Below are 229,362 nucleotides of genomic sequence, written 5' to 3' on the forward strand. Positions count from 1 at the left end.
AATCAGAATATAAATTTCATAGGGTCTCAGCCCAAAGCATGGACTGCTTACTGCCCTCCACAGATGCAGCCTGACTTTTTGAGTTCCTCCAGCATTTTGTGTGTGTTGCTCGAGAGTTGCAGCATCCGCAGAATGCTTATAAATTAATGTTTATAAATTTTCTCAGTTGAGGCTATTGGGACAAACACAGCCAACTGGAACTAAGTGGATGGACACTGAAGTCAGCATGGACTGATTGGGCCGAATGGCCCATATCCATGCTGTATTGCTCTATGAATTATGGATCAGGAATTAGGAAGAATGTTCTCCTCTTGTTTAACAGTACAGTTGGCAGCCTCAAATCAACAGGGAAGATCTCTAAAGCCTCAGACTGTGAAGCACTCTCTCAGCGTCTGATTAGATATTACACACAAACCTCTGGAGCAGAAATCGAACAGAGAACCTGGCTACATAAAGGTGCCACCCACTGAGCCATGGTTGGCACTAATAATAAATAAAGAGAATGATTCTCAAAATAATGTTTCTTTTTGGAAAAGTACGTAAGAAAATACTATATACAGAAGCCGGAAATCTTGAGCAAGTACTGCCAAGGTGAAGGGTCTTGGCCCAAAGTCTCCACTGTTTATTCTCCTCCATAGATGCTGCCAGACCTGCTGCGTTCCTCTGGCATTTTGTCTACATTGATCTAGATTTCCAGCATCTGAAGAATCTCTTGTGTTTATGATTTACTGTTCTGACTTATTACACAATTTGAACATAAAGAAAATAATTTTATTGTGGAGTATAAATTCAGACCAACTCATCTAGAAATACAATTTGTTTGTTCTGGCTGTGATATAAATACTCAGTGGGTATAGGAGGAACCTAACAAAGCAGCCACTGAGAGTACTGTATGTTTATGGTCTTCTGCTGCTGTAGCTCATTCGCTTCAAGGTGTACTATATGATCAGTAATGCCCTTCTGCACACCACTGTTGTAACATGTGGTTATTTGAGTTACTGTTGCCTTCCTATCAGCTTGAACTAGTCTGACCATTTTCCTCTGACCTCTCTCGTCAACAAAGAGTTTTCACCTACAGAATTGCCGCTCACTGGATCTTTTTTGTTTTTCCCACCATCGTCTGTAAACTCTAGAGACTGCTGAGCATGAAAATCCCAGGAGATCGTCAGTTTCTGAGATACTCAAACTCATCTGAGATACTCATCTGGCACCAACAGTCATCCCAAGGTCAGTCACTTAGATCACATTTCATCCTCATCTTGATGTTTGGTCTGAACAACAGCTGAACCTCTTGACCATGTCAACGTGTTTTTATGCATTTAGTTGCTGCCACATGATTGGCTGATTAGATATTTGTATTAATGAGCAGGTGTACAGGTGTACCTAGTAAAGGCCACTAAATTTTGACCCTTTACATTATTAGCTCACTGTGTTTCCCTGTGACCTCAGACCCAGTCACTGAAAAGTACTCATAGACTACGTTTATGTATAAAGTTCAAAGATCAGTGTGCTCATGTGGAGACCATGAGTTGGTTACACATGATTAGCTGATTAGATGTTTGCATTAACGAGCAGGAGTAAGTACAGGTATATCTCAAAGTGGCCACTGAGTGAATACTTTCGCTTTACATTTTACAAAGCTGATCCAGTTCTTTCCCACTGTAACCTGCTTCCATGCACCTGCAGATGCTACATTCTAAACTCCAAGCGCACACTCACCAGGACTGGTTTTACACACATCATTCTTAATTCTCTTCCTTCTTCATTTCATAACTGTGACCTCCAACTGTTGCTCCCTTCGCCGAAGAGAACATCCTTCCACTAGCTACTCTATTGGAGACCCCTCAGGATTTCATATATTTCTGTCAATTATCCCCAGGAGCCTTTTCTTTAAAACAGTCTCAGCCTCTCTAATCCGTACATATGTCTCTCATCCCAAAACTCTGTCTCCAACAACCTTCCTGTTGTGTGGAAAACAGAACAGAACACAATACTCCTGCTGAGGCCAAGTCAACGCTTCCAAAAGGTTCAGTGTGATTTTCCTACTTATGCACTTCATCACAGGGTGGCATGGCAGCATACTGGTTAGCATAACACTATGACCACAGCATCTGCAGTGTACTTTGTGTTTACTATGACTATGCCAGCAACCTGGGGTCAATTTCCACCAGGGTCTGTAAAGAGCTGGTATCTTCTTCCTGTGATCAGCTAGGTTTCCTCCAGTTGCTCCGATTTCCTTGCACGTTCCAAAGTTAGTGGGTTAATTGCTCACATGGGTGTAATTGAGCAGGACTCTCATCATTGGGATGGAACGGCCTGTTACCATGTTGTATCTCTAATTTCTAAAAAATGTAAAAGGTCCCAAATCAGACCATAAAACATAGGAGCAGAAATGGGATGTTCACCCATCGAATCTGCTCCGCCATTCCATCATGGCTGATTTATTAACTCTCTTAACCCCATTCTCCTGCCTTCTCCTCATAACTCTCATTAATCAAGAATCTATCAGCTTCTGCTTTAAATATACCCACTGACCTTGGCCTCCACCGCGTTCTGTGGCAATGAATTTCACAGATTCACCCTCTAAAGAAATACCTCCTCATCACAATTTGAAAGGGACATCCTTCAATTCTGACGTGGTGCAGGTCCTATTTGCCCCACCAGTACATCCTTGGAGTGTGTTGGTCATTGATGCAAAAGAAGCATTTCACTGTTCAGCTAATCTCATTATCTTATTTTAAAATCTTTTCTCATTTATCCTTACTAAATGCATCCCCTTACAATTACATAGATATAGAAACATAGAAAACCTACAGCTCAATACAGGCCCTTTGGCAAAGTTGTGCCAAACACACATTAGAAATTACCCATAGCCCTCTATTTTTCTAAGCTCCATGTACCTGTCCAGAACTCTCTTAAAAGACCCTACCGTATCCACCTCCACTACCATCGCCGGCAGCCCATTCCACGCACTCACCAGTCTTTGCGTAAAAAATCGTACACCTGACATCTCCTCTGTACCTACTTCCAAGCATCTTAAAACTGTGCGCTCTCGTGTTAGCCATTTCAGCCCTGGGAAAAAGCCTCTGACTATCCACATGATCAATGCCTCTCATCATCTTATATACCTCTATTAGGTCACCTCTCATGCTCTAAGGAGAAAAGGCCGAGTTCACTCAACCTATTCTTATAAGGCATTCTCCTCAATCCAGGCAACATCCTTGTAAATCTCTTCTGCACCCTTTCTATGGCTTCCTCATCCTTCCTATAGTGAGGTGACCAGAACTGAGCACAGTACTCCAAGTGGGGTCTGACTAGGGTCCTATTTAGCTGTAACATTACCTCTCAGCTCTTAAACTTAATCCCACTATTGATGAAGGCCAAGGTGTGTATGTTTTCTTAACCGCAGAGTCAATCTGAAAGCAGCTTTGTGTGTTATATGGACTCAGACCCCAAGATCTCTCTGATCCTCCACATTGCCAAGGGTCTTACCATTAATACTATATTCTGCCATCATATTTGACCTACCAAAATGAACACTTCACACTTATCTGGGTTGAACTCCATCTGTCACTTCTCAGCCCAGTTTTGCATCCTATCAATATCCGGCTGTAACCTCTGACAGGCCTCCACACTATCCACAACACCTCCAACCTTTGTGTCATCAGCAAATTTACTAACCCATCATTCCACTTCCTCATCCAGGTCATTTATAAAAATCATGAAGAGAAGGGGACCCAGAACAGATCCCTGAGGCACACCACCAGTCATCAACATCCCTGCAGAATATGACCCATCTACAACCACTCTGCCTTCTGTGAACAAGCCAATTCTGGATCCACAAAGCAAGGTCCCCTTGGATCGCATGCCTCTTTACTTTCCCAATAAGCCTTGCACATGGTACCTTGTCAAATGTCTTGCTAAAATCCATATGCACTACATCTACTGCTCTTCCTTCATCGATGTGTTTAGTCACATCCTCAAAAAATTCAATCAGACTTGTAAGGCACAACCTGCCTTTGACAAAGCCATTCCTAATCATATTATACCTCTCTAAATGTTCATAATCCTGCCTCTCAGGATTTTTCCATCAACTTACCAACCACTGAAGTAAGACTCTCTGGTCTATAATTTCCTGGGCTATCTCTACTCCCTTTCTTGAATAATGGGAGATCATCTGCAACCATCCAATCCTCCAGAACCTCTCTGTACATTAAACTTCTTCTGCATCTGCACTTTCCACAGGCCTGTCCATATCCTGCTGTAAACTATCACTATCTTCTTCATCGAAATTCACAATGCTGTGATGTTATTCCTCATTTCTTTAGCATTTTTGTTTTGTTTTTTACAAAGCCAAGTTGCTAGCTTCACACTCAGCCCAGAATGGATGGAACGCGTGCAAGGAGCCAGAGGGATTTGAAACTGGTACCACTCACCCCAAAGTCCAATGCTGATACCACTATACCACTGCTGTGAATCACAACCATATTCAGTTCCATCATGGGCACTAGCCTCTCCAGCATTGAGACATCTTTAAAAGGTAATGCCATAAAATGGAGGCATCCATCACTAACGACCCCCAACAGGTAGAACATACCCTGTTCTCAATGCTACCGTTAGGAAGGAGATAAAGGAGCCTGAGAAAACATACTCAATGTTTTAGGAACACTAGACTCTGGAGGTGTTGGAAATCCAGAGTAACGTATGCCAATTGCTGAAGGAAATCAGCGGTTCAGGTATTATCTATAGACAGGAATAATCAGTGAATGTTTCGGTCCGAAATTCTTCCCCAGAACGTTTTAGGAACAGCTTCTTTCCCTCCACAATCAGATTTCTGAATGTGGCATGAACCCATCAGCACTACATCAGTATTTTGCTCCATTTATAGCTATGTATGTATGTGTGTGCAGAGCAAAAAGAGAGTGTAAAAATATACATTACTTGCTGTAATTTATAGTATACTTATGTATTGCACTGCAATACTGCCACAGAACAATAAATTACATGACATATATCAGTGACAATAAAACAGATTTAGAAACTGTGATGTGACCCCAAAGTCCGGAACAAAGCAAAAAACAAAAGTCTCAAAACCAGTTTCTGGGCAACACCATCATTCATCTTCTCTCAGTCCAGTAAAAAATCATCTTTGGCTGTTACTTTACTAGTTTTTGTGTCTGTGTCTCTCCTATGCCACATGATTTAACTTTGTAGAAAAGCCTTCCAGCAGCACACCACATTGTCCACACATCCCCCATGAACCCTCTCCAGCACCCCATCAAAACATTCTAACACCATTCAGAATCTGGTTTATTATTACATACTGACACATCAGATCTTCTCAAACTCCTTTGTGTTTTTGCCAGTCCAGTTCAAATGCAATGTGGGCAAGACATTTGTCTCAATCATTCCACTTAATTGTTGATAATGTACCTCAAAATCTTTCTTCATCAAACTCTCAGTATAATCTCTTTTCCTTCTTTACGCTTAAATGCACTTGTTGAGCCTAACTACTCTCATTGAACATTATAGCAGAGTACAGGCCCTTCATCCCACAATGTTGTGCTGACTTTATAATGCATGCTAAAGCCAATCTAACTCTTTCTTCCTACATAACCCACCATTTTTCTATTATCTACATGTCTATCCAAGAGTTTATTAGATGTTCCTAACATATCTGCCTCTGCCACCACTCCTGGCAGCACGTTCAGTGTACCTACCTCTCTCTGTGCAAAAGAAATTATCTGACATCAATTTCTCCATGAAAGAAAGCTCCTCATTGTATGTATAGAGAATATATGAAGAGTCTCAACCCGAAACACCAACCGCTCACTTCTCTCAATAGATGCTAATTGGCCACAGTTCCTCCACCGTTTTGTGTTGCTCTAGATTCCAGCATCTACTGTCTTCAAATGAATTTACAGTATTCTATTGGATTTACTGATAGCAATCTTGCTAGTTTTTAAAATATATATTTTTGCACTTTAGCCAAGCACGCATTCTGTATTGTCCCTATTCAAACTTTTAATAACACATAAAAATTTGGACCAAGTCATGCCATTTCTTTGCAAGAAGCCTGACTAGTTATCCTTCCCAACTAGGGCTACTTAAACAGAGAACACCTTAATCATTGCACTGAAAGGAGTCATCCCTCAGATGGGTCAATTTTCCCACCGCGTATCCGGAGGAGGCCTAAATAATCTTCCTTTCTCTATAGTGTATATGGTTCCATAAAGTTTGCAACTATTCTAAAAAGTTTGCTCCAAGCACAGAATAAATTTCAGCTGAAATAAAGATCAATTGCTCCAATGGAGTCTTCACTCAAATTTCCTTTTTTTTTTATTTACGTGGAAGCTTTTTATTTTTCTATTTAAAAAAATAATCTGTAAAATTGGGTCGCTAATTTCCGAAGATTGCCAACCCCGACAGTCATTCCCGACTGCCGATCCCTGCAACATCCCACTTCCCGGAAATTGCCGATCCTGACAGCACTCCCCGACTCCCGGAGATTGCCGATCCCTCCTGCCACTCCACTTCCCGAAGACTGCCGATCGAGAGTACCATCTCAGCTCCCGGAGACGACCGAGGTTCGAGCCGACCCCTTCCCGGCTCGCCGAATCATTCCGAAGATTGCCGAAGTGCGAAGAGGGCTGGAGCCGCCGCTCAGGTTCCTGTCGGCGGTACCATGGCCACTTCAACCGAACGCCGCGCATTCGCTCAGAAAATTAACCGGTAAGTTGCCTCTGACCGCGGGGAGAGAAGTTTCGGAGGTCTTTTTTGGGCGGCAACTTTACTCCGGCTTGGGAAGCCCCGGCACCTGGTCACGTTGGGTGGGAGAGGAAAAGAGGAGTTAAACTGCGGGAGTTTCAATTCAGTCAGAGGATTCCCGAAATTTACCCCAGGAGCGGAAAACAATGGGGGGAAGCGGCGGGGACCGGGCCCGGGCCACCTCAGGTGTGAGCGGTTGTCTGTACCTGAGCGGCCGGCGGAATACCGGAGCCCGCACCGTTTCCTGACTCCGGCTGCCGGGGACGAGGCGCGCAGGGCAGCAACCCTGTCGCTTTGTTTACAGCCGTTCCCGGTGCTCACCCAGCCTAGTACCGGCATAGGTCCCGAGAACTCGGCGACAAAGAAAAAGAGACGCCTACAATCCTCAGCCTCGTTAGCATGCCTGAATTGTAGTTTAGCACAGGTGATACAGGTTTAACTCAGTCTTTGTTTATGTGTAGTTTTTCACAAATGCTACATTATATTTTATTTCCCTGTAAATGCCTGCAAGAAAATAAATTTCAAGGTAAATTTCAATATACGCACTTTGATTAAAATTTTACTTTGACTTCCTTCAGATTTTCTCTCCCCCTCCCCCCCCCCCTTCACTTGTCATCACTATTCATGTTCTTCCCAGCACCTTATTCTGAGGCTCTGGGGGTCGCTCCAAGGTTCTTGTCACCTCTTAGAATCATAACAACTCAGGAAGAGGCCATTTGGCCTTTAGATCTTGTACAGCTGTCTTATTTTGCTTCTTGTATCCCCTGAAATTATTTTCCTCACCCTAACTAAATTGTTTTTAATACCTTGATTGACTTTTCACTACCCTTAGAGGCAGTGAGTTCCAGGTCATAATTTTCCTCTTAGTAAAGAAAAACTTTTCTCTTGCATTTTGAGCCTCTGTTCCCAAATTTCTGAATCTTATGCAGCTTTTCTGCTTTTTAGTTGCATCTCAACCACTCATGATCTTGTACACCTGGATCAAAATCTCTTTTCAACTTTTTTTGTACTCCACAGTGAACAATATTCTGGCTATCCTATGGGTAGCTTCCATTTTTGTTAATGTGATAGCCAATTAATGAATTAATGAATTAATTAAATCAGATATCCAATTAATGATTGGGACTATTTCCATTTAGACCATCTACAAATGAATATGACACGTGTCAACTGAAATACTGATTAATTTAATCCCACCTGTTTTTCTGAGTGATAATTAGGCTTTTAGACTACTTTTTTTTAAAGCAAATTTAGGATGTGATTTTGGATCATTTTAGTTGATGTGGCTCATGTTGACTCTGTCATAGCAAACACCAAGGGAAATAGTGGGTTTAATGTGTATTAAATTGAGGAAGACATTAAAAAATTGGCTATCATTTAATTATGTTCATTACAAATGTTTTAGCTTTATGATGTATCTATAAATCTTATTTTAATTGCAGCAGCACTAGAGAAAAAAATTGATGAACCAAAATATTGTGCAGACTGTTTAAGCTTCCTTGCTTTTGTCCAGGCATGTTTCTATTGAAGTAAAGAGATTACTTCCAGAAGTTTTGATATTATCTGATGCTAACAATGAAGTAGGTTAATGAATTTCCAAGTTTTAGTTAGTTGTTGATAGTTGAAATTGATCATGTTAGGTCTAGTATGAATCAGATACTGCAAAGTGCTTGAATCCTTGTAACATTTAAAGAGATTTTAAGCTTGGTTATAGAGTGAAATATATCACCTGTTTATTATATCTGACTTTATGTGATGCTCTTTATTCAGATTCTGCTCTGAGCCTCATTGTGTTGCTCTGCAAAGAGAGATTGGCAGTTTTTATTTTCAGATGTAGAACTGCAGCTTATATGGATGGCTTCTATGAGCCTCATGTCCTGCATTACCTCTGCATGTGGCAGAGCTCTATCCAGTCTACCTCTACCTCTATCTACCTCTAGCCTCTTGTGAACTCCTGATACTCATCACTGCACTGTAGGAGCTTCTTGATTTAGCTGAAAACACAACTTTTAAAAAAAAAAAATCTGTCTTTTGATCATCTATCCTAATGTTTCCTTACTTGTGATGGAATCAAAGTTGGTTTTAATTTGTTCCTGTTTTAATATATTAACTGCTATATTTAAGTGAAAGCTGATATCCTTTGCAATGTTGGAACCCACTTCTGAGTTGTTACAAATATTTTATCTGCTTAGCTGTTCCATAAACTCCTTGGTGGCTTTTCTTGGTACAGGAGTGGAACCCAAAGTGGTATTCTGCTGCTGTAGCCTATCCACTTCAAGGTACAAAGTATTGTGCATTCAGAGATGCTCACCAGTTCACTAGTGTTTTCAAGTCAAGTCAAGTCACTTTTTATTGTCATTTCGACCATAAGTGCTAGTACAGTACACGGTAAAAACGAGACTATGTTTTTCAGGACCATGGTGCTACATGAAACAATACAAAAACTACACTGAACTACGTAAAACAACACAAACACTACACTAGACTACAGACCTACACAGGACTGCATAAAGTGCACAAAACAGTACAGGTATTACAATAAATAATAAGACAATAGGCGCAGTAGAGGGCGGTAAGTTGGTGTCAGTCCAGGCTCTGCATATTGAAGAGTCTGATGGCTTGGGGGAAGAAACTGTTACATAGTCTGGTCGAGAGAGCCCAAATGCTTCGGTGCCTTTTGCCAGATGGCAGGAGGGAGAAGAGATTGTATGAGGGGTACGTGGGGTCCTTCATAATTCTGATTGCTTTGCAGATGCAGCATGTGGTGTAAATGTCTGTAATGGTGGGAAGAGAAACCCCAATGATCTTCTCAGCTGACCTCACTATCCACTGCAGGGTCTTGCGATCCGAGATTTCCAAACCGGGCAGTGATGCAGCTGCTCAGGATGCTCAATACAACCTCTGTAGAATGTGGTGAAGATGGGGGGGGGGGTGGGAGATGGACTTTCCTCAGCCTTTGCAGAAAGTAGAGACGCTGCTGGGCTTTCTTTGCTATGGGGCTGGTGCTGAGGGACCAGGTGAGATTCTCCACCATGTGAACACCAAGAAATTTGATGCTCTTAATGATCTCTACGGAAGAGCCATCAGTGTTCAGCAGAGGGTGGTTGCTTCGTGCCCTCCTGAAGTCAACAACCATCTCTTTTGTTCACATTCGGAGACAGGTTGTTGGCTCTGCACCAGTCCGTTAGCTGCTGCCCCTCCTCTCTGTATGCTAACTCATCATTCTTGCTGATGAGACCCACCACGGTCGTGTCATTGGCAAACTTGATGATGTGGTTCGAGCTGTGTGTTGGTGCACAGTCATGGGTCAGCAGAGTGAACAACAGTGGGCTGAGCACACAGACCTGGGGGGCTCTCGTGTTCAGTGTGGTTATTTGAGTTACTGTCTCCTTAAACCAATCTGGCCATTCTCTTCTGACTTCTCTCCTACTGAACTGCCGCTGGCTGGATCTTTTGTTCTTCGCACCATTCTCTGTAAACTCTACACGGTTGGATATGAAAATCCCAGGAAATTAGCTTTTTTCTGAGAAGCTCAAACCACCCCATCTGGCATCAACAATCATTCCATTTTCAAAGTCACTTGGATCACGTTTCTTTCCCATTTTGGTGTTTGGTTTAAACAACGGCTGAACCTCTTGACCATGTCTGCATGTTTTCACGCAGTGAGGTGCTGCCACATGATTGGCTGATTAGATACTTGGATTAACAAGAAGGTGTACCTAATAAAGTGGCCACTGAGTACAATGTAATTCAGTTATACTTGAACACATTCAATTGCATTGTTAATTTTTGCCTCATTTGCAGGATTTAAAGTGCAGACAGATTTTTAAAAAACTACCTACGCTATTAATAAAGTTGAATATGCAACATGCTTTGCTTAATGCAGCAATAGAAACCAATGCAAATAATGATGGTTTTGGTTGAGATTCTAGAGCCTGCATAGCATTCTTCAGAATAAATTTGACTTTTAAGAGACATTAGCAAAATAATGTTGAATGATTCACTTTTAATGGACCTTGTGATAATGGTACATCATTTTGTCACAGTCGCTTACAGCAAACTTCTTTCATGTCATGTCCATTGTTGACTCAAGTGATGTTACCTCAGCCCATTTCATATGGGCCTGTTCAGTCATTGCTATGTACTACGAATGTTTTTTTTGTCCTGCTACCTGTTATCTCTGGAATAATCCAGAGATCTTTATAACTCGAGTAATCCAGAGATCTTTATGTGACTTTTCATGTTTTTCATTTATATGCTATACTTTGAGTTAATTTGCCAGCATGGTGTTCTAAGATACATAGAATTCTAGCTATCAAACTCTGCTTTAAATCTACCCAATGACAGGTTGAATCAGGTTAGTTGTAATTTCCTTTTACCACCCACTGGATCACTTGGTCAAAGGAAATGGTGTGAGAAGGAGCTCGAACACTATCTGACTCCAGTTTACCTGGGCGTAACACTGGAAAGAGCGCTGTCATTTGCCGCCCACATCCAAAAGCTCTGAGGGAAAGTTGACTCTTGCAATTCTCTCTTGAAAAAATTAGCAGGCACGAAATGGGGAGCTAATGCTCACACACTTGGATCAACTGCCCTAGCACTCTGCTATGCATCTGCAGAATACTGTGCACCTGTGTGGGGCAGATCAGCCCATGCGAAGAAAATAGACCCGTTGTTTAACGAAGTCTGATGAATGATCACGGGAACACTGCGCCCCACACCACTAACATCATTTACAGACTTGCAGGCATTGTTCCCTCAGAGATTTGAAGACCCACTACAACAAAAATTGAAAAAGGTAAACAGAACTCAGATCCGCAGTACCCACTACACCATCATTAGGCGGTTTCCAACCGCCTAAAATCGAGGAAAAGCTTTGCGATAGTGGAGGAAATACCACACGGAACATCCCCCCAAACATACAGGATTGACCTCTGGCAACAAACAGAAGCCAGAACCCCACCAATCAATACAGTGCAAGACCCCGCAGAAATGTTGCCAGATGAGGCACTGCTTGATGGATGGAAGTGGTGCACTCTCAACAAGGCGGGAGTTTGTAGGACGGGAGACAATATGGTGAAGTGGGGTTTAAAGACCAGTGAATCCTGTGAGTATGGTGAAAGGGTGCAGAACATTGAACATGTTCTGCATAACTGCCCACTCTCACCTGATTTAGCTGACACTGACCTGCTCAACATCAACCAAACAACACTAGAGTGGCTGGCTGACTGGTGTGACAAGCTCTGATGATGAAGTTGCAATTTCAGTGTTTTACTGTACTCTGAACTGATCTTTGTTGAATATCACTTGAATATCACTCTGAGATCTCTTCTCCAACTCTGCCCCCATCCCTACTTTTGCGCCAACAGTAACAGCCTGCTCCAGAAATTACCCTTCTATAGTGCTCTGTCTGTTTCTTATCTTTAAAATTATCTCTCAATAAATCTTTTGTTATCTCTTTATTCCATCCAGTTTTTGTCTGATTGTATGATCAATTTGCTATATTTGGAACTACTGGTATGTAAAAACAAGTAGTTGTTTTCAAAAGTTGCCTGACACTACAATGCATTTTTCATTATCAGTGTAATTTTATAACTATGTTTAATTGTCACAAACACCTCTAGTTATTTTATTGCAACAGCACAGAATCAGATTTGTGAATGGTGAAGAGTGAGTCTTGGGGAAGTGAAAATAACTTTTGGTCCAGCCATTTGGTTGTGCATTGATGTTGAATGATTTGGGGATAGTCTTTTTGATCAGTTGATGAGAGCTTCTGTATTCTTGACATAGCCTGCTGTTCAGTATGTAATTCTATGGGGATTGCAATTATATGCATCCCCACCCCCTTGTGAGGGGTCAACAGGAATATATTTCCCATTGATTGCTCAAATTTATATTTAAAATTCTGTCAGCAGTTTTATTTTGAATACAGAATGCTTGATCCATACGGTAAAACTCTTAATTCAGCAGATTTTCAGGGTTGTTCGATTTTATTCCAATCAATACACCAAATGCAATTTTTAATATTGTTTTTAAATATTACGTGATTTTTATTTTAAAAATCTCTAAATATTGATGGGGTGTGTGGAAACGGGGTATGGTCAGTTCAAAGAGAGCAAGGGATCCGGGGCTGTAGTGAGCTGTAAAGGAGTATGGTGAATATCATCTTTTTCTGATAAATTATTTATTAATGCATTACCAATATTATTACTCTCAGTTTGCTATTGAGAAAATGAACATTAAGCTGAAACGGTGCCAATCTTCTCCAGGATGTGCTCCAGCCGCTGTCATCTCAGTTGTCCAGTATGTCTCCAAAGCTAGTGGACATCACATGGTCTCTCTGTAGGGACACCCAGGCATGTATCTATCTTCAAATGAGTGCCAGGCAATTGGCTTGGTGAATCCTCAAAAGCACAGTGGCTGGACCTGTGAATAGCCACTGTGTTCTAGGCATAGGAGCAAACTATTGAGGATCTTTTCCAAGTGAGTCTGTGATCCAAAATAAAAACCTGTGCAACATTCTCTACCCCAAGTGTGAAGGATGAGTCTTGGCTAGAGGAATCACCTCTCAAGAATCTCATCTTCCACTCCACCCACTGACTAACAGATGGCAAAATGGATCACTGTGGCAGGTCCAGAAGGCAGACACAAGCTAGAGAGCATAAGAGTGTGCAGAAGCAGTCTGTACTGAAAGTACCTCCATGCATTGTGGAATGGCACAGAGGGTATTTCCAAACATTGGGTTGTGTTGTGCTGGTCTGGGTTCTGAAGAGGGTTTTGGTAACTGAGTTGAATGAGTAAATCTAGCTGAGGTGGAAGCTCAGCCCAGTTGGGATCACCACTGCACTCATGAGCCCTGGAAACTTGCAGATCACTCCTTCAATATCTGGTCCATCTCTTTGTATGGCTTCTCTTGTAGCCTGTATTTTCCTTCCACCCATGGAGAAGGCAACCATGTAACTCTTGCAGATGCTTCCCCTAGAGAACTGTGTGTCATCCTGAAGGCAGTACACTAGTAGAGATAAAATACATTGCCAGCAAACACCAACTGGGAGGGCATTACACATATAGGTATCTACAGAGTCCAAAGGGGGGGGGGGGGTCACCACCAATGCCTAACTGTTCTCAGTTAGGGAAACCCCAACTGCAGCAGAGAAGCTGCTTCCTCTTGACCCCAGCAGAAATTAGCCAGTTTCTTCTGGTAGCAAGTGACTAGCCAAGCCAACTGTGCACACTTTAGCACAGTTCTAAATCATATCCTTGTGTTATTTGTGTGTATTCCCTATTTCTCACTTCTGGTTGTGAAGGAAATAACAGTTGACCTAAGCAGGATGTATTGTATCTTCTCAGGAGCATGTGCTTCCTCAACTCAGAGAAGTTGGTCTCTTTCCATTTATTATTATTATTAACTCGCACACTGTATCTGCTTCCCTTAACCCCTTCTCACCTTTGCTTTTCTAAAGACATTAATTGGATTTTCCTATTTTTTTACTTGCTCCAATCCTCCCATTCTCTGTAATCTTCAACCTTACAATCATTATGTTTGCCCTTCTCCAGCTCATTTCCAAATTTAATTGCTCCACAGTTGGACACTTTGCTCTAGGTATTTGCCCCTTAAACCTTTATCTCACTCTCTTTCTTTGAAAATCTTGAAATCTACTACTTTGATCAAGATCTTGGTGTTTGCCCTAAACATCTTGATGTAGCACACTATTAATGTTCTTTTAGCTTAATTGGTCATTGTGAATTGTCTTATGATTAGCGTTAAATAGGTAGGTTGCTGGGTGGTGTAGCTTGTGGGGCTGGAATGTCCTGTTCCACACTGTATTGGTAAATATAAATGCAAGTGGTAGTTGGGCAAGAGCAAGTTGTTTCAACTTTGTTCCTGGAGCTAGCCAGTAAGTCCGTATCCATAAAATGTCCTCTGTTTTTTTGCGGTGGTTAATTTAAAGAATGAAGAGGAAATCCTTGACATGATGGGCTGTGGAGGCCATCATTGGGTATACTTAAAGCAAAGGTTGATAGGTTCTTAATTAGTAATAGTGTCAAAGGTTACGGGGAAGAGGCAGGAGAATAGGGTTGATAGGGATAATAAATCTGATGTAATCAAATGGTGAAGCAAATCCAATGAACCAAATGCACTAATTTTGCTCCTATGTCTTATAGTCTCATGGAAAAAAAACATTCCGGAAACAAAAGCTGCTCAGAAATTGTGGAAGTTAGACTTAAGGAAACACCAACTCTTTTTTGTCTCAAATAAAACTGCCACATTTCAACTGCGGGTCAATGACTAACAATTCATCTGTTTTGTTTCTACTGGGGCTTTGAATGGTTACATCCTCTCTGCATTTGCTCTGTAGCTTGAACTGAGGCTGTTGAACTTACGTTATGTAACTATTTGCATTCCTCAGCAAAATAATTTGAACTCCAAGTAGTACAGGAGCAGGGCTAAGGTCTTAATCATCTCAGTCATACCTCCTTAATGAAGGGAGAATAGATAAGATTAGCGAAAGCAAAAATGGTGCCTCACTTCTAAAAGATGATTCAATAAGAGGTGCATGGTAGCTCCACGTTTTTGTCAAAGTAAGTAAATTTATTATCCAAGTATAGATATGCTACCATTGTACTACCTTGAGATTAATTTTCTTACAGGCATTTACAGGAAAATAAAGAAACACTATAGAAAAGCTATACATAAATCAAGACTTAAAAACAGCCAATAAGCAAGACAGATTGTGTAAATAAATAAAATAATACTGAGAACATGAGTTGCAGAGTCCTTGAAAGTGAGTCTGTAGGTTGTGAAATCAGTTCAGTCATGGTAAATGAAGTTATCCACACTGGTTCTGGAACCTAATGGTTGTAAGGTATTAATTGATCCTGAACGTGGTAGTTCAGGACCTAGGACTTCTGTATCTTGCTCAATGGAGAAAGAAGAGAGCATGGTGAGGGTTCTTTATGTTGTCTGCTGCTCTCTTATGGTAGTGCTCCATGTAAATGTGCTGATTGGTTGGGAGGGCTTTGCCTACGATGGACTGGTCAAGATCCACCACTTTGTGTAGGCTTCCTTTTCTGGCACTGGTGTTTCCATATCAAGCTGTGATGCAACCATTTAGGATACTCTCGATTGGGCATCTATCAAATGCGTGAGTGACCTCTTTCATCCATAATAATTGTGGGATTTATACATGTCAGCCTTTACTCCGCAGGTTCCTTAAATATCCATGGTAAAGCCTTTAAGTTTGCAAAAAGACCCTGAGGGTGTTCTCTGGGTCTTGCAATTTTATGCAAAGTGTCCTGCAAAATGCTGGAAAAACTCAGCAGGGCAGGCAGCATCTATGGAGGGAAATAACCAATTGAGGTTTTGGGCTGAGACCCTTCATTAGGACTGGGAAAAAAGGGAGACTAAGCTAGACTAAGAAGGTGGAGCAGAAGGACTACAAATGTCAATTTTATGCTGCCCTAACAATTATATCGAATAAATTTAACCCCAGTAGTAAACATTTTGGTAAAATTCCAATAATTCAGCATTTCATTGTTTGGTAATCCTAAAGTTCTGGCATCCAGTTCATTCATTCATTCATCCATAGTATAAGCTGGAGATCCAGAGTACAAGCAGGGTGCACTTCCAGAACCAAGGGTCTGAGTGAATTGTTCAGCTGGTGCCAGGAAAGGTGCCTAGAGTGCTCGATGTCAGGAGTGTGGGTAGAATTGCGGCTACTGCCAGAGGCTAGTGTATGTTTCCTGCTCCCTTCAAATTCATGAAATTGATTTGAAAGTTTATTATGCCATAATGGAACATGTAAAAAGAAGTGAAATAAAACTAATTTTTGTGTACAATAATATTCAACAGTCTGACAAATCTGGAGGTTTGGCACTGGTCATTCCAAGGGTGCAGGATTATCAGAGTTGAATGGCACATGATTCCAAATGAGACCACTGTCTGCTCATTTCCAAGCTGTGTTCTATGTGTAAATAATTAAATTCCTATTTTGCTGTTTTTACATTGGTTAATTAAATGAATGAATAATTGATAATTCGTGCAAAAAAAAAAGATTATTGAGAATAAATGGTCTATTCTTCTATCCTGACTAGTTGTAGCTGTGTTCGTTAGTAAGTAATGTGGACCTACGTTATCTATTTTTGATGTTTCGTATTTGACAAAGCTTCAAGGAAATTTATGAGCCTAGAAGTGTCAGAGAGTACTACAGCATAGAACCGGGCTCTTCAGCCCATCTAGTCCACAGCAAGCTGTTACACTGCCTAGTCTCATCGATTGACATTGATGACCATAGCCCTCGTACCCCTTGCATCCATGTCTCTTAAAATCTCTCTTAAATGTTGAAATAGAGCTCAATCCATCACTTCTGTTGGCAGCTCATTCCACCTTCTGAGTAAAGAAGTTCCCCTCAAATATTTCACCTTTCACCCTTAACCTATGATCTCCAGTTCTAGTTTCACCCAAACTCAGAGGAGAAAGCCTGCTTACATTTACCCTAATTATACTCCTCATTAATCTATATAACTCTATGAAATTTTCCATCATTCTCCTGTACTCCTGAGAGTAAAGCCCTAACCTATTCAACCTTTCCCAATCACTCAAGTTCTCTAATCCTGAGTTCCTTCTTCCTTGTAAGTTTTCTCAGTACTCTTTCAATCTTAATAATATCTTTCCTCTAGGAGAAATATACAGTGAATTCTGGTTATTTGGGCCATCAGTTAATCGGGGCAACCACTTATTTGGGACACCTCTTAAACAGAAAAATTAATTAAGAAAATAGTTGGGATTCCTTCCATTTATTTTTGACACAATACTGTTTAATTGGGACAGGAGACTGTTGCCAAACCGTTTCTAACTAGGGTCGGTTGTGTGTACATGTGGCCATTAGACCATACGTAGAGCGAGCAGTTTTTGAATAGCATCAGTTGCATGTGCTTGTGCTTGAAAATCAGTGATTTTTGTCACTGGTAGTTGATGAGAAATAAGCAATAAGACAACTTAGAACTGTTTTGCTCGCTGTGGTTTCAAGCATTTAGGCTTGGAAATGCCAGTAATGGCCAGGAGTGAAGATGAAATAATTATTGCTACTTCAGCAAATTAGAAACTATGAAGAATTTAAAGGTATCAACAATCATCTTGAATGTTACAATGAAAGTGAAGATTGGGAGGAAGCAATCATCAAAAATATTGTATGAAGGCAGTCTCTTATCTGTACTAGGTGTCCGCGCTGATTTTGTTCTACAGTCAATCAAAACATCATAGCAGTGTACATTGGACAAATTCCTCCGTCAATAATTATTAGGAACCAATACAGTTTTATAGTGTATGTTCTAATTGGTGTGTTCTAATATGTTCTGTATTCCATTTAAATACATAATGTGTACTTAGTTAAAAAGTAGTTTGTCGTTTTTACTATATTTTTTTATTAGTTTTTCAAAACATTTTACAAATTAAAAACCCCAAATCCCAATGAGGGACATTAAAGCAGTGCAAAATTAAGCATACAATAACAATATACTACAAAGGAAGAGAATTTAGCAAAAAAAAAGCACCTGAATTAAAGACAAGTAAGCTTAGTGTCCTCCCCAAGCCCCACAACACAAGAAAAAACAACAGCAACTCCAGACCAACCACAACACAATATAGAGAGTATAAGTCAGGACAGCCAAACTCCCAGACTGTGAATACACTCAGCAACAGAGGGTAATAATGCCTTCTACCAGAAAAAAAAGAGCTGAAAGCAAGGGACCGAAAAGAAAAAAAAAACCCTAGTCAAGAGGAAGGTTATGAAAGTACTCGATAAAAGGTCCCCAGACCTTATGGAACTTTAGATCCGAATTGAGAACTGAATAATGAATTTTTTTGAGGTCCAAACAGGCCATGATGTCGTTAAGCCATTGAGCATGAGTGGGCGGGGCAACATCTCTCCATCTGAGGAGGATCAAGCGTCTAGCCAGGAGAGAGGCAAAGGATAATATTCGGCATTTGGTCGGACCCAGACATAAATCTGTCTCGCCCCAAAAACCGAACAGAGCAATTAAGGGGTTTGGTTCTAGGTGCTGATTCAGAATACACGATAACGTAGTGAAGACATCTTTCCAGAATTTCTCCAAGCTAGGACAGAACCAGTACAAATGGATGAGAGAGGCCACGCCCCTCTTGCATTTATCACAGAGCGGACTAACGCTAGGGTAGAATCGAGATAGTTTAGATTTAGACAAATGGGCTCTATGAACAATCTTAAACTGTAAAAGGCAGTGGCGAGCACAAAGAGAGGTTGAGTTAACCGATTTGAGAACTGAATCCCAGCGTTTTTACTATTTTGATGAAACTTCAGCTAATTGGGCCAAAATATTACTGGTCCTAATTAACCAAAATCCACAGTATTGCAAAAATTAGGTTAAGTCCAACTTTTATTTATCAGAACTTTTAATTTGTAGTATTAGTATCTGTGCTTTAACTGATAAAGATATTCTCGTTCCTCTCATTTTATTTTAAAAAGTTTGTTGAATGCATAGAAATAGACTCCTTCCTTTGCCCTTAACTCTGAGTGGAGTCATTGGGACGTCGTCATGACGGCGTATTTTTTTAGCAGGCTTTCTTGTTTTTACAAGGCCGAGTTGCTAGCTCGACGCTCAAACCAGCACGAATGGAACGCGAGCCAGCTGGATTCGAACTCTGGAGCCTTTGCTCCGAAGTCCAGCACTGATGCCACTATGCCACCAGCCAGCCATAGAAGTAGACTATTTTCCACTAATTCGGTTTAATTAACTAAGCACTGCAAATCGACAACATTCTTTTTTTGATCTTTGGTCCATGGTGACTTGTCCATTTGTGACTGGGGATAGTGGTGGCAGCAGTACTTTAGGTGTGAATATATCCCTGTCTTTGGAAAATCAGCAACACTATTATGTCAACAGCATCAACATCTGAAGTAAAAAGATTGAGATATCCCAGCCACAGTAAAGGATCTGCCATTCTGTTCCAGATTAATTTCTGGCACCTATCATTTTAACTATCCAGAGCAACACACAGGACAGACACACTCATTAGAATCATGGTGGATGAGGTGAGAAATTAAAACTTGCAAATTGACAGAATGAGAACATACTTGCTATTTTAACACAAAATCATGTGATTCTGCATGTGTTGTCATTTTATAGCCGACGTGCATTTTTTTTTGCAGATTTTCTGTTAGCACAGGTACACTATGACTTTTCCCAGGGCATTTAATCCCTATGCAGGCTGCCAGTTTGATTCTGGGTTGTACTGCATGGGATTCCTCATGGAGTCTTCCTTTATACCTCAGTGTAATGAGCTATAGAAAGAATAGGTATGAATTAGTTTAAAAAAAAGATAATGTCTGTATTTACATGACACATTTTACAACCTTGTTACATTCCAGAATGCATTGTGTCCAATGGTGTACTTTTGAACTGTTAGCCAGTGGCTCTTAATATGGACTCCAATTTCAGGGACTCAACAACTCATGTTCTCAGCGTTATTTATTTATTATTACTACTATCTTGTTTTTTGTATTTGCATAGTTTGCTGTCTTTTGCACATTGGTTGTCAGTCTTTAAGTTCCATTGTATTTCTTTATTTTCTTGTAAATGCGTGAAAATTAATCTCAGGGTAGTATATGGTAACATATACATACTTAGGTAACAAATTTACTATGACTTTGAGACAGTATAAGTTAGTAAAAGAAAACCAAGTTTTACATTTACATGGTACTTTTCAGATCCTTTGCTAAATTCCAAAATGCATTGTATCCAATGGTGTACCTTTGAAATGTAATCACAATGAGGTTAATAAGCAACTATTAATATATTCTGTGAAGATACATGAATGTGCATATTGCTTCTGTGTGGAGGAGTGGAGGAGGAAGATGAAATGAGCTAGGGAAGGGGTGGGCAAACTTTTTGACTTGTGGGCCACAAAGGGTTCTAAAATTTGACAGGGGGGCTGGACCAGGAGCAGATGGACGGAGTGTTTTGGTAATACACCTCATAAGAGAAAATAAAATATCATGGGATATGTAGAAAACATGTGCTTTAATTTCAATTGAAAATGAACAACTGCATTACAACAAAATATCTGTCTTTGAAGTCCCATGGTATTTAGCTATTTATTGAAATGACTTTTAAAACACTGAAAATTAAATGAATAAAATACAGCTTTTTTTAATAGTAACAGTTATTATTTTAAAGCACTGAAAATTCTTTTATCCAAGATATTATCATCATCACTCTCCTCCTGACTGTCTTTATTTCAAAAACGGTAGGAGATGCAGGTCTACTTGTCCGGCTCCTTCTTATTCAATTGTCCCCTGTGCCAAAACTCAACAACGACCAGCACAAGGACAGAACAGTGACAGCGCGCCAGTATGCGGAGCGCGTTATTTGATCTGGAGCGCATTTTTTATTTTGAGAACGTACGTGCACCTGCGCACTACTCATATCCATCACTTAACAGAAATGACATGTAACATGTAAGGCTTATTGAAAAAAATATTTTCAAATGCATTTTTTACATAACACAACGAATAAACTTATTTTTAATTTCAGTGGGAACAGTGTTGTTGGTCTCCCTTTTTAGCCAGCGCATCAAAGTCTGGATTTAGTTTTGTTGTGGCGATTCTCAGGATGGATCTGAGGTGTTGGTCAGTTAACTTGGATCTGTGGCTGGCTTTGTTGATGTTCATGATGCTGAACGCCTGTTCACACAAATAGGTCGAGCCGAACAAAGAGTAAAGCGCAAATGTGGAGTAATACACTGCACCTCAACAAAGGTCAATGTATATAGAGTGCGTCATCTATTGGGAGACGCCAGAATTGCGTGGAAAAAACGTTAACAAGGTTTATTAATATAATTTCATCAAGTTCTGCGGGCCGGATTAAAAAGTTTAAAGGGCCGCATATGGCCCCCGGGCTGTAGTTTGCCCATTCCTGAGCTAGGGTCATGGGGAAGTAATAAATAGATGGATGTTTGTGAAGTATGGAAGCAATCCTCAGAGGGGTTGCAGGTTGTGATTGGTCCTGGAAGTGAAATAATGTACTGGTTGATTACCCCTCATCCAAAATTCAAAAATCTGAGAACCTTAAATTCAAAATTTTTTAGAGCACTAAAATGACATCACAAATAGAAAATTCTACAAGGCGCTGGGAAGGTTTCCAGGTGATGTACAGATTTCTGTGCATCACAGACATTCCTGAGAAGTGACCTCACATATGCAATGAACAGAAGTTGATGAAAAATAGGAAAACACCACATAAAGTGAAAAATGGAAGATATCGATGATGATCTATTGAATGGCTTCATCAGTGTTGATGTGAACTTATGCCGCTTAACGGTATGCAGATTGTGAAATGAGGTTCTGTCGTGATGAACTGAAAATTGAAGGTGTTTGTGAATTTTAAAGATCAAGCGTTCATTAATCACAATGCAGCAAAGAAATTCATTGATGGGTTTGTGGAGATTGTCACTGATGAAAATGTAACACCAGAACAAGTCCACAATGATTGTTTTTATATCTTAGACAAGCCTAAAAAAAAGTAATATACAAATATAGTGTACTGTAAACTTTAAACCAAAACATGGCATTGTAGAAACTGAAAGACTGACAGCGATCCCAAGCTTATCTCATTATATATTCCAAAATCTGAAAAACTTCCTGTCCCAAGCATTTTGAATAAGGGGTACTCAATCAATACAGATATATATGTTCTTACTGTGGTAGAGGGGTATTACAGTGTGCACCAATGTAAAAATATACTGAAAGAGATGTTGGAAGACAGGGAATAGAGGAGATGAAGTTTAAAAACAAAATTATGAAAATGTTCAGCAGATCAAGTAGCATCTATGGAGGAAAAACAGTTAACTTTTCAGTTTAATGATTCTTCTCATCAGAATGCCAAGTCTGTTTTAGTTTAGTGTTTCTTTGCCTCTGAATTTCTTTAGATGGTTGAACGCATTCCCTTTTGGTATGGATGTTTCAAAACATTGTTTAGATCATTTTTATTCCTTGGAAATATTGTAGAATAAGGGGTGACCTTTTTCGAAGTGTTTAAAAATATGAGAGGTATAAATGAGATGAATGCTGTCTTTTCCACAGGGTAGGAAGAGTCATAGGTGGGGTACCTGGATAAAACTAGGGGTGAGAGGGGAAAGATTAAAAGGGACCTGAGGGGCAACTTTTTCATGCAGAGAGGTGTGTCGATGGAAAGAGTTACCAGAGGAAGTGGTTGACACAGGACCTGTATTTAAGAAATACCCATACCTGTATTTGCCAATGGAGTGCTACTGTCCCACCCACCCTACCTGCCTTCACTGTTGGTGATGAAAAGCTGTCAGTAGTGCCATCTTACAAATATCTGGGGAGCATTCTCTTTGAGGATAGCGGCATTGACAGTGACATCCAGAGCCACATTAAACAGGTGTCAGCTGGCTTTGGGAGACTTCGGCGTAGAGTCTTTCAGAACAGGAGCCTTCGTCCGTCCGCAAAGGTCACTGTATACCAAACAGTGTGTCACCACCCTCCTTTATGGCTGTGAAGCTTGGGTAACCTTCAGCCACCACATCAAGTCCTTGGAGCGCTTCCACATAAGCTGCCTTCGGTGCATCCTGGGAATTACTTGGTGTGAGCGGGTGCCTCACACTGAAATACTTGTAAAGGCCAACTGCAGGAGTATTGAGACCATGATCACCCAGCATCAGTTGCAGTGGCTGGGGCACGTGATAAGGATGCCCCCATGTCAGCTAGCCCGCAGAGTGTTATAGGGCCGAAGAAGTGCTATAAGGATCAGATGAAGAATGCTTTAAGGAAGTGCAAGATCAGACCTGAGGACCTGGAAGACATTGCTGCTGACCGTAACACTTGGCGACAGCTGCGTAGGGATGGGGTTCGTATTCTGGAGATGGAAAGAACAACCAGAAGACAGCAGAGGAGAGTCAGGAGAAATGCAGCCATAGTTGCCATCATGACCATCACAACCACATATACATGTCCCACCTGCATTAGAACTTGTGGGTCCAGGATAGGACTGTATAGTCATCAAAGATCTCACCATTAAAGGAGTGGATGTCGTCATCGGATTCCGATGGACAACTGAAAAGAGAAGAGATTTAAGAAAGTGCAGGGAGGAATATGGGCTGACTCAGGAAATTGGGACGAGCTGGGTGGACAGAATGATCAGCATAAACTGGTTGGGCTGAAGGGACTATCTATGCTGTAATACTGACTCTATAACATTGCTAGGTGCTGATTCTAGTGTCTGGGGATGTAAGCAAATCTGCCAATGTGATGGAGCTAAATGCAGATGTAGTTATTTCATTGTTCTCACAAACAAGGTGCTAATTAATCCTTTTTGTTGTATCAAGATTAGGCTTCACTTACAATTTGCAACTAGTCAGGAAAAACACCATACAAATTGTCTAATTTAATGCTAAAGTTAATTCTTGAAATTGTGGAACTGAAATGATTTTTTTGAGTTATTTAATCTGATAAGGTTCTCTTTTACAATAATTGTCCAAACCTAATTAGTTTTGATTCCTGCTTTCTAATTGTTGATTGTATGTTTTTTTTAACAGATGTGATATTTGTAACAAGTCATTTGGAAATATGATGCACTCTTTGCATTTAATGTGCAAAGCTTCAGGGTGTATGTATTCCACATGTACCGTCTTGTGGATTCAGAAATCTGGTGTTATATTTATATAAGCAGTTGCAATTATTTTTTATAAAAAGAAATGAAGTCAGTCTTTGAGCTGAAGTCTAAAATTTACCAACCTCTGAATGGCCATTGCAATTTTCAAACCCTTGCAATTATCTAAAATACTGCAGTGTATGACATTATATCCACAAAATTGCATAACTATTTGTCAAGTGACTCTTAATAATGCATGAGCAATGGTTTCTGTCTCCTCCAAAGTTCAAAGTAAATTTTTTATCTAAGTACGTATATGTCACCATATACAACCCTGAGATTCATCTTCTGGTGGGTACACTCAGTAAATCCGTAATAGAATAATAACAATAATAGGATCAATGTGATGAAATGGAAGTGAGGCAAGTGGGCAGGAGTCCGTGCCAGGAAAAAAGCAAGCCCTAGCCAGCCGGCCCTCCCGTCCATTCTGCTCTCCAATGGACATTAAATTAGACTACATCTGTGGCAACGAAATACTCGGCATGAGTACAGAAACGGACGGAATCCTGGACGCCGCCATTCAGCTGATTATTTATGTAACAATTTTTCCCACAAGCCATTGGACTACCAACCTACTGCCCTCTGCTGTGCCTATTGTCTTGTTTATTATTTATTGTAATGCCTGCACTGTATGCAGTCCTGGGTAGGTCTGTAGTCTGGTGTAGTTTATGTGTTGGTTTACGTAGTTCAGTGTAGTTTTTGTATTGTTCATGTGATACCATGGTCCTGAAAAACATCTCGTTTTTAACTGTGTACTGTACCTACAGTTATGGTCAAAACGACAATAAAAAGCAACTTGAACTTGAAAGGACAGATATGTTTAAACACATATCTAACACAATACAGTTAGAAAGAATGTGATTCACTCTTATGGATAAAGTGGAAGAAATAGTGTCAGAATGGCTCAGTTTTTAGCAAACAATCAGCATTTCTCCCATCAGCACAGCTAACCATGCATTGGCCTCCTTAAAGAGTAATAAACACAACATTACAGCTGGTAAAATAAGTAGCAATCCTTCACCCAAGTTCATAACTAATTATTTTTTAAAAAACATTAATTGCAATACAGTATAGAATAGGCCCTTTTGACCCTTTGAACTGCGCCGCCCAACAATTCCCTGATCTAACCATGGAAGAATTTACGACCAATTAATTTACCAACTGGTACATCTTTGGACTGTGGGAGGAAACTGGAAGACCCAGAGGAAACAAGTCACGAGGAGAATATACAAACTTCTTACAGACGTTGGTAGAAACTGAACCTGGGTCACTCTTACTGCAAAGTGTTGTGGTAACTACTACACTACTGTGCTGCCCCACCACACTACAGTGCAATTCTCTGAACCATATCCTTGGAAGCAGCCCCAACTCTTTGCCACTCGTGATTTGCAGCAAAGTTACCCATTAATCAGTTCATTCTGTAAGGAACCTTGCAATCAATGTTCAATGGCTTCAAAAAACATGAAGATTCTTCTTTGTCATTCTCCTGGGTTTGAGAATGGCTTGCTCCCACTCTGGTTTGTGGTTTCTGAGGTTGCTAATGAGACCAATTTGGAACTCCATATACACCATAACTAGGGCCAGACAGAGGAGGCTGATGGGGCAGGCAGAATCTCTGTGGGGTAGTTGTAAGCCCAATGCCTGATGTCTTAAGTCCGAATCAGTCTGCTGGAGGCTGCTGAAGATGGCCTGTTTTGCATTAGAGGACTGTGTGGGTGGATGGGAAGGAGGAACAGGGCTTGTTTTGCTGTTTTTTGCATTCTGTGTTATTCTGATGAGCATTGAAGGCATGCCGTCTTGAATGGTTTATTGTATATAATTTTATTTTTGAATAAAGTATATTTTGATTTTAAAAAATGCCGTCTTAGTGGTGGAATGTGTGGAGACAGTTGCAGGCTTTGCCCCAGTACATCATCAGATGTGTTGGTTGATAACATAATCAACGCATTTCACTGTATGTTTCAATGTAAGCATGGTAAATAAGCTTGATTCTTTAATAGTTATTTGTTGTGAAATGACATAGTCCCTCTGACCTTCTTTCAGGGCTTCTGCATGTTCCCAGTTCGTGACCTTAAATTTTCATCTTGGATGTTTCTCATCCTGTCTGAGTGGTCAGAGACAGAAGTTCAGAACAATTATTAGAATGTTGTATTTCTTCAAGAAAAGTTTGAGCACATCCTTGTTTTCCGCCTGCCTGGAGCTCTCCAGTGCAATGGAACTTAAAATAGAGCCATGCTCAATAAAATAGAACACTGCCATGCTTGAGGTCTTGATTTTCAAATACTTTTTTTCCTCAGTTGATCAAAGGCTGCCTTGGCACACTGAACATGATAGTGCCCTTCTATTTCATGACTACACAATGACTTCTATAACTCTGAGGTTCAGCTAGCAGCTTTCTCTAGGGGGAGACAGCCTCTAGCCTGGCCAAACTTGAGAAATCTTGTTTGGGTGGATGCTGTGTGATGTGTTCCCCTGTTACGAATCAGTATTGCAAAATAACAAACAGTACACAATATGCAATTAAACAATTGAGCTTTATAATTCTTAATTTGACTATAGGGTTAGTAAAGAAAAAGAAGAAAAAGGGCCTATTCTCATGAAACAATATAATGCGCAACGTTGGAGCTCACGGTTTTCCCGTTTGTTCGTTCTCTATCAATTTCCCCCCCCCCCCCCCCCCACCACTGGGTCTCGACTCCTGGCCCCATTCCAGTCCACTCCATCCTACAGACTATGACTTCCCCGTTCTGGCATGCTCTCTCTCTATCTTCCGCCAAACAAAAGACTGCGAATCCCTTCTCTCAGACCCACAAGAAAGTAACAACATGCCTTTCATTGGATGGCACACATTCAAAAGCCCCTGTTAACTCTAACCATAACCCAAACATTGCTGCTACAGAGAAACCATTACATTAGCAGTGAAACATTGCAGAGAGGCCATTACATTAGTAGTGAAACCTTACAGCACATTATACTTCAAAAGCATGAGCGAGCAAACAAGTGTATGAGATTCAAGTTCATGTTCAAATTTAATTGTCATTCAACCATACATGAATACCCGTGAATACAGCCAAACAAAACAGAGTTACTCCAGTGCCAAGGTGCAAAACACAGTACCAACATTCATACACAGCACAAGGCACATTTAGCACAAATAAGATTGCAAGCATATTGATGTCTCTGCTGTAACTTGGATCCATTTCCATCTGTTCCCAGTATCTTTCTATTTTGATATATACAGCTAATTATCTACCTTCAGGAGCCACCCTGTATTACAGAGTACAGTTACCGTTACGCTGATCATGGTTTGTAAATGCAGAAGACACAGCATTGGAGTATTTGTAGTGGGTCTGCTTCTGTCAGATGTGGTCAGAAATAATGCAGCCAGTTTGTGTTCATTACTTAGGTTCTGTGCAATAGCACTGTTACTGAGTACGCTTGTTTGCGACGGGGATAAGAAGGTGAGTCGTATGGTTTAACTTGAGTTCAATGTTTCTACCTTGCTGGATCTGTACACAAATACAGTCATCATCCGTGTGGAGCGCCACCTGTGGTCCTATCCACCTGGGAGCGAAACCTGTATTTTCAGGCAGCTCCCTTACCCCGCTGTGGGAGGACTATCTCCTCCCCTTCTGGCTGTCTCTGATAAGCAACAACTTGTTGCTGTTTTGCTCAGCCCCTCAGTGCATTCACTTGATTACAATGATCCTTCAATTCTCCATGTGGTCTTAATAAATTATTATTTGTAGTTGCTTCCTGTAATTTCTGTTGCCCCTTGTTCTTCCACTGCCCTCCTTGTACTGATATCTGCCTACTCATTCCTTTTCTGCTCCATACTATGTCCTTTCTGGTGACCCTTTTCTTTAATCACTGCTACCTCTGCAGGCAGCTGTATTACTTTTAATAACTGTCGGCTGTGCTTGGCCCCTACTCTTGGGACTTCCTGACATGATTTCCACACATTGCTCTCTCCCCCCTCCCTGCTTAGGGCTGTTGTCCCTCTGTGGACTGTGTTAGCTGCTCTGTGGGTTGTACATGTTCACAATGCCTGTCTTGTCCTCTGTTTTCTAAGTCAATGATAGCATGCCTGCTTTACTCAGTGTGTCTATCCCCAGGGTAATACCTTCATTGTTTGGGCACACTCCGAAATCTACAGGAAGCTGCACTCCCTCAATCTCAAGTACCTGAGACTGACTTCTCTCTGCCCTCACTGTTTCACCCCCTTTCCTGATAATGCAAATCGCCTCTCCAGTCATGTGCAAGGGTAGATTAGATATCAATACCGATGACCCCGTATCCACGAACATTTCAAATTACCAGCCCCCAATAAACTGCTTGTATACATGTGCAGATGACCATCAAAGGCAATAAGAGTTTGCCGCAAGCCATTTATTTGATCTGGATGCTTGACCTCAAAAGCTCTATAATCTGGTCAGCAGTCAAATCAGAAAGAGAGGGCACTGCTGTCAATTCTGCCTGCTATGGTAAGTGATTCTCACACCTTCCTCTCTTTTCAGGACACTGCCAGCTATAACAAATAACTTCCCTTACCCTTCCATGTCTATTCCAGCAGTTCCTTGTTAGTTGACCTGGTTGTTGGCATACAAAGCTGTGACAAATGCTGTGACGTTACAGCAGCTACAAGCACAATAGCTACTTTACGATCTCTCTTCTTCACCCCACCCCCCCCGGATCTGATAATGTCAGTGGTTCAGAGAGCTGATGTTCCATGGATTATGCGGAACATAAATATCAATCATATGAGGATTGGATAATCCAGGGAGAGATGACCCAGTCTTCCTGAAAATGCTGAAGGAAAAAGGAAGGCCTGAGCTCAGCCCATCAGGAAGTTTTAGATTTGGGGATAGCGGTGGGATCAATCTACTCCATGATAGTATCACACATGTCAGTAAAATACAGACACAAAAAATACATAGCCCAAGGCCCTGAGTCCATGAATGTCGCAGCAACCTGCAATTGAGCACAATATGAGTGAACACAGGGTAGAGCACTGACTCCAGCTTGGATGCTGTGCTAGACTGCATCCTGTGAAGCCCACTGACTCCAACACTTCTCTCCTGGGAGGCTGCAAGCAGGTGACACCACAGCTTGAGGCCCAGTCCTTGCTACCACAGAGACCACTCAGCTCCCCCATGTCTTCCCCATGATGTGATTTCTTCAACATGTCCTCAGAGTTCAGTAATATTTTATAATTAGTGTAAACTATTTTATTGTGATTTGCAGTTTCATCTGTTACACCATCTTAATTGGCTTCTAAAATTCATCAGCATTCTTTGTTACTGACCATAGCTGGCTCGCTTGCCTCAGTCTTAAACTCATAGATTGGGCTATGTAATAAACTGGCGTAAGTAATTCTGACAGTTTAGAGCAGGTTACTGGAAACTACTGTAATTTGCATACTGCTGAAGTAGAATGCAGGTTGTTTCAAATTCATGCAAGTCAACCCCACAATATTGTTGGAGCTGTAACCTTTTAATGTGTCATGTCGAAACTTGCCAAAGACCATCTCTACCTCATACATCAAGACCATAAGACAAAAGAAGCAGAATTAAGCCAATTGAGTCTTTTCTGTCATTTTATCATGGCTGACATATTACCCCTTTCAACTTTATTCTTCTGTCTTTGCCTTGTAACTTTTGATGCCTATACTAATCACAAAAACTATCAACCTCCGCTTTAAATATATCTGCTGACTTGTCTCCCACAGCCATCAATGGCAATGAATTCCATGGATTTGCTGCCCTCTGGTTAAAGAAATACCTCTTCATCTCTGTCCTAAAGGGTTGTCCTTCTGTTCCAAGGCTGTGCCCTCTTAGCCTTGACTTCCCCCATTATTGGAAGCATCCTCTCATGTCCATTAGGACCTTCAATATAGTATTTGATAGGTTTCAATAACCTACCTAACATCTGATTTTTATCTTAATATAATACGTAGTTTTTTGCTTTTTTAATTTAATCTTCCTGTACATTGATGAGATATATTTCAAATCATAAAACCAGCAAATAAAATGGATCCTGGTTAATCAGGGTAGCTGCTTATCTTGGACAACTCTTAAACAACAAAATCTATTCAAGAAAATTACTGGGATTCCCTTTTGGGACACTATGCTGCTTAATTGGACAGGAGACTTCTAAGTAGCATCGTTCTCATGCTGTTGTGGCTGTTAGACACTACATTGTGCCTAGAATGAACAGTTTTTAAATAGTTTAAATGAGTTTCATGGGTTAATGTTTAAAAAGCAATGATTTTTGTCACTGATAGTTGGGGAGAAATAAGCAGTAAGACATTTTAGAACTGTTTTGCTCACTGCGGTTTCAAGCATTCAGGTTATGAGATGTGGTGGCATGGTGATGTTATGATTGCCCTATTGTCCTGTTTATCATTTATTGTAATGCCTGCACGGTTTTGTGCACTGGGTAGGTCTGTAGTCTAGTGTAGTTGTTTTTTTCCTCTCTGTGTTGTTTTTTTATGTAGTTCAGTCTAGTTTTTGTACTGTGTCATGTGCCATGGTCCTGAAAAATGTTGTCTCATTTTTACTATGTACTGTACCAGCAGTTCGGTCAGAATGACAATAAAAGTGACTTGACTTGATTAGTACAACACTTTACAGTACCAGCAATCCAGTTTAATTCCTGCTGCTGTCTATAAGGAGTTTGTATGTTTTCCCCATGACCATTGAGTGCTCTGTTTCTTCCCATAGTCAAAAGACTTTTCAGTTGGTAGGTTAATTGGTCATTGTAACTTATCCCGTGGATCAGCTGGGGTTAAGTTGGGAGTTGCTGGTCAGCATGGTTTGATGGGCTATATTTCAATAAATAAATGCCAGAAACGGCCAGGACTGAAAATGAAACAACTTTGCTACTTCAACAGGTTAGGAACCATGAAGAATTTGAAGGCGTCAACAATAATCTTGAATGTTACAATGAAAATGAAGATTTGGAGGATGCAGTTGTCAAAAGCATTGTCTGAAGGCTGTCTATTATCCACACTAGGTGTCAACGCTGATTTTGTTCATTTACATTCAATGAAAAGAGCAGCATATACTGGATTAATTCCTCCATCAATAACTATTAGGAACTAATAATAAACACCAGAAATTCTGCAGATGCTAGAAATTCAATGGAGCACATACAAAATGCTGGAGGAACTCAACAGGTCAGGCAGAATCCATGGAAATGAGTAAACAGTTGACATTTCAGGCTGAGCCCTTTCTTCGGGCCATGAAGAGGGATGTGAGCCCGAAAAGTCAACAGTTTACTCATTTCCATAGGTGCTGCCTGACCTCCTGGGAAGCAGTACACAGTATAATAATACTGCAGTAGTATTGGCAGTGTTCTAATTTGTTCTGTATTTGATATGGTTGCAAAATTTGTTAATCATTTTATTTTTTTTATATATCTTTTTAACTATTTACAGGAAACGTTGGCTTAACTGGGGCCAAAATGTCTCAGTAAACCTGAATCCACGTATGCATATTTTATAGTCTTAAACCACTGGAACATTTATTTGGACAAATAATTCCAATGTGTTAAACCTTGTTATTACGAAAGGCTATTTAACCAAGACCATCAATTGTCGCTATTTCAGTGAGACAAGTGATTTGAGTAGCTTCAGTTTCAAGAATAGAATCATATAGTCAGCACAGAAACAAGTCTTTTGGACCATCTAGTCCATGCCAAAACCATTTAAACTGCCTACTCACATCGACCTGCACCGAGGCCATAGCCCTCCATATCCCTACTATCCATGTACCTATCCAAATTTATCTTAAACATTAAAATCGAGCTTGTATGCACCACTTGTGCTGGTAGCTCATTCCACACTCTCACAAACTGCAGATTGAAGAAGTTTCCCCTTGTGTTCCTCTTAAACTTTTCACCTTTCACTCTTAACTCATGACCTCTAGTTGTAGTCCCACCCAGCCTCAGTAGAAAAAGCCTGCTTGCATTTACCCTATCTATACCCCTCATAATTTTGTATATTTCTGTCAAATCTCCTCTCAGTCTTCTGTGTTCTAAAGAATACAGTCCTAACCTATTCAATCTTTCCTTACAACTCAAGTCTTCCAGACCCAGCAACATCTTTGTGAATTTACCCTGTACTTTTTAAACCTTGCTTACATCTTTCTTGTAGGCAGGTGACCAAAACTGCACACAATAGTCCAAATTTGACCTTGCTGTCATATGCTGCTGTAACACGCTGTAAGGTTTCTCTGCTAATGTAATGACTTCTCTGTAATGTTCCACTTCTAAGGTAATGGCTTCTTTGTAGCAGCAACGTTTGGGTTATGACTAGAGATAACAGGGCATGCTAGCCAGTGAGCAGGATGTTGTTCATTTTTGTGTTTGGGAGCTGGGAATTCATGGTCTTTTGCCAAGGAGAGAAGACGTGAATGGAGAGAGTTGGTAGACCTGGGACGGAGTGAACTGGAGCGACGGTCCAAACGGTGGACCAACGGCCTTATCAGTGAGCTTCAACATTGTGCATTAGACTGTATCAAGAGAATGGGCTCATTTTCATTTTTTGTTTCCTTTACTAACCATATAGTCAGGTTAAGAATTATAAAGCTCAGTCTTTTAATCACATAACGTGTACTGTTTGTTATTTCACGGAATTGATTTGTAACAGGGAGCACGTCACACAGCATCCACCCAAATGAGATTTCTTAATTTTGGCTGGGCCGGAGGCCATCATCCCCTATTTTAAGTCGCTAGCCGAAGTGGGAATTACAATTGTGGGGGCTATGTTCAGGATTGATTCCGTTGGATGTGAAATGTGAAGAGGCCTTTCCAGTCACTGGAGGAGCTACTGACCCAGGTGCCGGTGCTGGCTTTTGTGGACCCCTGATTGTTGTATGTGCTGCAGACGGATGGTAGCCGAGAGGGTTTAGGGGGTGCTCTGTACAAGGATCAGGGCACCAGGTTGATGCCCATTGTGTTTATCAGCTGGAGTCTGTTGCCCTCCAAGAAAAACTATCCCATGCACGTTGGAATTTCTGGCGTTGAAATGGGCGCTGGTAGATAAGCTGAGTGACTGCTTCTATGGGGCCAGGTTTGAGGTGAAATTGGACAACAGCTCCCTAACTTATATCCTGACCTCGGCAAAACTGAATGCCACAGGCCATCGGTGGTTGGTGGTGTTGTCTGCCTATAATTTCAGCCTGAAGTACTGGCCGGGAGGCAGGAACATTGATGCTGATGCTTTGTCCCGATGGGCGCATGAGGGATTGGTCTGAGAAGTGGGAGAGCGTTCCTGCCCCAGGTGTGAGGATGATGTGTCAGTTTGCCATCAGTGTGAAGGCAGAGGGAAAGGACGGGCAGGATCATGTGGTAGATCAATTGGCAGCTTCTTGATGACGCCATTCCCCAAGTTTACTATATCCGGTCCATTACAATACTTTCCAATAACTTTTCCACTGCTGATGTCAGACTCACTGGCCTACAATTTCCTGGTTTACGTTCAGAGCCTTTTTTAAACAGCAGAACAAGATTGGCTATCCTCCAATCATCTAGTACCTCTCCTGTCACTAAGAATGTTTTAAATATCTCTGCTAAGGCCCCAGCAATTTCTGTAGGCGGCACAGCACACAGCAGCAGTGGCCTTTCGGATCTGGTGCTACTATAATTTAGTTTTTTAATTTAATTTAAATTAAATTTAATTTTAAGGCACAATTAGGGTTTAGGGCAATGGATAACAGAGTGACTATCTACCATCACTAGTTACTGCTACAATACAGAGTTCGCCCAAAAACAAACCTTCATGAAAATCTGCTGGTTAGCTTGTGCGACCTCAGCTTGCTGATGGAATCAGGCCTGCAGTCCTTGGAGTCACCTGATGCTGGTGGCCGGAGGTGGGGACAGCGTAAGTGGTGTGCGAGGAAGTGGAAGTGAGTTGAGTGGGCAGGAGTCCGTGCCAGGAAAAAAGCAAGTCCTAGCCCGCCGGCTCTCCCATCCATTCTGCTCTCCAATGGACATTAAATTGGACTACATCTGTGGCAACGAAATACTCGGCATGAGTACAGAAACGGACAGAATGCCAAGCGCCGCCATTCAGCTGTTTATTTATGTAACAGTTTTTCCCCCCAAGCCATCGGACTACCAACCTACTGCCCTCTGCTGTGTCTATTGTCTTGTTTATTATTTGTTGTAATGCCTGCACTGTTCTGTGTACTTTATGCAGTCCTGGGTAGGTCTGTAGTCTAGTGTCGTTTTTGTGTTGGTTTACGTAGTTCACTGTAGTTTTTGTATTGTTCATGTAGCACCATGGTCCTTAAAAATGTTGTCTCGTTTTTACTGTGTATTGTACCAGCAGTTATGGTTGAAATGACAATAAAAGCAACTTGACTTGACTTGACACTTGCCTCCTATAAGGTGCGAGGGAACACATTCTCAGGTCCTGTGGATTTATCCACCCTGAATTGCCTCAGGGTAGCAAATACCTTCTCGTCTGTAATCTGTACAGGGTCCATGAAGTTGATGTTGCTTTGCCTCACTTCTATAGACTCTTATCTGTCTCCTGAGTAAATATGTAAAGAATTCATTGAAGATCTCCCCCATATGTCTACAGTTCCAGCTGGGCTATCCGATAAAATTGGAACTATTCGTAAAAATCATCTTCTTATGTTACTACAGAGTTGGAGATAACTTGTCAGACCAAAACATTTTTTCTGACATAATCTGTGTGCTGGAGAAGAAAGAGCTGTTCATTTGGACAGTGAACTCATGCCCTTTCTAGAATTGCACCCCTGCCCTTTCAAAGACTTCCTTTACAGATCCCTTGCAGGAAGACATTCCAGGTTCATACACCAGGGAATGGGATCTAAAATGCACCTTTAATTGTGTGTGTTGACTGTGGAGTGAAGCACTCTGATTGGTGATTCTATAAGATTGTTTTTTTTATTACTGACTAACATTTGATCTGGTTGAAACAGTGTTCTAAAACTTTTCTGGTTTTACATCTCTCATGTCTGGTTACAGTTGAGACAGGATCAGAGCCTTCTTTATCATTGAAATTACTGTCGAGTACATGAGGAGAAATGATAGAAACTGTTATCACAAGAAAATTACATAGCAAAATTTGCACATTAACTAAATCTTCAGGTAAATTCCTTTAATTTTTCACCTTTGGAGTTTTAAGTTATATATGACTTCTGATAGATTTAAATAAGCTTCTCTTTAGAAATCCATTGGACTTCAAAAGTTATAGCTTTGATTTAAAGAAACACACAAAATTGCATATTGCAACTTGTTTACAAACAATGTGCAGATACCTGGCATTAATTTCCCGCCCCTCTCTTCCCTTCCTAATGATATAAGCTTTCGAGCAACACACAAAATGGTTCTGCATGAAGAGTTTCATCATCATCGGTCTAAAAAACTATTCATGGAATAGCCCCATCTCCCCTAAAATGTGCTACTTAAAGGGCCAAGACTTGAAATGGGCTCTTTGTCCTCACTGAAAACTCTGGCTTCAAACTTAACTTCATGAGTCCTTTGACTCTTTTGCCTATGGAGTCAAGGTCACAGTCACTGTCAGGAGAAGTGCAGGTAATACTGCTGATCTTGCACATAAATTGCTGCTCTCTGCTGTATTAGGGAGTTTCCAGCAAACCATATTCTAGGAGAAGTTCATCCACTTTTCCTTCAGCTCATAGAAACAGGGGCAGGCATTTTCCTGCATTCTCAATAGGCATTTGGACAGTGAACTCATGCCCTTTCTAGAATTACACCCCTGCCCTTTCAAAGACCTCCTTTACAGATTCCTTGGAGGAAGACATTCCAGGTTCATAAGCACAAAGAGCATCACTTCTGCAGACTTTGTTCTTCCTGTACAAAATGCTGGAGGAACGTAGCAGGTCAGGCAGCATCGATAGAGGGGAATATATGGTCTCAATCTTGGCCCAAACCGTCAACTGGTTATTCCCCTCCAAAATTGTGCCTGACCTGCTGAGTTACTCCCATCATTTTGTGTGTATTACTGTAGAATCTTTTGTGCAAGTTGGATTTCTACAGAGAAGTTTATTTATGAAAAATAAATGAAATCTATGAAAAGTTATATGAAATTTAAAACTCTAAAGGTGAAAAATTAAAGGAATATATTAGATTTAGTTGATGTACAAACATTGTCCATTTTTCATGAGATAATAGTTCTGACATCATTTAAGATCTTTTCCTCATTTAATCAACATTTATTTCAGTGATTAAGAAGGCTCTGCTCCTGCCTTCACTGTCTCTTTGTGTTTTTGGCCAGAGTGGAAGCCATGGATTCACTCTAAGGGAGAAACATACAGAGAATTAAATAAAGATGTGATTGCAGATGTTGACCGTGATAACAAGTGATTTGAATGGCAGGAAGTGGGCAATGATTTCCTGACAATAACTTGACTGAACAAATACATTGTCTACAATCTTGCTGTGTGGACAGATGTCCAGGATTTTCCCAAGATTAACCTATTCATTGCCATATTTAATTTATATGTTGGACCTAAACATTCTTTGCTGCTCAATGAAGCATCCTGCTCAGTATGGAATTAAACCACGTGCCCAGGAAAGTCCCAAGTTTACTCGTAAATCCTAGTTCTTTAAAGGACTTTGAGCTTAGTGTTCTTAGAATTTGGAAATCAGCCAAGTTTTCTAATTTTAGTTGCTATTGTTGGGCCTGCTGTTGTTTGCGTGCTGGCAAGTATAGGATTATGTTCAACTGTCAACTCTTAAGTGATTAAGTAAATTCAACAGCAAAATACATATATCTGACCATATACTACCCTGAGATTAATTTTCTTGCAGGCATTCACAGTCGAACAGAGAAATGCAATAGTTTTGATGAAAATCTACATACAAAGACTGACACACAGCCAGTGTGCATAAGAAGACAATCTCTGCAAATACTAAATAAATAAATAATACAGTGACCATGAAAGTGAAAGTCAGTCCATAGGTTGTGGAATCAGTTCAGACTGAGATGTGTGCAGTCATCCATGCCGGTTTAGTAACCAGTGACACTCATTGTCACCTCACAATTTGATCAGAATGACTGATTTCTGAACAGAGCAGAGATATGAGATTGCGAATATAAACAAAATGTTGTAGTATGGTCACTCGAGTTGAGTATGATGTTCTCCAAAGCATGAGTCCTCAGATGGTTGTGGAGGCTGATCTAGGATCCACATAACTAAGAGTTATGATAGATTCCCTTAATGGAGGATGCCTGTGTGAGACTTTAATAACAATGGATACCAATCAGAACCAATTACTACTATGGCTTCAAGACGTACAAAAAAGCTGGATGAACTCAGCAGGTCGGGCAGCATCCGTTGAAAGAAGCAGTCAATGGTTCGGGTCGAAACCCTTCGTCAGGACTATGACTTGTTGTTCAGGACTGTTAAGGTTCTTTCCTCCCTCCTGTAAAGACTAAGCAATTCAGCTGATAAAAGTGAATATTCCAGAGGTACTTGTGGGAATTCTAGTATAAAATTTATTCCTATCACACAAGCAGTTTGAACAGTGATCATGAATACTGATCTAACGTACAAAAAAAGGGCCTAAGACTAATTAATTTTCTGAAGGCAGTGATGTTTTCATTCCCATCTTATTCATGTTAAGAATATGTTGGTAAGGAGCCACTGAATGCTGAGATTTGAGCCAGTTTTTTGCTTGGCTTGTCACATATTACACTTGGGATTTCATTGGAGTGATACCAAATCTGCATTTGTTTTTCTCACAATTTGATTGTTAGATTTTATTTTAAAAAGTTTGGAAGCACTAAGAAAATTTTGTGGAAAAGCATTCCCCAAACTTCAGTTCTTGCCTGACAATGAATCAGTTCCTGTTGCAAAACTAACCAACAAGACAATGAATTAGTGACCCAGAATTGTGCTTCACCATAAATAAGTGTAGAAGTTAAGGATAATCTTGAATTTCCCAATTTCCTATGGATCATCGGTTTTGTCTGACTTTCCCCCCCTCCACCCCCCACCTTTTTGAGTCAGGAACTGTAATACTTTAGACTATTCATTGCACTATTGTTCCACTGATATTGCTTCACATATGATGTAATGTGATTACACAGGTTTTGGCAAGCGACATATTAGTTCTGGTTCTGGATGCTGATTCCAACAATTACAATTGATTTTTTTTATAGCAGCCTGAAAATTGAGCAAGTTCTTTACCTTTTATATTCTGGAATGTTTCTTCCAGTTTGGGTTTGTAGTTTCAGTTAATCATAAATATAGCAGGTAAGGGAAGAAAAAACCTCAACATATTAGAAAGAAATTATGACTATAATTTATTTGTCACTTGTAGATTTAAACATATCGTGAAATATGTCATTTGCATCAAGTCAAATCAACAAGGATTGTGTTGGGTAGCCCACAAGTGTTGCCATGCTTTTGGCACCATCAGAGCAGATCCATCACAAGTAATTCTTCCACCCCCCCCCCCCCCCCCATAACCCTATAATTCTCTTTATCCCTGTCTGACAGTGCTGATGTGATGTTTATCAGGTGCATTAGGCTAATGTGCAGCATGGACATTTTTGTTTGTACTAGCACCCTCCAGGACAATGCATTCTTTGATGCATCCGGTTTGTTGTTGCTTCCAGTTTCAGGGAGTGCATCTGACTGAGGGTGGGGTGACTTTAAAAAAGGTGCCTATATGTGGTGGCACATGCTCTGGGCGGGCTCAGTGGAAGAGCTCATTTTGGGATTGGGGAACAGTGCTGGTTCCTGGAAAATGGTTAGTTGTTGATTGATTTTGTTGCACAATGTCAATTTGATCGTAATGAATGTATTTGTGGACATTTGTGATTGTGTCGAAAGGTGTGAAAATCCTGTGCTTTGGTTTCTGTGTAATTGTTCAGGCTCATAGTAACAACTCCCGAAACTCTCCATTCCCCAAAATTAGACTATCCCTTTTCTCCTAGAATAAGGAGATTCTTACTTAAAGGGTAAGTCCTGACGAAGGGTCTCGACCGGAAATGTCAATTATGTTTCTAACTATAGATGCTGCCTGGCCTGCTGCGTTCCACCAGCATTTTGTGTGTGTTCCTTACTTAAAAGGCTCATTTTGGTGTAAGTGAGGGGAGAGAGGGTGTGGTAAGTGAGATATATTACTTCAGACTGATGTTTTGGAGCTGTAGCCCTAAAGGTCTAATGTTATATATCTCTACATTTTTGTTATTTTGCCACATTTTTGCATTTTTTTCTAAAAGTTTTTCACCTCTGGTACACCATAAGAACCTTTGCACTAAATGCGGTATTGCAGCCTGCTGTCTGGTTTTTAAAATCCACGCCTTCATAATGGCACAAGATCCATACCAAAAGTGATGGTGTGACACACGCCCACAACTATTCGTGCATCTTTGGAATGTGTGTGGAAACTGGAGCACTCTGAGCAGCCCATACAGTCACAGAAATTACTTGTAGAGAAGTACGGATAGTGCTGAGAATCACACCCCCGATCTTAAAGTTGGTTACAGTAAAGTGTGGTGCTAACCCGTATGCTGCTGTGCCATTTCACAATCACTGGGGACTCTCATATCCAGGATATACCTTCTTCTCGTTATCAGCGTCAGGGAGGAGGTATGGGAGTCTGAGGATGCACATTTCCCTCTTGTAAGACCTTCTACTTTCCTCTTTGAAAACTCTTCCTGGCTGCATTTAACAAATTCCACCCCAACTGCCGGTAGGCCCCTTATACTAAGGCAATACTGAAAAGTTATAATGTGTCACAATCCAATCACATTTATCAATTTCTTACATTTTACTATGATTTGTCTGGGGAGAAGAGAAACCTTGTTAAATTCAAATAGCCATGAAAGTTGCTCTAATTCCTTTCAAGCCAAACGACTGTATAGTAAAATACATTTGGTTGGATATTTTCTGATTGTCTTTCATCACTGTGGAAGATGCTAGCCTTTCAAATGAGACTTTAACCTGAGCTCCTGCCTGTTCTTACGAGACCCTAAAGAGACAGGTTGTACAATTGGAATGATTCAGGATCTCTTCTGTGTCCTGGGTAATTCTGTAGTTTTCTAATTACAGACTGAAATATTTCATTACTGCATTTTTTGCATTAAACTATAGATGGTAAGTAAGGCACAGGAGCAGAATTAGGCCATTTGGCACATCGAGACTGCTCCACTATTCCATCGTGGCTGATTCTCAAGTGATCATAATCCCATTAGATTCAAGATAATTGTGGCGAAGGATAGGTCTGATCCTTGGGTTGAGATTCTAACTGGAGAAAGGACAATTTTGATGATTTCGAAAAGGGTCTGGCAATTGTGGATTGGGAAAAGTGTAAGAGTACAGAGTTTCTATGTTCCTGTCAGATCCAATTTTGATGGCATCAGAACCATTGTATTAGATTTAGGAAAGCTTGGTTAAATAATTGCATCATTGCCCAGAAAGTGCATTACAAAAGCTTGAGATTGTAAAATAGACATTGTAAGTGCAGGCTCTTTTGTTCTCGTTCTCTCCCCCTCCCTCCACCTCCTCCCCTCCCCCCTTTATATAAGTGTTAGTCCTTTCTTTACTGGTGGCTATTGATAAAATACATTGCAGTTCATTAGGGTGTATTAATTATTATAGTCTGATCATTGCTTCTAGTTATCTTAATGGCGTGGGTTGGGGCAACCCAGTAGTGTAACAGCTGGCGTAACGTTGTTAGTGCCACCAACCCAGGTTCAATTTTGTACCACGTGTGTTTCTCTGGGTGCTCTGGTTTCGTCTTGCATTCAAAAGACATACTGGTTAGTAGGTTAATAGATTTTAATTTTGAATAATATTTATTTTGATATAGAAAAACTTGGCCACATGAGTGGTGCCTGAAGGGACTGTTACTGTGCTGTATCTCTAACTGAAAAAAAATGTTGTAGCAAAGTTTTAGAAGTTAAGTTAAATCTGTTGTGGTACTGGATGCCTTCTCCCGTCCCTAACTGCATAGAGAAAAACGGAGAGTGTATTAGTTTATTATTATTATAATAATAATAGTAACTTTATATATATATATATAGAGAGAGAGAGAGAGAGAGAGAGAGAGCACTTTTCATAAGTTAAGATTAAGACTCAAAATGCTTTATATAGATTGTAAAGATAATTTAATATATTAATAAAAATATGAGACAAAATTAAAATTGATAACTAAAGACAATTGTAATTGTATGTACTCAAATATATAAATATAATCAATATCAATAGGCATTAAATAATCCTATAAGTAGGCCATATGTAAAAAGTAGTTTTTTCAAACTGTTTTGAGACGTTCCACAGTATTTGCCTGGCATTCCTTGGTCAGTAGAGTATTCCAGATTTTTGATGCATAAGAACAGAAGGTTGCATCACCAGTTCTTATATGCTCTGCTGTAGAAACACAAACTGTACATCCTGCTGACAGATATGAAAAGAATTTGGTGTGATCTCTTGTCTTAAAGGCATTGCGCTGTTTCACTGGTATGACAGTATTGATTTTGGGCTGGAGCATCTGTAGTGGGAATTGAACTCAGAACAAAGCAATAATCACACTTGATGGTAAAAAGGAAAGGAACAAATGAAAAAAGAGCGCAAAAGTTAAAAGTTCAATTTCTGATCAACCTGAATAATATTTCAATTGTATTATAAAAGTTCAAGAAAACTGGTGGGTTAGTTTGTGGTACAGTTTTAAGGAAGCAGTTTTTGCCCTCAGATGAGGAATGGCACTTTGAAATATGAGAACATAGTCTTGAGGGCAAATCCCAATATACATCATAGCTTCAGGACTGAAGTAAAAAAAAACGCAAGATTCTTAATGAAAAGTCTCATGTCGTGCTTTAGCATTCTTCCAACTCCCCAGATCTAATAATATTGTGCACCATGACACATAGTCTTTACATTGGCAGTGCAGCGGTGGGAGAGCACATCTTGCACAACCTCTCGTGGTCCCAGAACACATCCTACGCAGTCAGGAAGGCTCAACAATGTCTCTACTTTCTGAGGAGGCTGAAGAGGAGTTGGACTATGCACATTTATACTCGGGATGCACATTCCTACTACAGCCCTAGCAAGCTGCTTTGCTGCATGGTAAGGAAACTGCACGACAGTGAAAAGGAACAGGAAGGCTCTCCAAAACTCCAAAAATGTATCGCCCTGTGCCATCTAGGACATGTATGTATACAGAAAGGTACTGATAAAGGGCCAGTATCCATAATGAATGATCTCACACACCCCACTCATTAAAATTCAAAGTAAATTTACTATCAAAGTACATTTATGTCACCATTTACAACCCTGAGATTTATTGTCTTGTGGATATGCTCAATAAATCTGATAACTAAAATAGAATCAATGAGACTGGACCAACAAGGTGAACAACCAGTGTGCAAAAGACAGCAACTGTGTAAATACAACAAAAAGAAAATAAAATAAGTAGTAATAATAATAATAAAAATAAGCAATAAATATCAAGGTGAAGAGTCCTTGAGAGTGAGTCTACAGGTTGTGGGAACAGTTCAGTGATAGGGCAAGTGAAGTTCTCCCTTCTGGTTCAAGAACCTGATGGTTGAGGGGTAATGACTGTTCCTGAACCTGGTGATGTGAGTTCTGAGGCTCTTGTATCTTCTTCCTGTTGGCAGCAGCAGTGAAAAGAGAGGATGGCCTGGGTGGTGGGGCTCCCTGATGATCGATACTCCTTTCCTATGTTAAATGTGGACTGTTTGTCCCACTTGCATCAGGAAGGAGATTACATAGCATCCAAGCTAGGACCACCAGACTCAAAAACAGTTACCTTTCCCAAGCAGTAAGGCTAATCAACGCCTCCACTCACCTTATGTACAGATACACCTGTGTCTGACGTCACTTTATGGACATACAGTCAGTTTGTGTATATAAGCTATCTTATGTTAGCTATCATGTATCTATATTTATTGTGTTTTTTTATTATTATTGTGCTTTTTGTGCTCCTTCAGGTCTGGAATAACAATTATTTTGTCTCCTTTACACTTGTGTACTGGATATTCAACAATTTTGAATCTTGAATATTGCCTGAATTAGTAATAGATATAAAGAGAGGTTGGTCAAACTTGGTCAATTTTCTCTGGAACATTGGAGACTTGAGGGGCTCCCTGTTAGAAGTATATAAAATTATGAGAGACATGAGAGAAATATTCCTCCAGCATTATATGTGTGTTATTTTGGATTTCCAGCATCTGCCGAACCTCTTATATTTGGGATTAGTTTAGATTGCCATTACGGTCAGTACCGTAATGTTCCTTTGGTCTATGGTCCTTTGTTGTACAGTTCCGTGTACATGTTCTGTGTACTCTACTTATGACAGGAGTATGGGGAAAAGAATCTTTGCTGATGTTTCAATTGGAAATGTATGTTTGACCTTGGCATCAGAGTTTATTACTACTGGCAAGATTTTATTGACGCTCAAAAACAAATATTGATTATACAGTATCAAATGACATTGTATTCTTCAGCTAAAAATTACAGTTCTGACCATTCCTAAGAATTTGCTTTGGTAGTATCCTCTAAAATCCTTATGCTACATTTTGTGTCATACAAATTGTACAGAAGTAAAATTGAATAGAAGATTTTAAATTCGTAAATACTCAGGTGTTATTCAAAGCTAATGTTTAAATATCATAGAAACATAGAAAACCTACAGCGCACTACAGGCCCATCAGCCCTCAAAGTTGTCCCGAGCATGTCCCTACCTTAGAAATTACTAGGCTTACCCATAGCCCTCTATTTTTCTAAGCTCCAGTACCTATCCAAAAGTTTCTTAAAAGACCCTATCGTATCCACTTCCACCACCGTTGCCGGCAGCCCATTCCACACACTCACCACTCTCTGTGTAAAAAAACTTAACCCCTAACATCTCCTCTGTACCTACTCCCTAGCACCTTAAACCTGTGTCCTCTTGTGGCAACCATTTCAGCTCTGGGAAAAAGCCTCTGACTATCTACATGATCAATGCATCTCATCTTACGCATCTCTAACAGGTCACCTCTCATCCTCCGTTGCTCCAAGAAGAAAAGGCTGAGTTCACTCAACCTATTCTCATAAGGCATGCTTGTAAATCTCGCCTGCATCCTTTCTATGGCTTCCACATCCTTCCTGTAGTGAGGCAACCAGAACTGAGCACAGTACTCCAAGTGGGGCCTGACCAGGGTCCTATATCGCTGCAACATTACCTCTCGGCTCCTAAATTCAATTCCATGATTGATGAAGGCCAATACACCATACGCCTTCTTAACCACAGAGTCAACCTGCGCAGCTGCTTTGAGTGTCCTATGGACTTGGACCCCAAGATCCCTCTGATCCTCCACACTGCCAAGAGTCTTACCATTAATACCATATTCTGCCATCATATTTGACCTACCAAAATGAACCATTTCACTCTTATCTGGGTCGAACTCCATCTGCCACTTCTCAGCCAAGTTTTGCATCCTACAAATGACCCGCTGTAACCTCTGACAGCCCTCCACATTATCCACAACACCTCCAACCTTTTATGTCATCAGCAAGCTTACTAACCCATCCCTGCACTTCCTCATCCAGGTCATTTATAAAAGTCACGAAGAGTAAGGGTCCCAGAACAGATCCCTGAGGCACTCCACTGGTGACTGACCTCCATGCAGAATATGACCTGTCTACAACCACTCTTTGCCTTCTGTGGGCAAGCCAGTTCTGGATCCACAAAGTAATGTCCCTTTGGATCCCATGCCTCCTTACTTTCTCAATTGAAGGCTTGCATGGGGTACCTTATCAAATGCCTTGCTGAAATCCATATACACTACATCCACTGTTCTTCCTTCATCAATGTGTCTAGTCACATCCTCAAAAAATTCAATCAGGCTCGTAAGGCAAGACCTGCCCTTGAAAAAGCCATCCTGACTATTCCTAATCATATTATATCTCTCCAAATGTTCATAAATCCTGCCTTTCAGGATCTTCTCCATCAACTTACCAACCACTGACATAAGACTCACTGGTCTATAATTTCCTGAGCTATCTCTACTCCCTTTCTTGAATAAAGTAACAACATTCGCAACCCTCCAATCCTCCGGAACCTCTCCTGTCCCCATTGATGATGCAAAGATCATCACCAGAGGCTCAGCAATCTTCTCCCTCACCTCCCACAGTAGCCTGGAGTACATCTCATTCAGTCCTGGTGACTTATCCAACTTGATTCTTTCCAAAAGCTCCAGCACATCCTCTTAATACCTACACGCTCAAGCTTTTCCTTTACCCCAATTAAACACTTTCTTAACTTGTCTGTTCCTATCCCTCTCCAATGCTGTGGTAAAGGAGATAAAATTGTGATCACTGTCTCCAAAATGCTCTCCCACTGAGAGATCTGACATTTGACCAGGTTCATTTCCCAATACCAAATCAAGTACAACCTCTCCTCTCATAGGCTTATCTACATATTGTGTTAAGAAACCTTCCTGAACACACCTAACAAACTCCACCCCATCTAAACCCCTTGTTCTAGGGAGATGCCAATCAATATTTGGAAAATTAAAATCACGACAACTCTGTTATTATTATACCTTTCCAGGGTCTGTTTCCCTATCTGCTCCGCAATATCTCTGTTACTATTGGGCGGCCTATAAAAAACACCCAGTAAGGTTATTGACCCCTTCTTGTTCCTAATCTCCACCCACAAAGACTCTAGACAATACCTCCATGGGGTCCACCTTTTCTGCAGCCGAGACACTATCTCTGATCAACAGTGCCACGCCACCACCTCTTTCGCCTCCCACTCTGTCCTTTCTGAAACATCTAAAACCCAGCACTTGAAGTAATCATTCTTGTCCCTGGGCCATCCAAGTCTCTTTAATGGCCATCACATCATAGCTCCAAGTGATGATCCACGCTCTAAGTTCATCCACTTTGTTCACAACACTCCTTGTGTTAAAATAGACACATCTCAAACTTTCGGTCTGAGTGTGTCCCTTCTCTATCACCTGCCTATCCTCCCTCACACACTGTCTCTTAGCTTTCTGTATTTGTGAGCCAGCCGCCTCTTCCCCAGTCTCTTCAGTTCATTTCCCACCCACCAACAATTCTTTTAAATTCTTCCCAGTAGCCTTAGCAAACCTCCCCACCAGGATATTGGTCCCCCTGGGATTCAAGTGCAACTCATCCTTTTTGTACAGGTTACACCTGCCCCAAAAGAGGTCCCAGCGATCCAGAAATCTGAATCCCTGCCTCCTGTTCCAATCCCTCAGCCACGCATTTATTCTCCACCCCATTCTATTCCTCTACTCACTGTCGCGTGACGCAGTCAGTAATCTGGAGATTACTATCTTTGCAGTCCTGTTTCTCAACTTACTTCCTAACTCCCGGTAGACTTTTTTCAGGACTTCTTCCCTTTTCCTTCCTATGTCATTGGTACCAGTATGTACCACGACCTCTGGCTGTTCTCTCTCCCACTGCAGGATATCTTGGATGCGATCCAAAACATCCTGGACCCTGGCACCTGGGAGGCAAACTACCATCCGAATTTCTTTCCTGTGTCCACAGAATCGTCTGTCTGACCCCCTAACTATAGAGTCTCCTGTACTACTGCCGCCTTCTTCCTTTCCCTACCCTTCTGAGCCACAGGGCCAGACTCTGTGCCAGTGGCATGGCCACTGTTGCTTCACCAGGCAGGCTGTACCCCTGCCCCCCCCCCCCCCCCCCACAACAGCACTCAAACAGGAGTACTTATTGTCAAGAGGTATAGCCACAGGAGTACTCTCTTGTAACTGACTCTTCCCCTTCCCTCTCCTGACTGTGACCCACTTGTCTGTCTCCCGTGGCCACCTGCCTATAACTCCTTTCTATCACCTCCTTGCTCTCCCTGATCAGGCGAAGGTCATCGAGCTGCATCTCCAGTTCCCTAACTCGGTCCCTTAGGAGCTGCAGCTCGACGCACTGGGTGCAGATATGGCTGTCCGAGAGACCTGGAGAGCCCAAGACCTCCCACATCTGATACCGAGCACAGAAAACTGGCCTCACACACATACTTCCTCCTTTCCACAATTAACACAGGTAAATCTACCTCGCCTTGTCCCGTTACCACATGATCCTGTTGAGCGAAAGCCCTATCACTCTGCTGCCCGCTGTATATGGCGGTCTTCTTTTTAAACCTTTCGCGCTCTACTGGCTAATGTCAAGCACCTGTGCAGTCTTGCCTCTCCTTTACCCCGTGTAGTAAAAACTGCCTTTGCTCCCGAAATCAGCCGTTCACTCACAGCCTTCTTGCTCCAAATATCCATACTTGAAACCAATGTAAAAGAAAGGCTTCTGAGTGATGATTTTATGGAATAGTGCATTCATTCAGTTTTTTCCTGTGGACATGTATGGTCTTGAGTTATCTTTACCAGCTGGGCTAAGGTGGATGAACTCAATGACAGAGTCATAATGACTAGAATCAGCTGCAAATATGTGACCATAAAGTTGTAAAGGTTACCCTTACTTGTCACATGTACATCAAAACACACAGTGAAATGTGTCATTTGTGTCAAATCAAACCACTAGGGATTGTGTTGGGCAGCCTGCAATTCTCGCCACACCTCCGGTGCCAACACAACATGCCCACAAGTCACTAATCTGAACTAATCACAAATCACAAATCTTTGGAATGTGGGAGGAAACTGGAGCACCTGGAGGAAACCCATGTGGTCACAGGGCGAATGTACAAACTCTCTACAGGCAGTTTGGGAATCAAACACCGACCTTGCAGCTTGTGCTATAAAGCATTGTGCTAACTACTACAGTACCATGAACACCCCTTGGAAGTTCTCAGCTTGAAATGTCAATTGTGTATTCCCCTCCATAGATATTTCCTGATCTGCTGAGTTCCTCCAGCACTTTGTGGTTGATGCTCAAGATTAGCAGCATCTCTTGTGTTTCTGAATTGTCTCTAAAGTGGTTTGTGGTGCAATTATTGTAGAATTTGAGGTTAGTTCACTTAGACAAGTAGTCAGAACATTGAAGACGTCTGTGAGTTGATTGGACCATTAAATTGTTTTAATCAGCAGCTGTGAAATGAGGAAGCTTCATTGTTTGAACTTCTTGCTACAAAATGGTGAAATTTGTTTGAGCTGTTCCCTTTAGAATCTAGTTTTTATGGACAGAATCAAGCAGCCTCATAACTGGCACTTGTAAGTAAATTTATTATAAAAATACAGGTACTATACTGCGCTGAGATTCATTTTCTTGTAGGCATTCACAGTAGATTAAAAAAAACAATAGAATCAATGAAAAACTACACACAAAGACTGACAAACAACCAGTGTGCATAAGAAGACAATCTGTGCAATAATAAAAAACAAATTATAATAAATAAGTACTACACTTGTACACCAGACCTCGATCATACTTGGCTATTTCAGGTTGGTCAATGCACATTTATTAATTGGTCAAGGATCATAGTAAATTATTGTTTCCTCATTTATTAAGCCACATTATTGATTGCCATTAAAACCCAAACCCTGATTGCTATAGTAACTGCCAGAAGGTTTGAAGAGAGTTTTACCCTTTGTAATATAACCAATGTTAAATACCCAGGCTGTCTGAGGATGATAAGATACAGGTTAGAAGTATTGAGCAAAGTGGCTTAGTCATTAATAATGGTGGCCTTACCTTGTGTTTAATACTTGGGTACTGAAATATAGTTAGATGTTATTGTACTGTACAATCAGATTATCATGACATATGCTGTGAAATATGTTTCGTGGCAGCAGTACAGTGCAATGCAGAATAATAAAAAACTATACAGTACAGTAAGATATATAATTATAAAGCAGTGTAAAAGCAGAGCAAAAAAGAAAAAAATAGTGAGATAATATGGGTTCATTGTCCATTCAGGAATCTGACGACAGAGGGGAAGAAGCTGTTCCTAAAATGTTGAGTATGTGCCTTCAGGCGCCTATACTTCCTCCTTGATAGTAGCAATGAGAAGAGGGCATGTCCTGGGTGATGGGGGTCCTTAATGATGGATGCCTCTTTTTTGAGGCATCATCTTTTGAAGATGCCCTTTGTGCTGGAAAGGCGAGTGTTCATTATGGATCTGGCCAAGTTTGCAACTTCAGGCTTTTTCTGATGCTGTGCAGTGGCTCCTCCATGTCAGATGGTGATGTAATCAGAATGCTCTGCATGGTACCTCTGCTGTTTGAAGTGGCCACCAGTTCCTAATCCCTAACTGTTGCAAAGTGCATTTATTGGATTTTGCTGAGCATTTGATTGGATTTAGATTCATAGTCATCGAATTATATTGGACAGAAATAGGCCCTTCAGTCCAATTCATCCATGCCAATCAAGTTGTCAACCTGAGCTAATCCTGTTTGCCTGTGTAGCCCACATCACTCTGAACCTTTCCTGCCTATGTACCTGTCTAAATATCTTCTAACTATTATACCTGCCTCTGCCACTACTTCTAGCAGCTTGTTCTACATACCCACCCTTCCTGTGTGGGAAAAGCTGCCCCTCAGGCCCCCTTCAGATATCTCCCCTGTTACCTTAAATCTATGCCCTCTAGTTCTAGACTCCCCTACCCTGGGAAAATAACAGTGACCATTCATCTTATCTCTGTCCTTTATGGTTGAATATACCTCTGTAAGATCACCCCTCAGATCCCTGTGCTCCAGGGGAAAAAAATCCCAGCTTTTCCAGTCATGCGGTAACCTGAGCGCTCCAGTGCCGGTAGAATCATTGTGAATCTCTTCTGCACTGTTTCCACCTTAATGACATCTTTCCTATAACTGAGAGATTCCATAACAAATGTGGAATTATGTGGGTCAGGGGTGTGTAAACATGAACTCTTTCCAAGAGCTAGTCTGGACCTGAAGCTGAATCGCAGCTCGACAAGCTGAGGCATGAATGAGGTGGAGAGCTATCCCTGTGCTAAATCAAATCCAGCAGGGATCCTGGCAAGCTGCTGACTGAGAAGTCCGAACAGCAATGTGAGAATTTCCAAGATAGCAATTAGGCAAGGTTAAGAGCTTGTTCAATTTTGATCTAAATAATTTGTTTTATAATCATTCTATAACATTATGATTGTGTTAGTGAAATCAGAATCAGGCTTATGATCTCTAACCTGTGTTGCAAAATTTGTTGTTTTGCAGCAGCAGTAGAGCATGTATTGAAAAATACTATTAAGTTGCAATGAGAAATATATATTGAATAAAAATAAGTAGTCCAAAAAGAGAACAGAAGTGAGAAAGTGGGTTTCATGCTCCATTCAGAAATCAGATGGCAGAGAGGAAAAGCTGTACCTAAAATGCTGAGTGTATGTATTCAGGCTTCTACACCTCTCTGATGGAACAGGGCATGTGTTGGGTGGTGAGGGCCCTAAATGGTGGATACCACTCTTTTGAGGCATCACCTTTTGAAGATGTCCACAATGGTGGGGAAGCTAGTGCCCATGATGGAGCTGGCTATTTATAACCCTCTGCACCTTTTTCCAATCCTGTGTGTTGGTGCCTCCACATCAAATGATGCTGCAGCCTGTCAGAGCTTTCTGTAAATGGTGCATTTACAGAAAGTTGCTGGAATCTTTGGTGTCATACTAAATTGCCTCAAACTCCTAATGAACTACGTATAGCCACTGGCCTAATGAAGCCATCAGCCATTTTGAAGAGGTGACAAGCTGCTGGATAATTACCTACTCCATTCAAGCTGATGGTGAGATATTTTATATAATATATTTAAAAGATTTAAGATCTGTAATAAACAAGCTGAAATCAATCACTAGTGTCATTGGTGTCCTTGATTTTTTAAATTTGTCTCCTGCACACAAGAGAATGTTTGATGTTTGTAAATGTAGTGATACCTGTTATCTGTTTATCTGGAGAAATGCTGAGCTGAGAACTCTCTAACATTCACTGCACAGCTACTTGTCTATGCCAGTGGTTATGCTGCTCACAAAGTTGTGTCAAGAACAGCTTTAGGAAATAGTCATTAACTATTGCACTTCCTTGTACATCTTAATTACTGTAAGATGAGACACGGCATTGAATTACTACTCTGACCCAAACAAAATGTCTTGCTCAATTGGTTTTCAGCAGTGCTGAATTGTTTGACCATTAAAGTAAAAGGATGAAGAGATTGTTACAAAGAATTCCTCTCTGGCTACTGTGTCATAATTTTTCTGGATAACCTTCAAATGGTCTGCCATCACTGGCTCACTGATCTTACTGCATTGGCTGTTGTCAGATTTCTCATTGTAAAATTCATTTTAAATAAGTTGCCATTCGTTTTGCAGGACTGTGGCATCTGAAGTCAGAAAACAAGTTTCCGGCCAATATAGCAGCTCGCCGCAGCTGTCCAAGAAACGCAGCGGCTCCCATCAGTTGGTAAGTGCACAGCTGTTTCAACATAACCCTGTCAATGTGAACCAAGGCTAAAGCAGACTGATGCTAGGGCAAGAGATTGTTGCCATGGAAAAAGAAACATTGGAGGTAGTTAATCAAGAGATGTACTAACAGGATAATGTAACAGTAAGCATAGTGATACTGTTTAAGGACAAGAAATAAAATCCCTCCAACTTAATTTGGAGCCTTGCTGAATCTTCAGCTGTTGATATGCAAGTGCTCATGTGGGTTATGAGACTCTCTAATGATTGACTTTTGTAAAACAATTAATAACTCTGATCAAAACAGAGCACTTGTTTAAGCCTAGTTTGGTTGAACTGCTTTTTCATGTATTGCATTCAGTTATTTATTTTCTATTATTCCTTCCAAGGTATTTTCCCTTTTTGAAGCTTTCCTGCATCACAAAACCCATCATCAACTGACTTGGTAAAGTACCAACACAGTTAAATGAGTGAGATTGATAATATTGATTGAAGAGTCAGTTTGGTTCTTCTGGCTTTTGTCCAGAAGTAACATGCCCAGTCAAACTCACATCCCTTAATAACTTCATTACCAGTGCAGAGATAGGATTTATTTTTGTATGAATTTTTTTGGCTTGGGTTGACTCCAGACCCTGAAGATGAAAGCTCAGTAACAAGTAGTGATACCCACCAGTTTGTTGTGTTGTTTTAATTTCAGCAGTGCTCCATTTGTCTTGGAGTAAAATATAATGTTGCTACATTCCATCATGACCCAAGAATCATGCCTTTGGGACTTGTGGGCTCTTTTACAAAGTTCAAAGTACATGTATTATCAAAGTACATATATGTCACCATATACAACCTGGAGATGCATTTTCTTGCATGTATACTCAGTAAATCCAATATCCATAATAGAATCAATGAAAGACCACATCAATAGGGTGGACACCCACTGTACAAAAGACTACAAGATATGCAAATACAACACGAAAGAAAAAACATTGAAATAATAATAACAACAATAATAATAAATAAGCAATAAATGTCAAAAACATGTGATGAAGAGTCCTTGAAAATGAGTCCATAGGTTGTGGGTACAGTTCAGTGATGGGGCAAGTGTATCCCCTCTTGTACAAGAGCCTGATGGTTGAGGAACTGTGCCTGAACCTGGTGGTATGAGTCTTGTGGTTCCTTATCCTCTTCCTGATGGCAGAGGCAAGAATCCATTATCATTAGCTTGGAGTTTCTCAATTTAAAAATGGCAGGAAATAACAAGCTTGAGACAATGAGCTTTTGTGGCACATCCCTGTTGTCCTATTGCAGTCTTGTATCATCTCACTAAGTAATGGGCTGATTGTTTTCTACAGGAGAGCCAAAGTGCTTTATTTTTCACCTCATCAATCCATTTGAACAAATGTAAGGACCTTAATCCAATTGTTGTGGAATGTGGTTCATTAACAGCATGGACCTATGTCATTATCTGTCAAGGTAGTCAGGTTTGTGGACATTGAGATTAGTTGAATGATGGTGTCATTTAGGGTGAAGTTGAAAAGATCCCTTGGGTATGCTATACTAGCTGCATCCTGCCAATTAGTACTTGTCTGTTATTCCTGAAGTGCCTGAAGTTTTACCAATGAGATAAGCCTTTAACAATAACTTTGTCTTTCTAAAGAAAACATGTTATTTTTCTTTTTTGTGGTTAAACAACTGATGAAAGGGAGTTCTTCAAAAAAGGAACACTTTCCTCTTCAGACATCTCATTGTTTTTATGTCATGGTGAACTCTGTTTTCAATGATGTTGTCAATGGAAATTTTGCTTCAGTGTTGTTTTTACCAGGGTAGGTTAACAACAATGGTGGGAAAAAGTTGGAGGTGCTGGAAATCTGAAATAAAAAACACAAATTGCTAGAATTACTTACTATGTCAGGAAGCATCGAGTACTTTAACCTTTTTTCCTCTTTCCACAGATGCTGCCTTTTTCTGAGTATGCTATTTGTGTTTCTGTTTTTATTTGAGGTAAAGCATGGGTTAAATAAAGAAAAAGCTTCTATTTCTCTTTTGGAAGAGGACAGCGAGGCTTTGAGAGGAAGTGCGGCGGTGGCCATTTTCAAATTGTCCAATTGCGTCTCAGATCAGAGATCTGAGAGGCGGGACTGCGCAGGCGCGTGAAGGAGGCCTGGGAAGGCGGGAAGATATAAAAAGAATGCAGCCTTAAGAAGCGGGCAACGGAGTGCGCCGGGAGCAGAGTGTAGGGCTTGGGCTCAGGGGGCTTAGGCCGAAGAGGGCACAGTAGGCTTATCTTTTAGTTCTTGTTATTTTCAGTTATTTGGGAAGTATGAGTGTGAGGGCAGCTTGTTGTTCTCGGTGTCGGATGTGGGAGGTCCTGGAGTCTCCGAGCCTCCCGGACGTCCACATCTGTGCCAGGTACGCCGAACTGCAGCTCCTGAGGGACCGAGTTAGGGAACTGGAGCTGCAGCTCGATGACCTTCGCCTGGTCAGGGAGAGTGAGGAGGTGATTGAGAGGAGTTACAGGCAGGTGGTCACTCCGGGGCCAAGGGAGGTAGATAGGTGGGTCACGGTCAGGAAGGGGAAGAGGCAGGTACTAGAGAGTACCCCAGTGGCTGTACCCCTTGACAATAAGTACTCATGTTTGAGTACTGTTGGGGGGGGACAGCCTACCTGGTGGAAGTGACAGTGGCTGGGCCTCCGGCACAGAGGACGGCCCTGTAGCTCAGAAGGGTAGGGATAGAAGAAAGAGGACCATAGTAATAGGGGACTCGATAGTCAGGGGTTCAGACAGGCGGTTCTGTGGAGGTGATCGGGAGTCCCCGATGGTAATTTGCCTCCCTGGTGCCAGGGTTCGGGACGTTTCTGATCGCGTCCAAGATATCCTGAAGTGGGAGGGTGAGGAGCCAGAGGTCGTGGTACATGTAGGTACCAATGACATAGGTAGGAAAGGGGAAGAGGTCCTGAAATGTGAGTATAGGGAGTTAGGAAGGCAGTTAAGAAGAAGGACCGCAAAGGTAGTAATCTCGGGATTACTGCCTGTGCCACGCGACAGTGAGAGTAGAAATGGAATTAGGTGGAGGATGAATGTGTGGCTGTGGGATTGGTGCAGGGGGCAGGGATTCAAGTTTCTGGATCATTGGGACCTCTTCTGGGGCAGGCGTGACCTGTTCAAGAAGGACGGGTTACACTTGAATCCTGGGAGGGCCAATATCCTAGCGGGGAGGTTTGCTAGGGCTACAGGGCAGACTTTAAACTAGTAAGATGGGGGGGCGGGAATCATTTTGAGGAAACTATGAGAGGGGAGGTTAGTTCACCAGTAGAGCAAGTAAATAGACAGTGTGTGAGGGAGGAAAGGCAGGTGATGGAGAAGGGATGCGCTCAGCTCGAAGATGTAGGGGAGAAGAAAGAAAAGGATAATAAATTTGAATGCATTGTTTGGGATGAAAAGAGAGGAGGAGGTGGAGAGTATCTTAAATGTATCTATTTTAATGCTAGGAGCATTGTAAGAAAGGTGGATGAGCTTAAAGCGTGGATTGATACCTGGAATTATGATGTTGTAGCTATTAGTGAAACATGGTTGCAGGAAGGGTGTGATTGGCAACTAAAAATTCCTGGATTTAGTTGCTTCAGGTGTGATAGAGTAGGAGGGGCCAGAGAAGGAGGTGTTGCATTGCTTGTCTGTGAAAATCTTATGGCGGTGTTTTGGAAGGATAGATTAGAGAGCTCCTCTAGGGAGACTATTTGGGTGGAACTGAGGAATGGGAAAGGTTTAGTAACACTGATAGGAGTGTATTATAGGCCACCTAATGGGGAGCGTGAGTTGGAAGAGCAAATGTGTAAGGAGATAGCAGATATTTGTAGTAAACACAAGGTGGTGATTGTGGGAGATTTTAATTTTCCACACGTAGACTGGGAAGCTCATTCTGTAAAAGGGCTGGATGGTTTAGAGTTTGTGAAATGTGTGCAGGATGGTTTTTTGCCACAATACATAGAAGTACCGACTAGAGATGGGGCAGTGTTGGATCTCCTGTTAGGGAATGCGATAGGTCAGCTGACAGATGTATGTGTTGGGGAGCACTTCGGGTCCAGTGATCACAATAGCATTAGCTTCAATATAATTATGGAGAAGGACAGGACAGGACCTAGAGTTGAGATTTTTGATTGGAGAAAGGCTAACTTTGAGGAGATGCGAAGGGATTTAGAGAGAGTGGATTGGGTCAAGTTGTTTTATGGGAAGGATGTAATAGAGAAATGGAGGTCATTTAAGGGTGAAATTATGAGGGTACAGAATCTTTATGTTCCTGTTAGGTTGAAAGGCAAGGTTAAAGGTTTGAAAGCACCATGGTTTTCAAGGGATATTAGAAATTTGGTTCGGAAAAAGAGGGATGTCTACAATAGATGTAGGCAGCATGGAGTAAAGGAATTGCTCGAGGAATATAAAGAATGTAAAAGGAATCTTAAGAAAGAGATTAGAAAAGCTAAAAGAAGATACAAGGTTGGTTTGGCAAATAAGGTGAAAGTAAATCTGAAAGGATTCTACAGTTATATTAAAAGCAAGAGGATAGTGAGGGATAAAATTGGCCCCTTAAGAGAATCAGAGTGGTCAGCTATGTGTGGAGCCGAGGGAGATGGGAGAGATTTTGAATGATTTCTTCTCTTCGGTATTCACTAAGGAGAAGGATATTGAATTGTGTAAGGTGTGGGAAACAAGTAAGGAAGTTATGGAACCTATGACAATTAAAGAGGTGGAAGTACTGGCGCTTTTAAGAAATTTAAAAGTGGATAAATCTCCGGGTCCTGACAGGATATTCCCCAGGACCTTGAGGGAAGTTTGTGTAGAGATAGCAGGAGCTCTGACGGAGTTCTTTCAGATGTCATTAGAAGCGGGGATTGTGCCGGAGGATTGGCGTATTGCTCATGTGGTTCCATTGTTTAAAAAGGGTTCTAGAAGTAAGCCTAGCAATTATAGACCTGTCAGTTTGACATCAATGGTGGGTAAATTAATGGAAAGTATTCTTAGAGATAGTATTAATAATTATCTGGATAGACAGGATCTGATTAGGAGTAGCCAGCATGGATTTGTGCGTGGAAGGTCATGTTTGACAAACCTTATTGAATTTTTTGAAGAAGTTACGAGGAATGTTGACGAGGGTAAGGCAGTGGATGTAGTCTATATGGACTTCAGCAAAGCCTTTGACAAAGTTCCGCATGGAAGGTTAGTTAAGAAGGTTCAGTCGTTAGGTATTAATGCTGGAGTAATAAAATGGATTCAACAGTGGCTAGATGGGAGATGCCAGAGAGTAGTGGTGGATAATTGTTTATCGGGATGGAGGCCAGTGACTAGCGGGGTGCCTCAGGGATCTGTCTTGGGCCCAATGTTGTTTGTAATATACATAAATGATCTGGATGATGGGGTGGTAAATTGGATTAGTAAGTATGCCGATGATACTAAGGTAGGAGGTGTTGTGGATAATGAGGTGGATTTTCAAAGCTTGCAGGGAGATTTATGCCGGTTAGAAGAATGGGCTGAATGTTGGCAGATGGAGTGTAATGCTGAGAAGTGTGAGGTTCTACATTTTGGCAGGAATAATCCAAATAGAGCATACAGGGTAAATGGTAGGGCATTGAGGAATGCAGAGGAACAGAGAGAACTAGGAATAACAGTGCATAGTTCCCTGAAGGTGGAGTCTCATGTAGATAGAGTGATGAAGAAGGCTTATGGAACGCTGGCCTTTATAAATCAAAGCTTTGAGTACAGAAGTTGGGATGTAATGTTAAAATTGTACAAGGTATTAGTAAGGCCAAATTTTGAATATTGTGTGCAGTTCTGGTCACCGAATTATAGGAAAGATATCAATAAATTAGAGAGAGTGCAGAGACTATTTACTAGGATGTTACCTGGGTTTCAGCACTTAAGTTACAGAGAAAGGTTGAACAAGTTAGGTCTCTATTCATTGGAGCGTAGAAGGTTGAGGGGGGATTTGATCGAGGTATTTAAAATTTTGAGAGGGATAGATAGAGTTGACGTGAATAGGCTGTTTCCATTGAGGGTAGGGGAGATTCAAATGAGAGGACATGATTTGAGAGTTAGGGGGCAGAAGTTTAAGGGAAACACGAGGGGGTATTTCTTTACTCAGAGAGTGATAGCTGTGTGGAATGAGCTTCCTGTAGAAGTAGTAGAGACCAGTTCAGTTGTGTCATTTAAGGTAAAATTGGATAGGTATATGGACAGGAAAGGAGTGGAGTGTTATGGGCTGAGTGCGTGTAGGTGGGACTAGGTGAGATTAAGAGTTCGGCACGGACTAGGAGGGCCGAGATGGCCTGTTTCCGTGCTGTGATTGTTATATGGTTATATGGTTATTACAGTACATTCCCAAAACACATACTGAACAGGTTAAAGAAAGTAAAGTATCCTCACAATATCGTCAAAGATCACTAGTTCAAACTCAGCACAGGCTAAATGTAGAATAAATTTTCATCTATTCAACTACAATATCTTATCAGGTTTAGTGTAACCTGCATACTTTATCACAGAAATTTTAAAAATGCATAATTTTTTTCCATTTTGCAGATGCTGTAGTTAGAGGCAGTTATAAATGATATGAGGAGCATTGTATTTTTCTTTTGTCGCTGATCATCTTTACTAACATACAAGTCTTTTCAATTCCATTGGATATTAACAATGAAAGTTGATATGGAACCTTTTTCAGATTATATTTTCTATTATAAACAAGTGGATAAAATGGAAATTTCACACAATACAGTTGTACTTCCTTCCTCAGTGGTTTATTCTACCTCACTTACAGGTTCCTCTTTCTGAAGTGGTAGAGCCTGTGGACTTTGAGGAATACCTGACCACACATCCCCCCGCTCCAGAACCAGGTCCACTCAGGGAACTACTGGAGTTTCCTGTAGATGATATTGAGGTGGTTTACGAACCGCGAGAATGTCGAACGGTCGAGCCTGGAGTCCCAGAAGAAGTGTGAGTATTTTCTTGTGTAAAAGCCTGGGTCGTACAGTTATAACATAAAACTAAATCTACTCTTTATCTATTGGAGGTCCTCTTTGCTCAGTCTGGAGGCACAGGGGCACAGATATTTCTATACCTGTTCTCCTTGGCATTTGATCAGTCAACAGCAGGAGCCCAGCTGAAATGTGGTGGACCAGATGGTTAGGATCATTCTCATCTTTGTAGCGAGCCTCTCAGACTCAACACACTAGCAGTTTGGCACATGTTTCCCTACTCTAACTATAACCTTCTCTGACCTCACAAACTTTAATGCTTTAGTACTTTTTTTCAATTTTGTTTAAAGAAGATTAGGCTTTCTGTCTAGCTTTTCATTGATACTTTTGTATTTCTTTTTTTCCCTATTAATGCCTGCAAGAAAAATCTTAAAGTAATATATGGTGATATATCTGTACTTTGATAATGAATTTATTTTGAACTCGTATGTTTCATTTTCCATTATTGGCAGCTGATCTTCATACTCCTTCAAATTTTTCTTTGAAACTTGCTTCCTTGATCAGGCTTTTGATTGTTTGTCCTTGTTGCTAAGAGTGAAATTTTGATTGTCAATGCTTCTGTAAGATATCGTAGGATGTTAATTGCTATGTAAAAGCAGCTGATTATTGAAATAACAAACTTGAATGATAGCACTACCAGATCTCATTCCTTCCAGGATGGGACTTGCAATTTCAACAAGTCATGTTAGTTAATTATGTATAATTGTTTCACTGTTCTGATCTGAAAATCCAGCGTGAAAATCAAATACACAAGCAATTCTGCAGATGCCGAGTAAAATCAGGAGTAGCACATACAAAATGTTGGAGGAATTTGCAGGTCAGGCATCATCTATGGAGAGGAGTACACAGTTGACATTTTGTGCCAAGACCCTTCATCAGGATTGCTGATCAAGAAGACATCTGAAAAATTAAATGTCTTCTTGATTACAGGTCACTTGGCTTCTGATTAAAACACCTGATGAGGGAAAACTTAAGAATTTTAGGTTCAACTAGATGTGTAAAGCAGTGGATTGTCTTTTTACAAAGAAAAAAGGTTTTGTTCTATTCAGCGTAATAGGAGTATTGAATTTTCATAAATTATTATTCTTTTCTTTACAGGGGAATGGATCCTCAAGTAAGAGATGCCATACAGATCTACACCGAAGATTGGGTCATTGTTCACAGAAAGTGGGTTTCTTCTGATTTATCATACATTTTTCTGCTCATTTGTTGCAGTCTGTTTGTTTTACCTCAGAGTGATATATTGCAGCTGTGGGACATACTGAGGAAACCGGCTGGCTAACCACTTAACATTTACTTTGAGGAGAGCAGAGTGAGATTTGGACAGGTGTAGAGTGGCAAAAGATGCAATACTCAAATGACTACCTGGAATCTCAGAACAAAAGGAGCTTTGATAGTTCAAGGATTGGGATTACTGATTTCACTGTATGTTATCAATTTAAAATATACATGAGTACAAACTATAACTTGAATAGATGTTAATTTAAGAACTAAGATCTTTGCTATTCAGATTCATTTATTTATCACATATACATTGAAACATACAGCAAAATATGTCATTTGCAATAACAGCCAACACAACCTAAGGATGTGCTGGGGCTAACCTACAAGTGTTGCCACACATCCTAGCGCCAACATCACATGCCCACAAAGTTCAGCTAAACAACAGAAGCAACAACAATAGCAACAAGATAACAATAGTAAAACAAGCCCCTTTTTTCCCTCTCTCTCACACACCCACCCACTTCCATGCACAGATTCCAGGACAGTGTAAATTCCAGGTTCCGGGTTTTTTGACAAAGGGAAAAGGGTATGTTTTATTCCAATACAATAGGACAGTCTGTAATGATTGACTTCCAGAACAAGCCACTTCCAGATCTCTAGCCTCTATTGGACTCGCAGATGTCAGGTCATTGATTCACCTTCAGAATCAGAATCAGGTTTGTTTTTACCAGCATGTGACGTGAAATTTGTTAACTTTAGCTGCAGCAGTTCAATGCAATACATAATGTAGCATAGAAAAAAAAGGTGCTAATAATAAATAAACAGGTAACCCAATTACTTATGTAACACTCAGGCTCAGCCAGCACGTGTTTGTCTAGGGGAAAACAACTTCTGGCCCCGCCAAACCAAGAAATCTCGTTTGTGTGGATGCTGCGTGATGTGTTGCCCGGTTACAAATCCGCACCACAAAATATCAGACAGTACACCAAATGCAATTAAATGATTGAACTTCATAAATCTTAATCTGGATAGAGGGTTAATAAAGAAAATAAAAAAGTAAAAGGGCCCATTTTAAGGAAAAAGTCTATTGTGCATTGTTGGAGCTCACTGTTCATTCATTTGTTCCCATCGACCTCCAAGCGGAGCCGGCCCTCGGACTCTTGCTCCTCAGTCCACTCCATCTGGTGGTCTTACAACTCTCTCCATCGCTCCCCAACAAAAGACTGTGAAAATCTCTCTTCCAGACTCACAAGAAAGAAAAACATTTTTTTTGAAGATCTGGCAGGTCTGGCCCCAAACTCAAGTCTAAGGAAAGCAAACCAAGTTTGTCCAACCTCTCCTTATAGCTCATACTCTTTCATCCAGGCAGCATCCTGGTAAACCTCTTCGGCACCCTTTCCAAAGCTTCCACACACGTCCTATAATGGGGCAGCCAGAAATGCACACAATATTCCAACTGCATCCTAACCGAAGTTTGATATTTAAATGGTGGTTGATAATCTTGTTACCTTTTGGGAATGGTTTTCAAGCTGTGATTGGAGCTTTGTACTGTAAATTGAAATGTAAGTGGGAGAGCTCTTTGCTGATATTGTGAACTATTGTCTGTTAGAACTTTTATGCAGTTGAATCACGACTCTTCTGTTATTGATACTGCTATAGCCTACTAACTTCCACCCAGAAGTAAAATCTCCATTGAGAAAGGGTCATTGACTCATTAAAAAAACATACAGAACATGGCCCTTGATGTACATGTGAATAAGATGGGGGTTCTGAAAAATGTTCCCTCCAAGGTGTGCGTGCACACATCTTTTGTTACTAGCGCACAAAGGAATTTAAACTGCGCACAAAAGGTTGTCGCCCTCTACCTTGTTGGTATGTTAAGTATATTTCACGAACGTACACAATCACATTTCCTTTTCCAGTTTCTGATGCAGATAGTGTTGAAAATGTGGAGTTTGTGATGATTTGTCTGCAGCTTTTAGAATTGGCTTATTTATAATGTTTTTATTGAAGAAATGCAGTGGTACATGTTGTCACAAGGCAAAAAATTACACAACACAAGATTTTTGTGCACACAGTTTATTACAAATTAGAGGTAACATTGGTTCTGAATGTCACCTTGGGTAGTTCTACATCTCATGCTCACTGTTAGCCTGTTTTTGATTTGTATTTGGAAAAGGTATCAAAAAATGAGCACTGCATTTAACGGCAACACATCAGAGAAGCAGCGTGAGAGACAACGGGGCCTACCCAAGCAGATCTTTGAGTCTGATGAGGTTGTTGATGACCGAGGAACCCAAGATGATCAGGTTGGTGTTAATGTTGCTTCGGTGTTCTAACTTTCAAATGGGAAGAATTCATATCTTCATCACAGTCACAAAAATGTTTTAGATTCTTGTACAGACTGTTCTGATATAAGATGTAAAATGTGCAAGTCTAGTATCATTTGTCAGTAAAGAAAATGAATAATGTTGATATTTGAAGTACAAGTTTCAAAAACAAAACAGATACATGGTAGAAAATGTGCAAGGCTATGGAGAAAGAGCATGGCACTGAAATTAATTAGATAGTTAAGTCAAAGAATTAGTCATGGAAGAATGGTATTGGGATTCTCACGTATCAAGATACAGTAAAAAGCTTATCTTGCATACTGTTCATACAGATCAGATCATGGCACGAGGTAGAATAAAGTAAAATAATAACGATACAGAGTAAATTGTAATAGCAACTGAAAAAGTGGAATTCAGGTAAACAATAAAGTGCGAGATCATAATGAGATAGATTGTGAAGTCAAGTGTCCGTCTTGTCATGCAAGTTTGATAATAGTGAATAGAAGTGGTCTTTAAGCCTGGCTGTGGTATCTGCTGTCCAATGGGAGAGGGAAAAAGAAAGAAGGTCCAATGTGGATTATGCTGTCTGCTTTACTGAGGCAGTAAGAAGTATAAACAGAGTCCATGGAGGGGAGGCTGGTTCCTGGGATGCACTGTACTGTATCCACAATTCTCTGCAGTTTCTTGTGATCATGTGCTGAGTATTTGTCACACCATGCCATAATGTATTTAGACAGAATCCATGGTGCATTAATAAAAGTTGTTAAGAGTTGACAGGGACATGCCGAATTTCTTGAGCCTCCTGAGGAAGCAGAAGCATCAATAACCCTCTTGGCCATGACATCAATGTGAATGGACCAGGACAAGCTATTGGTGATGTTCACAAATAGGAACTAGAAGATCGCAACCCTCTCAACCTCAACTCCGTTGATATAGACAGGAACATGTGCACTGCCCTACTTTCTGAAGACAGTGACCAGTTGTTTTATGGACATTAGTTGTTGTCCTGCACCCTGTCACTAAGCTCATTATCTCCTTCCTGTACTCCAAGTCATTGTTATTTGAGATGTTGCCCATTACAAGTTATTTGCAAACTTGTAAATGGAGTTAGAGCAGAATCTGCCACGCAGTCATGAGTGCGCAGGGTGTAGAGCAGGGGCTGAGGACACATCCTTGTGGAGCACCAGTGTTAGAATTACTGTGGCAGAGGTGTTGTAGCTTGACCTTACTGATTGCGGTTTAGGATTGAGTTACGAGGGAGGTATTGACTAGAGTACAGTGAGTTCTTGACACAATGTTATTTTAGGCAGAACTGTAGTCAATAAACAATCGTCTGATGTAGGTGTCTTTGCTATCCAGATGCTCTAGGAATAAGTGTAAGGCAAGAGAGAGAACACAAAGCACTCTGCAGATGCTGTGGTCAAATCAAGACGTACAAAAAAGCTGGATGAACTCAGCAGGTCGGGTAGCATCTATTGAAAGAAGCAGTCAACATTTCAATTCGAGACCCTTTGTCAGGACTAAAGAAGGAGGGGGCAAGGGCCCTATAAAGAAGGTGGGGGGAGGGTGGAAAACCAATCAGAGGAAAGATCAAGGGGTGGGGGAGGGGAAGCAGAGAGGGGATAGGCAGGAGAGGTGAAGAAAGACTCTAAGGGGAAAGCACTATAGGTAGTAGAAGAAGGCAGAGTCATGAGACGTGATAGGCAGCTGGAAGAGGAAACAGAGTGAAGGTGGGATGGGGGTAGGGAGAGGGAGGGAATTACCGAAAGTTGGAGAATTCGATGTTCATACCAAGGGGCTGGAGACTACCCAGACGGTGTATGAGATGTTGTTCCTCCAACCGAAGTTTGGCCTCATCATGAGGCCTACCTATAGTGTTTTCCCCTTAGATTCTTTCTTCACCTCTCTTGCCTATCCCCTCTCTGCTTCTGTTCCCCGACCCCTTGATCTTTCCTCTGATTGGTTTTCCACCCTCCCCCCACCTTATTTACAGGGCCCCTGCTCCCTTCTTCTTTAGTCCTGACAAAGGGCCTCGACCTGAAACGTTGACTGCTTCTTTGAACGGATGCTGCCCAACCTGCTGAGTTCATCCAGCCTTTTTGTAAGGAAGAGAGATGGTGTCTGTCATAGAACTGCTTTGGCATTAGACAAATTGCAGTGGGTCAAGGTCCTCTGGAAAACTGCAGTAGAAATGTGCCATGACCAGCATCTCAAAGCATTCATGATAAGAGAGCCACTGGATGGTAATTATTATGACACATGATCTTGTTTTCTTGGGCACCGGGATAATAGTGGTCTTCTTAAAGCAGGAAGGAACCACAGCTTGAAGCAGGGATTGGTTGAAAATGTTTGCAAATATTCCCACCAGCTCTTCTGCACAGGATCTAAGAACATGGCCAGGGACACCATTTGGTGCAAATAACCTCCTGTGTTACAATTCATCCCAATTAGAATGAATGCTTCTAATGTTAACATTTTCTCACATGCTGATTTGCTTTTTGCTTTGCCCATCTGTCCCCTATGATTGGAAGGGTCTTGTGACTCTTGGAGGGTCTGAGCAATATGCCCTAAGAAAAGCTGCAAACAACTGCCTCCTTGTTCTTTGGTAGGATGATCTGAAGCGGAGGTCAGTGTCTTTAGATGACACTCCAAGAGGGAGCTGGGCCTCCAGTATCTTCGACCTGAAGAATTCTGCTGCTGATTCCCTCCTGCCCAGCCTTCTGGATCGTACAGTAATTGATGAAGTGGACAAGCGCAATGGGGAGCAGAGGAAGGAAAACCGACACCGGGAATTGCTGGCACTCTTCCCGCCACCAGATGAGGTAAAATACTTTCTGTGAGTGGAGAAAAGTGGGAAGGGAAATGGTAATATAAAAGCACCTATGTAACCATGAACACGTTACTTAGTATTTGCTTGTCTTCATGTCTTTGGAACTCTACAATCAGTAAATAGCAATAAAAATCAGTAGAGAGGTACAAGTAGATTTGGCTTAGCTTTCATAGAGGATTGGAACAAATGTTTGAAGGGGTAAAGGAATGTAGGAACTCGAGTGATTCTGCACATGCTGAAAATCCAGAGCAACAACCACAGAATGCCAGAGGATCTCAGCAGATCAGGCAGAATCCATGGAGGGAAACTTGTGCTAAATGTCAATCTTCTGGAATATTTTTTATTATTAATTTATTTATGATAATATTACTTTATATATTGTGTGTGAGTTATATGTACTGTATTGTGCACCTTGGTCTGTAGGAATGTTGTTTCTTTTGGAGTTCTACATGTTGAATGACAATACATTTGAAATTGAACTTGAAATGACCAGTCAATGTTTCAGTCCAACTCCCTTCATCTGGGATGAATCAGGACAGAAATGAGTCCAGATGCAGGGTCTTAACCCTAAACGCCAGCTATCCATTTCCCACTAAAATGCTGCCTGACCTGCTGAGTTCCTTCAGCATTTTTTGTCTTGCTGCATGTAATCTCAAGAAATTAATTTAGTTGAGAGATCAACTGAATATTGGGAGCTTTGGTGCCACCTAGTGAGCAACGTAGTAATTACTATTTATTTAGTGCATCTCTGAAGCCCACCACCAAGTCTGTGCATTCATCTGCACATGTGCATCCGCCTACATGGACATGAGCATATGGGTGTGCACGTGCACACTCACAAGCAGCAAGAATGCACCATTTAAGAAGACTATTTTTACCATGTTTGTATTATTCAAATACAAAGTGATCTAACTATTCCTTTGATCTCTGGTCACTAAAGCTATGATCAGTAACTCCCAATGCAGAATCAAAGTTACTTGGAGCCTGCCATTTACAGCTTTATTTGTTGTCCTTCCCATTTGGGAATAGTTGTCCAAATAAAATGATCCTATTCAATGAGAAGTGCCTAATGCAATGTATTTTAATCACAATAATAGTCTGCATTACTAAGTTTATTGTTTAATATACAAGTGCTGGAGAAATTCAGTGGGTCAGGCAGCATCTATGGAGGGAAATAGATGGTGTATGTTTCAGGACAAGATCTTCATCTGGGCCCTTCATTCTGATCCAAATGAAGAGCCTTGACCTGAAACGTCAACTATTCATATCCTTTTGTAGATAATACCTGACCTGCTGTGCTTCTCCAGAATATTTTGTGTTGCTCCAGATTCCAGCACCTGTCATCTCGTGTCTCCATAGAAAAAGAGCTACGACTTTGTCTGTTAGGAAAATGTGTCCTGTCCCTTTTACCTTCCACCTAATCTCACAGCACGAGTCGCTTTCTGTTTACATGTGGTATATGCTAATCCGCGAAAACCATTTGATTCGTCATGAGACTGAAATGGCCAACTCCAGTGGAACTTAAGGTATGGAAACATTGAAGAGATTAGCAGAATCCTAGACGTGCTCAGGAAATAGTGCAGCAAAGCATTAGTCCTGCAGTGTAATTACCCACACTTTAACACTTTCAGGAAGTCCATTGATGCAATCCATATGTACACCTGATCAGATTAGGAAATTAGAATGGAGACACGAGAAATTGCAGAGTAGCAAACTGGAGTAGCAAGCAGTCTGCTGGTGGAACTCAATGTGTTGAGCAGCATCTGTGAGAGGAAAGCAAATGTGAGAAGACATTTTGGCTAAAACCTTGCATCGGAGACTTAACCTTAAGCAGGGTTTCAACCTGAAATGAAAACAGTTCCTTTTGTCCCACAGACACTGTTCAACCTGCTAACTTGCTCCAACAGACTGCTGATAAATTTGACTTAAAATGTACTGAAATGTATCTGTTCAACCATTTCTCTCCATTGATGAATGCTGTGGTAGCAGAGAGTTATTACAGTATGGCCAGATGATGTACACGATTTATATTTCAAAACCTGAATACTAACCCTGAAATCATAGTCACTTAAAAGAAGACTGGTACTTTCTATAAAACTCAAGGCTTTTTGACACAAAGCAGAAAAGGCACAATTCAGTAAACTCTGTCCTTTCTTCATCACCAATGAAAGTTGGATGCAGCAGACGTTATAGTAATGGTTTGTCTTGGTGATGTTGGTATCCTGGAATGTTGTGCCCAGCACAGGTTTCCATGTTGGTTGCATCTTCCTCACGGAACTTGTATGTTTTTTGAGTGATATTACCTCTGCTTTGAGTTTCTTCAATGTATGGGGAGGTACTGTTATACCTGGATTTGATTTTGAATGAGAATACTGTGCAATAGATATCCAAAAGTATTAGGTAAATAAGTATGATAATATATATTAAACTGAAAGGTTAAGGAATGGTTTGATAGAGATGCTGAATTATAGAGGGGCAGAATGGTAGTGTAATGGTTAGCATAACACTGTTACAGCACCAGGGTTTGCTGATTGGGGCTCAAATCCCAACACTGTGGGAATGTACGTTTACTTCAAGACTACGTGGTTTCCTCCCACGTACCAAAAAATGTACTGTTGGGGTTAATGACTTGTGGGCATGCCATTTAGGCATGGTGACTTTCATGTGCTGTTCCCAGCACGTCTTCAGACTGGGTTAGTCATTGATGCATTTCACTGTACGTTTCACCGTACATGTGGCAAATAACCTTATCTTTATCCTTTAAATATTTAAAAGATACATAGATAGAAATTAGGACTGGAAGGAAGAGCAAAGGGCCATAATTTTAAAGTGGCTCTTTATTAATGAATTCAGCAAGCACTTTCTCACATAAAGGAAATCCAGAACTCTGACAAATAGTGTTTGCTGGGTTAATTACACTTAGGGGCTGAGAATAATAAGTAAGGATGTAAAGAAATACAGAAGGAAAAAGCATTGGTTAATTACCAGTCAGCTTTAATTTAATGGAAAATAGTCTCAATGCATTAAATGACCTACTCTTTGTTCTTATGTTAATTTCCCTTTAGCTTTCATATCGACTGAGTCAAAAAACTTTCTGGTATTGCATTGTAACAGTTGGTCTGGGTTCTAATATGTCCTTAATTGGAAGTTTACTCAAAAAGATGCAGAGATCCAAGTATTCTGCCGCATAACAACAAATTTCATGACACATGCCAGTGATATTATATTTGATTCTGATTCTGAATCTAATGTCATCTTGGATGTTGACAGAAAAGTAGTATAGTGCTAGCCATATCCTGTGTCCTTATGCTTCTCCTCTGAAGCAATATTGCATTTGTTGATATAGGAGCAGTAAGTATCAAACCAGGAACATGCCTCTCCCTTAGCTTTCTAACTTCCATTACGCCGCTGGCGTATAGGGCAGCAATGAAGGTCCTCCATCTCTGTCTGAAGAGAAGGATTCTTCATTGCTATTTCCGTAATAATTGTTTTTTGTTCAGTCAGGGTTGTTAGCCCTGAGCTGAACCTCCAAACCATTCTTAGTTTGGTAGACTATTCTTAGTCTGTCCTCTACCCTTGCACCTGTTTGGCATGGGTGACCCTACCAAGAGCCAAAGCACAAGACTCTGACTCCAGGCAACACAGCTCTCTGGGTCATTTAGGCATACAAGCATCCAAACCCTATAACAAGGTTGTGGTCCTCTTGAAGGTTAGCTATTCAAGCATTAACAGAATAAGTTTAACAGCAGGTATCCCGTCTGAACCCTTGCCTTCTGGAAAACTTCTAGACTCTTTATTTTATTAATAGCCAGTGCCAGAATTGAATTGTTTTATTGCTGTCATGGGTACCATGATACAGTGAAAGACTTGTCTTACACACTCTTCATACAGACCCAATCATTGCACTGTGCTTTGAGGCAGAACAAGGTGTATACAGAATAAAGTGTAACAGCTACAGAGAAAGTACAGTGCAGATAAACAATAAGGTGCCAGCACATTCTGAGATATTTTATGAGGTCAAGAGTCCATTTTATTGTACTTGAGAAACATTTAATAGATTTAGAAATAGCTGTCCTTGAGCCTGGTGGTACGTGCTTTTAGGCCTAATGTGAGAGGGGAGAAAAGAGGATATCCAGGGTGGGTGGTGTCTTTGATAATGCTGTCTGTTTTATTGAGACAGAGAGAAGTATGGTCAGAGTCCAGAGAGGGGAGGCAGACTTTAACATCGAAACAGAACTTGCAAATAGGAACAAGCAGATGATTTTAGCATCATGAAAGAATAGATTTGGTTGCCACATTAATCTCTATTAATTTATAAAAAACAGCAACACATAAGCTTACAGAATTCCAGAGCTGATTGTGTGTTTTTTTTTTGCACTGGCAGGAAGAAGCTGTAGAACGATCTTGTATTCCTGAAGTCCCTAAAGAACATTTTGGGCAAAGAATTCTTGTAAAATGTCTGTCTCTGAAGTAAGTAAATACTACCTAAGAACGTACAACATCTCCCCATGTTGTGTTGAATAGAAAGTAGGACTATGGATAATGAAATCACAGGCTTGGGTAAAGTTCAAGTTGAAGAAATGTTTTCTGTAGCACACTTCCAAAATGTCTTGAAGAAGTATTCAGCCCCCATAACTATTCTCAAATTTTACTGTCTAATTTCCTAAATATATATTGAAGTAGGATTTTTTGAGCTGATCTACAAAACATTGTGCATTGTGTCAAATCAAGACAAAAGTTCCAAAATCTGTTAGCAATTTACTAAAAATTAAAAACCAAAATTGTGAGGTTGAAAATGTATTCAACCGCTTTGTAATTACTGTGGTAACTTTCCTCATTGATACTGTATATTACCTTACCAACTCATCCAGTTTGTTGATATAGAAAATTGGAGGATCGCCTGTTTTCAATGAATTCAAAAGAATAAATACAATTTCTCTGTAAGGTCCAACAGTATGTTAGATTTTCTACAGACCAACCCAAAATGAAGCCAAAAGAGCATTCAAAGCAAGTCAGGAGAATGATCATAGAGAAGCACAAATCTGGGGACGGGTACAGGACCATCTCAAGGGCATTGAACATACCTCAGTGCAGGCCATCGTGAAAAAGTGAAAAAAAATATGAAACCAGAGCTGTCTGCCTAGGTCAGACAGCTCCTCTAAGTTGGTCACTGGAGAAGAATTGTACTTGTAAGAGAGTACCAACAGTCACTCTGAGTGAGCTGCAGAAGTCAGCGGCTGGAATTGGAGATGAAGTTCATGGCTTCACAATCTTTAAGGCATTGCACAAAAGGTGTATACTGTAAAGTTGTGGAAGAAAGCTTTTGATTATATGAGACAAAAGTGGAAGTTTTTAGCCTTACCACTAAGCAGTATGTGTGGCATAAATCTAATAGTGCACTTCAGCTAGGTAATGTCCCTACTGTAAATATGGTGGATGTAGCATCATGTTATGGATGTGCTTTTCAGCAGCAGGGATTGCAAATCTGGTCAGGATTGATGGGAAGATGAATGCCGCTATATACAGAGAGTTCCTATATGCAGGGAGCTTAAACTGGGGAGGATCAGCAGGGCAATGATCTGGTGCACACTGTCAGAACAATCATGTCTTCAAATGAAGAAGATCAGTGTCCTTGAGTGGTCCAGTCAGAGTCCTAACCTTAATTAATCATCTCTGGCAAGACCTCAAGATTGCTGTCCACCACTGCTCCCCAACTAACCTGGCGCTGCTTGAGCAATTTTACAAAGAGGAGTAGGCAAATCTTGCTTCATCACGTGATGAAAAGCTATTAGAGACATAGAGACTTATTGATGAGGATTATTCCAACCAGGAGCTGAGCAAAGGGGGATGAATACTTTAGAACTATTGACATTTCAACTTCTGAATTTTGTTTTTCTTTTGTTTTATAATTTTCCCTGTTATTGGGGTTCTATTATGAAAAAAAGCATGCGATTTACAAATAAAAATTCTTGGTTAAATTGATAAAAATCCCAGGTTAGTAATCAAATGTCAACTAAACTAGTACCTTCTGTCAACACAAAGCCCATATCCTTACATTTCCTGCACATCCATGTGTCTATCTTGAATGCCTCTATCATATTTGCCTCTACCAACATCCCAGTCACCCATAAGAACATAAAACATACTAGCAGAATTATTTTCTCCAGCATTCGATTATGGCTGATTTATTATTCCCACTCAATCCTATTATTCCGCTTTCTCCCTGTAACCTTTGACACCTTTATTAAGTAAGGAGTTATTAACTCTGTGTGTGTGTGTGTGTGTGTGTGTGTATATGTATGTATGTGTATATATACACACACACCCACACCCTCTGGTATTTGACTTTTCAAACCTGAGAAAAGGATGCTGGCTGTCCACTCTATCTATGTCTCTCATAATCTTGTAAACCTTTATCAGGTCTTCATTCAGTCTCTGCAACTCCAGAGAAAACAATCCAAATTTGTCCAACTTTCCTTATTACACATGTCCTCTAATACAGGTGCTGAACATTTTCTGCACCCTTCCCAAAGCCTTGACGTTCTTCCTTTAATATGGATGCAGCCTAACTAGAGTTTTATAAAGCTGCAACATAACTTCCTGACTCTTGGAATTCAATTTTTAAGTAATAAAGACAAGCATATCATATGCCTTCTTTACCACTCCATTCACCTATGTTGCTACTTTCAGAGAGCTTAAGACTTAGGCCCCAAGATCTCACTACATGTAAATGTTAAGAGTCAAGCCATTAACAGTATACTGTCTCCTTACACTCGACCTCCTGAAATACGACACTACTTCATCCTGAGTTCAATTTGTAATTTTTTTTCCCCAGTGATAGTATATAGCAGAAGCTGCATGCTTCATGTTTTAACTCTTTGCTTTGTTCATCTAAAGCTTCTGCTTTATGTTACGAATAAACGTGTACGAGCAATTCCTCTGTGAACTTGGCCATGGGTTTCTGCAGGCTGTTTGTTAAGAGCATTGCCACTATCCATGGCAAGCTGTCTTTCTTCTGCTGCTACAGGAGCCTGAAGTCCCATATCATCAGGTTCAGGAACAGTTATTTCGCCTCAACCATCAGGCTCCTGAACCAGAGGGGATAACTTTACTCACATCAACTGAACTGATTCCACAATGTAAGGACTCACTTTCAAGGACTCTGCAACTCAGGTTCTCAGTCTAGATCTATCTAGATAGATAGATAGATATTTTAACCAACCAAATCTTTTTTTAATTGTATTTGCACAGTTTGTTTTCTTTTGCACCTTGGTTGCTTGTCAGTCTTTTTCTGTAGTTTTTCACTGATTATATCGTATTTCTTTGTTCTCGTTTAATTATCATTCAACTGTTTGTGATTATAGCCAAACAAAACAGTGATCAAGGTGCAAAACACATTGCTCACAGCACAGAGCACAAATGTTACGATTTTGGAAAAGCATACAATCACTAGTGTGCCCTCATTTGAGAGGTCCCTGATTTCCTAAGCTAGGCAGATAGAGAAACTTCAGTCCTAGCATAGTTGCAGTTTGGAGGCTTTATTATTCACCAATGTGTTAAAGTATGCAAGGAGCTCATGTAAAAAGACAGTACTTTTCGGTGTTCTCATGAAAAGTAAATTCAAATATTGATTGAGATTCTTTCGACCTAACAAAGTGCTTCTAATTACTAGTGTCTAAATGAAATGTACAAACAATATGAAATAGCCGACCTGCTGACTGCTTAAAAATACAATACTAAGTAATCAACAACAGCTGTGAACCTGCAAGTAAGCAGTGAGATTTAGTAATTAGAAATAAGATAACAAACCACATCAGCTAGAACATAACAGTCACAAAGAAAAAATAACATAACACAGATCCCTGAGTGGCGTGACTGTAGGATTAACTGTAAGTTGTACTGGTCCATCTTGTTCTTCCACCGAGCAAACACGGGGGCAGCACCGACGGAGGGCCAGCCCCCAACCCAGATATGGATTCCAGCATGCCCCACAGAGGCTCTGACGCACCCCTCCCCTGGTCTGCTGCAACAGGCTACTCTGTGCCCTGGTCCTAGTCCTCGCCACAACAGAGGCAAAGCAGCTCCCCCATTGTTGGTCTTTCTAATAAACCAGTGAACCAGACTTAGTATTCTATGTTACCAATATCCAATAGAGTCTTGTGATCACAATAAACATGTCCAAGATAATCATTTGCACTGCACACCACCTACCAGTAAGATGACAGGTCCAGGTGACAACACAACAATAGTATGCAAGTCCAACTCCAGTGCCATTGAGTTACTTGCTGATGGGCTAGTCCTGCAATACTTGAAGTTCTTAGTATGCAGTAGTGACTTGCATTCATAAAATAAGATGTATAAGATGAACAAGTACACCTTCCATTGGAGTTGAAATGGCCACTGCATCCAAGCACACTACCATCTTACTGGAATGCCTGAAAATGAATCTCAGGGTAGTATATAGTGACATATACCTGCTTTGATAATAAATTTACTTTGAGTGTGAATAGTTGTGGCTGAACCCAGTCACATCCTTGTCCAACATGTATGCACCTACTTGCTGAAGCTGCTGGATTGTAAATGATTTGCAGTCCTGAGAAGTTGTTTTTTTTAACTCATACAAGCTACTTTGGATTGTATGAATAATTACTCTCCCTTTCCCCTGCATTGGTCAAGCATTCCTATTATTACTTGTTCTTCCTTTTAGTATTGCCATTCTCTTGCACAGTTTCCAGTAAAGCTCTTTGTTTCCCTTGGTCACTGCAGAGCTTACTGGGTTGAAGGATTTAAAGATAAATGGGTTTCAATTTTTGGTGCCTATAGTCAATTTCTCTGGAAAGCACAAACAGGAAAAAATCAGTCAGCGGGAGACGCTCATGGAGTGAGTACTGTTTTGGATTCGCTCCACAACCTTAACTTTTTTTTTAACCTTTGATCACCCTTATTCAGCTTATTTTTACCTATACCGAAAGTTACTTTGTTATTTTTTTTGTACTTACTGTTAAGAGTTTGTCGTGAATTTTTGAAGATATACAAACAGAAATGTCTCTCAGGTCTAAAGGATGAGAACCTGGGCGCAATCCGAACGGTAACGGAAAGAAGCAGGCTCCGCCACAACACACTCAATTAACTTATGAATTGTTTATGGAGGTTTTGGACAAAAAATTTGATGAACTACAACAATTTTTTAAACAAGATATAAAGGCTTTTCAAGATTACATGGTTAAGACGGATTCAGTAATTAACCAGCAGCAAGCTCTTATCGCTTCTCAGCAAGAAGATGCTCGGAAACGAGATTTGACTATTGAAAAACTGCAACAGGATTTAATTTCGACCATTAAACTGATGGAAGCACTTAAAGCCAAGAGTGACGATTTTGAGAATTGGTCCAGAAGACAGAACTTACGTATACTTAGTCTTCCAGACGGCATAGAAAAAGATGACCCTTCGAAATATTTTGCTCAACTATTAAAAGAAGCGTTCCCGTCGATTTTCCCAAATAACCCTCCTTTATTGGATTGAGCTCATAGAATTCGGCGTCGATCACCGAGTGCTACAGATAAACCTTCGGTTGTAATTGTCTGGTTTCATTATGTACACGACAAAGAACAACTTATACGTGCAGCTCGTTGGGCAGGAATGGTTAAATTTCAAGAATACTACTTCCTTTTGGTTGAAGACTTTAGTCCGGATCTTTTAAAAAAAAAGGCTTCTTTTCAAACCGTTGATGGCTGAATGTTAAGAGAAAAATCTGAAACCTGCGCTCCTATACCCTGCGAAGCTTCGAATCTCTCCGCCGAATGTCCCTCGTCAGGTTTTTCTTTCAACTTCAGAAGCGAGAAGTTATCTGGAGAAGAACTTCTCTACTGCTACAGACACCAGTCTCTAATAAATGAACGATTCTGATCGTGTAAGATGGTTCTCGATTTCTTAAACCAGAATTAACCTCTGGTTATTGGTGTAGGTTTATCCTGTACTTTATACTTAAGTTAAAGTGTGTTTTCGTCATATCAATTGCTTTGTCTTATACATTTTAACCATTATACTATATTCTTGTCTATTAACTTTGTTCCTTCGAAGGTATATTTTTAACCCTTTGAAGGTTAAAAATTAACCTTTGATTAAGATGGTGGTTTTTTGAAAAAGATTTTTGGTTCTGTTTAAGATGGCGTTATTTTTTTTTTCTTTCGTCTTCTTCCTACAATGCATCGCTTATCATAGCTTAAATATTTTTTGTTTTGTCTGGGCCAGAGCCCGATTTATAAGTTTTTAGTGACTATATTCTTATTTTTTACAACTAACTATATTTAGAAATATGGTTTTTAGTATAACAATTTTAATTTTTAAAGTTGGGGTGGTTTTTTTTATATATCCTTTATATACGGAGTGGTCTTCCGCTGACATAGGGGTAGAATTAGTCTCACTTTTTCCTTTTTCAAGCCATATTTTGGCTTTTTCTCTTTTTCTTGGGGGGGGCGGGGGGGGGATGGTCTGTTTTCTAATTTTTTTTCATCAGTTTGTGTTAGTTTTTTCATTTGGGCTGTTTTTGAAGTTCAAATATGTCTGCGTTGTCATCACTTCCGGGTCCTCTCTTTACTTTTGTTCCTCTTCCGGGTGCATGAGTTTACAAGTTGGTTAACCCTTTCTATACCAAAGGGTTGATTTTAGAATTATGGCTCAGACCATTAATTTTGTGTCTTGGAATACTAATGGTTTAAATCATCCAATTAAACGAAAGAAGATTTTCAAAGTATTCCAAAGACTTAATGCTCATATCATTTTTGTACAAGAAACTCATGTGAGGAAGGAGGACAAATCTCATTCTTTTTAGGTTTTGGTGGGGTCAACAGTATCATGCAGATTCAAACGCTAAAGTAAAAGGAGTTTCAATTTTTATTGACTCCTCTATTCCATTTGTTCAACATGATATCTTTTCAGATCCGAATGGTAGATTTTTGTTAATTATGGGTTTACTTTGTAATAAAAAGGTTGCTTTGGTTAATGTTTATGCTCCAAATGTGGATTGTCCTGACTTTTTTAAGTCCTTATTTACTTCTTTACCCAATCTAAATGAATATAAGTTAATAATGGGTGGTGACTTTAATTGTTTAAATCCTTTGATGGATGAATCGTTATCTATTCAGACTTTACCTAATAAGTTGGCCACTTGTATTAACTCTTTTTTGACTGATAATGGAGTTTTTGATGTTTGGAGATTTCGGCATTCTAACAACAAAGAGTTTTCTTTTTTCTCACATGTCTATCACTCTTATTCGAGAATTGATTATTTTTTTGTAGACTCTTGTTTTATTCCATCGGTAATCGGTTGTAATTATGATATTATAGCTATCTCTGACCATGCTCCATTAATACTTTCTATGAAATTTACGGATACAGTTTCTAATGCCAGACAATGGCGATTTGACTCTACCTTATTGCAGGACTCGGACTTTATAAAATTTATGAAGGAGCAGATCAATTTCTTCTTTAAAAACTAATTCCACAGATGATATCTCCTGCGGAACACTTTGGGACACTTTTAAAGCGTATATACGTGGACAGATTATCTCTTACTCTGTTGGTTTGAGAAAACGTACTAAGAAGGAAACTCTTTTATTGGTCGATAAAATTAAAGAGATTGATAAGAAATATTCGATTACTCCTAGTAAGGAGCTTTACAAACAAAGGGTTGAACTTCAAATGGAACATAGTTTATTACTTACATCCTCAATTGAAAATCAATTAATGAAAACCAGATCTGATTTTTATATACATAGTGAAGAATGCTTTGGTTAAACGTCAAATCACTAAAATTCGTTAGCAGAATAGGAATTTGACAGTTAATCATGATGAGATAAATAAGGCATTTCAAGACTTCTATACCTCCCTGTATCAATCTGAATTCCCTCAGGATCGTAATACCATGTGTGATTTTTATTTCCCAAGATTTAATTTCCCAAGATTATCATCTGATGATCTTTCAATATTGGATACTCCTATAACGGATGTAGAAATTAAAGGGGCTCTTTCCTCAATGAATTCTGGGAAAGCACCGGTCCAGATGGTTATACAGTAGAATTTTAAAAATTTTTTTCCGCTACTCTTTCCCCTTGGTTATGTAAGGTTTTTGAGGAAGCAATTAGATTGGGGAATTTGCCACAATCTTTTTATAGAGCTTCCATTTCTCTAATATTGAAGAAAGATAAAGACCCTACTGACTGTGCATCCTGTAGACCAATATCTTTATTGAATGTAGACTCCAAGATTTTTTCCAAGTTACTGGCATCCGGATTGGAGAAGGTGTTACCCAAAATTATTTCAGAAGATCAAACCGGTTTTATTAAAAATCGCTATTCTTTTTTCAATGTTAGGAGATTACTGAATATTGTTTATACTCCCTCACATGACATTTCAGAATGCGTGATTTCATTAGATGCGGAGAAAGCATTTGATAGAGTTGAATGGCCTTACTTATTTAATGTGTTGGAGAAGTTTAATTTTAGTCCGATATTTATATCTTGGATTAAATTGGTTTATCACACTCCAGTAGCCTCAGTGTTTACCAATAATCAAAGATCTCCCTTTTTTCGCCTATTTCGGGGCACTAGACAAGGATGTCCTCTTAGTCCATTACTATTTAACATTGCCTTAGAACCTTTAGCAATTGCCATCAGGCAATCACAGGATATTTTGGGTATTAATCGTGGGATAGACATTCATAAGTTATCTTTGTATGCAGATAATTTATTACTATTCATTTCTAACCCTGAGAAATCTATTCCAGCAGTTTTATCATTGTTGGCTCAATTTAGTGAGTTTTCTGGGTATAAGTTAAATCTTAATAAAAGTGAATTGTTTCCTTTGAATAGACAGGTCCCAATATATGGAAATTTACCTTTTAAATTAGTTAATGATTCTTTTATTTATTTAGGGATCAAAATCACAAAAAACCATAAAGATTGTGTAGGTTTAATTGATCAGATTAAAGGCTTGTTTACTAAGTGGTCACCATTATCTTTATCTCTAATAGGTAGGATTAATGCTACTAAGATGGTTATTTTATATATTTATATATTTTTATATATTTTTTTATATATTTTTATATATTTTTATATATTTTTCAAGCGGTACCAATTTTTATTCCGAAATCTTTTTTTTACTAATGTTGATTCAAAAATTTCCTCATATATATGGCAGAATAAAAATCCCAGGTTAGATAAAATATATTTACAGAAGACAAAGAAGGAAAGTGGGTTAGCATTACCTAATTTCAGATTTTATTATTGGGCAGTTAATATTAGATATTTGTCATGTTGGTTGAAAGATTGGGGTGGATTTTTCGGCCCTCATTGGGTGAGTTTAGAAATTAAATCTGTATCAGGTTATGCACTGGGTTCTATTTTAGGGACTTCTCTCCCTTTTGCTCTCTCTAAATTGCCGAAACGAATTGACAACCCGATAGTTAAACATACTTTACGTATATGGTTTCAATTTCGGAAATTTTTCGGGTTGACTCAATTCGTTTTAAATAGTCCTATTGTATTTAATTGCTTTTTCCACCCTTCCATTATAGGTCAAGCTTATTTGGCTTGGAAAACTAAGGGATTGCTAAGATTTTCTGATTTATTTTTGGACAATTGTTTTATGTCTTTTGAGCAATTATCCAACAAATATAACTTGCCTAGATTTCATTTTTTTTAGATATTTACAGATTAGACATTTTTTAAGTACTGTACTCCCTATGTTTCCAAATTTTGTGTCTTCAGGTATTTTGGAGAGTTTGTTTGAATTAGACCCTTTTCAAAAAGGGCTTATTTCAAAACTTTATAATATAATTATGAAGATACATTCAGAGCCCCTTTATAAGACCAAAAAGGATTGGGAAAGAGAGCTTAACCTTATTATTTCTAGTGAGAATTGGGATAGAATTCTTCAATTAGTTAATACATCATCGATATGTGCCTAACATTCATTAATACAATTTAAGGTCGTATATAGGGCCCATATGTCCAAGGATAAATTAGCTCATTTTTACTCTTATATAAATCCTATCTGTGATAGATGTCAATCTGAAATCGCATCTTTAACTCATATGTTTTGGTCATGTTTGTTTTTGGAAAAATATTGGAAAGATATTTTTGATATTATTTCTGCGGTTTTGAATATTGATTTACAACCTCATCCTATTACCGCAATTTTTGGTTTACCAATGATGGACTCACTGCATTTATCTTCTTCCGCCTGTCGAATGATTGCATTTCTAACTCTGATGGCTAGAAGATCTATATTGTTGAATTGGAAGGAAATTAACCCTCCCACTGTATTTAATTGGTTCTCTCAAACTATGTTATGTTTAAATTTAGAAAAAATTAGAAGTGGTGTTTTTGATACTTCTATTAAATTTGAAAAGTTATGGAGACATTTTCATATGATGTAATATGACCCCATTCCAAGTTCATTTGACTTTCCAGCTTTTAGCTTATGTATGTTGAGAGGACCAGAAGTGACGACATTGATGATTATTTATTCTTGTGAGATATTATAAACAGCCCTTTTTTTTCTTTTCCCAATATTTCTTTTTTTTCTTTTTTTTGCTTCTTTTTTCTTCTTTATTAGTCATTAGATTAGTAGATTAGCTAATTTTGCATTATATATTTTTTTCTTTTTTCTGTTCTTTTTATATCATATATTATGAAATATTTAGACTTATCATGTTCATACATATACTGTATGGTTTATGTCTTGGTAAACCCATTTATACTGTAACTATTGTTTATGTCTTTTTTCATCTGTAATGGAATTTGTATGTTTATAATTTCTTTTTTATTAATATATCATTTGTATTTTGTCCTTATTATTAATAATAATAAAAAGATTGAGAGAGAAAGAAAGAAAAAAATCTGCAGAGGCTGGAAATCTGAACAACACACGCACAATGCTGGAGAAACTCAGCCAGCCAGCTATGGAAAAAAGCCTGGCCAGCTGAGTTCCTCCAGCATTTTAGGTGCTACTCTCTGGAAAGTTGTAGATTAGCTGAGTTGAATGTTAATGTTTTTATCTATTTGGCTAATACCTATTCTCAGAAGAAAAGCCAGTGATAATGTGCTTTTCCATTTGGGATGGGATTGCTAGCAAATATTAGCCAACGTTGAATTTCGAACATTCCAAAACTCAGAATGAGATTGCTCAAAGCCCTCTTTACCTGGGTCAGTGAGAAGCAGTGGATATGGCTGGTAGTTATGGAAGGGCAGGAATCAGATTCTTTTTGAGTTGAGATTGAATAGATTGCAGTCTGCAATCAGAATTGCATGGTTTGTAAGTTTTGTAAGAACCCAGTTAGCACACTTAACTGTAAGCAGTGAAGAATGTTTTGTCTTTTTTTCAGGATAACCACATGTTATACAATGGAGTCACAACATGGTACATTGTCTTCAATGTATTGTTGGTTTGTTGATGTTTCATCTGGCTCTTACTCATTTGCTGTACGCACTCACTTGCTTTCTCAGATAACCGGTATTCTAAAATACCACGATAGATCTGTATGCTGTAAGAAAAGATCTTATTCCTTCCTCTGATTTAAGACCATAAGACATAGGAGCAGAACTAGGCCATCTGGCCCATTGAGTCTGCTCCACCATTCAATCATGGCTGATCTTTTTTTTTAATCTCTTCCTCAACCCCAGTTCCCAGCCTTCTACCCGTAACATTTGATGCCATGTCCAATCAAGAACCTATCAATCTTTGCCTTTAATACACCCAACAACCTGGCCTCCACAGCTGCACATGGCAACAAGTTCCACAAATTCACCACCCTTTGGCTAAAGAAATTTCTCCGCATCTCGGTTTTGAAAGGTCACCCCTCTATCCTGAGGCTGTGAGCTGTGCCTTCTTGTCCTAGACTCTCCCACCATGGGAAATAGCTTTACCACATCTACTCTGCCTAGGCCTTTCAAAATTCGAAAGGTTTCGATGAGATCCTCCCTCATCCTTCTGAATTCCAGCGAGTACAGACCCAGAGCCATCAAACATTTCTCGTATGATAACCCTTTCATTCCTGGAGTCATCCTTGTGAACCTTCTCTGGACCCTCTCCAATGCCAGCACATCTTTTCTAAGATAAGGGGCTCAAAACTGTTCACAATACTCAAAGTGAGGCCTCACCAGTGCCTTATAAAGCCTCAAGCATCACATCCTTGCTCTTGTATTCTAGACCTCTTGAAATGAATGCTAACATGGCATTTGCCTTCTTCACCACTGACTCAACCTGCAAGTTAACCTTTAGGGTGTTCTGCACAAGAACTCCCAAGTCCTTCTGCATCTCAAATTCCTGGATTTTCTCCCTGTTTAGAAAATAGTTTGCACGTTTATTTCTACTACCAAAGTGCATTTCTGTCTTCTGCTCTTTTTTCAAAGGTTTGAAATCGAAATTGAGCCAATATTTGGAGTTCTTGCTTTGTACGACGTGAAGGAAAAGAGAAAGGTTGGTGACTGAAAATAAAATCCTTCATGTATATATAGTTACATTTTTGCATCAATATAAGTGTCATTCTGGTCTTGGAGGAAGCTTGTGGGATTGAGAGAAAAGCCGCAGTGGCAAAGATCTATAAGTATATAAATAAACTTTGCTCAATAAGTTTATTACTTTGTACTGTAGGACAGTGAAAACTTTGTTTTGCCTGTCATCTAAACAGATTAATTTTATTACAACAGTGTATTGATATAGTACAAGGGTGCATGTACTATCAGAGTAGAATAAAATGTTATGGTTATAGAGAAAGTGCACTGTAGGTAAAAAATAAGGTGCAAGACCATGATGTGAGGCCAGGAGTCTCTAATATCGTACTAGGGTCTTCTATAGTCTTATAACAGCTGGATAGAAGCTGTCCTTGCTTTCAGGCTTTTGTATTTTCTGCTAGATTAGAGAGAGGAGAAGAGCGAATGTTCAGGGTGGGAAGGGCCTTTGATTATGTTAGCTGCTTAATTGAGACAGCAAGAAGTGTAATAATAGTCCATGGTGGGGAGGCATGTTTCTGTCATGTGTTGAGATGTGTCCACAAATCTCTGGAGTGTTTTGCGGACATGGGTAGAACTGTTCCCGAAAGAAGGTGTGATGCATCTGGATAGGATGCTTGTATTTGCAAGGGGAACTGTACTATCACTAATTGCCAGTGCAATATCACCAATCCTCTTTAGTTGGCAAACAAATGGTTTTTCAAGTGGATATTGATCATTCTTTCTCATTTTGTCCACCTAAACCTATTCCCTTCATATCCGCCGTTACTACTTTGCCATTAGCAACTAGGCACTTTACACTGGATTTATTTATTCTACTCCTTCAGTGCAGAGTGCTGCTTAACAGGGTATAAAGAAAAAGAGACTTGAGATCTTCACATTCAAAGGATGTGCCTTATGCTTTCCAGTCAATGAAGCCCATTGCCATTGCTATGTTAGGAGATTGAGCAGCCATAGCAAGTTGTCATCTCTAGCAATAGGATGATCACCAATTAATCTATTTTTAGATGTTGGTTGAAGGATAAATATTGCTGTATCAGTCACTTTTCAAAATATTGTGGGATTGCTTACTTCACCTGTGAATGCAGATAGCCTCTCCCTTGGCTTATTATCAGTGCCTTCAGCAAAGCAGTCTCTCTCAGTTTTGATTGTCAGTTTCAATTTTTGAGCTCTATTTTCTGGGATGGGACTTGAACCCATGAAGTTCTGACTTAAAATCTTGGTCACACTGGAGACTAACCAGTTGTGCATCATGCTGCTGCAAAAGCTTACTATAAACAAGCCTGGCAGATGTCAATGTCCAGCCAAATGTGGAAACTGTATATGTAACATTCATAACATCAGATTCCCAGAGGAATTATGTGATGCAGTTGTCATCATAGATCTGAGTTTAGATCAGGAATTTTACACCATTGCATCCCATATCCCAATTGTAATAGTAACAAAAATTGTTCCTATTGTTATAAGGAAACACAATTTAAAATCTCCAAATAAAAATTAGATACCACCAGGCTCAAGGATTGCTTCTGTCCCACTCTTATAAATCTTTTGAATGGTTCCGTAGCACAATAAGATGGACTCTTAACCTAGCAATTGACCTCATTGTGATCCTCTTCCTTATTATCTACATGTACTACATTTTCTCTGTAACTGTTGCACTTGATTATGCATTGATATTTTTTCACTTTGTACTACTTGTAGAAGATGAGCACTTCACTGTAGCTTGGTACATGTGACAATAATAAACCAACTCCAATTCCAGTTCTAAGTATGCTCTAGGTTTAGATATGCAGCTGTCAAATTGTTTTGATTAAACTAATGTTAGTATTCCTGCCATTTACTGTAGATCTCAGAAAACTTCTACTTTGATTTGAATTCTGATCAAATGAAAGCCCTTCTCCGCCCTCATAATCCCCACGCTGCCATCTCAACATTGGCCAGGTCTAGCATCTTCTCTATCACTTATCCTTCCACTGATGTATTCCTGGTGATTAAGGTAAGAACTGAATTTCCCTGTGAAGTATCTTCATTTATTAACCCCTTTTTGGATTTGGATTTGAACTTGTTATTACTGATCATTAACAAATATTCATGCTCATTGTCATTGCTAAATTTAGTGTATTTAGCATAGAACAATCTTCATTTAGTGCACAATCTTTCTTTCCAATACAGCTTGAAAAAGTTCTGCAGCAGGGTGACATTGGGGAATGCGCTGAACCCTACATGGTTATGAAGGAATCTGATTCTACTAAGGTGAGGAGGGAATTATTTTCTAAACGGCCAGTAAATTCAGAAATCAGAGGTGCAAAGGGACTTAGAAGTCCTAGTGGGGAATTCCCTAAAGATTAACTTGCAGGTTGAGTTGGTAGTAAGGAAGGCAAATGCAATGTAAGCTTTAATTTTAAAGAGACTAGAATATAAAAGCAAGGATGTAATGCAGAGGCTTTATAAGGCACTGGTCAAACCACAGTTGGGGTATAATGAATAGTTTTGGGGCCCCTTACCTAAGAAAGGATGTGGTGGCTTTGGAGAGGGTCTACTCTCTCTTTTATTAGACAGAGTGGACATGGAGAAGATGTTTCTATTAGTCTAGGACCAGAGGACACAGCTTCAGAACACAAAGAAATCCATTTAGAACAGAGTCCCTTTAGACAATACAGAGACCCCAGTTTCAGCATGTAAAGGAGGCCACTTAGGGAGCACTGGATACAATAGATTCACAGGTGAAGTGTTGCCTCACTGGGTAGGACTATTTGGGGCCTTGAATGGAGGTGAGGGAGTAGGAATTCTGTCACTTGCAGGGATATGTGCCAGGAGGGACGAATGGACAAAGGAATCATGAAGGGAATAATTCCTGTGGAAAGCAGAGAGTGAAAGGGAGTGCATTGTTAGACATTGACTTCTCACCAATCTGGTCCAACAGTTTAGCTGAATATTAAAGATTCTATGATACTATCCACAGGGAGCAGGAAGTTCTTTCAGTGTCCTGGTCAATATTCTTCTATAGCTATTACCTAGAAGCAGAATAAGCAGTCAAAGAGATTATAAAGATAAGCTTTATTTGTTGCACGTACTTTATTTGTTGTTCAAATACAGTGAAATTTATCATTTGTGTCAATTCAAATGACCAAGGATTGTGCTGGAGGCAGTCCACAAGTATCACCACATTTCCATACGTGCCCAGAACTCAGAAACCCAAGCTCTAATTATATGTCCTTGAAATGTGGGAGGAAGTGGGAGCACTCAGGGGAAACCCATGCATTCACAGGGAGAATGTACAAATTCCATACAGACAGCTTCTGGAATTAAAGCCCGGTCAGTGATTGCTGGCGATGTAAAGTTATTATGCTAACTGCTACACTGCTGCCATTTTATTTATTTGCTGACATTTATCTGAATCCTTTTTGTGAAAATTGTTGTGCATGTAACAGATGTGTAAGTGATATACTTCCAAGAATATGCTGCTATGTGAAATAATCACTTATCTCACTCTGTCACTTATGCAAGTTCATTTCTTCATCCCTGGCTTTCTTTTCCCCTTGATCTTCCTTCTCTCACTGTCACTGTGCAAATTGGGAAAAAGATTTATGAACGTTGTTTTCCTTGTTTACGTTACTGTCCCCAGCACAAGGAGAAGGTAGAAAAACTGAAGAATCAAGCAGAGCTCTTCTGCAACAGATTGGGCAAGTTTCGGATGCCTTTTGCATGGACTGCTATCCACCTCATGAACATAGTGAACAGTGCCGGGAGCCTGGAACGTGACTCCTCTGACTCAGAGAGTGGTGAGAGAATGCTTGCTCTCAAATAAGTGTACCTTGATGCTCATTACATCCCTGGATTTTAGAAAATGTTGGGGGGGAATGTTGTTGGAACCTATCAAATATTAAAACACCTAGATAGAGTGGATGTGAGGGCCAGAGGGCACAGCCTCAGAATAGAAGGACATCCCTTCAGAATAGAGATAGGGAGGAGGTTCTTTAGCTAGAGGGTACTGAATCTATGGAATTCATTGCCAAAGACAGCTGTGGAAGCCAAGTCATTGGACCTATTTAAAGCAGATGTTGATGGGTTCTTGATTAGTAAGGGTGTCAAAGGTTATGGTAAGAAGACAGGAGAATGAGGTTGAGTGGAATAGTCGGGCATGATGGATTGGCAGTGCTGAGTCGATGAGCTGAATGGTCTAGTTCTGTTCCTATGTCTTATGATCAGATCAGCAATGTCTTACAGAAGAAACAGACTTTTTAGCTATATTTTGCATTTTATATTGTACCTTCAACTTTTTTAAATGAACTAAGATGGTTCAATGATTTAATGATAAGATTTGACACAAAGCAGCAGAAAAATGTGTTAGGGTCTTGTCCGAATCTAAGTTTGCAACTCCTCTTGGGGAGGATTACTGTTGGATCATTATGTCATTCATTCTATCTAGGTTAAATCTAACTCAGATAGTGCTGGTTTAATTCATAAACAGTCCAGAACTTAATGAATTCTGATTTGCAATGTAAGGAAATAATATTAAGGAATGTCAGAAGGAGACAGAAATGAATCCAGCAGGATAGTTCAAGAAAAGAATCTCATTGCTTCAAGCAACACACACAAAATGCTGGAGGAACTCAACAGGCCAGGCAGCATCTATGGAAAAAAGTACAGTGGATGTTTCGGGCCAAGACCCTTCAAGAATGGACTGCTTAAGGAAGGGTTGTTACTAGAGAGAAAAATAAAATTAGATTGCAAGAGGTTGGAAATGGAATAATCTAAAGATCTCAAAATATTTCAAGGAGATTAAAGTGAGAGGGATGGCGAGGGCACTGGAATAATTTGAACACAATAATTATTTCTGGGATTACCATTTTCTCTTAGTTTCCCAAAAACTTGCTTGAGTTATGTTCTCTGGTCAGCAGAGGCTGAATGATTTTGTTGAATTGTGACTATTGCTTCTCCAGTACAGACCAATAAGATAGATGGACTTACACCAGTTTTGTATTCACATTCTACAGTAGGTTCTGTGAATTGATGTGACAGCTTCTTCCATCCATAAATCCAAAGCAGCAAAGTTGTTGTGATATGGGACCATCATAAGACATAAGAGAAGAATTCAGCCTGTCAAGTTTGCAAAGCCATTTAATCATGGTTGATTATTTGATTTTCACTCTCAACCCTATTCTGCTTTTTTCCCATAACTTTTGACACCTTTGATAATCAAGAGCCTATCGATCTCCACTTTAAATATACCCAATGACTTGGCCTCCACAGTTGCATGTGGCAATGATTTCCACTGATTCACCAGCCTCCGGATACAGAAATTCCTCCTCATTCCTTCCTGCAAGGTAGTTCAAAAAAGCAGGAACTGCTTCATTAAAATGGGAATTAGAGCGGACACTAAAATGTTGTATCTAAAAATAAACTCTACTTGTAAAGACATTTGAGAGCTCTAACTAAAGCACTGACACAGGCTTGTTATCATTTTATTATGATTGTTATAATTTTACATTTGATAATTGGAGCAAATTGGTTGAGAGCCATAGAAGAAATGGTCATTTTACTCTTGTATTGTTTCTAGAGAGAAAGGGTACATGGACAGACCGGAAGAAGAGGACATTTGAAAGGATGAGCCTTGGAGATGATGCCTGCAATTATACCAACTTTCGGCCAGCTACTCTGACTGTCACAAACTTCTTCAAACAGGTAACTAATCAAGTTAAAGTAAGCAACGCACAAAAGAAATATTCCTTATTGTGTTCGGTGGCTAGATTCCAAGATAATTATGCATTTCAAACGTTGTCTAACAATGAAGCATTCTCAAGCCCAGGGTTTGATGTACCACTCTCCTTGTTTCTTCAGGAAGGGGACCGTTTAAGTGACGAAGACTTGTACAAGTTTCTAGCAGACATGAGGAGACCCTCTTCTGTTCTGAGGAGACTGCGCCCAGTGACAGGTAACTTACAACTCTGAAGCACCAGAAGGTGTAATAAGTGACTATTCTGGCTTTCTATAATGAAGAAATGCACATTTGCTGTTTTCCTCTTTTGCTGATCCTACTATTATTATATAGCTGTGCCCAGTACCGGTTTGACTGTGTTTACATTTGAAGTAATGAATTTGTTGTACAACCTATCCAAACTCTGTGGGTACAAATATCTAACACTAAATATCATCCTTGTGAAATAAGCTAAAATAGTGTTTAGATACTTATATGTACAAACCACACTGGTAAATTTCCAAGATGTAACCTTTCCTGGGCAATTTACATATCATCGCTTACTGAATGAATCTTGCAGTTTTTGGAAGTGTGGCAACATAAGGTTGATTAGATTGCATTCTGAGAGTAAATAAATGGTCTACCAGCATATTGGCTGTGAGTAGTTATTTGTCCCGTCCATCAAATCCTTTTGAAATCAATAGGAGATTGATTGATAGTTAAATAGTCTGTTGTTTCTGGAAATATGCAGTTGGTACAGATGATGTGAACTACACGTAGAAACCTATGCAGGAGAGTTTTTAAAGTGAGAAAGCTATAGCACTGGGGCAGTTCCACACTCTCGACCTTGGAAGCCGGCTTTAGTGGTTTGAGTCATCACAACTGGGGTCTAACTTGGTTGCAGTGGATGACCATGACCATATGCCTTTTCATACCCTTCGTTCTCCGTGAACTGTTGCAGAACCGCCTTCTTGGCTGCTGGATTTTACTATTAATCTCATTTGCCCAGCCTGCCAGAACTGACTTTGCATGCTAGGACAGGCATGTCCCTTTCACCAGGGTACAAGGCCTGCCGTCTACTCTCACCAGAATTAGCCTGCCTGTTGAAGCAGTGTACCAGGGTGTGGCCACTGTCTCATGCAAAAAGCTACTTGGAGCCACAGGTCAGAGTTAAGTGTCCAGAGGGAACCAAAGGTGAGTGAGCTGCTCCAGAATGGACATAAGCCCTTTCACCAGTGGTGCTGCCCCTTCCTGGGCACCCCATACCTCATAGGAAACTAGAGTATAACATATTTGACATTTTCCTTCAACCTCTAAAATGTTTGGCTTGGATTGGAAATTTTTGTTGGAATGTCAGGATCATCTTCTGAGATACTCAAACCAGTCCGTCTGGCACCAACAATCATTCCACAGTCAAAGTCACTTGGAGCATATTTATTTTCCATTCTGATGTTTGGTCTGAAAAACAGCTGAACCTCTTGACCATGTCTGCATGCTTTTATGTATTGAGTTGCTGTCACATGATGAGCTGATTAGATATTTATTGAGCTGGTATACGGATGAATAAAATGGCCATTGAGTGTATAATCATTGTTTTTAGAACTTGCATGTGAAAAAAATTGTGATTTCCCCCCCCCCCAACATTCATATGAAATAATTCTACTCTGTTTGTAGCTCAGCTAAAGATTGATATATCCCCTGCTCCTGAAAGTCCACACTACTGTCTCTCTCCCGAGCTGCTACACGTCAAACCATACCCAGATCCACGAGTTCGCCCAACTAAAGAGATCCTGGAGTTTCCAGCAAGAGAGGTTTATGTCCCGTACACTACATACAGGTGATAATAAGTCTTATTCATATTAACTTGAGAGTTGGTTTGTGTCATTCCTATTTTAATGGAGCATGTAGGAGAAGAATCTTGATGATCTTGTGCAGTGGACCTTACTGAATGCAACTAACCAATTGTGTTTCTCTTCTGTAGAACAGATCACAGGTAATTCAGTGGTCATAAAGTATTTAAGAATATCCTAAAGATCTGTAAGACAATCTATTAAACAAAGCTCCCCCCTCTGTAATATAAATGCTTAAAGCATTTTTTCTTCTTCAGCTTTATTTATAAAATATTTAACTGCCAATGAAATATTATTTTTGAATTCTAACCATTTTTAAAAATACTACCTGGATATTTGTGTCTGTTCAAGTCCCAAAAGCAACTTGAACGGGTATTGTTATTAGTGGTGTTACATATACACTCAGTGATAGGTGGAGGATCCCTTCCTTTTGCTCCATTTGAGAGGAGAGCTGAGAGCTTGATTTAATATTGTGTCTGTTTTGTAGCACTCCCTCTGCCTTTCAGTTGATGCCTGTTGCTGTTTGGGACATGAAAATCCTCTAGCGTTATTTTGAAGGGTTGGAGACTATCCCCTCTTGACGTCCAGTGTTTATAATAGAAATAATAAATGCTGCAAATGCTCAGCAGGGCAGTATACATGTGGAGCAAGATAGAGTTAACATATTGGTGGAAGATTTTCAGAGGCCAGTATTTATCCTTCAGTGCCATTTTTTGGAAAAATAAATCTTATCTAATCACTCTAGGAATTTACCATGCACAAATTGGATCCACACTTAAAGGAAATAAATTATATGGACATTCTGAAGTTTTGAAAGATCCTTTATTAAATACAAGTCTTTTTTTCTGTTGTGAAATCTCCTATCAACTCTGGCTCCTTTCCCACCATTGTCCTTCTCTTTATACTGGCTATTTCTCTCTCCTGTCTTGGTCCTGATGCAAGATTTTGACCTGAAATATCAACAGGTCCTCCCCCTTCCTCAGCTGCTGCTCAACTCATTGATTACTTATTGCTGAAATCTATCTGAGTTTTGTACCGCAAATTCTAAAGTAGCTCTTGAACCCATGACCATCTAACCCAATACTTAACTGAGCAAAATGGACGTGCAGCCAGCTACATGTAAGAACAATTGTCTGATGCTGTGTGTAGACAGAGTGCAAGAGTGGTTGATGGTTCTGGGTTTGTACTTGATGGAGTTCAGGGGGTGGGTGGGGTGAAATCACATTGAAATGTAAGAAAGGCCTGTGTAGAGTGAATGTGGAGAGGATGTTTCCATCAGCTGGAGAGTCTAGGATCTGAGGGCACAGCCTCAGAATCAAAGGATGTTCCATTAAAACTGAGATGAAGAGGAATTTCTTCAGCCAAGGGGCAGTGAAACTTTGGAATTCAGTGCCACAGAGGACAGTGGAGGCCAAGTCATTAGGTGTCTGTAAGACAGAGTTTGAACAACATCAACTTTCAGCCTGATAAATTGTCTTGGGCCGAAGTGTCATCTGTTGGCCTTTCCTTCCATTAATCTGCTGACTTCCTCCAGCTTTTTTTTGTGGGTTCCTCAAGACTTACAGCTTCTGCAGAATTTCTTGTCTCTGTTAAGCTAGAGTTTGATAGGTTCTTGGTTGTTAAAAGGACTGAGGATTATAGGGAGATGGCAGAAAAATGGCTTTGAAAAAAACATCGGCCATGATTATATGGTGCAGTAGAATCGATGGGCAGAATTGCCTAATTCTGCTCCTATGTTTGAGAGTCTGTGTTCTAATATGGTACTACTGGAGTTTGGCCGCTAGGTGTCCTTGGAGGTCTGGATTGAGGACCCTCTAGTGGCATCACATTGATATGCAACTTCATTTCAAACAATTCTGTGTTCTTGCTGAATTTTTAACATGTCCATTGAGCTCATATGCCAGGTCTTGCTGGATTATGCCTCACTCACTAACCTACCTCCTAAAATCTTTCAGCTGTATTTTGCTCACAGGTCACACTGACATTGGTTAGCACTAGTGACAGACAATTCAGAAAGAAGAAATGGAATGATAATGATGGATATTTGGTCATTTAGAGTTAACTTGTGTACATGATGCAAGGGTTAAAATTGCAGTAGTGTTGTAAATTATTGAGTGTAACTAGCTGTGACAAGTTTAGTGGCCCATTAGTATGTAAACCCGGACAATTCACAAGTAACAAAATGGTGCTGACAAGTGGCAACTCTTAGCATGCAGCTCTGCTGGGAATCATTAAATATTCCTGTTTAGGACTACTACAGCTGGAATTCACAGTCACAGCCATGGGTACTTCAGTAAGCAACATTGTTTTAGGAAATTTAAAAAATTTGATCTATTGATACTCAAAGACTGCAGACTCAGGTTGTGAGTGCAATTCCCCTTTAAGAAAAAGGAAGCACAGAAGGCAAGCCAGTCTGCAGGTACATTTGAAATGCAGAGCTCTTAGACCCCATTCCCAACTATCTTGCTAGCGAATGTACAATCTCTGGAAAATAAAATTGAAGGCCTCGGAGCAAGGTTGCAGTACCAGATGGACGTGCACTTTGGTTCATGGAAACATGGTTCACCCTTGCCATTTTGGACACAGCCTGCAACTCGATGGTTTCACTATCTGTCAAAAAGACAAGACAACTGAGTATTTTAAAGGCAGAGGAGGTAGAGTAAGCTTTATGGTGAACTCATCATGGTGCGCATATGTGGTGGTTCTGTCTCAATCCTGCTCATTCAACCTAGAACATCTACTGATCAACTGTTCTCCATTTTATCTGCTGAGAAAGGTTTCCACCATCATCCTAGTAGCGGTGTACATTCTACCTCTGGCGAACATCAGCAGACACTTGCAGGAGCTGGGCACCGTGATCAGCAGTCACAAAACAGCACACCCTGATGCCTTCCCTATCATTGTGGAGGATTTCAAACAGGCCAGCTTGAAGAAGTTTCAAAACAGCTACCACCAGCATATCACCTGTGGAACTAGAGGAGCTGATACACTTGACCACTGGTATGCCACTATCAAAAGCTTACCATGCCATTGATCAAATACGAGGAAATCTGCAGATGCTGGAAATTCAAACAATACACACAAATTGCTGGTGGAACACAGCAGGCCAGGCAGCATCTATAAGGAGAAGCACTGTCGACGTTTCGGGCCGAGACCCTTCGTCAGGACTATCTTGGCGAAGGGGTCTCGGCCCGAAACGTCAACAGTGCTTCTCCTTATAGATGCTGCCTGGTCTGCTGTGTTCCACCAGCATTTTGTGTGTGTTGCCGTGCCATTGATGCCCACATTTTGTAAAGTCCGATCATCTGGCTGTACGTCTACCCTTGGGTTGTAGGCAGAGACAAAAGACCCTAGCACCAATCCTGAGGACTAAGAAGGTATAATCAAGGGAGGCGAAGGAGCACCTAAAGAACTACTTTGAGTTGGTGGACTGGACTATTTACTGGGATTCATCTTTGATTCTGAATGAGTATGCCACAGTTGTCACTGACTTTATCACAACCTGTGTGAATGAGAGTGTGCCTTCGAGAACATACCAGGCATACCCAAACCAAAAGCCGTGGTTAACCAGGAGACTCATAATCTGCTGAGGGATAGATCTGAAGCTTTCAAGACCAGCAATCCAGAGGTACAGGTGTTCCCCGTTTTTCGAACATTCGCTTTACGTCAACTCGCTGTTACAAAAGACCTACATTAGTTACTTGTTTTCACTAACAGAAGGTGTTTTCACTGTTACGACAAAAGGCAGCGCATGCCGAGCAGACTAGCTCCTCCCCGGGAACTGCATTCTAGCCGGCATTGCTTAAACACATGTCTGTGAGCATCTGTGCTTTATGTCGATTTATTTTGTGCATCCGCTAGCAAGGTGAGTTCTGAGGTATCAGAAAAGCCTAAAAGAGCGCATAAAGGTGTTACACTGAGCGTAAAACTAGACATAATAAATCGTTTCGATCGTGGTGAACGAAGTAAGGATATAGTGAGTTTGGCTAAGGGTTTATGGAAGTTGACGAAGATGATGTTGAAGAGGTTTTGGCATCCCATGACCAAGAACTGACAGATGAAGAGCTGATGAAGAGGAAAGGATAACAATTGAAGCTGAACGCAGTAGTGAACGGTCCAAAAATGAAGATGTCCAGAACGGAACGTGGAGCAATTGCGTGAGATTTTTGCTGCGATTGACAACGCTGCAATGATTGCAGAAAAGTATGACTTTAATTTTGAAAGGGTATGTAGGTTTAGGGCAGGTTTGCAGGATGGTTTGAGTGCTTACAAAGAACTGTATGATAGAAAAATGCGCGAGGCTAAGCAGTCAAGCATACTGTCATTTTTCAAGCCTTCCACATCAGCCACAGCAGACGACGAAACTCGACCTTTGACATTGAGGCAGGCAGACATAGAAGAAGGTGACCTTCCTGCCCTGATGGAAACAGACAACGATGAGATGACACCCCAGTCTCCTCTACCTCCCACCACCCCAACCTCCGACGACTCAGCCTAACACACCATTATCAGTGTCCGCACTGTTCTCCCAATTCCGGTAAGTGAAACTACACAAGGTGTACATTATTTCTACTTAATATAGGCTGTGTATTTTTATGTGTTATTCGGTAGCTTCATAGCTTAAAAGTTATTGGAAAAAGTGTTTCTGCCGGGAGTGCTTTGCGCCGTGTGTTTCTGCCAGGAGCACTTGCACCGTGTGTTTTTTGCTGTGAGTGCTGCTGAGAGCGCTTGCGTGAAATTTTTGCTGCTGTGGACAGTGCTGCAATAATTGTAGAAAAGTATTCCTACATTATATAGGATGTGTATTTATCAGATCATTCCTGCTGTTATTATATGTTACTGTTATTTTAGGTTTTATGTGTTATTTGGCATGATTTGGTAGGTTATTTTTTGGGTCTGCGAACGCTCACAAATTTTTCCCATAAAAATAAATGGTAATTGCTTCTTCACTTTACGACATTCTGGCTTACGAACCATTTCATGGAAACGCTATACCTTCGAATAGCGGGGGAAACCTGTATATGTAGTCCAGGTATGACCTATAGAAGGCTGTTCTAAGAGCAAAAAATTAATTTTGCTTGAAGTTAGAGACTGAATCAGAAGCAGAACAGCTCTGGCAGGGCTTGTGAAACATAATGTTATGAATGGCTGCATTGCTTCTTTCCCAGATGAGCTCTATGCCTTTTATGCACGCTTTGAAAAGCAAAATGAATGTACACCTGTGTGAATCCCTGCTGCACCTGGTGATCCTATGATCTCTTTCTTGGAGGCCAACGTCAGGACGTCTTTCTGACATCCTTGATGATATACCTGGTAGGGCTCTGAAAACATGTGCCAACCAGCTAGTGGGAGTGTTCAAGGATATTTTCAGTCTCTCACTGCTGCATTTAAAGGTTCCCACCTGCTTCTAAAGGGTAACAATCGTACCAGTGCTTAAGAAGAGCACGATGAGTTGTCCTAATAACTACCACCCAGTTGCACTCAAATCTACTGTGATGAAGTGCTTTGAGAGATTGATTATGACTAGAAACAACTCCTGCCTAAGTTGCAATTTGCCTGTTTCACAATAGATCTATAGCAATGTCACTGGCTCTCCACTTGGTTTTGGATCACCTGGACAATAGCAATGTCAATAGCAATCAGGCTGTTGTTTATTGAGTACAGCTCAGTGTACAACATAATTGTACCATTAGTTCTAATGAACAAGCTCCAAAGCCTGGACAGCTGTACCTCCCTCAGCAACTAGATCCTTGATTTCCTCACTGGGAGATCACAGTCAATGCAGATAAGGAGTAATATCTCCTCCATCAACACTGGAAGATCTTAAGGATGTGTACTTCGCCCATGGATCTATTGTTTTGACACCCAGGACTCTGTGACTAGGCATAGCTCAAACACCAACAATAAATTTGCCAATGACACAACTATTGTTGATAAAATTTCAGATGGTAGTGATGAGGCATACATGTGTAAGATGGATCAGCTGGTTGAGTGGTGTCACAACAACAACTCAATGTCACCAACTGACATGTCACAACTTTTTACAGATGCACCGTGGAGAGTGTTCCAACTGGTTGCATCAGAGTCTAGTACGGAGGGGCCACTGTACAGGATTGGAAAAAGCTGCAAGAAGTTGTAAATTTTCCAGTTCTGTTATGGGCAATAGCCTCTCCAGCATCAGGGACACCTTCAAAAGGTAATGCCTCAAAAAGACGGCATCTGTCATTCAGGGATCCAGTCACCCAGGAAATGTCCTCTTCTCATTGCTACCATCAAGGGGGAGGTACAGGAGCTGGAAGACGCACACTCAACATTTCAGGAACAGCTTCTTCCCCTCCGCCATCAGATATCTGAGTAGATAATGAACGCATGTACCCTACATCACATTTTTTTTGCTCTCTTTTTGCATTAAAAAAGGGCTATGGGTAACCTTAGTAATTTCTAAGGTAGAGACATGTTCGGCACAACTTTGTGGGCTGAAGGGCCTGTATTGTGCTGTAGGTTTTCTATGTTCTGTTACTCAATTAATGTAATTTTTATACAGTATATATTTTTATTGTAATTTATAGATTTTTTATTATTGTGTATTACAATGTACTGCTGCCACATAACAAAAAATTTCACAACATATGCAGGTGATATTAAACCTGATTCTAACAGTAGAGGTAATACTGGGTGGCCACTTTGCAAAACAGCTGAGAGATAACACGTTGTATCACAGTTTGGGGATTCACAACTCTAAATTTTCTGACTTTATTTGCTGATTTGCAAGTAAAATTATCTATAATGGGATACTTAATTAACACATTGTTCTGAATTTTCAATGCAGATTTGGCCATTACCCTGAAAACATGATTTAAGACAACAATTGTCAGCAAATGTTAATTTGTGTAATTGGGTGGCACGGTAGTATAGCGGTTAGCGCAGTCACTTTACAGCACCAGAGATCACCGATTGGAATTCATTTCCTGCCACTGTTTTGTGTGTTCTCCCTGTACCATGTGAGTTTACTCTGGGTGCTTCAGTTTCTTCCCACATTCTGAAGATGCATGTTCAGTGAGTTATGGACATGCAGTGTTGATGCCAGAAGCATGGTGACACTTGCAAGCTTTCCCCAGCACCATCTTCTGACTCTGTTGGTCACTAAGGCAAAATGACACATTTTGCTTCAATGTACGGTACATGTGAGAAATACAGCTATCCTTTGAGCAACATACACAAAATGTAGGAGGAACTCAGCAGGTCAGTAGGTGCTGGCTGACCTGCTGAGTTCCTCAAGCATATTGTGTGTGTTCCTCTGGATTTCCAGCATCTGCAGAAACCCTTAAGCTTAAGCTAAACTTTGATAATTTTTTTGTCTTGAACAACACAGAGAGCTGTAGTGGATGTACATTCACTTCTTTCCGGAACTATACAATATAAGCTTGGTTCCTTGCACAAATTGACAGATTTCACAGTCGATAAATGGTACATTTTTTAAAAAATTCAAAAGCTTAAAATAAGTTGCAAGATAAAAATCTCAATTATGTTGATTCCAGCAACTTCGTTTTTTTGGGTGCATGTGTCCAGGTGTGCAGAGGCTCCACTTTATAGAATTCCATCTGTTTTGTGTGTGCTTTTCATTATTTTTTTTGCAGAAATGTATAAATCTGGGTTCAGATTTAGAGACTCTTTTGGGTTCAGTACATGTAGTCTGAAGCCCTTCAGGCATTTTGAACAATGACAGCTGTTAGAACAAAGGCAGTACAGGCTTTTTGAGCATTAACCTAATATACCGCACTTACAGCAGTAGAAAAAAACGTCTGCTTTCAAGTATTTCTGTTCCTGTGCAGAGCAATACAAACTTCCATGATTTGCCAAGATAATCTTTAAGGATTATTAACATTAATTATAGTGAATGAGTGCATTTAACCCAATGGGGATTGAATATTTATCAGGTGATAGACACTAATGTACTGAAAAAACTACATTAAAAAATGCCTTTCTGTTCATTTAACCACCTCTCACAATGCATCACATTTTCAAAGGGGGTATGGTAATAAATGACAATACTTGTCGAAAATCCCTGGGATTTTACCTTTTAAGGGGTGTGTTCAATGGCTATGTTTGTAAGTTTTTTCATAATGCAGAGGATTTAGGATCACACTGTATGTATACTAGGGCCATGTGTAACACATTCATGTTAGAATCGGTGTTCACATACAAACGCAAGAAAAAGTTTGTGAACCTTTTGCAATTACCTGGTTTTCTGCATTAATTACTCATAAAATGTGGTCTGATCTTGATCTAAGTCACAATAATAGACAAACACAATCTGTCTAAGCTAATAACACACAAACTCACACAATTGTGCTTCTTGTCAATACTAATTACACTATTTAAACAATCACAGTCTGGGTTCAAAAAATTAGGTGAACCTCTGGGGTAATGCCTTCTTCAAAAGCATTCAATTAATGAATGCTGAAGGAGGCGAAAAAGAACCCAAGGGTAAAAGCAAAAAGCCTGCAGAAATCTCTAGAACTTACTAAAGTCACTGTTCATGTGTCCACTATAAGAAAAACACTAAAAGAGAATGATGTTCATTGAAGGACACCATGGAAGAAACCACTGCTTTCCGAAAAGAGAAATTGCTGAACATCTCAAGTTTGCAAAAGACTACCTGGATGTTCCACAACGCTTCTGGGACAATGTTCTGTGGACAGAGGAGACAAAAGTTGAACTTTTTTGCAGAAATCACATTGAAATGTTTGGATCAAAAAGTGCACTGCACACCAACACCAAAACCTCATCCCAACTGTGAAGCATGGTGGAAGGAGCATCATGGTGTGGGGTTGCTTTGCTGCCACAACTTGCAATCATTGAGGGAACAAAGAATTCAAAATTGCATCAAGACATTTTACAAGAGAGTATCGGTAGCATTCCATCACCTGAAGCTTAATAGAAGTTGGATGATGCAACAAGACAATGATCGAAAATCAACCACAGAGTGGTTTAAAAAGAAGAAAATTTGTGTTTGGAATGGACAAGTCAGAGTCCAGACCTCAACCCAATTGCGATGCTGTGGCTTGACCTAAAAAAGGCTGTTCATTCAAGGGATCCCAAAATATTGATGAACTGAAAGAGTTTTGTATAGAGGAATGGTCTAAAATCCCTCCTTGCCATTGTGTAAATCTGATCAACAGCTACAGGAAACGTTTGGTGGAGGTTATTGCTGTAAAGTTAATTCTACCAGTTATTAAATACAAGTCCAGCTGAAGGGTTGGGCCTGAAACATCGACTGTACTTTTTTCCATAGATGCTGCCTGGCCTGCTGAGTTCCTCTAGCATTTTGTGTGTGTTAAGTACAAGGGTTCACATACTTTTTCCAGCCTGCACTGTGACTGGTTCAACAACGTGTTAAATAAAGACATGAAAAATGCAATTGTTTGTGTTTTATTAGTTTGGGCAGATTGTGTTTGTCTATTATTGTGATTTAGATGAAGATCAGACCACATTTTATGGCCAATCCATCTCCAGGCCGAGACCTTCCTCGCTGTTGCTGGGGGCCCCCCAGTGTCCCCTTTCCCCCATCACCACTCCAGGTCTTTTAGGCTCTTTTATCACCTCTTGGATCATCAGTGCCTTCATCTTCTTCTCACCTTTCGTTCCCTGCGCACCCAAACCGATCCTACTCCTCTGACACCACCAACCCTCCTCTCCCTCTGATCCCAACTCTGTTCCCTCCTGGGTGTTCACCATTCCCTCTGACCTTCTCTCTCAGGCAGAACACTGTTCTCAGCAAGGGCCTTACCATTGTCTCCTCTCACCTGCACCTCAGTGAGTTCCATGCCCGCACTGACGCTGAGTTCCTCTTCTGTTGCTTCCGTCTCTGAGCCTACTTCTTTGGCAAAGATTTCCGATGACCCCTTGTCCTGTTTCTAACCTTCTTCTCTTGGACACCCAGCTCTGGTGCCCTTCTTCTTCTGGGTCTTTTCATCTCTAATTGCCAATGAGACATCAACCAGCTTGATTTCGGCACTCCTCTCTACTCTTTGAACATTACCCTCTCTGACACACTGCCTCCACTCTCACCGCACCATTCCCAACCTTACCATTAAATCCTCAGACAAAGGGGGGTACTGTTGTAGTGTGGTAGTCTGATTTGCTCTACTGTCAGATACCTCCTCTTACTTATCCTTTGAAAGGACCTCACTCTGGACCATCAGAAAATTGTCTTTGATACCATCACTAACCTCATCAGCTCTGGTACTCCCATCCACTGCCCCCATGCTCATAGATTCTATACCCTGCAATGCTCAATTCTACCTCCTACCCAATATCTACAAACCAGACTGTCTAGATCTCTGTCTCTGTGTCTGCCTGTTCCTGCCCCAATGAACTTTTGTTTGCTTGTCACATTTCCATTCTATTCCCCTTGGTTCAGTCCCTTCTCACCTACATCTGCGACACTTCGCGTGTTCTTGGTCCCCTCAATAACTTTCAGTTCCCTGGCCCTGAATGTCTCATTTTCTCATTGGATGTCCAGTCCAGATACCCTCTAACCCCATCAAGGAGGCATTAAAGATTCCACCTCTTTCCCAGCAAAATACCCAATCCGTTCCCCCCCACCACCACCCTCTTCTATCTGGCAGAGCTGGTTTTCACCGTCAACAATTTCTCCTTCAGCTCCTCCCACTTTCTCTTAAACCCAAGGGGTAACAGTGGGCACTTGCATAAGCCCCAGCTATGCCTGTCTTTTTGATAGCTACCTGGAACAGTCCATGTTCCAAGCCTTCCCTGATAATGCTCCCCAACTCTTCCTGCACTTCATTGACGATTGCATTGATGCTGCTTCATGCACCCTGCTGAGGTCGTCAATTTCATCAACTTTGTCTTCTGCTTCCACCATGCCCTTAAATTCACTTGATCCGTTTCTGACTCCTCTATCCCCTTTATCAGTTTCTCTGTCTTCATCTCTGGAAGACAAACTGTCTACTGATGTCTTTTATAAAAACCCTGTCTCCTGTAGAAAAGCTATTTCCTTTTCTCAGTTCCTTTGCCTCCACCATATCTGTTCCCAGGATGAGGCTTTCCTTTGCAGGACAACAGAGATGTCCTCCTTCAAAGAACGGGGTTTCCCTTTCTCCACCATTGATGCTGCCCTCACCCACATCTCCTCCATTTCCCAGACATCTGCACTCACCCCATCTTCGTACTGTCTTAACAGAGACCGTTTCTCCTGTCCTCACTAACCACATGAGTTTCCATATTCAACACATCATTCTTCATAGCTTCTGCCATCTTCAGAGCACATTTTTACCCCCCCCCCCCCAATCTCCGCCTTCATCAGAGATTGGCCCCTCCGCGATTCCCTAGTCCCCTTGTGGCTAAAGGGATCGGGGGTATGGCGAGAAAGCATATACTGGGATATGAGTTGGATGATCAGACATGATCATACTGAATCGTGGTGCAGGCTCGAAGGGCCGAATGGCCTACTCCTACACCTATTTTCTATGTTTGGCCCTCCCCACTAATCTCCATCCTGACAAACAACAGAAATGCAACACCTTCTAATTCACCTCCTCCTTTACTTCCATTTCGGATCCCAAACAGTATGTCCAGGTGAGGCATCTCTTCACCTGTGAATCTGTTGGGGTTGTCTGTTGTAACCAGTGCTCCCGATTCACCATCCTCTTCAGCAGTATTTGTTAGTGTGCTGTATCTCTAACTGAAATAACCATTCACAAAGTCTGGTATGTGGCATTACTTTGTGCGTTGTCTGTCCTAACCCACTTTCATTATTGTCTTTAGGAACCTGGTATACGTCTACCCACAGAGCTTGAATTTCAGCAGCCGTCAAGGGTCTGTGCGAAATATTGCTGTGAAAGTCCAGTTCATGGCAGGAGAGGATGCCAATAGTGCAATGGCGGTAAAAAGCATCTTGCATCAACGTTTTGCAACTCTATTCTGTAAACATATGATAGCACGTACCTACTGTCAAAACATATATTGAGAAAAAGCAATGTGATTCGTATTCATTATTGAGAAGTGGCAAATGAAGGCAGTATATGAGATGATTACCATGGAAAAAAAAGAAAATCAGGCTTGATGTTAAGCTTTAGTTTTGGGGCGGATTGAAAGAAGGTTTTAAAGAAAAAACTTGGTTCTTTAACGTTTTGCCTTGCAAATATCCAGGATTACTTGTGAGATTCATTACTTCTGTAGTACTATCATAATATCAGGAGATATTTAACAAGGCAGGAAGTGAGCCAGTTCTATTGATTCAATTTCTGTTGCCATTAATTGCACATAAAATACTGAATGTTATAGAATCTTAAGTGCAACCTATCGCCTCCATCGATGCCTCACCTTTCTCCCATGGTCCGCTCTTCTCTCCATCAGATTCCTTTTTCTTTAGCCCTTTACTCTTCCCCCCCACCCCATCACCTTCCAGCCTCTCACTTTATCCCCCTATCCCACACACCTACCTTCCCTCTCAATTTGCTTCATCTATCACCTGCCAGATTATACTCCTTCCCCTCCCCCACCTTCTTATTCTGGCTTCTTCCCCCTTATTTTCCAGACCTAATGAAGAGTTTCGGCTCAAAGTGTCGACTTTTATTCCTTTCCATTTATGCTGCCTGACCTGCTGAGTTCCTTCAGTTTTTTTTGTGTGTGTTGTTAGAGAACCTTTACATTCCATCACAACAGGGTAATGGGGATAGGGCTCAATGCAGAACAAAGCATCTTTAGTACTGCCAAAGCTTTAAGGTGCTAGGGAAGAATATACATACGACAGTGTAATAAAATTATCATTTGAAAACAGGGAAGAAAAAGAAATTGGGTTCTTCACATAGAAGAGAAGGAAACAGATTTTGAAAAGGAATAAACATAACATCAAAATTAAGACCAGAAACATTGCAGTGGGGAGAGGTGTAGGAAGCCAGAGGTACTATATGAGAAACTATCTTCCTATACACTATTTAGTTCAGAAGCCTTTCCGGTTTCTGTTGTTGCCAGAAATCGACTAGACTGGGCCTGATCTAAGAAAAAATGTGCTGGCGTTGGAGAGGGTCCAGCAAAGGTTCATGAGAATAATCTCCAGAATGAAAGGGTATGAGGAGTATTTGATGATTCTGGGCTTCACTCACTAGAGTTCAAAAGAATGGCGGGGGGAGGGGAATCTCATTGAAACTTATCAAATGTCAAACAGCCTAGATAGAGTGGACGTGGAGAGATATTTCCTAAAGTGGGAGACTCTAGGAACAGAGGGTCACATTAGGATATGAAGAAGTCCTTTTAGAACAGAGATAAGGAGGAATTTCTTTTGCCAGAGGATGGTGAATCTGTAGAATTCATTGCTACAGTTGTCTGTGAAGGCCAAGTCTTTGGGTATATTTAAAGTGGATGTTGATACGTTCTTGATTAGTAAGGGCATCAAGGATAACAGAGAAGACAGGAGAATTGGGTTAGTGGGATAATAAATCAGCCACAATTAAATGGTGCAGGAGACTCAATGGACTAAGTGGCCTAATTCTGCTCTTATATCTTATGGTCTATGGTCAAAGTAAAGGCTAGAAATGTTGCTCGGGGGAGAGATGCTGGAAGCCAGATGTTTGAGAAACTTCATATTTTCTGAGATGCTAATTAGTTAAGAAGTTCTTCCAGATGACGGTTTCTGTGGTAGCCAGAAATGGGTTAGACCTTATCAAAGTTGAGCTTTGGGAAGAGATTTATTTACTGACAAAGTCTGTGAATTTTGCACTGTTAGTGAGAGTTAACACACTTCTTTCACACAGATTTCAGCCCTTTGCATTTTTGATACTAAGAGTTATATAACTAATTTTCAATTATTTTGTATATTTTTGCAGAGTAAGTACTTAACAGAGCAGTACGTACTGTACTTGCTGTAGAACCAAATTATTTAGTGTAATCATTGATACTTGAGAAGATTGCAAGAACTTTTACTCCCACAGGATATTGAACTGTAGATGCATCTGTTTTGGAACATCATGTATATTAATTAACACCTTACACTTAATATTCTCCATTTCACTGTTGAAATAGTAAACTAGCTCAGATGTTGCAAGATGTTTTCTTTGGTATTTGTCTCCAATTGATGTCCGTAATGAAACTAAGAATCTTTGTACAGCTAAAGGTTTATTCTTCCCATTTACTGTCTTGTGCTCGAGCAGCAAGTCTCGACCAAGCCTTAGACCCAAGTCTAAACCAGACTATGGTCAAGGTTCACACTCAAGTTTTCTAATGAGAAGGTGGCTATATTGTAACTCGGACCCCAAACTCAGTCTTCCTCACAGCGTAACTACATCTTTTTTCAGTTTCTATCTCCTTCAAGATCATTTCTTCTATTAACATAAAATGTGCACAGAAACTCAGCAGGGCAGGCAGCATGTGTGGAAAGAGAAACAGTTAATCTTTCAGGTTGAAAACTTTCATCAGAATGGGAAGGAGACTTGATAGTCAAACATTGACTATTTCTTGACCTCCACAACTGTTGCTTCATGCTCTGAATCCCTCCAGCAGATTGTTATCCTATTGTTCCAGTTCCCAACATCTGTAGTCAAGAGTCAGAATCAGATTTGTTATTACTGATTTAAATGATGTGAAATTTGTTGTTTTGCGGAATCAGTATAGTACAAAGATAAATAACGATAAATTACAAAAATAAGAAGGAACAACATAGTAGTTTCATGGACTATGGAGAAATCTGATCATGGAGGGAAGAAGCTGCTTCTGAATAGTTGAGTGTGGGTCTTCAGGCTCTTGTACCTTCTGATGGGAATAATGAGAAGAGGACATGTTCAAAAATGGCAAGGGTCTTCAGTTTTGGATGCCAGCTCTTGAAGAAAAGCCAACATAAAAGCCAAAGAGAGGGCATATAATAGAGCAAAAATAAATGAGAAGTTAGTGAAGCTTTAAAAACTCAACTGAAGACAACTAAAAATCATAAAAAAGGAAAAGATGGAATACGAAGGTAAGCTAGCCAACAATATTAAAGAGACTATCAAAAGCTTCTTTAGATACATAAAGTGTAAAAGAAAGGTGGGAGTAGGTATTGCACAGCTGGAAAATGAAGCTGGAGAGGTATTAACGGGAGACAAGGAAATGGTGGATGAACTGAATAAGTATTTTGCAGAAGCCTGTGGAAGACACTAGCAGTATGCCAAAGGCTTGAGAATGTCCACGGGCAGAGTGAAGCTGCCATTACTAGGGAGAAAGTTCTTGGGCAACTAAAAGGTCTAAAGGTAGATAACTTACCTGGACCAGATCATACACACCCTAGGGTTCTGAAAGAGGTGGTTGAAGTGTTTGTGAAGGCATTAATAATGATAGAAACATAGAAAACCTACAGCACAATACATGCCCTTTGGCCCATAACGCTGTGCCGAACATGTCCTTACCTTAGAAATTACCTAGGGTTACCCATAGCCCTCTACTTTTCTGAGCTCCATGTACCTGTCCAGGAGTCTCTTAAAAGACTTCACCACCGTTGCCAGCAACCTTTTCCACGCACTCACTACTCTCTGCATTAAAAAAACCGACTTACCCCGATATCTCCTCCGTACCTACTTCTAAGCACCTTAAAAGCCTTCTTGTGCTAGCCATTTCGGCCCTGGGAAAAAGCCTCTGACTCCACATGATCAATGACTCATCATCTTATACATCATCTTGAATTAATATTTCAAGTATCAATTTATTCTGTCATGGGTCCAGAGGAATAGAAAATTGCAAAAGAATGGAAAATGCCACTCTTCAAGAAAGGAGAGAGGCAGAAGAAAGGAAATTATAGGCCAGTTAGTCTGACCTCAGTGGTTTGGAAGATGTTGGAGTTGATTGTTTAGGATTTGGTTTTGGGGTACTTGGAGGCACCTGATAAAACAGGCTGCAGTCAGCATACTTATGGGAAAATCTTGCCTGACAAGTATGTTGGAATTCTTTGAAGGAATAACAAGCAAGATACACAAAGGAGAATTGGTGGTAGTTAATGTACTTGGATTTTCAGACGGCCTTTTACGTGGCACTACACACGAGACTGCTTCACAAGTTAAGAACCCATGGTATTGCAGGAAATTTACCAGCATGGATAAAGTATTGGCTGATTGGCAAGAGGCAAAGAGTGGGAATAAAGGGAGCCTTTTCTAATTGGTTGCCGATGACTAGTGGTGTTCCACAGGGGTCTGCGTTGCAAACCATCTCTTTTATGTTACATGACCATGACTTGTTAAAGAATTGATGGCATTGTGGCCAAGTCTGCAGGAGATATGAAGAGAGATGGAGGAGCAGGTAATTTGAGGAAGTAGAGAGGCTATAGAGGAACTTGGACAGATTAGGACACCAGACAAAGAATTGACAGATGGAATCCAGTGTTGGGAAATGTATGAGCTTCAAGTTCAAGGTCTTGTTTCTCATCCTTCCTTTTCTTCATTGTTTAATGTTGGCTTTGAGTATCCATCCTATTACCTGTCCTAACTTCTTCATTCCATTTAAGGCACCTTTATTTTTAAAAGATTTCATGCATTTACCTGAATCCATTTGTGCAGCTTTCCAGTTTTATGTCCACTTAATCTTATGTTTCTTTCAGTTGCAAGGCCATAATTGATTACTTGAATTTTAAATGTTATTTTTCAGTCAGCTGGTGTGCTTCTGCTGCCCGCTGCTACCTAATAATTTGTTTCTGTCTTTTGTACAAATGCAGGTTATTTTTGGGAAGTCCAGCTGTGCTGAATTTTCAAGAGAAGCATATTCTGCTGTGGTGTATCACAACAAGTAAGTGCCAAAACTTAAGTCTTACCAGGCTTTTAGGGGCTGTGCAGATGTTTTTTGCATCCGCTTGTTATTATGAGTCCTGGGGAGAATACACAAATTCCTTACATAGAGTAGTGTAATTGAACCCGGGTCACTAACACGATAATAGCATTACTGTGTCGCCCCAATCGATGTGGTTAGTTTGCAAGATTAGTTCACGATACTTGGAGGTAATAGATTATAATTGATAAACATGAGATTCCACAGATGCTGGAAATCTTGAAAAGGACACACATGTTGAGTACTGGATGAACTCAACATGTCTGACTTATCTTTGGAGGGAAATGTACAGTCAATGTTTTTGATTGAGATCCTTCATCAGGATCTGATGAGAGGTCTCAGACTGAAATGTTGATAGCTCATTTCCCTCCATTGATGCTGCCTGACCTGCGTTGTAATGGATAGTGGGCTGGCTAGCTCACAGGAAGTAGTGAATAGGGATGAGAGTATAATTTTCAGGTTGGGCACTAGTTCAGAGTGTCACAAGGATCAGTTGTGGGTCTAGAGCTATTTACAACATGTATTCATGGTTGGCATTTGCAGATGTTACAAAGGTGAGTGGTAGGGCAAAATAATTGAAGATGATTGCTACAGTAGAGAAAAACTACAGAAAGCTCTAGCTCAAGTGAGTATCGTGTCCCTGTTCATGAAGCACAGAAAGCTAGCTGCGGGTAAACAGGAATGCTCATGCAATCCTGGCCCTTATTTTAAGATGGTGAACTATAAAAGCAGGTAAATGTTGCTAGAACTATACAAGACATCAGTGCAATCATGTCAAAAAAGCTACGAAAAGATTTGGTCCCCTTATTAAAAGAAAGATATATTATTTCAAGATAGTTCTGAGAAGGATTATTAGGATAATTTCCCCCCCCCCCCCCCATTCATGTAATGCTATTACAGTGCCAGCTGTAAGTTTGGCGTTAGATTCCTGCCACCTGTAAGGGGTTTGTAGGTCTCCCCCTGACTGCATGGGCTTCCTACTGGTTTACAGTTTGCTGCCACATCCCAAAGACATGCAGTTAGGATTAGTTAAATTGTGGGCATGCAATGTTGGCACCAGAAGTGTGGCAGCTATTGGAATTCAGAAGAACAAGAGGCAATTTTATTTCAACATTGAAGTTTCTTAGAGGATAGACTAAATGCTCAGACAATACTTGTTGTTAGAGAATTGAGAACAAGAGGGCATAATCTCAGGATAAGACTAAGATGAGAAAGAATTTCATCTCCAAGGATTGTGAGTCTTTTAAAGTTGTTGCCACAGAATCCTTGAATGTATTCATAGCTGAGATAGACTTGTAATCAGTAGGGTAGTCAAGGATTCTGGCCATTTCCAGGAAAATGAATATGGAAATTGGATATTGGATTAGCCATGATGTATTGAGTTTGCTGACTATGAAGCTCTAAACTCAAAGAAAGACTTTAAGCCCTATGGGACATACTAAATAGTACTCTCACTAAAGGGAGTTTATACTGTAACTACCCAAACTTCAAAGACTAGTTTACTTCCCTGTTTATTCTCCACAGCGAGTTTAGCTGCCAATACCCACTATTTGAGTGTTGGTTCCCTCTCCCTACTAAGGTGAAAATACTTCCAGCTGACAAACCAATTTAAAATACAGTTCATTTATTTACAGTGATACATTTTAAATCCACTCAGCACTCTTAAAACATGTATAAAACTCAAGAATTTCTATCTTAAAATATCCCAATTTCAAATGATTTGTAAAACATAAACCATTTTCAAAGCACAAAACATTTCTCAAATATAAAGGATTAAGTATTTCCAAAACGCAGGTACAAATCCTATAAACTAAAAAGACATAGATGCAGACAAACACCAAAGCTCAAGGAATGGATTCTAGTTCTTCCCTGTTTCTTGATGCTCTTTAGCCCATTCCCAATAAGCTAAACTGCTCCCTACATTTGTACCCCCTTTCTCCCACTTGAGTGACTTCACAAGCAGGTGATATTTCCTCATATATCCTTTTAACACAAAAGGCTTTAAAGCATTTTTGGTGACATAGATTTTGGCTAGCTATCATTAATGGTGCAGAGCTAACTTCTGAGTGCATATAACTTCCAACTATAAACACTTCAATTATTGCTTTGCTAAATAATGTTATCGATCTGGTTCTGCAAGCTCCCTTGAACAAGCAACTTTGAAACAACCCAAATTAAACAATTCATTGTCTTATACTCTACTCTTGAGCAATAATAAAGCAGGTGTCATGTTTTTTTACAGACAGCGTGCTTTCAAAATACCAAGGTAATTTGCAAAGGGTGCTTTTTTTTAACTTCAAACTGCTTTCCATTTACATTTTAAGAACTAAAGGCTGGTTTCCATTTATAGCCAGAAGTTAAGCACAGCAATATAGCTAAAGGTTTATTTGCAACTGTTTGTGACCTTTCAAATGTCAGCGGCCGTATAGAAAGTTAGCTTAGCAAACATGAGATAGAGGCAAATATCTAGCTCAATGATCTTATTGAATCTTGCATCAAGTTCAAGGGGCTATATGCCTACTCTTGTTTCTATTCTTTATGGTTTTATCTCTTTGGCTTAACAGACGGTGAGTTAACTATGTGAGTGCAGTGTTGCTCTGATTACAGAGATGATTGCATTCACCCATTGTTTAATAAAAGATTTATGTGCCTCCTTCATAAGAAGTAGCTGGTATGAAAAGGCATTTTTCAAACTAAGAGGGTGAAAGTGAGTGATGAAACCATAAATAGTCTTTCAAAGTTCAAAGTAATTTTATTATCAAAATATGTATATGTCACTGTATACTACCCTGAGATTCATTTTCATGTAGATATTCACAGTAGAACAAAGAAATAAATAGAATCAATGAAAACTACACACAAAGACTAATAAATTGTGTAAACACAAAAATAAACAAGCAGTAATAATAAATAATACCAAGAACATGAGTTGTAGAGTCCCTGAAAGTGAATCCATAGATTGTGTTTAATGATCAATTCCGTGCTGCGTTGAGTGAAGTTACCCATACCGGTTCAGAAGCCAGATTGTTGAATGATAATAAATGTTTCTGAACCTGGTGGTGTGGGACCTAAGGCTCCTGTACCTTCTTCCTGATAGTAGCACCTAGAAGAGAGCATGGCTTATATGGTAGGGGTCCTTGATGATGGATGCTGCTTTCTTGTGGTAGTACTCTTTGTAGATGTGCTCATTTACCAGAGTATCTGATAAAAACTGACATGTGATTATTACAGATCTCCTGAGTTTTATGAGGAAATTAAAATGAAAATTCCAGCCAATTTGACAGACAATCATCACCTGCTCTTCACCTTCTACCACATCAGCTGCCAGCAGAAACCCAGTTATTCACTGGAGACTCCTGTGGGCTACACAGTAAGTGACTGGGAAACATTAAATTGGTCAATGAAATGTAAGGCAGGACTCCAAAGGGAGTTTTTCAATCTGATATAATGCTTAAGGCCCTAGTTAGGTTTCTAATGTTGACTAAATATTGGGTGGTGTTTAGTATTTTAATTGGTAGATTGTAATTGTTTACTTTTTGGAAATATCTTCAAAGTAAACTTCCTTTGGGACACATTTCAAAAACACTGAATATTGATACATTCCACTAACCAAATAGTCTTGGACCTACTGGGATTTTATGTCATTTATCAAGCTTTTACTTGGTGTTAAATGATAACACTGTAGAGATGGGTCCATCAATTATTTGTAATGATAATGCATGTCAAAAAGCAGTGGTCTCAACAAACTATACAATATCATTATCAATGCTGGTTTTTACAAGGAAAATTGTACGATCCATTGCACCCCCCCCCCCCCACCATGAGTGAGAAGAGAGCATGAGAAGCAGTTCCTGATGAAAGGTTTCAGCCTGAAACATTGAATGTTTATTCCTCAACACAGATACTTCCTGACCTGCTGTGTTTCTCTGGCATTTTCTGTGTATTCCTTAAGATTTCCAGCATCTGCAGAATCTCTTGTGTTTATGAGAAGCAGATTCTGAAGGATTGGATAGGGAGTGTGTGAATCTGAGCCCTGGCAAATGGATAAGGAGTATCATTGGATAGGGTGTACGGAAACCAGGCCCTCAGTTGTTGTTTGTCATCTATATCAATGAGCTGGATGATAATGTGGTTAACTGGATCAGTAAATTTGTGGATGACACCAAGATTGGGGGTGTAATGGACGGCGAGAAAAACTATCAAAGCTTGCAGCAAGATCTGAATGAGCTGAAAAATGAGAGATGGAATTTAATGCAGATAAGTGTGAGTTGTTGCACTTTGAGAAGATCAACCAGCGTAGGACTTACATGGTGAGCAATAGAACAAAGGCATCTGGGAATACAGGTCCGTAATTAATTGAAAGTAGTGTCACGTGTAAATAGGGTTATAAAAAATGCTTTTGACACATTGGCCTTCCTAGATCAAAGTACTGAGTACAAGGGTTGGGATGTTATGTTGAAGTTGTATAAAATGTTGATGAGGCCTAATATGGAAGATACGCAGTTTTGGACTACCTACAGGAAAGATGTGAATAAGATTGAACAAGTACAGAAAAAGTTTACAAGAATGTGGCTGGGATTGGAAGACCTTCGTGTGTTGTAAAGAAAGATTGAATAGACATACTTCCTAAATCATGGAATATTGAAGGGAGATTTAATAGAGGTATACAAACTTATGAGGTGCATAGATAAGGTAAATGCAAGTAGGCTTTTTCTACTGAGGTTGGGGAGACATCAATTTGAGATTATGGGTTAAGGGCAAAAGATGAAATGGTTAAGGGGAATGTGAGGGGAAACTTCACTCAGGGTGGTGATGAAGTGGAATGAGCTGCCACTGCAAGTGGAGGATGTGATTTTGACAGACAGACAGACAGACATACTTTATTGATCCTGAGGGAAATTGGGTTTCGTTACAGCTGCACCAACCGAGAATAGTGTAGAAATATAGCAAAATAAAACCATAAATAATTAAATAATAATAAGTAAATTATGCCAAGTGGAAATTAGTCCTATTGGCTCAGGGTGTCTGACACTCCGAGGGAGGAGTTGTAAAGTTTGATGGCCACAGACAGGAATGACTTCCTATGATGCTCGATGGAATGAATCTACGACTGAATGTACTCCTGTGTCTAACCAGTACATAATGGAGTGGATGGGAGACATTGTCCAAGATGGCATGCAACTTGGACAGCATCCTCTTTTCAGACGCCACCGTCAGAGAATCCAGTTCCACCCCCACAACATCACTGACCTTACAAATGAATTTGTTGATTCTGTTTTGATTTCACTGTTCATGAGAAGTTTGGATAAGTTCATGATGGGAGAGGTATGGGGGCTATGGTCCTAGTACAGGTCAGTGTGCTCCCATCGTTTAAATGGTTTGTCCAGAATAGATGGGACAAGGGGCCTGTTTCTGTATTATAGTTTTCTATGACTATGATTGGATGGGGAATCTGGGAACTGGGTCCCCAACAAATGGACTGGGAGTCTGGGAACTGGATCCCCAATGAACAGACTGGGAGTGTGGAGAACCAGGAACCCAGGAAATGGACTGGAAAAGTGCAGATGAGACCCCAGTGACTGGATGGAGAATGTGGAAATTGAATTCCTGGCAAATGGGTTGGGAGTGTGGGAACAGGGTCCATGGGGAATGGACTGGAATTGTTAAAATCACAGATTATGAATGGTTGCTTTCAAGAAGCATCAGATTGGACAGATGCATACATTTGCTTCATTGCTCCCTTTCACCAGATCGGGATTTCCGATATTGAGCAAATGTGATATTGGATAACGGATTACTGGAGTTTTGCTGTACAAATTTAATAAACAGTTGCCATCACAATGGCCTGATACTTTAGCACTTTTGTTTAAAATAAAACTTCCTCACAACTTTGCCCTGCATGCATCAGTGGATGGATTGAAAGATGCACATCAAGTACAGATAGATCCTGATAAACTAAGCAAGAGGGGGGTCTTATTTCAGGTTGCAATTTAACTATAATGAATAATTACAAGAGATGGCAGTTGACAAGCCAAGCTGTTTGTCATCAATTATTCTGAACTGTACTCTTGTACCTGTTATTGTCACTCAGAAGGGAAATCAAGTAGATGAGCAATATGTTCTGATTCAAGAACTTATTCCCTGCTGTGTGTTCACAGTTCCATGTTAAAAAAGGTTTTGTTTGGGTATTCGGAGAAAAGTACCTGTTTTTCAGCAGCTGTTAGCTTGGAATCTTCATTACTTGCTACTTAAATCACTGTGAGAATAAACATGTTCCCATTTGTGGCAATGAGATGACCAACTACGTTAGACCTGGGAATTTACTTGTGTTGGATGCTGATGCTCGGTGATGCAAATGGTCTTCACAAGTCAAGAATGAGGCATAAAGCTTGTTGCTTTTGATTATTTTCTTAAATTTTGCAAAAACAAAGATGGATAGGGGAGAAACATGGCCAGAGACAAACAAAAGATCAGCAGACTAAAGAAGTGGTATAGTCTTCTCATGCCAGACTAGAGGTAACAGAAATTCCGTTGGTCACAGTTCACCAATGAGATACCTAGGTTCAAGTAGCATGACATCTGCCAGTGAAACCAAGGAGTCTTCAGAAGAATACAGAGGCATCTGTAACAACTGGAAAACTCACAGAGCAATTACGTGCATATAACAATTACAAGCATAAAAAAGTCCAACTGCAAGAAAAGTAACTAATTTTACACCTCAATCCAAAACCTGACTTCAAGAAAGCACGTATTAACTCTACACTGTTATTGTAAATGGGGAACTGATTTATTTGTCAGTTCTCATTGAAGCAAGGGCTAATTTTTCCTAACACCTGTGAGGGAAGAAATACATTTAAATTATTGTGTTATTGTGGATTTCAGACAAGTTCGTTTAGCCCTGCTATTTGTCCCAATGTTGCTCATAATTTGTTTGCAATGGTGCCGCAAGAAAACTCGAACTGAAGAGTAGATGCCCCGTGCTGTTGTTATTGGTATGCTCTAATTTCAAACTCTGTAACTCGCTTATTTAGTGGATCCCTCTGATGCAACATGGCCGCCTTCGAACAGGACCTTTCAGCCTTCCAGTGTCAGTGGACAGGCCACCTCCCAGTTACTCAGTCCTTACTCCTGATGTAAGTATGATTAAATGCTTCAATACTTCATCTCTCTGGGTAGTTTAACTGCTTTCTCCTCATACTGCACTTTGTATCAAAATAATAACTTTTTGCACTGACTCTTACTTTTCTTCTCAAACTCTCCCAATCTCAGTCTACCATTCCTCCTATACATCTGTGTCTTTAAATGTAAGCTTGATGTCATCTAATCACTATTGTCTGGTTTAGCTGGTCACCCCTTGTTACCTTCAGCAGTCCACAGCCTTGTAGATCTTGGTTGGCAATTGGCTGTTTGTCCACAATAAAAATTAGCATGAAACCATATTAGGGAATTTTAATGAAACCACAATTTTGGTTAACATGTTTTGAACCTACAGCTTTAAAATGAAATTAAGTTCATAGTATTGGGATGGAAGAAATAAAATTGAATTTTCAATTCTTAGACCATAAGACATAGTAGCAGAATTAGGCCATTCAGCCCATTGAACCTGCTCCACCATTCCATCATGGCTGATTTATTATCCCTTTCAACCCCTTCTCCCCATAACCTTTAACGCCCTTACTAATCAAGAACCTTTCAACCCCTGCTTTAAATTACTTGGTTTCTACAGTGGTCTGTGGCAATTAACTCTTGAGTAAGGAATGAAATAAGCATCCTTAAAACTGCAAACACGAGGAAATCTGCAGATACTGGAAATTCAAACAACAACACACACAAAATGCTGGTGAAACACAGCAGGCCAGGCAGCATCTATAGGAGAAGTACTGTCAACATTTCGGGCCGAGACCCTTCGAAGGTCCGAAGGTCCAGCGTTTTGTGTGTGTTGTTGATCCTTAAAATTGTTTTACTTTGTAGTTAGGAACTTGTCCAACAGTGTGTAAAATAAAATGATTAAACTGCAAATGGTTAACAGGTGACCATTCTAAAACTTGCATCTCTGTTTCCAAATCTGCTGTTTTACAGCACTGCTATACTCTGTAACTGTGCATATTTTTCTTAAAGACTGCCTTCATGTTATTAGTCTTATAGAAGCTGTTTATGAAACACAAATATTTTTGTGAATGATTGTTAAACTTGATCAATTGTTTTGTCATTCTTAAATTTTTACTTCTTCTACCAGGTGACTTTATGTTGCATTGTATTAGAAAACTTGCTTGTAGGCTTAGCGATAACTTCACCAGTTGACATTGGCATTTTGTTCTTTTTCAGTGGGAGGAAGACAAACAGTTGTGGTAGAAGGGAAGCGCATTCCATTCTTTAAATGCACTCAGATTTGTTTTAAAGGAAGTTGCTTGTTGAGATAGCTCCTTCCTAGTGAACATTGTCCTCATGAGAGTTTGATTTACAGAGAATTGTGAAATATGTACACTCAGTGGCCACTTTATTAGGTACACCTGTGCATTTGCTCCTTAATGCAAATACCCAATCAGCCAATAATATGGCAGCAACTCAGATGTGGTCAGCATGCAGATGTGGTCAAGAGAAGAGGTTCAGTTGTTGTTCAGACCAAGCATCAGAATGGGGAAGAAATGTGATCTAAGTGACTCTAACAATGGAATGACTGTTTGTGACAGACGGGGTGGTTTGAGTATCTTGGAAACTGCTGATCTCCTGGGATATTAATGCGCAACAGTCAGGAGTTTTTACAGAGAATGGTGCGAAAAACAAAAAAGATTCAGTGAGCGGCAGTTCTGTGGGCAAACGTGGATTAATGAGAGAAGTCAGAAGAGAATGGCTGGGTTGGTTCAAAGTGACAGTAACTGATAACCACATGTTGCAGCAGTGGTCTGCAGAAGATCATCTTCGAATGCACGACATGTCGATCCTTGAAGTGAAGGGCTGCAGCAACAGAAGACCACAGCATACATTTAGTGGACACCTTATGAGGTATAAGAGGTACCTAATAAAGTTACCACTCAGTGTTAGTAATTATTGCTGGAATGTGGGTGGTAATAGCAATTAGTATGTCCCAGATTGTCAAGGCTATTAGTGATAGGCCATAGTCTTGTATCATGATAGCTCCTTTGCTGAAGGTATTCTTACGATGGTACATATATGTTTGTGTGTGTTTATTTATATATAAAGTTTTACTCTTAATCCATGTTTGCAAAGGTCCAACTGCCAGGAATGAAGTGGGTCGACAACCACAAAGGAGTGTTTAATGTGGAAATATTGGCCGTGTCATCAGTCCATTCCCAGGTACATGCATTTTGCTTAGCTGAACCTGCACTCTGAGAGTTCTCAAACCACTCTGTCAAAACTTGGCTCCCATTCAGAAGAAACATTTTACTCAGGAATTTTCACTAAAAAAACTGACTTGAGAATTTGCAAATGCAGGCAGTTGTAAATTTGAGGAGAATGGTAGGATAACTTCTCAAGCTCCGATCCTCTCTTTACAACATTTTTATTGAAGACTTTTAAGGCAGTCCAATCATAAAGGACTTTAAACGAAGATTACAATCTTTGTACTATAGGAGTGTATAATTCATGCAGACCACTCAGAGTCAGTATAGCTTTAGAGCTTCCGTCACCCCTGAACTTCCAGCTGAATCTTGTAACATAGCAAACTCAGAATAATCTCCTCTCCAAATATTTGGGTTGAGTGTGCAAACATCCCAGAAACCTAAACGCTGGACTGAATGGAGAGATACAATCTGCTTCTTGGGATAATTTCGGCTCCTTTTTTTTTTGAGGTTCATTTTAAAATGTGGTAAATGTTTCCAAGAACAAAATACAAATTCCTCAGTGCCAACAAATTACTTGGGCATTTATGTAGATTTTAGTTGTCTCATCCATACATACGTATTCCAACAAGACTTACTCAATAACAATGAGAAAAATAACAGGGGTTAACTGAAGTACCAATATAGAGAAGTAGTACTAGCCAAACTGGCAGTGCTAAAGGCTGAGAAGACCCTGGAGATGATAGATGTGGCTACAGAAATGGCGACTGTATTAGTTATAATATTCTAAAATTTGTTTAATTTTGGAGAGGTACCAGCAGATTGCCAAACTGCCAATGTGGTGGCAGCATCCATCACCATGAACCTGGATGGCCTACTAAACAGGCCATGTTCTCTTATCACTGCTGCCTTTGGGAAGGAGATACAGGAACCTTGGATCCACACCACCAGGTTCAGTAACAGTTATTATCCTACAGCCATCAGGCTTCTGAACCAGAGTAGATAACTTCACTCATCTCAGCTGTGAACTGATCGCTGAACACAACCTATGGACTCACTTTCAAGGACTCTACAACTCATGTTCTCAGTGTTGTTTGGTTGTTTAGTTATTTATTTATCTATCTATCTATTTTGTTGTATTTGCACAGATTGCCTTCTTTTGAACATTGGAGGTTTGTAGTTTTTCACTGATTCTATTGCATCCACTGTGAATGCCTGCCAGAAAATAAATCTCAAGGTAGTATATAGTGAAATATTTGGACTTTGACAATAAATTTACTTTGAACTTCATTCCAAAAGGTAGGGAATCAAAATATAGGTAACTAGTTCTACCAGGGATAATTACAAAAACATTAGTAATTCGTTACAGTCTGTTAATGTATTGCTGAAGTAGATCTTCATTCCCTGCTCCCCAAACACCTGACTCCACCTATCATCTTCAAGCTTGTCATCCTTTCCTTCCTTCCTCCCACCATCTTATTCTGACATCTTCCCCCTTCCTTTCCAGTCCTGATGAAGGGCCTTATCCTAAAAGAGTGACTATTTACTGATTTCCGTAAATGCTGGTGACATGCTTTGTTCCTCCAGCATTTTGTGTGTGTTGCTGTGGATTTCCCAAATCTGCAGGATCTCTTGTGTTTGTTTATTGGTGAAATGATAGTTAAAACTTTTTCAGTATATCTTCTTGAAAGGAAATTGAATAAGCACCTGGAAAACCTTGTTAGGGGAATTAATAAGGTTAGTGAGATGCTGTTACAGCTTGGTATGTTCCAGAGTTTGAAGTTCAATTCCGGTACCATCCTATAGTTGGTTCTCCCTGGGTGCTCCAGTTTCCTCCCACAGTCTAAAGACATACTGGGTAGGTTAATTGGTCTTTGAAAATAGTCCTGTGATTAGGTGGGGTTGCTGGGCGTGGTTCAAAGGGCTTAGTGCATGCTGTATATCTAAATAAATAAAATATATAAACCTAATGAGTTGCTTCTGAGCTGCGTCATTCTTATAAATAAGGGAAATGTACAAGAATCTAGAATTATTCTGAATTTATACTCAACAGCATGCCTTTGTATAAATGAATGTGAATTGGAACTCTGGCGTTCTCTCTAATGCTGTTTGCAAAGGGCTCAGTCTTCCTATATTTTATAGGTTTCTTTTCACACTCATGAGTATCAATTATCTATCTCTAGTTGGCCTTGAAGTCATCTAGTACTCCCAATGAAGCTTCCTCTACATCGGTGAAACCCAATGTAGTTTGGAAACTGATTTATCGAACATCTTAGCTCTGTTCAGCACAAAAGGCAGCCTTTCTTGGTGGCCACCCTTTTTAGTTCTCCTTTCTATTCCCATTCCAATACATTAGTTTTTTGATTGAGATTTTTGAAGAGGTAACGAAAGAAATTGATGAGGGTAGTGCAGTGGATGTGGTCTACCTGGACTTCAGCAAAGCATTTGACAAGGTTCCTCATGAGAGACTCATCCAGAAAGTCATGAGGCATGGGATAAGTGGAACCTTGGCTGTTTGGATAAAAAATTGGCTTAAAGGAAGAAAGCAAAGGGTAGTTGTGGAAGGAAAGTATTCTGCCTGGAGGTCGGTGACTAGTGGAGTGCCGCAGGGACCTGTCCTGGGACCCCTATTTGTGATTTTTATAAATGACCTGGATGTAGAGGCGGAAGGATGGGTGAGTAAGTTTGCAGATGACACGAACATTGGAGGAGTTATGGATGGAGCTATAGGTGGTCGAAGGTTACAAGAGGATATAGACAGGCTGCAGAGTTGGGCAAAAAAATGGCAGATGGAGTTCAATCTGGACAAATGTGAGGTGATGCACTTTGGAAGGACAAACCAGAAGACTGAGACAGGATTAATGGTCAGTTAAGAGTGTGGATGAACAAAGGGACTCTGGGGTTCAAATCCCTACATTCCTGAAGGTCGCTGCACAGGTTGATAGGGCAGTTAAGAAGGCCAATGGGATGCTAGGCTTCATTAACAAGGAGATTGAGTTCAAGAGTAGAGAGGTCATGTTGCAACTCTACAAATCTCTGGTGATACCGCACCTAGAGTATTGTGTTCAATTCTGGTCACCTCATTATAGGAAGGATGTGGAAGCTATGAAGGGGGTGCAGAGGTGATTTACCAGGATGTTGCCTGGATTGGAGAACAAGTCATATGAAGCAAGGTTAGCAGAGCTGGGACTTTTCTCTTTGGAGTGTAGAAGAATGAGAAGGAACTTGATAGAGGTCTACAAGATTATGAAAGGCATACATAGTGTGAATAGTCAGTACCTGTTTCCCAGGGCACCGATAGCAAACACCAGAGGGCTTATGTACAAAATGAAGGGAGGGAAGTTTAGGGGAGATATCAGGGGTAAGTTTTTTACACAGAGGGTTGTGAGTGCCTGGAATGACTTGCCAGGTATGGTGGTGGATGCTAAAACATTAGGGGTATTTAAGAGCCTCTTGGACAGGCACATGGATGAAAGAAAAATGGAGGGTTATGGGGTAGTGTGGGTTTAGTAGTTTTTTTAAGGATTATATGGGTCAGCACAACATGGAGGGCTGAAGGTCCTGTACTGTGCTGTGGTGTTCTATGGTTCTATTAGCCGACGGTCTCCTCTACTGCCAAGATGACGCCATTCTCATGTTGGAGGTGAAACATGTCATATTCTGTCTGGCTAGCTTCCAACCTGACGGCATGAACATCAATTTCTCTAACTTCTGGTAATTTCTTCCCCCTCCCCTTTCTCTTGTTTTCCATTCCCCATTCTGACTGTCCTCTTGCCCCTTTTTCTCACCTGTATATCACCTACTCCTCCTCCTCTTTCTCTCACAATCCATTCCTTTCTTATCAGCTTCCTCCCTCTTTAGCCCTTAACCTCCCACACCTCTCACCTCCCAACTTCTCACTTCATCCCCTCTTCCCCACCTACCCACCTTCTCCCGCACCTGGTCTCACCCTAAGACTTGATAGCTTGCACTACTTTCCACTCCCCCACCACTACATTCTGGCTTCTTCCCCCTTTTCCTAGCACGATGAAGGTCTCAGCCTGAAATGTCGACTGTTTATTCCTCTTCATTGATGCTGCCTGACTGCTGAGTTCCTCCAGCATTTTTTGTGTGTTGCTTTGAATCAAAAGGTCTTTATGATTGAAAGAAAATTGCTGTGAATTTGGAATAAAAGGACAAACTGACTTGGTGTGAATGGGTAGTCATTTGGAGATATGTTCACACTTCTTGATTAATCGCTAGTTCTGCTTTTAATCCTTAGGACCAATTTCTGGATAAGTTTTTCACTCTAGTGCACGTACTAGAAGAATATTCATTCCCTTTTCGGCTGAAGGACGTGATCATCACAGAAAACAATGTGGAGGCAGAACTGAAAGCCAGTATAAATAACCTGCGGTCAGCAAAGATGGAGCCACTTCTTCGATTTGTCCATCATGTCCTCAACAAACTCATCCTCCTAATTGTGCGACCTCCAGTTATCAGTGGGCAAATAGGTATGAACAGGCTTTCTCTCCAAATTCACTGAAGCTATGTGTTACCTAAAGCAGATAATACAAAGGACTGCAGATGCTGGAGCCCTCATGCACAGTTACGACCCAAAATGTTGGTAGTCTTTTCCCACAACAGATGTTGCTTGACCCCTAATTTCTTCGAGTAGATTGTTCATTGCTACTATTTAAAGCAAACCATTGCTGCTCTCTATTTATTCTTTCAAGTATTTTGCCATTTAAGTACTGATGCAAAATGACTTTTAGGAATGCAATAGCAATTGGTAGCAGATGAGAATTGATTGTTGATTGTTTCATTTGCATTTCTGGAAAATAGTTATAAATGGAGGAGATGATCAGAGGTCATATTTTTACTATATTTTTTCAACTAAGGAATTTTCTTTGTGGAAATTCTCAAGGGAATGGCTCTTGTTCTTTCAACCCTTGCTGGCTGTTACCATTGGGCAGGAGATACAAAAGCCTAAAGTCCCTCACCACTAGGTTCAGAATCCTAGCTTCTTTCCTGCAACCATCAGGCTCTTGAACTGTGCTGCAGAACCCTAAATCTACCTGAATGATGGAACTTTTGATACCACTACTTGCAGTACCATGTTCTTTTTTTATGATTGTTTTTTGTGTACTCCAGTCTTGTAACATAGTTTGTCACTTGAGGGATATCAATGCACCATCTTGAGTATTTTTAAAGCAAGCATGTTAATAAGATGTCTGTAAAAGTCAGGGCAGGGGAATCTTAAATTGGCATATTAATACTTTGCCCTGTTGTTACAAAATACTAGATCTAGAGGTGGTGAAGGGTGAAATGTTTAAGGGGGACCTAAGAGGGAACTTTTTCACTCAGTGGTGAGACTGTGGAATGAGCTGCCAGCGGAAATGGTGGATGTGGGTTCAGTTTCAATATTTAAGAGATTTGGATAGATGCATAATTAGAAGGGGGTATAGAGGCCCAGTTGCGGGTTGATGGGACAAGGCAGAATAATAGTTCACCATGGCCTAGATGGGCCAGAGGCACTTTTTCTGTGCTGTAGTGTTCCATAATTCTATGACTCTGAAAACTTAATCTCATTCACAAGAAACCACAATAAGGATAAAATCTCTGAATTTTTGTATTTCAGTCAATCTGGGTCGAGCTGCTTTTGAAGCAATGGCTCAGCTTGTCAGTCAGATCCACAAAAACCTGGAAGGAAATCTGGACCAACATGGACACAACAACCTGCTGGCATCCTATATATACTATATGTTTCACCTTCCAGACACTGACCACTGTCCTCAGGTCCCTGGTATGTATAAATTTGAATGCTGTATTTAGCCCAGGTGAAACTTAATGTAAAGCTCTTTAAATAACCTATTATTAAATATGGGCTAGGAATTTATAACAGAAATTTAACAATCAGAAAGGCTGCTTGACTTTGAGATGAAGACTCAACTATATATTCCAATTAAACTTGAATTTTAGTGGGGATCTAAGGGATAAGTTTTTTTTACATAGAAAGTTATTGATATCGAGAATACACTACCTGGTGAGGTGGTGGTATCACATACAATTACAGTGTTGAAGAGGAATTTGGACAAACCTTGTCTCAGCAAGGCATACACTCAGTGGCCACTTTATTATGTTACTCCTAAGTGTAGTATGTTTGTTGTCTTTTGCTGCTAAAGTTCAACGTGGTGTACATTCAGAGAGGTTCTTCGGTACACCACTTGTACCATGTGATTATCTGAGTTACTATTGCCTTCCTGTCAGCTTGAAACAGTCTGGGCATTCTGCTCTGACCTTTCTCATTAATAATACAGTTTTACCCACAGAATTGCCGCTCATTGGATATAAACCCTTAACTAGAGACTGTTGTATATGAAAATCCCAGGAACTCAGCTGTTTCTGAGATACTCAAAACCACCCTGTCTGGCATCAAGACAGGGTCAGAGAGTCAATCCAAATTTTCTTTCTCTAACTGGTTCATAGATCCTAAATTATATTCAGCTATTGCTGCTTTGTTCACATATTGCTGTCAATAGGAGCTGAGACCAGTTCAACACATTTAACATATGATTTTTTTTTGCTGTTGTTACATCTGTAATTATATTAGTTTGAAAATGTGGTGCAATGCCGAGGGTTTGTTAAACATTTGTGGTATTTTAGATCACTGTTTATCCTGTGCTTGTTAGTGAAACTATCTGCTCAATATTTGTTTTCTTCAACTAATACCAGAATATAATATCAGAAAGGAAACACGAAAACATTAACTAGTAAGAGTGAGTCCTTAACTCTTGTATACGACTATTTGATCAATTTAAATGTCATTTACACTGGTTATAACTTTTACCTAGACAAATTTAACTTGCAATGCAAGCTAGCAGTGAAGAGCTTTACTAAAGGTTGGATTAAGCAGCAAACCTACTGTGCTATAACAAAAGTTAACTACAAACAATACTAATAGCCTACAAAGATAGAGCTCAGTCCATCACAGGAAAAGCCCTCCCTTCCACTGAGCACATCTGCAAGTAGCGCTGCCGCAAGAAAGCAGCATCCATCAAGGACCCCCCCGCCATCCAGGCCATGCTCTCTTATAGCTGCTGCCACCAGGAAGGAGGTACTGGAGCCTTGGGTCTCACACCACTCGGATTGCTATCAGTTATTACCCTACAACCATCAGGTTCCTGAACCAAAGGATAACTTCACTCACCTCATCTCTGAACTGATTCCACAGTCAATGGACTCAATTTCGAGGACTCTACAATTTGTGTTCTCAGTATTATTAATTTAGTAATTATTATTTGATTTTTTTTTGTACTTGCAGTTTGTCTTTTGCAAATTAGTGTTTTCTATTTTTGTTGGTGTGTAGTTTTTCTATTGATTCTATTTATTTATTTGTATCTATTGTGAATGCCCACAAGAAAATGAATCTCATTGTGGCATACCTACTTTGATAAATTTACTCGGACTTCCATGCTCAGGATCCCTTTTCTTGAGTGCCCAAATGATCCACATTCAACCATTTTAATCTTCTTAAAGAACACTCAGTCTCTAAAAGATGGCTATTAATCCTTTTCTTGCAATTCAGTTACATAAAAAGTTACCTTTTGCTGGTAGCTTCAGCACATGATGATTCACCAGCAAGTTACACAATGTTCTAGTTTTTATTCCGTAAATAGAGGTGTTTCACAGCTCAATGCCAGTTGACAAAAGTGTTATCTGTCAGTCTTCAGCCAAATAAATGCACTCCTTGCATTCAAGACAGTAGTTTTATCTGTCAGCAACATAGCTACAGCATTTCTGTGATTTGTGTCATCATCTCAATTTTTGTCAGATTGTGGAGCCTTCAACTACTCTTGGACATCTGTCATTATTCACTGGTCACATTGTAGAAACATCCTGCTTTGGATATCTGCGAATTGAAGTTTATAGTTATCATAGCATATTGAATAAAGTGTTACTATAGCTATGTGATTTTTTTTTTATAGTTTGCTGTCTTTCTCCTTGAAAGTAAGTTGGGATGGAAAAACACATCAAGCTCTGCAAAGTTAAGAGCAAGGTCTGCTTCAACTGTTTTATTAAACAGGAAGACCAGACCTTATTTTAAGAGGCACTTCTTTCAACACTCCAGTATTCCATTACACTTCAGCTGATGAATGCACAATCCAGACTGATGTAATCTGGATAGGTACTCTGACCGATTATGGTAGTTATGGTGTATCGCCAGAGGTGTCAGGCTGCCAAACTTTTTTGTTTAATCCAAGGTTGGTCAGAGATTTTTTTTTCTGGCCACTATTTGTTTCCTCATCCAATCCTACCAATGCAGATTAATTCCACCTTATTGTTACCTACAGTATCCTAAATGGATGCTCTTTGCCAATATAGTCTTCACTGTATTACTCCAATCACAAACAAGAGAAAATATGCAGATGCTGGAAATCCAAGCAACACACACAGAGTGCTGGAGGAATTCAGTAGACCAGGCAACATCTATGGGAAAGAGTACAATCGACATTTTGGGCCGAGACCCTTTGGCAGGACTGGAGAAAAAATGCTGAGGAGTTGATTCAAAAGGTGGGAGGGGGAGAGGAGAGAGAAACACAAGGTGAAACATGAAGGGGGAGGGATGAAGTAGAGAGCTGGGTAGTTGATTGGTGAAAGAGATACGGGGCTGGAGAAGGCAAAGTCTGGTAGAAGAGGACACAAGGACTTTTTCCTCCATTCCTCGGCCGGAAACATCGACTGTACTCTTTTCCATAGATGTTCCTTGGCCTACTGAGTTCCTCCAGCATTTTGTGTGTGTCACTGTATTACAATTTATTTTTTGGTATCTTGCCAGGTTGGCAACAATTGTTTTGATTTAATTCCTTGGGCCAGTATCTATGTGCTACTCAACTGCTTTTCCACTAAGAAGTTCCAAAATTCAGTCATTTGTGTAAAAATCAATACTTTACTCTGATATCTCAGTAAATCAGCAGTCTTTAATAGATAATACTTGCATTTGTGAAGTTTGTCACAATAGTGTTAGCAAGCACTATTTGTGGTTCAATTCCCGCCACTACCTGCAAGGAGTTTGTAATTTCCCCCCATGACTGTGTGGGTTTCCTTGGGGTGCTCCTGTTTCCTCACACATTCAATATATGGTTAGGATTGGTAAATTGTAGGTATTCTATGTTAGCACCTGAAGTGTGGCGACACTTGTGGGCTGCTCCCAGCACAATCCTCAATGACACAAAAGACACATTTCACTGCATGATTTGATTTTCAAGGTGCACATGACAAATAAATCTTTAAGCCAATCTTTATCTTTAAAGTTATGGGAAATTAGAAAGCCCTTTTTTTTAACCTATGTCTAATTGCTCTGAAATGGTTTGGGGAAATTGTTTGAGGGGTTTCCAGAAGATGTTTGGAAACTGCAAGTCTTTTGTTTCTGTTTGATTTGGAGAATTGGGATAGGCTCCACACCTATATTCTGGAGTTGAAGGTAGTTGGTAAAATATGAATCTCTATCTAAGGAGAGATGTATTAGCATTCGAAAGAGTTCAGAGGCAGTTCACAAGAATGATCCTGGGAATGAAAGAATTAACATATGAGGAGCATTTGACGGCTCCGAGCTAGGACTGCTTGGAATTTAGGAAAATGGGGGGGTGGGGGGGTGTCTTCATTGAAACACATTGAATATTGAGAAAGGCCCAAATAGAGTGGACATGGAGTGGATGCTTCCTATAGTGAGGGACTCTAGGACCGGAGGGCATAGCCACAGAGTAGAAGGATGTTCCTTTAGAACAGAGACGAGAAGAAATTTTTGTAGCCGGAGGTGGTGAATCTGTGGAATTCATTGCTACTGATGTCTGGAGGCCAAGTTTTGAGTATATTTAAACCAGAGATTGATAGGTTCTTGATTAGTAAGGGCATCAAAGGTTATGAGGAGAAGGCAGGAGAATAGGGTTGAGAGGATAATAAATCAGCCATGATGGAATGGCAGAGAAGATTTGATGGGCTGAACAGTCTAGTTCTGCTCCTATTTATTCTGGTCAGCGTCTACATTCCACCTCAGGCCTGCATCAGGGACGTGCTACAACACCTGGCTGACCAGATAACTGAAGTAGAGAATAAACATCCAGACTCCTTTCTCATTGTTCTTGGTGATTTTAACAGGGCAAACCTCGGCCACGAATTGCCAAAATTTAGACAACGTATTAAGTGTCCCACCAGAGACACTAACATACTGGACCACTGCTACACAACAATAAAGGATGCATATAGCTCTGTTACACGGGCAGCCTTGGGTCTCTCCGACCACTGCCTGGTTCACCTTCTCCTGGCATACAGGCAGAAACTACGATTGGTTAAGCCTGTTGTCAGGACAGTCAGGAGATGGACCAACGAGTCAAAGCTGGAACTTCACGCCTGTTTCGACTACACGGATTGGAGTGTCTTTGAGGCTGCAGCTACAGATCTTCATGATCTGTCTGACACCGTGACCTCATACATCAGTTTTTGTGAAGACATGTGCATTCCAACAAAAACCTTCTGCACATTCAATAACAACAAGCCCTGGTTCACATCACAACTCAGGCAGCTTCGTCGGGAGAAGGAGGAGGCGTACAGAAGAGGGGACAGGATTCTGTACAAACGAGCCAGGAACACATTGACAAGGGAGATTAAGGCAACAAAGAAGCGCTACATTGGAAAACTGCAAAACAGGTTTTCAGACAATGACCCAGTGTCAGTGTGGAAGGGGCTCCAAGAGATCACCAACTACAAGAAACCATTCCCTCAGGTTGTGGAGAGCCATCAACTGGCTGATGATCTGAACAAGTTTTATTGTAGATTCAACACCTTCATTCCCCCCAGCCAAAACACAGACCTACCTGCAACCCCCATCATCCATCACCCTGACATCTTAGTATCCGCTTTCTCACCCCACATTACAAATACTGTTCCCCCTAGCCCCCTTCACTTCAACTCCCTTGTACCTGCACTTAGGATCTGTGAGAGGGAGGTGAGTCAGCTGTTCTGGAGGCAGAAGACCAGGAAAGCGCCAGGCCCAGACGGTGTGTCGCCCTCCTGCCTGAAGACCTGCGCTGATCAGCTGGCCCCCATCTACACACGGACCTTCAATAGATTACTGGAGCTGTGTGAAGTCCCTCATTGCTTCAAGCGCTCCATTATCATTCCAGTCCCTAAGAAACCCACTATCAAGGGACTAAATGACTACAGGCCTGTTGCTTTTACATCTGTGGTCATGAAGTCCTTTGAGAGACTAGTGTCAGCTCACCTGAAGGACATCATAGGCCCCCTGCTGGACCTCCTGCAGTTTGCTTATCGGGCAAATAGGTCAGTGGATGATGCAGTCAACATGGAACTGCATTACATTCTACAACACCCCGACAACCCAGGAACTTCTGTGAGGGTCCTGTTTGTTGACTTCAGCTCGGCGTTTAACACCATCACCCCGCCATCTGTCAGTAGATCACAAGCTTCCTGACTAACAGGGTGCAGCAAGTGAGGCTGGGGAGCATAATCTCTAGCACCCGGACAATCAGTACCGGTGTCCCCAGGGATGTGTGCTCTCCCCACTGCTCTTCTCCCTTTACACTAATGACTGCACCTCACAGGATCCATCTGTTAAACTCCTGAAGTTTGCAGATGACACAACTGTCATTGGCCTTATCCGAGACGGTGACGAGTCTGCATACAGACAGAAGGTGGAACGGCTGGCCCTCTGGTGTGGTCAGAACAATCTGGAACTAAATACGCTCAAGACTGTGGAGATGACAGTGGACTTCAGGAGGAGTCCCCCCAGTACTCCCCCCACTCACTATACCCAACAGTGTTGTGTCTGCTGTGGAGACCTTCTGATTTCTGGGTGTCACAATCTCCCAGGACCTGAAGTGGACACCCAACATGGACACTCTTATCAAAAAGGCTCAGCAGTGGTTGTACTTTCTACATCAACTCAAGAAGTACAACCTGCCTCAGGAGCTGCTGATTCAATTCTATTCAGGAATAATCCAGTCTGTTCTCTGTTCATCCATCACTGTCTGGTTTGGGTCAGCTACTAAACAATACAAGAATAGACTCCAAAGAACCGTCAGGGCTGCGGAAAGGATTACTGGTGTGAAGCTGCCCTCGATCCAGGACTTGTATGCATCTGGAGTCAGGAAGTGAGCAAGCAACATTATTGTAGACCCATCACACCCTGGACATTACCTGTTCCAATCCTTTCTTCTGGTAGGCGCTTTAGATCACTGTATGCCAGGACAAATAGGTACAAGAACAGTTTCTTTCCGTATGCCATCAGTCTTATGAACACTTGAATTTTAGTCTATTATAAATCGTCCACCTGTACATTCAATGAGGTGGACCTCATTGTATATAGTTTATGATTATTTGCGCTATTGTTTTTGTTTGCTTTTAATTCTGTACAGAGAGAGCTCAGGGAAACTGACATCAAATTCCCTGTATGTGTCCTCATAAAGGATTCTGATTTTATGTCTTATGGTCTAAAAAATGCTGTAGATGCAGCAAATCAGAAAAAAAATCTGGAGCAATCTAACAGGCAGGTAGCACCTATAGAAAGACTGATGATCCCCTGCAGTTTGCCAGGAGCACATTGGAAACGACAATGCTGTCGTCTATCTAGTGAACAGAGGCTACTCCCATTTGGATAAGCAGGGCAGCACTGTGAGGATCATGTTTTTTTAATTCCTCAGGTGCCTTCAATATCATACAGCCCTCATTGCTGGGAGGAAAAGCTCTATTTAATTCAGGTTGGCACTTCCATTTTATCCTGGATAATGGACAGCCTGACTACCAGACCACAGTTTGAGTGGCTTCAGAGCTGTGTGTCACACATGGTTATAACCAGCACTGGGACCTCACAGAGCTGTGTATTGGGTCCCTTCCTGTTGACCTTGGTCTTTAGGTACAACACTGAGTCATGTCATTTGCAGAAATTCGCTGATGACTCAGCAGTAGTTGAGTGTAAAAAGGGAGAATGGGAGGATGAATACAGGGTCCTGGTGGAGAACTTTGTCAAAAAGTGCAAGCTGAATCATCTGCACCTCAACATCAGTAAGACAAAGGAGATGGTGATGGACTTTAGGAAGAAAACCCAGAGTCACCTCTACTTTCTGAGGAAACTGAGGTCCTTTGGAGTACACAGGCCTCTCCCTCACATGTTCTATCAGTCTGTTGTCACCAGTACGATCTTCTATGTGGTGGTGTGCTGGGGCAATGGCATCAACGTGGGTGATGCCAGCAGGCTCAATAAACTGATTAGAAAGGCTGGCTCTGTCATAGGAGTCAAGCTGGACATACCTCCGGGCTGTGGTAGAACAATGGACCCTACAGATAATTCTGGACAATTTTTCTCACCCTCTGCATGCCATCATGGCTGAACAGAGGAGCACTTTTAGTAATAGACTAAGACAACTGCACTGCTCCAAAGAGTGCTGTATGAGATTATTCTTACCCTCAGCCATGAGGCTCTATAATGAGTCAACCTATAGCCAGGGAAGTGATGACCCCCTCCCATCCTGTTGGACTGTTTGAGATAACTTATTTTTTATCCTGTCTTACTACTTTTTTAATATGTATATGTCTGTGCACTTGTAATGCTGCTGTGACACTGTAATTTCATTTGGGACCAATAAAGTATCTACCTATCTATCTATAAAAAGTAATTGACCTGAAGCACTCTGTTTTTTACCTCCATGGATGGTGAGTATTTCAGATATTCATGTCCTTACTTCTGTATTACAATATTTTAACTCTGTCAATGAGGTCAAGTCTGGCTTGCATTGAACAGTTCATTCAAAGGATGATTGTGCTTCTCCATTGCTGTATATAGGAGTACTGACATACGTTTGCACTCAGTCTCATCCATGGATGAAGTTATGGTGAATTACATTTTGTAAAGTTAATCTGAACTTTTTCTACATTGAATTTTCACCAATATACTAGACAAATGCAATGATTGGTCTGTCACTTACTTGTTACTATTTTATACAACTGTAGGGTCAAGCAGTCCGTCGTATGCAGGTCCCATTCAGTATGCCACTTTGTCTCGTGCCGCTACCAGGCCAACCAGTCTAAACCTGTCTCGCTCAAAGAGTATCAGCAACAGCAATCCAGATCTTGCCACAACGCCTACAACTCCAGATGATGAGGTGAAAAAGATCATGGGTTGCAAAGTAAGTCCTAATAATTGGAACTCTTTTTAAATGTTGAATCATACTGATACAGATATCAGTGTGTTGGCCTGTGAATGTTTGTTTTTGGTACAACATCACTGTTTTTGCCAGGTGAGCCTACTCCAGTATTTAACAGATTACATAGATTTGCCAGGTTCCTGTAAGTCTCTGATTTTAAATGCATCCTGTACGAGAATTGCTTTGTTTCTTGCAAATTAAATTTCTGGTAACGGAAAAGACTTATCATCAAAATTGCTTTGTGCAAGGTCCTCATTGTTGGACACGTTTTGTCAATCCATTTAAATGTTATCATAATTAGGGCCACCATTGCAGTGCTGTAGAGGAGATGGAATGCATTCCAGTACAACAGACTTTGGATTTGACAGGGCATATCTGATTCACAGGATTAAAGACCATGGTGTCACTGATTGGAGGCAGGACCTAGATGCTTGATTGTTTCATTGGTCTGTGGGGAAAGTGATAGGACGAGTTCTCTGGGTCGAATGTAGGAACGCATAGCAAACTTGGTGGGCTAATTTACATTTGGGTTTTCAAGCCAGGGAATCCCATGAGTGTTTTTAGTTCTTTTATTGAAGTTAAAGCTTCGGTTTTGATTGTCAAACAAATGGGAAAAAAGGTTTAATATTGAATTGTAACACAATATAAATTTGAACAAAGATTTGTTTGTGCAGTACTATTTATAATTTGACAGCAGGGATACAGGTCCTGAAACTCTGTTGAAAAACTTTAAAGTAGTATTATTCACTGTAAAAGTGTTTACAGAAAGATAAACATTAGCCCTTTTTTAGGGTTTGTTCTGCTTTATTGTAAGGCAGTCCTGCCAGGAATATAACATGGTGATCTCTTCTTTTTGGGTGCTTCAGAGATCATTATTGTGGAAGTTTTGTAACTTCCCCTATTTTGTGGGGTAAAGAAAAATAAGGTAATTTTTTACAATCTATTTGATGCAAATGTAATGTTTTTGCTTGATTTTTTTTTGGATCAGCTTTGGGTCAAAGTGCAACTAAAGGGGAGAGTCATTGCTTTGTGGTAGACATTTTATTATTGTGCAAAATGTTCCAGGGGGTATTTTGATTATAGTATCTTAAGACTTTGAATACTCTTAAGATATTTTCCATTTCCATCTAACTTTTCCATTTTAATCTGGAAAGTAAGGATTGGTAATGAAGAGGCTTGCTTATTTCAGATGATCTATTTATATAGCCATTAACCAAAGGGGAGAAGACAGGAAAGTGAAGTTGAGAGGGAAAAAAAATCAGCCATGATTAAATGGCAGAGCAGATTCTATGGGCTGAATAGTCTAATAGTGTTATGATAGTTGAAAAGGTAAGATTGGCATGTCTTTAGCTGACTTGTTGGATGTTGAAGTCTAGCAAATAACCTCTATTTCAATTTGATCTTGAAACTCGTGGTCATGTTTTACTCTAATAAAAATCCTGGAAATGATTAGAGGAAGGTAATGAAAACCAACATTTTATGCAATAATTGTCTTGAGTTCTTCAGGAATCTGTGGCATTGGTTTCCATTAATTAAATCATGTGTATCTGATATTTAGAAATAAGTGACAAAACATCTTTCAACATCAAAAAGCAAAATATGTTGGGATAATGGAGAAATTAATAAACTGGATAATGATAATTCAAAATTATATTGGTATATGTTTATCAGATTGGTCTTGAAGTTAAAAGTGATTTTAACCAATCATTGACAGCTTTTCTCACGTACTTTACCTTTTCAGTGACTGACAGGAGATTACTTTGATTGTGATAATGCACATTCTGCTTATTGGGCTGGATTGAAAACAAAATGTTGTAAAGTTGTGGTCTGCAGCTGCATTTCTGTCTTGATGTTATGTTAACCCACTATTTTAAAGGATTGAAAGGCAGTAGTGAGGTGAGAGAAGGACTGTGTTTGTGCTCATCTTCTCCAGTGTTGCAGGCCAGATATTAATTTTTTGATTTAATTGAGAAGGTTCATTGCCCTCTGCAGTGTGCTTGTTTTTAAGACTACACTTGATTAGAGATTTTCAAAGGGAAAATTCTTTATGAGCAGTATCTTAGTTTTGTAATAAGGTCCGAGAATAATGCCTAATTCTAACATTTCTGTCCCTCATTTGCTGATATTCAACATGGTGCATTATGTTTAATCCTGATGAAAAGATATAATTGCTGATGATAAAGGGTGATAAGGCTTTTCTTTTTTTCTGACAGTCTATTGTTTCTGAGTACCCAAGTGGGTTTGCATGCCTGTCCAAGCATGGGATAGTGGGCACTGGCCGCCTTGGGAATGGGGGATATCACGATAATACTTTACCCTTCATGATGTACAACATTTGATTTATTTTTATATTGTGCTTCTGAAATAAGCAACAGGAGTTTATTTGCAGGTGAGGAAGAAAAATTACTCATTAGTGTAACACATTAGAAGCCAATTGTGTTTTCTTTAAATATGAGCAACCTTAAAAAAACTCTTCTAACCATGGCCTTCTTTTATCTTTCTCCTTTTTGAGAAGCACTTCTATTTTCAAAAGATAAATGGATTCTGTTTTTTTTTAAAGCAGTGTTTGGAAAGTAGAACAGATAATCCTACAAGGCTGCCAAGAAAAATTGAGATCAAGTTCAATCTTTTAAGATGGGAGGGCATTTGGGAGGAAAGCGTAGAATGTCAAGTTTCTAAGAAACGTTTTTACAATTGTAGGGAGGTAGATTGGAAGCAGAGCAAAGGTGAACTTTATGTTAAAATAAACTTAAAGCTTTCATTTTAACTTGAGTATGTCGAGGCATACAAGTAGAAAGAAAAGCCACTTTGCTCATTAGATCTTTCCAGTCCAATCTTCTTGGTAATCCTAAGTATTATTCCACTTCACAGTATGTGTTAACTTTTCCTTGTAAATTAACTTGACAGATTCAAGAACCTAAACAGTGTTTCTTGCTTTGTGGATTGCAGTCTCTATGCCAGTCAAATTGAGGTTACTTCATTTTGTGGCTAATTATTGAAGACCTATAATGGCCTATCTTTAATAAGAAGGGAACTAATATATTGAGACAGATTAAGGATTATAATTAAATATACACATCACAGAATGGGGGGGAGGGGCCAAGTCTTTCAAACAGAGGATGATAATTTTATGGAGCAAGCTGCCAAGGGATGTGGTAGAGGTAGATGAATTTAAAATATTCAAGATAGATTTGGACAAGTATTTGGATAGGAAAGGCACAGAAGGATACGGACATAATACAAAACAATGGAATTAACAAAGAAAAGAAAATACTATGCAGCTCAGACTACACCTGTGAGAAGATAAATTGAATTAATGCTGCCCATGGAATAGTTGAGGTGATTAGTACAAATGGATTTGAGAGGATGAGAAAAAATGAGAACATAAAAATTCAAAAGACTGCAGATGCCACAAATCTAAAATAAAAACAGAAAATGCTGGAGATACTGAGCAGCTCAGTGTGTAAGTATGAGAAGAGAACGTGAGTTAATGTTTCAGTTCAAAGACTCTGCATCACAGTCAATGCGGACAAGTAGACTGAAGGGCCCATTTCTATGCTGTACGACTGAATTTGGCCCTATAGTACAGGTTAAAAATAATGAAGGGAAATCAAAATTTGGAGTATGTTAAACTTGTAAAAGGTAAACATTCTGGACAGGTTAAGTGGACAGAAGATAATTAGAGTTTGTACAAAGAGAAGAACTGGGCTGAGGGCTGTTAAGTGGGACTGAGCTGTGTCGAGGAATAGGCCTGCTTGCCTCAATGGTTTCACCCATTCTAGTGTATACACCTCCTAAATAGATAAATATCCATTACAAATACATAGCTTTGGCAAGGCTCTAACACTACATACCCAGCATTATGGTCCTTAGATTAGTGCAGAACCAGTTATCATCATGTTTTGCAGGTTAGTTCAGAAGAAATTGTCAAAGTAAATCAAAGTTAAACTGTAGTTGTAAGTACATCCATGATGGGGTTTATTGTGATATCCCAGCTGCAGCTCTTTGTTCTCACAGTGAATGATTGTATTATAGCTGGACTCTTGTTTTCACTTTGTGTTTCCTCCTTGTCCTGCCTCCTTTACCTGCCAGGGGATCGATCGCTCACACTCCTGGGTTAATTCTGCTTACGCTCCCGGTGGGCCAAAGGCTGTCTTGCGGAGAAACCATCCCAATTCAAGCTGTGATCTCAAGCAGGTGCAGAACTGGTGTTTTCGTCTTAAAACATTCATCAAAGCATCGTCATCAATCTACGCATCGATTGCTTTCTCATTTTGCCATTTTCTGCCAGTGCAGTCCAAAATCACACCTGAATCATTTATCTTCATTCTCTCTCTTCCACTGATAGGTGATGGGGGCAGCAGATGCAAGGAAAGGATGCTCTTAATTCCAAACCTAAGCCTTTCTTCTGCTCACCAAATTGAGGCCAATCTGGTACAGCTCCACACACACTAATCTGATCTCAGCATTGTATCAATTATCCAATTACTCTAATATACAAACCTAAGCAGGATCACGATCTATGTTTGGCATTGCTTGAGAAACTGGATGCTCACCCAGCCCACTGCTACTTGGTTAGAATGAGAGAATATACAACCCAGTTTTGCAGTCGCTGTATTTCTGAATGCAATGTGTACTGCTGAATTGGGTGAGACGCGGCCAAACGTGCTAATTTGAAACAAAAACTGAGATGTTAACAGGCTTGTAGCATCCCCAGTTACATTACTGCTGAGTGGAGAATGGTTAGTGTGAGAGCACCAGAGCAGTGACCTAAATAAAGCTATAGTGGGTCTTCTTGTCCCTGCAGCTGAGAATATATCATTCTTTTTTGTGAGCTTATGCAACTCTGTACTTGGCTGAGGTATCCTATGATGACTGTTTCATTTATTACAAACTCAGTAACGGTGTTGATATTTATTTATATGGTAACAGTTGAACCTTGGTGAGACCATATGAAGTATTCTCTATTGTGGTTTCCATTTCACAAAAAATGGCAGCATAGAGGGGAAATTCAGATAAAGTACTTATCAGATTGGAGAGAATATGTAAATCTAGAAAGAATTTTGTAAGAATGTACAAATAAAAATGTAAAGGGAGCCTTAAATGATATCTTTAAAATTGGAAGTTGATTTATTTAATAAAACTCAGAAAAAATACTTTTTCTTCTGGGAGAATCCAAAATGAGATGTCATGAATGTAATACAAAATTCAGAAAGAATTCTTTATCTAAGGACTTGCTGAGAATGTGCAACTTGCTACCCATGAAATAGTTGAAATGAATTTAAGAGGATGCTAAGTGCAAGTGAGAAAGAATGAGAAAAACATGAAAATCAGAAAGCCTGCAAATGCCGGAAATCTAAAATAAAAACAGAAACTGCTGGAAATGCTCAGTAGATCAGAGCTCATCTGTGAGAAGATAATGTGAGTTAATGTTTCAGATCAAAGAAAAACAGAAGCTGATAGGGGAAGTGACTTGTTCTCTGATCAGGTAAAACTGGAATGACATTGCAAATAAACTGTAAACGAGGTAATCTGATCAGTGAGAAAATGGGAGCAGTTACAGGCTGAGAACACAAACAGAATGTAGTTGCTGCATAATACGGAGCAGGAAGATGTGCTTGGCAGGTCAAGTAGATTTAGTAAAATAGGTTGAGAAGAGGTTCTTGCAGAGGATAATCATAGCATTGAATAGTCACATGGTCCGTTTCTTTGCTATTAAACCTATATAATGTTTAATATATACACAAAGTGGGAACACGCAGATGAAAAATCTGTACATCTTCCTCATGAAATCAGTTCATTGGTTCTGAAGTGGCTTCTGTTGGTATTAAATCAGCTTGAAGGCCCAGTATAATGTACCTTGGTTAACTTCATCCCTTTTTCTTGTTTCATACTGACTGTTTATCTTATACTCACCATCTCATTTTTTTCCCCCATCCACTAATATCTGCTCTACACCATCTTGCTCCTGTCCCTCATTTCACAGGCAACTGAGCGGAGTCCCAACCGCATGTCCTCATTTTTGGACGGCTTCACTCATTTACAGCACAGTCAGCCAAGATTTTCAACCAAAAAGGTAGAAGTAAAACAAACGGTTTGCATTAAACTAGGAAAATAAAATTTTCAGTGCATGGTGAAGCAACGATGGTGATGGTGAAGTATAGTCTGAATACTTAGCCATTGGTTTCTTTTAGATTTAATGAAATGATTGTCTAAATGTTTTCTGTGCTTTGTGAAGGACAGAAAGCATAAAGCTTTCTTGTGCTTTGCACAATATGAAATGACCATTGATGAGGTGGTCTGATATTTGAATTTGCACAAGGCAATGGTTATTATCACTTGATGGACAAAGAGCCTCTGGTAGCAAAACACTCCTGACCACTTGGTCTCAGTTCTCCCAATTTTCCACTGACCATGATCCTACACAAAGCTTTTTGTCGTCTCTAAATGCTTCTGAGGACCTTGAGGATATCACTAAAATTCCATCACTTGATCAGTTACAAATATGCAATAAAGCCACCATCTAGCACTCAGTTTTTCTGGAGATCAGACTTAAAATGTTCTGTCAGAACTAAAATATTAACCCCAGCACTGAGAGTCTTTCACTCTCCTAGCAGGATATCTGTTGCTCTCTGAATATAAGTACCACATTTCCACCATATAACCCAATAGATTCTTTATTCTGGCACTATAAAACATTGTGCTAGCCACTACACTGCCATGACACCCATTATTGTACGTATTAAGGGTTCCTTAAGGTTGTCATAGCCAGGGGAGGTAGTAGGGATAAGCTCCCACTATCCAGTAAATGCTCCCAATGTTGTGTGTTGCAAATAGCCTCTCACAACCAAGTCCCAGCTCCTGGCCTTCACGTGTGGCTTAGCTACTAAGTCGGACAAAACTGTTTCTACTGACAAGAGAAGGGGCAAAGGCAAGTTATTGGTGCCTTAAAACCAGTTGCTCTGAGCAGATGGGGCTCGTCAGCCATGGCTGGCAGCTCATCTTGGAAAAGGAAAACTGATCACAAACCTCCACTACCTTGCAGCTATACCCATTCGTGGGGAAGGCTTCTGGAGTAAACAGGAAAATCCAGAGCTGGAGTCCCCAAGGCAGTCCAACTTTGAGTACAACACAGACTGACCTCTCCTGCGACACCACTAGTGCCAGACTTCATCGGTCTCTACTGTTCCTTTGGATTCATCAGTTGCATAAAGGGGGGAGTGTGCTGCACGGGCAACAGCTTGCTTTCCATATTGTACTGCCCTGGCTTGCATATCACATAGACAGATAGGATTCAATATCCATGGTCAACCCCAATCAACAGGGGGCTTCACAAGGTACTTAGTAGCTCTCATCTTAAAATTACAGCAGGGACACCCAAGGGTTGGTACTAAAGTGTAGCATATGCGTTATTTTTAAAAGTAATTCTAGATATTTTAAATTTCTTCAGATGTGCATTTTAGTGACTGTCGTTTGTGTTATGCAGCTTCTCCATGAGGAGTTGGCCTTGCAGTGGGTGGTAAGCACCAGCAGTGTGAGGGAGTCAGCCTTGCAGCAGGCCTGGTTTTTCTTCCAGTTGATGGTAAGTGAAGTTGATGAGTCAACACTTGCTCTTACCTCTTCGCTCAATTAGTTCAAAGTGGGGGCATCGAAGCTGTGACTCAAGTCCTGACGTCTCTAGATCTTTTCAAGGACATTAAAGTGTGTTTTTTTTTTAAAAACAGCCTATTTAATAAGGGAATTGCAGTCTTTTAGACAGATTTATTGTCATTTATTAACATCCCACTTGTTCTAAAAACAGAATTTGTACAGCAATTCTTTTAACATCTGATGAGAAGTAAAAAATAGATGCTGCAGCTTTTGAGTTGAGGCACAGTTCTCAACACATTGGGTGTAACTTGTCATTTTGGTTTTAATAGTGACAGATATGGTGTATGTCTTTTGTACTTTTGTTCTTCATTTCCAATTTTATCATGTTTGCCTGATTGCTTATTATTCCCTGACACTAATTAACATACATAGGGACAATCACTGACTCACAGCATACCATTACACAGGGAATGCCACAGGTAGATATTGTGCCCCAGTTCACATGGTCTGTAGCTGATACAATGCCCATTACCCCTGGAGTTTGCAAAGCCACAGTTACTGATGGGCATGGTAATCCATTACATCTGGACCGTTATTGCTACAAGACTCAATTACACTGACAATGGCACGTTGCATCGGTATATGAAAGATAACAGGAAGGACAAATAAAATTCAGAGAAATACTCCCAATGGGCCACAGTGCTTTATCCCTGTGGAGAGTACAGTTAACTGCCTACAGAATGTGACACTAAGTTGCAGTCAAAGGGAAGTTAGATAAGAAATACTGAAATTTCCTGTAGCCTTTTCCAATATGACCTAAGCCTTTGCTGAACAAGAGAAGGAATAAGCTAGATCTGGTTTCTGTTCTTGATGTTCCCTTCTGACAAGTACATACATGTGTTGATGTTAGCTGAGTGATGGGACCCACTGTGATAGGCTGCCAACTGGGCATTGCAAACTGGATAACAGAGCAGCAGGCACATAAATAGGACAGAGTTCACGTGGGTGAGGTACAGTTTCAGTGAAATCTTTGTCTGAACTATGTGACACCATTTTGTGATGCTGAAATTTTTATGTTTGTATTCTTGCATACTGTTTACACATATCAGATCAGTACACAATGCATTGAATTAGAATAAGATAAAACAATAACAATTCAGAATAAAGTGTAAAGGCTACCAAAAATGTACAGTATAAAGCACAAGATCATAACAAAGTATATTGTGAAGACAGGAGTCCATCTTGTCATATGAGAGGTCCATCCAAGAATGATAATAGTGGGATAGAAGCTGTCTTTGAGCCTGGTGGTATGTGCTTTCAAGCTTTCTTATCTTCTCCCTAAAGGGAGAGGGGAGAAGAGGGATTGTTCAGGATGGGTGAGTCCTTTGATTATGCTGGATGTTTTACTGAAGTAGTGAGAGGTCCAGAGTCCATAGAAAGGAGCTGCTTCCCTTGCTGTGCTGAGCTGCGTCCATACTCTGCCATTTCCTGTGGTCACATGCAGAGTGGTTACTGTACCAAGTTATTATCCATCCAGATAAAATGCTTTCTATGTGCAGTGACAAAAATTGGTAAAAGTTACAGGGACATGCCAAATTCCTTTTGCCTCCTGAGGAGGTAGAGGTGTTGGCTGTGATTGGACCAGGAGAGGCTAGTGGTAATATTTATACCTAGGAACCTGAAATTCTCAACCCTATTAACCCTGCCCTCCCCACAAAACTTTTCTGAAGTCAGTGGCTAGTTCTTTTGTTGACATTGAGGGAAAGGTTATTGTCATGACATGTCAACCATTTGATATTCCCATTCATTCATATACTAAAACTTAACCTGTTATACCTCAGCATCCCTATTGTCTGGCTGATACTTGCAGCTTTTTGTGTGGAAAATGAAGAGGCTGAGTCCCCATTTGCCACTTAGAATATAATGTATTGTGGTTGCTCATCAATTAGTATGTATCAATTAATTATAATCATTTGATGCATAACTTATAGCCTGTGTGTTGTCTGAATCATTGTGCCTGCTGTTAGCAAGTTTTCCATTGTACTTGTACCTCACCACACTTGTGCATATGACAATAAAGTAGAACTTGTATAATTACTCTCTCCTTCAGTTTGACTTTGTGTTTCTGAAAATGCATCCTGTAATGAGGTGATTTTGTGACACTTGTTTTAAAACAGGTGAAAAGTATGGGCCATCATCTCCATCTTTCAGACAAGCTTGAGACCACACGGAAACTGAGATTCCCAGAGAGATTTGTAGATGATATAACAGCTTTAGTCAGCATGATCACTGCTGACATTGTCAGCAGGTTTCAGAAGGTAAAATTTGTTTATAATTTATTTCACTTAATAATTTCAGAAGATAACTCCAGGATGAGATGTGAATGGCTTTCTTATTAGTCACTCTACAGGTTACAGCACTGCTCAGACAGTGTAATCTCAGTATTCAATTTTTAAAAAGATTAGCTTTATTTGTTACATCGAAAGCTACAATGAAATGTATTGTTTAGCGCCAATGACCAACATAGTCTGAGGATGTGCTGGGGGCAGCCTGCAAGTGTCATCACACTCCCAGCACCGATGTAGTATGACTACAACTTATTAACCCTAACCATACCTCTTTGGAATGTGGGAGGAAGCTGGAGCACCTGGAGGACACAGGGAGAACATACAAACTCCTCATAGACAGTGGCAGGAATTGAACCCTGACTGGTGGTTGCTGGTGCTGTAAAGCAATTGCATTAACTGCTACGCTACCATGCCACCACATATTAGCTGGGCCTGTTAAAACTGGTTCTGTTAACTTCGGAATGCAGTGCTTTACATTGTGAATGCTTTGGATGTTTTGAGGCTGTTTTTGTCCTAACAGTTTATGATATGATGTTTATGATATTTCGTCTTATGTTTATGTGCATCTTTTCAGGACATTGAGTTGGTGGAGCGGCTGAATACCAGCTTGGCGTTCTTTCTCAATGATTTGCTCTCCCTGATGGATCGCGGATATATTTTCAGTCTCATTCGCACGTACTACAAACAGGTATTTTACTGGGTATTCTGGAGACCTGTAGTGGTGGAAGTCCAAAAGAGTGCAAATTTTACTCCAGTAGCAATAAGGTTATCTCTCTGTGATCCTAGGGTCTCTCTTGGCTGACTAACTCACAGAGTTTGCTGACCTATCTTGGTTCTTGGTACTTTTTCACTTTTAAGCTCTCATCTTGTTCTTCAAGTACTTCCTTTTCTTTGCCCCTCCCATCACTAATGTCTCCCAACCACATGGTTCTCTAAGAAATCAACATTCTTCCAATTCTGACTTATTGACCATTCTCAAATTTAGTCATGCCATCATAGTTTTCTTCAGATGTCAAGGCCAAATCTTTGGAATGGAGAGAATGTACAAACTCCTTACAGACATCAGGAGGAATTGAACCTGTGTTGCTGGATTGACAAGGTGTGATGCACACTGCTCCATTACTATGCCACCCTAGCATTAATACTAGCATTAGAGAGATAGCAGTGACTGATCATCAAATTGACTGATAGTGGGTTTGTTGTGCAGAGAGGTACTAAATAGACAATACTCTATTGAAAATGAATGTGCACAATTATTTTGGGTCATGACGAGGTAGAAATGAAGGTAATACTGAGGTCACAGTTTCAGAATAAGAGAACAGCTGTTCAAGGCAGTACACTAATGAGAAAAGAATTGTTCATCCAGTGTTTGGTGAACTTTTAGAGTTCTCTAAGCAGGAGAGCTGTAGAAGCTTATTTGCTGTGTATATTCAAGGCAGAAGCTGATAGATTTTTGGATAGAGGAATCAATGACATGGTTGAGGAAAGTGTCACTGAGGTAGAATACTTCTTTCCACCCTGTCTCTTGTAAAGATACTATTCCCTTTTCTCAGTTTCTTTGTCACAACTTCATCTGTTCCCAGGTTGAGGCTTTGCTTTCCAGAACATCAAAGATGTGTTCCTTCAAAGAACGGGGTTTCCCTTCCTCCACCATTGATGCTGGCCTCACCCATATCTCTTCCATTTCCCAGACATCTGAACTCATCCCATCTTCCCACCACTTTAACAGGGATAGAGTTCCATTTGTCTTCACCTACCACCCTATGAGCCTCAACATCCAACACATCATTCTCTGCATCTTCTGCCATCTCCACAAGGATCCTACCACCTAACACATTGTTACGTCCCTCCCACTCTCCAGTTTCCACAAGGATCACTCCCTCTGTGATTCCTTTGTCCACTTGTCCCTCCTGGCACATATCCTTGCAAGCAGGCAAAGTGCTACACCTGCCCTTTCACACCTCCATTCAGTGCCCAAAACAGTGCTTCCAGGTGAGGCAGCACTTCACCTGTGAACATGCTATGGTCATCTATTTTATCCAGTGCTCCCGATGTAGTGGCCTCCTGTACATTGGTGAGACCAGATGTAAATTGGGGGAACCGCTTCTTCAAGATCCTCCACTCCAACTGCCAAAAGTGTAACTTCCTGGTGGCCAAGCATTTTAATTCCCATTCCCATTCCAACATGTCAGTCCAATATGCCAAGATGAGTCCACCCTTAGGGTGGAGGAGCTACACCTTATATTCAGTTTGGGTAGCCTCTAACCTGATGGCATGATTATTGATTTCTCCTTCTGGTTTTATATATATCTTGCTCTGGTGTCCCTCCTTCCTTCCCTTTCTTCCGTGGTCCACCCTCCTTCCCTATCAAATTCCTTGTTCTCCAGCCATTTGTCTTTCCCACCCACCTGGTTTCACCTATAAAGAAGAATCACGATTCTTTTGTCATCAAAGAATGTATAAATTATATAATGTTGAGATTTGCTTTCTCACAGATAACCACAAAAGCAAGAAACCTGAAAGAACCCAATTAAAAGAAAAAAAGAATAAAAAATAAAAGACTAAGCAAGAAAGAAAAAATACAAATCATGCAAACAATTGAAGTGAATAAAAGCACTCCAACCCAAAATTGATTCAGATCCAAACCACGGAGCAGCCCAGAGTAGGCCCAAAACCTCACATCAGTTCATCGTATTAATGGGCATGGAGCACAGTAGCTGGGGTAGTCTTCATAACCTCAGCACCATGGAGATGACCTTTGCGGAGATCGAGCTATCCTTCTTCCCCTTCCCCACCTTTTTATTCTGATGTCTTTCCCCTTCCTTTCCAATCTTGATGAAGGGTCTCGGCCTGAAGCATCATCTGTTTGTTATTCCATAAATGTTGTCTGACCTGATGAGTTCCTCCAGCATTTTGTGTATATTGCTTTGGATTTCCAGCATCTGCAGAATTTCTTGTGTATATATGTATATCAGCTCTGATCCCATTGAATGATGGAGGGGCCACGAGAGACTGAATATCACTCTCTGTGGCTTAGTTGTTTTGTTTTGACCGTATGCTTATGAGGAGCCTTGGGATAATTTTTACAAGATATATAAATACAAAGTATTGTTCTTTCTGAGTTCATCACCTGTAATTTTTAAATTTTCTTCCCAAAGATGACAGACAGAGGGAAGAGTTCCTGGCTTAGATTGCCAGTGTTGGAGGCAACATCACAAGATCCCCAAAGCTATTATCAATTATTAAGTATTGATCATTATTAAATTGTAGTGGATTCTGCTTAACTGGGGTAGCCACTTATTTAGAACAATTCTTTAAAAAAAAATTGAGAAAATAGCCAGGATACCCTTGACTTAATTGGGACTGAAACTGTTACTGAACAGTTTCTAAATGGCATCAGTCAAGTGCACTTGTGTGACTGTTAGACCCTACATTGTGCATAGAACAAGCAGTTTTAAGTAGTGTCAGTTGTGTGCTTGACTTATGTTAGCCATTTGGTCCAACGGACACCAATTCAAAAAGCAGAGATTATTAATCATTTTGTTTTTTATTTTGACTTTATAAAATTCCAAACCCTTGCCAAGGTGCCATGGAAAGATTTGACACTAACTGAAAAATTACCTTGGGTATCTGCACTGATTTTGTTCATCTTAAGAACATAGCAACGTACACTGATTAAATTCCTCCATTAATAACTCTTGCAAACAAATACATCATTTTATAGTACTGTAGCAGTATTGGTAGTGTCGTAATTTATTCTGTATTTCATTTAAATATACAAGTTGTTATTCAGTTAAGCGGTAGTTTTGTTTTTTATACCTTTTTAATTATTTCCATGCAACTGTAGCTAATTGGGGCAGCTGTTTAATTGGGCCAAAATGTACTGGTCCTGATAACATATAACAATTACAGCATGGAAACAGGCCATCTCGGCCCTTCTAGTCCGTGCCGACGCTTACATTCACCTAGTCCCACTGGCCCGCACTCAGCCCATAACCCTCCAATCCTTTCTTGTCCATTTCCTGATGTCTCCCAGTTAACCGGAATCCACTCTATTTGCAAATGCTCACTGCCTGAGACCCATTCATTGCAGAATAATTTCTCTTTATGTCTCTCCATAAATGTAGAATCTGTCAGTCCATTTCACAGAACCTTCATTTTGCTTTTGCCTTTCTACAAATGGTGCAGGCCAGAAGTTGAACCTCTTACTGACTTCTTACTTAAGTTCTTCATCTTATTGATTCTGGCTTAAGTTCTTCACCCTTTGTTAGCTATTTAATTCCACTGCAATAACTATGTAAGTTCTACCAGTTCCATCATGGGCACTATCCACCCCAACACTGAGTACATAAGATCAGAAGACATAGGAGCAAAATTAGGCTATTCAAAAGGTGGTGCTTAAAGAAGTTGGCACCAATCATGAAGGATCCTCACCATCCAAGATATGCTGTCTTCTCATTAGTACCATCAGGGTAAAGGTACAGGAGCCCGAAAATGCACTCTTTATTTTTATTTTAGAACAATTCTTCTCCTCTGCCATCGGCTTTCTGAATGATCCATGAATACTACCTTAGTATTTTGCTCTTTGCACTACTTAGTAATTTTCTACATATTCATAGTAATTTTTATATATTATATTGCTACCACAACACAAATTTCGTGATATTTCAGTGGTAATAAACTTGATTCTGATGGAAGGTTTTAAACTTTAAGGTTGTTCATGGTTTCTTTTCACGCACTCTGTGTTTTCTCTTATCCATAGGTCAGCAATAAACTTCAGACAGCGCAGAACCCAAATGCCCTCATAGCTCTAAGGCTGGATTTCATTCGCATTATTTGCAGCCATGAACACTACATCACTCTGAACCTTCCATGCAGCACTCTTTCGCCCCCTGCGTCCCCATCCCCTTCAGTCTCCTCAGCTACCTCCCAGGTAAGCATATTTCTGTTGCCACTCATTGAAACTGTGCTGCAGAGTGATAATGACAGATGTTTAAATTCCAATGTCAAGCAAGTGGAGTGAAATCTAGATGCAAAGTGAGCATATATTCGATGCAGCAAGTTATTACAATCCAGAGATCGCTGCTAGAAAGCATCGTGGAAGCCAGTTGAAGGACAGCGTTCATAGAATCATAGAGCACTACACACAAAGACAGGTCAGGCAACCCATCTGTGCTGCTATTCTGCCTAATCTCATTGACCTGCAACTGGACCGTAGCTCTCCATACCTCTCCCGACCATGTACTTATTCAAATCTCTCCTAATTGTTGAAATCAAACCCATATTCACCTCTGTCACTGGCTGCTCATTACCCACTCTCACCATCCTCTGAGTGACAAAGTTCCCCATTGTGTTCCTCTTTAATATTTCATTTTTATCTTTAATCCATGACCTCTAGTTCCAGTCCCCCCCCATCCTCCATTTCAGAGAGAAATTGGATAAAAGAGGTAAAACTTGCACCTCTTGTAGGGAAGGGGCAAGAGGTCACAGCTAATGAAGTGAAGCTTTTAAAGAGTCAGCACAGGAACAATGGTCTGTAAATTTCACCTGTCTGCAATATAAATTTTATACAGAGAAAATTTTCAAGGATGTTGCTGGGACTTGAGGACCTGAGTTATAGGGAAAAGTTGAACAATTAGGACTTGGAGTGTAGGAAAATCAAGGGTCAGTTGATGGAGATATTAAAAAATTGTGAAGGTTATAGATAGTGCTAAGGAAGCAGGCTTTTTCCACTGAAGCTGGGAGAGATAAACTAGAGGTCATGGGTTGAGGGTGAAAGGTTAAATATTTAAGGGGAACATGAAGGGGATAAGTACATGAGTGGGAGGGTTATGGAGGGCAATGGTCCAGATACATGTTCATGGGGCTAGGTAGAATAATAGTTCAGCACTGACTAGATAGGCCGAAGGGCCTGTTTCTGAGCTGTAATTCTATTTGACTATAATGCAGTTATTCTGTTATTATTTTTGGACACTCTGGGACAAAGTGCCACCACCAATGGCTTTGGCATTGAATATACCTCAAAGTGATTTGGGAAAATGTTGAGGGGAAGGACATTGGTAGTAAGGGGCTCATGGTTTTTAAAGTAATTTTATAATTTCTTTAAAATATAACTTTCTTCTCAAGTTAATCATTCTGCCCTGCTTTTAGAAGAAGGTCTTTCCTTTACAGTTCCCTTCTCATTTTTCTGACAGTGTATTCCAACCCATCTGTCTTTAGTGCCCTTGATTCCTCAGTTCAACTGCTAGGAACATCACTAGAGATGCCCGCATTTTAGGATTTGGTGAGCCATTCCTGGTGGAGAAACAGTAATCTGCAGGCCAGAGCTTAAGAAATTCTGCAGGTGCTGGAAATCTTGAGCAACACCCACGAAATGCGTGCAATAGGCCTGCTTGGTTCCTTCAGCATTTTTTGTGTTTATGTGTGTGTTACTTTGGATTTCCAGCATCTGCAGAATCTCTTGTGTTTATAACTTTCCAGTCCCTGCAGTGTTTGGAGCAGGTTGGGTGGAGGCCTATTTACTAAGCATGCAGTCTTTGGCATTATATACAATAATCCATTGGAAACTGTTCTACAAGCCAATCCAAATCACCACATTTATTAGTTGATTACAATTTATGCATCACTGATCTAGTTCATGTTGGGTATAGTTTGACAAATACTTATTGCTCCAGTTGTGGGGGTCACTTTAAAGAGATAAGATTTATTTTATTTGTCACATGTACATCAAACATACAGTGAAATACAGCATTTGTGTAAATGACCAACACAGTCTGAGGTGGGGGTGGGGGGAGGTCACAGCCCACAAGCATTGTCATACTTCCAGAACCAGCATGGCATGTCTGCAATTTACTAATCCTAACACCTACATCTTTAGAATATAGGAGGAAACCAGAGCAGTACCCAGGAGAACCCATGCAGACATGAGGAGAATTTACAAACTCCCTACAGAGAGCGGCAGAATTGAACCTGGGTTGCTGGCACTGTAATAGTGTTACATTAACTGCTATGTTACTGTGCCCTGCTATGCAAGATACTGTAGCTTGGACCATTTAAGAGCAGTCATACTGTTTGAATTTATTTTACCGCAAACCTAGATGCTTGGGACAGAATTGAAATTGGCCGTTAGACTTTTATTTTGAAATGACTTTTTTTTTGGCTCTCAGGCAAATAATTAGCCCAGAAGTTAAAAGTAGGTATGATGAATAAGAGATTCTGCAGATGCTGAAAATTCAGAACAATGCATACAAATGACTGGAGGAATTCAGCAGGTCAGACGGTATCTATGGAAGGGAATAAAGAGTCGATGTTTAGGGCCAAGACCCCTCATCAGGACTGGAAAGTGGGCAGGAGGCAGAATAAGTTTTGCTGCTCTTTTCAATGAACTCCACCTTATTCTTCCTTTATCCTCCTTCCTTCATTCCCTTCCATGGATGTTGCCTGACCTGAAAGGTTGGTATGAGATTTGATTTTAATTTAGTCGTGCAAAGTGTCAATTGAATATTGTCTGATCCTTGTGATACTTTCAGAAGCTGATGTAAGGGCAACACTACCTGGGTTGTGAGCTCTAGTGTTTGTACTGCTGATTTTACTTCCTGAGTAGATATAAAGGGAGCTTTTCTGGTTGGCTGCCAGTGACTAGTGGTGTTCTGCAAGGGTTGCTGTTGGGTACGGCTCTTTTTTACTTTGTATGTCATTGATTTGGATGACCAAACTAACAGCTTTGTTGCCGAGTTTACGAATGATATGAAGAATAGTGGAGGGGCAGGTAGTGTCGAGAGCCCATTGAAGGATGTAGGATTAGGATTGAAGGATTAGGAGAATAGCCATTGAAGTGGCAGTTGGAAAATAGTATAGGGAAGTTTACGGCCATGTGTTTTAGTGAAAGGAATAAAGATGTAGACTATTTTATAAATGGGGAGAAAATTCAAAAATCAGAAGTGCAAAGGGATTTAGCAGTCCTTGTGCAGTATTTCCTAAAAGTTAAATTACAAGTTGAGTTGGTGGTAAATGCAATGCTAGCGTTGATTTTGATCATATGTAATGCTGACACTCTCCCTCCTCCCAGCTCCTTCCAGCCAGCCGTCCCCTCCCAGCCCCTTCAAACCACACTGCTTGTGGTTTAACCTTAGCCTAATTAAGGGACAATTTACAATAACTAATTAACCTACCAATGTCTTTCGACTGTGGGAGCCACGCAGACACAGGGAGAATGTACAAACTCCTTACAAACAGCAATGGGAATTGTACCATGGTCACTGGTACTATGAAGCATTGTGCCAACTGCTATGCAAGTGGTTTGAGTGATTTAAGGGTTTAACAACTTGCATTTAACAAATTACTTTGTGTACCAACCTTGTGTCTTTCAATATGTATTGTGGATTTTATGTGGAGTGCAGGTCTGAACAATGGTTTCCTAAAAGCTGTGAATCTCAGACTAGTCAGTATTGATTAAAATTCATTTGGACGTCTGTGGTATGGATGCGAATCAGGTGTGAAGGTTGTATGTGGTTTCAAAGAAATCATTGTCCATACATTGTAAATATGGAGTTGTCCTTTGATGTATGGTACATAAAATATCAAGCCCCACGTTGGGCCAGCAGACCTTTTGACCGAAAGCATCTCCATATGATGCCTTGTTTAGTTGAATAAAGAAGCTGCTTTGTGTCTACCAGTAATTTTCTCCGGTGATTTCATTCATGCAACAGCACTAGTGTGCTGGCATTGGAAAGGGTCAAGACAAGGTTCATGAAAATTATTCTGGAAATTAAAATGTTAATGTGTGGGGAGCGTTTGATGGCTCTGGGCCTGTATTCACTGCAGTTTAGAAGAATGAGGGGAGAGCAAGATCTCATTGAAACCTATTGAATGCTAAAATACATAGATGGGGGAGAGAATGTTTCCTATAGTTAGGGAGGCTAGGACCAGAAGGCACAGCCTCAGAATAGATGGATATCCATTTAGAACAGAGATGAAGGGGAATTTCTTTAGTCATAGGGTGGTAAAATTTGTGGAATTCATTGCCAGACAGTTGTGGAGGCCAGGTCATTGGGTATATTTAAAGTGGAGGTGGATAGTTTCTTGATTAGTCAACAGTTTCAAAGGTAGCATGTTGAAAGCAGGAGAATAAAGTTGAGGGGAATAATAACTCGGCCACAATGGAGTGGCCAAGCAGACTTGATAGGCTGAATAGCCTGAATCTGCTCTCATGTCTTACAGTCTTCACGGCTAATGGTGATGAACTATGTAGTAATTTTTTTCAGAAATGCCAATTGCAACAATTTTTGGAATTGTTGAGCACACGATTTTTATATAAGTGAACCTCCAAGTGCTCTAGTTTCCTCCCACAGTCCAAAGATGTACCAGTTAATACGTTAATTGATTATTGTAAATTCTTCTGCAGCCGGAAGGGCCTGTTCTGCATTGTATCTCTAAATAATTAAATAAATCCAAGAAATTGGCATTGAGACAATGAGGGTTTGTGAACTCATAATTTGCTGCTGACAAAGGCACTGTGCTTTATTTTTCAGAGTTCTGGTTTTTCCACACTTGTTCAGGATCAGAAGATAGCCAACATGTTTGAGATGTCGATGCCTTTTCGTCAGCAGCACTTCCTGGTTGGGTTGCTATTGACAGAGCTAGCCTTGATTCTGGAACCGGATGTCGAAGGGTAAAAGCACCAAATTATCAGTTACTGAAAACAGTGAAATAAGTGTTAATTATGCAGAGATACAGACTCACTCTAGTGTCCCTTTTCAGCCCTTGTTGTTGGTGCTGTTTATTCATTTGTGGTTAGATGGTTAGGATTATTTGCAAGTAAAGGTCAAAATATAGTTCAGGATGCGGTTCCCAACTCATTGTCCAGCAGCAGTGAGGGCAGGATTGGATCAAGGCTTGTCTTTGTGCACCTCCGTAAGACATAAGAACAGAATTAGGGTATTTAGCCCATCGAGTTTGCTCCACCATTTGATAATGGCTGATTTATTTTTCGTCTCAAGCCCATTCTCCTGCCTTTTCCCCATAGCCTTTGACACCCTTACTAATCAAGAAACTATCAATCTCCACTTTACATATACCCAATGACTCATCCTCCACAGCCATCTGTGGCAATGAATTCCATAGGTTCACCATCTGGCCAAAGAAATTCCTTCTCATCTCAGTTCTAAAGGGAATTCCTTGTAGTTTGAGGCTGTGCCTTCTGGTCCTGGACTCCCCCACTGGTGGAAATATCAGAATCAGCTTTAATATCATAGGCATAGATTGTGAAATTTGTTGTTATGTGGCAGCAGTACATTGCAAAACATAGTAATAAAAAAACTATTAATTTAAAAATGAAGTATATATTAAATTAGTACAAAAAGAGAGGGGAAAAATACTGAGAAAATGTTCACGGGTTCATTGTCCATTCAGAAATCTGATGGTGATGGGGAGGAAGATGAAGAAACGTTGAGTGTGTGTCTTCAGGCTCCTGTACAACCACCTTGATGATAGCAATGAGAAGAGGGCATTTCCTGGGTGATGGGAGTTCTTAATGCTGAATGCTGCCTTTTTGAGACCTGGCATTTGAAGGTGTCCTGGATGCTGGAGTGGCTAGTACCCATGATGGAGTTGGCAGAGTTTACAACTTTCTGCAGCTTTTTCCAATCCTGTGCAGTGTCCTCTCCATATCAGATGCTGATGAGTTAGAATGCTGTCTACGGTACATCTGTAGAAATTTGCAAGTCTTTGGTGACTTATCAATTTTCCTTAAATTCCTAATGAAGTATAGCCGCTGTTGTGCTGCCTTTATAATTGCATCAATATGTTTGGTCCAGGTTAGATCCTCAGAGATACTGACTCCCAGAAACATGAAACTGCTCACCATTTCCACTTCTGATCCCTTGATGAGAACTGGTGTGTACTTCCCTTCGTGAAGTCCCCAGTCAATTCCTTGGATGTTGAGAGCAAGGTTGTTGCTGTGATACCACTCAATCAGCTGATCTATCTCACTCCTGTACACCTCCTCATTACCATCTGAAATGCTACCAGCAGTAGTTGTGTCATCAGCAAATTTGTAGATGGTGTCTGAACGATGCCTAGCCACGCAGTCGTGGGTGTAGAGAGAGTAAAGTGGTAGATAAACATATATCTTTAAGGTGAGCTGGTGTTGATTGTCAGCATGAGAAGATATTTTGGATTTCATAGACTGTGGTCTCCCAGTAGGGAAGATCACAGACGTGGAATCTTCTCCACGTCCACTCTATCTATCTAGGCCTTATAATGTTCGGTAGTTTTCAATGAGATCCCCCTCATTGTTTTAAACTCCAGTGAGTACAGGCCCAGATCAAATGCTTTTCATACATCAACCTTTTCATTCCCAGCTTAATTCTCAAAGCACTTCAAAGGTTTCAAGGTACTTTTAATGTGAGAAAAATGTATACAGTATACATCCTGAATTTCTTTTTCTTAGCAACCATCCACGAAAACAGAGGAATGTCCCAAAGAATAAATGACAGTTAAGTTAGAACCCCAAAGCCCCCCCCAGCTCCCCCCACCCACACATAAGCAGCAAAGCGATGATACCCCCCAGCATAAAAAGCATCAGCATCCCTCACCGTACTCAAGTATGTCAATTAAAGACAGACTTGCAGCACCCCAAAGACTACTTGTATATCCGATAATTTGACATACCACAAGTGCGCACACGCCCTCTCCCTCTCCCCCTCCCTCTCCCCTCCCCCCTTCTCCCCCCCCCCCCAAGCCCTCCTTTATAGAGAGCCTCTGCATGTCTTTGTCAATGACCTATTAAAGTCTTGAGGTAGGTTTTCCTCCATTCAGAGCTCTCAGCATCTAGCCCTTGCTCTCTTCTCGCTACTGCCATTGGGAAGCAGGTATAAGAAACTGGTCCCATAACCTAGATTTAGGAACAGTTATTACCTGTCAACCATCAGGCTCCTGAATTAGTGTGGATAACTTCACTCACCTCAACTTTAAACTGATCCCACAACCAATAAGTATGTCCCTTCCACCCACACCCATCCATCCCCTCCCAGCCTCTCCCCTTCAGAGGGACTCCCTCTCAAAGACTCTACAACTCATATTCTCAGTATGATTTATGTACCTACTTTTTAAAAAATTTGAAGTTTGTCTTTTGCGAGTTTGTTTCTGTGTAGTTTTTCATTGATACTATTATATTTCTGTCTACTGTGAATGTCTGTAAGAAAATGATTCTCAAGGGAGTATATGGTGACATGTACGTATTTTGATAATAAATTTACTTTGAATTTGAACTTTGACCCTTTTGTGCATGTGTGTATGATTTTATCCCCCAGCTTATTCTTTCTACACAAGAAGGCAATTGGTGCAATCCACAACCTATTGTGTAGTCATGACGCAGATCCTCGGTACACTGATTATGAGGTAAAAGCTCATGTTGCAAAGCTCTATTTTCCTCTAATTGGCATCGTGATGGACACCCTGCCTCAGCTGTATGACTTCACGGGTAAGGAAATGAGCACAAACTTGTGTTCTTTTGTCAAGTTGCTCAGACATAACCATTGTTCAAGATTCAGTATGTTGAAGCACAGTGCTGAGGATTTCATGTCCCACTCTGTTTACTGAAAGTGAACACAATGCTTAGAGCAGAAGCGACAATTGCAGATTAAAAGATTAGCTTTATTTTTCAAGTGTACATTGAAACATACAGTGAAATTTGTCATTTGTGTCAACGACCAACACAGTCTGAGGATGTGCTAGAGGGAGCCTGCAAGTGTCACGCTGCTTCCAGCACCAGCATAGCAAGCCCACAACTTAGTAACCTTAACTGTGTTACATTGGACATGCTATGTTGGTACCGGATTGTATAGCATCACTTGAAGTTAACCCCTAACACACTCTGGGTGTCTTAGTCATTAACGCAATCAGTGTATTTCACCGAATGTTTCGACATACTTGTGACAAATAAACTTGGATCTTGATCTTTAGTATGTGGGAGGAAACTGGAGCACCCAGCGGAAACCCACATGGTCACGGGAAGAAAGTACAAATTCCCTGAGGACAGTGGCAGGAATTTATCCATAACTTCTGGTGCTATATAGCTTTGGCAATGCTACTCTGCTATTCATTTATAGCATGAACAATATAGTTCTGTGAAACAGCCTGAGACTACTTGCAGCAATATTACCAAGTATTTGACACTGACATATCAAGAGAAGTAAAGATTGGCCAGAGATAGATTTTAGCGAATGCCTTGAGGAGGAAGAACCCTTGAAAGATCTAGGAATATAATTTCAGAATTTAGGCCCTGGTTCACAGTCAAGAATTTAGAATCAAAGCAGCATAGATGTCAGAGGACTGTGGAGCTGGAGGAGTTTAGAGAATTCGAGAAAGTCAAGGCACTGGGAGAATTTGAAACCGGCCTTCAGACATATGATGAACAATTCACTGGCATTTGAAACAAGCTTGTGAAGGAGGGAGATGAGGGGCAAAGGCAAGAGTTTCAGAGGAAGAAGTACAACAAACTGTAGAAATGTGATTCAAACATGTGGGGATAGGCATTCTTGTAAGTAGTTTGAGGTATTACAATGTCAGAAATTGTGATTCTTAACCATAAATGTGATCCTAGTAATCCCTGAATGCTGTGGTAATATGACAGGAAGTGTACTGTGACCACTGGAAGAATCGATTTTATCTCATCACAAGTACTTGCTGCTTCTGTTCCTCAACAGAAAATGGCAACCAGAAGGGACGCCTGACAGCTTCAATGATGGACGAAGTGGACAACGAGAACAGCAGCATGATCAGCCAGACCATTGCCATGGCAATAGCAGGGTCACCTGTGCCCCATCCAAACAGAAACGCCCCTTTCCAGCTCCCTGTTGTGGTAGGATACCAAATGGTGATGACAGAATGAGTTTGTTCAGCAATATGCTTATTGGTTTATTTGTTTGTTTTAATCAGTTAATTCATAACAGAGAACTGCCATTTTTATGATAGATAAATGCAAGGAAATAATAAACTGTGTGATCCCTTAGTTATCTGGATAGCCAGTTCTACAGATTCACCGTCTGGCTAAAGAAATTCCTTCTCATCTCAGTTCTAAAGGAAATTCCTTCTAGTCTGAGGCTGTGCCCTCTGATCCTAGACTCCCCCACTGTTGGAAATATCAGAATCAGGTTTAATATCATAGTAAAACATAGTAATAAAAACTATTAATTTTAAAAAGTATATATTAAATTAGTATAAAAAGAGAGGGGAAAACTACTGAGAAAGTGTTCATGGGTTCATTGTCCATTCAGAAGTCTGGGGGTGGGGAATAAGAGGCATTGATAGAGTGGACAGCCACACCTTTATTCCAGGGCAGAGATGGCTAATAAGGCAGATAAGTGATTGAAGGAAAATATGGGGGAATAAGAAAGGTAGGTTTTTTATACCCAGAGAGTAGGTGGTGAGTGGAAAGCAATGCCATGGGTGGTGGTGGTAGCAGATACATTGGGGGCATTTAAGAAACTTTTAGATGGGCGCAAGGATGATAGAATAATGGAGGGCTATGTCAGATTGATGTTGGATTCGGTTAAAAGGTCAGCACAACATCGTGGGCCCAAGGGCCTATACTGTGGTATAATGTTCTGTGTTCTATAATCTCTTTGAGTGAATACTGGATCATTACCATAGATATAGTTCTGGTACTTCTGCCCAACCTTGGGATATCAGTGACTTGTTTTTCTAGTAAATTGGACCAGGCATATAACATCAAGGTCAAGTTTGCCCTGCTTTGGCAACAAATACATGCTAAGGACTGTTTTAAAAATGTGGAAGTACAAATTGTAAATAAATACATTGGAAAAAAAATCATCAAATTTCACTTCCTCCACCCATGCACTTTTTATTCCCTCCAAGTGTCATTCTCCTGCTGAAGTTACCTACAGGCTACTTGATCAACTCCCTATGACAGTGATTTTAATAATTTCCTTGAATTATTCTAGAAAAAAGGTAAAGGCTCTTCTTAGGTAAGCCTTTAAAATAAGTTTTCAACTATAGTAGGAATTTCCTTATATTTAGCAAATGGAATGGACTTACAGAAGAGTGAAGTTAAATCAAAATCAATTGATGGCTAGCTGGATTTTTAAGTTGGTTTTCTAGATGCATTACCAAATAAGTCACCTTATTTATATTGTTTTGTGCCCTTTACATATCTTGCCAAATTGTGTCAATAAAAACATTGTCTAACTAACCTGCTGTGCTGCCAAACCATACAATGATTGTAGTTTGTGCCACTTATTTCTTCATAGAGGTGAGAAAATTATTTTAAATAACAGTTTTTTAGTTTTATCCAGATTACATGGGTTTGTTTAGTAATTAGTAATCACTTAGAGAAACTGATTCATTCAGCTCTGTGGGCCACCTTGTTGTCCAGCTGCAGACATTTCTCCTGAACGTGGTTATATTGTAATGCAGATTCTGTGCCTTTGCAGCCCAGCCGGCAATATGCCACACTATCGGCAGAATCAAGTCGCATCCTTCTCATCTGTTTCCTCTGGGTCCTGAAGAATGCAGACGAGGAGATCCTACAGAAATGGTTCACAGACCTCTCAGTATTCCAGCTGAACCGTCTATTAGACCTCTTATACCTATGCATATCATGCTTCGAATACAAGGTAAACTCCGAGTTCCAGGGACAGGAGTGTCTGTTTTTACAAATCACTTTCAGTAGCCACTTTTAATTGGCAGGGGTGATTGGTGATCCATAAAGTTGTGGTAGTGTATTTGTTCTTTGCCCCTGGGAGTCTTTCTGAGTAAGAGGCTGGAAATTCTCTAATTTGCATTTCTGTTTAACTGGACTTCCTCAGTCACACTTCATTTACTTTAGCATCAGGAGAACAAATTTCAGAGCGGTTGTCAACAAACTCGACTGATGTTTGAACAAAGAATTGCTATTTTTATACAGTGATAGTTGTATTCAAATATTAATTCAACAGAAACTTTGTGCACTTCAGAATCCCATCATTTGCATATTTAAGTACCAATCATAATACATTTTTCAAGTGTTAAACACATTTAAATCTATATGTTAAAGGTTAATAATACTTGAAAATTAGTAAAATGGCTGTTCAACAGTAAGTGTTGCCTGGGATCCTTCATTTGCATCTTTATGCTCAGTGACCTTGGTTCCCAGGCTTGAACAGAAAGGCTGTATAAGAGTTAGACTTTTAATGGGGCATGTTCGGCCTGGGTGACTGCACTATGTCTGCACACTGTCGCTCAGCTTATTATCTTGATTGTTGTCTTAGTGAACTTCAAGAAGTAGTAAAAGAGTACAAAGGGTCTGTTCTCTATTCTGTTAGTGCACCATTTTAACCCTTGCTTTGCTGCAATTTCCACAATGTGGTGTCTCCAATGAAAAAGCAACACAAGCAGCTGCATATGAGTCTTCAAGAAAGAATGTATAAGTGGTATTATGATGGGGGAGGGATCACACTAAAGTTCAAGTTTAATTGTCATTTAATCATACACGAATACCCATGAATACAGCCAAGCAAAGCAACATTACTCCAGGGCCAAGGTGCAACATGCAGTTATCCACAGTCACATACAGCACAAGGCACAAATAGCACATATAAGATAACAAGAGCATTTAAGGTACAAGCACAAATAAGATATCAAAAAAATAGTCACACAAGAAAAGTATAGTCCAACCCTTGTGTCCGTGAATGTTGCAGAAATCTGCAGTCGACAGCAATACATCTTGTCTTCTGCTAAGCGAACACTGGGGTCAGCACTGATTCCAGCTTTGTCACCGCAGCACACCAACTCCAACACCTCCCTCTTGTGCGGCTGTACATGGACGGTACCGTAAATTGAAGCCTAGTCCTTGTTACGACGGAAGCCATGCAGCTCTCCCGCCATCCTTTAACAGGTCAATGAACTGGGCTTGCAGTATTCCACATTGACAATGTTCAACAGGGTCTTGTCAAAGCAATTAAAACAATTACTCACTGTTGGACTGCACACCTTCTTAGCACACCAACTCCCTTAATGCTTCTCTGACACAGACAGCAATACAATCTGCACCAAGTAGACCTTCAGTACTTAATGTCCAGCAGGGTCTTACAATTGTAAAAAAAGTACATTTAAAAAGGACAATAATAGCTTTGGTTGACACCCCAAAGAAGATGCTGTGATCCCCCATTTTCAAATTCCAACAAACATTGTGGAGCCCATGAGCACTAACTCACTATTTCTGTTCTCTTTTTGCGCTAATTTAATTTTGGTATTTATTTCTTTGTCATTTATTGCACATTTCATATATTACACTGTACTGCAGCTGCAAAGCAACAGAAATTTCATGACATGCCAGTGATAATAAACCTGATTCTCATTCTAAAGTTTTATATTGAGTAATCTATATTAAATACAGATGACCCTTCCCTGTTACTGCAGTTCAAGTAACAGAAATTCACCCTTACAGAATTCACAAATTGCTATCGGAAAATCTGTGATACTGAATAAAATGCACTTTCATGAAAGTTATTTGACAAAAAATAAAGACCATAAGACATAGGAGCAGAATTAGGCCTTTTGGCCCATTGAATCTGCTCCACCATTACATCATGGCTGATTTATTATCCCTCTCAACCTCATTCTCCTGCCTTCTCCCTGTAACTTATAATGCCCTTACTAATGAAGAACCCATCAACCTCCCCTTTTAAATATACCGAATGACTTGCCCTCTAAAGCCATCTTTGGCAATGAATTCTACAGATTGATACTCCATCTGCCTGAAGAATTTCTTCTTTATCTATATTCTAAAGGGACAGCCTTGTGTTCTGAGGCTATGCCCTCTGATCCTAGAATCTCCCAATATAGAGAACCTCCTCGTATCCAGTCTATCTAGCCCTTTCAATATTCGATAGGTTCCGATGAGATTCACCACCCCCCCACCATTCTTCTAAATGCCAGCTACTATAGGCCCAGAGCCATCAAACACACCTCATATCTTAACTCTTTTATTCCCAGGATTATTCTCGTGAGCCCCCTCTGGACCCTCTCCAATGCCAGCACATCCTTCCTTAAATAAAGGCCCAAAACTGCTCACAATAACACTATTGTTTTTTCAGCTCACATTTTCTGACCCATGCTCAGTTTGATTTCACATTAGAGACAGTTATCTAGGAACACAGTCCCTGTAACATGGATCACCAGTGAGACCTTATCAGTTATAACTGTCATTAGTCAGCACAGTATTTGGAGTTTTCATTGGTATTTTTGATTAAACATGACTGAGATCCCAGCCTTCTAAAGTTGATTGATGTAATTTCTATTGGCAAAGCTATAAAATGAATTCTGTTGACTTAATTTGGTGTAATATTTGTGAACTTTTAATTTCACTTCTGTCAATAGCTTATTGATCCTGATCTAAGCTTGATTTCAAATACAATGAATTCTGGTTGATTGAGGCAGACATTTATTTGCAACATATCTTAAAGCACAAACAAATAGAGAAAGTAGCCAGGTTTCCCTTTGTTTGGAACACTATGCTGCTTAATTGGGACAGGAGACTGTAGCTGAACAGTTTCTAACTAGAATTAGTAGCATGCATGTTTTGTGGTCATCAGACACTACACTGTGCTTAGAACAATTGCTATCTCTTGCATATTTATTTTCAAAAAGCAGTGATTTTTGTCACTGATAGTTGGCGAGTAATAAACAATAAAACAATTCAGAACTGTTTTGCACATTGTGGTTCCAAGCATTCAGGCATTCGGTTCCAAGAATGCCAGAAATGGCCGGGAGTGAAAATGAAATCGTTTCACTGCTTCAACAAGGTAGGAATGACAAAAAATTTGAAAATATCGACAATCAAATTGAATGTTACAATTAAAATGAATATTTGTGGATGCAATCATTGAAAGCACTATTTGAAGGCAGTCCACTATCTACACTGATTTTGTTCACTTACTGTCAATCAAAAGAAAAAGTCTCTGATTTAGTTCCTCCATTGATAACTATTAGGATCAGGTACACAGTTTTAGTTGCTTTGAGAGTGTTCTAATTTATTCAATTTTTCATTTAAATACATAATTCGATACTCAGTTAACAGTAGTTTGTCTTTTTTATAAATATTTCCAAGAAGCTTTGGCTAATTGATACAGTAGCTTAATTGGGACAAAACGTACTGGTTCCGATGTATCCCAGAGAACTGGAATCCACTGTATTTAATCATGTGATTGTAAAACTTTTTAAAAACCTAAAAGCGGAATTGAGCATCTTACAATAGCTAATAATCATGCTGTTGCCCTCTTGTTGTCCCCTTGTTCCTCCAGTTCTTCAAATTAAATAAGGCAAGAATAAACCAGGAATTAAGGAAGCCTTACAGTTGCTATTAAGGTTTTCATGAGATGATTGATTTGTTGGTTTCAGGGTAAAAAAGCTTTTGAACGGATTAATAGCCTGACATTTAAGAAATCTCAAGACATGAAAGCTCGGCTGGAAGAGGCCATTCTTGGCACCGTAGGTGCACGGCAGGAGATGGTACGGCGCAGTCGAGGTATGGCAAAAGCAATTTCTATGTCTACACCTTGTAGAATGGGGCTGAACTGTGAGGTTGTTCATTTAATGCATACACTCATCCACTTCCAGAAATGGTCAATGCCTGCTTATCCCATACCCATCGTGCTGATACTGAATTGCTTAACTACCGAAAACTAATGGAAAGCAGGTGTTGAAGCTGGATGTACATTGGTACCACATGAATGCAGATTGGTGTCAGTTTATATTATGATTTGAAACTGGAAATGTACCCTTCATTGTCTTTATTCACCGAGCATTAATTGGTTTGGTGTTTGTTATCAAAGTCATAGACAGCAGCTTTCATTACATGCAATGTCATTAAGGAACTCAGTTCCAACAGAGCCCAAATTTAGCATGTGAGCCAGGGATTAGAGTCAAAGTTGTAGAAAATACTCTGTGGCCTTTTATTTCCTGAAGTTACTTAAACTGGTGGAATGGATGAAAATAAAACATGACCATAACTGTTACAGTTAATTCATAAACCCCCCCCCCCCCCCCACTGTTTCAAACAAGTTGAATCTGTTCTATTCCTGATTAATAGAGAGAGGACTCTGTTGCAACTGATCCAAATCATTTATTTTCCAACCTGATGTAGAGAGAAGCCCATATGGAAGCCAAGAGAATGTCCGTTGGAGGAAGAACATCACTCACTGGAGGCAGAATACAGATAAGGTTGACAAGTAAGTGCCTGCTTCGACAGATCTAGATGTTGAGCTTTGAAGCTTTTGAATAATGAAGAAGAATAATAGAGGGAAAAGGGAATAGTAATTACTAACAATAAATGGAAGGCAGAGCAAGCACATAACTTTATAAGTAAACCCCCAAGGTCCTTGACCTTCCAATTCCCTGATTATTTTCTCATTATCTTGCTCAACAACTTCTGTATCTCCAATGAAAATGCAAAGTGCAGGTGCTCAAAATCAGAAACAAAAACAGAAAATGAGGGGATCAGGTATCATCTATGAAACATTGGCAATGGTTCTGTTGGATTAGGGTGTAGAATTGTTATTTTTTCTTGTAGTTGTCTTTCCTATGCTTGCTTACAATTTTATATAATCACCTGTATGTGTGTAATTGTTCAGTGAACTTACAGTAATTGGGTTATAGGTAATTCTGCCTTTTTCTAGAAGTTTCTCTGCAGCCTATGCCACGCCACTGAACCTGATGGTTTCATAGGTTGCATCCTATCAATAGAATCTCATTTATCTGTGTGAACTAGTTTTTAGTATAAGACAACCACAACTTCTTTGTTCTTTTTCTTTCTTTGTTTGGAATCAGAATCAGATTTAATATTACTGGCATATGTCTTGAATTTGTTTTTGTAGCAGCAGTACATTGCAATACATAATAAAGAAAACTACAATATAAGAAGTGTGTGCGTATAATAAGTAGTGCAAAAAGAGAGGGAAAAGAAGTCATGGGTTCATTGTCCGAAAAGAAGATTGATGGCGGAGGGGAAGAAGCTGTTCCTAAAACGTTCAGGGTGTGTCTTGGGAGATGGGGTTCTTAATAGTTGTGTCGTCAGAAAATTTATAGATGGGGTTCGAGCTGTGCCTAGCCACACTGTGATGAGTGTAGAGAGAGTTGTTCTTGTAACTTTTAATAAAACGCCAATAGACACCAAGTTTTATGCATCATTCTTGACTGATGATGAACCTCTGGATCATTATCACCAGGTCCAACAGTTCCCTTCCACATCAGAATTTTGATTCTTTTTCTGTATTCTCTCCATTTTTTGTGTATTTTTAAGATGTATGAAAAAAGTTCCCATACAGGATAGTTTCCCTATTTGCTTGTGCTAATTCCAAGTCCAACATGCACAGGCTTGAACTTACCAGGCTCACTAATGAAGTAATTGGTTTCATCTTATGTGGATGCAATGAAGCCTTGCTGGCCTGTACCATAACTCTTCCACTACAGACAAGTTACTTTTGTGTGCAAGCAAAATCTACATGCCAGCGTTTTACTACCAGCCATGACCTTGCCTTACATTTGACTCCCAACAGAAGTCAAATCTTATCAAAGCTTATCAATTTCTTTATCTCAGTAATAGGTCATCTATTGGGGATCCACTGCTTCAGTGTTTTCCCCAACCTATGCTTTTCTTGGCCCATATGTAAAGGAAGATGGTTACTTTGGGAGTATGTACATTAAGGGATATGGGGAAACAGCAAGAGTAGGCTTGCAAAGCAAAATGTTTTCTTAGTTTCCATACTAATATGCCTGAATTACCCAACTGTACCATGGGCTGTAAATTTTCTTTTTTCTCTCTCCCCCCCACCCTTCCCCCCTCTCTATCTCTCCCCCACATTCTTTAGGACAAAGTCTGAAATGGAACATGATGCCTTAGTGGATGGGAACTTGGTTACTGAAGCTAACCTTGTGATTTTGGACACACTTGAAATAATCGTGCAGGTAAAGCATTAAATCTTGTGTCCAAGCAAGTGGTTAGTTTTGCCACAGTTAGCTTCTGTGATTGTCAGATTAAGAGTCTGAGATGCACCAGTTACATGAGAGTAACATAAAGCAAATAACAGCCATTGATTCATGTCTTATAATGTCCTGATCAGTCATCATGTCTTAACTGAAAGTAAACAATGTTGGAGTTACAGCATTTCACTGTTGGAAAGAAAATAATTAGTATATCTGCCGTGCAGTTTCCAAAATATACTGAAGTTCAAAAGCAGTTAGAGTTTAGGATAAAATGCATTGTAGTTTGCAGGGAATCAGCTGGACTGTTGGTTAAAGAACTTGGGTGTTTTAGATTTAGCTGTAAAGCACCTGAGATTGGAGCCATGCTTGATGCCTGTAAGGGAATGAACTGGAATGAATCAAAAGAATTTATTAAAACCAAATGCAATAAGCTGGGTTAATGAGAAGGGGATAAGGAATTGTTAGATAATATGTGAATAAACTACATAAAAACAATTACAACTGAATGTAAATAAATGAAAAAAATCATGGTTTGGATGATACTACCTAATTTTAATTTAGACGGTGTCTCATGTTGATTAAATACAGAAGATTCTGCCAAAATCCAGAGCAACTCACACATATGCTGGAGGCATTCAGCAGGTCAGGCAGCATTTATGGAGGGAATAAACAGTTCACATTTTGGCCTGAGACTCTTCATCAGTATTGGAAAGGAAGGGGGAAGAAACCAGAATAAGAAGCTGGGGGAGGAGAATGAGCATCCTGTTTCTCCAGAATTTTGAGCTTGCTTTCACATTGATTGTATGTTTTACATTTTATAGACAGTCATGGTGACAGAATCCAAAGAAAGTGTGTTAACTGGAGTGTTGAAAGTCATTTTACATGGCATGGGCTGCAACCAGAGTGCCCTCTTCCTACAACACTGCTTTGCTACCCAACGGGCCCTTGTTTTCAAGGTAAGCAGCATGGCCCACTTTCATTAAACTTGTATCTAAGTTTGAAGTTAGGTCTTGGCTAGTATTTCAGGATCCAGTGGGGCCACATACAACTAGTGCCTGGGAAACCTCTGATCGAGCTTCAGGTTCCAAAGTAAGTTTCATCCAACAGGTAATCATGCCACTGTGCAACCCTCTGTCATACATTTGTTCTTTATACATTGAAGCACTGTGAATTCAGTATTATAATCCTAAATTGTTAATAAAAACTTATTAAAAAGCTCATAAAAGCTTATTATTTTTGGGATACATATTTAAAATGCACAAGTAAAATATTTTCACTGAAGTTCAGTGATATTAATCTCCCACTCCAGCATTAAAACATTTTGTAGTTGCAAGCACTAGATCCTAATACTTTTGTGACCAGCCCACCTGCCATCAAAGACATAGACACAGAAAGATGCCAGAATAAGACAAGCAAAATCATGAAGAATACCACCCACCCATCAGGGAAGAGGCTTCGCAGCATCCACACCAGGACTACTAGGCTCAAAAACAGTTACTAACCCCCAGCTGTCAGACTGATCAACAGCCCCACCCCACCACCCCTATATACATATCAGCTAATGTCACTTCATGTACATACAATCAGTCTATAAATACAATAGTTACTTCTTTGACATAGTGTTAGACAGAATTTCTTTTTTTTGTATTTTTTTCATTTGTGTTCTTTATGCTTGTTGTTCTTAATGCTGCATTAAATCAGGAATTACAATCATTTCATTCTCCTTTCTGCTTGTGTACTGAAAAATAACAATAAATAATATTGAATCTTCTATTAAACGTTACGAGAGCAGAACTCAAACAAAAAAGTGGAACTAAAGAGAACAAAGAAAATATAAAGGAAAAAGCAGTTGTGGTCATCTTATTCTCAGACTAAAGATAACAAAATTCCGGTGATAACAATTAACCTATAGAATAGCCAGATTCAAGTGACATGACACCTGCTACTGAAAACTATGAATTTTCAAGAAATATACTGAAGTACCAAAATTACTGGAAAATTCATTGAACATATATGCAGTATAGGTGATAATCAAAAAATACAAACAAGCGTAGGAAAATTAAACAACAAGAAAAATACAAGGAAAATAATAATTCTACACACCAATCTAACGCAAGTCGATCAGAATGTGTTGAGGTGACCTCTTTGCCCTGCTTTCTGAATGTGTTTGTGCAGTTTCCAGAAATGCTGTTTGAGGAGGACACCGAGCTTTGTGCTGATCTGTGCTTGAGACTCCTGCGACACTGCAGCAGCAGCGTGGGAACCATCCGATCACATGCTAGTGCTTCACTCTACCTCCTCATGAGGCAGAACTTCGAGATTGGCAATGTAAGTATATCAGTTAATTTCAATATTGAACATGTAAGAGCAGTACATCAGTAGTAATCCAAATACACACAATAACCACTTTATTATGTACACCAGTACACTTGCACGTTAATGTAAATATCTAATCAACCAATCATCTGCAACAACTCACTGCATAAAAGCATGCAGCTATGGTCAAGAGGTTCAGTTGTTGTTCAGACCAAACATCAGAATGGGGAAGAAATATGATCTAAGTGACTTTGACCATGGAATGATTGTTAGTGACACACAGGTTGGTTTGAGTATCTCAAGAAACTGCTGATCTCCAGGGATTTTCACACACAAGTCTTTAGAGTTTTCAGGGAATGGTGTGGAAAACAAAAAAAAAACATCCAGTGAGTGGCAGTTCTGTTCTGTTCATTAACAACCACCTTGTTAATGAGAGAGGTCAGAGGAGAATGGCCAGACTGGTTCAAGCCAACAGGAAGTTGACAGTAACTCAAATAACCATGCCTTATAACAGTGGTGTGCAGAAGAGGGTCACTGAGTGCACAACACATTAAACCTTGAAGTGGGTGGACTACAACAGCAGAAAACCACTTAATAACTTGGCCATTGAGTGTATATTTTTCAGCAAGGAGAAACATAATCTTTTCATTCATATTTCTCGATCCCTCTATATCTTATATATTTCAGTTAAATCCCTCTCACTCTATTCTCCCAACAGATACAAGCCTTACCTGGCCAAGCTTTCCTCATGAGATGAGCCACTCATTCCAGAGTTTAGTCTAGTAAACGATCTCTGAACTGTTCTGAATGTGTCTACCCTTTCTTAAATAAAATGACCATTGCAATATACAGTGTTCCAGATGTGGTGTCACCAGTACCCTATAAAATTAACATCTAACCACTCCCACACAAAATGGTGGTGGAACACAGCAGGCCAGGCAGCATCTATAAGGGGAAGCACTGTCGACATTTCGGGCCGAGACTCTTCGAAGTCCTGACGAAGGGTCTCGGCCCAAAACGTCGACAGTGCTCCTCCCTATAGATGCTGCCTGGCCTGCTGTGTTCCACCAGCATTTTGTGTGTGTTGTTGTTTGAATTTCCAGCATCTGCAGATTTCCTTGTGTTTGCTATCTAACCACTCCACTCTGTCTTCAGTTCACTAGCAATAAATAATCATATCTATTAGCATTCTTAAATAGTTACTGAAACTGCATCCTAGGCTTCTGTAACTCATGCAGTAGTATATCCATATTTTTCTGCACCTGAGCTAGAATCTCTCACCATTTAGATGTTATGCTTCTTTAAACATTTTCCCTCCCATCTTTTAACAGCCAGTGCCTCAAGAAAATGCCATCCATCAGTAAGGACCCTCACCACCCAGGACATGTCTTCTTCTCACTGCTACCATCAGTGAAGAGATACAGGAGCCTGAAGATGCACATTCACTATTTTAGGAACAGCTTCTGCTCTACCATCAGTTTTCTGAATAGACCATGAATCCATGAATGCTTCCTCACTTTTTTGCTCTCTTTGCACTACTTATTTTTTGTTATATTGTAACTTTTAATGTATTGCACTATATTGCTGCTGCAAAACAACAAATTTCACAACAGTCTGTCAGCAATAATAAACATAATTCTGAATTTGAATGAACAATCTTACAACGTCCAATATCATGCTCCATTTGTCAGACCTTGCCCACTCTAACCTTTCTATTTCTTCACTTTTTTAAGCTTCCTTATGACCTTTAAACTACATTTCCCCCTCTACCCCCCCCCCCCATATATCTGAGCTGATGGGGAAATTAACAACCATACATACCTTCTATGCCTTCATGGAAGTCATTTATATAAATTGCAACATGTTGGGGACCAGCACTGATTCCTGTTGGCCATCCACTAATATATCATCTCCTACAACCTGAGCTTTCATTTCCCACAGTAACCTTAGTGCATGAGCTGACTCCCCTTTTTGTGCAGCACACATTACACCTTTGAAAAATTCCAATCAATCAATCAAATGTGATTTTCTTTTTAAAAACCATGTTAACTTGGCCTGATTATCTTATTTTTTCTAGGTGTCCTGCCATCATATCTTTAATAATAGTTTCTAACAATTTCTCTCTGACAGTGTTATGCTAACTGGCTTGGATTTCTTGCTCACTCTGGATATTGCGCCCAAGTTTTTCTTTTGTTTTCCCAGTTTTTCCCAAGATTGTTCCCTTTCAGTTTCCAGCTTCTGTTTTTGGAATGTTACTTATTTCTTCCATAGTGCAAAATACCTGGTTAATTCCTTTGCCAACTTATTTTCATTGTTCAACCCTGGATCATCTGGACCTCAAAGATGCATATATCAGGGTGCTCTTTGTCAACTACAGCTTCTTGTGCAATTGGATCCCAATTTCCTGACTTGTCGACCCCAATTAGTTCGGATTGGCAACAACATCTCCGCAGTCTCCATCAGCACAGTTGCATCACAAGGCTTAGGCTCCTGCTCTACTTGCTCTACATTTATGACAGTGTGGTTAAGTATAGCTCCAATGCTGTATTTAAGTTTGCTGAACGCCACTGTCGTAGGCCGAATCAAAGGTGGTGACAAATCAGCATATAGGAAGAGATTGAAAATCTGGTTGAGTGGTGCCACAACAGCAACCTCTCACTCAATCTCAGCAAGGAGGAGGAAACCAGAGCTCCATGAGCCTGTCTTCATTGGGGGATCAGAGGTGGAGAGGGTCAGCAACTTGAAATTCCGCAGAGTTATCATTTCAGAAGACCTGTCCTGGGAATAAACAATCAATGTTTTGGACCGGGGCTGATGAAGGCTGTTGAATCGAAAAGTCAACTGTTTATTCCTGTCCATGATGCTGCCTGACCTGCTGAGCTCCCCAGCATTTGTGTGTGTGTGTGTGTGTGTGTGTGTGTGTGTGTGCGTGCGTGTGTGTGTGTGTGTGTGTGTGTTAATCTGAAACACTAACTCTGTTTTTCTCACTGCATATGCTGCCTGATCTGCAAACTATTTCCAATATTTCCTGTGTTTGTATCAAATTCTGTCATATGTCTTTTTTTTTGCTTTTCTATATAGATTATATATTTAAATCATTACTGAGGAGACAGCAAGACCTTCGCTGCCTTTTATCTAACCTCATCTCCCCTTTGCAATGATGAGCCAAAAATGAGTGGGTGATGTGATAATGCAATGCGTTTAAAGAGAATTTCTCTGATTCCTAGTGAAGCTAGAGTCATTAAACAAAATAATTCATCACTTTGGATCAAGTGAGAGTTTTGATTTGAACCTTGGAGTCCCATTGGTCTATAGAGAAATCAGTGATATCCTTGAATAAACTCAGCACTTGCAGCTAGTTTACTGCTAACCGCACTGTCTCCACTGATGGCACATTATCACACTGTTTTATCATGCAGAGGCTGCGATGAGCTCTTATCCAATGTTTATTCTACAGCAGAGACCATTGTTCTGGTAAGAACAGAAAAATATCCCCAAAACTGTAGAGCTAACAGAAGAAACTAACCTGATATCCACTCCTAGTGATTGTACAGTATGTGCACCCACTGTAGCTTAATACTTACTGGGAGTTTGTCTTACAAACTGAATACTTACTTATCTTCACATTAGAGAAACTGAACCAAGCATTTTGCTTTCTTTAAGAATTTTGCCCGAGTGAAAATGCAAGTCACCATGTCACTGTCCTCACTGGTGGGGACTTCCCAAAACTTCAATGAAGAATACCTCCGGCGCTCGCTGAAAACAATCCTGACATATGCCGAGGAAGACCTGGAACTACGAGAAACCACCTTTCCTGAACAGGTAAAACACTTTGACCTGTTCTGGGCCAGCTCTGTAATGAAACATTGCAGAGGTTGTCATTAATGCCTGAGAAACAACAAACATTGCTGAGCACCTCTCCTGCCAAATGTCTGAGGACCAGTACAAAAGTTACTTATACACAACACTAATTTTGACAGTTCCAAAATTAAGAAGAAAGCAAATTTGGTTAAGAGAGCATTTTAACCCATTTTTGGCACTTCCATTGAAGGTGAGGGACAGGGAGGGAAACAAGGATATGGGGGGGGGGGAGGGAGAAAGGGAGATGGAGGGAGGAACAGAGAGAGGTGGGTGGAGGAAGAGACAGAGGCAGAGATGGACAGAGAGGTTGGTGGGGGGTCAGACAGAGAGGAAGAAGCAGAGATGGGGAGGCAGAGACAGCACAGAGAGAGACAGTGCTCTATTGCCCTTTCTGCTGCTATGAACCATTTAATTTTTATCCCAAGTATTACTCACTCTTTTGTGAAGAACACCCTGACCCTAGTTTTTAGCTTGTGATTGCCTTGCTTGAATTCATAACTTATATTTCTTCTCTGAGCCTACATTTTATTAGTGCTCTGTATTCTCCTCTGAAATGTTTATTAAGAACTATGAATATGCTCTTCCATTATTTTCTGGTTTTGGAATTGTTTTTTTTTATTGTCACATGTATCCAGATCAGAGAAAAGCTTGTCCTGCTGTTTAACAGATCAAATCATTACATAGAACATTGAGCCAGAATAAGGTGAAACAATAACAATGCAGAATAAAGTATAAACGCTACTGAAAAAAAATGCTGTGCAGGTAAACGATAAAGTGCAAGGTCATAATGTGGTGGAGTGTGAGGTCTGTTTAAGAATCTGATAGCAGTGGGATAGAAGCTGTCCTGAACATGGCAGTATGTGCTTTCAGGCTTTTGTATCTTCTGTCGAATGGGAGAGAGAAGAGAAAATATATCCTCCTTCTCTCCCCACCACCACCCCCCTACCCCCTCCCCCCGCCATCACATTTCTATCTTATTTCTGAAAAGACCAGAGATCGACAGACACATGGACCTCACTATTTTTTTACACATATTTCTTAACATTATTTTATGGCCTATTTTGCGTAATACACTACTACTGCCACAGAACAACAAAATGCATGACATATCAGTAATAAGAAACCCAAGTCTGGTTCTGGTAGATAATATTTTCAAAAATCCATTATTTTTCTTACCTGAATAGTGATTTGCTATGTTGAGATTTCACTGATTCAGTGAATTCTTGTGTGTCCCTTAAGTGGAGTGAACAGAATATGTATTTAACAGTCTGGAACTCAGCATTGAAAGCTAATTTGAGGTGATGACAGCCAAATGAGTCTCTTGACTGCAGATTTAAGACATGCATATTTTTTTAATGGAAGAAGGTCCAAAATCACCTTTGCATTTGTTTTCTTTTTGGGGGATTATTTGAACAAGTGTGCATGTGTTTTGACGTACTGTTCTTTTCATGCCCAGGTCCAAGACCTGGTGTTCAATCTACACATGATCCTCACGGACACAGTGAAAATGAAGGAGCATCAGGAGGATCCCGAAATGTTGATGGATCTAATGTACAGGTCAGGACACTTTTATATCCCTTTTCACACCCTGTGTCCTGTGTTTTTGTGTTATCTAAGCCCAAACATATCTGGTTATGCTAACACCATGCCTTAATCTAATAGGATTGCCAAGGGTTACCAGACGTCACCAGATTTGCGCTTGACCTGGTTACAGAACATGGCAGGGAAGCACTCAGAACGGGCCAACCATGCTGAGGCAGCTCAGTGCCTGGTACACTCTGCAGCACTGGTGGCTGAGTACCTCAACATGCTGGAAGATTGCCGGTACTTGCCCGTGGGTTGTGTCACTTTTCAGGTAAGTGGGCAAAGTTTCAGATAAAGATTAGCTTTATTTGTAACATGTACAGTGCCTTTAAAAAGTATTCACCCCCTTGGAAGTTTGCATACTTCATTGTTGTGCAACATTGAATCACACTGGAATTAATTTGGCTTTTTGACACTGATCAGCAGTAAAAGGCTCTTTCTTATCAAAGTGAAAGCAGAGTGATCAAAATTAATTATAAATATAAAACACAAAATAATTGATTGCGTAACTTTTCACCACCCCTCTTTAATATGACACACCAAATCATCACCGGTGCACACAATTGGTTTTAAAAGTCACATAATTAGTTAAATGGGTATCTGTTTTTGGAGACCTCAATGCAATCAAGGTGTTTCAATTGACTGCAGTACAAATACACCTGTATGTAGAAGGTCCAACTGCTGGTGAGTCAGTATCCTGGCAAAATCTACACCATGAAGGCAAAAGAACACTCCAAGCAACTCTGATGTTGAAAAGCACAAGTCAGGAGATGGACTCAAGAATATTTCCAAGTCACTGAATATCCCTTGGAGTACAGTTAGGTCAATCATCAAGAAATGGAAAGAATATGTCACAGCAATGAATCTGCCTAGAGCAGACCATAAAAAAATCTGAGTGACTGTGCAAGAAGGAGACTAGTGAGGGAGACCACCAAGAGACCTATGACAACTCCGGAGGAGTTACAAGCTTCAGTGGCTGAGATGGGAGAGACTTCACATACAACTGTTGCCCAGGTGCTTCACCAATTGCATCTTCATGGGAGAGTGGCAAAGAGAAAACTACTGTTGAAAATAAATTCACATGAAATCTCAGCTAGAGTTTGCCAGAAGGCATGTGGGTGACTATGAACTCAACTGGAAGAAGGTTCCATGGTCTGATGAAACCAAAATTGAGCTTTTTGGCCATCAGACTAAACACTGCATATAATCTAAAATCCACCATCCCTACCGTGAAGTATGTTGGTGGCTGCATGATGCAGTGGAGATGATTCACTGCAGCAGGTCCTGGAAGATTGTGAAGGTAGAGACTGAAATGAATGCAGCAAAGTAGAAATCCTGGAGGAAAGCCTGATACAGTCTGCAAGAGAACTGCAACTTGGGAGAAGATTTGTTTTCCAGCAAGACAGTGACCGCAAATATAAAGCCAAAGCTACAGCAAAATGGCTTGAAACCAATAAAGTTAATGTCCTGGAGTGGCCAAGTTAAGAGTCCAGACCTCAATCCAATTTAGAATTTGTGGTTGGACTTGAAAAGGGCTGTTTACTCATGATCCCATGCAATCTGACAGAGCTTGAGCAGTTTTGTAAAGAAGAATCGAGAAAAATTGCAGTATTCAGATATGCAAAGCTGATAGAGACCTATCCACACAGACTGAAGACTATAATTGCTACCAAAGGTGCACCGTCTAAATACTAAATATTGACTTGAAGGGGTGAGTAATTATGCCATTAATTATTTTGTGTTTTATATTTGTAATTAATTTAGATCACTTTGTAAAGATTTGTCTTTGACATGAAAGAGTATTTTTCTGTGGATCAGTGTCAATAAAATAGGCAAATTAAATCCACTGTGATTCAGTGTTGTAAAGCAATAAAGTATGAAAGATGTATTAAGATGTCATTAGAAACGGGGATTGTGCCGGAGGATTGGCGTATTGCTCATGTGGTTCCATTGTTTAAGAAGGGTTCTAAAAGTAAGCCTAGCAATTATAGACCTGTCAGTTTGACATCAGTGGTGGGTAAATTAATGGAAAGTATTCTTAGAGATAGTATTAATAATTATCTGGATAGACGGGATCTGATTAGGAGTAGCCAGCATGAATTTGTGCGTGGAAGGTCATGTTTGACAAACTTTATTGAATTTTTTGAAGAAGTTACGAGGAATGTTGACGAGGGTAAGGCAGTGGATGTAGTCTATATGGACTTCAGCAAAGCCTTTGACAAAGTTCCACATGGAAGGTTAGTTAAGAAGGTTCAGTCGTTAGGTATTAATGCTGGAGTAATAAAATGGATTCAACAGTGGCTAGATGGGAGATGCCAGAGAGTAGTGGTGGATAATTGTTTATCGGGATGGAGGCCGGTGACTAGCTGGGTGCCTCAGGGGTCTGTTTTGGGCCCAATTTTGTTTGTAATATACATAAATGATCTGGATAATGGGGTGGTAAATTGGATTAGTAAGTATGCCGATGATACTAAGGTAGGAGGTGTTGTGGATAATGAGGTGGGTTTTCAAAGCTTGCAGGGAGATTTATGCCGGTTAGAAGAATGGGCTGAATGTTGGCAGATGGAGTTTAATGCTGAGAAGTGTGAGGTTCTACATTTTGGTAGGAATAATCCAAATAGAACATACAGGGTAAATGGTAGGGAATTGAGGAATGCAGAGGAACAGAGAGATCTAGGAATAACAGTGCATAGTTCCCTGAAGGTGGAGTCTCATGTAGATAGGGTGGTGAAGAAGGCTTTTGGAACGCTGGCCTTTATAAATCAAAGCATTGAGTACAGAAGTTGGAATGTAATGTTAAAATTGTACAAGGCATTGGTAAGGTCAAATTTAGAATATTGTGTGCAGTTCTGGTCACCGAATTATAGGAAAGATATCAATAAATTAGAGAGAGTGCAGAGACGATTTACTAGGATGTTACCTGGATTTCAGCACTTAAGTTACAGAGAAAGTTTGAACAAGTTAGGTCTCTATTCATTGGAGTGTAGAAGGTTGAGTGGGGATTTGATGGAGGTATTTAAAATTTTGAGAGGGATAGATAGAGTTGACATGAATAGACTGTTTCCATTGAGAGTAGGGGAGATTCAAACGACATGATTTGAGAGTTAGGGGGCAGAAGTTTAAGGGAAAGACGAGGGGGTATTTCTTTACTCGGAGAGTGATAGCTGTGTGGAATGAGCTTCCTGTAGAAGTAGTAGAGGCCAGTTCAGTTGTGTCATTGGATAGGTATATGGACAGGAAAGAAGTGGAGGGTTATGGGCTGAGTGCGGGTAGGTGGGACTAGGTGAGATTAAGAGTTCGGCATGGACTAGGAGGACCGAGATGGCCTGTTTCCGTGCTGTGATTGTTATATATGGTTATATGGAAAACTTCGGGGTTGGGGGAAAATACTTTTTTTTATAGGTACAGTACATCAAAACGTACGGTGAAATGTCGTTTTGAATCATTGACCAACACAGTCCAAAGATGTGCTGGGAGCAGCCCATACGTGTTGCCACACTTCTGGTGCCAACATAGTTTGCCCACAACTTAACTAGCATTAATTGTACTGTATGTCTTTGGAATGTGAGAGGAAGTTGGAACACCCGGAGGAAACTCACAAGGTCACGAGGAGAAAGTAGACAACAGTGGGAATTGAACCCAGATTAGTGGTGGTTGATGCTGTACAGCAATGAGCAAACAGTAGATGCTGGGTAACACTGTTGGTCAGGTTACATCTGATGGGGAAGACAGTGTGTTAGAATGATTATTTTTCAACAGAACTGCATTGTCTGACAAAATGTTGTTGACCTGAAACTCAGTTACTATGCCCACTTGAAACTTCATCCCTTCTGCTGAGAATCTTTGATCAAAAGAGGAACTGACTGTGATATTGACAGTAGAGTGCTTTAGTCATCACTGAGAAGTTATGTATACTTTTGGATAAAAGAGTCTGATCTGCCTACTCAGCTGTTGAAAATTTGGTACAACTGTGAACCTTTGTGAAAGAGTCATGAATAAACCACCAGCATGAATCACTTCCAATTATATAAACACAAGAGATTCTACAGATGCTGAAAAACTTGAGCAACACACCCAAAATGTTGGAGGCACTCATCAAGTCAGGCAGCATCAATGTGGGTGAATAAACAGTGAAAGTTCTGCCGCAAAAAGGCAGGATCTCCCAGTGGTACCTATTTCAATTAGACTTTCCATTCCCATTCTGACATAGACCAGGAACAGGCCTTTCAGCCCACAATAAAACTATAAGATATAGGAGCAGAATTAAGCCATTTGGCCCATCAAGTCTGCTCCACCTTTTCATCATGGCTGATTCAATTTTCCTCTCAGCCCCAATATCCTGCTTCCCTCCCCGTATCCTTTCATACCATGACCAATCAAGAATCTGTCACTCTCTGCCTTAAGTATACATACAGACATGGCCTCAACATCTACCTGTGGCAATGAATTCCACAGGTTCACCACACTGGCTAAGAAATTCCTTCTCATCTCTGTTCTAAAATCTCCTTTTCATGAGACAAGCCATTCAATCCTATAATTATTTTTGTGAACCTCCTTTGAATCCTTTCCAGTGTCTGCACATCCTTTCTAAGATAAGGGTCCAAAACTGCTCACAATACTCCAAAGTGAGGCCTCACCAGTGTCTTATAAAGCCTCAACATTACATCCTTGCTTTTATATTCTAGTCCGCTTGAAATGAATTCTAACATCACATTTGTCTTCCTCACCACTGACTCTACCTGCAAGTTAACCTTCAGTGAGTCATGCACAGGAACTCTCAAATCCCCTTGCAACACAGATTTTTTGTATTTTCTCTCTGTTATATTCAACCCTTTCATTTCTTCTACCACAATGTATGACCATACACTTCCAGACACTGTATTCCATCTGCCACTTCTTTGTCCATTCTCCTAATCTGTCAAGTCCTTCTGTAGCCACTCTACCTCCTCAAAACTACCTGCCCCTCCATGTATCTTCATATCATCTGCAAACTTTGCAACAAAGCCATCAATTCCATCATCCAAATTATTGACATATAATGCAAAAAGAATCAAGCCCAATAGCAATGACATAGGTACACAAGACATAAGTAGAGGAGGTCCTGAAGAGAGGTTTTAGGGAGATAGGTAGAAAGCTGAGAAACAGGACTCCAGGAGAGTAATCTCTGGATTGCTGCCTGTACCACGTGCCAGTGAGGCTAAGAATAGGATGATTTGGCAGGTGAATGCGTGGCTGAGGAACTGGTGCAGGGGGCAGGAGTTCAGATTTATGGATCATTGGGATCTCTTCTGGGGAAGATGTGACCTGTACAAAAGGGACTGGTTACACCTGAACCCAAGGGGGTCCAAAATCCTTGCAGGCAGGTTGGCTGGAGTTGTAGGTAGGTTTAAACTAATTTGGCAGGGGTTTGGGAACCAGAGTGATAGTACTGAAGATGAGGCAGTTGTTTTACAAACAGACACATTATGAAGTGAGACTCCTAGCAAAGAGAGGCTGCTAGTTGGGTAAAATCACCATCAATAGGATGAGTTGAAATTCCCTTGCGCATAAGAAGAATGAGGGGAGATTTGATAGAGGTATATAAAATTATGATTGGTATAGATAGAATGAATGCAAGCAGGCTTTTCCCACTGAGGCTAGGAGAGAAAAACACCAGAGGACATGGCTTAAAGTTGAAGGGGGGAAAGTTTAAAGGGAACATTAGTGGGGGCTTCTTTACACAGAGAATGGTGGGAGTGTAGAATGAGCTGCCAGATGAAGTGGTAAATGCAGGCTCACTTTTAACATTTAAGAAAAACTTGGACAGGTACATGGATGAGAGGTGTATGGAGGGATATGGTCCAGGTGCAGGTCAGTGGGACTAGGCAGAAAAATGGTTCGGCACAGCCAAGAAGGGCCAAAAGGCCTGTTTCTGTGCTGTAATGTTCTATGGTTCTAAAAAAGGATGGACAAAATTGAAAAGAGTGAAATCAGGACTGAAGATGTTATTTGAATGCATGCAGTATACAGAATAAGGTAGATGAACTTGCAGCACAGTTACAGATTGGCGTGTATGATGTTGTAGGCATCACTGAATCATGGCTGAAAAAAGATTATAGTTGGGAGCTTAATGTTCAAAGATACACGTTGTATTGAAAGGATAGGCAGGAAGGCAGAGGGGGTGGCATTGCTCTGTTGGTAAAAAGTGAAGTGACGTGGCAATAGAAGACAAGGAAATGGCGGACAAACTGAATGTAGCAGAATGGTGAAAGTTTCAGGTGTCAGGGTTCAGGTAGTCTGTGAAGTTAACATTACTAAGGAAAAAATCTTGGGAAACAAAAGGTCTGAAGGTAGATAAATCGTCTGGACCAGATATCGTACATCCCAGAATTCTGAAGGAGGTGGTTGAAGAGATTGTGGAGGCATTAGTAATGATCCTTCAAGGATTACTAGATTCTGGAATGGTTCCAGAAGACTGGAAAATTGAAAATGTCACTCCACCCTTCAACAAAGGGGAGAGGCAGAAGAAAGGAAATTATAGTTCAGTTAACCTGACTTCAGTGGTTGGGAAGAAGTTGGAGTTGGTTGTTAAGGATGTGATTTCAGGGTACTTGGAGATACATAATAAAATATGCTGTAGCCAGCACGGTTTCCTCAAGAGAAAATTTGGCCAAACAGATCTGTTGGAATTCTTTGAAGTAACAAGCAGGATGGACAAGGGAGAATTAGTTGATGTTGTGTACTTGGATTTTTAGAATGACTTTGTCAAGATGCCACACATGAGGTTGCTTCACAAGTTAAAAACCCAAGGTATTAGATGAAAGATACAAGCATGGATAAAGCAGTGTTGATTGGCAGGAGGCAGAGAATGGTAATGAAGGGAGCATTTTCTGGTTGGCAGCTGTTGCCTAGTGGTATTCCACTGGGCTTTGTTTTGGGGCCGCTTCTTTTCATGATATATGTCAATGATTTGGATGTTGGAATTGATGGCTTTGTGATCAAGTTTGCAGACAATACAAAGATAGGTGAAGGACAGGTAGTATTGAGGAATCAGAGAGTGTGCAGAAGGAATTTTACAGATTGGAAATGTGCAGAGGATGTTTTCTATAGTGGATAAGTCTGGGACCTGAGGGCACTTCTTCAGAGTAGGGGTGTCCATTTAAAACAGAGATAAGGAGATGAATCTGTGGAACTCATTGCCACAGACGACTGTGGAGGCCAAGTGATTGAGTATATTTAAAGCAGTGGTTGATAGGTTCTTGAATAGGAAGAGCATCAAAGTTTACAGGGAGAAGACAGGAGAATGGGGTAGAGAGGGATAATAAGTCAGCCGTAACGAAATGGCGGAGTTGACTCAATGGGCCAAATGGCATAATTCTGCTCCTATGTCTTGTGGAAAACACTATTGTTGGCAGTGCAAGAATTGAATTTGACAATGCTCAAGATTCTAGGGCTGAAGTAATTTGTGAAGAAAGAAAACAGAGGAACTATGGCAGAATTTGAAAATCTGTTGCCCTAAAAAACAAGCTGCTGAAGTGAATTAGCAAGTGAGGCAGCATATGTGGATGGAAATGTGCAGTCAACGTTTCAGGCTGAGACCCTTCATTATGAACTGATGAAGACCCTTCTTCTGCATTGACAAAATGTCATCTGTTCATTTTTCCCCACAAGGGCAGCATGATTGCATAGCAGTTTGTGTAATGCTGTACAGTACATTCTCCCCGTGACTACGTGGGTTTCCTCCAATTGTTCCGATTTCCTCCCACGTTACAAAGATGTATTGGTTAAGAGATGAATTGGTTACATGGATGTAATTGGATGGCATGGGCTCATGGCCAGAAGGGGCTGTTACTGTGCTGGATGTCTAACATACTGCCTGACCTGCTGAGTTCCCCCAGCATTTGTTTATTGCTTAAGGTTCCAGCATCTGCAGGCTTGTGTCTCCATTTACTTCATGCTTAACCAATAAATTCAGTCAAGACAGGAACCTGTGTTTTTAATTCTGTGCACTTTTCTCCATAAAGAATATATCATCAAATGTTCTTGAGGAATCAGCTGTATCAGATGATGTTCTTTCTCCGGATGAAGAAGGAATTTGTGCTGGGAAATATTTCACGGAAGCTGGCCTGGTGGGATTACTGGAGCAGGCAGCAGCATCTTTTACAATGGTACATTAGTATGGCCCATTTTCTCCCTTGCTTTGTGACTCTAAACTAAACCCATCCTGTTCATTTTGTGAATATGTCTCTTTTTTTCTGTTGCACGCTCTCTTTTTCTCTTCCTTTCACGATCTTCTGATCATCCCCTCTCCCTCAGTACCTCCTATTCTCCCACCTAATCTGATTATACCTTAGAGAGGAAGGGAGTACTTTTTCTTGGGTGCAACCATTTATTGTTCCTTCTGAACCTTTCAAGCCTCACAAACCCACAGAGTCACCTTACCTAAGCTCCCAGCCTAGATTTCAAGTTTGATTACTTGGAGGACAGAGTTCAAGAGCCGCGAGGTAATGTTGCAGCTCTGTAAAACCCTGGTTAGACTACACTTGGAATATTGTGTTCAATTCTGGTTGTCTCATTATAGGAAGGATGTGGCAGCTTTAGAGAGGGCACAGTGGAGATTTACCAGGACGCTGTCTGGATTAGAGAGCATGTCTTATGAGGGTAGAATGAGTGAGGTAAGACCTGGAGTAAAAATGATAAGAGGCATAGATTGAACGGACAGCCCAAGACTTTCCCAGGGTAGAAATGACTAATACCAGGGGCATAATTTTAAGGTGATTAGAGGAAAAAATGGGGGGAGATGTTGGAGGTAAATTTTTTGCACAGAGAGGGGTGGGTGCATGGAGCACATTGTCAGGGGCAATGTATGAAGCAGAAACATTAGGAACCTTTAAAACAAACTTTGATAGGAACATGGATATTAGAAAAATGGAAGAATATATAGGTGGGAAGAGTTAAACTGATCATAGAGTAGGTTAAAGGGTCAGCACAACATTTTGAGCTGAAATGCCTGTAATGTGCTGTAATGTTCTGAGATTAAAAAGATCAATTATGAAGGGAAGTCTCCTTGCAGAACTATCACTTTCTTAACATAGAGTACCACTCCATAGGACTATGGTGTAGAAATGTAGAGCTAATGTAACTTGATGGACTGTTTCTAACACAGACTTTTTCTTCATTTAGACCCCGGCTAGGAATTTTGGGTTTTTAAGAATGAGACAGGATTAGCCTTTATAATACTCATAATGAGTTCACAGGTGAAAAAGAATCTTTGTTCTGCTGCTCAGTCCCAACATCCAGTACCTGACTTTCTTTCTGACCTCGGCAGGCTGGGATGTATGAAGCTGTGAATGAAGTCTACAAAATCCTGATCCCAATTCATGAAGCCAACCGGGACAATAAGAAACTGGCGACAATCCATGGAAAACTACAAGATGCCTTCAATAAAATATCTAATCAGGTATTGAACTTCAACTTAGTAACGGACTTTTTAGTAATTGGAGTATGCATGAAATTCATTTGCTGAATACTTTTAGAGTTAGGGGTTGGGGTGGGAAGTTAAGATATTCTTCCTAACCATTTTCTATCACTTCCATTGCCCATTACACTGTAAAATAAGACAGGATTGGTCTGTAATGCAATTGAGTTGACTGATGTGTTTTGTATGTGAAACTTCCCTCTTTATCCATACACACACACTCTTGGAGAAAGGGCTTTACATATCCCTATGTCACTTACCCATATCTCTCTTCCTCAATCACATTGGTCAACACTAGCCTGTATATTTGAGATTCAAAATAATATGGTTTCCCTGCCCAAGTTAATAAGTTTTCAGCATTGAGAATTTAACCACAACAGTGATCCTGAAACAGTAAGATATTAGCAAACAATTGTTTTATATTAAACCAGGTAATGAGATGTATGTTTTAAGAAGCATTTCAAAGGGAAAGAGAGAGGTATAGCAAGAGAATTCAAGTTCAGTGCCTGAACATCCATGCATTAGCAGCACAGAAGACAGAAAGATCTGGACTAAAGCCACAGCTGAGGGAAGGAAGAACTTCCACTCCAACCTTAAGGGGTAAAGAAACCTGGGCCACATCACTAATGGGGAAAAAGATGCAGCATTCTAATAAGGAGACTATCGGAAAGATTAATTCCAGCAGGGTCCTTCTCTGAGAAAATGCTTGGAGAACACTCTGTCTTAGCTAAACACTTTTTTTTTGAGAGATGGGCATAAGATATCATGGTGATATTTATGGTCCAGGCCTGTTAGCATTATCTGGGTGAGGTGTCACCTTTGCTGCAACTATTAGTAACTGCTGAACTGATTGCTCCTATTCCATAAGACCATAAAACAAAGGAACAGAATTAGGCCATTCAGCCCATCCATTCTGCTCTGCTTTTCGGTCATTGCTGATTTATCAAGCCTCTCAGCCCCATACTCCTGCTTTTCCCCATAACCTTTGATACCATTACTAATTAAGTACCTATCAACCTCCACTTTAAATATACCCATATTCCCTCTGTTATCTCCATCAATCTGGCCCAAAAACACCAGCATCAAAAGAAACTTGCTGCAATAAATTTAATGATGGAAACTCTCAAGCTCCTTATGTAGTTAACTAGTATTCAGTACCTCAAGTTCTCCTGTCAACTTTGGATCCTGTTCAACTAAAATTGGCAGCTATGTTGAGATTGTTGCTATCACTCCAAGAATAACCAGGACTGGAGACATTGTCCCAATGCAGGATTTCAACCAAAAATGTCAACCATTCCTTTCCCCTTCGCTTATGCTGCTTGACCCACTGAGTTCTTCTAGCAGTTGTTTGTAAAACCAAGGCTGCTTTGATGACAATGACCAGGAGATCAAGAAGTTAATTAAAGACAGTGCAAAATATTTCTGGTTTGGAAACTTCGTCATGTCATGAGAGGTGAAACAATGCTATGGCTCCCTGCAAGTCGAGGTCAAGAAAAAGAATCTCTGACATAGAGAACAGATGGCAGGAATGCGGGAGCCACCATATGCAAGTTTCTCACTGCTATCAAGGCCATCTATGGCCCAAATCCCTAAGTCCTAATCCCACTAAGAGAAAGGTATGGAAGTTAAGTTCCTCTGCAGCAATGACTCTACCATGATACTAGTGTAATAAGTCAGACCAGACACTACATCCTCACCAATGGACAGAGTTTCAATGAAGCCCAGTGTCCAACACCATTTTGTTACTGTGCTGCATTTTGCCTCCAACAATCTTTCCTCTGGAGCAGAGTTAATCTACTGCCCAAATAAGAAGCTATTCAATGGAAAATGCAGCCTTTCTCCAAAGTGAACGTCTCCCTGGAGGTGAGCTATGGTACACTGACGATACATGGATATACGTGTTCAGGCGTCAAATGTCAAGTCGTTAGTTGATTTATTGAAGATGGGCCCTGCACTCAGCATCTGCAGAAGCCTTGACCGAATTGCTCCCCCTCCCCACTGTTCGATACAACCCTTTGATCGTAAACTTTCACAGGAAACTGTGGACCAATTCCCATATCTGGGGAGCAGCCTTCTCTCAGCGAAGACAGTAGCAGTGCCGAAACTTACTGTCACTTTTGGTGTGCCATTGCCTTTGTTTAACTTAGGAGATGGTGTTTGAAGGTCAGTACCTCAAACCCAGCACAAAATTCTGGGCAGCACAGCAACGGAACATTATTACCTTGCCATCAGCCTGGGTTCAATTCCACTGCTGTATGTAAGGGGTTTGTACAACCTCCCTGTAACAGCTTCAGTTTCCTCCCACATTCCAAAGACGTATGCATTGGTCACATAGATGTAATTGGGCAGCGTGGGCTCATTGGGTTAGAATGGCCTATTAACGCGCTATCTCTAAATGAAAAATAAAAATAAATGAAGAAAATTGAGTCTTCAAGCAGTGGTGAGCCTTTTCAAGGTTTATTTTACTTCAAGGAATTAAAAAGATTTCAACACTGCTGCCTCCACAAGGAAGTGAAGCAGACCGAACCTGGTGTCCTCTTTCAGGCTCACATCTCTGACACCAAGGCCTTAATTATAATTAGTTATGCTTGGCAAGTCACATCATTCACTTACTTGATATCAGACTCCTAAAATAGTATTCTGAGCTCTGTCACAGCAAGAGATTACCAGACTGTCCGAGGCAAAGGTTCAAATATGGCATCAGACCTCAATATAAATGCAATATCCCCACTTACTTTTGGGGGAATGCCCAAGCCCATGACTGCTTAAAGTGAGAAAAAAGCAATAGGGAAGGCAATGTGACCTTGATTCCATGTGTTAGAAATACACAGTAACCCAGTGCGTAATAGAAGGAATGCATCACCTTACAAACACCTGCATCTCCTGCAGTTTCTCCAAAGTACCACAGTAGAAAAGTGCACAGTTCCTACATCAGCCACTTCGAAGCTACAGATCCTGATGGGAGCCAGTCATCTCGACCACCAGGGATTGCCTAAGGAGCAGGATGTTCAACTCAAAGTTCAAACAAAATCTATCATCGAAGTACGTAGCTGTCATCCTGAGATTCATTTTCTTGCGGACATTCACGTAGAACCAAGAAATGCAGTAGGAATCAATGAAAAACTACACAGAAAGACTGACAAATAACCAATATGCAAAAGAAGACAAACTTAAATAACCGGGACTGTTGCAGATTCAGATTGAGCTAAGTGAATTCAATTACAGTTTTGGTAGAGCCAGCAACGAGAGATATAGTACCTTTCTGCCCTTTAACTGAAAGTCGAGCAGTGTGTAAAAAATTTAATCATGCAAAATTATGAGCAGATTTAAAAAGCTGGAGTTCAGTGCTTGTATATCCCAAATCATGCCACATGGTGGTGCAGACATACCTTCTTTCATGTTTTAAATTGACTGTTGCATCACAATCAGTTTCCCTGGTATCAATAAATGTATCTATAAAAAAACTCTTTAAGTCAGTTCCTGAAACGTTAATTTGAGAGGTGGTTGATATGCTTTACTTTTCTCATAGTGTTGTTGGATTTAAGTGCAGCTCAAACTGAATGAAGAAGTGGAGATGAGAGCAGAACGACAACATTTCTTTAAAATTTTCAGCTCCATCACTTTGTATCTGATTTAAATCTCAATGATCAAACCCATTTTAACTGTGAAGCTCATTCTCACATGAGGCACACTTGAAAAAGTATCCCAATTTCATGGGGTTGCCATCTGTTGTGGATCATAAATCTTATTCATTCTAGTAATAGCTGTGTGTTAAAAGTGCATGGTGCAAGTAGGTGACTACTGGCTAATTTTTAACAAGGGAAAAATATTTGTTCTGTGGGCCACAGCAGAAGTTTGTAAAAACGTGCAGCCCAGCTTGGTACTTGATATCCTTCAAACACAATAGGAACTGACTTTAAAGTTCAGTACTGTTTTTATGCTGAATTTTAAAATCAAAACAAAGCAAAAGTTTTGTGAGGGGAAGTGTTTAAGAATTTGTGATTAATAATATTCTCAATAGGCTAGATCTGAACCACATCTCTTGGTCATCCCCACGCTAGCTGAAGAGCACTCTTCATGGTCTCATGGCTGTCAATGACCTGAGTCCTTGCTTATTCTATCAGAAAGCATTTTAGTTTTGCAAAAGATACCTAGTGACAAAATATTTAGAAGCATTTCAATAAAATTTAAATATTTTTTAAAACTGAAAATTACTTAAAAGAACAATTTAAATTAAAATGTTAATGCTATTTAAAATAAAGATGGAAGGAAAGAAACACCGTACTTCACAGCGAAGTTCAGTGGCCTCATTTGAATGTATGAGGCCATTCTAGATATGCCAGGTGTGGCTGACGGATATGCTTTGTAACTGGCCCCTCAGCCTGGGTTGCCCCCACAGGCACAGATCTTGAATGCACCGGCTGAATCTAGCCAGTGGTTTACTACAAAATGGCTACCAATCAGTGCAGTCTGGCCCAAAAAATTTTGCCTCCACAGTTGGAGTTTGCTCTCTTTCCCAAATAGTTCCAAAAATGGTAATTAACTCCAGTGGGTGAGGAGAAAAGTGTAGTTTAGTATGTCTCTGGGGAAGCTTTGCTGAGAGCTTCCATTATGATATTCTGACTGTAGAGTTCCTGTTATCTCAATCTATAGTTTAAGAACTTTAATGTCTATGTGGTGTGGCTGGATGTTTGTCACCACCCTTTATACTGAGATGAGGGGTCAGCTGCTATTAACCCTATTCAAGCTTCACCTGGACATGCACCACTGCCCAGCCTTTACCATTTTACATCCTCTTCCCATAGTGCATTTCACTCAAAGCTTAGAAATGACAATATCAAAAAGGTGCAGATATAGGAGTTCCTTAGAACTGAGTTTATAGTCTTTGTGCTTGCTTTAGCATCAGGCACACAGGTATGAAGATTATATGGGGGATTGACTCAGCAATTACAGGTAGTGTTCTCACTTGGGGCTTTCTCATTTTCTGTTGAAGGGAAAAATGCAGAGCTTCATAGTGCAACCTTGTGCTATTCAAAGATTCAAAGTACATTTATTATCAAAGTATATATGCAGTATACAACCCTGAGATTTGTCTTCCCACAGATGAATTTCAGGGTTATATAATATAAATACAGAATCTTAGGGTATATATAGAAACTACAGTAAGCAACTTAAATATAAATATAAATATAGTATTATATTTATATATAATATATAATATAAATACAGAATCTTAGGGTATATATAGAAACTACAGTAAGCAACTTAAATTCTTCTCTTTCCTTACCAGAGATGTTAATTAATCCCCCTTACATTTAACATTGATGTGTACTTTGCACTGTGATGTGGACTGACTGACCCTGACTGATGTGCATACCTTTTCATGAGGCTGACTGCCATTACCCCTCAATGTGAAACCAACTATGTACCACATCACTTTGTCTTACTGGTATACTCGTTACTATGAGATTAACAGGTATATGCCCCCCACCATGACACTGACTAACTGTATCCCTGACTGTGTCTGTATATTTAACTGTGTATTCCCTCACTGTGATGCTGACAGACTTATATCCCCCATCACAATGCTAACTAATAGTACCTCTCACTGTGGTGCTGACAATTTGTATCTCCCTGTGAGTCTGACTGACGTTTTGTCCTCATTATGTTTCTGACTGACATGTACCACTCACTCTGGGTGATTGGTGTGTACATTTCTGTAGTGTTGTTTGTTAAATTTGGGATACTGCCACTCCTGTATACCAGAATCACTTTATAAGTCACCGCCTTGAAAACAAACATACTGATCGCACTGTCACCGCAATGATTCTGTACAGCTCAAAACTGTGTATTCAGCCATGGATCTGTTTGAGCGTTCATTGATTGGTGAATTTTGTCTCTCTTTTTGCTTTATCTCTCCCCTTACCCCCTTACTGTCTTCGTACAGAGTTCTGGCTGGGAGGTAGGCTGCATGGACTTGGTGTGGATTGGATTATTTTGTACAATGATAGAGCTTTTGCATGTCACTGGCTGTGTGATGTGAGGAGACAGCGCACACCCTGGCTGGGAAATACTCCCATGTTCTCACTAATGTTTCATCAGCTAACTCTGAGTGTCAACATTGAGCGTCACTTCAGGCAGCCATCTGTTGTCAAGTGGGAGGGAGGAATGAAAGCTTATTTACAAAGTTTGGTTCCATTTTGCTTGTGTAGAGATACAAGCCCTTCTGGCCAGTGAGCCCACGCTGTCCATTTACACCCATGTGAATAATAAACCTACTAGCCCATATGTCTTTGGAATGCGGAAGGAAACCGGAACACCCAGAAGAAACCCATGCAGTTTGCTGTATGTAAGGAGAATGTGCAAACTCCTTACATACAGCAGTGGAATTTAACCCAGGTTGCTGGCACTGTAATAACATTAACGCTAAGCACTGCACTGCCATCCCTCTTCATATATCGTTTTGTAAAGATAAGAAAGATAAAGATTAGCTTTATTTGTCACATGTGCATTGAACCATACAGTGAAATGTATTATTTTGCATCAGCGTCCTACATAGTCTGAATATGCGCTTGGGGCAGCCTGCAAGGGTCACCTTCCTTTGGCACCAACATTGCATGCCCACAACTTACTAACCTGTATATCTTTGGAATGTGGGAGGAAACTGAACCACCTGGAAGAAACCCATGCAGAATGGGGAGAATGTATGGACAAACTCCATACAGACAGTGGTGGGAATTGAACTGCTGATGCTCTGAAGTGTTACGCTAATGACTACGCCACACGCCGCTCACCACTGTGTTCAGTAGAATTTCTGCTCTTGGGCGGTTGTTAATTTGTCTGCTCTTGCACTGCATCATTGTTCCTAACATCCTAGTTCCTACCCCATACTGCCATGCTTCACATTTAAGATTGGAAAGCAATTGTCAGCAGTCCATCTGCAACAAAATGGGAGCCAAGCCTCTATGCTGCTCTTATTTGCCATCTCCGTGCATATGGGGTTCTGAAAGCTAGTATGCAGGAATGGTGACTTAAGCAGATTTTTCTCTTCTTTGGCCCAAGGAAGCAGAATCAATAGTGCAGACCCCAGTAATACTTAAGTATAGATCATTACATTCATCACAGGCAACCACTCCAACTTGCCCAATAATGATCCATGCAGAGCCACTTCTTGACTTTGCAAGTCTGGGAGTGTGGGTTTCTCAAAAGAACATAGAACATCACAGCACATTACAAGCACTTCAACCCACGATATTGTGCTGACCTTTTAACATACTCTAAGATCAGTCCAACCTTTCCATCCTACAGTCTCCATTTTTCTATTATCCATGTGCCTATCTAGAATTTCTTAAATGTCTGCCACATCCTGGCAAGGTGTTCCTCATGCCCAACACACTCTGTATAGAAATTACCTCTGCCATCCCCTATACTTCCCTTTAATCACCTTAAAATTACTTCTTCTCATATTAGTAATTTCCACACTGGGAAAAAGTCTCTGGTTATCCATCCGATCTATGCCTCTTATCGTTTTGCATTTATCATGTTGTTCAATACTGAGCTTCAACTTCCAGTTAGGAGATAGATGAGAATCCCATTCTCTTCACTCCATCCTGGAAAGTAATGTGTGTTCCTCCTGTATTCATCAATAATGTGCCTAAGGTCACCAAATAAACTGCACACTAACTGATTACTCTACATCTGTGTCTTCATAATGTGGTAGTTTAGAACTGCTATCTGCTGCTTCTCCTGCATGTGTTTCCTGCTTTGGAGTGTGTACTTTCCCAAGTCATGCTACTGAAGCCAAAAGAAAATAAGTGAATCTACTTTGGGATAATTGAAAGGGGCGAGGAGGTTGGAGACTGCAAAAGAATGAGTTTGAGCCTTAGCTCACAGATATTCTTTGCATCTGGGTATTCCTAGAAAGTTGTGTGTCTTGTCTTTCAGGTTTCCTGTCTAAGTGTTGAGAATATCTACAGCTTTGCAAAAAGAAAAGGGAGCTATTTGTGCAAACTGATCCAGGAACCTCTGCTGGCTTCACTACCCCAACTCTCAGATTAGTGAGGATAGCTAGGATCAAGAATAATGGGAATTCCCAAGCCTTTTTGGAAATTAAGCCTTTTCATTTAATTGCCCAGCCACTTTCTTTCTGGGGGAAAATAAGCTCTCATTAAGGATTCTTAAAGAGGGGGCTTCAGTGTTCTTTAGAGAATAACTCAATCCAGAAGGCTGCCTGAAGGCTGTTAATACTGCGTTACCTGATAGTTCCTTGGTTATTCTGTTTTGTTGATTGATTGTTTCCCAATGAATCACAATTCATTATTTTGACACTCAAGTCATATTATAACCAAATAACTTCCATCAAGGCATGCACATTTTGTGTTTGCAGAATATCTGATAATGTTAATATAGTGGGAGTCATACAGAGAAGTCTGTACTGAATTTTCTTTATTGTACTTATTAAATCTGATCGCAAACACCAAACAAAATTTCAGCTTCACTAAGAACGGAGCAAATATGCAATTTAAATTGATATAGGAAAGATTGTCACATGATTATTATTGTAAGGGGTTGTGGACTAAACAAAGATACAGTTCCCCCTACACCCCCACAGATGATGCTCAACTCCCCGAGTTCACCCAGCAACTTGCTTGTTGCTCCAGATTCCAACATCTGCCATCATAATGCATCTGCATAAAAACTGTTATGCTTAAGTTGCAAAACACGTTAATCTGCAGCAGTCAGATGCAGTGATGAGTAACCTGCAGGAATCTGTAGATTGTTGAGGAATTCTGACTAATTAGTTCTGTTCTTCTTCCCGCATATACTGTCTGACTGCTGAGTAATTCCTGTTTTTATTGTAGATAACTGGCTTATTTTTCCTTTCCAGTGTATTGAAGTAAACTGGCAGGTTTTATGTCAGAACAGAACTTTAAAACAAAAGGAGAGATGGTGCTTGTTTTAATAAAGCCACTAACTCATCCCTAACCCACCCTCCATCAACTGCTGTTTAAAGTTGATGGAATATGTTAACATCTGCTAAATGGTTCAAAGGATATTTAAGATTTGGAGATGCTCTTCATTTTGAGCCATACATTTTTATATCTAGTATTTTATGGATATTTGTCTATTTCGTTTTATTTGCCATCTGTCAAAATAGCATAGTCTAATTTCCCAAACTGGAATGAACTACACTCAGTGACTGCTTTACTAGGCACAGGAGTGGAACCCAGTGTGGTCTTCTGATGCTGTAGCCCATCCACTTCGAGGTTCAACATGGTGTGTGTTCAGGGATGCTTTTCTGCACACCATTGTTGAACTTGAACCGGTCTGACCATCTCCTATGACCACTCTCCTTAACAAGGCATTTTCACAGAACTATTGCTCACTGGATTTTTATTTTGTTTGTTTATTGCACCATTCTTTGTTAACTCTAGAGACCGTTGTGTATGAAAGTTTCTGAGATATGTAAACTGCCCCATTTAGTACCAACAATCAGACAACAGTCAAAGTGACTTAAATCACATTTTTTCTCCCATTCTGTTGTTTGGTCTGAAAAATGATTGAATCTCTTGACCATGTCTGCGTGCTTTTATGTATTGAATTGCTGCTACATGATTGGCTGATTAGATATTTGTCTATTTTAGGGACCTCTCTCCCTTTTGCTCTTTCTAAATTGCCGAAACGAATTGACAACCCGATAGTTAAACATACATTGCGTATATGGTTTCAATTTCGGAGATTTTTTGGGTTGACTCAATTCGTTTTAAATAGTCCTATTGTATCTAATTGTTTTTTTCACCCTTCCATTATAGATCAAGCTTATTCGGCTTGGAAAACTAAGGGATTACTAAGATTTTCTGATTTATTTTTAGATAATTGTTTCATGTCTTTTGAACAATTATCCAACAAATATAACTTGCCGAGATTTCATTTTTTTAGATATTTACAGATTAGACATTTTTTAAGTTCTGTACTCTCTACGTTTCCAAATTTTGTGCCTTCAGGTACTTTGGAGAGTTTATTTGAATTAGACCCTTTTCAAAAAGGGCTTATTTCAAAACTTTATAATATGATTATGAAGATACGTTCAGAGCCTCTTTATAAGACTAAACAGGATTGGGAAAGAGAGCTTAGTTTTAGTATTTCTAGTGAGAATTGGGATAGAATTCTTCAATTAGTTAATACATCATCGTTATGTGCCAAACATTCACTAATACAATTTAAGGTTGTACATAGGGCCCATATGTCCAAGGATAAATTAGCTCATTTTTACTCTCATATTAGTCCTATTTGTGATAGATGTCATTCAGATATTTGCATTAAGGAGCATATATACAAGTGTACCTAATAAAGTGGCCACTGAGTGTATTTACATTTGGTTGGGATTTAGTCGTCTATTCATTCAATATCTAGTGGAATATGTTGAGGCACATTTTAGGGTGGGTTGTCAGGAAAATAAATTTAAATGAGGTATGTGACCATATTATAGCTGAGTTGTTGATGATTAGTTCACACTTTCCATTTTGGCAGCAGTAGAACACCTTAGTGTCATAGGAGACCTTCTGTAACCTTTAGATGTAACAGTGATTGGTGTTTAGTCTATCAGTTGATGATCCTCTCTGCTTTCTCCTTTATTCCGCTTGCTGCTGATCACACTGTCCCCCTCACTGCACCTTGCGGTAAGTTGCTATATTTTATTATTAATTTACAGTGTTTTTTTTTATAATTTGCACTGAAAATTACTTAAAATAACTTTACACTTATAAATGTTTCTGCCAATTGCTTCAACTTCCAGTTCCATGAGAATTGATAAATTCTCAAAAGTACAAGAGTTTGGTATCTGATCTTGGATCTGGTAAAGTGGGTTTTCCTTTTGATGGAGTAGAAATAAAGAAATTTGGAAGGGAAGCCCCCTCCCCCTCCACTGTTGTGTTAAATAAGCTTTCATCTCTGGAACTTGATTTGAAGTCCTCCCAGATGTGATGAAAGTCTGCAATCTTATGTGTCCTGTGACATAAAGTCAGTTGATAGTTGTCTCTAGCTCGAGTCAGTCTCTCCCATAGTCAAAAGCTGTCATTTGATGCACATATGATTTGCCCCGTTGGATCGGCAAATAACACAGTAAGGTTCAGGTGTTGATGGATCAAGGAAATTTTTTTTGCCATATACTGTATATTTACATGTATTAGCAGTTTGCTATGGTTTGTTGGCAGAAAATGCAACAAAAAACACCAACATTCAATGGTAGAACAGTAAAAATAAAGAATTATTTTAAAAAATAAATGTAGAAATTAAAGTACATTTGTGCACAAATACATAAATCCATCATGTATTTACAATGTAAACAGCATTATAAAAAGTGGTTTAAACTATTTACAGTGACTGAAATAATAGAGGGCTGTGGGGGGTGCTAACTAGAATTCTTGACTAGATTAACTGCTTGGTGGAAGAAACTTTTAAGATGGCGTGAGGTTTTGTTTTAATAGCGCTATAACACTTCCAAGAAGGGAGCTTTTGTGAAAAGCATTATCCAGGGTGGGTGTGTCTACAATAAATTTTCTTACTGCGTCTTTGTTCTGGACACAAACAAGTCCTGCAGTGATGATAGATTGCAGCCAATGAGCTGACAATAGTAAGGTGTGTTAAATAAGGAAGCCTTAAAATGCCTTGGAAAAAGTATTCAACCCCCACAACTGTTTTCACATTTTATTGTCTCAGCTTCTAAATATAAAATATATTGAAGTAGCATTTTAGGGCTAATCTGCAAAAAATGTCAATCATGTCAAATCAAAAGGAAAATTCCAAAACATGTCAACAGTTTACTAAAAATTAAAAACCAAAATTATGAGGCTGAAAAACTATTCATTTCCTTTGTAATTACTGCGCTAATGTATTACATTACCAACTCACCCAATTTGTTGATGTAGAAAATTGGAGGATTGCATGTTCTCAATGAATTCATAATAAATACTCCCTCTCTCTCTGTAGGGTCCAACAATATGGTAGATCTTCAATAGTGCAAACCAAAATGAAGCCAAAAGACCGTTCAAGAAAAGTCAGGGAAATGATAATAGAGAAGCACAAATCTGGGGAAGGGTACAAGACCATCTCTAAGGCACTGAGCATACCTTGGAGCTCAGTGCAGTCCATCATGAAAAGGTGGAACAAAAACATGAAACCACAGCCACACCGCCTAGGTCAGACTGCCCGTCTAAATTTAGCCGCCAGAAAAGAATAGCACTTGTATGAGAGGCTACTGTGACAACAACAGTCACTCTGAGTGAGCTGCAGAAGTCAGTGGCTGCAACTGGAGCTGAAGTTCACAGCTCCACCATCTCTTGTGCAAGGCCTTGCACAAAAAGGGTGTTTATGGAAGAGTGGCAAGGAAGAAGCCCTGGCTTTAAAAAAAACGCATATCCGTACTCGCGTAAAGACTTCGCAAAGCATCTTTTAGAATATACTGAAAAGGTGTGAAAGAAGGTCTTGTGGTTGGGTGAGACTAAAGTGGAAATTTTTGGCCTTAATGCTCAGCAGTACATGTGTTGTAAATCTAATAGTGCACTTCAGCCAGGTAACACCAGACCTACTGTAAAGTATGGTGGAAATAGCATCATGCTGTGGGGATGCTTTTCAGTAGCAGGGACTGGAAACCTCATCAGGATTGATGAGAAGATGAATGCTGCTAAATATAGAGAGATCCTGGATAAAAACCTGCTAGGCTCTGCCAGAAAGCTTAAACTGTGGAGGACGTTCATCATTTAGCAGGACAACGACCCAAAGCGCATGGCCAGGACCACCATTGAGTGGCTTCAAATGAAAAAATTTGATGATCTTGAGTGACCCAGTCAGGGTCCTGACTTTAACCTGATCAAACATCTCTAGCGGATTGCTACCCAACAAAGCAGGACGTTCATGATTGTTTCCCAACAAAGCTGATACAGCTTGAGCAATTTTGCAAGGGGGAATTGTCAAATCTTGCTCCATCATGTAATGCAAAGCTAATAGAATCTTATCCAAAAAGATTACTGACTATAGTAGCTGCGTTCAACTAAGTAGGTGGTTCAACTAAGTACTGAGTAAAGGGGGATGAATATTTTTGAACTGCTGACATGTCAGTTTTTGAATTTACAATTTTCTCTGTTTTTTTGGCTCTATTATGGAAAAAAGAAGCATGTGATTCGCAAATAAAAATTGTCAGTTAAATTCAAAGGATCAATTTATTGTCAAGGTATATATACAGAATACAACTGGAATTTGTCTAATCTTGATCTAAATGAGTTGCAATACCCATTTATGTGAGCTAAAGGTTGGGGAGTGAATACTTTTACAAAGCACTGTATCTGATACTTCATATTTGAAACTAAATTTCACCACATTCTTGTCATAGATTTGCCTATAAATGTAAAGTAGGGCATAATTAACCTTCAAAGATACAACCTAATGACAACATGGGCATTTTAAATTGAAGTACAGATCAGAATCAAAACCAAAGGTGGGTGACTAATTCATTAAGCTGCACTGAGGTCAATTCCTTTAGCACTTCTTATTATGGGCAAGGAAGAGGATCAAGGATCAACTTGATTCGCCATATACATTTACATGTACTAGGAATTTGCTGTGCTCTGTTGGTCAGGGACCGACATGCTACAAAAAATAACATTTAACAATTATAAAGACTGAAGAATTATATAAAAAATAAAAGTTGGAGGTTAAAGGACAGATATAGAATAAAATGTGCATAAATGCATAAAAACTTGTATGTATTTACAACATAAACTTTATAACAGTTATAACAATATTATAAAAGCAGAAGTTCAGTCCTGATTTCAAAGGGAAACTTGCTGTCACACAAAATCTACCATCACAACACCCACTAACTGCGAGAACTGTTCCTATAGCACCTGAGCTGACGCCTCTTGGGGCTGTTTCTCACCAGCCCTAAATTGTTTCTCATCAATTTTACCAGCTTCCAGGTAGAATATTCATCAAAGTTATTCAACTGAAACATTGCCTTTCAAAATGGACAGGATTCCACTTCCCTAGCCCACTCTCTACCTTTTAGCTTCCATGTTCAATCTTAGTGTGTGGCTTTAACCAGGAATGTCTTGCCTTTTTCTTTTAATTTCTACCACAACACAATTTATCTCAATTCCATTAATCCTTCATGGGATAAAAATATTTTTGTGCATTCCCTGGATGTGATTTGGCCTCACCTTGTCATGTGTTGATATTCTAAATAGGTGGTATGAGCTACTGATGTTTTTCTTGTAGTTTCCTTGGTGTGGTGTCTATTTATGTCAAAAATTATTTTCCATAGAGTGAAATGAATGACCTATCTCAGACTTGATGACTTCAGTCTCAGTGCTAGATCCCAGACATTATAAAACAGCTACAAATTTGGTGAAATTGGGAAAAACCTCACAGACTGGTATGAGAAGTTCAAAAATACCATGCTGTCATTAGGTGACTCCCTTCTAAAGGAGAAGAGTTATGTGAATGATTTAATGCATGCACCAGTTAATCCGAGATGAGAGTATTTCAACAAGGATGGATAAACTTAATGGTGTCCTTCAAAAAATGTCAGAGGTGTAATCAAAAATAATACCTTAATGATAAATTGCTATCTGTATTCATTTTTGCACTGATTTTGTATATTATGCTGAACTATTCAATCCAGGGATATTCTTTTATAAACCACTTTACTTTTTAACTAACTATTTTAAAATAAAAGGCCATTTGAGGTTAGATGGAAGATCAAATGAGTTGCTGCTGCATTTGTTAACACACTTTCCTGAAACATTTCTGCAGAATTCAAAGAGAATGTTTGGGACTTATTTCCGAGTGGGTTTCTATGGTTGTAAGTTTGGAGATTTGGACGAACAAGAGTTTGTCTATAAGGAGCCCTCAATCACCAAGTTGGCAGAGATTTCATATCGTCTTGAGGTAAGTCAGTTTGCCAGCTCTCAAGAACCAGAGCTAGGCAAATTTCCTTTTCTTAAAGATGTGGGCTTGCATGTACAGCTTTCAGATCTGCAGATGATGCAGCACTTGAAGGTGTAGAAATCAGAAGAGAAGATAGTAGTAGACTTGAAGATATACAGTGCCTATAAAAAGTATTCACACCCACTCCTTCTTTGGAAGTTTTCATTTTTATTATTTTACAACATTGAATCACATTGGATTTAATTTGGCTTTATTTGACACTGATCAACAGAAAAAGACTTTCATGTCAAAGTGATAACAGATCTCTATAAAGTGAGATCTAAGTTAATTACAAAGATAAAACATTAAATAATAGACTGCAGAAGTATTGACCCCCTTTAATATAACAACCAAATTATCACTGGAGGAGTCGATTGGTTTTAGAAGTCACATAATTAGTTAAATGAAGATCACTTGTGTGCAGTCAAGGTATTTCAATTGACTTAAGTAAAAATAGACCTGTATCTGGAAGGTCCAACTGCTGGTGAGTCAGTATTGTGGCTTAAACTACACCATGAAGGCAAAAGAGCTCTTTGAGCAACTCCACGAAAAGGTTATTAAAAAGCACAAGTCAGGAGATGGATACAAGTCACTGAATATCCCTTGGAGCACAGTTAGGTCAATCATCAAGAAATGGAAAGAATATGGCACAGTTGTAAATCTGCCTAGAGCAGGCCGTCTTCAAAAACTGAGTGACCGTGCAAGAAGAGGACTAGTGAGGAAGGCCACTAAGAGACCTATGACAACTCTGGAGGAGTTACAAGCTTCAGTGGCTGTGATGGGAGAGACTGCACATACAACAACTGTTGGCCGGGTGTTTCACCAGTCGCAGCTTTATCAGAGAATGGCAAAGAGAAAGCCACAGTTGAAAATAAACTCACATGGAAGTTTCTAGGAAGGATTCAAGAACAAGCAGAAGCGTATCGGAGACTGAAGTTAACTGGAAGAAAGTTCTGTGGTCTAATGGATTCAAAATTGAGCTTTCTGGCGATCAGACTGTATGCTCAGGCTGAAGCCAAGCACTACACATCATCAAAAGCACACCATGTTAAGCGGATGACATTTTGATCTGTCTAGGGCAACCAACATACTCTTTACCTAAATTGATTCAATCCTTTGAACAATATGGTCAATTATCAGGATACAAGATCAACATAGATAAAACCCAATTACTTTCATATTACTATAGCCCACCAAGAGAAATTGAAAGTCGATACCTCTGGGCATGGCGCACAGAGTCTTTCAAATATTTGGGCATCATTATGCCAAAAGATTTGGCAAAATTATCAGAATGTAATTATCAGCCTTTATATAAAAAAATGAAGGAAGATGTGGCAAGATAGAACCCGATTCCTTTTTTCAGTCTCAGTTCAAGAATTGAGTCTATTAAAATGAATATACTGCCCAGACTGTTATATCTCTTTCAGACCCTACCAATAGAGATAAATCAAAATCAATTCAATGAATGGAACTAGTTGCTATCAAGGTTTCCTCCGTAACTTCCGCCACCTCCTACATGATCCCACCACCAGCTACATCTTCCCCTCCCCCCCACTCTCGGCTTTCCGCAGGGATCGCTCCCTACATGACTCCCTTGTCCATTCATCCCCCCTATCCCTCCCCACCAACCTCCCTCCGGGCACTCATCCCTGCAAACGGAAGAAGTGCTACACCTGCCCCCACACTTCTTCCCTCACCACCATCCTAGGCCCCAGACAGTCCTTTCAGGTGAGGCACCACTTCACCTGCGAGTCAACTGGGGCGATATACTGTAACAGGTGCTCCCGATGTGGCCACTTATACATTGGGGAGACCCACCGCAAACTGGGAGACCATTTCGCCGACACCGGCACTCAGTGCTGTAGCAGTAGCGGGATCTCCCTGTGGCCACACACGTCAATTCCACAGACCACTCCCACTCTGACATGTCTGTCCATGGCCTCCTCTACCGTCAAGATGAGGCCACCTACAGGTCGATGGAGCAATAACTTATCTCCTACCTGCCGGCATGAACATTCAACTCACAGACCTCTGTTGATACCCCTGCCCCTCCCCATCACCCCCATCCCTATCTATTATTTCAGTCTGGTTCTCTTTCTCTCTCTTTTTTCCCCCCTCACTATAATCTCCCCCCTAGCCCTACCTTTCTTTCTCTTTTATTTCCCATAATTCTCCACCTTCCCCCAGCCCATTTCCCTCCAGCCTATCACTTCCTAGCTCTCTACTTTATCCCTCCCCCCACTCCTTATCCCCCCTCGACCATCCCATATTACTTTACTCCTGATGAAGGGTTTCAGCCCGAAATGTCGTCACTACCTCCTCCCATTGATGCTGTCTGGCCTACTGAGTTCTGCCAGCATTTTGTGTTTTTTTTTGCTATCAAGGTATATTTGGCAGGTAAAAGACCTAGAGTTCGTCTCAAAATTTTGCAGTTTAGCAAAGGAAAAGTGGGGATGGGGCCTACATTCTCTTAGAGATTATTATTTTGCAGCACAGTTGGGAGCTGTGATAAGTTGGTGCAACCCATCATATGACGCTCAATGGGAAAACATTGAGGAGCGGGTACTTCCCATCCCCATACAAGCAATTTTGGCTGATAACAACCTGCAAAGGTACATAAATACTATTGATAACCCATGGGTGAAATTGACTCTTAAAATATGGAAAACTACTATAAAAGAATATAATCTAGAGGGAGACATTGCAATTCTTAAATGGTGTGCATATGACTTGGATTTTACACCAAATAAATTGGATGCTAGATTTAAGGACTGGACAGCTAAAGGAATAACAGTTCTTTGCAACATAATGAAAGAAGGAATACTGTTCAGTTTTGAAATGCATAAAGAGAAACACTTATTAGAAAAACAAGATTTTTATCGGTATTTACAGATGCGACAATATGTTAATAAGATGCTTTAAAATGTAACCAAGGCAAGTACATGCTTGATAGAGCTCTTTAGAAAACCATATAATTCAGATAATGGCAGTAGAATCATTTCAAGCATGTATAAGGGGTTGTCAAATCTTAAAACACATTTGACTTCATAAATTAAAACAAAATGGGAGAAGGAAGGAAAGATAACTATATCTGAGGAAGAATGGACAACAATATGGAGGTATCAATGGAAGTGTACCAGTTCACAGAAATGGAGGGAGTTTGGATGGAAAAACTTGATAAGATTTTTTTTTACACCCGTTCAGAAATCCCATTATGATAGTAACCTCCCTGTTTGCTGGAGGAATTGTGGAAATCAAAATGCAAATCATTATCATATTTTTTAGGACTACCCTATTATCAAAAACTATTGGAGGGGGATACACAATGCCCTACAAGATATCTTTAAATGTGAAATACCCTTAGAGAGTAAGACCATATATTTTGGATATATACCCCAAGAATGGTTGAAAAGAGATAAATATTTAATGAATATACTGTTGGTGGCTGGTAAAAAGACTCTTACTAGGAAATGGTTATCACAGGAGAGTCCAACTTTAAATACATGGATGGAAATTACAATGGACATTTACAAAATGGAGAAGATAACAGCATCTGTTAGACTGGAACAATTTGATTCATACTGGGAAAATGGTTTAACTACATAATGCCTCATAGGCCTGATTTTATTCTCACAAATCAATGAATCTGTTGTAAAAAAAAATCACTCCCTACTTGTACATAGTTCTTTCCTTTGGCTTGTCTTTTCTTTCCACTTTTTTCTATAAGTGTATACCTCAGATAAATACTTTGTGGAAATTTGTGATATATATGATTATATGATATATATGTACAATGTCTGAAATACATCTTATGGAAATGTTTGTTTGATGATGAACTTCAATAAAAAAATAAATTACAAAAGCACACCATGAGCCATGGTGGTGGCTGCATCACAGCAGCAGGCCTTGGAAGGATTGTGAATGTAGGGGGTAAAATGAATGCAGCAAAATACAAGGAAATCCTGGAGGAAAGCCTGATGCATTCTGCAAGAGAACTGCTATTTGGGAGACTATTTGTTTTCCAGCAAGGTGATGACCCCAAGCACAAAACCAAAGCTACACAGGATTTGCTTAAAAACAACGAAGTTAATGTCCTGGAGGGGCCAGGTCAGAGTCCAGACTTCGATCCAATTGAGAATTTGTGGCTGGACTTGTAAAGGAATGTTCACTCACGATCCCATGCAGTCTGAAAGAGCTTGAGCAGTTTTGTAAAGAAGGATGGGGGGAAATTGCAATGTCCAGATGTGCAAACCTGATAGAAACCTATCCACACAGACTCAAGGCTGTAATTGCTGTCAAAGGTGTATCTACTAAATACTGACTTGAAGGGGGTGAGTGATTATGCATAGTTATTTTGTGTTTAATAACTGTAATAAATTTAGACCGATTTGTCAAAATTTGTTTTCACTTTGACTTGAAAGAGTCTTATCTGTTGATCAGTGTCAAAAAAGCTAAGTTAAATTCACTGTGATTCAATGTTGTAAAACAATAAAACATGAAACCTAACGGGGGGGTGAATACATTTTTTATAGGCACTGTATGGTGAAATGGGCAAATGGATGTCAGATGAATCTTGATGGTAAGAAATGCAAAGTGTTCCATTTTGCTGCAAGAATGGGAAGAGACAAGATAAATTAGAGTGCAAAAATTCTAAAAAGGCTGCAAGACCGAAGACCTAAGAACATCAAGTACATCACTTGAAAGTTTCTGGGAAGGATACAAGCACAAGCAGAAGAAATTTATGGAAATAATGTTTTGATGGAGTACTTCAGTAATGTGGATAGACCGGAGAAGCAGGGACATGGGGTTGTTGTCTTGGAACTAAAGAGATTACAGGGGTGTCCGATAGAAATGTTTAAATTCAGGGAAGGATAGAGAAAGTGGTGGGGGGGGGGGTGGGAGGGGTGAGAGAGAGAAACACTACTCCCATTCGTAAAGAGTTGATACCAAATAATATTATTGGCAAGAGAAGCAACAGAGACATGATGAGAAAACTTCAAGTTCTTGAGCACACTAGGGGCAGAGTGAAACATGAAATTCAAAGGAACTAGATGAAAGTAGGGAATTTTCACAGCTATGGGTGCTGTGATTAAATGGGTTCTATATTGTGTTCTCGTTCCCTCTAATTAAAATTGTTCTGTATTGTGATAGGAGTTCTACCGGGATCGGTTTGGGGAAGAGGCTGCTGAGATTATCAAAGATTCTAATCCAGTCGACAAAGCTAAACTGGATCCTAACAAGGTAACAGCAACTTAGAAGATAAGACTACCCACCATGAAAATGTGAATAGTTAATACCAAAGTACTTTACCCAGGTTAACAACTTAGTTCACCTTAAATAGGCAAGGTATAGATGGATACCTTTGGCACAGGGTATCCTATGTACATGGAAGGATACAGAGGTAACGTGGGCATATGAGATTAGTGTAGGTAGGCAGAACAGTCCATCTGTTTCATCGAACAAACTGTAGAACATAGAACACTATAGCACAGTACAAGGCCTTCAGCCCACTATGTTGTGCTGATCTTGTAACCTACTCTTAAGATCAATCTCAATATGCCCAACTAAGAATTTCTTAAATGTCCCTCATGTCAGCTCCAACCACCACCCAGGGTAGCACATTCCACACACCCACCACTCAGTGGGGGTGGGGGATAAAAACTACTTACCTCTTGCAACCCCCTTATACTTTCCTCCAATCACCTTAAAATTATGCCCCCTCGTATTCGCCTTTTCTACACTGGAGAAAAGTTCTCTGGCTATCGCTCGATCTAAGCCTGTCATTGTCTTGGACATCTTTCTGCGCTGGATGACTGAGTCTGGTACACAGGATTTGAGCAGTTATTACTCAGGTAGTCTGGTTGAAAATTTTTTTCAACACTATCTACATCCAAAACAAATGTACCTTGGTAAGCTCCCGCCTTACTGCAACCACATGCTTTTATTCCATTCTCCGTAGTCCCGTGGGTGTACCAATCTGAGATTTTCCGTGCTTGCCACTTTCTATGAAAATGGTCATTCTGTACCAAAACAAGCATCGTGCAATGGATGGGAGATGTGTTCAGATATAAAATTGAAGCCTGACTTGAAAGCAGTTGAAACATGGAAAACTGAGCCTAAGTCAACTACTATTTTGATGCCCAAACACAGCACATCTTTGGGTCTTGTTGGGCACAAATTACATAACTATGGTTGACCTATATAATTAAAAATTAAGATTGGCTTTAGTTGTCACATGTACTATACATTAAAATGCAGAATGAAATACAAAGATGTTCTGGGGACAGCCCACAAGTGTAGCCATGCTTCCAGTGCACACCCACAACCTGCTAACCCCAACCCATACATCTTTGGAATGTGGGAGGAAACGGGAGCAACTGGAGGAAACCTACACAGTCACGGGGAGAACAGGCAAGAATTGAATCCTAATTACTGGTGCTGTGAGGCATTGCACAAGCTACTATGCTGGAGACCACATTAAAGTTATTCAGTCTTATTTTATATTGTTCCTCTGGTGAAAATCCCCCTTTCTTGTCTCTTAAAGCCAATCAACAATTTAACAATATTAGACTGACATGCATTAAAGTTCCATTCCCTGAACTGGAGCTCCGTTTTGGCAGTAGCTCTTTGTCATTCTGTCAATGCTAAGAGAGTTCATGCATAACATTTATGATGCAGCTTATTTTTCCCTGTCACCTATATGTGAAGCTTGTATTGTTCCATACCTCAAAATTTCACAATTGCTCCAATATTCAGTAGAGGCTGAGTTAAAATTGTCAAGAATACTTAAAACTTTACAACTACATACATACAGAAAGGGAAGTTCATCCATTGTATGTCTAATGATACCATAGACAATGAAGAGTGTGCTGAATACGGTACTTAAAAAGCCCTTTAGCAAGACACCACACCGTAACTGTTGTAGAGGGTTAAAAGGTGCGGAAGAAAGGCAGTGGTAGAAAGCTAAACAAAAATTGCTTTGAAGGTGAAATTGGTTGGAAGTGGGTTATGGTGTTCAACAGGATTCTGTTCTGGGGCCACTGCTTTTCACTGTGTTAACCAGAGTTTACAGAAGTTGCAGTGTGTTGTTGCAAAAACTGAGGAGGATCACAGGTGAAGCACTCAGTGCACTTGTGTGCTCCACACCTCATGAAGAATATTAAGACAGTAGAAGGGACATGACTAGAGGTAGTTAGTGTGAGGATTTGATTACAGGAATAAGGAAATTAGACTGCAATTATAAACTGCCTTGACAAGGCCACAACTGGAGTGCTGTGTGCAGTTTGGGTCTCCCTATGCAGGAATAATTGTCCTTAACATCGAGCAAATGTAGTGAAGGTGCACCAGACTGGGGCTAGGATGGCAGGTTTGTACATGAAGCGACATTGAGTAGAACTAGGCTTGTATTCTCTACGGATCAGAAGAACTGAAAACATTTTTGCAGCATCTCACAGGTTGGATATGGGAGAATGTTTTCTCTGGCTAAGGAATCAAGAAGCAAGAGTGAGATTAACATGGTAGTGTGTTTCAGACTGAGGTGAGGAGAAAATTTCTTAATTCAGCAGAAGAATCTGTGGAATTCTTCAACCCAGAAGCCTGTGGAGGCTCTGTCATTGAGTTCATTAAGAACCAAGGTCATCATATTATTTTATATCAAGCAAATCAAGGGACATGCATTTAGTGCTACAGACTAGTGCCGAGAAGATCAACTGTGATATCGATAAATGACAGAGAAGATCTTGAAAGATGAATGACAGTAGGTCAGTGGGTACCATGCAGGAGTTGGGCCGAAGGGCCTGTTTCTATGTTATATTACTCTATGGATGGCCTCCTCCTGCTCGGATTCTGTTCTTGTGAAGGAATAGATGGAACAAGGTAGTTGATGAGCTGAAATCGATAGATAATGAAATGCAGGTGTCTTTGGAAACAGGAAAAGGACATTGAGAGACTGGCATTCACTGCCAGAGCTACTAGCATGAACAGAGATTGGAAGTGGAAGAATGTGATGAGGGAACCTATGGTGATGCTCATCTGAAGCACGGACACAAATTGCTAAGCTTGATTCAGCTAGGTTTAAATTTTATAATTCCCTCATCTTCATCAGAATCAGGGATCAGGTTTATTATTATCAGTGACATAATTTATCAAATTTGTTGTTTTTCAGCAGCAGTTCTGTGCAATGCATAAAGATTTACTGTAAGTTAGGATAATAAATATGAAAAATAAATAATGTAAGAAGAGGCCAAAAGATGAGATAGTGTTCATGGTTCGTTCAGAAATCTGATGACAGAGTGGAAAAAGCTGTTCCTGAAACTTTAAATGTGTGCTTTAAGACTCCTGTATCTCTTCTCTGATGGTGGCAATGAGAAGAGGCATGTCCTTGGGTGGTGAGGGTCCTTAATGATGGTTGCTGCCTCCTTTAGGTATTGCTTATTGAAGATGTCCTTGATGGTGGGGAGGGTAGTGCTATTATGGAGCTGGCTGAGTTTGTAACCCTCTGCAGCTTTTTCCAATCCTGTGTGCCTCCATACCATTGGTGATGCAACCAGTCAGAATACTTTCCATGGTACATCTGTAGAAATTTGCTCAACTTTGGTGACACACCAAATCTCCTCAAAGTTCTAATAAAATATATCCAGTTGTGTGCCACCTTTGCAATAACATCAATATGTTGGGTCCAGGATAGATCTTCAGAGATGTTGACGCCCAAAGATTTGAATCTGCTCACCCTTTCCACTGCAGAACCGCTGTGTTTTCCCTCTACTTCCCCTTCCTTCATTTTAACCTGTTAAATTTGTAAGCATTAGAAAGTGTCCATTTTTCTTTCCAGGCATACATACAAATCACATACGTTGAGCCATTCTTTGACACCTATGAAATGAAAGACCGCATCACGTACTTTGACAAGAATTATAACCTGCGCTGCTTCATGTACTGCACACCCTTCACATTGGACGGCCGTGCCCATGGAGACTTGCATGAGCAATACAAACGAAAGACAATTCTCACAACTTCACACGCCTTTCCCTACATCAAAACCAGGATCAATGTCATGAACAAGGAAGAGGTAAGAATCTTGTTTCAAGAAGGATTTCAGTTACAGCTCTGAATAGGTTTGCTGTGTTATCTCATCTTTGGCTTGGTAATCTTGTAAGGATCCTGAAGCATGTTACTTAATAATTGTAAGATGTTGTTGTGGCCTCTGTCGGTCGTGGTCGACCATGGGTACTGCGCCTCTGGTAGTCACTAGTTTGTTGAGCAGCGTAGACTGTGGCTATCGAGGCCAATCCTGGAACGGTAGGCTCTGCCACAGTTGCTGCATGTGTAGGGTGTCATGGAATCGTTGTCCACTGTGCTTTCCCTTTAGCTCTCTGCTCCTCAAACTGACTCAGGATCACTCTTTCGCCTTGCCCTAGGCGTTGCTGAAGTGTGAGACCAGGTTCTCAGTTATATCCAGTGATGTCATGTTATAATTCTAAAATTAGCAAGGTGAAACGAAATCTACATAAGCTAACAATGCATCTTTATTGAACATCAACCTACATATTGATGGCAGTTTTCTTAACAGTGTTTAGAAACTGCCTCTTCTGTTTTTTTACATATTTGCTTACTGCCTATCCCTAATAACCCTTGGGAAGATGGTGTTGAAATACCCTTTTGAACTGTTACAATCATGCTTAAAAAGGCAGCAACAATGGATTGTGAGTTCCAGAAATTAAAAATTGTACATCGACACATAGTGAAATGCATCATTTGTATCAATGACCAACACAATCCAAGGATTTTCTGGGGGCAGCCCACAAGTGCTGCCATGCTTCTGGCACCAATAGAGCTTGTCCACAACTTAACCAAACCAATATGCCTTAGGTATGTGGGAGGAAACAGGAGCACATGGAGGAAACCCACATAGTCACAGGGAGAACGTACAAGTTTCTCACATACAGCTGCAGGAATTGAACCCAGATTGATGGCGCTAGCTGCTACATTACCATACTTCTCCAATTGATCTCAGCAGCAGTGACAGATCTGCTATATATGAGACTTGAAGAGCGATTTCAGGAGGTGGCATTCCCGTGCATCTGCATGTTGTCCTTTTTCGTGGTTGAGGTCGTGGTTGGAATGTTCTATAGAGGTTATCAAGACTGGGAACTACTATGCATTTTGTAGATGGTACACATTGCAGCCAGTGATGGGAGGAATGAAAATGAGGAGGTGCCAAACAAGTCAACTTCTTAACCCTGCCCGATTCAAAGCACATTTATTATCAAAAAATGTATAAATTATACACTGTGAAATTTGTGTGCTTACAGGCAACCACAAACCCAAATAACCCAATAAAAAAAACAAAAACCACTGCTCAGAAAAAGGGAGAGGGGGAAAAAAAACACATACACATCAAGTAAACAAGAGAAGCAAGCCAACAGCATCGCGAACCAGACAGAGTCCCAGATCAGCTCCTGAAGCATCCGGAGCAGGCCCAAAGGCTGTCCCCAGTTTATCACTCCAGCAGGCAGTAACACTCAGCCCCTGGATCAGTTCACAACCTCCGCAGCTCAGAGAAAGGAATAAACATTCATGGGAGAGTGAGTGAAATCAGCCCGGCCCTAACCTGTGTACCTGACACTCTGCTTCCAGTCTACCTGGACCACGTTTAAGTTTTACAAGCGCCGAGTAGTGTCACGTTCTAGGACCTGGATCCCAGAGCCCCAATACACTTGTGCTGCTCAGCCTAAAGCCATTTGCAATTTCATCCAATTGACTTGGCACTTGGTGCGATCCAACCTCTCACCTGGGTTAGGTGGGCAAGCATCGAAACTCTTTTCCATCAACTTCTCTCCAAATCACTCACTTCATCTCTAACAGTGATTTGAACTCCATCTGCTACCCTGGCTCAAACACGTTTCTTGAGAACAACAGGAGCTGCACTCATTCAGACAAGTAGAGAGAGATCCACTGCATTCCTGACCTATAAGGTGGCACAGGAGCATGGGTTTTCTCCGGGTTCTCCGGTTTCCTGCCACATTCCAAAGACAGACAGGTTAGGCTTGATGAGTTGTGGGTATGCTATGCTGACACCAATAGGAAAGTGACACTTGCGGGCTACCCCAACACACCCTTCAACTGTGTCAGTCATTGACACAAATGATGCATTTCACTGTATTTTTCGGTGTACCTGTAACAAGTAAAGCTAATCTCTACCTTGTAGATAATGAAAAGGCTTTGGGACATCATGTGAAATACCTCAGGATATCCGTGCTCTTTACATGTCTAAGTCTGGTCAGTGGTGCAACTCAAGAACTGATGATGGGGGTCTCACTGAGCATCACGATAGAGACCAAGGAATTGAAGTGGCAGGAATCCGGAGCAACACACAAAATGCTGAAGGAACTCATCAGGTCAAGCAGCACCTATGGAGGGAAATGGACAGTCAGCATTTCAGGTTGATGCCCTTCATCTGGACTGAAAGATAGAGAGAAGATGAGTAGTATAAGAAATGGATGGAAAGGTGGCAAGAGACGGCAGGCAATAGGTGGATCCTCCAGGTCTTACTCTGCTTCTATGACTAATGGATGGTGGCAGAAGGCAGGCTGAAAAGGGGAGAGTGGGAATAGCACCAGAAGCTAGGATATGATAAATGGAAGTGACAAAGGGATGAAGAGGTAACCAGTATCATTTCTGGAGGTGCAGCCTAGTGTCCTTAGTCATCCCGTCATTCCCAGCAATAATCTTGTGATTATGAAAGGAATTGAAGTAAGTGATTCAGCAAATGTATCTGTAATGATGAAGGAACACAAGAGGGGCAAGACAAGAAGGAAAGTCGCACAGTTGTATAGCATGGAAATAGGCTCTTGTCCAACTAGTCCATACTCACCAAAGTTCACTTGTAAGCTGGTCCCATTTGTCTCTGGAAAAAGTACCTCTAAACCTTTTTAATCCATGTGCTTGTCCAAGTACCTTTTAATGTACTTGCCTGGCAGCTCATTCCAGTTACTAACCACCTTCTGAGTGAAAAGATTGCCCCCTCAGGTTTCTATTAATCTTTCCACTTTCACTTTAAACCTATGACCTATAGTTCCTTGATTCCCCAGTCCTGGAGAAAAGACTATGTGCGTTCACCTTATCTATGCCTCTTGTGGTTTTGTACACCTCTATAAGATCACCCTCATTCTGCTAGGCTCTAATGTTGTGGAGACTAAGTTATGGAGAATTACGTTCTCCATTACTTAGGCCCTTGTATAGCAAGAATAGCTGACAGTACTTAAGTTGACGGGACTACAAAAAACAATTTATAGTTCACAATCAGAAAACCAAAACTCCAAACCTGGAAGCTGTGAGGACTTAGAGAGAAGATGGGAGGTGTGTGTGAATCTTGATTGCACATAGAGCTGTCATTTAAACCACACATAAAATGGGCTCCTACTTGTCAAAATTTAAGGGCATTTCCATTTTGAAAATAAACTGGTTTAGCATATCTGTCTGTAATCATGAAGGACAAGTACAAGGAAGGGAAGTCAGAGTCATACAGAATGAAAACTAGTCCATGCCCACCAGGGAGCTGTGCGTACGAGCAGAGAACTTGAATTGGCATGTTTTTAAAGTTTCCATTTCCACACTAGTTTGTACCTCATTGTGAACACATAATTTTATTTTTCCATTTGAACCTTTATTGAAGTAAAACACACATCACCATCATAATACTGCAAAACTTCCCTTAGATCAAAGAGGAAGTTGTAATTCAAGATAGTTTTTGCTTAAAGGCAAGAATTCTCATCCACAAAGGCTTTACAATTACGAATCATGACCAGGTGAGTCACCAGCAGCTGTTGGCATGGTGCTGCTGATGGGGGAGACTAACCTGCTTGGACAGATTGTCAGCAGACTGACAACCATGAGAGTTTGGAATTTTTATCCCATGCTACAAGAGTGATAGATGGAAAAGGCAGGGTATCCAAATATCATTCTTAACATTAAGATTACTGTAATCCATTAGTCCTGTCCATGGACACTGTCTACTCTTCTTATTGCCTCAGTAAAGCAGCCAACATGCCAACAGACTTCATGCCCAATACTCTCTTCTCCCCCTGCCATCGGGCAGAAGATACAAAAGCCTGAAAGCACCAGGCACAAAAACAGCTTTTATCTCATTGTTATAAAACTTGAAAGGTCCCCTAGCATAATTGACATCAAACTGTACCTCATTATGACCTTGCACATATCTCTTTCTCTGTAAAACTATATTCTGTTTTCCATTACTGGTTTTCCTTTGTACTTCCTCAATATGCTGATGTGATGAAATGATCTGTATGGATGGCAGACAGACCAGTTTTTCACTGTACTTCAGTATGTGATAATATGCCAATTTACCAAACTCAAGCAAAGGTATTTCACCACAGCGTAAGAAATTGTGCTTTATTGTCATTTACTAAAATGACTCATTCAGGAGCTCTACACCGAGGGTTTTAATCTGATTGTTATAAACGTAGATCAGCAGGGGGAGATACCAGTCCTGCAGAGGCTCGTACTGTCTGCCACTAGAAATACCTGTCAAGCTCGTAAATACAAGAGATTCTGAAGATGCTGGAAATTCAGAGTAACACACACAAAATGCTGGAGGAACTCAGCAGGTCAGGCAGAACCTGCGGGAAGGAATAGAGTCGACTTCCTGATGAAGGGTTTTAGCCCAAAACGACCTCTCTTTATCCTTTCCATGGATGCTGCCTGACCTGCTGAGTTCCTCCAGCAATCTTGTGTGTGATACCTGTCAAGGTAAAGGGTTTCCAAACCCTGCACTTGAAGACTGAGGTTGTAATTGAGGATGCATGAGTAAGACATGATTAAAGCACCTTTCCAGACAAAGGATGTGATAAATGTTCTTAAATTCCGTGTACTTTTCTCTCATTTTCAGATTATATTAATTCCAATTGAAGTCGCAATCGAGGACATGCAAAAGAAGACCCAGGAGTTGGCTTTTGCCACGCACCAGGATCCGGCTGATGCAAAGATGTTGCAAATGGTCCTTCAGGGAAGTGTGGGAACTACAGTCAACCAGGTAAAGTGTCTGTGTCCATAATACCATAAAACATAAGAGCAGAATAAGGCCATTTGGCTATCAAGTCTGCTCTGCCATTCGATCATGGCTGATTTATTTTACCTCTCAATCCCATTCTCCTGCCTTCTCCCAGTAACCCATGGCACCCTTACTCATTAAGTACCTATCAACCTCCACTTTAAAGAGTCCTCCTTACATTTGAGTAAATTGTTTATATTCTTGCCTATTAAATGCAAATTCTTTCTGTTGGAATAGACTGTTCTTTTTTCCCTTTTTTGGATAAAATTTGTGTGCTCATTAACTTCTGGCAGTTTCTGCAGTGTGGCTAACAGTGAGTGCTGGAGAGCATTTTTCAGTGGTGAGCAGATTTGTGTTTTCTTGGCACTGTAAACGTGCTGTAGGTACGACGTGCATGTAATGTGTTTTACATGGAAACTGCCAATGGAGCTGAAGGAAACTGCCCGTAGCTTAGCGGCATTTGTTACTCATGCACAGAGCAAAATTGACAATGGAGTAGTAGGATTAAATGTATTTATTGAATCACATTAACCTTCTGTATATGCTGGGCAACTTACAGTGCGGGAGCTACAAACTGGGCCCACCGAGATGAAAAACATGCACATTCAAAAACTCAAGCAAAAAGAAAGGGGTGCTCTGCATATGGTGAACCCAGTTGATTCAACCGCATCCACACTTGCCACATTGATGCAGTCCCTTTCTCCTTTTCACAAGTTGTGAATGATCCTTGTAAACCAGTTACTCAACATACATGCCTGAATTCACATATGCCAGCCTCCAAATATACATCATCATGAACGTTTATTCATAAATAATTGCCATGAGCAAATATTATTCCTATGCACTTTCAGTGAGAGTTTATATCAGGTCCTACAGCAGTATAAATTAGAGATGACATCTGAGAATTGCTGAAATTCCTTAATTTAGAAGCTCCCTGCAGCCATGACCTGGCTGAGTTTGATTTTTGAATTTGATGAGTGAAAGATCATTTGTTTTTCTAACTCTGCTTCATACCATACGCTGGATAGCCATAAAAGTCAGTTGTAGGGATAGTGATAATATTTTTCATCTGATTATTATCAAACATATATTGAAACAAAATATCACTAAAAGATGAGGACTGACTCAAGGACTTCTGGTTGATAGAAATATGACTGACACTGCCTAAACCACTCGTGGTGCTACTTTAAGCTACAAACTCTGTACATAAACTGGCTACAGAACAATTACTCTTTTACCTAGAAGTTTCTAACAATATGTGAAGTTTCATTATTATAATAATCTCAGCTCTGTATGTTTAATCCTCTTGTTTATCTGCTCCTACCTTCAAGATTCAAAAGGTTAAAAGATTAGCTTTACTCACCAAACATGTGATCATTGGTGGTAGTATCATCACTAGAGTTGAATACAATGTTCGCCTAAGGGGTTATTCCCTTAATGTAGAATGCCTATGTGTCACTTTGTTTAACATGGAGAAGCTGATGTATGGGCAGCCACCACACTGTCCTTGACAGATTGGGGTCAGGTTCCAGTGGCATGGCTTGCAGTGTTAACCTGAGATTATTAACCTGCTCAGTTGCCCCATGCACTTCGGGCATAAGGTAGCCAACTCCCAATTTGTCGGTTTACAAAGGTCATACTTATACCCAAAAACGGGGCACTACATTCGCAAATATGGTTACCGATTCAAATTCATCGATTGATTGGCTATCGCATAGTTAAGCACACAAAATACTCGGAATGAGCATAGATGCAAGTGAAGTACTTGGAATGGTTATGGACGCAAGCAAAACACTCGAAATAGGTATATAGCTCAAAATACTTTGCCGAACACATTGTCTTGTGGTCGCAAGGTTCCTCTTCTTTGTGGTTGCCACATGCTGTCTGGCATCTTATTTTAGCTACCTCTTCCCTGTCCTCTTACACTTCACCAATGACGTATCCTCTCCCTGGTCCTGTCTACATATTTTGCTACACTTACCCCTCGCCCATCCCTTCTACACATACCCTCTTCACATCCTCAGCAGGATGACTTCACTGCTGCAGCCTTCCACTGCCTTCACTGATTATGTTTTCTGCCAGCTCCACCATTGAGATCTTGTTTGAAACACCTTGATGTTGCTGCCATGGGATCAAAGTTCAAAGTAAATTTATTATCAAAGTACATGTATATCACCATATACAACCCTGAGATTCATATTCCTGTGGGCATTCACAGTAAATATAAAGAAATGCCATGAAATCAGTAACAAACAATCAATGTGCGAAAGACAACAAAATATGTAAATACAAAAAAGCTAAATAATAATCATACATAAATAACCAATAAATATTCAAATTGTGACATGGAGTCTTTAAAAGGGAGCCCATAGGTTGTGGCAACAGTTCAGTTTTGGGGTGAGTGAATGCCATGTATAAATTTGCTGATGATACAACCATTGTTGGTAGAATCTCAGATGGGAATGAAAGGGTGTACATGAATGAGATATACCAGCTAGTTGAGTGGTGTCGCAGCAACAATCTTGCACTCAATTGTCAGTAAGACAAAAGAGCTGATTGTGGACTTCAGGAAGGGTAAGACGAGTAAACACAAACCAATCCTTAGAAAGGTCAGAGGTGGAGAGAGTGAGGTCAAGTTCCTGGGTATTAATATCTCTGAGATATCTTCTAATATCTAATCTCACCCCAACATATCAATGCAGCTATAAAGAAGACAAGACAGCAGCTATATTTTATTAGGGCTTTGAAGAGATTCTGTTTGTCACCTAAAGCACTCAAACTACTATGTATGTACTGTGGAGAGCATGCAGAGCATTATCTAGTATGGGGTGGGGTGCTGCTGCACAGGACCAAAAGAAACTGCAGAGAGTTGTAAAATTTGTCAGCTCCATCTTGGATACTAGCCTCCATAGTATCCAAGACATCTTCAAGGAGCAGTGCCTCAGGAAGGACATACAGAAGCCTGAAGGCGCACACTAGCAATTCAGGAACAGCTTCTTCCTCTCTGCCATACAATTCCTAAGTGGACATTGAACTCACTTTTTAAAAAATATATATATACTATTTCTGTTTTTGCACTGTTTTTACTCTATTTAACATACATATACAGTGGCATGCAAAAGTTTGGGCACCCCTGGTCAAAATTTCTGTTACTGTGAATAATTAAGTGAGTAGAAGATGAACTGATCTCCAAAAGTCATCAAGTTAAAGATGAAACATTCTTTTCAACATTTTAAGTAAGATTAGTATATTATTTTTGTTTTGTACTATTTTAGAGTGAAAAAAAGGAAAGGAGCACCATGCAAAAGTTTGGGCACCCCAAGAGATAACTTTCACCAACTTTCAGACCTTAATTAGCTTGTTAGGGCTATGGCTTGTTCACAGTCATCATTAGGAAAGGCCAGGTGATGCAAATTTCAAAGCTTTATAAATACCCTGACTCCTCAAACCTTGTCCCAACAATCAGCAGCCATGGGCTTCTCTAAGCAACTGCCTAGCACTCTAAAAATTAAAATAAATGATGCCCACAAAGCAGGAGAAGGCTATAAGAAGATAGCAAAGTGTTTTCAAGTAGCCGTTTCCTCAGTTTATAATGTAATTAAGAAATGGCAGTTAACGGGAACGATGGAAGTCAAGTTGAGGCCTGGAAGACCAAGAAAACTTTCCGAGAGAACTGCTCATAGTATTGCTAGAAAGGCAAAACAAAACCCTCGTTTTACTGCAAAAGACCTTCAGGAAAATTTAGCAGACTCTGGAGTGGTGGTGCACTGTTCTACTGTGCAGCGACACACAAATATGACCTTCATGGAAGAGTCATCAGAAGAAAACCTTTCCTGCGTCCTCACCTCAAAGTTCAGCGTCAGAAGTTTGCAAAGGAACATCTAAACAAGCCCAATGCATTTTGGAAACAAGTCCTGTAGACTGATGAAGTTAAGATAGAACTTTTTGGCCACAATGAGCAAAGGTATGTTTGGAGAAAAATGGGTGGAGAATTTCATGAAAAGAACACCTCTCCATCTATTAAACACGGGTGGATCAACCATGCTTTGAGCTTGTGGTGCAGCCAGTGGCACGGGGAACATTTCACTGGTAGAGGGAAGAATGAATTCAATTAAATACCAGCAAATTTTGGAAGCAAACTTCACACCGTCTGTAAAAGAAAAACTGAAGATGAAAAGAGGTTGGCTTCTGCAACAGGATAATGATCCTAAACATTCCTCAAAACCTAAAATGGACTACCTCAAGAGGCACAAGCTGAAGGTTTTGCCATGGCCCTCACAGTCCTCTGACCTAACTGTCATCGATAATCTGTGGATAGACCTCAAAAGAGCAGTGCATGCAAGACAACCCAAGAATCTCACAGAACTAGAAGCCTTTTGCAAGGAAGAATGGGTGAAAATCCCCCAAACAAGAACTGAAAGACTCTTAGCTGGCTACAGAAAGCGTTTACAAGCTGTGATACTTGCCAAAGGGGGTGTGACCATGCAGAGTGCCCAAACTTTTGCTTCAGGCCCTTTTCCATTTTGGTATTTTGAAACTGTAAAAGATGGAAATAAAAAAGTAATCTTGCTTAAAATATGAAAGAAATGTGTCATCTTTAACTTTATGCCTTTTGGAAATCAGGTCATCTTTACTCTCTTAGCTATTCACAGCATCAGAAATTTTGACCAGGGGTGCCCAAACTTTTGCATGCCACTGTATATATACTTACTGAAATTGATTTACTTATTTATTTTGTTTTCTTTCTATATTATCGTGTATTGCATTGTACTGCTGCTACGTTAACAAATTTCACAACAAACCTGATTCTGAAGTTATCCCCTCTGGTTCATAAGCCTAATGGCTGAGGAGTTAAAAACTGTTACTGAACCTGGTGGTATTGTTCCTGTACCTCCTTCCTGATGGTAGCAGCGAGAAGAGAACATGGCCTGAGTGGTGGGGTCTGTGATGATGGATGCTGCTCTCCTGTGACATCCCTAGGGGCTTTACCCATGATGGATTGGGTTGTATCCACTAATTTTTGTAAGCTTTTCTATTCAAGGGCATTGCTACTTCCATACCAAGCCATGATTTAATCAGTCTATACAGTCTCCACTGTCACATCGATAGAAGTTTGTCAAAGCTTTAGATAACATGCCGAATATTTGCAAACTTCTAAGGAAGCAGAGATGCTGTGTGCTTTCTTTGTAATGCTACTTACATGCTAGACCCAGGACAGATCTTCTGAAATGATGAGGCTGAAGAATTTAAAGTTGCCGGTCCTCTCCATCTCTGATGTCCCAAAGACTGACTCATGGGCCTCTGGTTTCCTCCTCCTGAAGTCAATAATCAGTTTAAACAATAAGGTGATGATCCTCTTAGAAGATCACAAGTTTATCGAAATTTCAAAACGTACAACAAATTGTGTCATCTGTGTTAGTGACCAACACAATCCAGGGATGTGCTGAGGGCAGCCCACAAGTATCTTTATACTGCCAATGCCCACAACTTGCCAATGTTAACCTGAATATCTTTGGAATGTGGGTGAAAACCAAAGCACCCGGAGGAAACCCACATAGTCAAGGGGGAAACGTAGAAACTCCTTATAGACAGAGATGGGAATTGAAACCACGTCAATGGTACGGTAAAGTATTACACATCAAGGGTCCAAGGTAATTCCTGCTGCCTGGCTGAGCCTTGCTGCTTTCTGCTGGCAAACTGAAGCTTGCGCTTTCTGTTTACACCTCTTGCCCGTGTTATTGTTCCTGTCACCTCTTTGTCCTAGACCCTACTTTTGGGCCTCCATCTCCCAAGGTATTGGGCAACCTGATTTACACAATCCTCCAGCTGTGCAATTAGAACCAACTGGGATATTGCCTCTATCATCCACTTCCGATGTATATTGGATTAGTTCTGCATCTGGGGCTTCTGGCCATGTGACAGGTTAAATGTTCTATGGGGGCAGCACGATACTGCAGCGGCTAGTGTAACGCTGTGCCAGTGCCAGCGACCCAGGTTCGATTCTGCTGTCGGTAACAAGTTTGTACATTCTCCCCGTGACAATGTGGGTTTCCTCCTGGTGCCCTGGTTTCCTTCTACATTCCAAAGACCTATGGGAAAGTAGGTTAACTGGTCACATGGGTGTAATTGGGGAGGTACAGACTTGTTGGGCCAAAAAGAACCTGTTACCTCTAAATAAAAATGAATAAAATAAAATGTATGGCTTTCTTGCCAAACTTGAGAATTATTATGTTATGAAATGTGTTGTTTTGTGTCAAGGCATAAATATCATTAAGTTACAAAAAGAAATAAGTAGTGTAAACGAGAAATAGTGAGCTAGTGTTCATTCAGAAATCTGAGGGCAAATGGGTAGAAGCTGTTCCTAAAGCATTGGGTGTGGGTCTTCAGGCTCCTGAGCCTTACGTGTAACCTATGTGTTGAAGTACAACTTTTAATAGAACTGTTGGCCCTTAAAAGATTAAGCATGAATAATGATGTGTGCAGAGGATATCTTCAATAGTGGGAGAGTCTACAACTGAATGGCACAGCCTTAGAATAGAAGAAGGCAGGAGATTGATGTTGAGAGGTGAAAATAAGTCAGCCATAATTGAATGGCAGAGCAGACTCAATGGGCCAAATGGCCTAAATCTGCTCCTGTGTCTTATGGTTATGGTCTAAAACACATTGTGGAAGGAGGTACTGAGCATTCCAGAAACATTCCTGGTCTGCTTCCTGTCCTCTGCTCAGTTATTTAATCTCAAACTGGTCAATGGCAGCCCTTTTATAATTGACCTTGAAAATGGGGCAGGTAGGATTCAATAACATGGGAGGGAGGGTAAAGAGGGTTTCTGCTGCTATCCAGTGTAGGTCATGGACGGGCACAGATTTGCACATAGCGGTGATACCCTGGCAATCAGAACGTCTCACTTATACACTCAGTGGCCACTTTATTAGGTACTGATGCTTTAATGTAAATATCTAATCACATGACAACAACTCAATGCATAAAAGCGTGCAGGCAGGGTCAGGAAGTTCAGTTATTGTCCAGACCAAACATCAGAGTGGGGAAGAAATATGATCAAAGTGACATTGACCGTTAAATGATTGTTGATGCCAGTCAGGGTGGTTTGACTTGTCTCAGAAACTGCTGATCTCCTGGGATTTTCACACATGATTGTCTCTAGAGTTTACAGAGAATAGTGCAAGTAACTAAAAACATGCAGTGAGCAGCAGTGCCTTGTTGATGAGAGAGCTCAGAGGAGAATGACCAGACTGGTTCAAGCTGACAGGAAGGCGACAGTAAGTCAAATAACAACGTGTTGCAACAGTGGTGTGCAGAAGAGCATCTCTGAATGTACATGTCAAACATTGAAGCAGATGAGCTACAGCAACAGAAGACTAAAAGCATACAGAACACACACAGTGGCCACTTTTATCAGGTACAGATCACTGTTCTACGCTGCGGGAGCTGCTGGTATCCATGTGACCATTTTCAGTAAGAATTAGTGCTTTGTTAGGACAGTTGAGTAGAAATTGTGTATCGTGAGAGTTTACTTCCAACCTCTTATACCTCTTCACCTTTGAGTTACAGCATTGTTAAACCACTTCATGGTTAAAAATAATGAACAGTCCCTGGGATTGTAGAGTTGTAACAGATGTGTGATTGAAATAATGCTGGTTTTGCTTTGTAACTCTCACAGGGACCTTTGGAAGTGGCCCAAGTTTTCCTGGCAGACATTCCAGATGACCCCAAACTCTTCCGACATCACAACAAGCTGCGACTCTGCTTCAAAGACTTCATGAAACGGTACGTCAGACTGTTTGTGTCTAAGCTGTGCTGACTAGCTCTGCACTGTTATTCACCTCGTAACTGTGAAAGCACCAGATGTAGCCCCTTTAAACTTAAACTCCTTGTAATGTCAGCTATCCTGTAGCAGATACGAGCTTCTCATGCTGAACAGTTATGACTCAGCATCTAATTGGTCAGTATTTTTTTTAGGAAAATAGTGGCTGCCAGTTTGGTATTGGCCAGTATTATGTCAGTCTGAGGAATGATAGACCTCTATTTGACATAAGTAAAATGTAGACCACCATATCAAGAACACACCTGACAAGACCCACAGTAGCATTACAGTTAGTTCTGCCCTATTACAGCTCAGAGTATCAGAGATTAGAGTTCATTTCTGGTACTGTCTGTAAGGAGTTTGTACGTTCTCCCTGTGACCGTGTGGATTTCCTTTGGGTACTCTGGTTTCCTTCCACAGTCCAAAGACATATTGGTTAGTATGTTAATTTGTTTATTGCAAATTGCCCTGTGATTAGGCTAATGTTAAGTAGATGGGTTGCTGGGCGGCACAGCGTGTTGGGCCTGTAAGACCTGTTCCTCTCTGTACCTCTGAGTAAGTAATAAATAAAGAAGTGCAGGCCGAGAATCAGATTTTCCCAGTATCTTGCTGCAGCTAACATCAAACCGCACTTGCTGCCTTGAAAGTTAATTGCATAGTAATGAAGAGTTAAATATGAGTGTATTTCAATAAATAGTGTTTGCCTGTAGATGTGATGACGCCTTGCGCAAGAACAAGACCCTGATTGGAGCAGACCAGAAAGAATACCACAGAGAGCTGGAGCGTAACTATCACCGACTGAAAGAGTCACTGCAACCCATGATCAACAGGAAAATTCCCCAGCTGTACAAGACCCTTATACCCAATACAAGTCACCGGTAAGGCATCTTCTGTGGAATAAGGGCAGGGCCTCATTGACTAAATTGAAATTCTGTTCTTATTCTGAAATTCCAGTTTCACTCAACCCATATGTCAATTTTGTAACCACACACTCTCTCCATGACTCTCAACTACAGGTCAAATACTTAACTTTAAAATCCAGACTCCCTTTCCTCTTGTTCTCTACTCACTTGTTTTACTTCCTCCCCCATCCACAAATGTTCTAGTGATTCCTCCCCACTGTCACTTCTCCCTTCCTCTCATTCTATGTGCATCCTCCTCCTCTCAGTTCTGGGAAATGTTTTTTTAAAATTCCTCTAGTTCTGAAAAACAACTCCCGTATTTCAAGACCCGTCGACTTGCCAAATTTACTAGCTCAATGTCCTCACCCCATGTATTGCTCACTCCCACTCCTCACTTCAACATTACTCACAACTCCCACCCTCTCCCATCACTTCTCATTTGCTGATCTCCCGCCACTGCTCACCCACACCTCCATCCCTCCCCACACTCACTCACAGCCCTATCCTGCACTGTTCACAAAACCCCCAACCCTTCCTACACACTCCCCCTGTCTACTCACTCAATCCCCTCACTCCCTTACCCAATCATTTCACCCCCTTACCTGATATTCCCATTTCACCTAGCTTGCTTACATCCCATTGATCAACTACCATTGACCACTTTCTGAACCCTAAACTGTTAATTAACCCCACCCCACACATTACCCAACAGTTCACTCCACCCCTCTTCTCGAATGTAATCACAGACTACCAACCCCTCACTCTTCCTCAAACCTACATGCTCCTATCATCTTTATCTCCCCTATAACCTGCTCCTTCCACCAAATGTGCCCTGGCCTTTTCCTACTTTCTCGAGATCTCCATTGTCATCCTTTGTTCCTCTCTTGCCCTCTCCCCTCACACTGGCCTGTCTGTTCCCACCTTTGTTGGCTGCTGCTTCACAGAGAGCAGAATAATTTCACCACGGTCTTACTGATTGATGAAGAGACCTCAATAACTCTTCCTAACATTTCTTGTCTTTGTAAGATGTTCAGTATTTAAATTGTATCTTATTGTCAGATCACTTGAGCTGCTGTAGAGGTTCAATTCCTGGCATGTCTGTAAGTCTGTGACTGTGGGTTTCCGACAAGTGCTCTCCGGTTTTCTCGCACATTCCAAAGGTGTAGAAATTAATCAAAGTGAGTAAATTATGGGCATGATATATTGATGCTGGATATATGGTGACACTTGTAAGCTGGCCCCCAACTCATTTTCAGACTGTATTGAACCCTGCATCATTGGCACTGTAGAGCAATGCACTAACCACTACACTAACATGATTCTCAACTACAGTCAACTAGCGACACTGTCTTTGTTAAGAACTCTCTGACCTGGATTTTTTCCCAAAAATGCTGACTTTTTTGCACTGTACAGCTGCTCAGGTAGTGCCCATACATTTGTAACTTGTCAGGTGCCTTGACACAAACAGTGAATTTCACTGAACGTTCCGATGTGCTTGTGACTGTTACAAACTATAACAATTTAGAAATGAACCAGCAGCAATAGAGTTCACACTTGGAGTCTGGTTTTGATGTTAAAACCACTATCTTTATTAGTACCTACTTATAATATAGCAACTTAACCAAGATAAACAAAATTTAACTGTGTTATGTGTGTGTAAATATAACTCCCAAACTATTGAGCTTGGGGGAACAAGGCTTAGAGTGTTGAGATGGTAAAGCATGAAAGTTCAGTTCATCCACGGAATAAATGATGGGAGAGAGATATTTGTAATCCAAGGTAAAACGTAGAGAGAAGGCAATTATGTTAAATTCCACAGGTTCCGTGATAGTAATTAATAAATATCAGTGGTTGAAGATCCTCTGTCGAGCCATTCCAAATCCACACATGAATTACCACCAAAGTGATCTGTCACAGGGATGTCATCTTCAAAGGGTTACCACATAACATACCTAGGCAAGGGTTAACTTTGAGTGGTCCCACGGGACTTTTCTAAATCCACTCCTATGGTTTATATGAAGTGAAAGCCACACATTCGATGTGCACTAGATCGATAATTAACCCACCCTTGTGGATATAGCAGAGTTCCAAATCCCCAGCTTCGACATGCTGAAGCTGCTACCTTTTCCAGGTTCGCTCCTCTCTCTCTCTTCTTACTTCTGACTGTGACTGTCTGTGTCCTTGTTTTAAAGGTAAACAAGCTACGAGTCAGTCAGTGAACGACATCATAGTCCTGCCTCACTGAAGCGCTCTTTTAAAGTGAGAGTCCACAGTAAACAAAACCTGCAAGTTTGTAACATGATGAATAAAGCTTATCTTTAATCATTTCCACAGCCGTTAACTTTTGCTTTTGTTTTATTTCAGTAATTCCTTCAGCAGATCAAGCTTACGTAAAGTGGAAATCTAAAGAACTGGTGGAGTCATTTTTTAAATTTTCTCTCAAAGATGAAGGAACTGGTATGAAGGATGAATGTGGAAGGATCAAGGCCAGAGGATACAGAGTTTCCTCTTTTTAAAGCCTCCTCTTCAGGGCCCATTCAATTTAAGGCAGTTGTCTACGGAATCCAGGCCGCTTATAACTGCTTCTTCACCTCCCTGATCCTGTCACAGGAGACTATTTTCAAAATTAGAATCATAGCTCTGTGTGAGTCTGACTGCTAGATTTGTGTGAGATTTTTTTCTGTGGTCATGGCATCACTCCATGATATTTTAGTAAACAGAGTATTTAAAACAAAATTGTTCTAATGCCTTGTGTCTGCATCTAGAACCTGACATGGGCTGTTGTCTAATTTGATGTCCTTGTCTAATGCACTTGTGCCCTGTACAGTATTAGATGGTGCACTCTCATACTAAAACCACCAAGAGCAACCATTAAGGTTTTACATATGTTAAGTTGTAAAGAGGTGGTTACTAATTTTTCAGAATTTTGTTTTCTTATCATGAATGTATCTTTTGAAATTCAGGAAGGATGCACTTTGGCACCGGTTTAAAATGACAGCATGATCCTTCAAACACCCTCCATCAATGCTTTCACAGAATCAAATACCAATAGCTTGAAAACCAACTGGACCACTCTGGTGCCAACCAATCACTGCCTTAAGTCATCCAATATCTGCTTATAATTTATTGCTGGATTACTTTTTCAATTATGCTTATATTTTGTGTATTAATAACCTTTTAAGAACCACTATCATTCCAAATGTTAATTCTTCTACAGTAATTATGAGTTGCAGAGGTTTAATGCAGCCCCTTAAAGAGTTATGTCATTATGGATATCTCCTAATGAAGAGGTTTATTTCCTTTCTGCTCATTTCTTGCACTACTTTACATAGAAGTTTATTTAGTGATGTAACAGTCACTCAGATAGCATAACTGTTAATATATGAGAGAGTGTTTGACATTATCAATTCAGTCTTTCACTTTGCAACCCTAGTTGACACAAGAATCCAAAAGATCTGCCTGTTGAAAGGTAAATAGTGTCACCACTTGTCAGACCATCTAGTGAGAAGAGGTTGTGGTGACCAAGCTGCAGCTTCATTTAAAAGGAAAAGTTACTCCTGAAGGAAGGTAGAAAATGTCTAGAGGTGTAAAAACATACCATAATAGTTGTCTGTGTTCTTTATGAACTTTGGTTTTATCTAAATTGTCACTTCAGAAAGGGAATGACCAAGTGCAGTGTTAGAGGGCTGATCAGCATAGTGATCTTATGCTTAATGTTTTTGACAAATAATTTTTATGAAAAGCTTGATGGTCTTACAATAATAACTGTTAAATGTTAATTTCTGTTTTGGGGCTTAGCTGACAAAATAATGACTCTAAATAGAATATAAAACAACTATATACAATGAAAGGTGTGCTGCAATAACATATCTACCTACCTAAGTCCTTGTAGAAGCATCTCTGCACAGACATAAGTAATTCCAAACAAGTGCTAAACACAAGAGATTCTACAGATGCTGGAAATCCAAATCAACACACAAAACACTGGAAAAGCTCAGCAGGTCAGGGAGCTTCTATGGAGGAGATTAAACAGTCAATGTTTCGGGCTGACATATTGAAGGGTTGCCCGAAATGTCGACTATATATTCCTTACATTGATACTGCCTGACCTGAGTTCCTCCAGTATTTTGTGTTGCTCCAAGCAGATACATTACTCTTTATTAAATCCGTTGTAAGTTTAACCCTTAATCCATTACCATATTTTATGACAAGCCCAATGTGAATCTTTATTCACATTGATATAGCCTTTTATATCTGTAATTATCATTGTTAAAAGTGAACAAATTCCACTGCTCTCCTTTCTCCTCTTGACTTCAATGTTCGTTTAAAAAAAAAGTCCTGACATAAGGTATCTGCCCAGATTTTTACCTTTTACTCTTGCTTCTTCTAATCAGAATCAGGACAGAGGCAGTGCTGGGTAAACCCACCATCTTTCTGTTGAATCCCGATTGCCTTTGTCTCTAAAGTACAACCTTTTGTTATTGCTGTCATGTGTGATTTGAAACCTAATCCTGCTGTGTAATTTCAAAAATAGGCAATTGTAATCTTTTTTCTTTTTTATATGATTTATTATTTATTCAGATTATTTAAAGATTTAATGGGATATTTTACACAGAGCATGATTATTTAAGATTGAGTGGGTAAAACACTAAAAATTCCAGTAGCCAAGGGTTTTATTTGGTTATTTGTTAGGCTGGGGCTCCCAAAGATTTTCCAGACATGTAGAGATGTACTTTCCATATCCAGCCTCCAAAAACAGGAAGGAAAGTCTACGTGTGCTGTGTTCACGATGACCAAGCAGTCAAGTTGATAGCGGTATTTTTGTTTGTACCTCTCCAGAACATCAGCAGAATGATCTTTTCTCTAGTGTACATTTCCACCGCGAGTGGTAGTGGTAGGACGATCACTGCTGATTCTGTTGTTCTACACGCATACATGGATGCATATCCTTGTACGCATGCGCACACTCAGAAAATGTACGTCCTATATTAGAGTGCCACAAAATACTGGGGAGGAAGGATTTAGATCCATATCACATAAATCACAGCAGTACAGGATTATACAATAGCATTGTTCAGAGTGCACTGAGTTTAGGGCCAATCCGTCATGCTGGTTAGACTTTGAAAGAGATAATCAAGAGGCTCTGAAAAGCTGGATTGTTTCGCATTTCTTTAATTGTGCAGAAAGTAGACACGGATCAGATAAACCATAATGATGGCCATATTGGTGTGTTTTAGAAAAGCTGGCAGTCCAGAAGTACAACTAGTATTCAGAAGCACAAGATCCATATTATAAATTTGTTTTTTAAAATTCTCTTTATATTAAACTTACTTGTATATAATAACATAACAAAGTTGTCAGCAATACTATCATAAATACATTGACTGATGCAACCACTGGAACTGTGGAATAAGAAAATTCAATGAATGCATTTACAGGTCGATGAACAAGAGTGATGTGCACAATATGGCATCATTCACATAAGGCTCATAAAGAAACCTTACACAGGGGGCATTATTCTAGACCAGGTAATAAATAGTGAAACCATTTCCCAGTCAGCTTACATCTTTTTCTGTTTTAATTGGGATACAGGAGTATCCATTCATTACAGCATCTCTCAGTTGTACATACATATCTATTCACTGTATTATCAACCAGTCATGAGGAAGAAGAAAGCAGCCTTCCCACTGACAAAGACACTATAGCTGGACTGAGGATTTATCCTTAATATTCATGATTTATTTTTAATTGAATGAAAGTTGTTTTTTGGACAGAACTCCTTGTTTACAGCAGATTGTTTTTATTCTGCACTGTTGGTAATGTGTTCGTACCATGGAACACAAGCATTCTCAGTCGAAATGGAATGAACCCGTTGGCCATCTCCAAAGCACCAATCGCTGGGAGTTCTCGAGTTCTATGTGTTAACCAGCCTGCTTTACTTAGGCTTATTTGTTGACTCTGTTTTTCCTGGATTACCTTTGCACTTTTTGTTTGTTGTGGTAAAGGGTTTGGAATGGATTTGAAAGTGTGAAGGATGTCGCACCATGTCTTTGAAATGATTTTTGCCTTTTCAACTTGTAATAATCTATGTTGTCAATAAAAAGACCAACCAATTCTGTCAATCTTGATTTTTCCCATGCTTTGCTGATCACTAAACTAATAATTCGCAGTCAAAAATATTGAATATTTCAGCTGCAAACAGTGATCGATGGCCCATCTGCCAGGTCTCATCCCTGAAAATCACCCTGAAAAACAAGGCTGTCTGCATTCAGCTTACACACACTACATAATGTCAGCTTTTCAATGCAAGCAGCAAGTTCCTGGTTCAGTATAACCAGAGTAAACTTTAAAAAAAATAGAGATTTTTATCTTTGAAAGATTTTGCCCCAATTTCAGCATTTACTTTAAACATCTCTATGCAGTGTATTGTTCCTTGGGTTTGACATACACACACACTATTACCAGACCAGACCCAAGTCAAAGTAAATTTATTATCAAACTGTATATAACCATATACTACCTTGAAATTCGATTTCTTGCAGTCATTTAGAGAATAATAAATAGGATTTATGAAAACTATACTGACAGATTGACAAACAACCGATGTGCAAAAGAAGACAAATTGTGCAAATAAAAAATACTGAGAACTTGAGTGGTAGAATCCCTATAGTTAGTGGAATCAGTTTAGAGTTAAGGTGAGTAAAGTTATCCATGCTGTTTTAGGAGGGTAATAACTATTCTTGAACCTGCTGGTGCAGGATCTCGGGCTTCTATACAACATTGTTTATTTTTTTTTCAGCTGCATGGTCCAACCATTGCTCTGGCCTGGAAATTTTTATATGGCCTGAAAACTGCACAGCACTTTAATAAAGCATGATATAAAAGAAAAATTCCAGCTGAGCAGCAGCAAATGCAATGTGCACAGGATTATTTCAGTTGTTGCAGGGCCACACACCCATGCAGTTTAGAGAGATCCAGTGCTCCTGTACCTCCTATCTGATGGTCATCATCAGAGCTTGTCACACCAGTCAGCCAGCCACTCTAGTGTTGTTTGGTTGATGTTGAGCAGGTCAGTGTCAGCTAAATCAGGTGAGAGTGGGCAGTTGCACAGAACATGTTCAATGTTCTGCACCCTTTTACCACACTCACAGGATTCACTGGTCTTTAAACCCCACTTCACCATATGGTCTCCCGTCCTACAAACTCCCGCTCTCACTCCATTGACAGTGCACCACTTCCGTCTGTCAAGCAGTGCCCCGCCTGGCAACATTTTTGTGGGGTCTTGCACTATATTGTTTGGTGGGGTTCTGGCTTCTGTTTGTTACCAGAAGTCAATCCTGTATGTTTGGGGCAATGTTCCGTGTGATAGTTCCTCCACTGTAGCAAAGTTTTTCCTCGATTTTAGGCGTTTGGAACTTGGCACATGATGGTGTAATGGGTGCAGTGGTTCCAAGTTCTGTTTACCTTTTTCAATTTTTATTGTACTGTGTCTTCTGACCTCTGGGGGAGCAAGTCTGTAAATGATGTTAGTTGGTGTAGGGCGCAGTGTGCCCATGATTATTCAGCAGGCTTTGTGAAGCAACAGGTCTATTTTCATCCCATGGGCTGATTTGCCCCACACAGGTGCACAGTATCCTGCAGATGCATAGCAGAGTGCTAGGGCAGTGATCTAAGTGTGTGAGCATTAGCTCCCCATTTCGTGGCTGCTAATTTTTTCAAGAGAGAATTGCGAGAGCTAACTTCCGCTCGGAATTTTTGGAAAAGGATCTGATGGTAGTAATGAGAAGAGAGCATAGCACGGATGGTGGATGTCTCTGATGATGAATTCTGCTAACACGAGGAAATCTGCAGATGCTGGAAATTCAAACAACAACACACACAAAATGCTGGTGGGACACAGCAGACCAGGCAGCATCTACAGGGAGAAGCACTGTCGACGTTTCGGGGCGAGACCCTTCGTCAGGACTAATCGAAAGGAAAGATAGTAAGAGATTTGAAAGTAGTGGGAGGAGGGGGAAATGCGAAATGAAAGAAGAAGACTGGAGGGGGTGGGATGAAGCTAAGAGCTGGAAAGGTGATTGGCAAAAGTGATACAGAGCTGGTGAAGGAAAAAGATCATGGGATGGGAGGCCTTGGGAGAAAGAAAGGGGGGAGGGGGGAGCACCAGAGGGAGATGGAGAACAGGCAGAGTGATGGGCAGAGAGAGAGAAAAAAAACAAAACAACTAAATATGTCAGGGATGGGGTAAGAAGGGGAGGAGGGGCATTAATGGAAGTTATAGAAGACAATGTTCATGCCATCAGGTTGGAGGCTACCCAGCCAGTATAAAAGGTGGTGTTCCTCCAACCTGAGTTTGGATTCATTTTGACAGTAGAGAAGGCCATGGATAGATATATCAGAATGGGAATGGGACGTGGAATTAAAATGTGTGGCCACTGGGAGATCCTGCTTTTTCTGGCGGACCGAGCGTAGGTGTTCAGCAAAACAGTCTCCTAGTCTGCGTCGGGTCTCACCAATATATAAAAGGCCACACCGGGAGTACCGGACGCAGTACACCACACCAGCCGACTCACAGGTGAAGGGAGTGGCCACTGGGGAGAAAGGAAGGACATTAAATCACTTATTATTATCACTAATTTCAAGGTAAATGTATTATCAATGTACATATATGACACCATGTACTACCCTGAGATTCATTTTCCTGTTAGCATTCAGAGTAGATACAAAGAAACAACAGAGTCAATGAAAAACAAAGACAGACAAACAACTAATGTGGAAAAGACAAATTATGTAAATTAAATAAATAAATAATATTGAGGGCGTGAGTTGTCAAGTCTTTGAAACTGAATCCGTAGGTTGTAGAATCAGTTCATAGTTGAGGTGAGTGAAGTTATCTAGACTTGTTTAGGAGCCTGGTGGTTGTAGGGCATTAACTGTCCCTGAACTTGATGGTGTGGGACTTGGACGACGTGAAATTTGTTGCTTTGCAGCTAGATAATAGAGCAATATAAATTTTAAAAATAAATAATTAATGGAAAGTGAAAGAAATAGCAAGGTAGTGTTCATAGACTATTCAAAAGTATGGTGCTGTGATTGCTTCTGAATTATTGAAAATGACCCTGCTGCAGCCACTTAGGTGGGTTAGCATTCAATGAAGGGCACAGGTGGAAAGAGTGAGCAGCTTCAAATTCCAGGAATCAACACTTCAGAATATGCAGCCGTGACCTGAGCAAAGTAACTAACTAGGCAATTTGGTAGCATTCTGGCCAAAATATGAAGCAGCACCTCAATACTTTATCATTAAATGATACAAATGCATATTTTCATGAGATGGGAGGAGGAGCCTGAACGGAAGTTGCTTAATCCTCTCCTCTGGTGCACTGTATTATTGAGCGGAGTATGTTAGATGTGTTTCAAAGGCACTGATACAACAACTCCATTATATCTGACTTGGTTATTTGCTGGGGATTTTTGATTTTGTGATCATAGTGCAATAAAACAGTAGAAATAGAAAGTTAGACACAGGGTAGGAAATTGTAGCAATGGTCCAACAACCCAGAAGATACTGATTTATGGGATATTAACTCAATTATCGACCATAAAAGTAAACGAAATATGAACCACAAAGTCCCTGAACCCTCCCTGTGCTTGGGGGATGTCTCAAAATATCAATTTACCTAAAGTGTAAAATATTGACACATTTCCAATCTGATAAAGAAGTTTCTGTGATACACACAGACATTTTGTACCTGGAGGCTGGCACACATACATTCAGTAGCCACTTTATTAGATACCTCCTGTACCTAATAAAGTGGCACAGAGTGTGAGCTCATGGTCTTCTGCTGCTGTAGTCCATCTACTTCTAGGTTCAACGTGTCATATGTTCAGAGATGCTCTTCAGCACACCACTGTTGTAACACATGGTTATTTGTGTTATTGTAACCTTCCTGTCAGGTTGAACTAGGCTTGCCATTCTCCTCTGACCTCCATCATTAACAAGGCATTGTTGCCCACAGAACTATCGCTCACTGGATTTTTTTGGGGTTTTTTTTGCATTGTTCTCTAAACTCTATGCCATGGACAAATACCAGTTAGCAAGGAGTCTATGGATGCCAGGTTGGGAACCCCTGTTCTAGAAACTTGTGTGTGAAAATCCCAGAATCCCAAAATGATCTTGTCCAATCATTTTCCTTTGCTCTTTGCTGCCCTTCCCAAAGATCCCTGATGATTTTAGTGTCCAAAATTGATTGATTTCAGTTGAATGTATTCAAGTTCTGAGATCACAACTTACTTGAATTGAGAATTCCAGTAAGTGGGTGGTCTTCCACCAGATAAAGTTGGGTAAGTGGGTCTCTGGTTGAACTGAGATTCAATCCTTTACAAAAATAAAATCGAACATGGAACATTACAGCACAGTGCAGGCCTTTTGGTCCACAGTGTTGTACTCTTTAGATCAATTTAACCATACCCAACTATATAAGCCTCAATTTTTCTATCATCCATGTGCCTACTTAAGAGTTTCTGAAATGCCCCTAATGGGGGTGCCTCTACCCCCACCCACATTTCGTACACCTACTATTCTCTGCGTAAAGAGTTATCTCTGACTTCCCTCCTATACTTTCCTGTAAACAACTTGAAATTAAGTCCTATGTTAGCCATTTCCACCCTAGGGGAAAAAGTCTCTGTATCCACTCTATCTACGTCATCTATCATCTCGTACACCTCCATCGTCACCTCTCAACCTCCTTTGCTTCAAAGAGAAAAGCCGTAGCTCACTCAAACTAACCCATTGTGATCAAACTTTCCACCCTCTGAGAATTGAATGTGCACCACTGAGTTTCCAGCATGTGTGGGAGACAGCTCAGGATATGGGCAGCCAGCATCTATGCAAGAAAGAGATGAAAACACCACTCAGAGAAGCATAGAAAACCCCAAACTAGTAAACCACAAAGGCTGGGAAAATGGGCTGCCTATGCCAAAGTGCCAAGTGCAGTTTGGGCAAAGAGCCAATTAGCCGATCAGTTATATTGGATAAGGCACAAGTTCCCACTCCTCCAGGCATAGAATGACAATGAAAATTCGGCACTGTGTCCTGTACCCCACTGCACAGTTTAGATTTTTGATTGGTCCACAACCACCAGGCCGCGAGGAAACGATATGATTTGGCAATATGAAACGATATGAGTCAGCGGCACCTTTCCTCATGCCCTGCCATGCCCACGGAAAGACATCAGTCGCCTAACTGCAGTGATACCCTGGCGCCAGGGATCACTGGTTGGCCTCGCGCGGCCGGCGGGAAGTGCCGTTGCTGATGGGCGCCGCCTCTAAACCTGTTTAGCACACCGAATGTTTGTGAGGAACCCGGTGGTAAAATATTCACAGATGACCCAATTCGGGCTCAGGGTTTAGTAAGTAGCAGAGCAGCTACCTCACTGCAATCTACTGAAGCAAACTTTTGTCGGCCAATAGATTCTACACGCAGGGCGGACGCGGGCCCTGTCGCACTCCTCGCTCGGTCAGTCGCTCTGTCTGGACTGCGACCTCTGGCCCTGAACTTGTCCTCTCACCCCACCCATGACCAGCCACACCTGGCCAAGACAGCTGACGGCGGGTGGGTGGAAGGCTGTCTAATGAGGCAATGAAGCCCTCAAAACTGCTTCGGTACCTTGAGTCCAGGCACCCTGCACTTAAAGACAAACCCGCTGAGTTTTTTTGAGTGGAAAAACAACGTGAGCAAGCGGGACAGAAGAAAGTGCGGAGAGCCACGAACACTAAATTGCGGAATGGACTGAACATAAGGAACCCCCTTCGAGTATCGCTGCATTCCGGTCATGATTAACACAACCACCTCCCCCCAGCGGCCGGTCTGCAAGAATATTGTCAATATTAAACTGGTTCCCAGTGAAGAAAAGGTTGGTGACCCCTGATCTACAATGAGAGGCCTGAAGGTGATTAAATACCCAGTAAAAGAGTGTTTGTCTATTACTTAATGCAATGAGACTAAGGGGAGACTAACACAAACTGCTGAAGGAACTCAGCAGGTTAGGCAACATCTATGAGGGAAATAGACAGTCCACTCCACAGGCCAAGACCCTTCATTAGGACTGGGAAGGAAGAGGAAGATGACAAAATAAGAAGAGAGGGAAAGGCTTCTGTCTTCCTTTCCAGTCCTGATTAAGGGTCTTGGTCCAAAACATTGACTGCCTGTACCCCTCCATAGATGCTCCCAGACCTTACAGCATACATTCCTGGAACGAGGGGGTAAGTCATCTGTGGAATCTCATGTGTTTATAAGATGAGACCAATTCCCTTTTCTGTATCAGTAGGACCATTTTAGTAACATTTCTGTATGAACTGAAAAGACGGGAAGGTATTGGATGTTGGGCATTGTATCAGGAGTGGAAAATTAAACTCAGTTTAGAGAAGTTATGCAGGATCCTGAAAGAAGTGGGTAGAAGGCCAAGTGGTTTGGCTGATGTCCCTGAAAACAGGGCTGAAGCATTTGGAAAGAAAATGGGAATGAACAAAGTAACTCAGGGAGAAGCAGAGAATCCAAGCTGCAGTGAATCTGCAGAGTTCAGGCAGAACAGGACCAAAGGAGAAATGGGAGATGAGGGAGGATTGTAAGCTGAATACAGAGTGTTGGGAAACTGGCCGTGTTGAATGTGTTGGGTAGAACTGGTACTGCTTTAGCTGCAATGTATTGAAAAGGAAGACTGTTGGGATGTATAACTAAAACCAGTCACGTACAAGGTGGAAGCATGGGAAAGTAGCAAAGAAAGTGTAGCAGTGTACAATGGCAAGGTAAAGATTTCTGACAGCTGCACACATCCATTACATATGCAAAAAATAAATGTGAACACAATTA

The 229,362-nt window shown here is 40.3% G+C and overlaps 1 protein-coding gene across 8 annotated transcripts; it reads left to right on the forward strand.

Annotated features, from left to right (window-relative positions):
* The first annotated feature begins 6,187 nt into the window (after positions 1-6,187).
* On the forward strand, positions 6,188-222,616 carry LOC132406362 (dedicator of cytokinesis protein 7-like). Of its 8 annotated transcripts, XM_059991917.1 has the most exons (50): positions 6,200-6,732; positions 51,736-51,826; positions 58,620-58,795; positions 59,935-60,003; positions 62,240-62,369; positions 65,000-65,212; positions 69,605-69,690; positions 81,633-81,699; positions 83,578-83,727; positions 83,904-83,984; positions 85,357-85,513; positions 87,292-87,416; positions 87,573-87,666; positions 89,104-89,266; positions 101,070-101,187; positions 105,976-106,046; positions 109,317-109,455; positions 113,117-113,218; positions 115,314-115,400; positions 119,646-119,877; positions 121,005-121,169; positions 129,389-129,564; positions 133,675-133,779; positions 135,569-135,658; positions 137,069-137,164; positions 139,350-139,490; positions 140,095-140,208; positions 144,283-144,453; positions 149,051-149,190; positions 151,832-152,001; positions 153,227-153,381; positions 154,973-155,155; positions 158,919-159,045; positions 159,664-159,748; positions 161,387-161,483; positions 162,323-162,457; positions 163,677-163,829; positions 167,481-167,639; positions 169,135-169,235; positions 169,341-169,533; positions 177,266-177,409; positions 178,570-178,701; positions 184,667-184,681; positions 193,537-193,662; positions 198,853-198,942; positions 202,532-202,768; positions 207,608-207,751; positions 215,449-215,555; positions 216,303-216,470; positions 218,859-222,616. In XM_059991917.1, exons 1-50 carry the CDS (start codon positions 6,686-6,688, stop codon positions 218,899-218,901), a joined length of 6,360 nt encoding a protein of 2,119 aa, XP_059847900.1. In that variant the 5' UTR covers positions 6,200-6,685; the 3' UTR covers positions 218,902-222,616. The 8 variants fall into 8 exon arrangements, with proteins under 8 accessions (XP_059847906.1, XP_059847907.1, XP_059847900.1 ...); XM_059991918.1 differs by lacking the exon at positions 184,667-184,681 and having other exon boundaries at positions 6,201-6,732; positions 193,528-193,662; XM_059991919.1 differs by lacking the exon at positions 184,667-184,681 and having other exon boundaries at positions 6,201-6,732.
* The last annotated feature ends 6,746 nt before the right edge of the window (positions 222,617-229,362 follow it).

Source organism: Hypanus sabinus, chromosome 16 (assembly GCF_030144855.1).
Source record: "Hypanus sabinus isolate sHypSab1 chromosome 16, sHypSab1.hap1, whole genome shotgun sequence".
In the NCBI taxonomy this organism is placed as follows: domain Eukaryota; kingdom Metazoa; phylum Chordata; class Chondrichthyes; order Myliobatiformes; family Dasyatidae; genus Hypanus; species Hypanus sabinus.

Bases quoted from the DNA above. Each gene is read 5' to 3' on its own strand.
- LOC132406362 (XM_059991917.1), top strand. From the start codon at position 6,686: ATGGCCACTTCAACCGAACGCCGCGCATTCGCTCAGAAAATTAACCG. The intron at 169,534-177,265 runs GTAAGTGGGCAA...TTCTCCATAAAG, and splicing joins TGGGTTGTGTCACTTTTCAG to AATATATCATCAAATGTTCT. The intron at 193,663-198,852 runs GTAAGTCAGTTT...GTATTGTGATAG, and splicing joins AGATTTCATATCGTCTTGAG to GAGTTCTACCGGGATCGGTT.